Source organism: Amblyraja radiata, chromosome 7 (genome assembly GCF_010909765.2).
Source record: "Amblyraja radiata isolate CabotCenter1 chromosome 7, sAmbRad1.1.pri, whole genome shotgun sequence".
NCBI lineage: Eukaryota > Metazoa > Chordata > Chondrichthyes > Rajiformes > Rajidae > Amblyraja > Amblyraja radiata.
Window position 1 is genome coordinate 17,672,324 of NC_045962.1, and position 288,358 is coordinate 17,960,681.

At 42.9% G+C, this 288,358-nt stretch overlaps 1 protein-coding gene across 2 annotated transcripts; it reads right to left on the reverse strand.

Moving 5' to 3' along the window:
• Positions 1-18,496: 18,496 nt before the first annotated feature.
• Positions 18,497-145,257, reverse strand: LOC116975081 (collagen alpha-1(III) chain-like). Of its 2 annotated transcripts, XM_033023786.1 has the most exons (52): positions 145,059-145,257; positions 118,866-119,065; positions 112,577-112,606; positions 107,686-107,715; positions 104,470-104,556; positions 102,465-102,545; positions 102,303-102,347; positions 101,189-101,242; positions 99,061-99,114; positions 94,289-94,342; positions 92,322-92,375; positions 92,113-92,166; positions 91,931-91,975; positions 89,844-89,897; positions 89,470-89,514; positions 89,288-89,341; positions 84,976-85,074; positions 84,828-84,872; positions 84,373-84,471; positions 81,897-81,950; positions 80,388-80,495; positions 79,298-79,351; positions 79,093-79,191; positions 78,935-78,988; positions 75,079-75,177; positions 67,450-67,512; positions 67,294-67,347; positions 66,800-66,853; positions 64,999-65,052; positions 59,153-59,197; positions 58,957-59,055; positions 58,757-58,864; positions 58,356-58,409; positions 58,211-58,264; positions 52,876-52,929; positions 51,881-51,934; positions 40,943-41,050; positions 40,779-40,832; positions 37,653-37,706; positions 34,377-34,538; positions 33,608-33,715; positions 30,048-30,155; positions 29,458-29,511; positions 29,252-29,359; positions 28,474-28,527; positions 28,239-28,346; positions 25,977-26,030; positions 24,695-24,802; positions 23,279-23,567; positions 20,551-20,741; positions 19,669-19,911; positions 18,497-19,493 (listed from the first exon to the last, which is right to left on the reverse strand). In XM_033023786.1, exons 1-52 carry the CDS (start codon positions 145,132-145,134, stop codon positions 19,347-19,349), a joined length of 4,371 nt encoding a protein of 1,456 aa, XP_032879677.1. In that variant the 5' UTR covers positions 145,135-145,257; the 3' UTR covers positions 18,497-19,346. The 2 variants fall into 2 exon arrangements, with proteins under 2 accessions (XP_032879677.1, XP_032879678.1); XM_033023787.1 differs by lacking the exon at positions 112,577-112,606.
• Between the last annotated feature and the right edge of the window lie 143,101 nt (positions 145,258-288,358).

Consider the following 288,358-nt stretch of genomic DNA (forward strand, 5'->3'; position numbering starts at 1 on the left):
AAAGACAAACGCAAATGCAAAATGACACACGCAAAAAGACAAACGCAAAAAGACAAACGCAAAAAGACAAACGCCAAATGACACGCAAAAAGACACACGCAAAAAGACAAACGCAAAAAGACAAAAGCAAAAAGCAAAAAGACAAACGTAAAAAGACTAACGCAAACGCTAAAAGACAAAGTACGTAAAAAGATGAAAAACGTAAAAAGATGACGGGCGCAGAAAGACGACGGGTGCAGAAAGACGACGGGCGCAGAAAGACGACGGGCGCAGAAAGACGACGGGCGCAGAAAGACGACGGGCGCAGAAAGACCACGGGCGCAGAAAGACGACGGATGCAAAAAGAAGACGGACGCAAAAAGACGACGGACGCAAAAAGATGACAGACGCAAAAAAGGCAAACGCATAAAGCCAAATGCAAACGCAAAAAGACAAACGCAAACGCCAAATGACACACATAAAAAAGACACACGCAAAAAGACAAACGCAAAAAGACAAACGCAAAAAGACAAACGCAAAAAGACAAACACAAAAAGACAAACGTAAAATGACTAATGCAAACGCTAAAAGACAAAGAACGTAAAAAGACAAAACGTAAAAAGACGAAAAACGCGAAAAGACGACGGGCGCAGAAAGACGACGGGCGCAGAAAGACGACGGTCGCAGAAAGACGACGGTCGCAGAAAGACGACGGGCGCAGAAAGACGACGGGCGCAGAAAGACGACGGGCGCAGAAAGACGACGGGCGCAGAAAGACGACGGGCGCAGAAAGACGACGGGGGCAGTAAGACGACGGGCGCAGAAAGACGACGGGCGCAGTAAGAAGACGGGCGCAGAAAGTCGACGGACGCACAAAGTCGACGGACGCAAAAAGACGACGTACGCAAAAAGATGACAGACGCAAAAAGACAAACATGTAAAGACAAATGCAAACGCAAAAAGACAAACGTAAAAAGACAAATGCAAATGCTAAAAGACAAAGAACGTAAAAAGACGACGGATGCAAAATGACGACGGAAGTGAAAAGACGACGGACGCGAAAAGACGACGGACGCGAAAAGATGACGGACGCGAATAGACGACGGACACAGAAAGTCGACGGACGCAGAAAGACGACGGACGCGAAAAGACGACGTAAGCAAAATGACACACGCAAATAGACAAACAGACGACGGGCGCAGAAAGACGACAGGCGCAGAAAGACGACGGGCGCAGAAAGACGACGGGCGCAGAAAGACGACGGGCGCACAAAGACGACGGACGCAAAATGACGACGTGCGCAAAAAGATGACGGACGCAAAAAGGCAAACGCATAAAGACAAGCGCAAACGCAAAAAGACAAACGCAAACGCAAAAAGACAAACGCAAATGCAAAATGACACACGCAAAAAGACAAACGCAAAAAGACAAAAGCAAAAAGACAAACGTAAAAAGACTAACGCAAACGCTAAAAGACAAAGTACGTAAAAAGATGAAAAACGCAAAAAGACGACGGGCGCAGAAAGACGACGGGTGCAGAAAGACGACGGGCGCAGAAAGACGACGGGCGCAGAAAGACCACGGGCGCAGAAAGACGACGGACGCAAAAAGAAGACGGACTCAAAAAGACGACGGACGCAAAAAGATGACGGACGCAAAAAGGCAAACGCATAAAGCCAAATGCAAACGCAAAAAGACAAACGCAAACGCCAAATGACACACGCAAAAAGACACACGCAAAAAGACACACGCAAAAAGACACACGCAAAAAGACACACGCAAAAAGACACACGCAAAAAGACAAACGCAAAAAGACAAACGCCAAAAGACAAACGTAAAATGACTAATGCAAACGCTAAAAGACAAAGAACGTAAAAAGACAAAACGTAAAAAGACGAAAAACGCGAAAAGACGACGGGCGCAGAAAGACGACGGGCGCAGAAAGACGACGGTCGCAGAAAGACGACGGTCGCAGAAAGACGAAGGGCGCAGAAAAACGACGGGCGCAGAAAGACGACGGGCGCAGAAAGACGACGGGCGCAGAAAGACGACGGGCGCAGAAAGACGACGGGCGCAGAAAGACGACGGGCGCAGAAAGACGACGGGCGCAAAAAGACGACGGACGCAAAAAGACGACGGACGCAAAAAGACGACGGTCGCAAAAATGTAAACGCATAAAGACAAATGCAAACGCAAAAAGACAAACGCAAACGCAAAATGACACGAAAAAAGACAAACGCAAAAAGACAAATGCAAAAAGACAAACGTAAAAAGACTAACGCAAACGCTAAAAGACATAGAACGTAAAAAGACGAAAAACGCAAAAAGACACCGGGCGCAGAAAAACGACGGGCGCAGAAAGACGACGGGCGCAAAAAGACAAACGCAAAAAGACAAACTCAAAAAAAAACGCAAACGCAAAAAGACAAACGCAAATGCTAAAAGACAAAGAACGTAAAAAGATGACAAATGTAAAAAGACGACGGACGCGAAAAGACAACGGACGCGAAAAGACGGCGGACGAGAAAAGACGACGGACGAGAAAAGACGACGGACGCGAAAAGACGACGGACGCGAATAGACGACAGACGCAGAAAGGCGACGGACGCGAAAAGACGACATACGCAAAAAGACGGCGAACGCAAAAAGGCAAACGCAAAAAGGCAAACGCATAAAGGCAAACGCATAAAGGCAAGCGCATAAAGGCAAGCGCATAAAGGCAAGCGCATAAAGGCAAGCGCATAAAGGCAAGCGCATAAAGGCAAGCGCATAAAGGCAAGCGCATAAAGGCAAGCGCATAAAGGCAAGCGCATAAAGGCAAGCGCATAAAGGCAAACGCATAAAGACAAACGCAAATGCATAAAGACAAACGCAAACACATAAAGACAAACGCAAACACATAAAGACAAACGCAAACGCATAAAGACAAACGCAAACGCAAAAATACAAACGCAAATGCAAAATGACACACGCAAAAAGACAAACGCAAAAAGACAAACGCAAAAAGACAAACGTAAAAAGATTAACGCAAACGCTAAAAGACAAAGAACGTAAAAAGACGAAAAACGCAGAAAGACGACGGGCGCCGAAAGACGTCGGAAGCAGAAAGGCGACGGACGCAGTAAGGCGACGGACGCAGTAAGGCGACGGACGCAGTAAGGCGACGGACGCAGTAAGGCGACGGACGCAGTAAGGCGACGGACGCAGTAAGGCGACGGACGCAGTAAGGCGACGGACGCAGTAAGGCGACGGACGCAGTAAGGCGACGGACGCAGTAAGGCGACGGACGCAGTAAGGCGACGGACGCAGTAAGGCGACGGACGCAGTAAGGCGACGGGGGCAGTAAGGCGACGGGGGCAGAAGGGCGACGGACGCAGAAGGACGACGCACGCATAAAGGCGACGCAAACACAAAAAGACGACGCAAACGCAAAAAGACGACGCAAACGCAAAAAGACGACGGACGCAAAAAGACGACGGTCGCAAAAAGGTAAACGCATAAAGACAAATGCAAACGCAAAAAGACAAATGCAAACGCAAAATGACACGCAAAAAGACAAACGCAAAAAGACAAATGCAAAAAGACAAACGTAAAAAGACTAACGCAAACGCTAAAAGACAAAGAACGTAAAAAGACGAAAAACGCAAAAAGACACCGGGCGCAGAAAAACGACGGGCGCAGAAAGACGACGGGCGCAAAAAGACAAACGCAAAAAGACAAACTCAAAAAAAAACGCAAACGCAAAAAGACAAACGCAAATGCTAAAAGACAAAGAACGTAAAAAGACGACAAATGCAAAAAGACGACGGACGCGAAAAGACAACGGACGCGAAAAGACGGCGGACGAGAAAAGACGACGGACGAGAAAAGACGACGGACGCGAAAAGACGACGGACGCGAATAGACGACAGACGCAGAAAGTCGACGGACGCAGAAAGGCGACGGACGCGAAAATACGACGGACGCGAAAATACGACATACGCAAAAAGATGACGAACGCAAAAAGGCAAACGCATAAAGGCAAACGCATAAAGGCAAACGCATAAAGACAAACGCAAACGCATAAAGACAAACGCAAACGCATAAAGACAAACGCAAACGCATAAAGACAAACGCAAACGCATAAAGACAAACGCAAACGCAAAAATACAAACGCAAACGCAAAATGACACACGCAAAAAGACAAACGCAAAAAGACAAACGTAAAAAGATTAACGCAAACGCTAAAAGACAAAGAACGTAAAAAGACGAAAAACGCAAAAAGACGACGGGCGCAGAAAGACGACGGGCGGCGAAAGACGACGGGCGCCGAAAGACGTCGGAAGCCGAAAGGCGACGGACGCAGTAAGGCGACGGACGCAGTAAGGCGACGGACGCAGTAAGGCGACGGACGCAGTAAGGCGACGGACGCAGTAAGGCGACGGACGCAGAAAGGCGACGGGGGCAGAAAGGCGACGGGGGCAGAAAGGCGACGGGGGCAGAAAGGCGACGGGGGCAGAAAGGCGACGGGGGCAGAAAGGCGACGGGGGCAGAAAGGCGACGGGGGCAGAAAGGCGACGGGGGCAGAAGGGCGACGGACGCAGAAGGACGACGCACGCATAAAGACGACGCAAACGCAAAAAGACGACGCAAACGCAAAAAGACGACGCAAACGCAAAAAGACACACGCAAAAAGACAAACGCAAAATGACACACGCAAAAAGACAAACGCAAAAAGACAAACGCAAAAAGACAAACGCAAAAAGACAAATGCAAAAAGACAAACGCAAAAAGACAAACGCAAACGTAAAAATGCGACGAACGCAAAAAGACGACGGAGGCAAAAAGACGACGGAGGCAAAAAGCCGACGGAGGCAGAAAGAGGACGGAGGCAGAAAGAGGACGGACGCAGTAAGGCGACGGACGCAGTAAGGCGACGGACGCAGAAAGACGACGGACGCAGAAAGACGACGGACGCAGAAAGACGACGGACGCAGATAGGCGAACGCATAAAGACAAATACAAACACAAAAAGACAAACGCAAACGCAAAATGACAGACACAAAAAGACAAACGCAAAAAGACAAACGCAAAAGCAAAAAGACAAAGAACGTAAAAAGATGAAAAACGCAAAAAGACGACGGACGCAAAAAGACGGACGCAAAAATACGACGGACGCAAAAAGACGACCGGCGCAAAAAGATGAAGGGCGCAAAAAGATGAAGGGCGCAGAAAGACGACGGGCTCAGAAAGACGACGGGCGCAGAAAGACGACGGGCGCAGAAAGACGACGGGAGCAGAAAGAGGACGGGCGCAGAAAGAGGACGGGCGCAGAAAGAGGACGGGCGCAGAAAGAGGACGGGCGCAGAAAGAGGACGGGCGCAGAAAGAGGACGGGCGCAGAAAGAGGACGGGCGCAGAAAGAAGACGGGCGCAGAAAGACGACGAACACAAAAAGACGATGAACACAAAAAGACGACGAACGCAAAAAGATCATTTTGATCTGGAAACCAATAGCTTATATTTTACTTCGGAGTCACGTGAGTGACTACGTGAAGAACCCGCTTACGACGCATGCGTGTCATTACGCTACACGCATTCGAACTCGTCATTGCTGGAGGAAGGATGTTCCTCCCAAACGGCAGGGGTTGAACCTGCAACAGTAAGATGAGGGAACGTCGTTTCTTTTACTTACCTTTTTTCTTTCTACAGCGGCCTCTGCAGTCCGTCTGCGTTTTTATTATTTATGTCTATGTTTTAATGTAGTTTTTGTTATTTTTTGTTGGGGTATGTGTGTGGGGGGGTGGGGGTGGTGTGGGGGGGTTGGGGGTAACTTTTAAATCTCTCCCTGCACGGGAGACCCGACCTTTTCTTTGTCGGGTCTCCGTTGTCGTTGGGGCTGCAACGAGGAGCGGCCTCCAACAGGAAAACCGGGGGCTCTGGTGCTGACTACTCACCTCACCGTCGCGGAGCTGGCCGAGTCCAGAGCGGGTGGAGCTGTGGTGGACGCTGCTGCGACCCGACCCCCGGAGATTCGATGGCTGCAACTGCGGGTTTGGCGGACGGCACCGGGAGCCCGCGGGTCCCTGGAGGGAGACCGCTTTTCGGGGCTTCCGCAGCGGCGACTTCTCCCGCCCGAGTTGCGGGGTTGAAGAGCACCTGGAGCGGGGCCTACATCACCGCCCCGCGCGGCTTGGAATGGCCGCGGGAGTTTGCGAGCGCACGCCGGGGGCTCTAACACCAAGACCCGGTGCGCAACCTTGCATCACCCGGCGTGGTTTTAATGGCCACGGGACAATTCGCCATCGCCCGCCGGGGGCTTTGACTTTGACTCTGACATGGGGGGGGGGGGAGAGTGCAGTGGAGAGAAAAGTTTTTTTGGCCTTCCATCACAGCAATGTGATGGATGTTTATGTAAAATATGTTGTGTCTTGGGTCTATTTGTTTGTAATGTATGGCTGCAGAAACGGCATTTCGTTTGGACCTCAAGGGGTCCAAATGACAATAAATTGAATTGAATTGAATTGAATTGAATTAATGAGAACTGGCTGGGGAGAGTCTGCAGAACTGCAGGAAGCCAGCAACGGCCGGGGCACTGCTTTCTCCCTTAAAACGGGAGCCGGAGCTGACTTCAGCTCCAGGAGCACGCCGACAGCGGTGGAGCATGTCTGGAGCAGTCATTTCCGATGACTCGGACTACAGCCCCACGGACCTATACATGGGTCCGAGGCGCTGGAAGGAGCGAGAAAGCTGGCGGGGGAGAACCTGCAAAATTGCGGAAAGCCGGCAGCAGCAGCAGCAAACGGCACGCTGATCTCCCGTAATGGGAACAGCTGTGCCCGATTTCGCTCCCGACTTCGCTCCCGCGCCGGCCCCGGCCGGTCGGGAGAGGAGCAGCCGCGAGCGACCAGTGCCCGTGTGCATGGGGGTCGGTTTGAGCGGCTGGAGGAGATGGCAAGCAGCCGCGAGCGACCAGTGCCCGTGAGCACCGGGGTCGGTTGGAGCGGCTGCAGCATGACCAGCAGCCGTGACGGCCGGTGCCCGTGAGCACCGAGGTCGGTTGTAGCAGCTGCAGCATGCAGGATAAAGCAGCCGGGAGCCGCGGCCAGTGCCCGTGAGCACCGAGGTCGGTTGTAGCGGCTGCAGCGTGCAGGATAAAGCAGCCGGGAGCGGCCAGTGCCCGAGAGCATTGGAGCCGGTTGGACCGGCTGCAGGAGCAGTACCCCTTGTGGGGCTGCAGAGTGGAAATACTCCAAAGTGGCAAAGCCACAGTGGGCAACTAATAAGCCCCACAGCAGTACTCCTTGTGGGGCGGCACAGAGTTTCTCACTCATCAGAGGGGAACACCGAGACTCAATCCTGGGCTGACTGCAGAAGCAGCTTCAGGAGCAGCCGTGACGGCCATTGCCCGTGAGCATTGGAGCCGGATGGAGTGGCTGCAGGAACTGCAGCAGGAGCAGTCTCAGGAGTAACGGCTTCAGAAGCAGCCGCAATGGCCAGTGATCTTGTGCATTGGAGCCGGTTGGGTGCCCGAGAGCATCGGGACCAGCTGGAGCAGCTGTTGGAGCATGTAAGTGGCAGCTCCATGAGATGGAGGCTAGTCACAGAAAGGCAGCTAGTAAGTCCTACAGCGGTACCTCTTGTAGGGCTGCACAGTGTTCTCCCTTCTCAGAGGGGAGTATAGGGGGTCAAGTTTGGGCTCCACTTGAACAGGGGAGCAGAACATACCCCTAGTACACTTAGGGTGCGGAAAACCTATGGGAAAACACTTACCATCAGGGAACTGCAAAACTTGAATGTTCCCAGTATCAACCTAAACATGGTAGGGCACGGAATTGAAACGAAAGAATGTTCTAAGTCCTAACAGATGAAAACCTGGAACCTCCCAACCTCCAATATTAAAATTTGGAGGCATCTTATCTTAACAGGGAAAGATCTTCACATCGAGGGAACTCTGGGACACATTAAGGAACGTCTTAAAAACTACTTCCTGAGAAATGTGCTACCCTCATCAGACACCGGCACCTCAACGACCACGGAGGATGCCGAAATAGTAACTAACCTACTAATAGGAACCAGGGAGGTTGGTAGTGGATAACAGATCTATCTGTATGCATAGAATTATTCTACCGACACTTAAAATTCAGAAGTACAGGGGCATACCTTAGAATTCTTCATTCCATTATCCTCCAGTTCAGCATGTACCGAACTGAATGTTCATGCTTACAGGGAAAGAAACAACTAAAGCGCATACTGAACTACAGTGCCCATATATTATAGGACTTATGGAGGACATCCACACGAATCACAGGGATTTGTGTCCTAAATATCCTTCTCATAATTTAGAGGTGGTTGCCACTTCATCTTAGATTGACTAATTTGAATACTTCGTACTTTATATTCATTACAAATGGGAACCTTTGGTGCAACTAAGGGATTGATCCTAGGGTACTACATGGCAAGCATGGTATTAAAATACGCTTGCTATATAGGACTCATTGAAGGTGCCCACAGATGTATTTAACACAACAGATCGTCTGCGGTCCACCGTTAACACTTTCTTACGGCAAAGTCAGTTCAGCCTTCTGGGATGTTGATTTTTATGATGATGTCATATAACATGGCAGTACTTTGCCGTAAGAAAGGGTACAGCCTTTATGGAGGCTTCCAGGGAACTAAACCAGCCATCAGACTGGTAGTAGAATAATTGGCATTAGGGGCTGTGTGACAGCCACATGATATCGGACCTTTACATAATCATAGTACAGAGCGCTACACGTGTCACTCAAGAAATTATGTGGGGGTCATTCTGACAGACTTATGAAACAACCAAACACAGTTACCCGTCTATGGAACCACATACTGATGGGCCTTGGATTGGGATGCTACTAATTCCATCTCCAGCTGTGGGGGAGATGGAATGCTCAGGAGGCATCACTACTAACGTTGGGCATATATACCTGGGGAAGTGAGAGCTAGTCATGGCTTTAAGTCAAATTGTTTTGGGTTATAACACCAGTATGTTAATCTACAAATTGACAACACCACCGGAGTAGCATATGTCAACCATATGGGTAGAAACATATCGACACCATTTGACTATCTGGCCAACACTATTTGTGAATTGAATTGAATTGAATCCTTCTTGTCAATCAGACCTTTCGGTCTGAACGAGATGTTGTTGCCTGCAGCCATACATGTAATACTAGCAGCACACAATGGACACGGGCTGGCATCCGCCGCGGTGAGTTCACCGGGTACCTCCACACTGTGATGCAGGCAATAGTCTTAGAGTCACTGTCTCTATTAATCTGGATTAATAGCGTATCCAGATAGAGATTGGATATCAGCGTCCAACTACCAGGGAAACTGAATTTAGTGGCAGACAACAGGTCACGCTAAGTCCAAAAACTCTGTATGGATGTTGGATAAAATATGTATTGCTGGAACAGCTGGTATGGAACACCAGATAACGACCTATTCACATCCATGTTCTTACCAGTTATCAAATTATGTTCTTGGGAGCCAGAACCTGGGGCAGTGGTTCAGATGTATCTTCGCTGATTGGGGGATCATTTATGCATCCCTCCCTTTGCCTCATCAGTCGGTTATTTAGGAAGAAACTATAGACTTCACGTCTCGAATCTTGATATACCTGATTGCCCTACGCAACCGGGGTACTGGTGATATCAACATGGGTCAGAACCATACATCACCACCCATCATAGACCTAACTTACTGGGTCTTCCCGCAACAAGGGGAGTTACCCGTCACTATTATATATTAACCTATTTATTTAGAGTTGAAAGCACCTCTTCTACACCTGGGACCGACGGACCGAATGCGGAATTATTTCAGCGGGTCACAGACTGTCCACCTAAACATCAGTACTTGGTATCATCTAGTAATGGGAAGTACTGTCACAACAATAATCATCACCCACAGATCTATGAACATCCCGTCTGTTCTGGAATTCCTGGCAAGCCTCCATTACGATGAGAGTCTCAGTCATAGTGCCATCAACTGCGCCAGAGGTGCTCTGTCAATATACCTGTCGAAGGTACAGAGCGGCATTCTGTTGGGACAAACCCTGGTAAACAAACTCATGAGGGGCATTTTTAAAATTAATCCCCAAGAACCAGGTACTCCCAAATATGGGATGTGAGCATTGTACTGACCATGTTAAGAAACTGGTCTCCAGCTACAGCTCTGTTCCTACGGAAACTGACTATGAAAACAGTCATGCTGATGGTCCTGGTCACGCCACAAGGGTCCAGTCACCACAGAAAACAAGGTTGGACAACATGATTATTTCATCTGGAAATTAAGGTTTACATCAGTGTAATAGTCATACAGAACAGACAGGGGTTAGCAGGCCTAAAAAACAGAATTCAGGGCCTACCCTACAGATGGTCGTCTCTGTATTATAACACACTTACTATCATACTTGAAGTATACTAAGATCATCAGAGGGGAGGAATGTCACTTTAATCAGCTACTAACAGCCATTTAAAACAGTGACAGTCCAGACCATCTCTGGATGGCTAAAACAAGTCCTAAATAGGCTGGAGTGGGAACTAGCATTTCAAATCTCACTCCACCAGGGCTGCAGCTACATTAGCAGCTATGAAGTTGGACGTACCAATGGACCAAATCCTCAAGACAGCAGGATGGCCAACGGAGGAATTTTCCAACAACTTTATAACAAACCAGTCATTGAACCTGAAACATTACAGAAACAAATTTAAGTTCTGTAATATAATAGACCCATAAATAGGGGCAATAATTGGTGTTCATAATTTTACTGTTGGATTTCAATATCGTATTGATGTCTAATGTTGTTAACTCTACTCTCCCCAAAAATCAAGGCAGATGTGATGCATGGACTCGTTCCACGGCATGAAATCACAGAGCTTTAAAATCTTCACGTAGTCACTCACGTGACTCCGAAGTAAAATAGTAAGATTAAACGAGAACTTACCAGTTTGAAGTTTGATCCTTATTTTATGAGGAGGAACGTTGAGGACTACGTGCCCTCCGCTCCCACCCTTGATCATAGTCTGAACTGGTATCTGTTGTCTAATCTTACTATGTTTAGTCATTATAGTTATCTGTGATTCCACACCGCTGCTTTGAAGAATGACACGCATGCGTCGTAAGCAGGTTCTTCACGTAGTCCTCAACGTTCCTCCTCATAAAATAAGGATCAAACTTCAAACTGGTAAGTTCTCGTTTAATCTTACTATTTTGCACCAGACTCGGGTAACTGCAATCTCTAGTGTCTCTGGTTTTTAAAGCTAAAACGACAGGTGCTGTGCTTGAAACTGATTGAGAAGGGTGGATATTATCATCACTTTAAGCTTTGTTCAATTGGTGGTCACAGCAATGGAAGTGGAATAATTCAGCGAAGGAATTAGAGTAATAGAGTGATACAGTGTGGAAACAGGCTTTTCGGTCCAACTTGTCCACACCGGTTAACATGTCCCAGCTACACTAGTCCCACCTGTCTGTGTTTGGTCCATATCCCTCCAAAGTTGCCCTATCCATGTACCTGTCTAACAGTATCTTAAACATTGGGATAGTCTCAGCCTCAACTACCTCCTCTGGCAACTAGTTCCATACACCCACCGCCCTTTGTGTGAAAAAGTTATGGGCCTGTCCCACTTAGGCGACTTTTCAAGCATCTGCCGGCGACAGTCAAGTTGCTGGCACTCATCTGAAAAACTAGCAACAGGAATGGTGACTGTCTGAGTGGAACACACACACACGCGCACGCACGCGGGGAACAGGGCAAGCAGATGGAGCGCTGTCTGAAATTCACACGGTGCAAAGCCAAGGTGATACAGACACACACACCAAGATGAATTGGCACTGTAATTAAGACGGCTAGCACAGTGTACAGTAAGTCCTTTTAAAGGGGGGGAGGGGGTGGAGAAGAGGGAGATGGAGTGGAGACAACTGTTAAGAAGCCAGACAACATTTAAGAAGCCAGAGATACACGGCTGTGAAGTTCAGCGGACATTTAACATTACCGGTCGGTTATCCTTGGTTCTGAAAACTACTGCTTACGTTTTTTTTCTCACAATGAGCCAATGAAATTCAACACCGGCTACAGCCTATGTGAACCTAAGAGAACCTTTGACCTTCTGGCAACCCACTTGGATCTCCTGGCGACCCACCTATGGCTCGAGAATCCTCGCTACTCTCCATGGCAGATTCATTATAGTCGCCGTTAATTTTTCAACATGTTGAAACATTCTCAGTGCCAATAATGAGGTTGCGACTAGTTCCCAGAATGTGGGAACTCCTCGCGACCATGACGGCGACTCCCCGGCAACCACCCGCGAACATGTGGCGACCATGTGGCAACTGCAAAGTTTCCTGCAGTCGCCTAAAATGTCGCCTCAGTGGGACAGGCCCATTACCCGTCAGATTCCTATTAAATCTTTTCCCCTTCACCTTAAACCTACATCATCTGGTTCTCAATTCATCTACTCTGGGCAAGAGACCCTGAGCATCTATTCCTCTCAAGATTTTATACACCTAGAGAATTCCAGAATGCCACTAGGATGAACCAATGATGCAGGAATTAGTACAGGACAGGAGTCTGGGAGAGTTGAGGGGCTGTAGGATTATTTGTAGGGCTGTGAACAGTAGTGATTTTGGCAGGGGAAGGGGTTTCAAAGCTATAGCTGGATTTTTTTAGAGAACAATGAGAACTACTAAAAATAAATCCACCAGTCACCCAGGACAAAAATGAGTCGTGATGCCAGGTATGAAAGGAGAGGAGCAATGTGTGAAAAGAGGGAACCATTGATGGTGTGTGTATGTGATGCAAGGAAATCTAAGTGGTTTAGAGGTTAGCTTTGAGAGTGATTACGTATTGAATATTAGTCCAGAGGAGCTCCAAAGCTAGTGATCACTGGTCGCCACGGACTCAATGGGCCAAAAGGCCTGTTTCCGCGCTGTATCTCAAAAGTCTAAAGTAAAGTCATACAATCGTAGGAAAAATGATCAAGGAAAGGTGGAGCCCACAATGGTCCATTGTTGGCTGAGTGGTAGGTGATCAAGAGTTAGACAGACAATAAAACACAACAAGATGACTAGGGAAACTAGTACGACATCTAGGGTGGGGAAGTTAGATAAATCAATATTCATACCGTTAGGGTTGCAAGCTGCCCAAAGTGCTGTTCCTCCAATTTACATTTGGCCTCATTCTAACAAAGGAGGAGGCTCCGGACAGAAAGGTCAGTGTGAGAATGGGAAGGGGAGTTTGGCAACCAGCAATTGGTTGGCAATCTTATTGAATGGTGAAACATGATTGAGAGGCCAAATACCTTTCCGTGCTCCTATTTATGTTCTTCCATCAAATTGCGATTTTTAAAGTATTTGCATTCTGAATTGGTCATAGCACCATATCTGAATTGGGCACCATATCTGAGGAAGGATGTGTTGGCTCTGCAGAGGGTCCAGAGGAGGTTTACAGGAATGATCCCTGGAATGAGAAGGTTAACCTGTGATGAGCGTTTGACGGCACTGGGGACCTCATTGGAACATACAGAATAGTGAAAGGCTTGGATAGAGTCGATGTGCAGAGGATGTTTCCACTAGTGGGAGAGTCTAGGACTAGAGGTCATAGCCTCAGAATTAAAGGACGTTCTTTTAGGAAGGAGATGAGGAGAAATGTATTTAGTCAGAGAGTGGTGAATATGTGGAATCATTTGCCACAGAAGGCTGTGGAGGCCGTCAATTAATATTTTTAAGGCAGAGATAGTTAGATTCTTAATTAGTATGGGTTAATACTAATTAGTATTATTCAGAGGTTATGGGGAGAAGGCAGGAGAATGGGGTTAGGAGAAAGAAATAGATCAGCCATGATTGAATGGCGCAGGAGACTTGATGGGCCAAATGGTCTAATTTTACTCCTATTTCTTACGACCTTATGAGAAGTAATGTTTTCCTTGCAATACTTATCGCTGAAATAGATGGTTTATTTGTTTTATTTTATTGATATATGGAACTATTCTGACTGATACAATTCTATTTATTTCAACTGTGAGCACTTTCAAAAGAACTTCATTAACTGTTATGTGCTTTTGGAATGCCCTGGGGTCCATTTAAAATAGTTTGTATTGTTTTCTCAAAGTTTAACAACTTTCCCTTTTCAAATATTCATTCCCCAAGTTTTAAAAACCAAGATCTATTTTTGAACTTGATCTATTTTGCTTCTGTTTCAATGTGGCCTCATTTTACCAGCATCTGTTGCTGATTGACACAAACCAGTGCACAAATATTATAAGCACTAAACAGCTGGATGTACACAGACACACAATGTTTGGTGCAAGTCACTATACAGGGATCTGGAATAATGTGCTGTGATAATCTTTGGGGCACACTGGCCTTCAATATGAGGATTGAAATAGGAACATTGGCCTATTTAAAGTTGAGTGGAAACAATTTGGTTGCCGTTAATGCCAACATCATGCAAAATTATATTTTATATTGAATCTACCAATTGCTTAAATTATAATTAAAACAATCCAATCTGGAATGTCGACTGGCCAGTTAGAAAGGGAACTGAACTGCTTGCCGTGAGAATATTCTGAAGAAATATATATATAGGTCAGGCCACACAGCTGTGTATTAAGAGGCAGGTGGGGCCACTGAGAAAAATAAGGGACTCGGCAGGGTGGTGGAGGCGTCGAGAACAAAGAAGCACCTGGCTATTGGGTGGGGTGGGTAGGTGGGGAGGAGGGGGGAGAGGGGAGAGAGGTGTGATGCCAAAAATGAAGAGGGACCAACATGAGTTAGATAGAGCTCTAGGGGCTAGTGGAATCAAGGGATATAGGGAGGCAGGCACAGGTTATTGATTGGGGACGATCAGCCATGATCGCAATGAATGGAATCATTGGGCTGGCTCAAAGGGCCGAATGGCCTCCTCCTGCACCTATTTTCTATGTTTCTATTGTGGTGCATGGGTCTCAAAAAAGAAGAGAGGAGTCAAGTATTTTGAGAGGCACCTTTAATAATGTTCCTCCTGGTTGTAGGGAGGTCCAAACGAGCGAAAGATGGCACCCAAACCCCTGCCTTTAAACCCTCTGGTTAAGGGCCGCCTCCGGACTGAACCACTCCCGTGCCGAGGGGTTCGACAGCTATGATGGCGCGACCCTTGGGAGCCGCCACAGGATGGGAGCCGCCACACTATGACTCTAATTTTGTAACTTTTGCCCATGCAGGAAACTTGGTGACTCTGTGTACATTGTGTATTGTATGCAAAAACAAATAATTTCACTGTACCTGGGTACATGTGACAATCAAAAACATCATTGAATCATTGAATTTAAAGGGAATCGTACCTTAAATAGTGAATTGCTGAAGAGAGGGTTGATGAGGAGCTGACAGCATTGATTGTAATACAAGAATTGCTCAACACATTTGCTTGTATTTAGCCAGAAATCAGGTGGTCAGACAGCGATCATGATCTTTTTTTTGGAAATGTGAAGAATGAGGATTTTGGTTAATAATTACAAGGGCTTTTTTCCAACTGAATTCTGAGAATCAAATGGTTTCCAGAGAAAACACTATCTGAATAGGTCATGCAATTTCTAAGGATTCCTAACCATGTGTCACAAACCTCAGAGGGTGAAACAAGTAGATAAGGTGATTTAAGATGTTGCACTTGGAATCAGAACAGAAAGGCTGGGAGGTCATAATACTGATGAACCCATGGCCAGACAAAACTCATCATACATAGAAGAATGTTGTTGGCGTTGGAGAGTGCAGTGAACATTTTGGAAGACATCACCAGAAGGAGATGATAGTTTTAAGGAAGCAATGATTAGGCTGGGATTATTACTTTGTTGCAAAAGCCTTGCCAAGAAATATAATTGTAGTGTACAAACATAGGATGAACAGGAACAACTTATTTATCTTAACAGAAAAGCATTAAATAGGAAGCTTATATCTGCTAATTATTAAAATAATTAGGAGATCAGTATATTTTTGTCACTTAATGATCTGGAATATGGTAAAGACAGAAACCACATACTGTTTAAAGTAGTGGATCAATGTGTGAGGAGTTGTAATCCATGAACATGGAGCAAGAGTTTGGAATTAGTTAGTAATCCTTTTACCAAGGAAGGAAAAATCAAATACTGGAGGGAACAGCTGCCAAGTGAGAGGTGAGAAGTTTAAAGGAGATATTCAGGACAAGTTTTTTTCACAGAGAGCGGTGAGTGCCTGGAACACACTGCCGGGGCTAATGGTCAAGGTAGATACGATAGTGTCATTTAGGAAACTTTTGTATAGGTGCATAGATTTGCTGGGAATGGAGGGATAAAGATTATGTACAGAATCGGCAGGAGCATGGCAGGGAGCGAGGACGGACGGTTGAATTGAATTGCACATTTTAATGCAAGAGGCCCGACAGGTAAGGTGGTTAACCTCAGGGTTTGGATTGGTATGTACAACTGGGATTTTGTAGGCTGTATGGAGAGGGACAGGACTGGCAGCTTAATGTTCCAGGGTACACATGCTACAGGAGCGATACAGTTGAGGATGGAAGAGGAGGGGGTGTTGCTATTTTGATTAAGGAGAATGCCACAACAGTTGTTTGAAATGACATTACTGATAGTTTGTCCAGTGAGTGGGTGGAGCTAAGGAATAAAAAGGAGTTAATTACCTTTTTTTGGAGTATATTACAGACTTCCACAGTCACCAGGAATTAGAAGTGTTAATGTGCCAGGAGATTGCAGGTAGCTGCTAAACTAATAAGATTGTCATAGTATTGGATTTAACTTTCACAATATAGACTGGGACTGTCATAGTGCAAAAGGCTGAAAAGAGGTGGAATTTATTAAATGTGTTCAGAAAAATGTCCTCAAACAATATGTAGAGGGCCTTACATGGGAGAGGGCAAAGCCTGATCTACTCTTAGTGACTTGGGAAAGGCAAGTGACTGATGTGCTCCTGAATGAACCATTTGGGGACCAGCAATCAGTATTCTATTAGCTTTAAGATAGTCATGGATAATGACAGGACGGGCTCACGAGTTAAAATTCTGAATTAGGGCAATGCCAAGGTTGATGATATTAGACAGGAATTTGCTCATGTTGATTGGAGTAGGTCGGTTGCGGGCAAAGGAACATCGGGAAAGTGGAATGCTTTAAAAGTGATGAAAAGACTTCAGGACATGCATATTTCTGTTAGAGTGAAGGGCAAAGCAGGTGGGCATAAGGAGGTGTGGATGACGAGAAAAATTGAGGTGCTGGTGTGGAAAAAGGAGACTGGGTGAAAATGTATAGGCAGCGGGGATCAAGTGTATCTCTTGATCTCCTGAGGATTTTCAGGAACCGAGGAGCAGACTTCTGAGGAAAAAAAGCTGAAGGGCAAAAGCAGGCAGATTGCACTGGCAGATAATATAAAGGGAATCTAAAGAGATTTTATAAGTACATTAAACAAGAGGGTAAATGGCTGGGCTCTGTGAGTGTCAGAGAGCAGAGGGATTTAGGTGTGCAGGTACATAGTTCATTAAAAGTGGCATCACAAGTAGATAGGATGGTCAAGAAGGCTTTCTGCACATTGGCCTTCATCTGTTAAAGGTCTGTCCCACTTGGTGATTTTTTTCGGCGACTGCTGGCATCAATGACTGACCTATCAGGTCACCGAAAAATTTGGGGCGGGATGACGTATTGAAGCGCGGTGTTTTTTTCACGTGTCGCAACATTTTTTGTGTCGCTGCTGGATTTTGAAATGTTCAAAATCTTTTGGCGACACATATATGACGCCGGCAATCGCCAAAAATATTCGCCAAGTGGGACAGGCTCTTTACGATATTGAATATAGAACTTGGGATGTTACATTACAGTTGTGCTGGATGTTGGTGAAGCCACATTTGCAGTACTGTTTCATTTTTGGTCGCTATTCAATCGGAAAGATGGCGTTAAGCAGGATGTGGAGCAAAGAAGATTTATGAGAATGTTGTCAGGCCTGAGTTATAGGGATAGGTTTGGCAGGTTAGGACATTACTCCTCGGAGTGCAGGATGCTGAAGGGTGATCTTACAAAGGTGTATATGATCATGAAGGGACCAGATAGGGTAGATGCACAGAGATTTTTACCCAGAGTAGGGAAATCAAGAACAAGAGGGCAAAAGTTTAAGGTGAAAGTGGAAAGATTTAATAGGAACCCGAGGGACAACTTTTTCACATAGAGTGGTGAATATGTGGGATGAGCTGTCGTTGAAGCAGTGCCATAATGACTTTGAAAATACATTTGGCCAGATACGTGGAGAGGAAAGGTTTAGTGAGGTTTATGTACTTTATTTTGAAAGGTTTATGTAGTGTAGATGGGACATCTTAGTTGCCATGGGCAAGTTGGTCTGAAGGGCCTGTTTCCATGCTGTATGACATTATGACTATGATTCTATGACTATACAAAAGTTTAATCACAATGATCATGAAACGTTTTGTTGCACGATTCCTAGTATAAGTAACCAAAACAATATTTTTTTTAAATACACTTTATTTATTTTATGGCACAAGTATTCAAAACACTATAATAGAAAATACCTGATTCCATGTTACATATTTGAATCAAAAAAGGATGAACCCTTTTAACTTGGTAAAGGCTTGCAAACCCACTGACCTTGCAAAGACCAGCGAATAAATGAAAATGATTCATCATTTTGAGACCAATGAAAAATTATTACCACAGACGCTGGAAATGATAAGTCCGATATCAACATTTTAGTGGGTCATACTTAAAATAGCACCAGTTTTTAAGGCAATATTGCCTCTAGAATGCAAGCACCAGTGGACAAAAGGCTGAGCACAGAGTTAATTACAGGTACTTCAAACAATTACTCTTGCATTTAGTCTGCTGCCAGCAACAACAATGAAGGAGCACATTTTCACTTGTTGCATTTCACCTTGAATCATCCTCAGATTTATTGCTACTGGAAACAATTAGCTCTGTATCCAGAGATTGAGGCTTTAGATTTTTAGTGCAATGTTTTCTTGGGAGCATCAAACTTATCCCAGTTTCTGTCCATGCCGAGGTAGTTGAAGCTGGGTAAGTTTTAAATGCGGCTACTTTCTTAATAAGAAAGAAGGGCCAGATCAAATCTGCTACTGGGAATGTTTGGTGCACTGAATTATTGAACCTGATTTCACCCCAGTGTCAACAGCAGACAGCAGTAGTTATTTGTACACATGTGACATTTGTTTTTATTCCATTGTCTGATATATTCTATAATTTTTATCAAATTAATAAAGTGATTTAGAACGTCGTCCTGGTAGCTTCAAACATAAGCAAGTAAGTGCAGGGTCGTTAGGAATCAGCCCTTTTTTGGTTGCGTGCTGGAAATCAATTGTTCAAACTGTCTTCAGTGTTACAAGAAGCAGACAGGCCCAATCTCAACACCAAATTCCTGATCCTCTCCACCAATATCGAAAGGTGCAATGTCAACAATTGGCAGATGAACAGTTTTCCGTGTTCGATACTCGAAGATTGTCTTGCCCCATTCTCCTGTGTGGTTCTGTAGGCAAACAGAAAAGTTCAACTTTTACTTTTCGTTCTAACCGACAAGTGTTGAAGTAATAACATTGAATAAATGTGAACTATGAATAGAGGATTTTGATTTCGTACAAATTTGAAAGCTATGGTGGTACAATGCAAGATATATGTAGTATATTATCTTTTGTGTTACTTACAGCACATCCATCTTCCAGGACATTATAAGTGAGCTTATTGTTTCCTTCAGCTTTGAGTTCAACATCAGCCGAGCTCATCAGTTTTATAGCTTGTTTTACATTTCCATTCTTGTAGTCCAAGTAAGCAATACTGTTTCTACAGTGGTAGGTGATATTCTGGGAAGCTCGGGAAGATCGAATTCGAAGGAATGCGATTTGGATTTCAACAATATCTTCTGACACAGAGGGGTCACCATAGCTAAACTGTGGAAAAAGAACATTTTACAATGAGTTTTTTCAATTCCGATCCCATTTTTAATTTGTCATTCTCAGGCTGTGGGTATCACCATTAGCATTGAAACAGTGATGGTGGATCGCTATGTCTTAGAACAATAAAGATTTTGGAACAAAGTCATAATCCTGTTTATAGAAGTACAAAAGGCCTGAGTCCTAAACCCAAAGATAGAATTGAACTTTCTCACAAACAGCTGTTAACCAACAACCCACTCGTGTATTAAGTGTGATTTTTATTTTTATTATGAAACACAGGCTGTAGAATCATTATGACAATTTTTGTCCATAGGGCAAAACATATCAACCCTTGTTCCTCATTTTCCAAAATGAGCTTTCCAAAGAGGATCATGAATATATTCTGATCCTAAAATACATTCACATTTATAAAGTAAAAGCAACCAGCTGGTTTCCTTTTATGTTAGACCAATGCCCATTTGTTCCTGACTGGAATTAATTTGAGATTTCTAAATTATGAATTGTAGTTTAAGTTTTCAAACTTTACCATTAATTTCAAATGGTCATGAATGTCATTCAGACAAACTCCAATATATTTGCTTTGACCAGTTCTCTTTAACATGCTACATTGTCTCATAATTCAACTTAACGTACATGGAAACCACCATCAATGGAGTCGCCAAACCACACGTGCTTCTTGCTGTGACTATTATGGTTTGCCCACCAGTTCTTACGAGGGACATTGCTGGGGTTGGAAGACACACAGGTCACACCGGTATCCATGTCGCAGTGCACCTTGATGGCATCTGTCTTGCAGCCTTGATTAGGATCAATCCAGTACTCCCCTATATTGTGGATATGAAACCATAACTATTACTGTGCTCTCAAACTGGATTTAAAGCAATTTCAAAGGCTTAAAATATAATGACTCTTTCTTTCCATATGGTTGCATTTAAAGAAAATCCATACTATGGAAGAATGAGTAATGATGATACAATGGGGGATACAGATGAACTAAATGAGTGAGCAAAAACATTTTAGAGATACATTTACATAAACCAGCATGCATTGATGGTTTGGGTAAACAGAGAAAGTACAGCAGATGTTAACCATGTTGGTTCTTGGGATGGCTGATCTGTTATTGAAGAAAAGCGTGAGAAAGAAAGGTGTCTGTACACTACACATTCATCCCTGGAATAACTATATAAAAAGAAGCCTACACCAGAACTATTTGTTGACTATAGCTCCACCATCAACACCATAATCCCAATCAAATTAATTTCCAAACTGCTGTACCTAAGATTCTGCAACCCTTCTGCAACTGGATCCTTGACTTCCTGACCCAAAGTCCACAAACAAAGTCAGGTGATAAAACATCTCCCGCGATAATTCCGAACACTGGCGCCCCACAACAATGTATTCTCAATCCCCTACTGTACTCCAAATACACTCGTGACTGCCTCCATATTCTGCTCTGACTATAAATTTACAAGTTTGCCGATGACATGGTCCTCTCATCAGCTAGAACCTTATTCCGATCTCCCAACCCATCTCATTGTGGACCTTGCATTTTTTAATCTGTATTTTCTCTGTAATATGGTCTCCAAATCTGAGGAAGGACATTATTGCCATAGAGGGAGTGCAGAGAAGGTTCACCAGACTGATTCCTGGGATGTTAGGACTGTCTTATGAAGAAAGACTGGATAGACTTGGTTTATACTCTCTAGAATTTAGGAGATTGAGAGGGGATCTTATAGAAACTTACAAAATTCTTAAGGTGGTTGGACAGGCTAGAAGGGTGCAGGAAGATTGCTCCCGATGTTGGGGAAGTCCAGGACAAGGGGTCACAGCTTAAGGATAAGAGGGAAATCCTTTAAAACCGAGATGAGAAGAACTTTTTTCACACAGAGAGTGGTGAATCTCTGGAACTCCCTGCCACAGAGGGTAGTTGAGGCCAGTTCATTGGCTATATTTAAGAGGGAGTTAGATGTGGCCCTTGTGGCTAAGGGGATCAGAGGGTATGGAGAGAAGGCAGGTACGGGATACTGAGTTGGATGATCAGCCATGATCATATTGAATGGCGGTGCAGGCTCGAAGGGCCGAATGGCCTACTCCTGCACCTAATTTCTATGTTTTCTATGTTTCTATACTAACATTTCCCTGTAACTCTAACGCTATTTCACAATATGCTATTTTTCTCTTTGCACTATCTGTTTTACTTGTGTATGGTTTGATTGTATTGACTGATTTTGGTGGATGGCGCACAAAGTTGTTCAGTGTATCTTAGTGCACGTGACAATAATAACCCAACTTCATAGGGTATCATAGGATTTTGAAGCCTAATCACTGAAAAGAAAAATGGGATTGGGCAAGAAAAGATAGACCATTACTGATCACCTTGTTGAAAGATTTGAAGAGCTGTAAATCCTAATCCTACACTTTATGTCCATAAAATTTTAATGCCTTGCCTCAAATGCAATGTTGTTTAGACAAATCAAACATCTACATTAACCTTTAAGAGGCTTGACAGGTCTTTATAATGCCTGTGAGAATCCAAATAGCTCTGTCAAAACAATAATTAAAGAAGTCTCAAATGGATAATGAATAATCTAGGTGTGCATTGCTTTGATCAATAGATTTGCCATGGGGTTTTCTCTCTTTAGTGATCCTATTTTTTCATTAATTTTCTTTTTAACCATCTCCGAGAAGATTTATGCCTCACATTTTCATACCCTGTTAGAGTTTTTGAAAACTAGGTGTATTCAGAGTAACTGAAAATAAATTGTGGAACAGCAGTACAATGTGCTGACGCTTCTAACTAATGCAGAGTTTACAGGCACAGATGGCTGCAAGGGTCAGAGTAGTTAGAAGGAAGTAAGAAACTCTGAAGCAATGTGTTTGACACACATCAATATGCGCTGGCCTCGAAGAACCTGCAAGTCATTTTAGAGTCAGAGAGTGATACAGTGTGGAAACAGGCCCTTCAGCCCAACTTTCCCACACTAGCCAACTTGTCCCATCTGCACTAGTCCCACCTGCCCACATTTGGCCCATATCCCTCCATACCTTTCGTATCCATGTACATGTCCAAATGTTCTTAAATGTTGGAATAGCCCCTGCCTCAACTATGTCCTCTGGCAGCTCGTCCCATACACCCACCACCCTTTGTGTGAAAAAGGTATCCCTCAGATTCCTATTCCTTTTCCCCTTCACCTTTAAACCTATGTCCTCTGGTCCTCGATTCACCTACTCTGGGCAAGAGCTTCCTATGTTTGTATGAATTGTTAGTGGAATATTGGCAATTGCCCATAATCATGTATTTCTATTGCATACCGGATGAAATTCATTATAACGTGACTATTTTGCGGAATGGCATACTTACCACTCTTGAATTCTGGATGACAATTCTTTAAATCTCTGCAACTGGGCGCTGGGCTTTTTTGTGATCCGTCCGGACTCAGCAGAGTTTCCATTTGGCTGTTTAGAGATTTCAGAGCAGCAATTATGTCTTCAACCTTCATCGTGGCAGGTTTACCAGGCTGATCGCTAAAATAGCCTCCATAGTCATACCCACCACCCTTCTGTTGTTCGATTCCTAGTCCTGTACAACAGGGCCCAGGAGGACCCTGTGGGCCAGGATGGCCTGCTGGACCATGATTACCAGGAGGACCCTGTGGAGGAAAAACTCATTTGTAAGGGAACAGTCAATGGACACAATGTGTAACAGATACAGAATTATGTAAATATATCAGAAAATGAAATTGTGCTGAAGGAATCATTCGGTCCATGTGGACAATCGCACAACCCTACTCTTTCCCTTACTTTATGCTTCTTTCCCCTTTAATTATTTGCATGGCTCTCTTTTCAATGTTGCTATGAATCCATTATATCCAATCATTACTTGCTGTATAATTTATTGTTTTCTCACTTCATCACCTAGTATTTGCCAATTGATCTGTGACCTATCGTGTCAGGATAGCCATTGTTCCCGACTTTGCCAGGAGAGCCAATTGAACTTGGAGGACCCTTGATTTATTGATTTATTCACCCATTTACCACCAAAAACTGTCAATTGTGCTTTCATTCTCTTCTGTGAATCTGACTGTTGTTTGTTGTACACCAGAGACTTGAACACAACAATTAACGTGGTACTGATTGTGTTGTACAACTTGAGACACGTTGAATTTGAGACGCTTTGACACACTGCCTTTTGAATAACGCTAAACTGGATCATCCCTATTTTTTGTAGTATTTTAGTAACAACAATAAAAATGGACCGCGTAATATTTATCCTTGCGTCAGCAAATTATCTGCCATTGTACATGTCAGTTTGCCAGAATTAATTGTGTGCAAATTGGTTACCAAGTTTCTTAAAACATTGCAGAACATATTATATGTGGCCATAATTCTTAAGTTCTTATTTGCATGTGAGATACTTTGGTACAATCGCAATAGTGCTATAAGAAGGATTTATGCTCTCAATCACTTTTGCAAAAGCTCTGATAGTAGTGACCACTTTATTCTGCTTTAGACTGACCAGCTTCTTCACATCATTGAACCTTTTCATCCCCTGTGCCCTCTTCAAAGTCTTGACCTTCCTTCTAATATATGGTACCCGCACTTAATATCATTTCAGCTGGTACCTAGGCAGCCCACAATGTTTGTTCCAAACATGATGCCAAGTATTCTTTGATCGATACGACCATCCCCGTATTTAGTACCTGTTTTCCTCACATATCTGCAGCCAGGAATAGACGTTCCTAATCCAGCTTTACACCACGATTTTGTGTGTACTTACAGTGGGACCAGCTTCTCCTTTTGTTCCACGTGAACCAGGAGGACCCATCATGCCACGATAGCCATTGGTCCCCTCCTTGCCAGGAGAGCCATTTGAACCCGGAGGACCCTTGAAACATTTTAAAATACAATCGGAGAACGAGTATGCAAACATGATAATGTGTGGTTAGAACAATACAGAGAGAACATGCCAACTTCATAAACGCTACAATCATTGTCATTAAAGTGCAGCTATCAGCACCAACCGTTCTATTCAATAGATGTGTTCTAAATGGCAGCACTCTCTTGGCTCCCTGGTTGAAGTAATTGTGTATGTTTTAATGGAGAACATGTAGCTGGTAGTTTATCTTTGTCAGGGAGCTCGGTACCAATAATCTAACTCCATCCCAACCAAATTGAATATTGATTAGGCCTATTTGCCTGCGTTTTTGCCATGTCCCTCTACATCTTTCATATCCCCGTACCTGTCGAAATGTCTTTAATATATTGCAACTACACCTGCTCTACCTCTTCCTCTGGCAGCTTGTTCCATATGCCCACCATCCCTGTTGGGGAAAAAGTAGCGCTTCATTTATAGTATTGATGAATATTGCTTGAGAATGTTTTGTTGTTTTTGGAGCTACTCTAAAAGTCTAATGTTAAACTGAAACAGTGCAAATATTCTTTGATATAAAAATGGTGGTGATTGAGGCCTAAAGGTGGAAGCGAATGGAACGAAGCCTGGCAGTGCAAGTATAATGACTGCAAGTATAATGACTGCATACAGGACACCAACGTGGAACTCTGTCCAGAGAATCATTTAGGTGATGAACTGCAGTCTGTCCTTTCTCTTTGTTTTGCATGAAAATGAAAGTTTCCAAACGTATCAGCAGTAGCAGTCATTAAAGCAGGGGGCTTGGGAATAATTAACAAGCAATTGGTTCAATAGAATTATTCAATAGGATTATTGAGCCATTAGAAATGTTGTTCCTGACACATTTTTATGAATTCTGGAACAGCGATGATCAGATTGAATAATGAAGCAGGCTCACCTGTGAATGGCTGCTTAATTACCCTCACCTTTTTATACCAACCCTCTGCCTTTCAACTATTGTCTATTTATAATGATTCTGCTGTTTAATCACATTTCATAATTTGTCAAGCTTCAGAAATGTTGAGAAAAGAATCTTCGTAATAGTGAAATTACAAATCCAAACCGATTTCCATGGCACATGTGTAAAATCATCAAGATTCAATTATCAATTAATAGTAATGACTTCTGTAAACTTGTTCACTTTACTCACTCTTGGACCTTGACCTCCAGGGTTTCCAGGCAAACCTGATTCCCCAGCTGAACCCTAGAAAGAAAGAAAATAGTTTTTGTTCCCAACAAAAGGGTAGTGAGAAATTATAAACAAAATATTTGGAGAAAACTAATTGCCTGAAGAAGGGCCTCAACCCGAAATATCACCAATTCCTTTTCTCCAGAGATGCGGTCTGACCCACTGAGTTACTCCAGCTTTTTGTGTCTATCCAAAATAAATAATTGTTTTACCATTTTTAATATATTTGCATTGGTACTAGTATTTTCTGCCCACTGCTCCATTCCGGGGTTAAGATGAACTATGATTTGCATTTGGTGGATAGGCACACCTAGTGTGGAGGAAATTAGGTTGCCTTTTACAGAATTAGAGCGTGGAACAGTCGTCATGGCTATCCCTCGAGGAACAGTACAGCACAGGAACAGGTCTTTTGTTGTACAATGCCTGTGCCAAATTAAAATCTTTTTTGCTGCGTATCTCACCATTTCTGCATATCTGTGTATCAATCTTAAATCCTCTTAAACGACACTATCCTATCTGCTTCCACCGTCCCCCCTGGCAGGGTATTCCAGGCACCTATCACTCTCGACTTTCTATCCTATCTACTCACTGCTGTGCCACCTTACCCTATCCACTCATGGAGTTATACAGCACGGAAACAGGCCTGTTAGCTTAGCTTTCCCATGTCCTACTTTCCGGACATATTGACTCGCAGCCCACCCTATCTTTATCCTTTATCTTAAAGCTAATAGAACAGTGGTCGCTGGTCCCAAAAGACCCTTCCACAAACACTTCATCTACTTGCCCCTCCCAATTTCCCAAGACTAGATCAAATGTCACCCTCTCGCCCATAGAGCCCTCTACATATAGCCTGAGGTAACTTTCCTGAACACATTTGACAAATTCTGCCCCATCTAAACCTTTAGCACTATGACAGTCCCAGTCAATAATGGGAAAGTAAAAATTCCTTACTATGACACCCTTATCAGTCCTGCAGCTGCCTGCAATATCCTAGCTTATCTGCTCTTCTAATTTCCATTGATTTATTGGGGGTCTGTAGTATACCCAATGCTCCAGAGGAAACAATCTAAGTTTGTTCAAACCTGTAGCCACTACCCACTTATCCAGGCCAACCTCTCCAAAGTTTCCACGTATTTCCTGCAATGCAGTGAACAGAACTGTGCACAATATGGCCTAACCAAAGTTTTTTATTTAAACTTTGGTTCGGCAATTGTTGTTTGCAATTGTCATTTTGGGCAGTGTTTGTCACCAGCTGAGAAAGAACATGCTAAATTTTTACTTGAAAATGCATGAAAACAATACGTATTTAGAGCCCCAATTAGCCTTTAGAATTCAATTAAGTAACACAGGCATAGACAGGATCATAACTTGTAGGAGCAGAATTAGGCCATTTGGCCCATTAAGTCTGCCAATCAATCTGATCTAGCTTTCCAGCTCAACCCCATTCCCCTGCCTTCTCCCCATAACACCTGACGCCCACTCAGTCACACAAAAGAAGCAATAGAAAAGATGGAGTGGAATACAGATATTTAAATAAAAGGGTCGATCAGGATGCTAACTAAGTCATTTAATGAATTACACGTGGTAGGTCTGAAGGAGGTGAAACCAAGACTTAATGTCTGTGGCAGAAAAGTTAATAGGGAGGATTTGAAGGGATATGCAATGCATTCATTTGAAAAGATGAGGAATAGTTAGGGATTGTCAGCAAGGCTTTGTGCATGGGAGATCATGTCTCGTGAATTTAAGTGTTTTGATGATGTTACCAAACAGATTGACAAGGGAAAGACTGTAGATGTTGTCTATATGGATTTCAGCAAGGTCTTGAATAAGGTGCTGTGTGCTAACCTACTCAGGAAGATTGGATCGCGTGAGATCCAGAGAGAGTTAGCTATATGGATATGGAATTGACTCTTCTGAAGAAGGGTCTCGACTCAAAACATCACCTATTCCTTTCCTCCAAAGATGGTGCCTGATCCGCTGAGTTACTCCAGCATTTTGTGTCTAACATCTATATCTCTTTTCTTTTGAAACCGCTGTACTATGTCATGACAACCTTTGGGTCATGAAAACTATCCCAAGAGGAAATGAAATTGGAAGATCTAATCTGTGCTTAACATACACTTGCACAGTAATATATCTATCAAGGGAAAATTAGTTTGGTGCAAATTAATTCTGGAGATGCATGGCTTTGTTATAAGTTCAGCCCAAGCATAAAATACTTACTGGAAGCCCTCGAATACCTGCCGGCCCAGGGTGGCCTTGGTGACCCTTGATGCCATTCATACCAGATGGTCCAGTTTCACCCTTTTCACCACGTAAACCAGGTGGGCCCTAGAAAACGACACATTTATTAAATTACAGGGCTTAGAAAAGGTCTGAAATGACTTTAATAAACATTATAGAAAGTTTTTGTGTTTACTTCAAGACAATTTTGAAAACGAGAGCAAGGTTAATTTACCAAATGTCCAGCTGGCCCAGATGGACCTTGAGGACCATGTGTACCTGGAGTCCCCTGAAAGATACCAAAGGAAGGAAAAACAAGAAGTTAAGAACAATCTGGCCTTAATTCATTCCATAACTAAAAAAAACTCTGAAAGCAGTTAACTACTATGCTATTAAGTTAGTCGACCAGCAAGAATTGAATCATTGATCTGGGACACAAAATTAAATTCTCCAGATGGTGAGATTCAAACTCCAGTAGTTAAATAAATTCAGAATTTCAATATTTTTTTTTAAAATACTTGCCTAATTGTGCTAAAAATACTTTGGTTCATTAATATATGGTATGGAAGAAATCTGCTATTCTTACGACCTAGTCTTAATGTAACCCCAGATTTGACAATGAGATCAAAAAAAGGATCCCATGAGATCAAAAAAACTTTCACCACAGTTTAGGGACAATATGGAATGAAGAATGCTACATTCAGCAACATTCATGATCTGTTAATGAATTAATTCTTCTTGCACAATAGGTGTTCAAGCATTTGCTTTGCACAGCTATTGAAATGTTTTTTTTAAAAGGAGATTTTTCTTTTTTCTTTTAAAAGGAGATTTTTATTTCTTCAATTGTCTTTTAAATTTTCAAACATATTGACCAAATGCTCAAATAGACCAGAATGCTGTTAGATGCTGACATTTTCAAGTATTTAAGAATCATATAAATATATCCCAAATATCTTTCAAATGATGCATTAGTAGATTGTAATGGATCGTGCAGAGTAAGTTTCCAACCTTACCGATGAACCTTTATCACCAGGTTTTCCAGGTGCACCAGATTGACCAGGACCTCCTGGACTTCCCGGTTGACCAATGTGCCCTGCTGACCCAGGCTCACCACGTTCACCCTATACCATTCAAAACATTAACGTTGACAGTCAACACTGAACAGAGACAAAAAAACCTGCAATGTGTACAATATTATTCAGTTCCTTAAGCTCCTTACTTTATTACCAGGGCTTCCTTCTTGGCCAGGAGAGCCACTTGGACCAGGACCACCCTGGAACATAAGAGGATATCTTCTTAATATATAGTACCAAACAATGCTGGATCAAAACTGGGAATAATGGTTACTTGAGAGTAATGGGCCCAAGCAGCAGATGTTCAGTGGATGGTTGCTCATATAAATGGATTCATTTCTACAAAATTGGAGAGTATCATCATCTGCAGTTAATAAAATAACCACCATAACCACATAAGGCAGTGGAGGCCAATTCACTGGATATTTTCAAGAGGAAGTTAGATTTAGCTCTTAGGGCTAAAGGGAAAAAAAGCTGGAATGGGGTACTGATTTTAGATGATCAGCCATGATCATATTGAATGGCGGTGCTGGCTCGAAGGGCCGAATGGCCTACTCCTGCATCTATTTTTCTATGTTTCTATAATAACAGAGCAGGAATGAGCTGAAGAGCCCTACGAGTGAGCTTTGCCATTCAATATGATCATTCCCTGACCTGAACCCCGTACTGCTGGAATCATAAAATAATACAGCTGTTGCATTTAAGTATAAAATTAGGCAAGAATCAAACTACTTACATCATGGCCAGATTGACCAGGGTGTCCATTCATGCCTGCTGGTCCCCTTAGACCTACTGCACCTCGTTCACCATTAGGACCAGGCTTACCAACTGTCCCAGCCTCACCCTAAATAATACATTGTTAGATTAACATCAGTAAATGTCAATGTGAAGTAATAATATTTTTAAACAGAGCAATGCTGCTTGAAATCTGTAATACAAGTTACCTATCATTTATGAGAATTTAGTATTTTTGATACAAGAATCATCACAATATTTAGCACAGAGGATTTGGGCTTAAATATACAATATTTGGGCTAAATTTGTATTTGTGTCGACTATCCTACAGAAAAATTCAAAAACTAGTCGCACATCTTTGATGTCTGCTTCTGCTGCTGGAAATTACCTTTCTCTAAACTTGGCAAAAGTCTCCCTCGTTTTGGAATGGCATTGATCGAAATAGAACCAATTAGTTAGAACGTAGGAAAAACACACAGAAATTAACTGTGGAGAAATTCTGCAAATAACAAAAAACTTTCCAAAAGTAGCTGGTATTTCAAAAGGGAACTTGCCAAAAAGTACTAGTATTTCAAACTGACTTTTCAGAATCAGAATGACTAGGGTGGCACAGTGGCGCAGCGGTAGAGTTGCTGCCTTACAGTGTTAGAGACCGGATTTGATCCTAACTATGGGTGCCATCTGTAAGGACTTTGTATGTTCTCCTTGTGACCACGTGGGTTTTCTCCGGGTGCTCCGGTTTCCTCCCATATTCCAAAGACTTGTAGGTTTGTAGGTTAATTGGCTTAGGTAAAAATTGTAGATTGTTCCTCGTGTGCAGGATAGTGCTAGTGTAAGGGGTGATCACTGGTCGGCACGACCTCGGTGGGCCCAGCACCTGTTTCTGTGCTGAATCTCTCTAAAGTCTAACGAAGAATGTTAATCACCTTATCTAATACTGTGAGAAACCAAGACCACCATTGTAAGAAAAGATGAAGGTCAAGGATCAGATGTGAATAAAGTAAATAATTCAGATTGTTTTAAAACAATCTCCTGGCGATAACCCCAAAGTTGGGCTGTTAGAAATCTACTTACAGGTAATCCATTGGCTGGTGAATAGACAACTATTTAAATCTATATCCTTTGGAAGCATAGGAAATATTACAGCACAGAGGGGCAGCAGAGTGGCAAAGCGGTAGATTTGCTGCCTTGCAGCGCCAAAGACCCGGGTTCAATCCTGACTACAGGTGCTGTCAGTACGGAGTTTGTACATTCTCCCTGTGACCTGCAAGTCTTTTCTCCGGGTGCTCAGATTTCCTATCTTCTCTTTGATCTCAATCACCACACTATGGTTTCATAAGTTTCTTTCTTTTTCTTTTCCCCAAAGTTTAAATATTTTTTTGATTTTTCAAGTGGATTCCCCATAGGTAGAGATAGAAAGGTACAGAATGAAAACAAGCCCTTTGGCCCATCGAGTCCAATCTGACCATCAATCAACCATTCGACTAAGGAAAGACCCAATATTTTGGAGTAACTCAGCAGATCAGTCAGCATCCTTTCCGAAACATGAATAGGTGATGTTTCAGGTCAGTAGCTATCTTCAGACTGTAAGGGTGGTGGGGGGGGGGGGGGGGGGGGGGGGGGGAAGAAAACTATAGAGATGTACTTAGAACATAGAACAGTACAGCACAGGAACGGATCCTTGGGCCCAGAATAGATGTGCCAAACATGATGCCTAGTTATCCATATCCCGCAATATCCTGATCTTCCATGTGCCTGTCAAAAAACCTCTTAAACGCCACTACCATAACTACTTCCACCACCACCCCTGGCAATGCGTTCCAGGCCTCTATCACTCATTGTGCCCCACACGTCTCGTTTAAACATTCCCCCTCTAACCTGATCATGCCCTGTATTGTTGGGCATTTCCACCCTGGGGAAAAAAGGTCTGGCTGTCTACCATATCTATCCCTTTCATAATTGTATTTACTTCAATCAAGTCTCCCCTCAACCTTCAACATTCCAGACAAAACTCGCGAAGACTCTCCAACCTCTCCCAATAGCTGAACCCCCACCCCATTCTGATAAACCTTCTCTGCACCCTTTCCAAAGCCTCCACATCTTTCCTGTAATGGGGCGACCAGAACTGCACAGAATATTCCAAATGTGTTCCTAATCAAGGTCCTGCTGAGCTGAATCATGCCTTTTAGACTCTTATATTCAATGCCCGGAGCAATTAAGGCAATTTTACCATATACCTTCATTATACCATACACGTTATCTACCTGTGCTGCCACCTTTAGTGAGCTGTGAATTTGGATCCAAGATCCATCTGCACATCAATGCTGTTAAGGGTCTTGCCATTAGCTGTATAACTGGAGGGGCAGGACAAAGCATATTCTGCTTGGAGAGCTTACAACCCAACAGTATGAACATTGAAATCTCCAATTGTAGGTAACCTCTAATGACTCTAATAATGTGGGTGACACAGTGGTGCAGCGGTCGAGTTGCTGTCTTACAGCGCTTGCAGCGCGGGAGACCCGGGTTTGATCCCAACTACGGGTGCTGTCTGAACAGAGTTTGTACGTCTCTCCATGACCTGCGTGGGTTTTCTCAGAGACCTTCCGTTTCCTCCCGCACTCCAAAAGCGTACAGGTTTGTAGGTTAATTGGCTTGGTATAAATGTAAATTGTCCCTAGTGTGTGTAGGATAGTGTTAATGTGCGGGGATCGCTGGGTCGTTGTGGACTCGGTGGGCCAAAGATCCTGTTTCAGCACTGTATCTCTAAACTAAAAAACTAAAAAAACTCCCTCCATTCCCTGTCTGGAAACACCCCATCTACCCTCTTTGTTTCATCCACACCTGGATTAAATCTGCTCCCTGTGCCCCACCTGGATTTGCACCTACTTCTCCCCTCCCCCTCAACCTAAATTCCTTCCTCTGGCTTCACGGTTCACAACTCGTCAATCCTTTTATCGCACATCTTGTAATTCTTCTCTGGCCGTTGTCCAACCACCAGCCTATTTTTAAAAAACCCTCACCCGTGGTCATGTATTACCTGCCGTACTTTGTCCAGCCGCTCCCCTCTTCCAGCATACTTTCCACCCCCACCCCCCCCCCCCCCAGCAGTCTGAAGAAGGTTCCCATCGCAAAACGTCACAGATCCATGTTCTCCAGGGATGCTGTCTGATCAACTGAGTTACTCCTGCCCTTTGTCTTTTTTTTTTAACATCCAAGTACATGTTCTGCTTTCTCTATAGAATTTGCTGATTCTTTCAGTTCATGTGATAAAACACAAAGATTATTTTTCCAGTAGACAGAGAGTCATAGAGTGATACAATGTGGAAACAGGCCCCTCAGCCCTACTTACCCACACCGGCCATCATGTCACAGCTACAGTAGTCCCACCTGCCCCCGCATGCGGTCCATATCCCAGCAAACCTATCCTATCCATAGTTTTGTTAATTACTTCTTTATTCATGATCATAGAAGAAATACCTTGCTTTCATCTGAGGCTAAAAGTGCACACGGGTGTGGACTAAATGCAGAAAATAGAGTAGAAAGTGTTAGATTAATACTTACAGGTGGACCATTATTCCCCATTTGACCATCTTTTCCTGACCTACCAGGAAACCCTGTTTGGCCTACTTTTCCTACCAAGCCTGAAGGGCCTGGCATTCCAATGTCGCCCTATTCAAGATAAAATACCCAAAATTTTCTTAAGCACATTATGTACAATGAATCAAAACATTAAAAAATATCTAACAAATGACATTAACAGAGAAGATAATTTAGATGCTGCATCTGGCTTTGATGCTATAGCTTAAAACTACCATTCTTGATGTTCCTATTCCTGCAATTAACAAGGTTGGGCAGCACATTGGAGCAGCAGTAGAGTTGCTTCATTACAGCGCCAGAGACCTGGGTTTGATCCCGACTATGGGTGCTGTCTGTATGGTGTTTGTACGTTCTCCCCGTGACCTGTGTGGGTTTTCTCTGGGTGCTCCCGTTTCCTCCCACACTCCAAAGCTAATTGACTTGGTAAAATTGTAAATTGTCCATAGTGTGTGTAGGACAGTGTTAGTGTGGTGGGATAGCAGGTCGGCGCAGATTCCGTGTTGCATCCTGAGTATAAACTAAAGGTTAAATCATTTCCCAGCATTTTTTTTACCATGTCACTACTTAATACTCGATAATGTCCTTTAGCCTGCTGAGAACCTGGTAAATATAATATATTTGCTAAAACAGTGGCTAACAGGTGGAATCTCTAGTATATACTGTACATTTAATTTCTGAGCATTGTCATTGAATTAATTTGTTTAGCATGTGAGACATGAATTGCTTTACTTACTTTAGGACCACTTTCGCTAGGCTGACCTACTAGACCTGGGGAACCAGGTTCCCCTTTGTAACCAGTTGGTCCAGTTGCACCATCGGAGCCTGGTTTACCTGCTGAACCAGGTGAACCATCTTTACCTGCTGGGCCTCGTAAGCCAGTAGAACCAAATTTCCCCTGTACAAAGAAAAAAGCTATTGATAACAACATGAAAGGTACATATCATGTTTCCCAGTTGCTTGGAAGTTATTTGGCGATTCTCCAGTGAGACAGTAGACAACCCATCAGAGTTTTACGCACTGGTGCCTCTGTAACTTCTGGTGCCATGCAGCAGGGATTACAACAAGACCTTGGGAAGAAATGTCAGCTCTGCTTCACACAATAAGAAGAAAGAATACAAAGTGCCAGAGTAATTCAGCTTGTCACACAGCATAGACACAAAATGCTGCAGTAACTCAGCGGGACAGGCAGCATCTCTGGAGAGAAGGAATGGGTGACGTTTCGGGTCGAGACCCTTCTTCAGATTAGATTCAGGGGGAAGGGAAATGAGAGGATGGTGTAGAGAGATCATCAGGGCCATTGTTAGCTGTGGTCAAGGTGAAAATGAGCTGGTGCGACTATGTGAGGGAGGGATGGAGAGAGGAAATGGAGGGGTTACTTAAAGTTAGAGAAATTATATTTCAGACCACTAGGTTGTAAGCTGGCCAAGCAAAATATGAGATGCTGTTCCTCCAATTTGCATTTAGCCACATGTCTGGAGAACACGGATAGGCGACATTTCAGGTTGCCCACGTTCTCCAGAGACGTTGCCTGACCCACTGGGTTACTCTAGTACTTTGTGTGTTTTTTTGCTCAAGATTCCAGCATCTATAGCTCTTTGCATCACTCTCTAAGAATTACCTAAACAATTCTAAAGATATACAAAACTATTCTATTATTGAAAAAATCAAACAATTGAAGATGTTTAAAAGGGGCGCAGCGACGCAATGGTAGAGTTGCTACCTTACAGCGGAAGATGTAGGGAGGTTTCGGAGTTCAATTCTGACTACGGGTGCTGTCTGCATGGAGTTTGTAGGTTCTGCGAGTGACTACATGGCTTTTCACTGGATGCTCCAAAGACGTGCGGGTTTGTAGGTTAATAAGCATTGGTAAAAATTGTAAATTGTCCCTAGTGCGTCGGATGGTGCTCGTGTACGGGGTGATTGATGGTCGGTGTGGACTCGATGGGCCGAAGTACCTATTTCTGCATTCTCTTACTAAAGTCTATCTCTGAAGCCTAAATAAATTAAAACAATTCAAAGTACAAATTGCCCTAGCATCGAGTTTTTTCACTGAAATGAAAGATGACATGTTTCTACATCCAACGATGCAGGTCTTTGAGGGAATTCCAGTGTGTTTCTCTGGGATGACTGGCTATGTATGAGTCATGGAGAGGCATCACCAGCAAACAACAAAATTGACACGATGGGGCCGACAGCATTCATGAATGTGCTCTTCCTGAACTTGCTGGCACTTAATGCAGGGAAATGCCAATTGTTACGTAAATATAGCACCGTCAGCATTTCTCCACAGTCTGGTCATAAACTATAGCCCTGATAAATTATCATAAATTGCATTGCAAGACCACAGGAAGCTAAAATATTTCTCTTTTGCTGTACAGATTAAAAAAAATATATATTTTAGTTCTTTAATAAATATAAATAATTTTACCTATAGAGTTATGGGCCTGTCCCACTTAGGGGATTTTTCAGCGGACTGCCAGCGACTGCCGGCAAGTTGCCGGCAGTCGCCTAAAAAAACGGCAACTGGAATGGCGACTGTCAGAGTGGAACACACACACACAAACACATAGCTTCCTTCACCAGTCCATTATGCAGGCGGGGGACAGGGCAAGCGGGTGGAGCGCTGTCTAAAAAATTCACACAGTGAAATGCCAAGGTAAAACACAGACACACCACGATGAATAGGAAGGTTGGCGCTGTAAAAAGATGGCTAAAGCACAGTGAACGATGTCCTTTAAAAGAGGGGGGGAGAAGGAGTGGAGACAACTTTTTAGAAGCCAAAGATACTCGGCTGTGAAGCTCGGCGGACATTTAACATTACCGGTCGGCTATCCTTGATTCTGAAAACTATTGCTTACCTTTTTTCCCCAATGAAATTCACCGGCCAGCACCGGCTACAACCTACGAGAACCTCCGACATCCTGGCAACACATTAGGACCTCCTGGCGACTCACCTACGGCTCGAGAATTCTCGCTACTCTCCATGGCGGCTTCATTCTAGTCGGCGCTAATTTTTCAACATGTGGAAAAATTCATGGCGACCATAATGAGGCTGCGACTAGTTCCCAGAATGCGGGAACTCCTCACGACCATGAAGGCGACTCCCCGGCAACCACCCGCAAACATGTGGCGACTGCATAGTCTCCTGCAGTTGCCTAAAAAGTCGCCTAAGTGGGACAGGCCCATTAGAGGCGGAGAAGGGTGCTTGAAAGCCGTTATGCCCTCTGGAACCCATGTCACCTGTAATATCTGGAAGAAGTAAATAAGGTGAATTTCATGCATTTTCTCTTATCTAAACCTCACTCTTAATAATAATAATAATTTGTTTGTAGGGACAGTGCATATTAATGAACATTTGCATGTAAATATGCGAGATTGTAGCCAATCAGTAGCTAATTTCCGTCTCTAGTCCCAGGCAAAGGTAGGTGAAGTGTCTTGCCCAAGGACACAACGACAGTACACACTCCAAGCAGGATTCGAACCGGCGACCTTCAGGTTGCCAGCCGATTGCGCCATCTGTCGTCCGATATCTTGAATTGGTTCCAGTTCCAGCGCTGTGTATACGGCAGCCAGCCAACAGTCTCTCCTCGTCTTTTTCCTTATTCATGTAATTCCTATCTATTTTGTATATTTTTAGGTTAGTTAGTTGGTTTTCGCACCATGTTGTGTTAGGGGTAACCAATAATTTCAACCTTTTTATTGCAATACTATATTTGAGCTGTGAAATAACTGGTCACTTAAATTCAATTGTTATTATAATGCACATGACGCTTTCAATGCCCTATAACTGTATCTTTTGACTAGTGGAAGACCAATTTCCCTCGGGGTAAATACAGTTGTATCATATCGTATCGTAGGTCAAGGGAAATACATTCAGCAGTAACTAATTCAAAATAAAATATTAAAGACATGACACGGTGATAGAGTTTAAAGATTAGTATAACATTAGAACAGTGCAATGAAAGAATGTCTATGGAATAGAAGAGAATTGACTATAAAAGTTACTTACATCTATACCAGGAGAACCATTGGGTCCAGGAATACCAGGCCCACCAGGACCACCCTAAAGAAAAATACAATCTCAATTATCTTTCAGGAAATTGAAAATGGAATTGTATTTGTTATACTTAAAAAAAGACCCTTCAAATTTAGCTTTCTACATCTACAATATTGCCTATATCATTATGGATGGTAATAAAGAGATGAAATTCTCTATGAAATATGAACTAGTTAATTGGAGAATTGGTAAACCAAACGTTCAAATTCCACTGCTCTTGGATTCAGAAATGGCTGCTATAGTAATTGAAAAGGAGCAGAGGCCTATGAAAATAGATAAATCTACCAGATTACCAATATTTACACCGACATTTAAAAAGCTTTGTGGGACAAAGTTGCTTTGAAGTGGTTATTTTGGCTGAGGCAAATTTATAAAATTATCGCTACTTTTAAGACCATTGAATTTGCACACTTTCACAGATTCTTCACATGGTATGTCTTTCTCTTGAAGGATATTCTGATAAATACAAAATCCAATAGCTGCAGCATAATTCTACAGTACCCATTTGGTCCAGATTCAAAGGCTGTTACTTCCCCACTGTTATCCGATTACTGGATAGTCCATCCATGAGAAGGGTGGAGTACTGATCTTCCAACATACCCCATTGTGGTCCTTGCACTTTTTTAATCTACCACTTTTTCTGTAACTGTAAAGCTGTAATGGTGTAATACTATATTCTGCACCCCGGTATTTCTCTCTTTGCCCTCCCTGTTGTATGACTTGATTGTATTAATGTACATTATGATTCACTGGTTGGCATGCAAACATCATTTTTTGCTATTTCTCGGTACAGGTGAGATAATAAACCCATATCAATACTTTTACATAAAGTAATCAAGCAGGGAAAAAAGCCCAAATTGTTGATTCTTTCCAAAGACTTGAAGGAGATAAATCTTCATTTAAATTCAGTTACTGTATATTTCAATGCAATGCCTGTTTTAACTCATCTGGAAATTGAGATTAGAGTACGAGGAATTGGGTTTCCTATTGGGTTTCTCTGCCAGAGCATCATTAAACCCAATGTATTTTTTTTTAAGACCGTACAGTGGAAATGTAAAAAAAAAAATGGTGCATATCATTTTAATAATGTCTAATTTTTAATGTGTTGATTTTATACTTTTTAGTTATTAGTTTATTGAATTAGTTAATTGGTCAAAAGATTAAAACAGGAGAATATATGTATGGAAAAAAAGTTGATAAATGCAACTTAATTTTTAATTGACATGCGTACTCGCACCTTTTTTTCTACAAAAAAACACAGATTAAACCATTCAGCAAATTAATAGACAGAGTCATAGAGTGATACAGTGTGGAAACGGGCCTTTCAGCCTGACTTGCCCACACCGGCCAACATGTTTCAGCTACACTAGTCCCACCTGCCTACCCTTGGTCCATATCCCTCCAAACCTGTGCTATCCATGTACCTGTCTAACTGTTTCTTACACGTTGGGGTAGTCCCAGCCTCAACTACCTCCTCTGGCAGCTTGTTCCATACACCCACCATCCTTTGTGTGACAAAGTTACCCCTCAGATTCCTATTAAATCTTTTCCCCTTCACCTTGAATCTACGTCCTCTGGTCCTCGATTCCCCTACTCTGGGCAAGGCACTCTGCGCATCTACCCAATCTATTCCTCTCATGATCTTATACATCTCTATAAGATCATCCCTCATCCTTCTGCGCTCCAAGGAATAGAGAACCAGCCTACTCAACCTCTCCCTATAGCTCAGACTTCTAAGTCCTGGCAACATCCTCGTAAATCTTCTCTGAACCCTTTCAAGCTTGACAATATCTTTCCTATAACATTGTGCCCAGAACTGAACACAACACTCTAAATGCGGTCTCACCAATGTCTTATACAACTGCAACAAGACCTCCCAAAGACCTCTTTAAAACAATTGTAAACATGTAAAGAAAAAAAAGCATTTTACTTGACCATAACAAATAAACCTTTTTTTATTGGTTCCTTTTTATATTAGTTTCCATTTACTCTGCTAAAGTTGAAAAATTATTCTGTCATCATTTAAAAAAGATTAAAGAATGGCAATAAAAATGTATGCCGTTATTTTTTTATTCATACATTAGACCATTGATTTGGACTATTTGTTGCCCCACAACGTTCTAATGCAAATATTCAAATCCAAGCATCTGATGCAATAGTTCTTGAACAATGATTTCTGAAGCACTGGTCATGCTGTGGCTCACAGAAGGCTATAAGATGGAAACTGGTGCATTCTGACCAAGTAAAGGCGGAGATTTGTACAACAGGATTATATGTGAACCTCAGGTAGAACTCATAATGTTGTGAGGTTTTTCTTTCTTGATGAAAGATCATCAGAGGCATTATTGAGGTATAAAAACCAGAGTCTGGCTGCAAATGTCCTTCCATTAAATTTTGCAGTTTCATGTGCTTTGACTTTAAGCTGGAAAATGTAACTACTTTAGAATATTTAATAAAGTCATGAATAGGGTCCAACTTCCATAGTAACATAATGAAATTTGTGCATGTCCAATGATCAAATTGCATTTTCTCATATACATTTAATAACATTGACCATGATTACGTTTAATAGGTTTCATAAATGCCAAAACCCAAGACCCGGATATTGTCTATTATTTAGATAATTGCAGATGAATGTATGAATAACAATGGATGATCAAAAGTAATTCATTTCTGCTATGGGGTCTGTTTCATCATTCAATTCGTTTGTGACTGATTTGTTCCATACCTCCATTTATTGACTTTCCTTTCATATACTGCAATTGAAGAAATAACCCATATCTCTTACATATTAAATTGAACCAGATGTAATCCAATGATGACAAATATTTGGTCTGGGGTATTAAGAAAAATTATTGGACTCCAAACTAAACTGAAAAACATTTTTAATTGAAATATTTTGGCAAATATTTTGAGAATTTATAACATTTCTCTTGCAGATTGACGAACCATTTAAGCAACTAATCATTAATTGCTATCAATTAATCTAACATTCCATGCACTTAACTAAAATGGATTATAGTAAACATGACTAATGCCAAAGTTAGTTGAACATCCATTACTAATTGCAATACTTACAGGATAGCCTGGTAATCCCTGTGCACCCTTTGGACCCGTTTTCCCAAAATGGCCCTGTAATAACACAAATAATTTAACAGATATCAGTCAAAACAAACATAATTTAACTTAACAATATATTTATAATATTGATCCTAATCATTCATTTCAGAATAGGCACTCACCAATGGACCAGGAGGTCCGTTTGCCCCTGCAGAACCAGGAGATCCATTTTCACCTTTTGGACCAGGTCCGCCATCTGAACCTTTAGAACCAGTTTGTCCATCATTACCCTGATTGTTAAAAAAATTACATTAGCTGTGCACAGTGCCAGAGTTAACAATACAATGGTCTACTTTAACCTCTGAAGCAGTGGGACTATATCAACTTGCGCTGCATGTCCAATAAAGGGAATATGACAAATCTAGTCCTTGATTGTTGGCATCCAATTACGTTTTCTTGCCTCTGATCAGAATCCATTGACCGTGTGCAGGCATGTACAACTGCAAAACAATACTTTAAATGCTAGCGATCAAAGTCAAATTTCTGTGGGTTGCACAGCGGTAGAGTTTCTGCTTTACAGTGCCAGAGTCCCGGGTTCGATCCTGACTATGAGTGCTGTCTGTACAAAGTTTGTACATTCTCCCTGTGGGTTCTCTCTGGGTGCTTCGGTTTCCTCCCACATTCTAAAGACATGTAGGCATTTGTAAATTGTCCCTAGTTTGTAGAATAGAACTAATGTGCGGGTGATCGCTAGTCAGCGTGAACTCATTGAGCCAAAGAGCCTCTTTTCTAAATTAAAACTCTAGCTCTAAACTAAATTTCTCCCTTGGAATATCTTTCTGAATTGTTGTACTCAGAGTTTGTTTCAACCAATTTTTTTCCAAAACCACTTGAAGAATATACTGTTCCCGTTTGCCTGTTGCATGTTGGGATAACTAATATATTAGATGAGCACAATATGTTAATAGCAGAGCCTTTCTTTCTTCCTATATTAATGCTGCTGTCATTAACTGGGTTTTGCTCCACTGAACAGGGATACACTTTGAGGCGTTAAACAGTTGAATAATAATAATATAATAACTTTATTTATAGAGCACTTTAAAAACAACCACTGTTGCAACAAAGTGCTGTACATGACTAATCATGGACAAAAAAATTATTACACGACAATAAAAACATTAAAAGAGAGAGTAAAAACAATAAAATTAAAAACATTAAAAGCACTAAAACAGGAGCAAAGTCTCAAGCAGGGTCAAAAGCCAAGGAATATAAATGTGTTTTAATACTGGTTTTGAAGATGGACAGTGAGGGGGCCTGTCTGATGTGCAACGGCAGAGTGTTCCATAGCGCCGGAGCAGCAACAGAGAAGGCTCTATCCCCTCTGAGCTTCCGCTTAGACCTCGGTACCTCCAGGAGCAGCTGATCAGCTGACCTGAGGCACCGGGCAGGAGCGTATGGATGAAGCAGCTCAGAGAGGTAAGGCGGGGCGAGCCCATTTAAAGATTTAAAAACAAATAAAATAATTTTAAAATGAACTCGAAAGTGCACTGGGAGCCAGTGGAGGGAGGCCAGAATTGGCGTTATGTGCTCCCTCTTTCGAGTTCCAGTTAAAAGGCGAGCAGCAGCATTTTGAACCAACTGGAGACGAGCCAGGGAAGATCGAGCAACTCCAAAATAGAGTGCGTTACAGTAATCCAGCCTAGACGTGATGAAGGCATGGATTACTGTTTCAAAATGCTGCCGCTCAAGAATGGGCTTCACCTTTGCCAGCTGCCTTAAGTGAAAGAAGCTGGACTTAACCACCGCGCCTATTTGATGATCTAATTTAAAATCACTGTCCATCCTAAAACCCAGGTTTAAAACTGTTGGCTTCACATACAGTGCCAGGGGACCCAAGTCAACAGGGGGAGGTTCACGGCAGCCATTGGGACCAAACAATATCACCTCTGTCTTCTTTTCATTAAATCCTAGAAAGTTTAGGGCCATCCAGGACTTAATGTCATCAAGACATGACAGAAGTGATTTGACAGAAAAGGCATCTTCCTTCCTCAGCGGCATATATAGTTGGCTATCATCAGCATAACAATGAAAAGAGATGCCATGCTTTCTAAGAATGGAACCCAGAGGAAGTAAGTACAGTGAGAAAAGCAGGGGCCCTAAAATTGAGCCCTGTGGAACCCCATATGACAGAGGAGCGGAGGAGGATTCAAAACCAGCAAGGCTTACACACATAGTTCTGTCTGCCAGATAAGACCTGAACCATCCCAGGGCACTGCCACAAATGCCCACTAGGTGCTGTAACCGAGATATTAAGATACCATGGTCCACTGTATCAAAGGCGGCAGATAGGTCCAGCAGGACAAGAACCACATAATCACCAGAATCATTAGCTAGGAGGATGTCATTAAAAACCCTTAGCAATACTGACTCTGTGCTATGCATAGTTTTAAACCCAGACTGGAAAACCTCCCGAATATTATGCTCGTCCAAGAAGAGTTTTAGCTGAGCATAAACAACTTTCTCCAGAATTTTAGAAATAAAAGGCAACTTGGAGATCGGTCTAAAATTGGCCAGAACAGTTTGATCCAGGCCAGGTTTCTTAAGTAGTGGTTGCACTACTGCATGTTTAAAACTTATGGGGACAACCCCAGAACACAAGCTGCTGTTGATAATGGCAAGATCCGACTGCCCTATACTGGGGAAAACCTCTTTAAAAAGATGAGGAGGGGCAGCATCACAAGGGGAACCCGATGGCTTAATATGGCTAACCACATCCTCTAAACACGACAATGTCACAGGCACAAACTTATCCAATACCACCAGGCATGGGACAGAAACAGAGGGGTCAGAGGCAGGAGCTGAAATGAGAGCCCTTATGGAAACAACCTTATTAATAAAAAAGTGCAGGAAGTCATTGCACATTTCAGACGATGCTTCCAGGCAGACAGGCTGTGGGGCATTAAGAACAGAGTTGATGATTTTAAATAGCACACGTGGGTCGTGACGCTTAGACACAATAATGTTTGACAGGTATTCTCTTTTGGCCTCTTTAACAGTGTTCTGGTAATGACACCAACAGTCCTTTAGGATTTGAAATGAAACCTGCAGCTTGTCCTTCTTCCACTTGCGTTCAGCTTTGCGACACTCCCGTCGAGCTGTACGAGTTACGTCACTGAACCAGGGCTCGGGTTTAGCTCTAGGCTGCAAAGTTTTTAATGGAGCCACAGAGTCCAGTATAGTTCTGCAGGAGGAGTGAAACCAAGAACTGATCTCCTCCGTATCAAGAGAAGTGGAAGCGGAGGGGGCACAGAGCTGATCGAAAGCAGCAGAGAACTGGCCAGCAGCTAAAGGGTTAAAAGTCCGACAGCGCCGAGCAGGAGCGCCAGGTTTAACTGCAGCACAGTTGAAACCAACATCAAATAATACAGGCATATGATCAGAAACCACACTATCACAGATCTCCAAATTTAACACAGACAAGCCATGAGAGAGAACAAGGTCTAGTGTATGTCCATGTTCGTGTGTGGGGCCAGACACACACTGCACAAAATTAAAAGAGTCAACAAGGCTTAAAAAGTCCTTCACCAACGGCTTATCAGGACAGCACACATGTATGTTAAAGTCCCCAACCATAAGGACACGATCATAGTTGGGCATAATCCCAGCCAGAAAATCAGAGGTCATTCACAAAGTCCTTATGATATTTGGGGGGTCGGTAGATGACAGCGCAAAGCACCGGGTCGGAACGACCCACCTCAAATAAAGTAGCTTCGAAGCTGGAGAACGAGGATGATATAGCGCACTGCTTGCATTTAAAGTTATGAAGCTCGAGAAGTAAGCAGCACAAACCACTCTTTGAAGTTCTACTGCTCTGTTATTAACCAGTGAAATGGTAGTATCAGTAATTTAGTGCATGCCATTTTCACAGATTGGGTGGCTGCCTGCGCTAAATATGCTGTGGACTGTACAATACACTTGAATAGGGTTCTCTTTATGACTTGGGTGGCGCAGTGGTGCAGCTGGAGAGCACCTGCCTCACAACGCCAGAGGCTGAGGTTCGATCCTGTCGGTGGTACCGGTGTGGTGATTGCATATTTCCCCATGGGTTTCCTCCGGGTGCTCTGGTTTCCTCCCACCTCCCTAAGACGTAGATTAACAGGCTTCTGTAAATTGCCCATGGTTTGTAGGGAGTGGATGTAAAAGAGGGATAACATAGAACTAGTGTGAATGGGCGATTGCTGTATGGTGTGGACTCAGTGGGCTGAAGGGCCTTTATCAATACTGTATCTTTCAATCAATTTGCATTAATAACACAATCTCCCCTGCATAGCACAAAGCAAACAGATTTCCCTTAAATGTTGTGGTTTCTTTGTAGTTTTAAAATTCACGAGAAACAATGTGTTTTGCATTACAGTGCTGGAAGATGCATTGCCTTTTGAAATATTTATGTCTATATTTGGAAAAGGTTTGGGTATAAAGATAACTAGAATTATCTGGAGAGTATGTGAAAAAGATGCATAAAAGCGCTTTCTCACGGGGCGACTTGACGCAAGATGTAACCAGAGTGAAGTGGTCGTGGTCTAGCACGATATCACACGATATAACGGGGGGTAGATAAAGAGTTCCCACGGGTACTCGGCATTTCTGTTATTTGTGCGAGTGACTTGTCCGTCTCCCGAGCTTTCCCGTTAAATCTTGAATGAACATTGTGAACTGTGAAGTGTCACGTAGCACAAATTATGTCACTTTTTTTTAGACAAGCATTACAAGTGAAAATTGCCTGCCCTCATGCATAATTTATTTTATGGCTCTCGTTCCCTTCACATACAGAGAAAGTTATATGGCATCGCTAAAATCAATATGCATTCCGAGTATTAAATATAATCGTTTATACTCAATGTTAAACGATTACAGATCATAGAAATGTAGTGAGTCCAGCGCGACTGTAAACGGCATGGGAAAAGCCGGTTTGTGCCAAGTGTATCTGAGTGAGCCGCATACAGAAAACCACTGAAATCTCGAATTCACGAGTTCAGAATTTATAAACAAAGTACTTAGAGAATCATAGGAACAGAAAATAGGTCACATAATTTATATAATAAGTAACCACCATTCCAAAATCAAATAGTATCGAATCAAATGAGTTCAAAAGAGATGGACAAAGCTTGAAAATAAAGACGTTCACCGAGGGCGGCCCGCAGAGGTGACAGCGGAACCTCCGGTCGGTCCTCGAAGAAAGGGGAACTAAATCCCCATTCATAAAAGAGAAGGTAATTGCGCGGGAGGGTTAATAATTGACAATCTGCTGCTGCCTGCCCGCTGAGTTAAAAAGTTCCCACGGTAGACTCACGATATACAGTGTATCGTGAGTCTTGCGTGGGAACTTTTTAACTCAGCGGGCAGGCAGCAGCAGATTGTTGCTCCCTTCAGTTTCACCCCACCTACACCCCTCTGCTTCCCGGCCATGTGTGTGACCCCTTCCCTCCCCTCTTCAGCTCCCTGCCCATTGCACCGGTGCGGGTGCTTTGCACTGTCTTCACGTCGGTGATGCCAGCAGGTCAGTGCCAGTCACCGGAGACGTCAGGACCAACGGGACACCGACCCCCAGGCCCACTGCAAGCACGGAGATCCCAGAGACCCACAGCCAGCAGCAGCCCAGCCCCGTTCCAACTCCAGAGGAACACGCTCCCCGTAGGGCCAGAAGCTGATGGTGTGCAAGGTACGTCTTGTTCTTGGGGTTGCGGATGAGGGGGCGCAGCTCGGGCTGTGACGTCTCTGGCCACCCCCCTGTACAGGAGCTGAGACTGGGAACTGTGGGGTTGTTTGCAGTTGCAGAGGGAGGGGGCAAGGGCGGTACAGTTCAGTCTCAGCTCCAGTCCAGGGGGGTGGCCGGAGACGTCAGGACCAACGGGACTCCGACCCCCAGGCCCACTGCAAGCACGGAGATCCCAGAGACTCACAGCCAGCAGCAACTCTAGACCAGCCCCGCTCCAACTCCAGAGGAACCCGGGTTGCGGATGAGGGGGCGCAGCTCGGGTTGTGGGCGAACTGCCACTTGTCGCTGTAGCGGCCCATCGGGGAGCGGGTTCCTGTTGTTCATGACGTCTCCGGCCACTCCCCTGGACAGGAGCTGAGAGACGTCAGGACCACCAGAAGCCGCTCCCCGATGGGCCGCTACGGCGACAAGTGGCAGTTCGCCCACAGCCCGAGCTGCGCCCCTCATCGGGACACCGACCCCCAGGCCCACTGCAAGCACGGAGATCCCAGATCAGCAACTCCAGCCCAGCCCCGCTCCAACTACAGAGGAACACGCTCCCCGTAGGGGCAGAAGCTGATGGTGTGCAAGGTACGTCTTGTTGGGGTGGCGCAGCTCGGGCTGTGGGCGAACTGCCACTTGTCGCCATAGCAGCCCATCGGGGAGCGGATTCCTCTGGAGTTGGAGGGACAGGGAGACACAGCGGCTTTTGAGAATGGTGGGCAATCACTTCCAAAGTTCTGCCCACACAGTCAGTACACCTCTCCTACACTTGTCTCCCGCACTAAGATCATCTCGCAGAGAATGATCCCAGTAACAGCATGTTCATTCCAGATTACTCACCTTCTGTCCCCTCTGTCCAGCTTCCGGGTTCACCGTTCGCAGGAGTTCCCACGGTAAACACAAGAGTTATTACGGATATCGCACTGGCCACTACGTCCCTATAATGTTGCAATGTTTAACCACAAGTGTACAAGTCACTCTTGGAGAAATTCAAGCTTGCTTGAATTTTCTCCTGAGTCAACAAGTTACACGATTACCTGCCGTTAGCGCCACGGTGGTCCACGGTGGTCCACGAATGCCGTACGGTTATCGTACGAGGTTCCCACGATGTTCAACTCTGGTTACCTCTTGCGTCAAGTCGCCCCGTGAGAAAGGCCTATTAAGAAGACTTAACAAGGCACTGGCAGTTTCAACTTCATAGACCAACCATTGCAAGGAAGAGGGACAATCTGGGACAAGGAGTCAGAAAACATTCTGAACTGGCCAGTTTGTATATGTGCGGATAATATCCCAGCTAAGAAACAGAAAGGTAATGCAATGGTGCTTGTTAAGGAATCAGTATATGCATGTGTTGATGAAGCACTTTGTAACCAGAACTGTGGTTATTTGCTGAAAGTGTTGACAGATACGAATAGACAAAAATAGACATCATTAACTTGAATATAGTTAATCATTAATCAGAGTCTTTCTATTCATGAACATGTGTTGATATTGGGAGAGATCACTCACTGGAGTTCTGCTCACCCTGAAATGACTTCACATTTGTGCAATGTTTGTGCAATGTGAGAATGTCTACTCATGCCTGATGTGTTGGAGATGACAGTCACAAAATTGTTACCTAGGCAGCCAAAATGTGTTACTGAAACACATCTCACATGTTGGGAATGATACAAAGATATATTTTTGGTTGCAGTCTTTCTGAAGATCTTAAATTAAGGGCATGTCCCACTTTGGCATCACGCAGGTGGCACGCGAGGATTTTGAGAATCCCCAAATCTTGGGGCGCCGCGCGCTACTGCGTGTCACTGCCTACGCCACCATGCCTCATCACGCTCCATGCGCACGTAATGCACGCCATGCACGTGTCACTCGTAAATGATGTTGCATAAATGACGCGCAAATGATGCCCAAGTGGGACAGGCCCTTTAGAGTGCAGGCATCTAATAATTACTAGCATAAAGAGACCAGACTAAATACATTCCATCCGGTGAGGAAGAATTTCCTTAGTCAGAGGGTGATGAATCTGTGGATTTTTTTTGCCACAGACAGCTGAGGAGGCCAAGTCAATGGATATTTTTAAGGTGGAGGTTGACAGATTCTTGATTAGTATGGGTGTCAGGGGTTGTGGGGAGCAGGCATGAGAATGGGGTAGAGAGGGAAAGATAGATCAGTCATGATTGAATGGCGGAGTAGACTTGATGGGTCGTATGGTCTAATTCTGCGCCTAGAACTTATGAATTTATGATTAGGTAAAGTGAGGTCAGTAAGCACCAGATAATGGGTTAATGGGTTAAGTCAATAGCTTTCTTTTAAAACTATTTGTAGTTTCAGAGACCGCATTGGCTTTGATGCTAAATAGCACAGAATGGAATATTTTACTTTTTGTTTGACTTTGGACTATATTTCTATTTTTGATGCCAATAAACACACCAGTTACTAGGGATCACTTCAGTTCATGAGATTTATGAAACATTTCCATGATACAACTATAAACCAACATAGAATGTGTTATTGGTATAGCTGTGTTTGCAGAACATCAAGTAGCAATTAACATAGAACATAGAACATAGAACAATACAGCACAGGAGCAGGCCCTTCAGCCCACAATGTCCGTGCCGAACATAATGCCAAGTTACACTAATCTCTACTGCCTTCACTGATCCATATCCTTCCATTCCCTGCATACTACATGCCTATCTCAAGCCTTTTAAATACAACATTCGTGACTGCAAATAGAGATACCTAAGGAATCAGAAAGTATTACAATTAGGCCAGATCATGCTCCAGGGTAGGCAATAGTCCTGAGATCAGGCATTCACCACATCGTCAACTTTCATTTCTGCTTACTGTGTCATGAAAGTTGGTAACCTCTGAACCCATAATATGCTGAGGATCCACTACTGGGTCTAAATGTATTTAAGAAGTTCAGGATATACTTTGTACCCGCCCCCTTCTGTTTACAGATAATTGATTGGGATTGCTGTTTTTTAGGATAGAATTCCAATAAATGTCACTTTAATTAACTACGAATTAAAAACATTTTTAACTGCATATGCTACATTTCTTTTATTAACTGCTCTCAATTCCCTCTGAATATGTCTTCAATCGCTGCTGTCAAAGGTAATTGGGGCAGTTTCCTTCACAATGCTTCTATATTCTCCACTAACTCCTCCATGTCACAGTACTTTCCACATTCTAAGTAAAAATGCTCTTTTTCAATTCTTTATTGTACTTTCTAGTGACCGTTTTATACCAATGGTTTTAACATGTATATGGGGTGGGAGATTGCAACCTTCACATGGTCCACCCTGTTTCGACTAATGCAATCAACCCGACGTGCACAAACAAATAGATCAAATAGAACAAGTTGACCTACAACTTTAGGCTGTGCACACCATACGCAAGAAGAAGAAGTAAGACATGTATGTGCCTCTCCATCTTATTCTAATTCTCAATCTTCCCTTTTCCAGATGAATGTCCAGCAGCTTGTTCAGACATTCCCATTAGATAAAACCACTCAGTACTGGAATCATACCAATACTCTTGTTTGTACCTTCTCCAACAGCTATATGTTGTTTCTATAATGTGGAAACCAGAATTGTGCATAGCAGTTCATAGCATTCCAAGTATGACCTAACCAGTCATCTGCACAAAGTTAAAATAACTTCTGTGCTTCCCAATGGTGTTGCTCTAGAAATGGATGCTAGCATTTTTCCTTTTTAAGATTTACTAACCCATGCAACTACAATGATTTATTTGTGGAACAACCATTTAGACATCTGTTTTATAAGGGGCACATTATCTTCTTCAGGTACTTAATTCTAGTGACTTTTCTTTTTACTGATTCAAATTAATGTTAATGGTGCAGATGTGGAAATGGTTGGGTATTGCAAAAGAGTTGCCATAAATTGACCACATTGGTGTGACAGCCAAGAAGGCAAACCAATGCCTTTATTTACTGAGGAGACTGAGGAAATCCGGTATGTCTACATTGAGTCTTATAAACTTCTACAGATGCACCATAGAAACCATACTGTCCATAAGACCAGAATTAGGCCATTCAACCCATCAGGTCTGCAACACCGTTTGAACACGGCTGACCTATTTTTCCTCCTCGACCTCATTCCCCTGCTTTCTCCCTGTAAGCTGTGATGGCTACAATCTCTGCTTTAAAAATACCCAATGACGTGGCATTCACAGCTGTCTATGGCAAAGAATTCTACAGATTCAAATTAACACAGTAGGTCGAAGGCTGCGGGGTAATAAGTTCATCAGAAAGGCTGGGGGCGGAGTTGGATTCATGGGAGGTGGTCTTGGAGTGGAGGATGCTCCTCAAACTGCGGAGCATCTTGGACAATACAGCTCACTCCCTCCATGACGCACTGGTCAACCTGAGGAGCATCTTCAGCAGCAGACTGGTTCCACCAAGATGCAGTACAGAACGCCACAGGAGATCCTTCTTCCCTGTGGCTATTAAACTGTACAAATCTGCCCACTTCTGTCGTGCAGTAGACTGACTCCCCCCTCCCCAACCTTTGCATATCACCAATCCTTTCCACTCATCACTTTAATTTCATGTTCCATGTATCTTGCGTTTTATGAGAGTTGGCAGACCAATTTCCCTCCTGGGATAAATAAAGTTCTATCGTATCGTAGATACACCACCCTCTGGCTAAAGAAATCCCACCTCATATCCATTCTAAAGATATGTCTTTTTTTCTCTGAGCCTGTGCCAAGGGTCCTAGACACTCCCACTACTAGAAACATCCTCTCCACATTCACTCTATCTAGGCCATTCATTATTTGTTAGATTTAAATGAGATTCCTTCCCCTCCCCACCCTTTTAAATTCCTGCAGGTATTGGCCCAGAGCTTCCAAACACTCGTACGTTAACCTGATCATCCCCGGGATCATTCTCGTAAACCTCCTCTGGACCGTCTCGTATGCCAGCACATCCTTCCTCAGATATGGGGCCCAAAACTACTCAGAATATTCCAAATGTGGCCTGATCATAGCCTTATAAATCCTCAGCATTACATCTCGACGTTTATATTCCAGACCTCTCAAAATAAATGCAAACTTTGCATTTGCCTTTCATCCTACTGACTCAACCTGCAAATTAACACTTTGAGAATCCTGCACCAGCATCCCCAAGCCTCTTTGCACCTCCGATTTCTGATCTCCAAAGTCTGGATGTGCAAACTGCTCCAGAAGTTATTGTATAATTTACACAATAATGATGTTGAGAGTTAGCCTCACTAATATCCTTAATATAAAATGTAAGCCCATGAAATAATGAAAGTTCTAAATAAAAGCTTTATAGGCAAAATACACCATTGTGTCTTGCTAAATGTATACTCACAGGAAGTCCAGGAAATCCACTCCGGCCACCTGGACCAGTTTCTCCTCGTTCACCCTAGAAGAAATAATATTGTATATTTAAAGTTAGCATGGAACGCACCATTAAACAGAATCACATCCAATCCAAATTTAAAGTAATACTTTGGCTATAATGTGCTTACATCGCTCATCATAAATCTAGCAATATCAATTGAAAATATTATATTTAAAACCTGCTATTGACCCACACATCTGTGAATGCTGCTGTTGCTATTCCTTCCCCAGATCACTTAAGTGGAAGTGAAGCCGATTGTGGAGCTAAAACCATCGCTATGTGCCGCCTACTGTATGTCCATGGTCCAATCAATAAGCTGGAGCACCTACAGACCATCTCTGAACCACATATAATCCCTGTATTTATAATGACTGTAGTGAGTCCAGTAGTCAGCCTTTTAGCTTCTGCCTAGATTTCCCATTGATGAGAAAAATGTCTCTCTCCTTAATAATGAAGTTGACAATTTTTGATTCATTGCAAGTTTAAATGATAGAATATCAGGTATGCTCTACACAGGTGCAGAATCCTGCTACCTGATATTCCTTTGTATGGTACACCCAATGATTATATATAAAGTCCAAATTCATTTTTTTTTTTAAATTAACAATTAAGGTTCCCGTTCCTATTTTGTTTTCTATTTTCTTTAAGTCAAATTAATATTTTTCCACATAAATTAATGTCAATTAAGTCAGGAATAATAATTTAATGACTTTAACAAAGCATTTTAACTATTTAAAGTGTTAGAAGAATCCATATTAAAACGTTTGATTACTATTCTGAATGTTTCATGCTGCTATCAATGACAGCCTCCGACATTTGCTTTGGAACATACAAGACCTGTACATGGCTTCCATGATGGGAAAACATTGTTTAAATTACGATGAAATATTTCTGCCATTATAAATTATTTTTCCTTGTCTTTAGTTCAAAGAACACTCATTCTGCGAATGATATTTACTTACATGACCACCTCGAGATCCAGCAGGTCCAGGAGGGCCACTTGAACCAATCCCTCCCTGAAAAATCAGATAAAAATGTGAATCAATTAAAAATCACATTTAAAGTATGTTAGCAACAACAATCATGCAGCATGGAAAAGGAAAATAACTAAGTGCATGTTAATTAAGTTTGATTCAAGTGGGGGGCGCCATCTTGGGGCACGGCTGCTAGCTAGCAGCTGTCCGTCTTTTTCACTCTTTTCTTTAATTTTTAGTGAGTTTCAGTGTTTGTTTTTAAGAGGTCTAGACTTTTTTATGTGGGGGGAGGGGGGGGGGAAGGGGGAAACATTTTATTGAGGCCTCTAGGTCTCTACTAGGACTTTCTAGGTCCCTACTTGGTCGGAGAGGCAGCTTTTCTCCGGGCTGCACCGTCGACCCGTCCTCGCGGCCTACCAGCGGGCCTGGAGCGGCGTTTTCCCGAGGGGGCCGCCCAGCACCTCGGCTTCGGCGGCGGCACAGCGCTGGAGCGCTATCGCGGAGCGGGTGATGCCTTGCCTGGTTCACCGCGCTGGAGCTCCGGTGAGCTGAAGACCGCCGATAAAAACATCGCGGAGCTGCGGGACTGCGGAGCGGGCAGCTGCGGGCGGCGGCGCTGACTTCAGCATCTGGAGACTGGGATCTCTCGATGAGATCGGCAGTGGTGGAACTCCAACCGTTGCGGCCTTGTCGGCTTCGGAAGCCGCGGTCTCCGGTAAGGAAGCGGCCGTTCCAGGTGTCCCTAGCCGCTGAGAGGACTCTCCCGACGCCGGAGCACCGTCTCCCGGCGAGAACGGCCTGGAACATCGGGCCTCCGTAGAGGCAACTGTGGAGGCCTCAATTGGCCCGACTATGGGTGAACTGGGGATGGGGACTGTACATTGTGCCTTCCCTCATAATGGAAACCATTGTGGGGGGATGTTTCTATGTTAAAGATCCTTATTGTTCCGTTTCCAAGATGGCTGCCGGAAGGGAGAGTGAATGCTGGCGCGATTAGCTGCCGCTGCTCTCTCTTTGAATTGTGTCTTTGAATTGTGTCTTTGAATTGTGTATTGTTGATGTCTTTACTATTTATTTTTTATTTTTTTGTCGTTATTTTTTGTTTTGTTTCATTCCGCTTACATGTTTTGTATTCTGTTTACTAAATTTTGTAAGGTGTCCTTGAGAGTCTTGAAAGGCGCCCATAAATAACATTTATTATTATTAAGTCTGATAAATCACTGGGCACTCAGTTGATAATTCCCAGCTATTATCAGGCAACTGAATCATCCTACCACAATCAGAGAGCAGAGCTGAGAGCACTAGTATCTACCGCTTTGATGACCCTCGGACTAACCTTAACCGGCCTTTGCTGGCTTTACCTTGCACTAAACGTTATTATCATGTATCATATCACGTTATTATCTCATGTATAATATTCACTGCAAATGGATTGATTGTAATCATGTATTGTTTTTCTGTGAATTGGTTAGCACGCAACAAAAAGTTTTTCACTGTACCTCGGTACATGTGACAATAAACTAGGAACTGAACTAAAGTGAACTGGGCATGTTTTACCAGTGAAGACTAATTGATCAGAGATATTCTTACTAAATTAGCTAGGAGTTCAAGGTTGGTAGTGGTAGTTTTGGATGTCCATTGTTAATCCTGTCTGATCAACTCTTTCCCACTGAATCCATTATGAGTCGCAGTTGATAGCTGATCCCTGACTGTTGGTATTGACTAGCAATTACATTGAAACCCCTTTATATCTGTGTGTTTACATTCACTACTTGATTCAAGCGGTTTTGTGCAATGTGCTATTAATTAGACTTAATTATGCATGTTGGTGGGAATGTAAACCGATAATAGGATAACAATAGACAATAGGACAATAACAGCATGCATCTGGAAGATTGGAAAATTAAAAGACAAATAGTATAACCTTTAACCAAGAGTGGTTGGAGATGCAGATATGAACAGGAAGGACTGAAACAGAGATTATTTTTTTGGTCCAATAATGACAAAAGGAGAAATAGTCAGGAAGGAAGTGTGGATTAAAGAGAGAAACAGGTGAAAAATAAAATAAAACATTTAAGTCTTAAAACATGGAGTCATGGAGTCATATAGCACAGAAACAGGCCCTTCAGCCCAACATGTCCATGCTGCCCAAGATCCCTTATCCAAGGAAATTCAATTTGTCTGCAATTGGCCCATAACCCCCTAATCCTTTCTTATCCATGTACCTGTCCAAGTGTCTTTTAAAGGTAGACAAAAATGCTGGAGAAACTCAGCCGGTGCAGCAGCATCTATGGAGCGAAGGAAATAGGCAACGTTTCGGGCCGAAAACCTTCTTCAGACTGATGGAGGGTGGGGGAGGAGAAGAAAGAAAAAAGGAAGAGGAGGAGCCTGTGGGCTGAGGGAAAGCTGAGAAGGGTAGGATACAGCAAGGGCTACCGGAATTGGGAGAATTCAATGTTTATACCACTAGGGTGTAGACTGCCCAAGCGGAATATGAGATGCTGTTCCTCCAATTTCCGGTGGTGCTCACTCTGGCCATGGAGGAGGCCCAGGACAGGGAGGTCGGATTCGGAATGGGAGGGGAGAGTTGGAATGCTGAGCCACCGGGAGATCAGGTTGGTTAATGCGGACCGAGCGGAGGTGTTCGGCGAAACGATCGCCAAGCCTACGCTTGGTCTCACCGATGTAGATCAGCTGACATCTAGAGCAGCGGATGCAATAGATGAGGTTGGAGGAGGTGCAGGTGAACCTCTGTCGCACCTGGAACGAGTGCTTGGGTCCTCCAAGTGTCTTTTAAATCTTGTTATATTACCTGCCTCAGCTACTTAATTTGCAGCTCATTCCATATCCCCACCATACTCTGTGTAATTAACCATTCTTGTCCCTAAGGTTCCTATTAATTGCTTCCCCTCTCCCTTTAAACCTAGCGTTCTTGATTCCACTTTTCTAGGAAAAAGACTCTGCATTCGCAATATCAATTTCTCTCATGATTTTCTACACCTCTTTACTATTATTCTTTCCTCAGTTTAGTTTAGAGATATAGCGTGGAAACAGGCCCTTTGGCCCACCGGGTCTGCGCCGACCAGCGATCTCGGCACATTAACACTATCCTACGCCCACTAAGGACAAGTTTTACATTTACCAAGCCAATTAACCTACAAACCTCCACGTCTTTGGAGTGTGGGAGGAAACCTAAGATCTCAGAGAAAACCCACGCAAGTCACGGGGAGAACATACAAACTCCGTACAGACAGCACCCGTAGTCGGGATCGAACCCGGACCTCCGGCGCTGCATTCGCTGTAATGCTGCGCCACCGTGACCTTCCTCATGCTCTTCAAACACCTCAGGAATACTCACGCAGAGATACAATTGATCCCAGCAGCCTATATTTGCCTCCTTTTTCCTAATGAGAGCCTCAATTTATTTTGTCATCCAAGGTTCCTTACCCTTCTTGCCCTTCACTCTAACAGGAGCATGCATACCTTGAACTCTCATTGTGATCCTTTAAAAACATGCCACTTTCCAGATGTCTGTTTGCCCACAAGCAACCCACTCCCATCAATTTTTGTAAGTTCCTGCTTAATACCATCCAAGCTGGCCTTGCCCCATTTTAGAACTTTAACATGTGGATCAACCCTGTGCCTATCCATTGCTATTTTAAAGCTAATAGAATTGTGGTCACTGGGTCCAGAAAGGCTCACCCACTGATACTTTGGTTATTTGCCCTGACAATTTTCCTGTGGAGGTCAATCTTTGCCCTTTCTCTTGTGGGGCTGTCTACTGAGGAAACATTCCTGAATATATTTGACAAATTCCACCAGATCTAAGCCCTTAACCCTAAGGCTGTCCCAGTCTACATTGGGAAACCTAAACTCCCCTACTAGGCCAACCTTATAAATCTTGCAGCTGTCTGCAAACTCCAGGCATGTTTGTTCCTCTGATTCCCATTGATTATTCAGGGACCTTGTGCAAACTCAATAAGATGATCATCCTCATTTTATTTCTTAGCACCACCCATATAGCCTCAATGGATGACCCTTCAATAATATCTTCTCTGACTACTGCCTTCAGGCACTCCTTAATCAATAAAGAAAATCCCCCTCTTCTTTTATGCTCCTCCCCTCCTCTTTCATACCCAACCTCTCTCCCCTCTCTATCTTGTGTGTAGCACCTGTACCCTGGAACATTAAGCTGCCAGTTGTGTCCTTCTCTTGGCCTGGTTTCTGTAATGACTATAATATTCCAATCATTCGTACTTATCTATGCCATGAGTTCATCCACCTTACAATAAATGCAATGTTCTTAATTTTTAAAAATATTATCCTAACATAATTAATAATTTAGAGGAATGAGATCCTTATGACCCAATCCTTATGGGTCGTAATATAATTTTTTGTTTAGTGTAGTTTAATTTAGAGATACACTGTGACTGCCCTAAATGTTCAATTTAGCAGGCTATTACCTAGAAACTTGCATTTCCATGGCAAGAGGCTGACCCCCATCAAAACCACAGGGGAGATTACATTTATGAATTTCAATACATCCACTATAAAACAAAAAATATCTATTGTTCAACCATAGAAGTTCCAATGACTGTCAGAAAAATTATTTGGTTCCATGATCCGAAAACATTTGGGTCCCGACCCATAACATCCCTCATCCATGTTCTCCAGAGCTGCTTCCTGACCCGCTGAGTTACTCCAGCACCTTGTGTCCTTTTTCAGCTGTTTTGATTGAACCTCCAAATGTTCTTTTACGGATAGAAATCTCTCAATTTTGCTGAGTTTGGCCTATTTGAAACCAGATCCATAGTAATGTGGTTGGCTGGTAGCTGCTCTCTGGAAAGCCGGAGGAGGCCTTTAACCTCAGGAGTATTTACGGGTGGGCAATGTGGTGGTGCTCTAACCAGTAATGCTGCTACTCTGTGAATGAATACATTAAAATGGTCTCTTTCTGGGTAAGGTCATTTGATAATCTATCACGAATGATCACATCATTAATAGTTTGCTTATGGTCCTCTATCTAAAGACAGACCTTCCTGCATCAAGTTTAAAAAGCTATTAAATATGTAAATGCAGCAGCTAAATGAGAAACATGAGGGGATTAAAGCATGAGAGATTGTTTTCTCCTTGCTAATTGGACCATCAGATAGAAACCCGTGACAATTCAAAACTTATGGGGTTATCCTTCATTGCTGAAAGTTGCCACCTGATTTTCAACTTAACAAAACTATGCATCATTCAGCCTTCATTACCAAAACTAAATGAAAGCAAAACTTGTTTTGTGCTTGATAAATCATCAAACACTAGGAATAGTAGTTACCCTTTCTCCTGGGCTACCTGGAGGACCTTGCAAACCCATGGGACCGTGTGAGCCCTGTGGGAAAAGAGGAAATAGCAATAAGTTAGAGCACAGATCATGCAAGATAAAACCTCAGACTCAGTTCAACGAAATCCCGTGTACTTACTGCAATGCCATCTGTTCCCGGTAAACCAACAGAACCCGATGAACCTGGTTCACCCTGCCAGAGAAAAAGTAGACGATTAAAAACTGAACATCTATTCAAGACCCATTTGTACCAGCAAAGTATTATAATTGAAGATAGACACAAAATGCTGGAGTAACTCAATGGGACCGGCAGCATCTCTGGATAGAATGAATGGGTGACGCTTCTGGCCAAGACCCTTCTTCGATTCGAAGAAGGGTCAAAACGTCACCCATTCTTTCTATCCAGAGATGCTGCCTGTCCCTCTGAGTTACTCCAGCATTTGGTCTAGCCTTCAGTTGAAACCAGCATCTGTAGTTACTTTCTACACAAGTATTATATGTAACAGGAGCTAAAAGACCCAAAGGAAAAACTGCACTTACCTTTATACCTTTTTGGCCGGGTAAACCGTTAGTACCTCTTTCACCTGGCATACCTTGAAATCCTGCAGGACCCATTGGGCCTATTGGACCTCCAGGCCCGGCTAAGCCCTTGCATTTAAAGAAAAAGCAGGAACAAATTTTAATAATGGCTCTCTTTACGGGTGAATGTTGCTTCTTTTAAAAACTACAAAATGACTTACCTTGGCTCCATCTAATCCACGTCCGCCTTGAAGGCCTGGTATCCCAGCAGGCCCCATTGGACCTTGGGGTCCATGTTTACCTGCTGAACCTACATCACCCTGGGTTTGAAAGCAGGAACGTTTAAATGATAAAGTCTTTAAAAAAAATGTACATGCAGTCATTAATCAGGGCTATGTCGAGATCGGACGGACTTACTTTTGATCCAGGTTGTCCCGGAGCACCATGTTCACCAGGCTGGCCCTAGCACAGAGAAAGGTTGTCAATAACAATTCTTCCAATTTAACATGAAAGAGGTTTGACTGTCTGAAGAAGTGTCCTGACACAAAATATCATTTATCCTTGTTCTCCAGAGATGCTTCCTGACCTGCTGAGTAACTCCAGTACTTTGTTTCTCTTTCAGCAGTTTTGATTTAATCTCTAACTGTGATAAAAAAGCAGTGCTTGAGTGCAGGGGCTGGGTACGGCCTTGGTTTTCTCTTGTTCTAACATTGTGACCTTCCGGGACATTGAGTTATCATGTATATGTATCTCCTGAACAACGAGTGGCTGAGACCTCTTTCTATAAGTAGACTCACAAAGGTCATCACTAAATGCAGATTCGGACAGGGAAATATACTTGTATGCACAGAAACTTCGATCCACCTGTCAAATGATCTCTCTTCCTCTGATATTCAGGTTAATTGACATAGACAGCACTGTATAACATTCTGAAACGTTAAGCATTTCTCTTTCCATACCCAATTTTGCCGGTTAATATTAATCATATAGTCCAGGGATTTTCTGATGCTTCAGTCCTACCAGGATCATGCAATGGAGAGACATGGGAAGCCAGGACAAGTCCTACCTATATAACTCCTCTTTGTCTTAGAGAGTTAGGAAACCCTTTGTCAGCTGTTTTAATTGGATTGATTCGATATTAAAACTAGTAACATGCATAATCAACTTAAGAATATTTTAAAATACATTTAGGTAATTAAAAACAAAGCAGAATAGATAATTAGAGAGTTTTTACCATATTTCCCATACTTTCATATTTTTTCGTGGCAAAGGTCATTCATGGCTCTGAGAATATCCATTAGCCCCATTGTCCATTTCCAGATAATGTCCATCATGAGACCCAACCATTCACTCATAAGGTCAGTTTGATTTTCCAAAATGCAACACCTTACACTTATCTGCATTAAAATCCATTAGACATGCCACAGCCCATTTGCCCAGTTTATCAAGACCCTGCTGTAATTTTTGACAACCATCGTCACTATCTACGAAACCACCTACTTTAGTCCCATCTGCAAACATACTCATCAAGCCTTGTACATTCCCATTCATATCATTGATATAAACCACAAACTGCAATGGGCCCAGAACTGATCACGGACCCACACCACTTGTCAGAGGCCTCCAGTCTGAAAAATAAACTTGTGCCATCACCCTCTGTTTCTTGTCATGAAGCCAATTCTTTGTCCAACAGAGCTTGAGGAGTATTCTAGAGCAGGATAGCCCAAGGTTTATTCTGCAAATCACAGCAACACAGGGAACACTCAAGGTCAGTGCCACTAACATTCCTCACCTTGATGGACATTTACTTTGAGAACCACACATTGCACTTTGTATCCGTCATCATAGTCATAGAGCATGTTGGAGTAAATTTTGGAACCAGAGAGGATGTCAGGAGACTTGACTATGTGGACATTGCTAAATGCTTACTGAACATTAACTTTGCTGGCTAAATGCCTCAGTGGAGAATTGTGCATAGCTAAATCACAAGGCCAGATACTGAGCACCTGCAACAGCCAAAATATAGATACTGGTGACCCACAATGACTGAAAAGCATGATTGTTATGAAGGAGTCGCCAAGGGATTGATTGGCTGGAGAATTGCTAACGGGTTGACTGGCCCCTCACCCAGATAATGTAAACACCTGTCATTGTTTGTAAAAATATATATAAACCAGCTGTAAGGATCACTCGGGGAAAAGGTGCTCACAGACTCTTCTCCCAGAGCTCTGTCACCAATAAAGTTGCTGCTTTTATCTTAATCAGGTCTCAGTGAATATTTTCACCAACAGAGCTAAACAGATCTTTTGCCCCAATTTGTCCATGTGCTAATCCTGTTGTCTATCTAAGCTAGTCCCACTCTCCCTCGCCTGCCCCATATAACTCCAGTCTGCAAAGACTGGGCCCTTTCCCACCCACCCCTCTCCAATCACCACTTAACACCCACTTACAGCCTGACTCCAGTCTGGGCCCTCGTACACTACCCACCCCATCCTTGCTGCCCGACATCAGTCTGGCCACTTCTCCATCACTAACAATAGAAATTGAGGAGGTGGAGAGGCTGTTCGGAAGACAGAATAGCCGGAAATCTCCAGGACCAGACAATGTTTCCCCCTCTACCCTCAAGTCCTCTGCTGCACAACTGGCACCGGTCTACACAGACATATTCAGCCAGTCCCTGCAAATCTGTACTGTCCCTGCCTGCTTATAGTCCATGTACCCAAAAAGACAAGGATTACTGGTGTTACTGACTACAGGCCTGTTGCACAGACATCTGTAGTCATGAAAACCCTTGGAATACTTGTACTGTCCCACCTGAAAAACATCACAAACCCCCTGCTGAACTCTCGGCAGTTTGCATACTGGGCCAATAGATCAGTGGATGATGCAGTCAACCTAGGCCTGCACTTCATCCCCCAGCGCTTAGACCACCAGGGGACCTATGCAAGGATTGTGTTTGTGGATTTGAGCTCTGCATTCAACACCATTGTGCCAGAGCTACTACACTCCAAAATCTTCCAGTTGATTGTGTCTGAACCCCTCTGTCAGTGGGTCACCAGCTTCCTGACAGACAGGAAGCAGCATGTGAGGCTGCTAAAGCTCACCTCAGACCTGCAGACCCTCAGCATAGGAGCACCGCAATGCTGCGTGCTCTCCCCTCTCCTTTAGTCTCTCTCCACCAACGACTGCAGCTCCACAGACTTCTCTGTCAAGCTTCTCAAGTTTGCGGACGACACAATGATTGGACTGATCCAGGATGGGGCGGAATCTGCCTACAGACAGGATGTGACACAGTTGACGTCCTGGTGCCATCGCAACAACCTGGAGCAATGCTCTTAAGGCAGTCGAATTTATAGTAGACTTTAGGAGAGCTCCCCTTCCCCTCCCCCCACTCACCATCAACAACACCACAGCCACATCTGTGGAGTCCTTTAAGTTCCTTGGAACCATCATGTCCAAGGACATTAAATAGGGGGCCACCATCGACTCCACAGTCAAAAAGGCACAACAGAGGATGTACTTCCTGCGGCAGCTGAGAAAACACAATCTGCCACAGGCAATGATGGTCCAATTCGATACTGCCATCAAAGAGTCTGTCCTCACCTTCTCCATCACGGTCTGGCTTGGCTCAGCCACCAAGCACGACATCCGGAGGTTGCAGCGAATCGTTCGATAAACTGAGAACGTGGTTGGCTGCAACCTTCCCCCCATTGATGAACTGTACACCAAAGATCTTAGAGCAGAGCAAGATAGGCCACTCCTGCGAAATACAATGGGCTGACGTGTAGTACGCTATGGAGGGGATCCTGGGCATTTTTCCCCGCCCATTTTAGTAACCGGAGCCTACCTGACCCGACCCGACTCGGGGCAACAGTTTGTGTGTGTGATATAGGGATAGATTCATAATTCTGTCAGTTCATACTTCTTGTCAAGAATAAAATTTGACTGGTAATTGTCTTTTTTAATGTTTTTTAAATCATTTATTTTTAAATGGCTCACAAGCAGTGTTTGAGTTGATTTTGTAGTAACCGGAACCTACCCGACCCGGCCCTACTCGCAGGATAATTGACATTGCGGGGGAAGTTTTTGTGTGTGATATAGGGTTAGATTCATAATTCTGTTAGTTCATAATTCTGTTAATTCTTGTTAAAGAATAAAATGTTTATAAACACACATACATGAATATGATATAAATGTATATAATCATATAACACACACAATTATATTTCTTCTGGTCCAATGATGAACTTTATTTCAGACTAGACAAGGGACATTAAATAAGAAACATTGTAAACCTCCCCGCAACTTCACACACACTAGGCCTTATCCCACCCCTCAACTCCCCCCCCCCCCCCCGGCACTCCCTCGCCTGCCCCCACACTACAATGTTTCCCCCTCTCCTATGCCCCTCTCCCCGCTGCCCCGGGCCACACACTCCCTCTCCCCGCTGCCCCGGGCCGCACACTCCCTCTCCACGCTGCCCCGGGCCGCACACTCCCTCTCCCCGCTGCGGAAACAAAGATCCGATCTTTGGCCGGAAGCAAGATGGCGGAACAAGATGGCGGGGACTGGTTGCTAAAATGGGTCCTATAATCACCCATGAATCTGCCCATGAGCGTACTATGCGTTTGCGTGAGAGTAACCCATCTTGCTCTGCTCTAAGATCTTTGCTGTACACTGCAAGGACCAGGAAGCGAGCGGCTAAGATCATCTCTGACCCCTGTCACCTTAGCCACAAACTCTTTGAAGCACTTCCCTCTGGAAGGCGACTCCGGACTGTCAATACCGCCACAGTCAGACATAAAAACAGCTATTTTCCACGAGCAGTAGTGTAAATCCTGGCTAAAACAGAGCAGGAATAGGACCCAAAAGTTAGTAAAGGATTCAAGAAGGAACTGCAGATGCTGGAAGATCGAAGGTACACAAAAATGCTGGAGAAACTCAGCGGGTGCAGCAGCATCTATGGAGCGAAGGAAATAGGTGACGTTTCGGGCCGAAACCCTTCTTCAGACTCATGTAAAGGACTCACGTATTGCTCGGCCATTTTGGTCAAGTCTGTGTTTCTGCATATTTATGACAAGCTGCTGGATGGTGCCAGTATGTCTAGGGCCCAGATCAGTGTTGCAGATAAGAAATGTATTATCTTTGATTGTCAATATGAATGAGATTCCTGCAGAAGACCCCGAAAGAAGTGTAAAATGCATGAAGTTGATTGGATTACTGCAAAAACCTTGTAAATAATGTAAATAGTGTGATTGGCCGAAGTGTTAAGCTCTGGCAGGGTTGTTTTGAATTCAAGGGTAAATGTTGCATTATTCAAGTTAGCTTCTTCCAGAAGCTTCTCCTGAAACAATGTCTGGAAGACTCTGTTATTGCTTTGGGGAACTGTCAATAATGTATTGTTGTAATTAATATGTTTGAGTGCATTGAAAAGAGGCCACCCCTATGTAGTTCGGCCCCTCATGGTTCGGGGACCTATAAAAGGCAGCCAGCACGAGGTCCTTTGTTGATCTTCTGGAAGAGCGTTTGGTACTGCGTGACCGTTTGGAGTGTTTCTGCTTGTACGAGGCAAAAGGGCTTAGCCAGGCAGAGACAAGGGTCGAACCCGCGGTGATTTAGGTATCGTATAGGGGAATTTGCTGTTCAATCTAAAAATAAAGATTAGTTGTTCCAGTGCTTGACTCAGTGCTATTCTGACTGAACTAGACAGGGGGGGGGGGGGGGGGGAGGAAGCTTGGAAGAGTGTATTTACAGTAACTCTACTCGATAACCAAAAGTCTGTAGCCTCCTTTTGCTCTGTTATTTTATTTCCTTCACATGTTTAAACTACAATGTTTTATTCTTAATGTTTTATGTTTTATTCTTAATTGTTATTGTATGCTGTGTTGTTACTTGCAAGCAGAGCACCAAGGCAAATTCCTTGTATGTGTACATACTTGGCCAATAAACATATTTATTCATAAACTTATTCATTCATTCAAAACCTTTCCTACTTGTGTTGGAATAAAATAAATTCATGCAACATATAGGATGATTACATTCAAAATGTCAGTCTTATTTAATAGAGAATTTCGATTTTAAGGCCATTCCAGTTCACTGAAGTAGCAAGGGTCATCTTATCACCAATCTATTAATCTTTGTGATATTTTCTAATTTTATCAATTAATTACATTTGTAGCAAAAATATTTTTCTTCTGCATTTCTACATTCATGTGGTCAGAAACCAGGGGGATAAAATCTGCGAAAGACAATAAGCATCTTACCTTGTCACCAGGTTTTCCGGATTCACCAGCATCACCTCTAGGACCAGTAGGTCCCTAATGTGCAAAAAGACAAGATTGAAAATGTAATCTACACTCTTGTGTTAAATGACCGATGAACAAATGCTGCTATGAAAGCAGTTTCATTATTTTTTTATTTTTAGATTCATTTTAGTTTAATTTAATCTGGAGTTACAACATAGAAACAGGCCCTTTGGCCCACTGAGTCCATGCCAACCAGCATTCACCTCTACACTAAGGTTAATTTACGGAAGCCAATTAACTTACAAACCTGCTCATCTTTGAAATGTGGGAGGAAACCGGTGCACCCAGCCAAAACCCACATGGTCACAGGGAGAACATACAAACTCCGTACAGACAGTACCCATAGTTAGGATTGAACCCGGGTTTCTGGCACTGTAAGGAAGCAATGCTACCCCTGCACCCCTGTACCGAAGTTTAAAACAGCTGAAACTTAATATTTTTGTAATAGGAAGGCTATCTCTGATGCTAATTGCTGACCAAGCCTCTCAGATCACCATCTGTTGAACCTGAATCCAGCTTTGAGCTTTGCCATCCCCTCTGCCTCATGGATGCCAACCCTGCACTTTAACCAATATTGATGTTCACTCACATTCTGCAACTATTGCAAATTACAGATTTTTAAATCAAAAACTCAATAACACATTTGTAATTTGGAACACAACCAATTTGTATATTTTAAAATGTGGTTCTTATTTTGAAAGAGAAGATACTAAATCTCTCTCTCTATCTATCTCTCTCTCTCTCTATCTCTCTATCTCTCTATCTCTCTATCTCTCTATCTCTCTATCTCTCTATCTCTCTATCTCTCTATCTCTCTATCTCTCTATCTCTCTATCTCTCTATCTCTCCATCTCTCCATCTCTCCATCTCTCTATCTCTCTATCTCTCTATCTCTCTATCTCTCTATCTATCTATCGAAACATAGAAATTAGGTGCAGGAGTAGGCCATTCGGCCCTTCGAGCCTGCACCGCCATTCAATATGATCATGGCTATCTATCTATCTATCTATCTATCTATCTATCTATCTATCTATCTATCTATCTATCTATCTATCTATCTATCTATCTATCTATCTATCTCTATCTATAATTATTATTTTATTATTATATCACTAAAACTCATCTTGTTTGTTTGTTTGTTTGTATGTGAGTGTATTCTGGAAACTCCGCCAAAACAGTACATGATAGCACTACAATTTTTGTCCGACCTTACTCACCATTGTCCTGGGATGTGCATTAGCCAAGTTTGTATAGATTCAGGTTATATTTTACAAGTTTTTGCTAACATTTAGAAGATTGAGGGGGGATCTTATAGAAACTTACAAAATTCTTAAGGGGTTGGACAGGCTAGATGCAGGAAGATTGTTCCCGATGTTGGGGAAGACCAGAACAAGGGGTCACAGTTTAAAGATAAAGGGGAAATCTTTTAGGACTGAGATGAGAAAAACATTTTTTACACTGAGAGTGGTGAATCTCTGGAATTCTCTGCCACAGAATGTAGTTGAGGCCAGTTCATTGGCTATATTTAAGAGGGAGTTAGATGCGGCCCTTGTGGCTAAAGGGATCAGGGGGTATGGAGAGAAGGCAGGTACGGGATACTGAGTTGGATGATCAGCCATGATCATATTGAATGGCGGTGCAGGCTCGAAGGGCCGAATGTCCTACTCCTGCACCTATTTTCTATGAAAAGATTATCAACAGTTCTCAAATCTCAATGTATTATTGATTATCGCTACAGTATTTCTATACATTGAGATACCTGAAATCCAGGTGGGCCTGGAATGCCAATACCGCCTCTTTCACCAGTTGGACCCTGAAGGAAAACAAATTATTAGCGTAATACATTAGGGAAAATTAAGTATGAACAAAGATTAAACCACAAGCCTGTAATGAGCATTATCAATAAATGATAGGAATTTGCATTATAAATCATCTGATGGTCATGCATTAGAAATGTATACTTCTTAACTGCAAACCACTATAATATATATTCATTCTGCAGCAAAGGTCTTCAAAAAAAAAAAATGAAAGTGGAACAGTAGAGTTTTATGCGGAGGCAATGCTATCTCCAACCGCAATCATGATTGAAACTGGTACAACCAAGGCTGATCCAGTTACTTTACAACTAATTCAACACATGAGCTTCTGCCACTTAATGTATGGAATCGAATGTCTAAAGAACAGCTGAAAAAACTGCACAATAAGTCCTTCAGCCACAGAACATTATTTTTGATTATGCCAACTGATACTTACAGGTTCCCCGGAAGCACCTGCAGGACCCTTCTCTCCAAATTTTCCTACGGCACCCTGTCAAAATAGCAATACAGTTTGTGTATTAATAAGCAACTGAATGTTTAGCTTTTGTTAACATGTCATTCTAATGGAACATCCGGTAGAATGTGTACAAACCTCTTGACCTAAACCACCCGGCAATCCACGAGGACCATCCTTACCGTCCTGACCAGGCCCTCCCTATGGAAGATGAATTTGGGATGTAGAGAAGGAAGGGAGCAGGAATGGGGGGGGGGAGGAAGAAAGGAAAAAAAAAAGATTTAAATAACATTGCAACTTGTGGCGTTGAAACTTGTTCATGACCCTTTTCCCGTGCAGCTAATTTTTTTTTTTTTAATTTATGTTAGTATAGTTCAGAGATGCAGTGGAAACAGGCCCTTCGGCCCACTGGATCCGCGCCGACCAGCAATTTTTACATTTACCAAGCCAATTAACCTACAAACCTGTACATCTTTGGATTGTGGGAGGGAACCGAAGATCTCGGAGAAAACCCACGCAGGTCACCGGGAGAACAAAAAAACTCCATACAGACAACCCGTAGTCGGGATCGAACCCGAGTCTCTGGTGCTGCATTCACTTTAAGACAGCAACTCTACCCCTGTGCCACCATGACCGCCACTAAATAGTAGATTCACAGGGAACCAAGTTAGTGAAAACTGATATCATAATAACCTATACCTATGCTTTTCAATCCAAGATGCATATAAAATTTGTGCCTAATATTAATTTACCAGCAAGTTGGTGCTGGAACGTGGCGACTCTGAATGCTGGTCCCAGAGGAGGATCTTATATCATCCAATACAATTACTCTACTCTTTTTAATCTTTCTCAATCTGAGAACTATAATCTGAACTCTGCATCTTCCCTTTTGCTCTACCTTTGTACTTGAGTTTGGCTTGAATATAAATATAGGTTCAGCCTTATCTGAACTGATTAGATGAATGAATGAATACGTTTATTGTCATTGCACAATACTGTGCAACAAAATTCCATTGCATCTCCTCCGGTTAAAAAAATACAAACACGACAACCATTGACACATATGTACACTTATTAGTAAAAATAATTTAAAAAAATTTAAATGTTGCATTTCTTGGAATTACATTTTGCTTCCCCAGTGTTCTCTGTTGGAATTAAGTTATTTTATCGCACATGGGTAGAAACTATTTTTTAGTCTACAGAGACCTGAATCACCTCCCAGAGGGTAGCAGAGTGAAAAGGTGGTTGGCAGGGTGGGATGTGTCCTGCTTGATGTTTGTGGCCCGGCGCAAGCATCGGGCCCTATATATATCATCCAAGGAGGGCAGTTGAGCATTTGTGATGCTCTGTGCAGTTTTTATAACTCTCTGCAGCGCCCTCCTCTCAGCCACAGTACAGCTAGCAAACCACACCAGGATTCCATAGGAGAGGATACTCTCCACGGCGCATCGGTAGAAGGACAGCAGCAGCGGCTGTGAGACGTTTGCTCTCCGCAGAGATCTCAGGAAATACAGCCGCTGCTGTGACTTCTTCATGAGAGTGACGGTGTTCATTTGCCATTTGAGGTCCTGGGAGATGTTTATTCCCAGGAACTTAAAGCCAGTGACTCTCTCCACCATGTCTCCTTTGATGTATAAAGGAGCAGGTTCCTCTCTCCTCTTCCTCCTGAAGTCAACGACCAGTTCTTTTGTCTTTGATGGGTTGAGTACCAGGTTGTTTTTGGTACACCAGACAGTCAGTTTTTGGACTTCATCCCTGTAGGCAGACTCGTCGTTGTTGTTCATCAGTCCCACCACAATCGTGTCGTCCGCAAACTTGATGATCCTGTTTGTACTGTGTGTTGGTGTACAGTCATAAGTGTATATTGTATATAAGATGGGACTCAGCACACAACCTTGTGGCACTCCTGTGCTGAGCGTCAGGACTGGGGAGTAATTGGACCCCATCCTGACAGTCTGTGGGCGGTCTGTTAAATAGTCCTTAATCCATCCGCATGTGTTTGCATTAACACCCAGATCAGACAGTTTGTCCACCATTCTGCTAGGGATGATGGTATTAAATGCAGAACTAAAATCTACAAATAACATCCTCACATATGAGCCAGGGCGCTCCAGATGTGTCAGTGCAGAATGTAGAGCTATGTTGATGGCATCCTCCGTTGACCTATTAGCTCTATATGCAAACTGATGCTGATCCAGGGTGGATGGGAGTGAGGACTTAATGTGGGCCAGGACCAGCCGTTCAAAACACTTCATCACCGTTGAAGTGAGAGCAACAGGTCTATAGTCATTCAAGCTGGTAATAGATGTTTTTTTGGGTACAGGCACGATAGTAGCAATCTTGAAGCATTTAGGGACAGTGCACGTTGACAGAGAGAGGTTAAAGATGTCGCTAAAAACCTCCGCTAACTGGTCTGCACAGTCCCGCAATACTCTCCCTGGGTTGCCATCTGGGCCAGCAGCCTTCCTGGGGTTGACCCAGCGGAATGCTCTTGTGACGTCCTCCGGACTCACAGTGAGTGCCAGGTCGTCAGTGCTGGGTGCGGCTGCAGGTGCAGGCTCCGCCTCATTCGGCTCAAAACGGGCGAAAAAGTGGTTGAGCTCCTCAGCTAGTGAGTTGTTACTGCTGCTGATGGTCGGCCCCCCCTTGCCCTTGCAGTTGGTAAGTTGCTGAATGCCCTGCCAGACACGCCGAGGGTCCCTCTCGTTAAAATACCTCTCTAACCTTCTTTCATGGGCTGTCTTTGCCTCTTTAATGGCTCTCTTTAGTTTAGATCTGGCAGTGCTGTACAGTTCATCATTGCCAGATCTAAAGGCTGAGTTGCGTTCCCTCAGCAGCTTCCTGACATCCCTGGTCATCCATGGTTTGTTGTTTGGATAGCACCTGACCTCCCTGTCGACAGTGACGTTGTTGATACAGTTCTGTATATAGAACATGACTGTGGATGTGTATTCTTGTATGTCCTGGTTTGCAAAAAGATCCCACTGGGTGCGCTCAAAACAGTCCTGAAGTTGGGCGGCAGCGCCCTCGGGCCAAGTCTTTATGTTTCTCACACTGGGCTTGGTTCTCATAATGAGAGGTCTGTATGCTGGGGTGAGAAAGCACGCAAAACAACGTTTTACTCTGTACCTTAATACATCTGACAATAATAAACCTAAACATAAATGCAAACCTTGTAATTGCAATGATTAGCATGCTAACCACATTCATTCGGTGGCCAAAGAGTATTAGCACCGGCCCAGATTTGTGAGACATCAGTGGTTCAAGCACATTAAGGCCAATATGCCTTTCTTGAAAGGTTGGTACGTTGCGGCTTCAAACAGTAGTCAAACTCATTCTTGGGGTCCTAGCAACATAATGCACACTAGGAAACCAGATATTTCTTTGAACCAGTGTAAAGTCTGTTAGATGTACAGGTCAAATATTCTGCTGACATCTGAATAGCCTCCATCTGTCCTTATGCCAGTTGCCAGCTCTCCAGTAGAGATGCAGTTCAATTTGAGCTCAATGGTTTCTAGTCAAGTGGTTGGCAGCCACTTGTGCAACAAAGGAGTGGTGGTATGTGTAGGAAGGATCTGCAGATGCTGGTTTATACCAAAAATAGACACAAAATGTTGGAGTAACTCAATGGGTCAGGCAGCATCTCTGGAGAAAAGAAATAGGTGATGTTTCGAGTCTGAAGAGAGTTGGTTCTATAAATTAATTATGCATATCAGAAATGTCTTCTGTCAACACCAGTACTGCAGGGATAACAACAACAGTGCTGGTGCATTGGAAGGGTCCTACAGGTAGGCCTCTTTCTCTCTATATAGGACTCCAGGGTGATTATTGAATAGTAGCACAGCCTCCACACCAGAGCGGAAGATGCCACCACTGGCTTAAGCCATCGACAATGCCATACTCCAGATCTTCAATATGGATAGGCAGATGATTGCCAACAGAGGCTCTGGCACTGCCACTTAAGAACTTGTCCAATTGAAAGAAGCCCTCTATTAGCAAGGAGCTAGGATGTCCACTACAGGCACAGTGAAACCACTATGACTGGAGATAGGTGGTGAGATGACTGTGCAGAGATGAGCTCCAAGGACAATGATGGGATAATGCAAAGACCATTGGTCTTTTCATGCATTTAGGGTGTCCATTTCCACCAGTGCACAACTAGTCTCATTGACATTTCAATGCACTGCCCCCTACAGGCAGTTCTGCCATACGGTGACAGCTTTGTTCTTAAGAAGCCTCTTTGTCCTGTAGAAATTCACAATATAAAGCAACTGTGAGGAAGGGGTTAGGGGCTAGGAATGTTTAGATAGTATAGTTATTTTTTCCCCCACAGGATTTTCAAAAATATAGGTGTATTTTATGGGTATAAGTTAATTTTCTTACTCCAAGGTAAAAATACAAATGGCTCTACATTATATTGTTTGATAGAGTTGATAGAGTTTTGTTACACAAGTATCAAATATCATTGCCTGTCAACTTCCCGTTGCTTCTCACTGCGAAACTGGCTGCTTGTGCTCTTAAGAACTGTGGGGAAGTTACATGAAATCATCATACTGAGCAGTGATTTAAATTGTGGATAAGCCACCAAGGTTTGGTGTAAATAGGCTTGTGATGGTCAATGCGTTCAGCAAGTACAACAAAGTAGCACTAGCAGTTATGGGGTCCTTCTTGCTGTTGTGTCAAACATGCAAGATGAACACCAGATGTTGAGCGCATTACTGATTCCAATTTGACCCTGTTTGTGTGAAATTACTTCAGCGAATGAAAGTCGCCTTCTCCCTGCCTTACACACTTCCAAAATAACCAACAGAAAGGTTTGCATTGCAAAATGCATTCCTGCATCCTATATAACCATATAACAATTACAGCACGGAAACAGGCCATCTCGGCCCTACAGGTCCGTGCCGAACAACTTTTTTTCCCCTTAGTCCCACCTGCCTGCACTCATACCATAACTCTCCATTCCCTTCTCATCCATATGCCTATCCAATTTATTCTTAAATGATACCAACGAACCTGCCGCCACCACTTCCACTGGAAGCTCATTCCACACCGCTACCACTCTCTGAGTAAAGAAGTTCCCCCTCATGTTACCCCTAAACTTCTGTCCCTTAATTCTGAAGTCATGTCCTCTTGTTTGAATCTTCCCTATTCTCAAAGGGAAAAGCTTGATCACATCAACTCTGTCTACCCCTCTCATCATTTTAAAGACCTCTATCAAGTCCCCCCTTAACCTTCTGCGCTCCAGAGAATAAAGACCTAACTTATTCAACCTATCTCTGTAACTTAGTTGTTGAAACCCAGGCAATATTCTAGTAAATCTCCTCTGTACTCTCTCTATTTTGTTGACATCCTTCCTATAATTGGGCGACCAAAATTGTACACCATACTCCAGATTTGGTCTCACCAATGCCTTGTACAATTTTAACATTACATCCCAGCTTCTATACTCAATGCTCTGATTTATAAAGGCTAGCATACCAAAAGCTTTCTTTACCACTCTATCTATATGAGATTCCACCTTCAAGGAACTATGCACGGTTATTCCCAGATCCCTCTGTTCAACTGTATTCTTCAATTCCCTACCATTTATCATGTACGTCCTATTTTGATTTGTCCTGCCAAGGTGTAACACCTCACATTTATCAGCATTAAACTCCATCTGCCATCTTTCAGCCCATTTTTCCAAATGGCCTAAATCACTCTGTAGACTTTGGAAAATCCTCTTCATTATCCACAACACCCCCTATCTTGGTATCATCTGCATACTTACTAATCCAATTTACCACCCCTTCATCCAGATCATTGATGTACATGACAAACAACAAAGGACCCAACACAGATCCCTGAGGCACCCCACTAGTCACCTGCCTCCAACCCGACAAACAGCCATCCACCATTACCCTCTGGCTTCTCCCATTCAGCCACTGCTGAATCCATCTTGCTATTCCTGCATTTATACCCAACAGTTTAACCTTCTTAACCAACCTTCCATGAGGAACCTTGTCAAAGGCCTTGCTAAAGTCCATATAGACAACATCCACTGCTTTACCCTCGTCAATTTCCCTAGTAACCTCTTCAAAAAATTCAAGAAGATTAGTCAAACATGACCTTCCAGGCACAAATCCATGTTGACTGTTCCTAATCAGACTCTGTTTATCCAGATGCTTATATATATTATCTCTAAGTATCTTTTCCATTAATTTGCCCACCACTGAAGTCAAACTAACAGGTCTATAATTGCTAGGTTTACTCTTAGAACCCTTTTTAAACAATGTAACAACATGCGCAGTACGCCAATCCTCGGGGACTATTCCCGTTTCTAATGACATTTGAAATATTTCTGGCATAGCCCCGGCTATTTCTACACTAACTTCCCTCAATGTCCTAGGGAATATCCTGTCAGGACCTGGAGACTTATCCACTTTTATATTTTTCAAAAGTGTCAGTACTTCTTTTACTTTGAAACTCATAGTATCCATAACTACTCTACTCGTTTCCCTTACCTCACATAATTCAATATCCTTCTCCTTGGTGAATACTGAAGAAAAGAAATTGTTCAATATCTCCCCCATCTCTTTTGGCTCTGCAGATAGCTGCCCACTCTGTTTCTCCAATGGACCAATTTTATCCCTCGTTATCCTTTTTCTATTAATATAGCTGTAGAAACCCTTTGGATTTACTTTCACCTTACTTGCCAAAGCAACCTCATATCTTCTTTTAGCTTTTCTAATTTCTTTCTTAAGATTCTTTTTACATTCCTTATACTCCACAAGCACCTCATTTACTTCATGCTGCCTATAATTATTGTAGATCTCCCTCTTTTTCCGAACAAGATGTCCAATTTCCCTTGAAAACCAGGGCTCTTTCCAATTTTTACTGTTTCCTTTCAACCGAACAGAAACATAAAGATTCTGTACTCTTAAAATTTCCCCTTTAAATGTCCACCATTTCTCTTCTACATCTTTCCCATAAAACAAAATGTCCCAGTCCACTCCTTTTAAATCATCTCGCATCTCATCAAAGTTAGCCTTTCTCCAATCAAAAATCTCAACCCTAGGTCCAGTTCTGACCTTCTCCATAATTGTATTGAAACTGATGGTATTGTGATCACTGGACCCGAAGTGCTCCCCAACGCATACCTCTGCCACCTGTCCCGTCTCATTTCCTAACAGGAGGTCCAGCACTGCCCCTCCTCTAGTAGGTACCTCTATGTATTGCTGCAAAAAACTATCCTGCACACATTTTACAAACTCCAAACCATCCAGCCCATTTACAGAATGTGTTTCCCAGTCTATGTGTGGAAAGTTGAAATCTCCCACAATCACTACCTTGTGCTTACTACTAATATCTGCTATCTCCTTACATATCCTGCAGCACACTGGAGCAAATGAGGGATACTACAGGACTGAATATTGCATCTAGACAACCGTACAGTATCTAAGAGGTCTCCACGTAACTTTTTTTTTTTTTTAATCCTACTCTCTCGCTCTTTCTTTAAGCGGGAATATCCATGTTAAAGCACCAGTGAACATGTTCGCACCAGATGCTGAAGGCCCTGTGAGATGCACTGTGAATTCTTGGAAACTTCTGAAAAAAATGTTCTTTAGATGAGAATAGAGTTTCACCATCCAGAATTGTTGGCTGAATTCAGTGCTAGACTAACTCTAAAGTTATGTTTTCATCTATACTTCAAGATGTTATGAATGCAAGTGAGCACGAAACACAACAGCACTGACAGAGACAAGTATGAAAATCTGAACTTACATCTCTGCCCGATGGACCAGGAAAACCCATGACACCTGATGATCCCCTTTCTCCAGGAGATCCAGGTGGGCCTGAAAGACCTCGGTCTCCAGAGTGACCCTGATGGTATAAATGCGCTCAGTTATTCAACATTAAAATTCACCCCCACGTTGTACATTCCCCCATCATTTACAAATATCGTTACAGAGAAATAAATCTATTCTTAACAGTCAACTGGTGACTAATAAATGTTAATCTTCATTGTGTATAATAATCAAATATAAATAAGCACTATTGGCAATTCAAAACAGATGTTGATGGTAATAAAACACTGAAAATGCATTATGTTGTTTTTTTTAACATTTTGGATAAGTTCTGATCACAGGAGACGGTTGCCATACTATTTTCAGAAATTGACTTGCTTGCAAAGTTTAAACTTACCTTCTGCAAAGTACATACTGTAGGCACATTGGTGAAATAAATATTTTGTTCCTGTTCCAGGAATTTGGCATAGTTTGTTTTCAATTAGAAGCCTTCAGTTAGGGATGAAATGTTGTTGACTGTAGCTTCTTGAAAATTCATTTAATTCCACTACTTTCCCCAGCTCAGTCTAAACATTGATGATACAAGGAACTGCATATGCTGGTTTACAAAAAAAAATACACAAAGTGCTGGAGTAACTCAGCAGGCCAGTCATCATCTCTGGATAACATGAATAGGTGACTTTTTGGGTCAGGACCCTTCTTCAGATTGAACATCCATGTTCTTTAGATACGCTGCCTGACCCGCTGAGTTACTCCAGCACTTTTCCCCATAATGATGCTGATGGTGTATTCAGCTATTTATAATCCATATCAATAACTTTGACAATGATGCATTTTCTACAAAGGGATGGAGACGATACAATTGGGGGAAATGTTGCATATGAAATGCAATGTGTAAAACGAGGTTATTTAAGAAGCATCGTGTGCTTAGTGATGACTAATGTTGGCACAAAGAAGGATCTGCACTGGTACACAAAGTACAGAAAGTTTCCATGAATGACAAAGAAAGCAAATGCTACATTGGCTTTTACTGTGACCAGTCAGAAAACAAAAGTATACAAGTCTTGCTGCAATTATACGTCTTTGTCGAGACCACACTTCGAACATTAAGTGCAACATTGGTCTCCATATGAAAAATAATTGGTTTGAAGATATGGTAGCATGTTCATTAGATTGAACATCCTGCATGGGGAGGTTGTCCTTTGAACAGAGAAATGAATAAAATAGGTTTATATTTGAACAGATATAGTTGAAGTTTTTAATATTTCTTTACAACAAAGCCCATTGACTTTCGTAACAACTCGAAACACTGAAGTGCTTCTGTGTAGTTAATGTTGAGAGGTGGTTTCTTCCGATTCTGATTTGTGAATGCTACAAGCATTAACTTGGGAAAAAAGCCCAAACATTTTGGACTTCTGAGTGAAAGCCAAGTACTTAAAGGATTACATTTCTTTGTAATTCCCTATCTGAAAGGGCCATGAATGATCAACTATTTACTACATGCAAAAAAGCCATCAAGTTACTAGAGAGTATTCTGAGGGATAAGGTATTTGGATAGACAAAGGCTAATTAGGGTTCGTCAGCATGGTTTTGTACGAGGGAGATGATGTCTTATGAATCTGATAGAGATTTTTGAAGAAGTAACCAAAAAGGTTGATGAGGGCAAAGCTGTTGATGTTGTCAATATGGATTTCAGCAAGGCGTTTGATAAGGTTCACATGGTAGGCTGATCTCATAGGATCCAGGGAGAGTCAGCTAAATGGATAGAGAATTGGCTTCAGGGAAGGAAACAGAGGGTGATTGTGGAAAGTTGTTTTTTGGACTGGAGGTCTATGACTTGTGGTGTGCTTCAGGGAATGGATGCTGGGCCCATTGCTGTATGTGGTTTATATCAAGGATTTGGTTGAGTATGTTGAAGACATAATTAGTGAGTTTACATGAACCTACAGTGGATGGTGTCGTAGATTGTGAAGATGGATTTAGATTTTAAAAAATAATAGCACAAACTTGATCAGTTGGGCTAGTGGACAGAGGATGATTAATGGAGTTTAAAGTAAATAAGTGTGAGGCATTCAATTTTGGAAAGTCAAAACATGGCTGGACCATATTAAATAGCAGGGCTCTGGGGAGTGTTGTAGAGCAGAAGGATCTAGGGGTGAATGTACATAGTTCCTTGATAGTGACTTCACAGGTAGATGCGGTGGTCAGGCAGGCTTTTGGTTTATTGGCCTTCATCAGTCAGGGTATTAAGTACAGAAGTTGAGATGTTATGTTATAGTTGTACAAGACATTGATGAGGTTGCATTTGGTATATTGTGTTTAGTTTCGGTCATCCTGCTATAGGAAGGATATACGGTAGTTAAGTTGGAAAGGGTGCAGAGAAGATTGACAAGGATGTTGTCAGGACTTGAGAGCCTGAGCTATAGTGAGAGGTTAGGCAGATTAGGACTTTATTCCTTGGGGCACTGGAGAATGAGAGGTACTCTAGAGAGTTGTATAAGAGCACAAGAGGAATAGATAGGGTGAATGCACAGAGTCTTTTACCCAGAATAAGTGAATCAAGAACCAAGGGACATAGGTTTCAGGTGAGAGGGGAAAGATTTAATCGGAACCTGAAGGGCAACTTTTTCCACGGAGGATGATGGCTGTATGGAACGAGCTGCAGAAGAGGTAGTTGAGGCAGGTACTGTAACAACATTTAAAAAACATTTGGACAGATACATGGATAGGAAAGATTTGGAGCGATATGACTAAATGCGTCAGGTGGGACTAGTTTAAATGGGGCATCTTGGTCAGCATGGGCAAGTTGGGTAAAGGGCCAGTTTCCATTCTGCATAACTATGACTCTAAGATAATGATGGATTGTTGGGCACCAAGGCAACTTGGCAATAAGGGGCGAGGAACATAAATGATCAAAAGGGAGAGCCAGGGCTCTTTTTGAATATTAGGAGAAATTCAAGAGACTATATAGCTTTCTCCTGATTCTCTTCCTTATTTATGATTTATACATTAGTCATCCTCCACTTGCTAAACAATGCATTCTGAATTTAGTTGACTGATTCCAACATTCATTATGACAGGAAAATAATAGGTTTTCACTATTAGATTTCATTAAGACACTTATATTCACAGCCAGAGCAGCATGCCATCAAGTGAGACAGCTGCCTCACAGTTCCAGTAATCCAGGTTCAATTCTGACCAGTGTGCAGTTTGCATGTTTTGTTTAGTTTAGTTTAATATAGTTCAGTTTAGCGATACCATGTGGAAACAGACTCTTTGGCCCGCTGATTCCGAACGCACCAATGATCACCCCGTACACTAGTTCTATCCTGCACCACCTTGGGGAGATTTACAGAAGCTAATTAGCCTACAAACCTGCACGTCTTTGGAATGTGAGAGGAAACTGGAGCACCCGGAGAAAACCCACATGGTCACAGGGGGAACGTACAAACTCTGTACTGTCAGCAGCCGTAGTCTGGATCGAACCCGAGTTCCCAGCGCTGTAAGGCAGCAACTCTACCGATGCACCACTGTTCCGCCCTTTTGTTCTCCTGTGGGTTTTTGCCTTGCTGTTCCAGATTCCTCCCATATCCTGTAATCCCGCCTTTTGGTGGGCTAATTATTCCTGGTGCAGATGAGTGGGGAATTCATAGGGTATGCGTGAAAGACCAAGCTACAGGAGGAAAGGCGGGGAATTGGGATTGGTGGCATTTCTCATTCACCCGACACAAACCTGATGGTTCATATGATCTCCTATGTTATAAGGAAGTAAACAAATTAAATATAAGAAATAAGACACACAAATAATGGAAACAGCAATTTTTGCAAATTACCTGTGGACCAGGTTTGCCATCGGGACCAGGTTTGCCGGGGGCACCTGAAGCTCCCTAAGGTAATGAAAAATAAGAGGCACTTAATACGTATATAACATATGGTCACCAAAGTTGCAGGTACCACTTAATATTTCATACGAAAACAATATAGTTCTTACCCGATGTCCAGGAATGCCAGGGTCTCCATTTCGACCTGCTTCGCCATGAGATCCTCTAGGGCCAACAGGTCCTGGTGGGCCGGTTTCTCCTGATAGACCCTGTCATCATGAGATTTATATTTACATGGACAGTTCTTCAAATATCGTCAGTCGGCTAAAACCAAAATGATTGACATTCATTTTTCATATACTTAGAAGTTCTGACCTTTTCTCCAGTAGGGCCAGTTTGACCCGGATAGCCTTGATTTCCAGGTGTACCCTAGAAACAGGAGCAGAAAAGACATAGTTCCAGTGTAGTTTGATAATGTAAAAATGTTGTGTTGAAAAGGCTTTCCTCTATGGTGCTGACCCTGAAGGGATTGAAAAGCCGAGTGGCACGGATTTTATGATCTGCAAAAAAGTATTTGGTCCGATAGAAAACAAAAATATACCCCAAGAAGCCATGGGCTCCTCTTGTGTTGACTATCTTTAACTAATTTTGAAGCCACGTCAAGCTTCAAACAGAAGAAAATATAGCGTCCTTGCGCACGAGGGGATCAATAAGAAACAGTCGCAATACAAAGCAAATATTGAGGTGTAAAAAGGATCTGTGAGAAAGAAAACTTGCGAGGGGCAGCATAGGGTGAGCAGTTTTGCAAACATTGCATCGTTTAATATCAATCAATTCTGGGAAGCTATTTCCCAAAACATCAGAGTGACTGCACACTTGGGAAGTTCTATCTCATCATATAAAATGTGGATCAGCATAGATTCCTGAAGTAAAGTTAATGCTTGACGGATCCCATTTGATGTTTAGCAGAGGACATTCAAATGTAGGAGAGTCCAAGGTTATTCCTGCACGAACTTGTGGAGGTAATAAGATTTATCACAAGAAACATTAGCAACAATTAAAGTCTTGCAAATTAAAGCTGACATTGTAACCTCGATCAATCACTGACTAAATGAACAAGAAACACAGAGAACGCTTTGAAAACCAAACACTCCTTCTGTTCTCTCTGATTTCCTTGGCAACATAAAACAAACGTTTTCTCACATTATCTTTTCTGACAAATTGTCCTTGATCTGAAGCATCAACTCTTCTTTTATTGTCATTGGGGCTTGTTATCCTGCTGGGGGCTTCCCAATAAGCATTGTCTTATTTTATGCCGTACCATCCATCATGCCTAAAGCCGGCAGTTCATCACAAAGGCAACTCCAACTCTCTGAAGGTTTTGCAGTGGTTTATACCCATCAACTCTTGTATACTTTCCACCAGGAGTTGCTTTCTCCGCTGCATGATACAAGTTGTTACTTACTTTCATGCCAGGCAGACCGGTCAGTCCCACTGGCCCAATTTCACCAGGTGGGCCTGGTTTCCCATCGTTACCAGCAGGGCCAGAGAGACCAGGACCTCCAGATGCACCCTAGCAATAAGATAAAGGCATTGTTAAATCTTGGCAAGTTATTTATTTTTTATAGACACAGAAATTGATTAATAATCATTTTGCTCTGAGTTATGTAGCCTATTTAAGATGATAAATCATTGTTCTATGTGATGCACCAAACCTGTCTTCAAGGACTTTCGGAACAGGAGTAGAATTAGGCTATTCAGCCTATCAAGTCTTCTCCGCCATTCATTCAATCATGGCTGATCTATCTCTCCCTCTAACCCCATTCTCCTGCCTTCTCCCCATAACATCTGACACCTGTACTAATCAAATACTGTACTGTAATCAAATATTGTAAATACCAGGCAGTGCCTACCCCGACTAAAATTATAAAAAGATAATTATTAAATTTAAACAGATTTCCAATTAATTTACTAAATTCAGTGTTTATTATTAAATGGTTATTATTTTAATAATGGATCTTAGGTAGGCGTAATTCTCCCGTGCCTTTCATCCGCAGTATGCTCAATACGCGTAACTATGTTCAATTCACGAGCCGTGGACGCTGCTTCAAGCCTTCACTTACAACGGGCAATAGAGGCAGCTGAAATCCAGAACCAGGGGCCACAGTTTAAGAATAAGGAGTAGGCCATTTAGAACGGAGACGAGGAAACACTTTTTCTCACAGAGAGTGGTGAGTCTGTGGAATTCTCTGCCTCAGAGGGCGGTGGAGGCAGATTCTCTGGATGCTTTCAAGAGAGAGCTAGATAGGGATCTTAAAAATAGCGGAGTCAGGGGATATGGGGAGAAGGCAGGAACGGGATACTGTTTGGGGATGATCAGCCATGATCACATTGAATGGCGGTGCTGGCTCGAAGGGCCGAATGGCCTACTCCTGCACCTATTGTCTAATGTCTTTACACCGTGGACTGTGTGCAAGGTGCTGCGCATGGCCACAGGAGAGGAGACCAATCTGCGCATGCGCTGTTTTTAAAGTTTTTTTAAAAGTCGACGGACTGCCAACAGGACCAATCTGCGTGGTTTTACAATTTTCTGCACAAGCGCGTTTTTTTACAATTTTTAATGGATTGACTGCCCAGTGCCTACCCTGAGTAATTACTCAAAGCACATGCCTGGTAAATACTACTGTCCTGGTGAGTTATAATGTCTAAACAAATAACAAAATGTGTTAATATGTCTGAGGTGATTTTATCCATGTTAAAGAACATGTTGTACATTTAGAAAAGGCTCAAGAGAATAAAAAGGCATTTATTTCATAATTACTGTATTAGCATACGTCAGAATTTGCAACGAGCTGGATTAATCTATTAAGATTTGTGTGAACAAAAAGATTAGCCTAAAACATCATAGAGAAATACAATAATTTGGTAATTATGTCTATTTGCCAAGTTAACAAAAAAAAAGCACAAAACTTACGGCTTCACCCCTTTCTCCAGGTTGACCTGATGGACCTGGTTTTCCAGATTCACCCTTAAGAAATGAAAAGTTTTTTTTTGTTAGAAAAACAAAATTGACAATGCCAGCAAAATAATTGCTTTTGTTTTGGTTTAAAAGACAACCAGTTGAAATATTAGGTTTGACTGACAAATGTCTTTGTGTTCTGGAGGAATATGTTTAAAGCCAACCTTTGCAGGTGTATTAGCCACAGACGGGGTAGAACTGTGGAGAAGGCCCTTGTGTTTAGTTGATGTTTCAATGGTCTTTGGCATGCTGTACTTTCGAAACAGATTTCGGAATATTATTTTAGTTTTGAGACAGAGAACCTTCGGCCCAACAGTGGCCAATTTAGTTAATTGTAAAGTGGCCAATTGTAAAACGACATAGGTTTAAGGTGGGGGAGAAAGATTTTATAGGAATCCGAGGGGCAACTTTTTCAAACAAACAATGATGGTGGGTGTATATAACGTGTTGCCAGGGGAGGTAGTCGAGGCAAGGACTATCGTAATGTTTAAGAAGCAATTAAATAGGCACATGGATAGCACAGGTTCAGAGGGATGTGGGCCAAACACAGGCAAGTGGTACTAGTTTAGATGGGACGTGTGGGCCAGTGTGGATAAGTTGGGCCGAAGGGACTGTTCCACACTGTATCACTCTATGACTCTGTAACCCAAGAACCTGCTCATCTCTGGGATGTGAGCAAATCAGAGCTCCCAGACAAAACTGATTTGGTGTCAGGGAGAAAACGTAAACTCCACACAGATGGTTCCAGGGCGTCAGGGTTGAACTCAGTCACTGGAGTTGTGAGGCAGCAGCTTACTAAGCCACTGTGCCGCCCACATCTATATACTATCTTATATGTACTAATGAAATGCTGTTGTTGTCACCCAACATGGTTTCACTCTCCTAACCTGCAAATTGTGTACAGTATTTCTTTGTTATAGTTTGAATTGCTGGAATTATTTTCTTTCTTTTAGCCATTGCCTATTTATTACTAACATTTCAGTTATTTCTTTTCAGTTATGTTGGGGTTTTTTGTCTCTACTCATTCAATCCATCAGTGCCCAGTTATTTTTATCAATGGGCAAGTGGCAGCTCGACGGTGGCTGAAAGGAATCAATTGTAATTTTTCCTTCTGCTCGGTAACAAAATATCTGATATTTAATCTGACTAAGAAGAACCACCTAACCACTCTTTGTTGCAATGGTCCATCAGACTGGATCATAATGATATTGTAAAGAAATCAAAGATTATATTTTAACAAAAGACCTGTAGAATTTTATTAAAATAAAGCGAGAATATACTGATGCCACAGTGGCGCAGCGGTAAAGCTGCTGCCTTACAGCGCCAGAGACCTGGGTTCAATCCTGACTATGGGTCCTGTCTGTGCAGAGCTTGCACATTCTCTCTGTGACCACATGGGTTTTCTCCGGATGCTCTGGTTTCCTCCCACATTCCAAAGATGTGCGAGTTTGTAGGTTTGTATAAATTGGCCCTAATGTGTTGGATAGAACTAGTACAAGGGTGATTGCTGGTCAGCATGGACTCAGAGGGCCAAAAAGCTTGTTTCCATGCTGTAGCTCTAAACTAAATAAAATACAGGATCTAAAAAAATAATTGTTGCCTTTATGTTTCCATTATAATGCTTGAAACATTCCTTGCTGTACATCATTCTTCATTTCTTAAACATTTCCACAGTCTTCATTATGCAAATAACTATTTCCCTCCATCATCTTCTCCTGCATTCTGTTTAACAATTCTACATATGCTATTTAAACTATTATACATTTAAAATGTATAGTATTTGAGCAGCACAGTGGTGTAACGGTAGAGACCAGGGTTAAATCCTGATCTTGGGTGCTGTCTGTGGATTTTGCATGTTCACCCTGTAACTGCATGGGTTTTCTCCAACTGCTCCGGTTTCCTCCCACATTCCAAAGACATGCAAGTTTGTAAGTTAATTTGCTTCAGTAACTAAGTTAATTGGCCACTGTAAATTCTCCCTAGTCTGTAGTAAGGAAACTAATGTGAATGGATAATTAATGGTCGGCGTGGACTCGGTGGGACAAAGGGCCTCTTTCCATGCTGTATCTCTAGACTAAAACTAAACTAAATGCAACCTGTTTTATCCCCGGACTTGTTTCATGGCCCATATTGCTACAATCTTTAAACATTCAGAATATTTTTCACAACTCATGTAAATTAGAATAATGTTATTTTCTTTATCTGTAATTTACATCAGAGGACGAGCATATAGGAACAAATTTAATGCTTCAATACTCACATACCAGGTAGATCTGTGGCTTAATTGTTTTAAACATTCGTAATTGTGCTGAAGACATGCTACTGCCATTTGAACCTGGTTATCAGAATCATATTTCTGAACACAGTCCGATCTGCACAATATTCCTGGCTTAACACTAATGAAATAAAGTAATTAAACTCTCGCACTTACTGGTAAACCACGAGCACCGGAAAGGCCATTGTTTCCTGGTTTACCTGGATGACCAACTGGACCTTGAGCTCCAGGATTTCCAGGAGTGCCAGGGTGACCCTAAGAAAGTAAGGGAAGCTGGTATGAATGAAGTGTTTGGCTAAGGATACACTCTTGATCATAGGTTTAAATCCTGAACATTGGATAACGACAAACACATATAATTAATATGACAAATTGAATGATCAAAATGACAAGCCAATGGAGGTTCAATCAGTCCTTTCAAGTTCATAAAGACAGTTTTTGAGTCCATCAAAGATCAAATAATTCACATTAAAAGATTAAATAATATTCATTTGACAGATGCAAACCAAATGAATAAGCTAACAACATTTATCCAACTCTCGCCTCTTTAATCATGGCAATAATCTGCTATATTTTCACGATAAACAAAAAATTATTTTGATGAAACTGACCGGAAGCCCTGCTGCCCCACGCAATCCATCTTTTCCAGGTTTCCCCTACAAAATAAACCATCAAACCTTCAGATGATATTTTCCAACATTAGTTAAATGGTTAATGAAAGGCAGATGTACAAGATTTCAGTGAACGTTGGTTACATACCCCATAGCCTGGCTTTCCATCACCGCCATTAACACCTGGTGAACCCCTAGGTCCAGAATTACCATTGGTACCTGGAGAACCTTTCTCCCCATTGTCACCCTGCAAGGTAAAATATGAAAGACAGGTTATGTTCTCGGGACTGTGTGATCTTTCAGATAGTTTATCCATAATCCAAGCTGCAAGGCAAAAAAAGTTAGTTTGGTTCATAACACTTTATTTAAATGCTATGTATTTTAGCAATTCAATCTTATAGATGGCAAGGCCACCAGCATAATCAAGGATGAGTCGCACCCCAGCTACTCCCCCTTCTCCCCTCTCCTATCAGGCAAGAGGTACAGAAGTGTGAAAGCACACATGTCGAGTTTCAGGGACAGTTTCTTCCCAGCTGTTATCGGGCAACTCAACCATCCTACTAACAACTAGCGAGAGTTCTGATCTACTATCTACGTCATTGGAGACTTTTGGACTCTCTTTGATCTGACTTTTCTGGACTTGCTCTAAACATTATTTACGTTATTCCCTTTATCATGTATTTGTGCACTGTGGCTGGGTCAATTGTAATCATGTATTGTCTTTCTGCTGAATGGTTAGCACGCGACAAAAGCTTTTCACTGTGTCTTGGTACACGTGACAATAAACTCAACTCTACTCATGATACAAAGTGTAGAATATAGTTCCCAGCATTCTAGCCCATCATTTCCAGATACAAAGTCCAATGTCCACAATGGGGTAAAGGGGAATTGGGCAGTACCCTAGCTTATGAAAGGGCCATTCATAAGCCTGATAACAGAGGGGAAGAAGCTGTTCCTAAGTCTGCTGGTGAACTTTAACAATTTGAAGTTGGACATACATCATAAAAAAACTTGGTCCACATCCTTATAAACCGTTCCTATCCATGTACCTGTTCAAATGTCTTTCAAACATTATAGTTGTACCTTCCACTGCCATCTCTTCTGGCAGCTCATTCCATATACCTACTATCCTGTTTGTGAAAAACCTACCACTCAGGTCTCCTTTAAATATTTCCCATCTCACGTGAAAATGATGCCCTCTAGTTTTCCACTTGCCTACCATAAGAGTATCTACCCTATCTATGCCCCTTATGATTTCATCAGCCTCCTATCAGGTCACCCCTCAGCTTCCTACACTCCAGAGAAAACAGTCCCAGCCTATCCTGTCTATCCTTATGACTTAAACTCTCAAGAGCCAGCAACATCTATCTTTGCTTCCCCTCCAGGTAAATGACATCCTTCCTATAGTGCAGTGACCAGAACTGTGCACAATGCTCGAAGTGTGGTCTTCCCAATGTTTGTATAGCTATAAATTGACGTCCCTACTCCTGTACTCAATGCCCATACAGATGAAGGCAAGTGTGCATATGCCTGTTTCACCATAATGTCTACCCGTGGCCCAATTTTCAAGAAACCTGGGCTTGTAGCCCTAGATCTTTCTATTAAACTACACTTCCATGGTCCTGCCATTCATTGAGTAAGTCCTGTCACAGTTTAACTCCCAAACCAAATCACTTTACATTTAGAATTAAATTCCGTCTGCCATTCCACATTCCCAGCTGATCTAGATCCTGTCGTAAGTCTGGACAATATGCTTCACTGCCCAATTGTGTGTCATCCACAAACTAACTAATCATGCCATCTCCATTCTCATCCAAAGCATTCATATATATGGAAAACAGCAGGAGACCCAGCCCCAATCCCTGTTGCACACTACCGGTCATAAGCCTCCAATCTGAAACATTATCCTCCACTGCCATCCTCTGCTCTCCACCCCTAAGCCAATTTTGTATACGACTGGCTGGCTCTTCCTGGATCTCATATAATCTAACCTTTCAGACTTCTTAGTCAAGTAACTTGATATTCACTTAGTGCAGTAGTGTTTCCATCTGACACATTCAAAGGCTTTCCTCATTTGGTGTAAACGTTGGCTTAAATATATATAAAATACAGAAATTCATAGAACAACAACAGAAACTTTGGAACATAATTTTGGAGAACACCTCCATCTGTATGCAGTTGGACATGACAATATTTGGATGAGATATTTAACTAAGCCTCCATCTGCTCTCTTTCCTGCTTATAATAAATGAATACACACCATGAGAAGAGCAGTGGAAAGAATTCATAAGATCATAAGAGATAGTAGAATTAGGCCATTTGGCCCATCAAGTCTACACCCCCATTCAATCATGGCTGATCTATCTCCTAACCCCATTCTCCTGCCTTCTCCCCATAACCTCTGACACCCGTACTAATCAAGAATCTATCTCTGCCTTAAATATATCCACAGACTTTGCCTCCACAGCCTTTGGTAGAAAAGAATTCCACAGATTCACCATCCTCTGACTAAAGAAACTCCTCTTCATCTTCTTCCGAAAAAAACCGTCCTTTAATTCTATGACTTCTAATCCTAGACTCTCTAAACACCATCTCCACATCCACTCATTTTTATGTTGATCAGTATTTAATCCTCAATGAACAACTGAGAAATTTTATATTAGAATTTGTGGAAATATGTTCTGCATCAATTGCTACATATAAAATTCTTAAAGGATTGGACAGGCTAGATGCAGAAAAAACGTTCCCAATGTTGGGGGAGTTCAGAACGTGGGGTCACAGTTTAAGAATAAGGTGTAGGCTATTTAGGACTGAGATGAGGAAAAACTTCACACAGAGAGTTGTGAATCTGTGGAATTCTCTGCCACAGAAGGAAGTGGAGGCCAATTCACTGGATGTTTTCAAGAGAGAGTTAGATTTAGCTCTTAGGTCTAAAGGAATCAAGGGATATTGGGAAAAAGGCAGGAACAGGGTACTGATTTTGGATGATCAGCCATGATCATATTGAATGATGGTGTTGTCTCGAACGGCCGAATGGCCTACTCCTACATCTATTTTTCTATGTTTCTATGTTTCCATATTTCCTTGTGTCAAAAACAACAACAGCACAGCAGAACTGTTTAATTTGACTTGGAAAGTATAATAGAAATCTGTGCTCCTACTGTAAATTGCTTTATGTTAATTCTCTCCAGTCCTATGCCATACAAAAATCAAATCTCTGAATGAGCAGTTGCAATATTTAGCTTTAATGAACCTTTCATTTATCTCAGTTGAGAAGATTTCCAGTTCAATGTTATGTGGGTAGACTCCAAGCATTACATGAATTATCCCAAGGAGAGGAGAATCTGAATCAAATGCGAAGACATAATTTCTATATGGAGACATTACATTACTTTTCACTTGCATGGATGAATACAATGCCAATAACCATCAACTGACTCAACACCAACCAGCACAATGCAACCTATACATTCAATTAACATCCCATTAATTGCCCTAAACATTCATTCCCTTCACCATGGGTGCAGTCTGCACCCTCTACTACTGCACTGCAGTTCTTGGTAGAGCTGCTGCCTGCTGCGGCAGACATCTAGCTTTGATCCTGACCTCGGGTGCTGTCTGCATGGAGTTTGCTCTTTCTCCCTGTGATTATACAGGTTTCCTCTGGGTGCTCCAGTTTCCTCCCACATCCCAAGGATGTGTGGGTTTGAAGGCTAATTGACCTCTGTAAAAAAACGTGCCTCTAGTGTGTAGGATGAGTAAATGGGATAACATAGAACTAGTGTCAATGGCTAATCGATGGTCAGCACAGACTCTGATATCTGAAGGGCCTGCTTCCATGTTGTACCTCCAAAACTAATATATACTGTTTATGTAGGACATTCAAAAAGCACCTCCCAAGCATATGGCTCTATCACTTGTTGGTTTCCTTCCTTCCTTCCTTCCTTCCAACTTTTACCCTAAGAAATATATGGTCAATCCTTGATTGTCGTTGGATCTCAATTCTGGAACTCCCCATTCAACAGCACAGTAAGATGAAACATCATTAGATGGAACAAATGGTGATATGTGTAAGGAACGAGTTGCCAGAGGAAGTAGTGAGGCAGGGACTATCGCAACTTTTTAGAAACAATTAGACAGGTACATGGAGAGGACAGGTTTAGAGGGGTATGGGCCAAACACAGGCAGGTGGGATTCGTGTAGATGGGACACGGTGTGTGGATGGAACATGTTAGTTGATGTGGGCAAGTTGGGACAAAGAGCCTGTTTCCACGCTGTATGATTGTATGATTCTTTAAGATTCTAGGAACAGCAGTATTTCAAGAAGGTTAACACAACAATCATCACAAAAGCACTTAGGCATGGACAATAAATGGTGGCCTTGTCAGCGTTGCCCAGATCCTGAAAACAAAGTGAAAAAAAAAAATCCAAGGTCAAGGATTATGTTTTGATCAACATACCTTGCGGCCTGGACTACCGGGATTACCAGGATGCCCAGAAGTACCAGGAATTCCCTAAATGGAAAAATAACAGAAGTTTTAGAAGAATGTATTTGAAGAAAATGTAAAATATTTGAGTTAGGAAAGTAAACAAGACATCAAGGGACAAAAATACACAATGCACTAATTAACACTTCACTTACAGCTGGACCTGTTTTACCAGGAGTTCCGTCATGACCTCGTGCACCCTAAACAAAAAAGAGATTCATGTTTAGAGATCATTTTCTTAGAGAATCTTAAGAATAAAATCACCTCAGCATTTTATCACAGGAAATAATCATAATTTAAAGAGTTCAAATTTAGACAAAATGGTCAATTTCAATACAATTCCAACTATCAAATTCCAGGCACCTGAGCAATGTTTACAGTTGCTATAATCATTATTTAGTCCTTTATCATTATAACGGCTGAAGTTTAAAAAATACTTTAAATAATATTAATCAATGTTACATCGGAAAAAATACTGATATCAGATGCATAGACATTATCTAAGCCAAGTGATAATAGCAGCACTTACAGCAGTTCCAGGGAACCCGTCACGTCCTTTCTCACCAGTTCTACCAGGAGTCCCCTAGTATGCATGATGAATATAAATGCAATTTTAATGAGATAAAGTACATTTCAACATTATTCCTGCATGAAAAACAGAAATGTTTGTCCGTGGGAACCAGTGCACAGATTGAGAAGTGCAGTCGATGTAATTATCATTGTGTGTGAAATGGAAGGAAAAGCTGAAGATCTTCAATGCCGTCCTAAATGCCAATTCTCCATTTAGACTGATCATGACTTGTGTCAGTGAATGTTATGCTTTTAAAGAGAATCTTGGAGAGCATCCTAAAAACTTTCCCCTCGTTCACCTGGCAATCTATTGTCATGACAGAAGTTATCGAAGATATTTTATTTGGGAATCTGGCCTCAGGTAACAAACAAAGAGGAAGGCAATTTAAAATTAGATGAGTGTAATTAGGTTCTCATATAACTGGAGATGTCAGCCAACATATAATTAAATAATTATCCACAATCAGCATTAAAATGTATTATCAATATGTATCACATGAAACATATGCTGCAATGAAAGGAGCATTTTGATACTTCGTGTTAAAAGGGTTCTTTGTATTCTGAATTGATGTATACAATTGGTTTATTCAACTTATTTTGGCAATTTGTTTTAATATTCTGCTATTTTCTTCCACCTGATCTTCCAAACGCACAGCTTTTACACCTGAAGCTGACAAGTGAAAAAGGCTTCCACCAACAGCATGCTACCCTGGCTTGGAAATACTGCATATTCCATTCCTTTATCATCTGAGGACCTGAATCCTGGAATTACTCAACAGCAGATACTCTGGGAGTATCTTGAGCAGAAGGATGGCAGTAGTTCAAATGGGCACACCACCATCACGAGAGCAATTAAGAGGTGGGTGACAACTTCTGGCCTTGACAACTATATTCACACCCCATTAAAATATAGTTAAAATAAGCAGGACAGTGTCTTCCATCCATAAATACACCACGTGGTGTTTAATTTAGTTTTATTAAGGGATTAAGTGCAGAAACAGGCCCTTCGGCCACCCAGTCCCTGCTGACAAGCGGTTCCCGTACATTACCACTATCCAACACACTAGGGAGAATTTACAATTTTCACTGACGCCAAATTAACCTACAAGCCTGTAATTCTTTGGAGTGTTCGAGGAAACCAGAGCATCTGGGGAAAACCCACGCAGTCACGAGGAAAACATGGTCGCAGCCGGAGAGTTGCTGCGTTACAGCAAATGCAGAGCCAGAGACCTGGGTTCGATCCCAACTATGGGTTCTGTATGATCGGAGTTTGTACGTTTTCCACGTGACCTGCGCAGGTTTTCTCTGAGATCATCGTTTTCCTCCCACACTCCAAAGACGTATAGGTTTGTAGGTTAATTGGCTTGGTAAATGTAAGAATTTCCCTAGTGGGTGTAGCATGGTGTTAATGTGCGGGGATCGCTGGTCGGCACGGACCCGGTGGGCCGAAGGGCCTATTTTTGCGCTGTATCTCTAAACTAAATCAAATTAAACATAAAATCTCCGTACAGATAGCACCTATGGACACGTTTGAATCTGGGTCTCTGGCGCTTTAAGGCAGCAACTCTACCTCTGTACCGTCCCCAAATTTAATTTAACACCAATTTTATCCATGAGCATAGATTGTTCCACCATTCTATTTTGCAATGATAGAGGAAAAAATGCATCTGAAGGTGCAAGAATACTTGTACCTTGGATAGACCTGTCCTTCTTTTGGGCCACACAAGCATACAGACCATGTTTCAGATGACCATGTTTAAGATACATTTAGACAGGTACATGGATAGAGCCGGTTAAGAGGGATATGGGTCAAAATCAGATAGGTGGGACTAGTGTAAAGGGGGCATGTTGGTCAGTGTGGGCAAGTGGACAAGTTGGGCCGAAGGGCCTGTTTCCATGTTGTGTGACCCTATCATCATCCCTGTCATGGCTGAGGGAAACTGCAATTGGACTGACACTTTCAAACGCTAGATGTTGTGCAGCAAATGTGTTAGTGTGCACACTCTCTCTACCCATCATAACTACAATATTTTGTGACTTACTTACCATTGGTCCAGTCATGCCATTGTTTCCAGGTGGGCCACGTTCACCCTGTTTGGAATCATATGAAAAATTATTATAATTCCAATTCTAATAATATAATTCCGAACTCTTAATTATTTAAATCAATTTTCTTTAAATGTTCTGTTAAATTGCAATTGATTAAAAAAAAAATCAGACATAATTACGTTTGTGCCTGGTGGTCCTGCTTCCCCTTTACTACCACCACGTCCATTGAAACCCTGAGAAAGACACCATTAATTAATCTGTACACACGTATTGCTACGTATTGCTCAGGCTCTTACAATGAATGATTGCTAATAATTATGTTACTCTCAAAGTTATCCAATTACAATTATGCAACTAGAAGACAAAGGAGCTGATCGAGGAAACTTACCCTGTGTCCCTTCATTCCAGGTGTGCCAGGGTTTCCAGGATAACCATTCCGGCCCTTTGAGAAAGGAAATGGCATTAAGACTTTGAATAAATTTCCATTAATAAAACACTGGGTGTCTGGCTGAGAATTCTGCAACTACATTTACCAATGAACAAGGCAAGGGAAAACTTCTGACCCAACTTTGTAAGAGTGTTAGGAATGTTAGTTGATATTGGTTGATAAAGCACTCCCTTGGAGGGGTAATTCAGCTACATATGAGGCTTCAAAAGCCTTTCTAGTAGTAGTGGCTCGATATGATTGTCAGCAATCATACAATAAACCCTTGTTATGACAGACTATGGGGATGGGAATGGTGTTAGTTGTTGCCGATTGTCCACTATAACTGTTGTAACCCTTGGCCGGGTGGGAAGAAGTGCGGTAGCTGGGTTGGGGGTTAAACCAGGGGGAGTTTACAGGCCGGGAAGCCGCAGAGTCACTGCCACCACACGCGGTGCGGCAGGGATGGGACCGGTACTCACGCCATCTTCACGCTCCTCGCTCTCTCCGCACCTACGACCGGCAGCTCACCGGTGGGAGTGGGGAGGGGACGGTGCATCGAGTGCCTGGCGCCGTTACCAGGCAACTGAGGCACACGTTGCCAGGGCGATGCGGGTGCAGAGGGGCGCAATGCAGCTGCATCCAATACCCCAGGACCTCACTCTGTGGCAGCCGCTACAAACCCGGGCCCAATGGAATGTCCTTCAACAGTGTTTTACTGTTCACTCTCTCCCCACCGCTGCCTAATGCTGCTCAATGCTGCACTGTGCAACACCCACCAACCCACCACCATGAATGGATGCCTCGGCCCGTTATAACCAGCTTCAGTTTAGTTTATTGTCACATGTACCGAGGTAATGTGAAAAGCTTTTATTGCTTGCTAACCAGTCAGCATAAAGACAATATATGATTACAATCGATCCTATTACAGTGTGTAATGTGTACATGATAACCAAAATCCTTTAGAGGTCTATAATACTGAGAGTAGAGTGTATTTTTGTGATTAACACTTGGCCTTTTATGATTAGCGTTTGGCCTTTGAGGTAAGTAGTTTGTTTTTACCACAAGAACATCGTGCTTCCAAAGATTGTTATGAGGAATGTGCTGAAATTTACCCAGAAATTTAAGGGGTTATTTGATCAAAGTCTTCAATATAAGAAAGATAAATACAATCTTACAATTCTAGAACCTAAAATATTGGTCATGGTATTTTTTAACCATACAATGCATCTAGAATTGGATTAAAATTTATTAAACTGTTGTGTGTTCATAAAGCATGGCAGTCACCTCAAAACTAGGGGGGGCGATGGAGAAAATTGGGCAAACTTGTAATAAACAGATTGGAGAAGAGTCCTTAAACAATGGCGTAGCCGGCAATGAAGATAGCATGGAGACATATTTTAAACATGTTGGTGTGGCCTCTAAACTTATCTGTCATATTTACCAAAAACAATTAATTTATTCTCCAGAGTGGGGAGTGCGTGCATGTTTAGTTGATTGTGTTTTTTATCATGTGGTGATACAAATAGCATGTTCACCTGCTGAGACAATTATATATTATATATATTATATAGGCCAGAACTCTAAAGAAACTAGGTTCCATAATGACAAACCCCACTCACCCACTCCATACCCTGAAGGTGATCAAGAGCAGCATCTTCAGCCAGAGGCTGATTGCACCAATGTGCAAAACGGAGAGATACAGGAAGTCCTGTTTACCAGCTGCTATAAGACTTTATAATGAGCATAAATAACTGCACTTTTTTTTAATTAATTGTATTTTAACTTGTATTTTAACGTATTTTAACTTGTTATGTATGAAAGCGTGGTGTTGTGTTTGTCTTGAAGCTGTCGTGGCACTGTAATTTCCTGAAAAGGATTATTAAAGGAATAATCAATCAATATTCATTTTCTATTCAAGCTTTGCTTACCGCAGGACCCGGTTGCCCTAAGGTACCATCTTTTCCTGCCTTGCCAGATGCACCCTAAAATCAAACATTTCAAAATCAGTTGTTATTGTATAAAGTGCAAGTTAGAGAAGGTGATTTAAAAAATTACTATGCAACTGCTGTATGCTGACGAGAAAAGCATTTTGTGGAAAATGTGAAATTAAAAGACCTTGAAGGAAAATAGGCTGCCAATTCAAACACATCTCAAACGCCCTCCAAATACAGCACGCATTCTCCTCTCTCTTGAAGGATCATTTTTGCACAACTAAAGGTAACAGCATATGACTATAGGTGGTCAGTGTGCGTACTAGTTCTTTCTGAACAGAATACTGTTCATCATTATTAGGGGATGTCTCAGAGGTCACAAAGAATGGTCTGAAAACCTTGCCTGTATTCATGCACCAAAACATGGTTTTATCTCACATCCCATCATCTTATAGAAACTTACAAAATTCTAAAGGGGTTGGACAGGCTAGATGCAGGAAGATTGTTCCCGATGTTGGGGAAGTCCAGAACAAGGGGTCACAGTTTAAGGATAAGGGGGAAATCTTTTAGGACCGAGATGAGGAAAACATTTTTCATACAGAGAGTGGTGAATCTCTGGAATTCTCTGCCACAGAAGGTAGTTGAGGACAGTTCATTGGCTATATTTAAGATGGAGTTAGATGTGGCCCTTGTGGCTAATGGGATCAGGGGATATGGAGAGAAGGCAGGTACAGGATACTGAGTTTGATGATCAGCCATGATCATATTGAATGGTGGTGCAGGCTCGAAGGGCCAAATGGCCTACTCCTGCACCTATTTTCTATGTTTCTACCAAACCTAATCCCTCTTCAGAAGCCAAATCACTCTCATAGAAACATATAAAATTCTGAAGGGATTAGTCAGGCTAGATGCAGGCAAATGTTCCCTATGTTGGAAGAGTCCAGAACAAGGGGTCATAGTTTACGAATACGGGGTAGGCCATTTAAGACTGAGATGAGGAAAGACCTTTTCACCCAGAGAGTTGTGAATGTGTGGAAATCTCTGCACAGAAGGCAGTGGAGATAATGCACTGGATGTTTTCAAGAGTGAGTTACTGTTGATTTAGCTCTTAGGGCTAACTGAATGAAGGGAAATGGGAAGAAAGCAGGAATGGGTTACTGACATTGGATGATCAGCCATGATCATATTGAATGGTGGTGCTGGCTCGAAGGACCAAATGGCCTACTCCTGCACCTATTTTTAAAGTTTCTATGTTTCAACTCTTCCCATCTTATAAAGACACTGATGCTATGAGTTACATGTTTCACTCATCACCACCCCATCATCCCTCACCCTCATCAATCTCCACACCACACAATCAACCTCTATAGATACATAGAACTACAGAAGTTAGTTTACGAAACTTGACAATCTAACTCTGGTGCTTGTAAACAATATTTCAAATATCCAAGAACTGGCCAAGACGTGAAGAAGCAACAAGAAAGCAGTCATAATGAAAACAATCCATTTTCACAGTCATAGCTACCAGCTCAGATAATGGTGTTGCATGTATTTGGAAGATTGCTTAGTGATAGGATATCCATGAAGCACACCATTATGCATAAATAGCTTGCATCCAGGGCCTGAGCAGAGATAGCAATGAGCACTTTCTCAGAGGAAAAAAATGTGCACTTGATTTCTGCTCCAGCGACACAACCGAAGAGACTTGTCATGCAGCAACTGATGGGAATATACAATGAAATACGTGGTGTTATTGATTGTGTGTTCCCACCTCACAGTCGGACAATAGCTAAAATAAAACACTTCCTCCAGTTTGATGACCTCGAAAAGACCACCCACACATTTATATCCTCCCGCCTAGATTACTGCAACTCCGTTTACTGTGGCATCAGCCAATCTTCCCTGTCCCGCCTGCAACTGGTCCAAAACGCCGCAGCGAGACTTCTGACGGGCACCCGAAAAAGGGACCACATCACCCCGATCCTGGCCTCTCTCCACTGGCTCCCTGTGCGGCTCCGAATAAATTTCAAGATCCTCCTTTATGTCTACAAAGCCCTCAATGGGCTTGCCCCCACCTACATTAAAAGTCTGTTCACCCACCACACCATCTCCAGGTCCCTCAGATCGGCCGACTTGGGGTTACTGAACATCCTGCGGTCTAGGGCATAAGCTCAGGGGAGACCACGCCTTTGCGGTTGCAGCTCCTAGACTGTGGAACAGCATCCCTCTTCCCATCAGAACTGCCCCCTCCATCGACTCCTTTAAGTCGAGACTAAAAACTCATCTCTACTCCCAAGCCTTTCTTGACGTCCTCTAAGCGAGGGCTACATGGATGTAGTGATGTTTGTATTTAATCTATGAACCACTGTTGTTTGTTATACTATTCTTATACCAATGTAAAGCGCTTTGGCCAACAAGAGTTGTTTTTTAAATGTGCTATATAAATAAAAGTGACTTGACTTGCTATTTTCCGAGGTAAGTGCATTCAGGGAGAATGAAGAGTTCAACATTCATTTGGCATAAGATTTGGTGTAAAGTTTCGATCTCATCCTTTCTGGTAATGAAGTAACAGTTATCTCCATTGGCTAATTTGCAAACCCTACTACAAAGTAGCTTCCATTTGTCGCTCTGAATTGTCAACCCAAAACATCATCCATGTGCTCCAGAGATGCTGCCTAACCCCACTGAGTTACTCCAGCACTTTGTATAATTTTTGTAAACCAGCATCTACAGGTCCTTGTATCTCTCTCAACTTCCATTGGTAGCTGCTGATTGTGCGTTCATGAATGTAGCAGAGGAAGGTACAATTATTATCTGAAGAAGGGTCTTGACCCGAAACATCACCCATTCCTTCTCTCCTGAGATGCTGCCTGTCCCTCTGAGTTACTCCAGCATTCTGGGTCCATCCTCAGTGTAAAACAGCATCTGCAGATTCTCCCTACAACCATAGATGTTCTGCCAGTGTGGCCATGGATTGTAATGTCCCTGACAGTTTACCAGAGAACCGTGACAATGTTTCAGGTGTGTGACAATGGCTCCATTGAATTAGATTAGATTAGATTAGATTCCTTTATTGTCATTTAGACCTTTCGGTCTAAACGAAATTATGTTGCCTGCAGTCATACACAGAACCAATAAAAACAAAACATGCAATAAACACAAATTAAACATCCACCACAGTGAGTTCACCAAGCACATCCTCACTGTGATGGAGGCAAAGTCTTAGTCTCCGTCTCTTCCCTCCTTGTTCTCCCTCTGTGCTGAGATGATCGATCCAGGCCGGAGATGCCGTTCTCCAGTCCAGCGGACCTCCGTGGTGATGTCGCCGCCGCCGAAAGAGACGGCCCGCCACAGCATCAGCTCCGGGCAGTCGCCCCAGCTCCAGGCCGTCGCCCCAGCTCCAGGCCGCCGCCCCAGCTCCGGGTCCCGCAGTCTCCGCTCCGGGCCGCTGCCCCACCTCCGGGTCCCGCAGTCTCCGCTCCGGGCAGCCGCCCCAGCTCCAGGCCGCTGCCCCAGCTCCGGGTCCCGCAGTCTCCGCTCCGGGCCGCTGCCCCAGCTCCGGGTCCCGCAGTCTCCGCTCCGGGCCGTTGCCCCAGCTCCGGGTCCCGCAGTCTCCGCTCCGGGCAGCCGCCCCAGCTCCAGGCCGCTGCCCCAGCTCTGGGTCCTGCAGTCTCAGCTCCGAGCCCCGCTGCATCAACTCCAGGCCGCTGCCGAAAGCCAGAACGCCGCACCAGCAAGTCGGGCCACCACTGCCTCAGCCCCGAAGACGGCCAGCCTCTCGTTGGTGAGTCCTGGCTGGCTCTGCCTCCGGAGACTCGGGGTCAGTCGCAGGCTAGAGGCCGCCAGCTCCACCATTAGGCCTCAGCGCAGACGGAGGCAGAGAAGGGGGATACGACACGAAAAAGTCGCATTCCCCCGAAGGAAGAGACAGAGAACATGTTTCACCCCCCCCATAACACAACCCAACAAACTAAAACTTAACCAAAACAAGACAAAAAAAACAACAGAAAAAAGTAAAGAGACGGACTGCAGGCGAGCCGCAGCTGTTAACAGCGCCGCCACTTCCTCTGCCAGGTCCAATGGACCTGCTGCATGGGTTCATGGTTCATGGTGACCATCGTTCCACCCCTCACATGCCATCAGTGTTTTGTTACCTATGCCATGTTGAGATGGTGCAGTTAACAGTCTTCTAGATTGAGAGTTCCTCAAGGTCAATAAACAGAAAGCCCTTGTAACTCATCCTTTAGTTGGCCTTAGTTCACATCCAGACAGTGTAACTACAGAGTGCCAAAATTTAATGGGATCCTGACTGTGGAGGATGCTGAGCTGTTTGATTCAGTGCATGATCAAAAACCAATCGAATAATGAGGGATATGAATACCTTTTGTTACAAGTCAAAACATAGATGTCATAAGACATTTGCAATATTTTGCAGCGGGAATCGACCATGAAACAATTGTCTCCCTCACATCGGAGTGTTAATATCATTGGAGAAACACAATCATCTCTCTATACATAAGCATTTGTCCACTAATAAGGTGCGATCCAAATGTAGAAAATCGCGAGAGCCTCGTTTAGTTACTTTTTCTTACACAGATTGAGTAAATTTGATCAGATAAACATAAAACATTAGTTGAAACCAATGAATTGATTCACAAGCATTGCGAGTAATTTGAGTACGTCACCCTGCTGTGTACTTAATAGTTTTTGTGCTTTAGAAAGAAGAATACCGATCACTGGTCGAAACAGATAAGCAATAGTGTACTTACATCCTTTCCTTGTGGTCCGACAGGACCAAATGGACCTTGAGGACCCGGTTGACCCTTGGATAGAAACAATACAATTAATATCTCCAGTAGAAATATGTCCGATCTAGTACATCTACAGGTATGTTATTAATGACAGAGCATGCCACTGAATATATTCAAAGAGAGATGACAGTGTTTGCCATTAATTTGGAGTGTAGAACAGTGGAAATAGCTTATTTAATTTCCAGTTATATTATAACATTTTTTAAGATTAAAAATTATAGAAAATCGACAAACTGGCCAAAAATTACTTCTTCACAATCAACCATACTAACATATTTTGATATGTATAACTAACAAATGTTATGTGCATGACAATTGCAATGTATTCCACATCATTAATAAATAGCACAAGAAGCTGGTACCTGGTACTTAGATCTTGCTGAGGCGTACTGCACAAAGCTTTCTAGTCACCAAAAGTCCTCACTAAAGTCCCCACTTAGCGTTGTCCTTTCCCATTGTGCCTATCTTTTTATTTCACCAGGCAGCACAGTTGGTAGAGCTGCTGCCTCACACACCAGAGGCGTAATCCTCGGGCACCATCTGTGTGGAGTTTACACGCTCTCCCTGTGGCCCTATGGATGCTTCTGTTTCCTCCCACATCCCAAAGGTGTGCAGGTTTGCCCCTAGTGTGCAGGAAGTGAACACTAAATAGACGGTGGACAATAGACAATAGGTGCAGGAGTAGGCCATTCGGCCCTTCAAGCCAGCACCGCCATTCAATGTGATCATGGCTGATCATCCACAATCAGTACCCCGTTCCTGCCTTCTCCCCATATCCCCTGACTCTGCTATCTTTAAGAGCTCTGTCTAACTCTCTCTTGAAAGCATCCAGAGAGCCTTCTGAGACAGAGAATTCAGCAGATTCACAACTGTGTGAAAAGGTTTTTCCTCATCTCCATTCTAAATGGCTTACCCCTTATTCTTAAACTGTGACCATTGGTTCTGGACTCCCCCAACATCGGGAACATGTTTACTGCCTCTAGTGTGTCCAAACCCTTAATAATCTTATATGTTTCAATAACATCCCGTCTCATCCTTCTAAATTCCAGAGTATACAAGCCCAGCCCAATAAAATGTGTTTATTCTACATAGGCCAAAGCCTGCCATGAAAATCTGGATTATATAAATAATATTAGATTAAATCCATCTATATTCGTATTCTTGATGTAATGCTATTCTAATCAATTAAAACGAAACCATCATATATTAGATATTGCTCACACCCAGACACTGGTCAATCGCATTGCAAAGCTTAATTCAAGAATGCTAAAAGACTTTTTGGTACTTCATCTGAAAATACGTAATTGAACTCTGAAAGCTTTAAAGGGCCATAAGAGCAGAATTAAGCCTTTCAGCCCATTGAGTCTACTCCGACATTCAACCATGGCTGATCTATGTTTTCCTCTCAATCCCACTCTCCTGCCTTCTCCCTATAACCTTTGATGTCCTTCCTAATTAAGAACCTATCAATCTCTGCCTTAAAAATCCCCAATGCCCTGGGCTCTATGGCCATCTATGGTAATAAATCCCACTGATTCACTGCCTTCTGGCTAGAATTTCCTCCTCATCTCCATTTTGAAGGTTTGTTCTTTTATTCTAAGGCTATGCCCTCTGGTTCTAGACTCTTCCACTACTGGAAACATCCTTTCCATATCCACTATCTGGATCGTTTGTTATTCAGTAGGTTTCAATGAAATTCCCGCTCCTCCTTCTAAACTCCAGTGAGTACAGGCCTGGAGCATTGAGACACTCCTTATACATTAACTCAATCATCCCAGGGATCATTCTTGTAAAACCTCCTCTGTACCGTCTCCCAAGACAGCACACCCTTCCTCAGATATAGGGCACAAAACTGCTCACTATACTCAAAATGTGGTCTCACCAGGACAAACAGCATCATCTTAATGAACACTTAAACATGCATGGAAATCAAAAATTAAAAAGTAAGAAGAAATGAATGAATTAAAATATTAATTTGATGAATTCAAAAGTAAATGTTGGGTTATCAATCAAAAGTCAGTAACTTGTGTATTGCTGTTGTTTTTTTTCCACAGTCCCAACTGCAGATCTTTACTAAGATACTCACCCTCGAACCAGCAGGTCCAGTCTCACCTGTTGCGCCAGTGTAACCTTGGGGACCCTATATGCAATCAATATATATATATATCATACATATGATCTAAACAATAAATATATCTATTTTGTCTGAACACATTAATTTTACAAATAATTTCTTGAACCACGAGTTCCTTATAAGCAAATAACTATGAAGTTGGATCTATTATGTTCAGCAGAACTATAAAAACATCACCAATTTGACAATGCAACATCAGAAAAAGATGCATCGTCCAAAAATCACAATGCAGACATTTTCCATGAAGAAAATGTAACAATTATATTACAGCCCGTGGACGATGGAAAACAATTATGCAAACTCAACAGTTATTCAAAGATGTGATCACACGTTGAAAATATAAAATGTTTTATCTTAAAATGCACATGGGAGATTTTCTTCTTATCATTTTAAATATGATTCAGACATTTTGATTTGGTAAAATTATATTGGCCTGCACCTCTATGTCCACTAATGATGTCTCTTTCATGGACAAACACCTTATAATCCCATCCCTGGGCATTGGGATGCAGACATTTGGGGCAAGCTTGAGGTTAGATGCCACCATAGAAGCACTGAGCTCAGTAATGTAAAAATAAATCCTTGCGTTCATGCTCTCATCACAACATACTTTGTCAGAATAAATATGAATTTTTAAATAAAGCAAAAATGCATTTGGTTTAAGTTCTGCATCACTTTAATACAACCACTGATAGAGCAGAACTAATTGCAACATGCTTAATCAACAATATTTTATGTTTAATCAATAATGTTTTATTATTAATATTTAATGTTTTATGTGTCATTCCTAACTGTCACTGTATGTCATGTTGTCACTTGCAGGCGGAGCACCAAGTCAAATTCCTTGTATGTGAAAACTTGGCTAATAAACTTATTCATTCATTCATTCAACATGGAGAACAACAAGAGTCATGGAAACGTTAGGAAACATGGCTCGGCAATTGTATATATTTTTTATTATTTGTTTTGTTCTTTGATACATTTGGTTTAAAGTATTATCATCCTCAAAGAAGAGTATCGAAACAAAATAAGTAAATGCAAATGGCAAATACATGCAGGTACTTACAGATGGTCCAGAATGACCTGGGGGTCCATTGTTCCCCGGAAGGCCCTAAAATATAACAGATTGATACAGTGAAGATACACAGAAATTTAAAAAAAATGTCTGTAGCTTGTTTTTAAATGGGCATCTATTGAACAGAGGCGATGAAGACAAGAATCAACTTACTGGAAGGCCAGTAGAAGCAAGATTGCCGTAAGTTTTTTTTGAGCCATAATTGCCATATTTTGATTGATAAGGATAACCGGTCTGCAATAAAGAATAAATTCAAATGCTTTTCTTAGGCCAAACATTCAGAAACTTAATTGAACATTCGAATGAGAACATTAAAAAAAACCATTTACATTTGTCTTTGTTTCTGGAAGAGTATAACATAGAAAATAAAATTAAAAGCAAACTGCTTTTTCATCAGAAAATTTAAAAAGTGCTATCAGTTACCCTGTGATGTATTTTGATCATTTTACGTCATCATTTATCATCAGTATATATCAATATGATCATCAAATAAAAGTTTTCAATTATTGCATTGGGGCCTGACATAAATACAATAATACATACAACAAGGCATTAGTAAATGTATTATACCATTTTTTTTTAAATCTCATAATTATGTAAACTTATTTCCACCTCACCAGAAATAATGAAAATCTAGTCATATTACTGATTGTTATTTTTCAATATAATTATTATAAAGATGAGAGGACCAGAAAAGGCAAAAAGCAGATGATAAGAGATATCATAAAGATAAAATCGAATAAAGTTATACTGACTTTCAGAAAATATAATTGATATTTCCAAAGGTAGGTTCATGGGTGACTTTTGTCATACACCACTGTTCAGAGTATTCTATTGAGCTTACTCAGTGGGCCATGGTACACAATTACAATGTCAGCATTCTTCCTTCTTCCGTTCTCCCTCTCCCCTCCCATTATTGTTTGAGACAATATACTAACAGACCAAGTTAATTTGACTTAACATCGCTGGATATTTTGTGTGTATAAAGAGGAATAAACAAGTTATCCTCCACATCCAACATGGTTGCACAAACCGTAAAGGTAAAGTTTGAATATGAAGCACAGCTGCTGCTTCTCCTTGTTGAGTCTAGGGCTTGGACAGGGGCAGATGCTCTGGAATCTCAACCCTTGCTCATCTTGCCTTCTGCCCTGCATCTCACACACACTGATTCACAAACTCCCGATTGCAGGATATCCCTTTGATCTTCAGTCTATCAGTCAGCGCAATGCAGCCAACTATAACGATGAACCAAGTGCAGCTCATATCTGGGCATATCACATGTATCGGAAGAAACTGCAGATGCTGGTTTAAACCGAAGATAGACACAAAAAGCCAGAGTAACATGGCGGGACAGGCGGCCTCTGGAGAGAAGGAATGGGTGACGTTTTGCGGTCTGAAGAAGGGTCTCGACCTGCAATGTCACCCATCCCTTCTCTCCAGAGATGCTGCCTGTACCGCTGAGTTACTCCAGCATTTTGTGTCGATGTTGGGCATATCACATTATATATTATTTCATTATCCTTTTAATTAAGTATTTAGATCAAGTGGCTTCAGAATTTAATGTTGATTAGCATTGAATGTTCAATATCTCTATAACAGCAATTAAGATCCAACCAAATAGCCTTTAAAGTTAATACTTTTGATCATATAACTGGTTAAGCATTTGATGGTTCTGCGCCTGTACTTGTTGAAGTTTGAAGGATGAGTTGGGACCTCATTGAACCTTAACAAATAATGAAAGGCCTGGATAGAATGGATGTGAGGAAGATGTTTCCACTGATGGGAGAGTCTAGGACCAGAGGACCCATCCTCAAAATAAAAGGCTGTAACTTTAGAAAGGAGGAGGAATATCTTTAGTTTGTGGTGAATCTGTGGTATTCATTGCCACAGACACCTGTGGAAGCCAAGTCATTGGGTATTTTAAAATCAGAGATTGACAGGTTCTTGATTAGTAAGGGTGTCAAAGGTTACCAGGAAAAGGCAGGAGAATGGGGTGGAGAGGGAAAGATAGATCAGTCATGATTAAATGGCGGAGTAGACTTGATGGACCGAATGGCCTAATTCAGCTCCTGTGATTTATGACATTATGAACCTATATGAGATATTTGAGGCAGGATATCTAAAGCCTCAACTGGGTGGCAAGGAAGAGTCAACTTACTGCAGCTGATGATCCAGGAGGTCCTGGAAGTCCCGGAGCACCAGGCATTCCATCGTTTCCAGGTGGACCAGGTAGACCTGGTGGGCCCTTGTAAAATTAAATGAACATTTACAATTATATATTAGAACATAGAACAGCATGGTACAGTCCACAATATTTGTTCTGAACTGGATGATAAGACCATCTCTTATCTACCTGCACATAATGCAAACTGCTCATTGCTTTCATATACATATGTCTACCTAAAAATTACTTAAAAGCCATTATCATATCTGCCCTGACCACCACTCCTGCGACCACATTCCAGTCACCCTCCACCCTCTTTATTAAACATATTAGAGATCACAGGCCATTTCTACTCTTTAATATGAAGCAGGGCCCTCCATGGGCAACAGACCTGTTGTCAACCTCGAAGCAAACAATTTTTTTAAGGAACTCGTATGTGTATGTATGTACAGGTATGTATGTATGCATTAACACATACATTTTACAAAGTATTGGGTAGACTAATGGGACTGAAGGATGATAAATCCCCTGGGCCTGATGGTCTGTATCCCAGGGAGGTGGCTCTAGAAATAGTGCACGCATTGGTGATCATTTTCCAATGTTCAATAGATTCAGGATCACTTCCTGTGGATTGGAGGAATGCTAATGCTATCCCACTTTTCAAGAAAGGAGCGAGAGAGAAAATTGGGAATTACAGTCCAGTTAGCCTGACTTCGGTGGTGGGAAAGATGCTGGAGTCAATTATTAAAGAGGTAATAATGGGGCATTTGGATAGCAGTAAAAGGATTAGTCCAAGTCAGCATAGATTTATGAAAGGAAAATCATGTTTGACTAATCTTCTGGAATTTTTTGAGGATGTGACAAGTAAAATGGGTGAAGGAGAGACAGTGGATGTAGTGTATCTAGACTTTCAGTAAGCCTTTGATAAGGTCCCGCACGGGAGACGGGTGACTAAAATTAGAGCTCATGGTAGGGTGTTGACATGGATAGAAAATTGGTTGGCAGACCGGAAGCAAAGAATAGGAGTGAACGGGTTCTTTTCAGAATAGCAGGCAGTGGCGAGTGGAGTGCCGCAAGGCTCGCCAGGTGTTGGGGCCGCAACTGTTTACCATATATATTAATGATTTGGAAGAGGGAATTAGGAGCAACACTAGCAAGTTTGCGGGTGACACAAAGCTGGGTGGCATTGTGAACTGTGAACAGGATGTTAGGAGGTTGCAGGGTGACCTGAATAGGTTGAATGAGTGGGCAGATGCGTGGTAGATGCAGTATAATATAGATAAATGTGAGGTTATCCACTTTGATGGCAAAAACAAGGGGGCAGATTATTATCTCAATGGGGTTGGGTTAGGTAATGGGGAGGTACAGCGAGACCTGGGTGTCCTTGTACACCAGCCACTGAAAGTTGGCGTGCAGGTACAGCAGGGAGTGAAGAAAGCTAATGGAATGTTGGCCTTCATCACAAGAGGATTTCAGTATAGGAGTAAAGAGGTTCTTCTGCAGTTGTATAGGCCTCTGGTAAGACCACATCTGGAGTATTGTGTACAGTTTTGGTCTCCTAATTTGAGGAAGGACATCCTTGTGATTGAGGCAGTGCAGCGTAGGTTCATGAGATTGATCCCTGGGATGGCGGGACTGTCATATGAGAAAAGATTGAAAAGACTAGGCTTGTATTCACTGGAGTTTAGAAGGATGAGGGGCGATCTTATAGAAACATGTAACATTATAAAAGGACTGGACAAGCTAGATGCAGGAAAAATGTTCCTAATGTTGGGCGAGTCCAGAACCAGGGGCCACAGTCTTAGAATAAAGGGGAGGCCATTTAAGACTGAGGTGAGAAAAAACTTTTTCACCCAGAGAGTTGTGATTTTGTGGAATTCCCTGCCACAGAGGGCAGTGGAGGCCAACTCACTGGGTGGATTTAAGAGAGAGTTAGATAGAGCTCTAGGGGCTGGTGGAATCAAGGAATATGGGGAGAAGGCAGGCACGGGTTATTGATTGGAGACGATCAGCCATGATCACAATGAATGGCGGTGCTGGCTCGAAGGGCCGAATGGCCTCCTTCTGCACGAATTTTCTATGTTTCTATGTTGCCAGCGATAGGGAAAGGTTGAGTAGGCTGGGTCTCTGTTCCTTGGAGCACAGAAGTATCTTATAGATATGTGTACCAAATCATGAGAGGAATAGATCAGGTAGATGCACAGAGTCTCTTGCCCAGAGTAGGGGAATCGAGGACCAGAGGACATAGGTTCAAGGTGAAGCGAAAAAGATGTAATAGGAATCTGACATATTCTTTTCACACCAAGGGTGGTGGGCGTATGGAACTAGTTGCAGGATGAGGTCGTTGAAGCAGGGACAAGCAAGTAAGAATTTCATTATTCTGTTTAGGACATTTGACAATAAGACACTTGAATCTCTTGATTCTCTAAAATCGCTGTTACGTAAAAAGGATGCTTTGGTGTTGATTTGCTTACAAACCCTCAGTCTTGTTCTGTCAATAAAGCCTAGATCAATTGGAAATCAGTTAGCTTTGCAAGTTACATGTTGATATTAAAAGTTGCTGTTTAAAATGTAAACTGCCATTACGGGTAAATTACAGTATTAGCCACTTCAATTTTTCTTTGACATTATCTCAGATTTTGAAAATAATTTGCTAATTTTAAAGATATTATTAAAACAAGAACAGTGCAGCACAGGAACAGGCCCTCTGACCCACAATGTCCGTGCTGATCATGATGCCCAGTGAAACTGCTCTCCTCTGCCTGCACAAGATCTATATCCCATTTCCTGCACAACCATGTGCCTGTCCAAAACCCTCTTACTGCCACTGTCATGTCTGTGTCCACCTCCATCCCTGGGAGCACATTCCAGGCATCCGCCACTCTCTGTGTAAAAAAACTTGCTCCACATATCTCCTTTAAACTTTGCCCCTCTCATCTAAAAATCTATGCCCTCTAGTCTTTGATATGCATAAACAAACTTATCTGAAGGTGTCAGTGGTATGCTGTTTGATGGTTCAGATTTACAGTGACTAATGAGAGTGGAATGGAGAAACCACCACACATGATACAATACCTACAACACTCGTCGTTACACCAAGAAACTGTAGTATTTGTAACACATAATAACTTTCACCTATATCATTGTGCATAGATAGAAAGAACATCAATAGCTATAAATGTTATTTCAAATCAAAAGGTTTACACTTACCTGATTGCAGTCAGTGCAGGAGTTATCATACTGTAATGAAGAAAATAAATATTTTACTAGTAAGAAATATTGCATAGCGGGTGGCACAATGGCACAGAGGTAGAGTTGCTGACTTACATTGCCAGAAACCCTGACCTCGGGTGATGTCTGTACAGACTTTATACATTTTCTCTGTGAACATGTGGGTTTTCTCCAGGTGCTCCGGTTCCCCCTCACACTCCAAAATGTACAGGATTGTAGGTTAATTGACCTCCGTAAAAAATTGTAATTTGGCCCTAGTGTGTCGTATAGTGCTATTGTACGGGTTGAACGGCGTGGACTCGATGGGCCGAAAGGCCTGCTTTCCACACGGCATCTCTAAAGTTTAAAGTCTAAAATGTAAAAATACTAACAAAGTGTGAACCAAACTCATTGTTATGCGAGAATATTTTTTAAATCGCGTGCCCAGGACATGCAGATCTTCACACTGGCCCTGCCATTTAATAAGAACATGGCTGATCTTTGGCACACTTCAGAAGAGATCATTCAACTCACAGGCCCTCTACTGACTTCTTGTAAAAAGTAATTCACTTCATCTCTTTCCCCGCCTCGTTTCTTGTCACCTCTTTTTCCCTACAACATTTTTTTTTAATGTTACAATTGATCTTTTTCCAGCACGCAATACAAATAACAGTTTTACTAAGATGATAGTTGAAAATCTAACCACTACACCTTGAGGAAACTGAGTGAAATATCTGCAACTGGAAGTTGACGGCAAAATAACCCCAATTACTATTGGAATTAGCTTAGCTTAGTTTAGAGATACAGCATGGAGCCAGGCCCTTCGGCCCACCGAGTCCGTGTCGTCCAGTGATCCTCTCATACTCGTCTACACACACTAGGGACAATTTACTATTTTACCCAAGCCAATTAACCTACAAATCTGTACGTCTTTGGAGTGCGGAAGGAAACCGGAGAAAACCCACACAGTCACAGAGAGAATGTACAAACTCCATACAGACAGCACCCGTAGTCAGGATTGAACTGAGGTCTCGGCCGCTCTAAGGCAGCAACTCTACCACTGCACTACCATGCCGCACCACTGCTACTCATCCAGTGCAGTGGGAAATTCACAGTAAAAATGCAAATCTCTATTTCAAAACTCTTCCTCTAATATTGGACAAGCAAAATAACTTTCTGAAAAATGCATCCCCCAAATTATCAGTTCTCAAACAATAATGTCCTGTCTTGATCTGTTGAAAACATTTAATTTCATGTTAAAGTATAATTGTTGATAGCATAACGTTTTCAAATAGGCATTTAAGAGGTGTCCAAATTTAAAACACTGGTTGGAATGCTGTTGGTAACATGGTAATTTTACCAAACAGCATTACAACCAGCTAATTCACTCTTTAACTCATATGTGGTTAAATGATCAAAGTCTAAACATTGATGTGAATTTATGATGTGATTGTTCCTTTGTCCAGAAGGACCTGATGTTGTATTTTGGATCTCACTTACATTCAGACTGTTAACTTCTAAAAGGCTTTAGGTAAATAAAGAATAGTTCTGGGGCACTTGATATATTAGTAGGTGAGACTTATTGTAGGCAGGTTCCACCAAACTCCGTTGTATCACACAAGATACCAGAATCCCAGAGCAGTATGGTGGCATAGCGTTAGAGTTACTATATTACAGCGCCAGATACCCGGGTTTGCTTCTGACTACAGGTGCTGTCTGTACGGAGTTTGTATGTTCTCCCCATTACCTGCGTGTTTTTTCCCTGAGATCATCAGTTTCCTCCTACTCTCCAAAGACGTACAGTGTTGTAGGCTAATTGGCTTGGTATAAATGTATAAGTGTAAAATTGTCCTTAATGCGTGTAGTGTTAATGTGTGTGGATCGCTGATTGGTGTGGACTCGGTGGCCCGAAGGGCCTGTTTTCACGTGCTGCATCTCTATTGGTTTAAAAGTCTGAAATGTAAAAATAATGACAAAGACCACGGTATAATACAGTATGAACAAACATTATTGCAATGTGAGAACATAAAAAATGGCATGCCTAGGGCATACAGCTCTTTACATTGGCCCTGCCATTTAATAAGAATGTGGCTGATCTTTGACACAGATTAGAAGAGATCATTCAACCCGCTGACCCTCTGCTGACTTCTTATTAAAAGCAATTCAGTTCATCCCTTTCCCTGACTCCTTTCATGTCACCTCTTTTTCCCTACGTCTTTTTTGAATGTTACAATTGAGTCTATTTCCAGCACGCATTAAAAATAATGTTATCGAATGCCAATAGTCGAAAATCAAACCCATACACCTTTGAGGAAATTGAGAGAAATACCTGGCACAGGAAGTTGACAGCATAATAGAAATAATTACTATTAAGTTTAGTTTAGTTTAGAGATACAGCATTGAAACAGGTCCTTCGGCCCACCGAGTCCGCGCCGATCAGCGATGCCCACACCATCAAACACACACACTAGGGACAATTTACAATTATACCAATGCCAATTAAACTACAAACCTGTACATCTTTGGAATGTGGGAGGAAACCAGAGCACCTGAAGAAAACCCACACAGGTCACAGGGCGAACGTACAAACTCCGTAGAGACAGCACCAGTGGTCAGGATTGAACTCGGGTCTCTGGCGCTATAGGGCAGCAACTCTAATGCTGCGCCACCGTGTCGCCCCCACTTCTACTTCTCCAGTGGAAAATTCACAGTATAAATGCAAATCTATTGTAATCTCTATTTCAAAAACTCTCCCTTTAATGTTAGACAAGCAAAAATACTTTCTGGAAAAATACATCCCCCGAATTATCAGTTGTCTCAAACAATTATGTCCTTTCTGGAACTGTTAAAAATATTTAATTTCATGTTAAAGTATAATTGTTGATAGTATAACATTTTCAAATAGGCGTTTAAGAGGTGTCCAAATTTAAAAGGCTGGTTGGAATGCAGTTGGTAAAATGTTAATTGTAACTAATAGCATTCCAACCATCTAATTCACTCTTTAACTGATATGAGGTTAATGGATCAGGTCTAAACATTTATGTGAAATTATGATGTGATTGTTCCTTTGTCCAGAAGGACAAAAGTGACCTGATACTATGGATCTCAGATACATTCCGACTGTGAACTTCTGAAAGCCTTTGGTTAAATAAGAAATAGCGGTTTTGGAGTCCTTGATATAATTGTAGGTGAGACTTATTGTACGCAGGTTCATAACAAACTCTGTTAAATCACATAAGATCCCAGAATCCCAGGGTAACATAGCAGTAGAGCTACTGCCTTTCAGCACCAGACACCCGGGTTCGGTCCTGACAACACGTGCTGTATGTTCTTCCCATGACCTGCGTGAGTTTTTTCTGAGATCCTCGGTTTACTTCCACAATCTAAAGAAGTACAGGTTTGTAGGTTATTGGCTTGGTATGAATGTATCAATGTAAAATTGTACCTACTATGTGTAGGGTAGTGTTAATGTGTGGGGATCGCTGGTCGGTGCGGACTCGGTGGGCCGAAGGGCCAGTTTCTGCGTTATATCTCTAAGATAAACTAAACTAAATAAAACTGGCTCAAAGTGCCATACAGACATCTGTAATGATGGACATTCCATGAAATAATATTAAATACATTTCAGAAATCTAACCATTTTTGGAAGCATCGCAGTCCTCAAAACCTGCCATTGCAATCAGAACCACACCTCATATCACACTTGGGCGGCTAACAGCCCAATGGTATGAACTTTGAGTTTTCTAATTTCAGACAACCGGGACAACCAGTGTTCCTTTTCCACTCCTATTTCCCCATCTAGCTTCTACTTCCCATTCCCTCGGCCTATATTATTGCCCCCTCCCCAGTCTGGTTCTATCCCCCTATCATCCCTCTCTTTTCTGGTGCTATTTACCAAATTGCAGCCTCTATCTCTACCTTCCTCCATCCACCCCACCCCTCCCAACTGACCACATCTTCCCATTTTATTTTCGTTATCTGTTTCCATCTACTACCCAGCAACCTAGGTCTCTAAACATCCCCCGCAAGGGAGCAGGAACAAGCAAGTAAGAATTTCATTATTCTGTTTAGGACATTTGACAATAAGACACTTGAATCTCTTGATTCTCTAAAATCGCTGTTACGTAAAAAGGATGGTTTGATGTTGATTTGCTTACAACCCCTCAGTCTTGTTCTGTCAATAAAGCCTAGATCAATTGGAAATCAGTTAGCTTTGCAAGTTACACGTTGATATTAAAAGTTGCTGTTTAAAATGTAAACTGCCATTACGGGTAAATTACAGTATTAGCCACCTCAATTTTTCTTTGACATTATCTCAGATTTTGAAAATAATTTGCTAATTTTAAAGATATTATTAAAACAAGAACAGTGCAGCACAGGAACAGGCCCTCTGACCCACAATGTCCGTGCTGATCATGATGCCCAGTGAAACTGCTCTCCTCTGCCTGCACAAGATCTATATCCCATTTCCTGCACAACCATGTGCCTGTCCAAAACCCTCTTACTGCCACTGTCATGTCTGTGTCCACCTCCATCCCTGGGAGCACATTCCAGGCATCCACCACTCTGTGTAAAAAAACTTGCTCCACATATCTCCTTTAAACTTTGCCCCTCTCATCTAAAAATCTATGCCCTCTAGTCTTTGATATGCATAAACAAACTTATATGAAGGTGTCGGTGGTATGCTGTTTGATGGTTCAGATTTACAGTGACTAATGAGAGTGGAATGGAGAAACCACCACACACGATACAATACCTACAACACTCGTCGTTACACCAAGAAACTGTAGCATTTGTAACACATAATAACTTTCACCTATATCATTGTGCATAGATAGAAAGAACATCAATAGCTATAAATGTTATTTAAAATCAAAAGGTTTACACTTACCTGATTGCAGTCAGTGCAGGATTTATCATACTGTAATGAAGAAAATAAATATTTTACTAGTAAGAAATATTGCATAGCGGGTGGCACAATGGCACAGAGGTAGAGTTGCTGACTTACATTGCCAGAAACCCTGACCTCGGGTGATGTCTGTACAGACTTTATACATTTTCTCTGTGAACATGTGGGTTTTCTCCAGGTGCTCCGGTTCCCCCTCACACTCCAAAATGTACAGGATTGTAGGTTAATTGACCTCCGTAAAAAATTGTGATTTGACCCTAGTGTGTCGTATAGTGCTATTGTACGGGTTGAACGGCGTGGACTCGATGGGCCGAAAGGCCTGCTTTCCACACGGCATCTCTAAAGTTTAAAGTCTAAAATGTAAAAATACTAACAAAGTGTGAACCAAAGCATATTGTTATGCGAGAATATTTTTTAAATCGCATGCCCAGGACATGCAGATCTTCACACTGGCCCTGCCATTTAATAAGAACATGGCTGATCTTTGGCACACTTCAGAAGAGATCATTCAACTCACTGGCCCTCTACTGACTTCTTGTAAAAAGTAATTCACTTCATCTCTTTCCCCGCCTCGTTACTTGTCACCTCTTTTTCCCTACAACATTTTTTTTAATGTTACAAATTGATCTTTTTCCAGCACGCAATACAAATAACAGTTTTACTAAGATGATAGTTGAAAATCTAACCACTACACCTTGAGGAAACTGAGTGAAATATCTGCAACTGGAAGTTGACGGCAAAATAGCCATAATTACTATTGGAATTAGCTTAGCTTAGTTTAGAGATACAGCATGGAGCCAGGCCCTTCGGCCCACTGAGTCCGTGTCGTCCAGTGATCCTCTCATACTCGTCTACACACACTAGGGACAATTTACTATTTTACCCAAGCCAATTAACCTACAAATCTGTACGTCTTTGGAGTGCGGAAGGAAACCGGAGTAAACCCACAAAGTCACAGAGAGAATGTACAAACTCCATACAGACAGCACCCGTAGTCAGGATTGAACTGAGGTCTCGGCCGCTCTAAGGCAGCAACTCTACCACTGCACTACCATGCCGCACCACTGCTACTCATCCAGTGCAGTGGGAAGTTCACAGTAAAAATGCAAATCTCTATTTCAAAACTCTTCCTAATAATCCCCCAAATTATCAGTTCTCAAACAATAATGTCCTGTCTTGATCTGTTGAAAACATTTAATTTCATGTTAAAGTATAATTGTTGATAGCATAACGTTTTCAAATAGGCATTTAAGAGGTGTCCAAATTTAAAACACTGGTTGGAATGCTGTTGGTAACATGGTAATTTTACCAAACAGCATTACAACCAGCTAATTCACTCTTTAACTCATATGTGGTTAAATGATCAAAGTCTAAACATTGATGTGAATTTATGATGTGATTGTTCCTTTGTCCAGAAGGACAAAAGTGACCTGATGTTGTATTTTGGATCTCACTTACATTCAGACTGTTAATTTCTAAAAGGCTTTAGGTAAATAAAGAATAGTTCTGGGGCACTTGATATATTAGTAGGTGAGACTTATTGTAGGCAGGTTCCACCAAACTCCGTTGTATCACACAAGATACAGGTGCACAACCTTTTATCCGAAAGCCTTGGGACCAGACACTTTTCGTAATTCAGAATTTGTCGGTCTTCGGAATGGAAATTATTTAGCGTAGATTTTAATGCTGGCTCAGTGGTAGAGTGCTCGGCTCATATCCGCAAGGTCGCGAGTTTGCGCCTTGATCCTGGCAGTTACTCGATCGCGAGTTTGAGTCTTCAATGTCGTTTTTTCTTGCAGAATAAATGTTTGTATGAAATACAGTGTAGGAGAAGTGTACTGACTGTGTGGGCAGAACTTTGGAAGTGATTGCCCACCAGTCTAAAAAGCCGCTGTGTCTCCCTGTCCCTAGGATAGCAGGGGGCGATCAAACAGCACAATACCCCCCTCCCCCTCCAACTCCAGAGGAATCCGCTCCCCGATGGGCCGCTACCAAAGATCATAGAGGAGCTCCTCTATGATCTTTGGCCGCTACAGCGACAAGTGGCAGTTCGCCCACAGCCCGAGCTGCGCCCCCTCATCCGCCACCCCAAGAACAAGACGTACCTTGCACACCATCAGCTTCTGCCCCTACGTGTTCCTCTGGAGTTGGAGCGGGGCTGGGCTGCAGTTGCTGCTGGCTGTGGGTCTCTGGGATCTCCGTGCTTGCAGTGGGCCTGGGGGTCGGTGGGCGGCGGTGGGAGCTGTGGACCTACGGACCTACCTCCGTGGAGCTAGCCAGCTTCGGAGCGTGGAGAGCTGCGGGGGCGAGCTGCTGCGACCCGACTCCGGTGGATGGTGACACCGGGAGCTCGCGGGTCCCCGGTGGGAGACTGCTTTGCGGGGCACCGGCAGCGGCGACTTCTCCCGCCCGAATTACGGGGTTGAGAGCAAACATCATAGAGGTTGAGAGTGACCTGGAGGGGGGCCTTACAACGCCCGGCGCGGCTGTAAATTGCCGCGGACTTGCTAGCGCCCGCCGGGGGCTCCAACATCAAGACCGGGGCAGGGCCCTACATCTCCCGGCGTGGCTTTGAGTGGCCGCTCCCCGATGGGCCCCTACGACGCCCCGAGCTGCGCCCCGTCATCCGCAACCCAGGTTCCTCTGTAGTTGGAGTGGGGCTGGGCTGGGCTGCTGGTCTCTGGGATCTCCGTGCTTGCGGTGGGCCTGGTGGTCGGTGTCCAATTGGTCCTGACACGGTCCTGCTGCAATCGCCGACGTGAAGACAGTGCAAAGCCCCCGCGCCGGTGCAATGGGCGGGGAGCTGGAGAGGGGAGGGAAGGGGTCACACACATGGCCGGGAAGCAGAGGGGTGTAGGTGGGGTGATACTGAAGCGAGCGACAATCTGCTGCTGCCTGCCCCGCTGAGTTAAAAAGTTCCCACGCAAGACTCACGAAACACTGTATCGTGAGTCTACCGTGGGAACTTTTTAATTCAGCGGGCAGGCAGCAGCATATTGTCAATTATTAACCCTCCCGCGCAATATACCCTCATCTTCTCTTTTATGAATGGGGATTTAGTTCCCCTTTCTTCGAGGACCGACCGGAGGTTCCGCTGTCACCTCTGCAGGCCGCCCTCGGTGAACGTTTTCAAGGACCTTTCTTCAAGGACCGAAAAAATGGCCGCTATTCGGAGGTTTTCGTTATTTGGATCTTCGGATAAAAGGTTGTGCACCTGTACCAGAATCCCAGGGCAGTATGGTGGCATAGCGTTAGAGTTACTATCTTACAGCGCCAGATACCCGGGTTTGCTTCTGACTACAGGTGCTGTCTGTACGGAGTTTGTATGTTCTCCCCATTACCCGCGTGTTTTTTTCCTGAGATCATCAGTTTCCTCCTACTCTCCAAAGACATACAGTGTTGTAGGCTAATTGGCTTGGTATAAATGTATAAGTGTAAAATTGTCCTTAATGCGTGTAGAGTTAATGTGTGTGGATCGCTGGTTGGTGTGGACTCGGTGGCCCGAAGGGCCTGTTTTCACGTGCTGCATCTCTATTGGTTTAAAAGTCTGAAATGTAAAAATAATGACAAAGACCACGGTATAATACAGTATGAACAAACATTATTGTAATGTGATTGTTCCTTTGTCCAGAAGGACAAAAGTGACCTGATACTATGGATCTCAGATACAGTTTGAATGTGGAGTTAAAGCAATGTCCAAACATGAACCAGTTCAAAATGACATACAAAAAACTTTTTTACACAAGGTACAGGGATGAAGGGGATGGTTGACAAACAGGGGTTGGTGTTTGTTTATTATTTATTTATGTTTTTTGGTTACTCCATACATATTACTTGTATGTGTATATCAGTTGTATGTATATATATGTTTGTATGCATCTCTAAAAATAGTCTGGGGTATCATTATTATTAATTAATTGATTATTAAATATGGAAGAAGGGTTTAGGGAGAAAGGGTGAGATTAAATAAGTTATTCTTCTTCTCACTCCTTTTCGAGCTTGTAAAGAAAAAGTGTTGGACATTTAAATTTTGCTTTATGCTTTTCATTGCTTTGTAAATATTGTCCAATTGTTTGACTATTTCGATTTTGTTGTTGTTATTTATTCCTATTTATGTCTTTACTTGTTCGGAACAAATAAACAAATAAATAAATAAATAAATAGATTCCGACTGTGAACTTCTGAAAGCCTTTGGTTAAATAAGGAATAGCGGTTTTGGAGTCCTTGATATAATTGTAGGTGAGACTTATTGTACGCAGGTTCATAACAAACTCTGTTGAATCACATAAGATCCCAGAATCCCAGGGTAACATAGCAGTAGAGCTACTGCCTTTCAGCACCAGACACCCGGGTTCGGTCCTGACAACACGTGCTGTATGTTCTTCCCTTGACCTGCGTGAGTTTTTTTCTGAGATTCTCGGTTTACTTCCACAATCTAAAGAAGTACAGGTTTGTAGGTTATTGGCTTGGTATGAATGTATCAATGTAAAATTGTACCTACTATGTGTAGGGTAGTGTTAATGTGTGGGGATCGCTGGTCGGTGCGGACTCGGTGGGCCGAAGGGCCAGTTTCTGCGTTATATCTCTAAGATAAACTAAACTAAATAAAACTGGCTCAAAGTGCCATACAGACATCTGTAATGGTGGACATTCCATGAAATAATATTAAATACATTTCAGAAATCTAACCATTTTTGGAAGCATCGTAGTCCTCAAAACCTGCCATTGCAATCAGAACCACACCTCATATCACACTTGGGCGGCTAACAGCCCAATGGTATGAACTTTGAGTTTTCCAATTTCAGGCAACCGGGACAACCAGTGTTCCTTTTCCACTCCTATTTCCCCATCTAGCTTCTACTTCCCATTCCCTCGGCCTATATTATTGCCCCCTCCCCAGTCTGGTTCCATCTCCCTATCATCCCTCTCTTTTCTGGTGCTATTTACCAAATTGCAGCCTCTATCTCTACCTTCCTCCATCCACCCCACCCCTCCCAACTGACTACATCTTCCCATTTTATTTTCCTTATCTGTTTCCATCTACTACCCAGCAACCTAGGTCTCTAAACATCCCCCGCATCCACCATCATCCCCCCACTTCATCTAATTCCACCCAATATGTGCCAATTCAACTCACCCCTCCCTTCACCTCTTTACACCAGCCATCTTCCCCCTACACTCTCAATCCTAATAACGGGCCACAACCTGAACTTTGCCTCCGCAGATGCTGATTGATTTGACTAGATTCAGGGACTGTGTCTTCCCAGCTGATATCAGGCAACTGAGGCATCCCACCAACAACCAAAGAGTAGTCCTGTGCTAATATCTACCCTTGTGGAGACCCTTGGACTATCTTTGATCGGACTTTACAGGGCTTTACATGACACGTGACAATAAACTAAACTCAACTCAACTCTGGCAGTTTGTTTTTTGCTAATCTTTCTGATTGATGACTTTCCATCAAAACCAGTTCTTTAAAAATGTGAATCAAGATATCTCTACTCCTGAACTATATGCAATTCCTTGTTGTTTATTAAACGCAGAGGGGACTTATTTCCACCTTATTGTAACGTCATTTTCCTCTGCAATATCATGACTGTTTAGTTGCCAACAAATGCTTCCCATGCCATACCCAGACTGCTTAATTACCCTTTGCATAAAGACAATATGTACAGTGCCCTCCATAATGTTTGGGACAAAGACCCATCATATATTTATTTGCCTCTGTACTCCACAATTTGAGATTTTAATAAAGGCCATATTTATATATTAACTTATATCAGAATGATGGCAAGAACAAAGTATGGAGAAGAGAAGGAACCGCCCAAGATCCAAAGGAAACCACCTCCTCTGTGAAACATGGTGGTGGTGGTGTTATGGCCCGGGCATGTATGACTACAGAAGGTACTGGCTCACTTATCTAATCATCCGAAATGAACACAACAAAATACTAAACATGACTACTTTCATTTACATGACATTGCTGTGTCCCAAACATTATGCTGCCTTGAAATGGGGGCACTATGTATAAACACTGCTGTAATTTCTACATGGTGAAAAAAAATGTATAAAAATTGCCTTTATTAAAATCTGACAATGTGCACTTTAACCACATGTGATTTTTTTCTATTACAAATCTCAAATTGTGGAGTACAGAGGCAAATAAATAAATAATGGGGTTTTGTCCCAAACATTATGGAGGACACTGTAGTTGCAACTGAAACATTAGCGCTTAAGTAAAAATGAAATACAGCAACGGAAAGGTTCTTACAGGACTTGTTACTGGTATAAATGAAGGACATATTGGACAGCATTCTCCTAAGGGGATCTCAGCATCAGTGCAGTCTATAGGGTCACAATTTATTTCATCACAGAGGATGCTTCCAAGGTCACAGACACAGATTCGGCAGGGCTCCGGTTTCCAAATATCCTTGTCGTTATATTCCATTTCTCCTTGTAGACATCCATTGTCTATAAAAGAAACAAGAACATGCATTAAACTGAGAACATACAATGCAATATTAATATAAGATATAATAGCAGGAAGAGGCCAGGCACCCCCTTGGGCCAGTGGACCAGTCTTGGCCTCAATGCCACTATCCCACCTTCTCGCATACCTCTTGACTCACTTATAGATTAGATATCTCACCGTCAAATATACCAGGGCTGCCAACATTGGGTGAGAGTTGGGAGTGAGAAATTGCGAGAGACCAAGCCCGAGAGAGCGTAGCGACCAGGGATGGGGGGAGGAGGGTGTCCCCCCTCCCATTGGTATGGGGCTTTTGCATTTTTCAGCTTGAAATTGTGCAATATGGTGCATACTGTAGCGAGTCTTTTAACTTACACTTGAATGCAATATATATGATTTAAATTGGATTAGCTATAAGGTTAGACTAAATTACATTCCTAATTACATTCCACAGTAGAGCCCAGGCTCTGATCAACACGTGCAGCACATGAATGATCTTTGTATATTCATGTATGGAAATCAGATTATAATCAAACATGGCCCATGTTGACCAACCTGGGTCTCACTGCACACCGGGTACTACTCCTGACCCGGTCTCCAGTTGCATACCTTCTCTCATTCCTGACCCTGAGTCCAGCCTTACACCTGCCCCCCCCCCCCCCCCTCTCCCCCTATTCTACCCTGATGATAGCTGCTTACCTGCTTAGGTTCCCAATGGTGAACACTCCCCTGGTCCCAGCTTTGATGGCACACCAAGCACTATTCCAGACCTCGACTCTGGATGCACACTTGGCCTTGCTCCTAGCCCCTCTGCACTGACAATATATCTGACCCACACATTAAGCCCCATATCTGACCCCCTGGACTTAACCTATTACATTCAAGTCCACAGGTGCTTATCTAATGCAGTAATCTTTTTATGGGGCACTTCACAGACCAAATTATCTATAACAAAATTTGCTACATCCATTGCCTTGTTATCTAACATGCTAGTTACTTTGTCAAATAAGTCATCAATTGGTTGAACACAATTTAGCATCCATAAAATTATACTCACTCAGCTGTATAAGTATTCCGTTACCATTTCTTTCATTTTCCTAACAAACTGTCCTGAAGTCATTTTCACCCCCAATATTTTCAGTGTTTTGCTGTCTTTCTCTCAGCTGGGACTTTTCCGAAATGCAAAGTCCAATAACTATATATTTAAGCAATATTATTCTTTTAAATGTGATCTTGAGAATACATAATATTTTCTGTGGTATTCATAACACAACAATGATAAAAAGATCATTGTTTTGTTTGGACCTACCAACATGCATACATTATGATATTACAGTTAATATGTACCGAGGGCAAATTTTTGTTCCATTGCTTCCCATTCCCAATTACTTCTACATTGAAGTGATTAAAATCCAAGTGAAGTTAAATGGCATCATAAAAGTCAAACCTCCGGAATGGATGATATTCATCACGTGGTTGGTTGGGGTCAGTATCAGTACAATTACTATATTAAACTTTGAATCTTCAGATGTCCTGGTTCAAGCTAAAACTAAAGACAAATAATAATATCCTCACACATTCCCCTGCAAGTATCTCTGTCACTCCTTTAAAATATTCCCCTTCTTTGAACAAGCTCTTAAATATCGCATCTGAATCAGTTTCCATCTGATTACACTCCTTGAGGATGTTCATCTACGTGTTCAATTAATAAAACAATGAGATTGGGGACATTTCTATACAACCTGTCAAAGGAATTTGGGGGGAGGGGGGGGTAGAAATAGTCAGTAAGGTAAACAAACATAATAGTTGAGTGGCAAATGACAATAGTGCTACCTTCCCAATAATGGGTTATTGGGGCTGTATGTTGTGACAGACAGCCTGACACCTTGCATGTCATTTTAATATTACACTTATCTCATCCCCCTGGATATTCCAGATGAATAAATTAAGGTTTTGTCAACTAATTACAAATCAGGCTAATTACAAATCAATAACATTAGCCAACTCCGAAACATGAAGCTGAGCATTGGGATCCAGACATCATGGACAACTGGCCTCAGTTCCCCGCTCACATCTGGCAGTGTTCTACGTCTGAACCAGGGACCGTGGAGCGTTTTTGAAAGTGGGGAGGCTGAGCTATCACTGGCTTTGGGGGTACCCGGTGAGGGAGTGGAGCAACCGAGTGGGGAGAGGGTGTGCAAGTGGGGTGTCCCCCCTCCCAGGGTAGGGACTTTCATATCATGTTATCAAAATATCATGTTTTAGTGCATTGTAGAAGTATGATATCAATGGTTTTTGTAAGAATTATTTTTAAGAGGTAACTTTTTAAGCAGTAGCTTTTCCACACAAAGGGTGGTGGGTGTATGGAACAAGCTGCCAGAGGAGGTAGTTGAGGCAGGGACCATCCCAACATTTAAGAAACAGTTAGACTGAAACATGGATAGGGCAGGTTTGGAGGTATGGACCAAAAGCAGGTAGCGTAGCTGGGACATGTTGGCGGCTGTGGGCAAGTTGCACCGAAGGGCCTGTTTTCACACTGTATCACTCTATGACTACATTATACCTCCACCATGCATGAATGCTTCAAAATCAAGTGATTGAGTTTTATTGCCATATACTCAAGCATAGAAACATAGAAAATAGGTGCAGGAATAGGCCATTCGGCCCCTCGAGTCAGCACTGCCATTCAATATGATCATGGCTATTTGGTTGACAGGTGTCAGCAAGCAGCCACCTGTCAACCAAAATTCATTTTGTGTACACAAACTTTTTTTTTTTTTTTTTAAAAAGGCGAGGCAAACAATTGGGCATCAAGCAGCCACCTGACAACCAAAATTCATTTTGTGAACACAAACTTTTTTTTAAAAAAGGCGAGGCAAACAATTGGGCAGCAAGCAGCCACCTGTCAACCAAAATTCATTTATGAACACAAACTTAAAAAAAAAAAGGCGAGGCAAACAATTGGGCAGCAGCCACTTTACAGTCGCATCGAGGGGACTCACCGTGGAGTAGACGTGCGTTCAGTGTTATTCGCAGCCCAGAGAGCCGTGACCCTCTTGCTTCCTGGGTCTGGCAGAGACTGAGTGAGGTACGACACTTCCGGGTTTTATAGTCCCTCCCCCTGCCGCCAGAAGCAGAGAGAAAAGGGATATCTCTCTCATTTAATATCTCTCTCATTTTTCATCAATGGGAAAAATCCTCTGGTCCCGGAAAGCGGAGGGGGGTTCTGAGTGAGGTGGCCAAAAATGATGGCCGTAGGTGGCGGCGTTCTCTCGGAAATCGCACCACAGTGGGCCAAAAGCGGTCAAGATCAGACTTTTAGTAATATAGATAAAAGGACTGGACAAGCTAGATGCAGGAAAAATGTTCCCAATGTTGGAACCAGGGGCCACAGTCTTAGGATAAATGGGAGGTCATTTAAAACTGAGGTGAGAAAAAACGTTTTCACCCAGAGAGTTGTGAATTTATGGAATTCCCTGCCACAGAGGGGAGTGGAGGCCAAGTCACTGGATGGATTTAAGAGAGAGTTAGAGCTCTAGGGGCTAGTGAAGGGATATGGGGAGAAGGCAGGCACAGGTTATTGATAGGGGACGATCAGCCATGATCACAATGAATGGCGGTGCTGGTTCGAAGGGCCGAATGGCCTCCTTCTGCACCTATTTTCTATGTCTATGTCTATCTTATTTGTTTGTGCAAACCAGGTTAATTGCATTCATCGAAACAGGGCGGACCACATGAAAGTTTCAATCTCCCAACCCAAATAAACTCAACTAGGACTCTCCCTCTACTTATCTTGTGGTAGAGAATCCCAAAGATCCACGATTCCCCAAGAGAAGAAATTGCTCCACATCTCTAAGTAAATGGATGATCCCTTATTCTGAAACTATGGTCCCTAATTCTAGATATCCTCCCAATGAGAAACATCTTCTCAGTCCAGTGTCAAACCCCCTCAAAGTCTAAATATTTAACTACAGGTATCTTGCAATTAAAAAAACACACGTTCTTTAGCCTTTCTAATTAATTACTGGAGGAGCTATGTGCCAACCTTTGTGTTTATTACACTTGGAATGCCAGGTCCCTTTGGAGCAGAACATTTTGGATGAACATTGTCTAAGCATCTTCTCCTTTCTACATCTACAACTTTCCAAAGAACTTAAGCATCTAAGCCCTTCCTTCAACCACCCCTTACAGCACTATTCAATGTTCATACTGCTTGGTTGTAAGCTACCTAAGTGAAATAAGACGTGCATCTCCAGACTTGCTGCCTGACCCACTGACTCCCCCCAGCACTTTGTGACCACTGGATTACATTTAGCATCAGTGATCACCTGAGATGTTTAAATACAGCCGAGGTAGATTTAATTAATTTGAATTTAATATAAACTAAATGAAAAAAGGTCTAATAATACAAGTGACATGTTGATTAAAAACATTACGATTGAGTAAAATAATAGAAAACATATTTTTACATTCAATGTCAGAAACCCCATCTGAATAAATCATGCCATAATTCTACACGTTCCAGTATAGCTGGGACATGTTGGCCAGTGTGGGCAAGTTGGGCCAACAGGCCTGTTTCCACCCTGTATCACTCTATGACTCAGCCATCAAGCTTTGGAGTAAAAGCAAGAGCCTGGCTGCCAAGTGAATTCAACCCTTCCGCTCAACAGCGGCTGATAAAGAGTTCTTATTTTTTTCTGCATTTTAACCTGCAGCCATGGAGCTCAGTAATCTTTCAATCTGTGTACCTCAGCTAGTCGTCATTTCATCCCAGAAATGAGGGCTGCCGATAGTACAATCCCAAGGTTGCCAACATTGGGCGAGAGTTGGGAGTGAGAAATTGTGAGAGACCAAGCCCGAGGAAGCATAGTGACCGGGGTGGGAGGAGGGGGTGGGTGGGAGGAGGGGGTGGGTGGGAGGAGGGGGTGGGTGGGAGGAGGGTGTTCCCCTCCCATTGGAATTGTGCAATATGGTGCATACTGCAGCGAGTCTTTTAACTTACACTTGAATATAATATATATGCTCTAAATTGGATTGGAGCGTTTTTGAAAGGGGGGAGGCTGTGCAATCACTGATCACTGGCCTTGGGAGTACCCGGTGAGGGAGTGGAGCAACCGAGTGGGGAGAGGGTGTGGAAGAAGGGGGTCCTGGATGTTGCCTGGCCAGCTGAATCAAGCACCTTTCCAAAGGGTTTGCAGTCAACCAAGTTCTGAGTTCTGTGACTGACCTATATTTCTGTATTACATTTGCTCAGGCCCTGCTCCCTTGGTACAAAATACTTGTAATCACCTTGTTAATCACAAGCATTATGTGTCTATCTTGTGTACTCAATACTCTGACTGATGTGGGCCAATGTAGCGAAAGTCTTCCTGACCACCATATCTACCTGTGATGCCACTTGCAAGGAACTATGTACTTGCACTACCTTCGTCCTACAACTCTCCCCAGAGTCCTATCATTCACCGTATAGGTCCCGTCTTGTTAGGCTGCCCAAAATGCAACACCTTGCACATCGTATTAAATTCAATCAACCATTCCTCAGCCCACCTGCCCAACCAATCAAGATTCTGCTGCAATTTCTGACAACCATCTTCGCTATCTACAGTACCACCCACTTTATTGTCATTCGCAAACTTGCTAATCATGTCTTGTATGTTTTCATCCAAATCATTGATATAGTTGACAAACAGCAATGAGCCTATCACCCAATCCTGAGGTACAGCACTCGTCACAGTTTTCTGTAATGGGGCGACCAGAACTGCACACCATACTCCAAATGTGGCCTCACCAATGTCCTATAGAGCTGCAACAAGATTTCCCGACTCTTACAGTATATTCAATGTCCCAACAATGGAAAGCATGGTACTGATCAATTTGCACATGAGCTGTGTTGTGCATTTTTCCAAACAGATCTTTGGTTAAAATCTTTCAGAAAGAACTGCAGATGCTGGAAAAATTGAAAGTAGACAAAAATGCTGGAGAAACTCAGCGGGTGATGCAGCATCTATGGAGAGAGGGAATAGGCAATGTTTCGGGTCGAGACCCTTCTTCGGACCTGAAATGTCGCCTATTCCTTCTCTCCAGAGATGCTGCCTCATCCACTGAGTTTTCCAGCATTTTTGTCACCCTTTGGTTAAAATCTGGTCCATTTGGTTTCATTGTTTAGCGTTACTTCCCTGACTCCACAGTAGATGGCGCTGCTTTTCAAAATCCTCCAATATCTAAATTACAAGAGTCACAAATGTTTATTGAGTTGAATTGACAGACACAGCACGGAAACAGGACCTTCAGCTCATCGAGTCCACGCCGACCATCAATCTCCTATTCATACTTGTTATCCACACTTTTGCATCCACCCCCTATGCACGAGGGGCAATTTTACAGAGGCCAATTAACCTATAAACCCGCCCATCTTTCGGATGTGGGAGGAAACTGAAGCACCCAAAAGAAATACACGTGGGCACAGGGAGAACGTGCAAACTCCGTATCAACCCGGGTCTCTGACACTGAGAGGCCGCAACTTTACCTCCTGCGCCACTGTGCCGCTAGTGGCTTCTGCTTTGGGGCTGGAAGAATTTAATTCTTGCTGCAGCGTTACAGATCCATTAAGGTAACAATACAATAAATGAATATATAATAATCAATAATACAGTAATATTATCAGTTATACTAGGTAACTAGGCCATAATAATGCAAACTGGGCTCTATAGTGCAACCAAAACAAAGTCTATAATGGATTGTTGCTGAGATAGGGTTGTGTCGGATGGTTCAGGAGCCTGACGGTTGATGGGGGAAAAAGCAATTCTTGAACCTGGAGGTCATGGGTCTCAGCCTTAGAACAGAGAACACAGAATTGTACAGCACAAAAACAGAGTCCTTCGGCCCACAATGTCTATGCTGAACATGATGACAAGACTAACTCTTATCCACAGGTACTCAACAACAGGTAAAGTTGCTCAGGTATGTCCTGTAATGGACAGACAGTCGCACAGTGTGGAATAAGATACTCCCAGCATTGTAGTACTCAGGACTGTTCTCCAGAAATAGCTACTGCATGCCTCCAGACACATAGTCCTGAATTATACAGTGCCGGGTATCTAATCTCACACCACAAGACAGTTTCGCCATTATTAAGCCCATCACCCCCTACCCCATGCCTAGCCCACCACCCCACCCTACGCACATACACACTCACACAAACGCATACACACACACATGCATGTACACATGCATGCGCACGCACACACGCACGCATGCACTCACAGACCTAAGGTAGACATCTTCCCATATCTTGTCTCCTGCCATAGAGTCATGGTCATACAGCACAGAAACAGGCTCTTTGGCGCAGCTTGTCCCTGCCGACCAAGATGCCTCACGATATGCCAGTCCCACCCTCCTTTGTTTGGCCCTGTTGCTTTGGCATCTACCGGTAATCACTCTACAAATCTCTTTCTCTATCTCCTGCTTACTATTGGGGGCCTGTATACAATCCCTTTATAATGCTTGCGCCTTTCTTATTTCTAAGCTTCAGTGGACAAACCCTGCAGTATATTCTCTCTGAGAGAAGAGGGTAGAGCAACTCCTCCACCTCTTCTGCCTCCTTCTCAATCAGGTCAGAAACATCAAAATCCCACAACATTGAGCTGCAAGTCATGTTCCTCTTCCAAGCATGTTTTCGCAATAGCCACAATATCATTGTCCCACGCATTGATCCAGGCTCTAAGTTTAACTGTACATTGACACTATCCTACACACACTCAGGACAATTTTCACATACACCAAGCCAATTTACCTACAAACCTGTATATCTTTGGAGTGTGGGAGTAAGCCGAAGATCTCGGAGAAAACCCCTCACGGACACTGGTAAAAACGTACAAACTCCACAGGGGAAAAAGTACAGACATCACCTGTAGTCGGGATTGAACCCAGGTCTCTGGCGCTGCAAGTGCTGTAAGGCATCAACTCTCGCGCTGCTCCACCCTGCCGCCCTTGCGGACGATGATTAGGGATAAACTAGCATTGGAGAGGGTCCAGAGGAAGTTTATGAGAATGATCCGTGGGATGATTGGGTTAACATATGAAGAGCATTTAACAGCTCTGGGCCGATACTCGCTGGAGTTTAGAAGAATGAGGGGGGACCTCATTGAAACTTACCGCATAGTGAAAGGCCTAGATCGAGTGGATGTGGAGAGGGTGTTTCCTCTAGTGCGAGAGTCCAGGACCAGAGGCCACAGCCTCAGAATAAGTGGATGTACCTTTAGAAAGGAGTTGAGGAGGAACTTTTTTTATCCAGAGGGTGGTGAAACTGTAGAATTCATGGCCACAGACGGCTTTGGAGGCCGTCTTTGGGCATATTTAAAGCAGAGATTGACAGGCTCTTGATTAGTAAGGGTGTCAAAGGTTACAGGGAGAAGACAGAAGAATGTGGTCAAGAGGGAAAGATAAATCAGCCATGATTGAATGGAGGGGTAGACTTGATGGGCCAAATGGCCTAATTCTCTTTTTTTATGACATGTATGAACTTATGAATTAAACAAAAGCATTATTCCAAAACGCATAAATCAAATATCCGTAGCATGCAAGGTGGCTGTATATCCAAATGCCTTTTGAAACTCTGAATATTATCTGATTTATTAGCTTCCTCAGGCAGCTCGTTCCAGATATGCACCACACCAAGTGAAAATACTGCTCATATTTCTCCCCTTTCACTTTAACCCTAAGCTCCCTAATTTCAATTTTATTTTTTAATTTAGAATTTTCTAACTTGGGCCAATCAAATGCCCGGTTTTTAGATGTCCCGCTCTCACTTTGAAAAAAGCTTATTTTCCATCAAAAGCAGTTTTATCTGAACTCTCCCACCGATTTTTTCAAAAATGCTTTTCCTCCTTTCAAATGGCTGCTCACTCTGGGTAATACTGGGGGACACTGCTTGGCTGAGCCCCATCGCCGTGTTCCAGTGAAGGCGTGACACAAATAATAACCATATAATATAACCATATAACAATTACAGCATGGAAACAGGCCATCTCGACCCTTCTAGTCCGTGCCGAACACATAAACTCCCCTAGTCCCATATACCTGCGCTCAGACCATAACCCTCCATTCCTTTCCCATCCATATAACTATCCAATTTATTTTTAAATTATAAAACCGAACCTGCCTCCACCACCTTCACTGGAAGCTCATTCCACACAGCTACCACTCTCTGAGTAAAGAAGTTCCCCCTCATGTTACCCCTAAACTTCAGTCCCTTAATTCTCAAGTCATGTCCCCTTGTTTGAATCTTCCCTACTCTCAGTGGGAAAAGCTTTTCCACGTCAACTCTGTCTATCCCTCTCATCATTTTAAAAACCTCTATCAAGTCCCCCCTTAACCTTCTGTGCTCCAAAGAATAAAGCCCTAACCTGTTCAACCTTTCTCTGTAACTTAGTTGCTGAAACCCAGGCAACATTCCTTATCCTGGAAAGCTGAAAGCCAACTCTCCATTTGGATGTCCACAATTCACACGTTTTGGCACAACGTCTTCCAGGTGGAAAGGCAATTAGAATATGATTTTGAAGGCTAAAATAAATCCAGGTTTTTCTAACTGTTGAGTGTTTTAACAGGCATTCATAACAAAATAAAAGTACTGCCACTGATCCACAGATGAATCAGCTTCTTTTGGAAGAAGATGAAATCTAATTGCTTGACGTAGGGCAGTCAAACTTTATATAGACGTAGAATTATATGGCACAGAAACAGGCCTTTTAGCCCTTCACAGCCATGTTGACCATCAATTACTCGTCTGTAATAATCCTATTTTCCAGCTTCTGATCAGTGGCCTGCATTCCTTTCAACATTCAAATGCTATTCTGCTACCATCAACTTCTCAGGAAGTGCCTTCTGGATTTCAGCTACCTTTTGACTGAAAATAAAACTCAGATTCCCTCTAACTTGCTTACTCGTTACCGCAAACCTCTGCCCTTTGGCGTGGGATGTCACTGTTACTAGGAGATGTTTTCTCACTAACCACCTTATCATTGTCCTTCAGTATTTTATACCTCTCTGTCTGGTCCTCCCTTAGCCTTCTAAGGAGACAAGGATAGAAACGTAGCCTATCCAATCTCTCATTATAACTGAATTGACGTTGAATTCCTCTGTTCTTGCACCAATGTTGACTGGCCTGTAGTATACCTCCAGTTTCAAAATTCCAGCATCTGAAATGCTGTTAATTTTAATTTAGCTACCCATTATGCCTAGAGATACAAGGAATTTCAGATGCTTGAGACTTGCAATGTCTGAGGAATGGTCCTGACGTGAAACATTGCCTATCCGTGTCCTTCAGAGATGTTGCTTGACCTGCTGAATTACTCCAGCATTTGTGTTCCACTCATCAAACTTAATCAGTTCCGATTACCAGACTAAAAAACATAAAGCAGATGCTGAAAATCTGAAGGAAGAGCGGAAAATACTAGAGATACTCAGCTGGTCAGATCAGGTACATATTGAGAGGAATAATCATCATCAGCAGCAAAGTGTTGGAGGGTGCGAGCAACACCATCAAACTTATCTTCAAATTCCTCCCCCTAAATGCTCATTTGTTATTTGGAGTCGAGGATCATTGGACTTCTGATCTCAGTTCAGATGTAACTATCAGTCTATAATCACAGCCCTGAGAGTAGACTGCAGTGATTCTTCAAGACAATGTCCTATTTTATTCTTCACTGCTTTCTCAATATTGTGCCTTTCAATTCAAGATTAGATTGCCTATCCTCATGATTCCCCAGCCTATAATTCCATTTGCAAATCCTTAATCATGACAGGAATAGATTGGATAGATGCACAGAGTCTCTTGCCCAAAGTAGGTGAATCGAGGACCAATGGACAAGGATTTAAGGTTAAGGGAAAAGATTTAATAGGAATCCGAGGGGTACTTTTCCACACAAAGGGTGGTGTGTGTACGGAACAATCTGCCGGAGGAGGTAGTTGAGGCTGGGGCTATCCCAACATTTAAGAAACGGTTAGACAGGTACATGGATAGGACAGATTTTGGAGGGACATGGACCAAGCGCGGGGCAGGTGGGACTAGTGTAGCTGGGACATGTTGGCCATTGTGGGCAAGTTGGGCCGAAGGGCCTGTTTCCACACGGTTTCACTCTATGACTCCACGACTTAATAAACAAGACTGTATATGAGACAGCGCATACCTGCATGAGATATGATCTTGATAATATTCAGGCACTGGAAGATATATGGCATATAGCATTTACACTGCACAAGTCCCAGACAATGTCCATGTTTAATAAAACTACAGCTTCTTGACATTCTGTAGTTTGCTATCACCAAGTCCTCATCCATACCATGCTGGGGGGTGACAACTGATCAGAAACTGAACTGGACCAGCGAGATCAATACCATGGCTGTGAGAGCAAGCCAGAGCCTGGGTGCCTTGTGGGAGTGAATCATCTCCAGGCACCACTTTTTCAACATCTACTATGCATTTGTCAGGAGCTCGACAGAATATCTCCACTTCCACATTTGAGGAAAGTTTCAAAAATACTCAAGAAGCTCAACAATAAGACTGAAGCCGCCCACATGACTGGCACTCCATTCAACGCCCTAAATAATTATTCATTTCAAATCGGATCATAACGGATGCAGTGTACCGCAGCTACAAATGCACTCGTTACCTACCTAAATTACCCACATGGAACCTCAAAACTCATAGTCCCTGGCACCCAGAAGGACTAAGAGGACAAGGGCACAGGAACACCACACACACATCACCCTCTAAAGTGCAAACCACCTTGAATTGAAAATATATCATAATTCCTTCTTCACTGGACTTAAAATTTGTAATGTTCTTATCAATGATAATTCAACAGAGAATGGTTGTACAGATGACTAACCTATCTGAAGGGAAGCTAAGGAAGGGCAATAACCACATAGAGATAAAAGCTGGCATATTAGCCAACCACAAAATATTCATCAATAGGACACAACATGCTTGGTTTATCTTTGTAAATGCTACAAATTATGGACCATATATGAACATGCCTACCTACACATAGAAAGGTAAAATAACAGATTACACTTAATATAAGCACTCATTTTAAAAACACAAAGATTAGAAATGTTTTTATACAACATGTATTTCTATAAACAGACATTATACTATTCTGTGGCTACTGTTGATTTGTATAGCTATTTCTGCAAGTTTGTGTCCAAATTAAGGCTTGAAGAGAAGGTTAGAATCTATTGACTACTGACTAACAATCTTGTGTGAGGCAGAACACTTGATGTCGATGCCACCACTCGCAGCATTTATTGAAACATTCAGATATGCCAAGAATGCTCTCGACAAATATAAATGCCCACTCACTCTCTCACACAATCTCTCTCTTCCTCGCCACACAATGTCCCCCCACACCCCCTTGATTTGCATTGGAAGATTGCATATAATGTTCTCTGTACACAACTACCAAAATGCTTGACTGTGATTTCTGCATTAAATTCTGTTCCATTGTAAAGCCACTGCAAATTTCACAGGAGCGGTGATAGAAGATTCTAAGCTTCTGCCATCACTATCATTAAAATCAGAATGAGCAAGCTATTAATGTGAGCAATTTTTTATTTTGTGTCGCTGCACTTTTCCAAGCCACTGCATAATGCAGGCTCTAGCACATGGATTGAAGACATTGTGATCTTCTGGTTTGCAGGGCTTTGGTAGAAGAGGGCAGGTAAGTAAGTGCTGTATAGTTTGGGTTGCCTCCCCGTAGTCACATTTGGTTGGCCCATCATTGTGTACCCCCCACTTCTGCATGAGGGCTTTGCACCGTCCGACCCGTGTTCTCAGGCGACTGAGGTAGAGCCAGACTGGCTCGGAGGCCAAAGAAGGAGTATTCACGTTGAGGTCCCTGTCAGGTTTTGCACATCTGCGAATCCTTCTATCACGCTACACTAACTAATGTGAGCAATGATAACAGTGTAAGGTTTCAGGTTGTTTGCTGGCACAGAATGGTGGACAGCTAAACAATGAATCCATTTGAAAGGTCAGTAATCTTGGTTCATTTCTTAGCAGTTATGGTGAGAACACAAAAACTGTACGAGCATTGGACCTTGTGTATATTTTGATTATAGAATCATTTACACATAGAGGGTTTAACCCAATAACAAGTAACACTTTCTGCCACTGAAAAAAAAAGTTCTTTAAAACCAAACACTTTCTTAGTGTGAATTAAAAAGTGTGAATTTTAAATGGATAGCACTCCATTTTTTCATATCAACACTGAATAAACAACTGCAAGGTTAATGGTAATTTTGTTTTTACAGGCGATATTTATATTCACTGAATGGGACATTTCAACCTGGCACCAGCAAGCTGAGTCAAAACAGGTGGGCATTTCAAAAATTATAAACTACAATCTTTGTCATTGTGATTGATTAAAGCATATAAATATTTACAAGTACAATTTCTGCTTTAGTTTAGTTTAGAGATACAGCGCGGAAACAGGCCCCTCAGCCTCCCGAGTCCACACTGACCAGTGATCCCTGCACATTAACACTATCCTACATACACCAGGAACAATTTTACACTTATACCAAGCTAATTAACCTAAAAACATGTACATCTTTGGAGTGTGGAAGGAAACCGAAGATCTCGGAGAAAACCCACGCGGTCATGGGGAGAACATATAAACTCCGTACAGACAGCACCCATAGTCGGGATCGAACCTGGGTCTCTAGTGCTGTATGGCAGCCACTCTACCGCTGAGCCACCGTGCCACCCTCTTGATTAAGTACAATCAACTTGCTAAAATGATACCTGTCCCTGGTTCTGAAATTCTTCATGGATCCCTGCTCAAAACTGAACAATTTCTCTACTACTCAGAGCATCATAATAGGATGAGACAACGATCACCCGAATATTTTGGACCTAATGAAAATATAGTTCAAAATGAAAGGACCGTTTTTCTTCATTTCACATCACTACAGCAGTTAAACATCTTTCTAATTTCTCATTTGGAATATTGCAGGAAAATTAGCATCTTATAAATGACATTCTTCACAAGCATAAAGTTCCAACCCATTAATGGACTGTAATGTAAAGTAAATTTCCTTCAAATTCAGTGAAGCTTGGAGACACTTAACTGCATTTTGTAAGAAATACTTCATCAAAAACAAACATTAGAATTGGAGGCAGGATCATGCCATATGTTTCTTGAACCTGCTCTGCTTATTAAAAGAACTAGTGTTGGAATCAAAGTGGAAGATGAGCTATCTCTGCTTTGCAGTACTTACTTTAGAGTCCAATGCTTATAATGGATATTCAGAGTTATTTGATTCCAAGACATGAAAACTTAAAAAATACATAGAAGTCTAGATACATCTTAAGTGGTCAGGCCATTTATCCTGAAATTATAGCCTTTAGTTCTCAACTTTCCAGTAACCCCAGAACCAGGGTCATTATTTTATGTTGTAATGTTCTGGTTATATGGCTCCTAAATTCTAAACAGTGATTGATTGATTGATTGATTGATTGATTGATTGATTGATTGATTGATTGATTGATTGATTGATTGATTGATTGATTGATTGATTGATTGAAAGACCCTTCAGCCCACCGAGACAATGCCAACTCTCGATCACCTGTTCACACAAGTTCTATGTTATCCCACTTTCACATCCACCCCCTACACAATTGGGGTAATTAACAGAGGCCAATTAAGCAACAAACCTACACATTTTTGGGATGTGGAGGAACCGGAGCACATGGAGAAAACCTACACGTGCTCTGGGTCACAGGGAGAACGCGCAAACTCCAGGCAAGGCAAGGCAACTTTATTTATATGGCACATTTCATACACGTGGCAGACTCAAAGTGCTTCACATAAAAACATGTCATACAATAAAATGAAATAATAAAATGAAATAAAATAGAAGAATGAAAAGAAAAGAAAAGCAAAATTAAAAATGCATTATAAAAAGTGCAAAAGTTAAAAGTGCAATGTAGTTAAGATTTAGCTGAAAGCTAAAGTAAACATAAAAGTTTTCAGTCTTGTTTTAAAAGTGGTCAAAGTTGAGGCAAGTCTTAAATCTTCAGGAACTTTATTCCAGCTATTTGTTGCATAGTAACTAAATACTGCTTTCCCATGTTTGGTATTTACTCTGGGAATCACTAACAGATTGGTTTCAGAAGATCTTAGCGGTCTAGAAAGCTTATATAGTGGAAGCATGTCAGTGATATACTTTGGTCCTAAACCATGTAGTGATTTATAGGTGAGCAGCAGGATTGTGAAATCAATTCTCTGACATACAGGTAGCCAATGTAAGGATTTAAGAATTGGTGTAATGTGTTCAAATTTTTTGGTCTTTGTTAGAACTCTAGCAACAGCGTTCTGAACAAGCTGTAGCTGCCTGACAGTTTTTTTCGGAAGACCTGCAAGGAGACCGTTACAATAATCTAGCCTACTAGTAATAAAGGCATGTACAAGTTTTTCTAAGTCTTGAGCTGACACGAGTCCTCTTAATCTTGCTACGTTTTTGAGGTGATAGTAGGCCGATTTTGTTACTGATTTGATGTGACTGTCGAAATGTAAATCTGAATCCATAATGACCCCAAGATTTCTGGCTTTGTTAGAAGTTTTCAGGGACAGAAAGTGAAGGTGTTGGGTTACTTTAAGCCTTTCTTTTTTAGCACCAAAAACAATTATCTCCGTTTTGTCCTTATTTAGTTGGAGGAAATTTTGTCACATCCAGTCTTTGACTTGCTCAATGCACTGGCACAGCAGATCTATGGGGCGATAGTCATTTGGTGATAGCGCTACATAGATTTGAGTGTCATTGGCATAGCAGTGGTGGTCAATATTATTATTTCGCATGATTTGCCCTAGTGGGAGCATGTAGATGTTGAATAAAGAGGGCCCTAAGATCGAACCTTGCGGGACTCCACACGTCATGTTGGTTGGTTCTGATACAAAGTCGCCAATGGAAACAAAATAGTTCCTATCTTGTAGATATGACCTGAACCAACTTAAGACTGTGCCTGAAAGCCCCACCCATTTTTCCAACCTGTCCAAAAGTATTGAGTGATCAACAGTGTCGAATGCAGCACTGAGGTCTAATAGCATTAATATTGAAACTTTGTCAGAGTCTGTGTTAAGACGGATGTCGTTTACAACTTTAATAAGGGCGGTCTCGGTGCTATGAAGAGGTCGAAATCCTGACTGAAAGTTGTCGTAGCAGCCAGTTGAAGCCAGGAAGTGATTAAGTTGCTGGAGGACAACTTTCTCAATGATTTTACTTATGAAAGATAGGTTTGATATTGGTCTATAGTTGTTAATAATAGAGGCATCTAGGCTCCGCTTTTTTAAAAGAAGTTTAATAACTGCAGTTTTCAAGGCTTTTGGGAAATTGCCTGATTGAAGAGAGCTGTTAACTATTTGCAGTATGTCTATTGCTAGGCAGTCAAAAACATTCTTAAAGAAGTTGGTAGGTAAAGCATCAAGGCAGCAGGTGGATGACCTTAGTTGTGTCAGCGTTTCCACAAGAGTTTTAGAGTCTATGACATTAAAGCATGTCATCATTGCCACGTTACTTTTGCCTAAACAGGGTGGTGATCCAACATTTTTGTTTGAAGCGGAGATATTGATGGCACGTCTGATGCCTTCAATTTTATCAGTATAAAAGAATGCAAACTCATTGCATTTCTGCGTGGAATGCAGTTCAGGTGGTATTTGTGTTGGGGGGTTGGTCAGTCTGTCAACAGTTGCAAAGGGTTTTTTCCTTATTAGTGATGTTGTTAATGATATTGGAGAAAAATGTTTCTCTAGCACTTTTTAAGTCTAAATTATAGGCACGGAGGCTCTATTTATAGATGTCATGGTGAATATGAAGTTTTGTTTTCCGCCAAATGCGTTCAGCTTTCCGGCATTCTCTTTTCTGAGCAGTTACAAAAGCAGCTTTTCTCCAGGGTGCCTTTTGCTTACCAGAAATCGTTTTAACCGTAACAGGTGCAATGACATCTATAACTTTCACAATTTTGGAATTAAAGTTATCTACAAGATCATCAGCAGAACATGAGTTTAGAGGTGGTAACAAGGAGATGGCATTTTTAAAGAGTACATTAGAATGTTCATTTATATACCGTTTTTTGACAGTATTTGATTTTGTCTGTATGTCGGGAATAAAAGATATATTAAAGAAAACACAGAAGTGGTTAGACAATGAAGGATCAGTCACGAAAATATCAGAAACATTGAGACCCTTTGTGATAATCAAGTCCAGGGTGTGCCCCTTACAATGAGTAGCCTCTTTCACATGTTGAGACAGTTCAAATGTGTCTAAAATAGTAAAAAATTATTTTGCACCCTTGTCATTCAAATCATCAGTATGAAAATTAAAATCACCAGTTATAACTAGACAGTCAAAGTCAGTGGAGATGCTAGACAATAATTCTGTAAAGTCATCGAAAAAATGTGCATAATATTTAGGTGGCCTGTAAATAATTAATAGGAGAACTCTGGGGGAACATTTCAATACAGCACAAAGGTATTCGAATGATGGAAAATCACCAAGTGACATCTGTTTCCCCTGAAATACATTTTAAAATATAGCAGCAACCCCTCCACCTCTTTTTCCAGATCTACATACATCAAAAAAGTTATAGTTGGGAGGAGCTGTCTCGATCAGAATGGTTGCACTGTTATTTTGTTCTAGCCATGTTTCAGTTAAAAACATAAAATCCAGTTTAGAGGTGGTAATAAAATCGTTGACTAAAAATGATTTGTTATTAAGAGACCTAACATTAAGCAGACCCATCGTGATGGTATTATTGATAGGCTTTATGGTTGGTTTTGGTTTGGAGGTAATAGGTATTAGGTTTGTTAGGTTAGCAGTGTGTTTAAGTTTCCCTTTGTTTACTCTCTTAGTAGTCACAACAGGAATGCAGAAGGTGCCATAGTTTGACGTAGGCGACCTTGGGTTCAGCTGATTATGCGGCACTTCCTTCGTAATGTGTCTACGGCTGAACCCTTTCTTGTCTCAGTACTCCATGAAGAAAACACCTGAGGTCAGGATCAAGCTCATGTCTCTGACGCTCTGAGGCAGTGGCTCTACCAGCTGTGCCACTGTGCTGCCCAGCTGTGCTACTCTGCCAGAAGCTGAAGAATTTTATAGGCTCCAGTGAAAGTACCTCATTCTGGTAATCTCCATGGGTATAGACACATATACTCAATCCCTTTTCAAATAACAATCCTCTCATTAAGCAGCTTCTCTCCAAACTCTACATCAAAAATGGAGGCACAACTAATACCATTCTTCAAGTGATGCTCACCACACATGATCACGAATAAAAAAATCTAAACCTCCATGGTTCCAATTCTCACGTTGCCACCCCTCTGGCACTGATATTTTAGCACACATTGTGACAAGGAGAACCCACATAGAGCCTGAAGAAGGGTCCCATCCTTTTTCTACAGAGATGCTGCTGACCCTCTGAGTTATTCCAAAACTTTGTGTCTAAAATCGCAAGGCAAGCATCTTTAAACATCTTAACAAGACAAACAGCAAAACTGTGATCAAAATCATTCAATTGCTCTCTAATTACCTAATTTAGTCAAGAATCAAGAGAGTCAAGCGTGTTTTACTGTCATATGTCCCGTAATGAACAATGACATTCTTACTTGCCGCAGCAAAATAGGTATTTGTTTTTTAGCCTGAAGAAGGGTCTTCACCCGAAACGTCACCCATTCCTTCTATCCAGTTGCTGCCTGTCCCGCTAAGTTACTCCGGCATTTTGTGTCTATCTTTGGTGTAAACCAGCATCTGCAGTTCCCTCCTAGACATGTATTTTTTTTGCCTTGCTTCCCCAAGTGTTTTTTACTTGCCTTACCAATTATGCTATGCCCCTCCAGTATTTGAAACCACATTGGCGGATGGCTGCTCCTTTGGAGTAGATGAAGCTCCATTTGGTAGAGAAGGTGCTCTTTGCTTTATTCTGCTTCATTTTGCCAAGAGCAGCATGTCTGCACTCACCTTCCACCAACTGTATGGACATTTCACAGCAGCTCTGGTGGCATTTAGCTTTAATGCTAAACTCTTGCCAGACCGGTAGCTTGTATTTCAGTATCATTTGTCAGTACCATTATCTTGAATCAGATTACAACAGCTTGGCAGCATCTCTGGAGAAAATGGATGGTTTGGGACCCTACTTCAGACTGAAACTAGGGGTGGGTGGGAGTGGGTGAAGAGGAGTGTAAAGACCCAGGCCAGGCCAGTCAGAGCCGGCCACAAATGATGTCAGGCAGGGTCGTAACCGGATAGGCCCATTGTTGGCTAGGGATAGTGTGATCATACTTGCTTTGAATTATATGTGTCCAGCCCCACCAATGCAATTAAGGGTGGGCAATAAATGTTGACATTTCCGGCACAATTCATGCCGCATGAATGAAAGAAATATCAGCTGGTCTGGAGATCTCATAAAGGGCAGATTGCAGGAGTGTTGAATGGCTTCAGACGATGCTGACGTGGGAGTCACAGCTCCTGTTATACACTACAGTTTGCTCATTGGGCTCAGCATGGAATTTAGAAAGGAACTGCAGATGCTGGTTTACACCGAAGATAGACACAGAAAGTTGGAGCAGCTCAGCAGGTCAGGCAGCATCTCTGGAGAGAAGGAATAGGTATTTCTCCAGACATGCTGCCTGACTCGCTGAATTAATCTAGCTTTTTGTGTCATGCTTGGCATGGAGCTGCCTGTCTCGTGTGTGCTGGATTGTGTGTGATCTAGGCATTGCAAATTCTCTTTGACATCACCCACAGTCCAGCCATAGCCCCAAGCATTTTTTTTGCAATGGTCAGAATCTTTGTCTATTAGCTGACTCAGCATAGTTTTCATTTTACTGAGAGAACCAGGTAGTTTGTCTCCCTCTTTCCTAATTTCCTTGTCCTTATGTCTTCTCAAACATTTTTTGATTACTTTCGCCCATCAACCGTGGCCAATGAAGACATTTATTCTCATGTCAGTCCTCAGTGGCTGACTCTTTTCTTTGAGACTGTTATTCCTGATTCCAATCATCATGGTCAGAGAAAAACCATCCCATTATCTACTTTCTTATGCCCCTTAAGAATTCCGTACACTTCCTTGAGATACCGCATTCTTCTGAACTCAAAAGGGTATAGCCCTATTCTGTCTAATCTTTTACAATATGACAAATCCATCATCCCTGGAAATAAATGAATAAACATTTGCTGCACTCCCTCTATCACAAAAAATATACATTTCTTAAGTAAGAAGATCAGACCTGTAGTCAATATCCCAAATGCAAACTCACCAAGGCCACACATTGTTAGAGATGATTCAGGGAATATAGAGTAATGTGCAAGTAGCAGCCATTAATTCAAAATAAAAATCTGAATCTCTGTTCTAATGTACATTGAAAGCAGTAATTAGTGTGAAATTAAAACAACAGTTTTGCAAACAAATTGGCTGTCTACTAAGACAATTTAATAAGTTAATTGGATGTATATCAAACCAAAAATCTTCAATTAAAGCAAAAACACAAAGTGCTGCAGTAACTCAGAAGGTCAGGCAGCATCTCTAGAGAACATGGATAGGTAAAATTTTGGGTCAAGACCTTTCTTTAAACTTGCTCAAGATTCCTGCAACTGCAATTTTTTGTGTCTAATCTTCATCTTAAGTTATTTTGCAACATTGTGATAGAGATAAAGAAAGCTTCCAGACCAGAGTTATTTGTCACTTTGCACATAAAGCATGACCATATGCACATTTGTCTGTCTATTAATAATTGGGGATTTTTTTTTTTTTTTTTAAACACGAAGTACTGGAGTAACTCAGTGGATCAGGCAGCGTCTCTGGAGGTTGTGGACATGATTTCGAGTCAGGGCCCTTTGTCACACCTGAAATATCACATATTCATGTCCTCCAGATATGCTGCCTGACCTGCTGAGTTACTCCACAACATGGTGCATTTTTTGTAAGCTGGCATCTATAGTTCCTTGTGCTCACAACACTAATGTTGGGTATCTGGATTCCTTGTCTCCAGAAACTTTGAGACTGTCCATTTGAATCATTGTGTTTCAGTAAAGGTGTTTATTCACTCAGAGATGTCTTAAAGTTCCAATATGCTGCCACAGTAAACATCTATTTATACAGTTACTTGTCCACACTCAAAATGTTAAAGCTTAATAAATAATTATCACCAATGATAATTTTGTTAATAGTTCATTGTTGTCTTTTTGTTTAAAACATAGAAACTCGGTCTACTTTGAACTTGAACGATTCTACCATGAGGCTCTCCTCGAGAATGTCTGTTTCTCTTGAGAAATAAAGACGTTTATATCAACCAGCTTCGGCCTCCCAGTGACTCAGTTCAAAAGGTCACAAAAATATATTAAGAACAAGATGTCCCTATGGTTTCCATTCAAAACTTCTTTCAATAAAGCTAAGTGTTCGGCTGGCGACCGGAAGGTGGCCGGTTCGAATCCCGCTTGGAGTGCATACTGTCGTTGTGTCCTTGGGCAAGACACTTCACCCACCTTTGCCTGTGTGTGAATGTGTGTGAGTGATTGGTGGTGGTCGGAGGGGCCATAGGCGCAGAATGGCAGCCACGCTTCCGTCAGTCTGCCCCAGGGCAGCTGTGGCTACAGAAGTAGCTTACCACCACCGAGTGTGACTGAGGAGTGAATGAATAATGCGATGTAAAGCGCCTTGAATATTAGAAAGGCGCTATATAAATCTCATCCATTATTATTATTATTATAATAAAGGACAATATATTTGTAAGCGACTACTGATGCTGGGATTCAGAGTATAAAACAAGCTGCTGGAGAAACCAAACTGGTCAGGAAGCATCAGTGCAGGCAAAAGGATAGTCAACATTTTGGGTTGAGACCCTGCAATTGGACTTGAGAGTGTGGAAGAGAGATGGCCAGTAAAGCTGGTTCTGCTATCATGCATGCTTCCACAACATTAATCCGATATATAATGACTGATTAATTAGGAAACACAAGTTGTATTAGTGTACCAAGTGTGTTCAGAAAACTTTTCTGAGGTAATATGTAGACGGTCCTACAAGGGGTAGGAAAAAAGCTTGACTTACAGTTGGGAAATAGGGCAGGGCAAGTGACCGAGGTGCCAATGAGCCAGACCTTTGGGACAAGTGACCACAGTTCTATTAGCTTTAAAATGATAATGGGATTGGACAGGGCTAGTCCACAAGATAAAGTCTTAAATTGTAAGACATCTCTGGAGAATATGGATAGGTGACGTCTCAGATCAGGACTATTTCCTTGGGACGTTATGGTACAGATGCACGAGATGCTGGTAATGCTGCACTTGGAGGATTGTAGCCAGGAATCAAGAACCTGAGTCAGAGCAAGAAGTTGTTCAGGCTAGGACTTTATTTCTTGGAGGGCAGGAAGTGCAGGGATGATATTATAAAGGTGTATAGAATCATAAGGGGGGAATCGATAGGGTAAATGCATAGGTTATATTTCCCAGGGTAGGAGAATGAAGAGCAAGAGGCCATATTTTAAAGGTGATAGGGAAAAGATTTACCAGGAACCGGAGAGGCAACTTTTCACACGGAGGTGGTGGGTATAAGAAACCAGCTGCCACAGGCAGATGTAATGACAACATCTAAAATATATTTGGACACGTATATGGATGGGAAAAGGTTTGGAGGTATATGGCCCAGGCACTGGCAAATGGGGCTAGCCTGAATGAGGCATCTTGGGCAACTTAGAAGTGTTGTACTGAAGGGCCAGTTTTCATGCTCTTTGTCTCAGAGGGTCAGGGGGTGGGAGGTGTATGTATTAGAAAGAAGGGTTCTGTGAGAGAATGTGGATTGATTCGGAGGAGAAATAAACACATTGAGGGTTGCGGATTGCCTGAAACTGGAGAAAGCTTTTAAGTTTAGACTACCCAGGCGCATATGAGATGCTGTTCCTCCAATTTGCATTTGGCTTATGTATGGTTTGGCTTTATATTTGTTTGCAATGCTCACTTTAGCTTTCAGCAATTTGTGTGCAAGGGCACACAGCTTCCTCTGAATACTAACAGCTTCCAATGCTAAAATCATTGAAGCACACTTTGCCTTTCTATTTCTTCTATCAATTTGATATGTACCTCGATCGACACAAAATGCTGGAGTAACTCAGCAGGACAAATTCATCTGTGGAGGGAAGGAATTTGTGACATTTCTGGTCGAGACCTGGTGAGGCCAAACACAAATTGGAGAAACAGCATCTTGTACTTCGCTTGGGCAGCTTACAACCAAGGGGTATGAATTTGATTTCTTTAACTTAAAATAACCCCTGCATTCCCTCTCTCTCCATCCGCCCCCCACCCAAGTCACATCAGTTTTTTGTTCGCACCTAGCAAACAGCCTGTTTCCTTTATCATTGCTACGTTTTTGCAAATCTTTCATTCGTTTTTTCTATATCTCCACATCATCGTCTACATCTCTCGTTTCTCTTTCCCATGACTCGCAGTCCGAAGAAGGGTCTCGACCCGAAACGTCACCCATTCCTTCTCTCCAGAGATGCTGCCTGTCCCGCTGAGTTACTCAGTGTCTATATTCAGTTTAAACCAGCAGCTGCTGTTCCTCCCTATGCATTTGATATTTACCTCCCTTTAATATGTAATAATAATAGAAATTAACACAAGCTCGTGTCAATTATTGCAAGGCACTCCTGAAATTCTCACCTTCATGCCCATATTTGTATGAAACAACACAGATATTTGCTTGGAGATGCAAGAAACCGTGAATGCTGGAACTGTGAGCAAAACACAAAGTACTGACTCAGTGGGTCCTGCAGATTGTGCGGAGGTAATGGGCAGGAAATGTTTTAGGTCGGGACCCTTCTTCACACTGATTGTAGCAGGGAGGATGAGCTGGAAAAGGGATGGGACAGCGTCTGGTAATAGTTAGGTGGATATCATAGTGGGCTGATGTTAGGCAGATGGGTGAAGTAAGTGACAGAGGTGAGATGTGAAAAGGAGAAAGAATAGTGTCAAATGAGGAGAGACGAGGAGGAGTGAAATGTAAACCCTGAGGGAGGGATATACTGTAGATGGAAGGGGACAGGGAGGAGGGGAAAGAGTGGGGATAAAATGGAAATGAGAAATTTCCGAGTGTTTGCATGTCTGCCCTCACAAAAATCATGGATCAATGACACCAAAACACCACAGCCTGGTCCCCTACATTGTTCCACTTTAGCTTGCCTTCACTAGTACACGAGATATCATGCCTAATCTTGTTGTTTTTAATGGATGGATTATGTGCGCTCAAGAGTGGTGTTAATGTTACTGTGCAAACATTTCAGATTAATGTTTTGAAAACTACTCATCTCACATAATCCTTCAGTTAAGAACATTATAAGAATGGTACATGACTTTTTCCATTAAAAGATTCTAAGTTTGGCTGACAGTGTGCCTGAGTGCTCTGCCAAGGGAACAAGTTAACACATTAAAATGTGATTTGGATAAGTTCTAGCACGTACACTCATCGCACAGCTGGTCTGCAAAGTTTGCTCTGCTAGTAAAATAGTTTAGTTGCAGATAACCTTAACCTTGGAGAATTGTCTGAGCTCAGATGAGCATCATGAAATGCATTTTATATTACAGCAGAAGCTGAGGCATTTGCAACAATAAAACGCTTTACTATTAGCTAAATGTTAAAACAGAACCCTGCCGGATTCTGTGACATTTTACTGCAGCATGTTTCAGTGACGTGCAAATGTAATTATCCAATCTGTAGACTTCTGCCCCTTATATGAACTAAACAGTGTTTTAATAGAATAGAAAAAACAGATTCCAAACAAAATAAATAGCTGTCAGATGTGGCAAGAAATAATGTATGAGACAAGAGATGGGAACAAAACCAAGATCTTATTCACACTTATGCTGCAACATTCATTTCGGATATAGTAAGAGGCTAAATAAGTTGTGGAATGGGGATTCTTGGTCTGAAAAAAAGTTGTAGGCACCGGTAAAAGTTAAATGCAATAAAGTGCACTCGACTGCCTTGAAATGCCCTATATGTGAGCAATGCCCAAAAAAACAGAAACATCTCAGCATCGATCTCTGGTCTGTTTGGCTTAATGATTAAACTGAGAAGGGAAAGTTCTGGTGGGAAGCTGAGGGGCAACCTTTTCACACAGAGGACAGTGGGTAAACGGAACAAGCTGTCAGAGGACGAGATAGAGACAGATGCAACAACAACTTTTAAAATACATTTGGGCAGTAACATGGATAGGAAAGGTTCAGAGGGATATGGGCCTAATGTTGGCAAATGGGACTAACTTAGATGGGCATCTTGTCTAATATGGACAAGTTGGTCCAAAGGACCCTGTTTCCAAGCTGTACAACTGTGATTAGATGTGGAATTAAAACACCATTTAGCATTAAAAAATGCCTTTGCCATAGGAAAGGATGTCCAAAGGTACTTCACAGAAACACTATCAGATTAAAATGTTTACACACAATATCTAAGCAGTATTTAGGGGAGCTACAACAAAATAAAAAGATCTTGGAGGATTGTTTGAGAAGCAACCTAAAGAGAGATTGAGAGACTAATAACTCACACGTGGCCCCAGTATGGAAAGAAATCAAACCCAAATTCTCCAGAGTACACTTGCTGATCATCATCCAGTGAATTTTCAGAACGTTTTTGAATAGTGGGTGGAGAAAGGATTCAATACTCCAGATTCCGGTCACTAACTAATTAATGGCAAAATCAAAATTAACAGGTTTTGCATCTAAAATTACATAAGAATCGTCAGGTAGTAGCAGCAAAATATAACTGTTCTTTCTGGAGGAAAAAAACTGTCATATAAAAAAAACAAATACACAACACACATTGAATATATCAACAGCTAGTTTTGATTAGCAAGCGTGCATCTTAAACATTAAAGCAAATTTTCATAATACACAAAGCCAACAATTTTATTGCCTTGACTTAGATCCAGATCCAGATTACTGCAGGCACTTACCTATAGCTGCTAATATCAGAGATACTTGTAATGAAATGAAGAGGCAAAGATTCCCTACATGTACAAAGTCCTTCATGTCTAAATATTAGACATAGGACCTGTCATGAAAACAAACAGGGACTCAGTTGTAAATCTGCTTTGATCAAGTCAATGTGTTCTTCTCCGTTCAGCACCAGCCCCAGAACAAGCAGCGACCTCGCTTCTGCTTGTAAAGCTTTAAATAGGAAAAAATTGGCAACATTTTTTCTTCTGCCTCTCCTTGAAATCTGACGCTCTGATGGGCCTCCCATTTTCCGTTCTTTGTTTGATTGATATTTGCCTAACAGTACACAGACGTATTATTACAAAAAACATATTTAAATAAATCATCTCCTGGAAACACAATTGGTTTACTTTCAAAAAGTTACCACCGAAGTGTCTCGAACAAACAATAGCAACTGGTCTTTTAGATAGACAGCATTTAAACCCCTATTAGAACTAAAGGCTACAGCATTTACAAGGGAATAAATTATCTGGGAATTTGTAGGGAAATGTAAGCAGGTTTGCATGCTTACCAAGTTCGGAATACCCATACATAAGCTTGTAAATGTGGAGAATACAGTATTTACCAGTGTATTCTCAGTTGTGCTTTGATGTTGAATCCCTCATGGAGTTCCGTGATAAGCATGAAATTGCAATAATGTTCCAAATTTAACACAGAACCTGCAGCAATATTATTTCCAATTCCATGAATACAGGGCTAACTTATATGAATTTTGTTCTTTTTAATCTTTTTTGAATCAGTTCTGTTTCATGTTCATAAAATCATGGTGGAGGCAATGTTTCTCTCTCCACGGATGCTGCCTGGTTTGCTGAACACTTTCCGCACTTTTTGTTTTTGTCATAAACATTTCAAGATGGGAGGTTGTCAAGGAAATCACTGGAATTTCATGAATGGCGATGTTAGTATAACAGAGGTGGAAATGAGGTGAAAATTGTTACTGTTATGTTGTTGGAATTATTGGAGATGACATCCATTAATAAACCCTTCACAGAATCCAATCGAGTGTTGTAAACAGTTTGGTTTAGCCTTAGCAATTCGCATGAGAAGAGGGTGGTAAAGACAAAGTGAAGTTTGTGGGTGGATCCAAAGAAAACTGCCTCAAAACGTCTCCGTATTTAACTAGAGGAATGTCCTGTTCATTGGGTGCTGTGCATGCGATGTAACAAAGCAGAGGTTATATGAGAATTAAGAGTTTGGTCAAAATTGAGTGTCATTGATGTACGTGCGTTCAGTGCCAATTTGTTTAGTTTTCTTTAGTTTAGCGATACAGTGCGTAAACAGGCCCTTCGGCCCACCGAGTTTGCGCTGACCAGCGATCCCCGCACATTAACACTACCCTAGAGACACGAGGGACAATTTACATTACTACGAAGCCAATTAACTTACAAACCTGCATGCCTTTGGATGTGGGAGGAAACCGAAGATCTCGGAGAAAATCCACGCGATCACAGGGAAAACGTACAAACTCCGTACAGATATCACTCGTAATCGCGATCTAACCCACGTCTCTGGCAGCTAGCAACTCTACCGCTGTGCCACCGAGTATATCCAGATTATAATGCCAATGGTGAGGGGCAGCACGTAAGTGAGGAATAGGGGAGGCTGAGAAAGGATCCCAATGTTACCTTCATGAAAGTGGCAGAGGGCATACTCTTAAATAAAACTGTCAGAGTCAGTGTCAATTAAAATAATCAATCGGAATTAGGCTGGAAAGGATAATCATTAATTTGTCTAATAAAGACACATTTTATGTAAACCAGTATTTGCAGTTCCGTACAGACCTGTACGTCTAAATTTGTCTAATGTTTGAGTGACCATTGTGGCTTTGTGAAGATTGCAAGCTTCTGCATCGTTCTGGGTACATAACATAGGTCTCCAAAGTGCTGCTTTATACAAAGGATACAAAGGATACAAAGGACATTTATTATCATATACACCAATTGGTGTAGTGAAATTTGACTTGCCATTGCAATAGTCAACAGATGTCAGTTTTGAGATAAGCCAAGGGGTTTATCAACTACAATTATCAAGCCACACCAACTACTAACTACTGCGATGTGACACTGTAAATCATGTTGAGCAATGCACAGAATGAGGAGAAAGGATGTACCTTTTGAAAGGAGATGAGGAGGAATTTCCTTAGTCAGAGTGTGGTAAATTTGTGGAATTCATTAGAATAGCTGTGGAGGCCACACCAATGAATACTTTTAAGGCAGAGATTGACAGATTCTTGATTAATGATGGAGTCAGAGCTTATGGGGAGAAAGCAGGAGTATAGGGGTGAGAAGGAAAGACAGATCAGCCATGATTGAATGGCGGAGTGGACTTGATGGGACGAATGGCCTAATTCTGCTCCTAGAAATTATGGACTTATGAATCCTGGCAGCAGCAATGATGGCTTCATCCTGCAGTATTTCCACTGCTTGTGATCATCTCAGTAGACCAAATGGTGGCAATCAGTTAACAGATTAGCTGCTGCAAACATGACACAAGACACCAGTGCAAAATGCATATGACTAGGATACATAAAATGAATGACATTCTTCGGTTGAGTTTCTATAAGGCGCCAGTAGGGCCGCATTTGGAATATTGTGAGCAATTTTGGACACCATATCCGAGGAAGGATGTGCTGACTCTGGAGAGGCTCCAGAGGAGGTTTAACCATATAACCATATAACAATTACAGCACGGAAACAGGCCATCTCGGCCCTACAAGTCCGTGCCGAACAATTATTTTCCCTTAGTCCCACCTGCCTGCACTCATACCATAACCCTCCATTCCCTTCTCATCCATATGTCTATCCAATTTATTTTTAAATGATACCAACGAACCTGCCTCCATCACTTCCACTGGAAGCTCATCCCACACCGCTACCACTCTCTGAGTATAGAAGTTCCCCCTCATGTTACCCCTAAACTTCTGTCCCTTAATTCTGAAGTCATGTCCTCTTGTTTGAATCTTCCCTATTCTCAAAGGGAAAAGCTTGTCCACATCAACTCTCTCTATCCCTCTCATCATTTTAAAGACCTCTACCAAGTCCCCCCTTAACCTTCTGCGCTCCAGAGATTAAAGACCTAACTTATTCAACCTTTCTCTGTAACTTAGTTGTTGAAACCCAGGCAACATTCTAGTAAATCTCCTCTGTACTCTCTCTATTTTGTTGACATCCTTCCTATAATTGGGCGACCAAAATTGTACACCATACTCCAGATTTGGTCTCACCAATGCCTTGTACAATTTTAACATTACATCCCAGCTTCTATACTCAATGCTCTGATTTATAAAGGCTAGCATACCAAAAGCTTTCTTTACCACCCTATCTATATGAGATGCCACCTTCAAGGAACTATGCACGGTTATTCCCAGATCCCTCTGTTCAACTGCATTCTTCAATTCCCTACCATTTACCATGTACGTCCTATTTTGATTTGTCCTGCCAAGGTGTAGCACCTCACATTTATCAGCATTAAACTCCATCTGCCATCTTTCAGCCCATTCTTCCAAATTGCCTAAATCACTCTGTAACTTTGGAAATCCTCTTCATTATCCACAACACCCCCTATCTTGGTATCATCTGCATACTTACTAATCCAATTTACCACACCTTCATCCAGATCATTGATGTACATGACAAACAACAAAGGACCCAACACAGATCCCTGAGGCACCCCACTAGTCACCTGCCTCCAACCCGACAAACAGCCATCCACCATTACCCTCTGGCGTCTCCCATTCAGCCACTGTTGAATCCATCTTGCTACTCCTGCATTTATACCCAACAGTTGAACCTTCTTAACCAACCTTCCATGATGAACCTTGTCAAAGGCCTTACTAAAGTCCATATAGACAACATCCACTGCTTTACCCTCATCAATTTCCCTAGTAACCTCTTCAAAAAATTCAAGAAGATTAGTCAAACATGACCTTCCAGGCACAAATCCATGTTGACTGTTCCTAATCAGACCCTGTTTATCCAGAAGCTTATATATATTATCTCTAAGTATCTTTTCCATTAATTTGCCCACCACTGAAGTCAAACTAACAGGTCTATAATTGCTAGGTTTACTCTTAGAACCATTTTTAAACAATGGAACAACATGCGCAGTACGCCAATCCTCGGGGACTATTCCCGTTTCTAATGACATTTGAAATATTTATGTCATAGCCTCGGCTATTTCTACACTAACTTCCCTCAATGTCCTAGGGAATACCCTGTCAGGACCTGGAGTATCCTGTCAGGACCTGGAGGATGACCTTCCTAAACTATTTACAAGAATGATCTCAGGGATGAGTAGGTTAACCTATGATGAGCATTTTTCAGCACTCACTGGAGTTTAGAAGAATGAGGGGGGGACTTCATTGAAACATATAAAATAGTGAAAGGCTTGGATAGTGTGGGAGAGTCCAGGAATAGAGGCCACAGCCTCAGAATTAAAGGACGTTCTTTTAGGAAGGAGGTGAGGAGAAATTTCTTTAGTCAGAGAGTGGTGAATCTGTGGAATTCTTTGCCACAGAATGCATATTTTTAAGGCAGAGATAGATTGATTCTTGATTAGTACAGGTGTCAGAGGTTATGGGGAGAAGGCAGGAGAATGGGGTTGAGAGGAAGAGATAGATCAGCCATGAATGAATGGTGGACTAAACTTGATGTGCCAATCGGCCTAATTATACTCTTATTCCTGATGACCTTATGACATTCTAATGGTAGTGCTACTCGTGGGGTATGTTTAAATAAAAACTCTGAAAATGGAAGTCCCGGGACATGTCCTCCACACACTGTTTCAAAATGCATGGTTGTCTGCTCAATGCATTACAAATTCATTATGAGGACAACGTTCTCATCATAAGCCATTTGAAGATCAGCTGCAAAGAACCAGGAGGGGGCTCTCTATGAATACATTTTCTAACTGCAATCCAATAGATGTAAGCAAAATGTATTCCTCACTAACAGGTCTACATCTACATGTCTTGAACATGACTGTTGTATCATTGTCTTGTCCAAAATGCAGGAAATAAAAGCCAACACAGAATAAACAGTATCCAACATAAATCAAAGCATGTTATATTGCAGATTGAAACGCCTATTAATCATCCTATGTATTTGCTTCCAGCCTGTCCTTTTCATTTTTGTATCTTTCTTGGTTCTTTTGCAGGGCCATTCCAGTGGTTGGTGAAATCCAGCTGATGTTGAATGGGAAAAGTCAACAAATAGTTTAGGAAGATTATCCTCAACTTCTCTGTGCTGAAGCTTGGCTTTACATTGGACATTTCAAAGTGAATAGCAACTGACTGAGCTGACTGACAGGCAAGAATAAAGACTGGAGAATCAGTGGAAGGAAATAAATACTGCTATCGTGATAGAAGGCTGCAGGTTTATGTAACCATGAGAGACCAAGATGCTGGAATCGGGAGCTTTATGTTCCTGAGAGCCACTGTTACTCCTGTGCAGCTTTTTCTCAGCACGACTTGAATTAGATTGAAGGACTTGTGCTGACCATCTGTGATACACTCTCTGAACATGTAGCCCATTGCAATGATAGCAACAGTCTGTTTGAAAGACAGCAATCTTAGCATGGTTTTCGTAAGTTTGATCTGCCAGCACAGCTTACACATATTTCTCATGGTGGACTTTGCATGATTGTTGGATTCATAAATATAGCAAGCCCATCTTTTTTTGTAGAGATAGATAATATGTGTGAAAAGTTGATAACGGGCTCCAAAGAGCTCCTTGACATTGCATGCAGGTTTACCTGGCTTGACCTGCACCAAGCATTTTATCCTAATAATCTATTTTGCCTTCTTCTACAACTTGGCTCATCAAAGTCATCTGCAACAAAACTCACCTTAGGTTTGTACAGGTGGCATCTATATTTCCTTTGCTATCTTCTCTGGTCACTTTTACTCCATCTGGACAAGTAGTGGCAATATCTCATCTCGGGTGTATGAAATTCAAAGATGATATGTGTCCATCACTATCCTCCTGCTCATCCTTCTCCATGTGCCACGTCACGACTCCTCTGCATCAAAAATTAAGAATGAACAAGGGTTAGGGAGATGGGGAGCAGAATGGGATGTGCAAAGGGAAGCAAGGTGCACAAGAAAACACCATCTGCAGGTTAAAAACCAGAAAACAATGGCGGGATGATGGACAAATGAAATATAACATATAACATATAACAATAACATATAACAATTATAACATATAACAAATGAAAAGGAATATTCAGCAGAAGGATACCAATACCTTTTATTGTTTCAACCCCATCCCTGCCAGGTCTTTATTGTCCCAAAGATTACTGGAATGGTCTCCAAAGCTAGCAGCATGTGTGCCTTACAGCACCAGAGATTTGGGTTTTATCCTGACTATGGGTTTGTTCTGCACAGAGTTTGCACATTCTCGCTGGGACCGCGTGGGTTTTCTCCAGGTATTTGTTCCCACTTTCCAAAGGCATGCAGGTTTATAGGTTTAAGAAAGAACTGCAGATGCTGGAAAATCGCAGGTAGATAAAAATGGTGGAGAAACTCAGCGGGTGCGGCAGCATCTATGGAGCGAAGGAAATAGGCAACGTTTCGGGTAGAAACCCTTGTTGTTTCCTTCCCTTCTCAGCACTCCCTCAGCCCTCTGGCTCCTCCTCTTCGCCTCTTCTTCCTTCCCACCCTCCCCCCCCCGCACCCTACATCAGTCTGAAGAAGGGTTTTGGCCCGAAACATTGCCTATTTCCTTCGCTCCATAGATGCTGCCGCACACGCTGAGTTTCTCCACCATTTTTATCTACCTTCAGGTTTATAGGTTAATTGGCTTCTGTAAAATGTCTTAAGTGTGTAGGATAGAACTAGTCTGTGGGTAATTGCTGGTCAGTGTGGACCCGGTCGGCCTGCTTCCATGCTATAACCATATAATAAACCATATAACAATTACAGCACGGAAACAGGCCATCTCGACCCTTCTAGTCCGTGCCGAACACGTATTCTCCCCTAGTCCCATATACCTGCGCTCAGACCATAACCCTCCATTCCTTTCCCGTCCATATAACTATCCAATTTATTTTTAAATGATAAAAATGAACCTGCCTCCACCACCTTCCCTGGAAGCTCATTTCACACAGCCACCACTCTCTGAGTAAAGAAGTTCCCCCTCATGTTACCCCTAAACTTCTGTCCTTTAATTCTCAAGTCATGTCCCCTTTTTTGAATCTTCCCTACTCTCAGTGGGAAAAACTTATCCGCGTCAACTCTGTCTATCCCTCTCATCATTTTAAAGACCTCTATCAAGTCCCCCCTTAACCTTCTGCGCTCCAAAGAATAAAGCCCTAACTTGTTCAACCTTTCTCTGTAACTTAGTTGCTGAAACCCAGGCAACATTCTAGTAAATCTCCTCTGTACTCTCTCTATTTTGTTGACATCCTTCCTATAATTAGGCGGCCAAAATTGTACCCCATACTCCAGAATTGGCCTCACCAATGCCTTGTACAATTTTAACATTACATCCCAACTTCTATACTCAATGCTCTGATTTATAAAGGCCAGCACACCAACACCTTTCTTTACCACCCTATCTACATGAGATTCCACTTTCAGGGAACTGTGCACAGTTATTCCCAGATCCCTCTGTTCACCTGCATTCTTCAATTCCCTACCATTTACCATGTACGTCCTATTTTGATTTGTCCTGCCAAGATGTAGCACCTCACACTTATCAGCATTAAACTCCATCTGCCATCTTTCAGTCCACTCTTCCAACTGGCATAAATCTCTCTGTAGACTTTGAAAAACTACTTCATTATCCACAACCCCACCTATCTTAGTATCATCTGCATACTTACTAATCCAATTTACCACACCATCATCCAGATCATTGATGTACATGACAAACAACAGTGGACCCAACACAGATCCCTGTGGCACCCCACTAGTCACTGGCCTCCAACCTGACAAACAACCATCCACCATTACTCTCTGGCATCTCCCATTCAGCCACTGTTGAATCCATCTTGCTACTCCACCATTAATACCCAACCATTGAACCTTCTTAACCAACCTTCCATGAGGAACCTTGTCAAAGGCCTTACTGAAGTCCATAAATACAACATCCACCGCTTTACCCTCATCAATTTCCCGAGTAACCTCTTCAAAAAATTCAAGAAGATTAGTCAAACATGACCTTCCAGGCACAAATCCATGTTGACTGTTCCTAATCAGACCCTGTTTATCCAGATGCTTATATATATTATCTCTAAGTATCCTTTCCATTAATTTGCCCACCACTGACGTCAAATTAACAGGTCTATAATTGCTAGGTTTACTCTTAGACCCTTTTTTAAACAATGGAACAACATGCGCAGTACGCCAATCCTCCGGCACTATTCCCGTTTCTAATGACATTTGAAATATTTCTGTCATAGCCCCTGCTATTTCTACACTAACTTCCCTCAATGTCCTAGGGAATATCCTGTCCGGACCTGGAGACTTATCCACTTTTATATTTCTCAAAAGTGTCAGTACTTCCTCTTCTTTGAATCTCATAGTTTCCATAGCTACTCTACTTGTTTCCCTTACCTCACATAATTCAATATCCTTCTCCTTGGTGAATACCGAAGAAAAGAAATTGTTCAATATCTCCCCAATCTCTTTTGGCTCTGCAGATAGCTGTCCACTCTGACTCTCTAATGGACCAATTTTATCCCTCGTTATCCTTTTGCTATTAATATAGCTGTAGAAACCCTTTGGGTTTACTTTCACCTTACTTGCCAAAGCAACCTCATATCTTCTTTTAGCTTTTCTAATCTTTTATATCTTTTTAAAGCTTTTATATCTTTTAAACGATACTAAAAACGACAATTTTTCCAGGTTATCTAATTACATTTTGATTATAGGTTTAAATGAACTGTGATAGAAGTGAAAAAGTAAAATGCAAGATTAGAACATCAAATATAGTAAATATCACACCAATACGATTTCAGATCACTCCCCGCTAACTTTCTTTTTAAAACTGGAAGGAATGTCTACGAATAAATCGTTTTGGAGGTTTAACTCGCAAATTTTAAAAGACCCACAAGGGAGTATATATCTAAAAAAAACAGATGGACTTATTTTTTGAGATAAACGATACACCAGACATATCGCCCACTTTACTATGGGAATCCTTCAAAGCATTTATTAGAGGAGTCATTATCTCATACCAAGCTTTTCAAAACAAAAAGAATAAGAACGAACAAAAACAATTAGAAGACCAAATCAGACAACTAGATATAGATAATGTTAAAGATCCAACTATGGATAAATATAATAAAATAATAATATTGAAATTTAAACTAAATAAGTTATTATCAGATAAAGTTATAAGGCTATTCCAAATTACAAAACAGGAACACTTTGAATTCGGGGATAAACCCCACAAACTTCTGGCACACCAACTGAAAAAATGGGAAAAAGACCAAGCAATTTTAAAGATTAATTCAGATAGAGGGGAATTATTAACACTACCCAATGATATCAATAAAAGATTTGCTCAATTTTACCAGAATTTATACACATCCAAAACGCTAACAGACAATAATAAAGTTTCAGAGTTCCTGGACAATTGTAATCTTCCAAAACTAGAATTGAAGGAACAAGAGGAACTGGGAGCACAAATTACATCTAAGGAAATAGAAGACACAATAAACACACTAAAAAATGGAAAAACACCAGGACCAGACGGATTCAGTAATGAATTTTATAAAAGTTTTTACAACATAGTTACACCACGTTTACAGAAAATGTATACATATGCTGTTAAAGAACAAATCCTACCTGAAACAAGCAGAATCAACGATTACATTAATACTTAAAAAAGATAAAGACATAGAAGAACCAGGCTCATACAGAGCTATTGCATTGTTAAATACGGATCAAAAAATATTAGCGAAAACACTAGCTAGAAGACTAAGTAAATATGTTAGTAAATTAATAAACGAGGATCAAACGGGATTTATACCCAAGAGACACTCATTTAATAACCTGAGACGTCTGCTTAACATAATGCACTCTCACAAACCTCAAGAACAAGAGTTATCAATCATTTCATTGGACGCAGAAAAAGCATTTCATCAAGTAGCATGGGATTATATGATTAAAGTATTGCAAAAATTCCAAATGGGTGAGAACCTCATTGCATGGATAAAATTATTATATAACAAACCTACGGCTAGAATATTAACTAATAATATACTATCTACAAAATTCCAATTATCAAGGGGCAATAGACAAGGATGTTCATTATCACCGCTGTTATTTGCTCTGGTAATTGAACCTTTAGCCGAAAGAATCAGAACACACCCGGATATTTACGGTTATAATACAAAATATTCAAATAACATAATATCTTTATATGCAGACGATGTACATCACAAAACCCCAAATTAGTATACCAAACATACTAAATCTAATTGAGGACTTTGGATCTTTCTCAGGATACAGAATAAATTGGAACAAAAGTGAAATTATGTCGATAAAACCGAAAGACTCAACACATCTCTTAAAATTCCCCTTTAAAATAGCCACAGAAAAATTTAAATATTTGGGATTTGAAATTACTAGAAACTATCATGCTATGTTTAATGCCAATTTTAGTCCCTTACTTAAGAAACTAAATACTCTAATCAAATTCTGGAAAACGCTCCTGATGTCTTTAATAGGTCGAATAAATGCTATAAAAATGATTTTTCTACCACAAATCCTATATCTATTTCAATCAATCCCTGTATATCTTCCAAAAAAGTTTTTCAAAAACTGGACTCAGACATTACAAATTTTATATGGGACTATAAATCCTACAGAATACAAAGAACACACCTGAGTAAACCCAAAGAGCTGGGTGGTCTAGCACTCCCTAACTTTACGTACTATAATTGGGCAGTAAATATTAAAAATATGATTCACCTGCTGGACAACTCTGCCCAGCAGGTGGACTGGATTGTAATGGAGAGAGAGGACTGCTCTCCGTGCAATATAGGAGCGACTCTCCTCTCACCAATGAATCTGAATAACAAAAATCACAATAAAAATCCAATTATACATAGCACAATTAGAACTTGGAAACAAATAAAACAGAATCTAAAATTAAGAAACCTATCTCTTTTATCGCCAATAGTCAATAATCCGTCGTTTAAACCTTCTACTATAGATAAATCATTTACACAATGGGAAAGAGTAGGAATCAAAACGCTCGGAGACTTGTATGAATTTGGAAAATTATTATCATTTCAACAATTACAACTGAAATATAATTTGAGAAATAATCAATATTTTAAATATCTTCAAATGTGTGACTATCTGAAAAAATACACAAAAGACTATCATAACATGCCTCCAGACTTACTGGACGAAGCAATGAAGACAAAGGCCGAATCAGCAAACCTAATATCATACTTATATAACACTATTTTAAATATAGAAATACCTACAACTGACGGTATTAGAAGAGACTGGGAACAAGAACTAGCTATAAAAATTTCAAAAGAGAGCTGGGATAAACACTTACTATATGTGCATAAATGCTCGATCAACGCAAGACATACTTTAATTCAATTCAAAACATTACATAGACTATACTATTCAAAAACCAAAATAAATGATCTTTTCCCTAACGTCTCACCCACTTGTGATAAATGTCAGTCTCAAGAAGCTACCATAGCGCACTCTTTTGTGTTTTGTATAAAAATCCAAAAATTCTGGAACGAAATATTTGAAATTTTCACAAAACTCTTTAAAATAAAACTGATACCAAAACCAGAATGGATTATTTTTGGAATAACGGAAGGTAGCCCTGAACTAAACGAGTTTCAAAAGAACATATTTAATTACGGGCTAATAACGGGAAAAAAGCTTATACTCAAATTCTGGAAAAATGCTCCTATACCAACAATAAAAATGTGGATTTCAAACATGTTCGAAACATTACACCTGGAAGATATGAGACTCCTCCTCGCAGGCAAAGCAGACCACTTCCAAAAGACGTGGTCTGCATTTATGAGCTTACTAGAAGCATAAGGTGCAATAGTAATTTAAAAAATAAATGGTGCCATATCTGGTAACGGGGGATGAAAAATATGGTTGGTATATCCCTTTTTGCGGAGTTTTTTATAATAGAGCGATTGTTTCTCTTTCTTTCTTTCTTTTCTAGGGTCTATTTCTTAACTTTCTTCTCTAACTCTCTCTCTGATGGGCTCCCTTTTTCCAACACTTTCCTGCACTTTCACGACTCTTTCTCACTTTCCTTACTTCTTTTATTTCTATCTTTCTTAAAGCTCAAAAAATGAAGGGGTACAACAAATGTAATAAGATATTTGTGGTGTGTATTACTGTAACTTATTGTACTTCTAATTTAAAAAAAAGAAAAAAAAAAAGAAGAAAAAAAAAGAACATCAAAGATAGCGAGATAAAATGTAACAATGTTAACATGATTCCACATGGGTCAAACTCTGAAACCATGCCTTCACTTTAACACTTAAAAATAAACTTTGGATGTTGGAATCAAGAGCAAAACACAAACGTGCTGGAGGAACTCAATGGGCAAGTCCACATATGAGGTGGGAACAGACCACGGTTCAGTTTGAGACCCCTCATCAGACTGATAGTTGTGGGGGGGGGTGGGGGGTGGTGGGAGCCAAAGAAGAGGTGGGGAGGCAGGACAAAGCCTAGTAAGTGACGGGCAGATACAGGTGATGGGGAATTTCATGGGCAGATGGATGGAGTAAAGGGCGTGTCCCACTTGCATGCAATTGCATGCGTCTGGTGCGACCAAACGTGGTCGCTTGAGGCGTATGGCCGCGCGGGGCCGGTCCTACTTAGAATCGTGGAGGAGTATGGCATTGTGCGGGGCTGGTCCCGACATCGCGCGGGGCTCCGAAAATCTTGCACACCAACGGCCTGTCGGCACGCAGACGCATTGCCGTCGTACGCAGCGTCTTGACGCTCACAAATTATATTGAAAACTTTGCTGGTCTTGTGGCTCCACCAGAAGAAAGTTCAAATTATTAATGAGTGTGAGGACACCATTCTTCCACTATTGCTGCCAGACTCACTGGGCATGTACACTTTTCTTTTTTTTTAAAAAACATGACCTGGGTTCTTGTCAATATAAATATCTGAACGTTGACAGTTTTCTGCCTTTGATAAGTGGGAACATTACAATATATCTACTACAGTCTGATGAGTCAGTCTAGAAATGATGAAATAGGCTGCATTGGCAAAGATTTGATAGTGTAAACATTGCAAACATGAGAAAATTGTTCCTGGCAGCTCAGAGCTGAAAACAACTGCATTGTGATGTAATCCAACAATTAGCTCAAACAAGCCCCACAGAACGCTACCCGCAGGGAGAGAATTCCTTCGTACAGAAAAACTAGGGACAATGAGTCCAAATGGAGAATAATAGTCTATTGTGTGTATCTCTGATTAAGCAACTTTCTAAATTAAGTACTAAAATATTTTTCTTTTTTTTAAAAAACAGATATGTAAATATCATGGTGCAGTGATATTGTATTCACAGCAAAGCTGGCAGCAGTTCTTCGAGCATCCAGTGAACTAAATGGCATTGACCAGAGAATCCAGGGAACAATAAGCCAGTGAGTTTCCTGTCAGATGTAGGGAAAGTATTGGAGAGAATTCTTCGAGATAGGATATACTCCCATTTGTAAGAAATTGGGCGATTTGGGTTAGCCTGCATGGCTTTGTACGAGGTGGGTCGTGTCTTACTAACTTGAATTAGATTTGACATGAATGTAGATGGGTTGGTGATTATGTTTGCTGATGACACCAAAACTGGAGGAGTTGCAGTGTTCACAAGACAGTGATGGGGGGGGGGGGGGGTTTGTCCAAAGGCAGGTTATTTCCAAATCTCCACCGGAACTGTCTTGAGAGATTGTATTTACTTGTTTTTCAGAGCCATTGCTGTAAAGACCGGAATTTATGGGCTATCCCTACTTGCATTGGGAAGTAGGTAGTGACCTGGCTTTTTGGACTGCTGCATTACTTCTGCTGTATGTCCCATCAAAGGATTGCTAGGCTTGGAATTCCAGGAATATGACCGCCAACTATTGAAGGAACAGCGTTAGGATGATGCTTTAACCTGGAGAGGGGCCTGTGGGTGATGCAGGAAGGAACTGCAGATGCTAGTTAACACTGAAGATAGACACAAAATGATGGAGTAACTCAGTGGGACAGGCAGCATCTCTGGATAGAAGGAATAGGTGATGTTTTGGGTCTAGCGTCAGGGGAGAAGGAGACACAGAGATAAGGAACTGTAAGAGCATCTGCATCTCTTTTAATCTCTTACACTTCCTTATCTCCCATGACTCTCAGTCTGAAGAAGGGTCTCGACCAAAATGTCACCTGTTCCTTCTATCCAGAGGTGCTGCCTGTCCCGCTGAGTTACTCCAGCAATTTGTGTCTATCCTATGGGTGGTGTCGGTGTGCCCATGTGACGACTGCCCTCTCTGATGGAGGTGACAAGTTTGGGAGGTAAATGGTATACACTCAGCCGCTCTGCACCAAGTGGTGGGGGAATTAGTTATTTAAGACGGTTTTTGGGATGGCAATCATGATGGCTGCTATTCTGGCATTGATTTTCTTGAGAACTATTAAAGCTGAATCTTTCAATTCAAGAGGAGGAGATCTCATCATGGTCTTGACTTTTGCATTTTAGATGTGGAAAGGTTTGTGGTGTCAGGAAGTGAGTTAGGAAGGAAATCCAGCCCCTGACCTGTTCTTGTATCTACAATATTAATGTGACCTGTACAGTCGAGTTTCACTTCAAAGCTGACCCACAAAATATTGATGATGGGGACCCAGTGATGGCAATGCTGCTAAATGTCAAGGGTAGGTCTTCTCGTTCAATGTGGTTGTCGCCTGGTACTTCAGTGGCAGTGTGAAGAAGAGTCTCTACCCCAAACCTCACCCATTCCTTCTCCCCAGAGATGTTGCCTGTCCCGCTGAGTTACTCCAGTATTTTGTGGCCATATTCGGTGTAAACCAGCATCTGCAATTCTTCCTACATACCTCAGTGACATGATTGTTACTTGCTACTTATTAGCTAATGACTGAACATTCTCTCGTTCGCTACATACAAACAATGGGCTGCTTCTGTTGCCCAGAAGTTACCAATTGAATCCACTATTGTATAAACAATAAGTGAGCAACTCATTCCTAACCTTTTGACAGAAGGAAAATCATTGATGAAGGCGATGATGATAGTTGGGTTTAGGACACTACTCTGAGGAAGTCCTGCAGTGTTGTTCTGGGACTGGGATTGTGCTGCCTTCACTGAACACTGGCTGTTCAGCTATTCAATTTAGTTAAACACTCCTTCCATCTCCCTCCAAAGGAACAGGCAATTGTGTATTTTGAGAGTTTAATGGAATAAAGTGTGAAACTGCAAAGCAGAGAATAAACATACACTTAATAATGAGTACATGAACATTGAAATAATATACTTTGCTAGCACGATCACACTAGCAAACTAATATGGCTGCTAACATGTTAACATCACTATTAAGTAGGTATGTTCCAAAACTTACCTTCAGCGGTGCTGCAGTTCTGCCACTGGCTGTGTGCGCAACTTTAGCGCCTTTTGTGGTGGGAGGAGGGGGGGGGGGTTAAAATGCAGTTTTTCTCCTACCTGTCTTGGATATATTTTCTCGGAGTGCAAGCTTTTGCTGAAGAATTCTTCGAACGGCCGTTCTGTGAATTTTTTATTTTAAATCGCCCGACAATTTCAGCACTGAAGTAATTTAAAAATCAGCTTTTAATGCCGTCAACGCCGACAATGGGGACGGATTTCACGTACGGGACAGGTAAAGGAAAGCCGTTTATTTTATGTATAAACTTGCTTCTTAGGATGCATTTAATCCACATTTTACGTTGCTAAATGGTGATTTAGGACCCATACGAACCGGCAGTATTTTTCCTGCCGATATGGGGTTTAAATTCACCGCAACCGCAACGTTCCAAACGATCGCGTTCCTCAAAAACCCACTCGCAAGATGATTTAAATGGCCATTAATTTATGGGAATTAAACACTAAATTCCTTCCATTTGGTCTATAAATCCATGACAATGAGATTTAAAAATCATGTTATATTGTGAATTATTGTGTGAATGTTATTTGGACACTTAGGCTATTTAAAAATGTTCATCTTTTCTTAAGATAGATGTTTAGATCTAGTAATTGAATTTTGTAGTTAGCTACAATTGGGTAACTAACTAATTATATGCTTTAATTTCAGGTCATCCAAGTAAGATTGTTTCATATTTGTTTCAGAATGCTTCAAACTATAATAACTGAACATTTCTTTCGTTGTTCATCGATGTTGTTCATCGATATTGTTCGGCCTACTTAGTTGCTGACGAAAAATCGCTGCGAAATTCGTTCGCTGCAGGTATTTTTAAACTAAATTGGATTATTTAATTGTTATAGTAGATTAAAAATCATCCTCTAAAGCCGCGAACCCCGACAACGGGACGGATCTCATATAGGGGACAAGGCAAGGTAGGTTGTTTATTTTTACATTAAAAAGGGCTTCTTAAGGTCCCTTTATACAAAACTTTATGTTGCGAGTAGCTGACTTGGGGGCCCATTCAATCCCGCAGTATCTTTCATGCCGACATGGCGTACAAATTCACCGCAATGGCAGCGTTCTAAACCAGCGCATTCCACAGAATCCGACTGGCAAGCTGATTTAAATGGCCATTAATTTACAGCAATTGAACACTAAATCCCTTCCATTTGGCCTATAAATTAATGTCAATGAGATTTAAAAATCATGTTTTATTGTGAATTCTTGTGTGAATGTTCTTTGGACACTTAGGCTATTTAAGAATGTTAATCTTTCCTTAAGAAATGGCTTAGATCTAGTTTAGATCTAGTAATTGAATTTTGGAATTAGCTACAATTGGGTAACTAACTAATTACATGCTTTAATTTCAGGTCATCCAAGTAAGATTGTTTAATATTTGTTTCAGAATGCTTCAATCTATAATAACTGAAAATTTCTTTCGGTTCTCTTAATTTTTAAGAAAGTTATGGGCTTTTGACTGTCCTTGATCACAGCTTTTGTGTTAAGTCAATGGAAAAGCAATAGGGAACAAGATGCTAATTTCCGAGTATGAAAATGGTATGATATGAAAGTGAATTAGGTGTCAAATTAAACTTCTTTTTATGCTTTATCTGATGGGATAAATTGCAGACTTGATTTTTAAAATCTCAAAATGTTGTAACATTACTATAATAAGCTAGCATTGCTAACACACTATCCTAGCTGCATGCTGCAATAATAACTGAGAATGCTTCATCACATAAATATGCTGAAACTAAGAAACATATTGAGACGAATAATACAATTTACAGACAATGCTGTGTTAGGGATTGACAGAGATGAGAATGGCACTAGATTTCATCTACGTATTGACAGAGATGAAGATGGCACTGGATTTTGTCCACCAAACCAGCAGAAGTAGAAGAAAATAACTTAAAAAGATGGCCACCCCCAAAAGGTTTCACAAAGGTAATCACTAGACGGCCTACCAAAATATTACACAGAATAACCACTAAATGGCCAACCAAAGTCCAGGAGGTCCGTAACAGGAATGTTCTGTTGTTGTTCTGTTGACTTCCCACAACTACAATCATTGTCCTTTGTGCATGGTTTGACTCCAGCAACAGGGATGTTTTCCCCATGATGCCAATGAATTTTAGTTTTACCAGGATTTCTTGATTCCATACTCAGTCAAATGCTATCTTCACGTCTCACCTCATCTCTGGAATCCAGCTCTTCAGTTCATGTTTGAATCAAGATTGTAATGAGGTCTGGGCCTGTGATCCTGTCGAAAGCCAACCTGGATATCAGTGAGCAGGTTATTGATGCCCACAGCCTGCCTGAAAGCACATTTAATGACACCTTTCTACACTTTGCTGATTTGGAGTTAATTGCCGAGAATCGACTTGCCCACATTGTGAACAACGTATGCCTGCCAATTTTCCACAGTCAGACAGATGCCAGTATTTTAGCAACACTGGAACAGCTTGGCTGTAGGCACGGCTAGATCACAGATGTTCAGATGTTAAGAACTACCACTATGTGTTGTTTGGTCCCATAGTCATTGGTGTATCAGATCCTCAGCAGTTTATAGACATTAGGTGCAGGAGTAGGCCATTTGGCCCTGCGAGCCAGCACCGCCATTCACTGTGATCTTGATATCATGTGGAGTGAATCAAGTGGCTGAGATAAAGATCAGCCATGATCTTATTAAATGGAACAGGAGGCATGAGCAGCTGAATGGTCAACCTCCTGCTTTTAATTCTCCTGTTCCTATGTTACGGAGATATGATTAGATCCTAGATAGACACAAAATGCTGGAATAACTCAGGCAGCATCTCTGGAGAGAAGGAATATGTGTCGTTTTGGGTCAAGATCCTAATCAGTCTGCTATCTTCGGTTTAAACCAGCATCTGCATTTCCTTCCTACACATGTGATTAGATCCTAGTTGGTAACTGCCATTGCTTAGCACTATTACCACCCTCCAATTCTCCAGAGTTGCTACCTAACTCCAGTACTTCATGTTGCCAATTGTCATGTTGTATCTAATTGTCCAAGTCTCCCCACACAACTTATTTCATTATCTGAATATCGGCAAAGGGAAATATTTGGAAAGGAACAGACGGTGGGATTGCTTACTTCATCTTCTGACAGCAGCTTTTGTTGCTTGGTATGCATTTAGTCATTAATTTCACCAACTTGGCACCACATGTTTTAAGTAAGCCTTATAATAAAGGGCCTGTCCCACTTACGCGACCTTTACAGGCGACTGCCGGCACCCGTGATAGGTCGCAGAAATTTTCAACATGTCGAAATTTCAGCGGTGACCAGAAAGACGCTACGACTCTTTGGAGACCTCTCAGGGCCATAGAAGATCTCTCACGACCGTACAGGCCTCCTATGGTCGTGAGAGATCACCCGCAACATGTCCCAGGGGTTGCCGGTATGGTCGTGAGAGGGCTCCTATGGTTGTGAGAGGTCTACAAAGAGTCGTAGCGTCTTTCTGGTCACCGCTGAATTTTCAACGTGTTGAACATTTCGGTGACCTATCACGGGTGCCGGCAGTCGCCTGCAAAGGTCATGTAAGTGGGACAGGCCCTTTAAAGCTACCCCAGGCAAATCACACAGCATTCATATCAATAGGTCACCTCGAATACTTATGCCTACCTACAGGAAGCAGCTGTATAAATGATCAAATGACAAATTATCAGATTAATTATCAACGTAACTATTATCATTTTATGTTAATATTTCTCAACATTCAAATTTTAATTTGTATCCTCCAAAGATCCATACCTTTTGAAGACTGCCAAATGACTCATTTGTTGAATCCAATCTTACTGACAAACAAATTAAAAAATTTATAAACTGGAGAATTTTGCTTAACCACTACATTCCCCAAATTCATTTGATCTGGGATCAAGCTTTTCATAAAATTCATCCTCAATTATTTGTAAACAATTTTTGATGTTTGGCTAGGATTTTGCCTCAACCATACTGGGTCCGTCATGTTTTAAAACCGGCTTTGTTAACTTTAACTAAATACTGGTGGGAATTTTATTTGCTTACAGCTTAATGGGCCTGTCCCACTTACATGACTTTTTCGGCGACTGCCGGTAACCATCATAGGTCGTTGCAGGTTACTGAAAAATTTCAACATGTTGAAAATCCAGCGGCGACCAGAAAGACGCTGCAACTCTTTGGGCGATTGAGGAGACTATTCACGACCATACAGGCGACACCCCGGTGACATGTCACAGGGTGAGGCTTGTATGGTCATGAGTAGTCGCCCAAAGAGTCGTACCTTGTTCTGGTCGCCGCTGGATTTTCAACATGGTGAAAATTTTCGGCGACCTGCAACGACCTATGACGGATGCCGGCAGTCGCCAAAAAAGTTGCGTAAATGGGACAGGCCCATAAAGCTGTCACTGTGCTTTGATGAGGTCTCCCCTCATCCCAATGGTATCAACAACTGAGGGAAAACTGTTTGAGGTGCATTGAACTCTGATGGACCTGTGCAGAGTAAATAGGATAAGCAGGCAAAGCTGTGCTTTAATCTATCATGTGCGCCAGGACTGGTCATAAGAATTTGATATCCATTAGAATTTGCCATTAGAATTTGAAATCCAAAATGAACAATTTTGTGGTGAGAGCCACACATTCATAGAACAGTGAACATAGACAGTACAGCACCGGAACAGGCCCTTCAATATGATGCCAAGATAAACTAACCTCATCTGCCTGCACACAGTCCATATCACTCCATTCCCTGCATATCAATGTGCCTATCTAAAAGCCTCTTAAATGCCTTTATCATATCTACCCTATCACCACCCTTGGCATCGCATTCCAAGCACCCACAACCCGCTGTGCAAAACATTTGCCCTGCACATCTCCTTTAAACTTTGCCCCTTTCACTTTAATAATAATAATAATAAATTTTATTTGTTGGGCGCCTTTCAGACATCTCAAGGACACCTTACATAGATTAACAGGAATATAAACATATAATCAGAGTAAAATAAATAATAAAGACATCACAGAGACACAAACTAAAAACAGAATTCAGTCTAAAAACAGAAAATCAAAAACACAATGTGAAGAGAGAGCAGTGGCAGCCAAAGCTCGCCAGCGTCCACTCTCCCTTCACGGCAGCCATCTTGGACAAAGACTAACAGGATTACATTACAGACAAAAAAAAAATCATCCCCCCACAGTGGATACCACTGTGGGGGAAGGCACAATGTCCAGTCCCCACCCCAAGTTCACCCCAAAGTCAGGCCTATTGAGGCCACCGCAGTTGCCTCTACGGGGGCCCGATGTTCCTGGCCGTTCTCACCGGGTGGTGTTGACCCGGCGTCGGGAGAGTCCTCTCAGCGGCTGGGCCACCTGGAACGGCCGCTTTCTAGTTGGAGACCGCGGCTTCCGAAGTCGACAAGGCCGCGCCGGTTTGGAGCTCCCAGGCTCCCGATGATGAAGTAGGCGCCGCCCGCTCCGCAGCCCCGCAGCCCGGAGGAGTTGAACACGGCGGTCTCAGCTCACCGGAGCTCCAGCGCGTCGACCCAGGCAAGGCATCGCCCACTCCGCTCCACAATAGCGCTCCAGCGCTGTGCCGCCACCGAGGCCGAGGTGCTGGGCGGTCCCCGCCAGGAAACGGCGCTTCAAGCCTGCTGGTAGGCCACGAGGACGGGTCGACGGGCAGCCCGGAGAAAAAGCTGCCTCACCGACCAGGTAGGGACCTAGAAGTAGAGTTGACACCTACCCCCCACAATTAAAAAGTCCATATCCCCTACGAACGAAAAACAGGACTCAATAAAAACTATAAAAAAAGCGAATTAAAACGGACGGCTGCTTGCTAACAGCCGTTCCTCAAGATGGCTCCTCCTCATATACGCCCTCTCATCGTTGACATTTACACTCTGCAAAAATACATTCTGACTGTCTAACATTAGGGTGGCACAATGATGCAGCATTAGAGTTGCTGCATTACAGAGCCAGAGTCCCGGGTTTGAGCCTGGCTACGGATGATGTCTGTACGGAGTTTGTATATTCCCCCTGTGACCACATGGGTTCCTTCCCACACTCCAAAGACCTACATGTTTGTAGGTTAATTGGCCACCGTAAAAATTATAAATTGTCCATCGTATGTAAGATAAAACTAGTGTACGGGGTGATCGCTTGTTGGTGCACTCGGTAGGCCAAAGGGCCTGTTTCCGAACTATATCTCTGAAGTCTAAAATCAAAAAATATCAGTTTTACATATTTCTATCAGGTCTCCCCTCATCCCCTCAACCCAATGGTATGAACAACTGAGGGAAAACTGTTTGAGATGCATTGAACTCTGAGGGACTTGCACAGAGTAAATAGGAAAGCTCTATTTGCATTAGCTGAGGAATGGCAAGCTGGCAACGTAGTATTAAGATGTCAAAGTAGACAAATTGTAGAGGAGATGAGGAAACCCTTATTTACCTGTTCTGATTCTCGAACTCATCCCCTGATAGGGTGCTGGAGGCAGAAAACCTCATCACATTTTGTTTTAAGTGGTTGGATGTGTAATTGAACAGTTAGGACATGCAGAGCCAAGGACCTGGGGTTGAAAGAAAGGATTATACGGCTTTTCCAACAGGTACAAACAAGATAGGCTGAATTGCTTCCGGTTCTGTAAATATTCTGTATCCCATGTTCTTGTTCTGAGAAAGTAACTAATAAGATTGAACAAAGTGGTACCTGTAATTTCAAAAGTGTTTTTAAGTGCATTCAAGATTACACTTGACAAAACTTGAAGGACTTTGACAAATTCAACTGGGTGTCAATTTGTGTCAGGGTCTATGATTATGTAAGAAACAATTATGGGGTAATAATGATCATGCAGAGAGCCGTGAACACAGCCCAGTTAATCACGGATTTGTCATTTCCATCCATCCAGTACATTTTATGATGTGTTGCATCAGGAAGGCAGAATGTATCCTCAAGGATGTCTGCTGCCCTTGTTTCCCATCTACCTTTTGGGAGGAGATGCAGGACCTTGAAAGGCCAGACTTCCAGATTTAAGAACAGCCTCTTCTCCACAGCAATCAGACTCCTGACTCTAATTAGCAATGTTACAAAATTTTGAGATTGTAAAAATCAAGTCTGCAATTTATCCCATCAGATAAAGCATAAAAAGAAGTTTAATTTGACACCTAATTCACTTTCATATCTTCAGGAATAAACGTTATGGCCATTTTCATACTCGGAAATTAGCATCTTGTTCCCTATTGCTTTTCCATTGACTTAACACAAAAGCTGTGATCAAGGACAGTCAAAAGCCCATAACTTTCTTAAAAATTAAGAGAACTGAAAGAAATGTTCAGTTATTATACATTGAAGCATTCTGAAACAAATATTAAACAATCTTACTTGGATGACCTGAAATTAAAGCATGTAATTAGTTAGTTACCCAATTGTAGCTAATTCCAAATTTCAATTACTAGATCTAAACATCTATCCATTTCTTAAGGAAAGATTAACATTTTTAAATAGTGTCCAAAGAACATTCACACAAGAATTCACAATAAAACATGATTTTTAAATCTCATTGACATTAATTTATAGGCCAAATGGAAGGGATTTAGTGTTCAATTGCTGTAAATTAATGGCCATTTAAATCAGCTTGCCAATGGGATTCTGTGGAACGCGCTGGTTTAGAACGCTGCCATTGCGGTGAATTTGTACCCCATGTCGGCATGAAAGATATTGCGGGATTGAATGGGCCCCCAAGTCAGCTACTCGCAACATAAAATTTTGTATAAAGGGATCTTAAGAAGCCCTTTTTAATGTAAAAATAAACAACCTAACTTGCCTTGTCCTCTACATGAGATCCGTCCCGTTGTCGACGTTCACGGCTTTAGAGGATGATTTTTAATCTACTATAACAATTAAATAATCCAATTTAGTTAAAAAATACCTGCAGCGAACGAATTTCGCAGCGATTTTTCGTCAGCAACTAAGTAGGCCGAACAACATCGATTTCAACAGCCTAGAGAAAATCGCCAGTCGCGCACACGGGCAGCGGCAGAACTGCAGCGCTGCTGAAGGTAAGTTTTGCAACATACCTACTCTAATCATCTCTTTTGCGTGCCCCCCCCCGCAAATAAAAAAGAGGGGCTACCATGCACTCTAACTCTTAACTCTACCTTATTTGATTATTCCAACATTATACAATTTTTTGCACTACTTCAGATAGCACTGTTTTGTACTACTTCAGATCACTGTTTTGCACTCATTGTTGCATTTATCATTACTATATGTGCACTGTTCACTCTGCAAGCTTTATGTGAACAAATAATTTAATTGCACCCTGGTGTATATAACAGTAAACTAAGCTGAATCTGAAACTAATCTGAATCTAAAAGCTTTGGATCCAATAATCAGATGATGCTTTCAATTCCATTACAGCCCTATTATTCAGGACAAATATACTGACACAATTAGATCAGACCAGATGAAAGAATATTGCAGTCAAAAGATTACATGGAAAGTTAAAGTGATTTAGTTTAACGATGGCTACACTCATACATGTAATTTTTTAGAAAGCAATTGAAAATAATCTTGTGTCATTTACTATTCTCAGTATATATATACTGAAGGAATTACAGTTCACTGTCCTCACTCCATCTGATTATCAGATTTGGTGTGTGGCACCAAAGAATGCACAATCTTCTTTATCTGCACCAGAGACAATTAACCTTTGGATGTTTTCTCAAGGTCATAGTCATAGAGTGATACTGTGTGGAAACAGGCCCTTCGGCCCAATTTGGCCACACCAGCCAACAGGCCCCAGATACACTAGTCCCACCGGCCTGTGCCTGGTCCATATCCCTCCAAACTTGTCCTATCCAAGTACCTGTTTCTTAAGCATTGGGATACTCCCAGCATCAACGACCTCCTCTGGCAGCTTGTTCCATACACCCACCACCCTTTGTGTGAAAAAGTTACCCCTCAGATTTCCTATAAAATCTTTTCCCCTTCACCTTGAACCTATGTCCTCTGGTCCTCAATTCCCCTACACTGGGCAAGAGAATCAGTGCATCTACCCGATCTATTCCTCTAATTATGTTATACACCTCTATAAGATCACCCCTCATCCTCTTGTGCTCCAAGGAATAGAGACCCAGTCTACTCAACCTCTCCCTTTAGCTCAGAACCTCGTCCTGGCAACATCCTCATAAATCTTCTCTGAACCCTTTCAAGCTTGACAATATCCTTCCTATAACAGAACTGACAATACTCTAAATGCAGTCTCACCAACTGCAACATGACCTCCCAACTTCTATACTCATGTACTAGGATATAATTGATAAACTCTAAGTATATGATATTAAATGTGGAGTCCATGTGCACATGATTGAGTTCACAAACAATTTTGTATTATTGTTTCTCAGATAATTCTAGCTGAAAGGAGTCAAACCAATTTTCTGAGTAACCATTTTAAAACTGCTTACTTTAATTTGGTGCTTGTCCCTCTTTGACAACATTTGTCAAAACTGCTCCATCTTTCAGATGAGTCAATAACTGAGGTTCGTTTCACTCTTGCAATTGGATGCACAAGTTCCCACAATGCTATTTTTGAATAATTATGGTTTTGTTCTGTGTTTTTTAACATAGAATGTGGAACATAAAAAAGTACAGCACAGAAACAGGCCCTTCAGCCCACAATGAGCATGATGTCAAGATGAATGAATGAATGAATGAATGAATGAAATCTTTATTTCGAGCTATTAAAAAAAAAAAGAAGAAAAGAAAAGATGAAAATGAATAAATAAAAGGAAAATTATATATATACACTAGACGAAGTGGGACCCGTTGGGTCCCAGCATCACACAGGAGGGCTGGTCATCCAATGCAATACTCCACCTCTCCACCAATTCTAATATTGGTGGCCAGTTGGGGGGGGGGAGGGGGGGGCTTTCTGGAACGCTAGTATGGGTGTTGTAGGCTGAAGGGACAGGTTTCCAGAGGGCTAGTATGCAAATTGTGCGCCAAATGGATTCTTGGGCTGGCGTCTCAGTCAATCAAGCCTGTTGTGCTGGCAACTCACTCACTCACGGCTGGTGGGCTGGTAGTTGACTCACGGCTAATCCTTGAAATTCTATTTCAAGCAGGGTATAAGGCCACCAAATTCAAGTGCAGTTTCTTACCACTTCTAGCAGGGTTCAAGGCCACCAAATTCAGGTGCAGTTTCATACCATTTGAAGTAGGGTGCAAAGCCACTAAAGACAGCGAGTCATGACCTCTCCCTCCTCCATCTTGCAGAGCCTGAGCCACACCCACATTTCCGGGTTTTATAACCCCCCCCCCCCCCCCCCCACCCCCCACCAGAAAAGGTGTGGCTTTCATGGAGTGATTGACAGGAGAGAGATTCTCAACATTTAAAAAAAAACTAATAACACTTATTTTTCATTGATGGGAAGAATTCTCTGCACCTGCTCAGCGGAGGGGGACTGAGTAAGATGGCCAAAAATCACAGCCGTAAGTGATAGCGTTTTATCTAAAATCAATATACAGTGCAAACAGGAAGTAAGTGCATTTGCAGTAATGCCTTTCAACTTCAAGCCAATGCACCCAAGCCATCATTTGCAGTAAGTAGTGCCTTTCAACTTCATGCCACCATTTGCAGTAAGTGGTATCTTTCAACTTCAAGCCACACCTAAGCCACACCCAAGCCATCATTTGCAGTAAGTAGTGCCTTTCAACTTCCAAGCTCCCAAGCCACCATTTGCAGTAATAGAATAGAATAGAATAGAATAGCCTTTTATTGTCATCCAGACCGAAGTCTGAACGAAATTTAAGCAGTCATACATATAATACAATACAATAAAAAACAACAATGAACACATATTAACATCCACCACAGTGAGTCCACCCAACATCTCCTCACTGTGATGGAGGCAAAAGTCTTAGGGCTGCAGTCTCTTCCCTCCTCTTCTCCTTCTGCGCTGAGGCGATACCCCCCGGGCGATGTTAAAACCTGTCCTCGCGGCTCAAACACCGCGGCCCGGGGTAGTCGAAGCTGCCGCTCACCAGACCTGCTGACGCAGCCGCTGGCCCGCGGCCGAACCCCCGGTCTCAGGCCACCGCCACCAGAACTGCCGTCCCAGCCCCTGGAGCATCGTTCCAGCCCCGAGCCGGATCGCCCTCACGTGAGTACTGCCACCGTCTCAGCCTCGCGCCAGGCCGCCGCTCCTCCCTCGTGCCAGGCCGCCCCGACCGGGCGCCGCTCCTTCCTCGCGCCAGGCCGCCCCGACTGGGCGCCGCTCCTCCCTCGCGCCAGGCCGCCCCGACCGGGCACCGCTCCTCCCTCAGGCTGGGCCGCCCCGACCGGGCACCGCTCCTCCCTCAGGCTGGGCCGCCCCGACCGGGCACCGCTCCTCCCTCAGGCTGGGCCGCCCCGACCGGGCACCGCTCCTCCCTCAGGCTGGGCCGCCCCGACCGGGCACCGCTCCTCCCTCAGGCTGGGCCGCCCCGACTGGGCGCCGCTCCTCCCTCAGGCTGGGCCGCCCCGACCGGGCGCCGCTCCTCCCTCGCGCTGGGAACGCCGTACCTCCCCGAGCTCGGCTACTCCGACGGGAGCACCGTTCCTTCCTCGGGCCGGCCGTCACAGCCCCTCACGAAAGCCCTGTTCCAGCCCCGAGCCGGGCCGTCCTCACGGGAGCGAGCTCAGTGCGAGTCCTGGCGGGCTCTGCCTCCTGAGCCTCGAGGTCGCCAGCTCCGCCATTAGGCCTCAGCGCAGACGGATGCAGAGAAGGGGAATACGACGAAAAAGTCGCATTCCCCCGCAGGGAGAGACAGCAAGCCCCGTTTCAACCCCCCCCCCCAAAACACAAACTAAAAACCAAAACTAGACTAACCAAAACGAAAATAAACAACCCAAAAAACACAAAACAAACAGGACTGCCAGAGAGCCGCTGCAGCCAGAGCCGCGCCGCCACTACATTCGTAGTGAGTGGTGTCTTTCAACTTCAAGCCACAACCAAGCCATAATTTGCAGTAAGTGGTGTCTTTCAACTTCAAGCCACACCCAGGCCACCATTTGCAGTAAGTAGTGCCTTTCAACTTCAAGCCAAAGCAACCAATCCACCATTTGCAGTAAGTAGTGCATTTCAATTTTATGCCACCATTTGCAGTAAGTTTCAACTTCAAGCCACACCCAAGCCAACATTTGCAGTAAGTAGTGCCTTTCAACTTCAAGCCAATGCACCCACGTCCCCCGTTTGCAGTTAGTGCCTTTCAACTTCAAGCCACACCCAAGCCATCATTTGCAGGAAGTAGTGCCTTTCAACTTCAAGTCAAAGCTCCCAAGCCACCATTTGCAGTAAGTAGTGCCTTTCAACTTCAAGCCAAAGCAACCAAGCCACCATTTGCAGTAATAGTGCCTTTCAACTTCAAGCCAAAGCAACCAAGCCACCATTTGCAGTAATAGTGCCTTTCAACTTCAAACCAAAGCTCCCAAGCCACCATTTGCAGTAAGTAGTGCTTTCAACTTCAAGCCAAAGCACCCAAGCCACCATTTGCATTAAGTAGTGCCTTTCAACTTCATGCCACCATTTGCAGCAAGTAGTGCCTTTCAATTTCAAGACACACCCAAGCCAACCAGGGGGGCAGAGGGGGGGGGGGGCGCTTTCTGGAGCGCTAGTATGAACCATTTTATAACCAATAGACATTTTTTTTGCAAGCTTTAGAACCAATAGTGTCACTTTTTGCAAGCTTTAGAACCAATAGACATTTTTTGCAAGCTTTAGAACCAATAGACATTTTTTTGCAAGCTTTAGAACCAATAGAGACACTTTTTGCAAGCTTTAAAACCAATAGACATTTTTTTGCAAGCTTTAGAACCAATAGACATTTTTTTGCAAGCTTTAGAACCAATAGACACTTTTTTGCAAGCTTTAGAACCAATAGATAGACACATTCTGCAAGCATTTTAGAACCACTAAGGGCACTTACATTTGAGTAGAGATGTGTTCAGTGTTATTCACAGCTCAGATAAACGTGACCCTCTGCCTTCCTCCATCTTGAAGAGACTGTGTGGCACACCACTTCCTGGTTTTATAGTCCCTCCCCCGTGCTGCCAGCGGGGGCAGCAGAGAGAATGGGGAATTTTGTAAAAACATTAATATCTCTGTCATTTATAATCGACGGGAAAAATCCTCGGCACACATGCGGCGGAGGGGGGCTCTGAGCAAGGTGGCCAAAAATGACGGCCGTAGGTGGCGGCGTTCTCTCGGAAATCGCAGCACAGATGGCCAAAACCGGTCAAGAACAGACTTTTAGTAATATAGATAGATAGATAGATAGATATATACATAAATACATACACACATACATACATATACATGTACAAATATACATACATACACACATATACACACATATACACACATACACATATACATAACATATATGTACATACATAAATTAAAAAATCAAAAGCCAATTTCAACATAATACACATTAGACTCGTTCGAAAAGGGATAGGAAGAAGCCTATGCTTGTCAAGTCCTACCCCCATTCTTCACCATTAACAAATGCAAAATTCCAGAGACTCAAAGAATAAAATCTCATTATATGCAGACGATATACTTTTATATATTACTGTTACGACTCCCGAATGCAAGTACTTCAGAGCCACGTAACACAAGTCAAAAACCAGGTTCAGGTTCAAAAAACAGTTTTAATAATTCATTTGAACACAAAACTCAAACCTGATATAAACAACCCAGTCAGGGATATGGATAAACCGACAAACAATTTAACAATGCTCCAGCCAGCCACACCATGGGCCGTCGAACCGGAGATTCCAAAACTTGCCCAAAGAGATACAACCCTGAAACCAAAATACATGTAAACTCTAAGGTCAGCCCTTATCCGTCCCAATACAATATCTATCAACAAGGAATGGTGAAAATACACAAAGTTCTATGCCATGTGGTCAGGCTGCCTCGGCCCCCACCAACAGACTGCTTCAGTCAGAGTCCACGACGAAGAGAAGGAATTCTGGGAAGCTCTGGTCTTTATACTCCAGATGAGTCACCCGTCACCTGACGCAGCTGGGCCAATCGGGTACAGGAGCCTTTAACCCCTCGATTCCAGACTCACAGCCACGAGGCCTGTACTTGGGATAGAAACAGAGAGGTAAGTACATAGCATTCACAAGGGGGGGGGAAGCGCCTAACAATTACAAAGTCACAAACGAGCATACCAAATTTATTAAACTTAATAGAGGAATTTGGGTCTTTTTCTGGATATAGAATAAACTGGAATAAAAGTGAAATCATGACATTAAAACCTCAAGAACCTACACACTTACTGAAGTTCCCCTTTAAAATCGCAACAGAAAAATTTAAATATTTGGGTATTCAGATTACTAGAAAATATAAAGCATTATTCAATGCTAATTTCATGCCTTTATTAAATAAACTTAATACGTTGATTAAATTTTGGAAAACACTTCCCTTATCATTATTAGGTAGAATAAATGCAATAAAAATGATCTTCCTACCACAATTACTATACCTATTTCAATCTATACCGGTATATATACCAAAATACTTTTTTTTTAAATTAGACTCTAATATTACTAATTATATTTGGGACTATAGATCACATAGAATCACAAAAAAACATTTATGTAAACCAAAAGAGGTCGGGGGACTTTCACTTCCGAATTTTATGTATTATTACTGGGCAGTGCATATTAAGAATATGATTTATTGGTTGGATAGTTCTACCCAACAGACAGAATGGATAAAAATGGAGAAGGAGGATTGCCATCCTAGTAATATAGGAACGATCCTCTTCTCCCCAAAAAAACTGAATAACACAATATATAAGAAGAACCCAATTATATATGGTACAATAAGAATTTGGAAACAAATAAAATTATCTTTAAAATTAAGAAATCTATCACTGTTAATGCCAATAGCGAATAACCCTTTATTTAAACCATCTCTTATTGATAAGACATATAACCAATGGGAAAGTCTCGGAATTAGAAGGATCGGGGATATGTATGAAATGGGAAACTTACTATCATTCCAACAATTACAATTAAAATTTAAATTGAAAAACAACCAATATTTTAAATATCTTCAGATTTGCGATTTCGTGAAAAAATATATACAAGGATATCAAAAAGTAACTGCTGACTTATTGGAAGAGGCAATGAATATTGAAGCTGACTCACAAAAATTAATATCATATTTATATAATAGTATTCTAAATATAGACCTACCATCGACAGAGGTACTTAGAGAAGAGTGGGAACGGGAACTAATGATAAAAATTACGAAGGTTAAATGGGAAAAATACCTGATATATATTCACAAATGTTCAATTAATGTAAGACATAATTTAATTCAATTTAAAATTGTACATAGATTATATTATTCAAAAACAAGATTGAACAAATTTTATCCAAATATATCCGCCACTTGTGATAAATGTCTAGCCCAAAAGGCAACTATAACACACTCCTTAGTCTCCTGCATAAAACTTTATAGATTTTGGAATGATATTTTTGAAATATTTACAAAATTATTCAAGACAAGAATGGAACCTAATACTGAAATGATTATATTTGGCGTAATGGAAGATGGGAATAAATTGAACACATCTCAAAATTTATTCCTTAACTATGGTTTAATAATAGCAAAAAAATTAATTCTTAAATTTTGGAAGGGTACATCAATACCAACGCTTAAAATGTGGATTGCAAGTATGTTGGACACCGCTCATCTTGAGGAAATGCGATTCCTCCTAATGGATAAATCAGACCAATTCATAACGAGTTGGTCTCCATTCGTCGTTTTTTTGGAATCATATGGTGCAACACAATTATAAAAAATAACTGTTTCAGGACTGGACGAGGGTTGGTGAAGACTATAAATAATGATCTCCTCTTTTTTTCTTTTCTTTTCTCTATTCTCTCTCTCAACTTTCTTCATTTACTCGTTTTCTTTTTTCACACACTATATATTTCACATCTTTCTATCCTTTACTATCTAACTTCTTTTTCTTATTCTAATCTTTTTTCAGTGTAACAAAAAAAAAAAAAAGAAGTTGTACATAAAATGTATTATGAAAATATATATTAGGCACTTTGGTGCCATATGACTGTACTTACTTCTAATAAAATAAAATATTAAAAAAAAAACAAATGCAAAATTCAATAAAATAAACTAAACAGACAATTCAAATAAAACTACTCCAATCAAGCTATTAAGAAAAAAAGAAAAAAAAAGAAAAGAACAAAAAGAACAAGCACCATTAACATCTGTGAGATTTACATTCTCCTTCCTCATTACTGTACTTTTCAAAGATATATCTTTTGTACATTTTTTTAAATTGCATTATATTCATACTTTGTTTAATCGTTTCGTCAAGACCATTCCACAAAACCACCCCACAAATGGAAATACACATACTTTTTAAATTGGTCCGAGCATAATGCTGTTTCAAGTTTAGTTTCCCTCTAAAGTTATAACCCCCCCTCTCTGGCTCTGAACAGTTTTTGTATGTTTACAGGTAGCAGTTTATTTTTTGCTTTATAAATTATTTGTGCAGTCTTAAATTCTACCGGATCCTTAATCTTTAAGGTGTATAATTTTAAATACAGTATATTGGTGTGTTCATGATATCCTACATTGTTTACTATACGAATAGCTTTTTTGTAGTGTGCTTAGTGATTGTAAGGTGGTTTTGTAGGTATTGCCCCATACTTCCACACAGTAATTTAAATACAGTAACACAAGTGAGCTGTACAGAATATACAGTGCTCTCTCATTCAAAACATGCCTTGCTTTCCCCATCACTCCAATACTCCGTGCTACTTTTGCTCTCACATGTTTTATATGGGGTTTCCAGCAGATTTTGTGATCAAGAATCACACCCAGAAATTTATTTTCATACACTCTTTCTATTTCAACATTATTTATCATTACTTTTACTTGTGTATTTATTTTGCATTTTCCAAACAGCATAAGTTTGGTTTTGTTTAAATTTAATGATAATTTATTCAAAGGATTTTTAGTTTACTCATTTCTGCTGTGACCACCTCCAAAAGCTGCTGCAAATTGTCCCCATCACAGAAAATATTAGTGTAATCTGCAAATAACACAAATTTCAAGAGGTTTGACACCCTACATATATCATTAACATACAAAATACATAATTTGGGGCCCAAAACCGATCCCTGTGGGACTCCACAAGTTATTTCTAAGCATGTTGATTTGCAGTCCCCTATTTGCACAAACTGATGTCTTTTACTTATGTAGCTTCTCATCCACTCTAGTACCACCCCTCTGATTCCATACTTTTCCAATTTTTTGATTAGCAAATGATGATCAATTGTATCGAATGCTTTTTTCAAATCTATAAATACACCCACTGCATATATCTTGTTATCTATAGAACTGGTAATGTCTTCAATTAACTCCATTAATGCCATGGATGTCGATCTGTTTGACCTGAATCCATATTGACTATCAACTAGCAATTCGTGCTTCTCGATAAAGTTATCTAATCTACTTACATACAGTTTTTCTAATATTTTTGAGAACTGAGAGAGTAACGACACCGGCCTGTAATTTGTAAATTGATTTCTGTCTCCAGCTTTGTATAGTGGGATGACTTTGGCAGTTTTCATTTTACATGGAAATACACCAGTTTTGAAAGATAAATTACAAATATAAGTTAAGGGTTTTACAATTACACCAATGACTACCTTGATTAAAGCCATATCAATGTCATTCCAGTCTGTAGACCTTTTATTCTTACAATTACTAACAATGTCAATAGTCTCCTTTTCATCAGCTGCTTTCAAAAACATTGAGTTTGGGTTGCTGTCTAACAAATCCACAACCTTCCCCTCTCCTTCTTCTGACTGTGGATTATCGATTTCTTCTGCCAGTTTTGGTCCCACACTCACAAAAAATTTGTTAAACCCATTAACCACATCATTCATATCGCTTACAGTTGTATCATTGTCTTTAAAATACTGAGGGTAGTTTATATTCATTGATCCATTCCTGATAATATTATTTAATACATTCCATATGCCCTTAATATTATTTTTATTATCGTTTAATATTTTATTATAATAATCTTTCTTACATATCTTCATAATACTAGTCAATTTGTTTTTGTATCTTTTGTATTTACTTTCTGCTTCTATAGTTCTGAATTTTATGAATTCTTTATACAAGATATTCTTTTTTTTGTATGCATTTTTTTTGGTCCTTTTGTCATCCATGGCCTATCTATATATTTTTGCTTCTTGTTGTGTTGTTTCAAAGGACAGTGTTCATCATATAATGATTTAAATATTATCAGGAATGTTTCATACGCTTTGTTGGTATCAGTTTCTTTAAACACTTGTTTCCAATTTTGGGTCAGTAATACATTTCTAAATTTATTTATAGATTCCTCTGTTCTTACTCTCCTGTATCATTTAGTAGTAACCCACTCTTTACGCTGTTGTCCATACTGTTTGTAAATATGTTGTCTATTATAGTTGCACAGTGAGATGTTATTCTACTTGGTTTGGTGATAAGTGGAAAAAACTCATACTGAACAATACATCGATAAATTCATCAGTCTGTTTGTGCTTGTTGGGATTTAAGAGATCTAAATTAAAATCCCCACAAATTAACACAACCCTGTGATCTTTCTTGGCAAACAATCTTTCCATACTATTCTTGAATATTTCAATATTGGAACCAGATGCTCTATATACACAACTTACAATTACATTTTTCTTTTTTTCCAGGTAGATTTCTACAGTAATAATCTCCATCACATCATCAATATTAGTTGTCATATTTTCCACTATTTTATAATTTAATCTTTTATCTACATACAAAGCCACCCCTCCTCCTTTTTTATTTTTCCTATTTATGTAATTCAGTTCATATCCATTTAACTCAAAATCCACACCCTTTCCAGTACTAAGCCAGGTCTCAGATATGGCTATCACATTGAACGGTTTGTATAAAGAAAAACTATCTGCAAGAACACGATCCAGACGTCTTCCATTCCCTGCATATCCATGTTCATAAGTTCATAATAAGTTAGTCCTTCAAACATCACTATCATCTCTGCCTCCACTACCACCCTGGCACCACATTCTAAATACCCATCTCCCTCTGGGTAAAATAAACTTGCCCTGCAAATCTCCTTGAAACTTTGCACTTCCCACTTTAAAGCTATGCCCTCTAGTCCTTTGACAAATACAACCTAAGTGGAATAGGTTCTGACTATTTATCCTATCAATGTCTCTCAAAATGTTATATACTTCTGTCAGGTCTCCCCTCAGCCTCCGGCACTTCCGAGAAAACAATGGAAGCTTGTCCAACCTCTCCCTGTAAATAATACCCTCAAATCCAGGTAACATTCTGGTAAACCTCTTCTGCACTCTTTTCAAAGCCTCCACATCTTTCATGCAATGGAGCGCCCAGAACTGTATGCAATACTCCCAATGTAGCCTAAACAAAGTCCTATATGCATATAATCCATATTAGTCCAATATTCACCCCTCCACCAATAATAAAATAGATTAATTTTGTCAATTACCAAGCAACTGTTTGTGGGATTGCACTATGCTGAAATTGGCCTCTTTAAGTGCGATATTGCAGCATTGACGATTTCAACTGGAAGTGGCGGCGCTGTTGAACGGCTGCGGCTCACCTGCAGTCCATCTGTTTTTACTTTTTTGTGTTTTTTTTTTGTCTTGTTTAGTTAAATTTTTGGTTATTAGGTTGTGTTATGTGTGTGGGGGGGGGCTGAAACAGGGCTTTCTGTCTCTCCCTTCGGGGGAATGCATCCTTTTCTTGTCGTATCCGCCTGCGGCCTCCAATCTGCGACCGACCTCGAGGCTCCGGAGGTACAGCCAGCAAGGACTCACCAACGCGAGGCTGGCCGTCTTCGAGCTGTGGCGGCGTTCGGGCGCTCCAGTGACTCGGTGCTCCAGTGAAGGCGGCCCGGCGCGGGGCTGGGACAGTGCTGGCTGAGACGCTCCGGTGGCAGCGGCACGACTCGGCGCTCCGGTGAGTGCGGCCCGGCGTGGGGCTGAGACGGTGCTCCGGTAGCTGAGGTGGCCCGGCGCAGGGCTGAGACGGTGCTCCGGTAGCTGAGGCGGCGTTCCGGCGGCGGCGACCTGAATCCGGGGCTCGGCCGCGGGCCAGTGGACGACATCGTCGGGAGCTCGCAGGTCACAGGCTGGTGCCTGTTTTCCGGAGCTCCCACGGCAACAGCTGCGTCCGCTGGACTGGAGGGCGGCAGCTTCGACCACCCCGGGCCGCGGAGCTTGAACCGGCCCGTTTGCGGAGCTCGGTGAGCCGCGGGACTGACTTACCATCGCCCGGTGGGGTAACAACATATCGCCTCAGCGCAGAGGGAGAAGAGGAGGGAAGAGACAGTAACCCTAAGATTTTTGCCTCCATCACAGTGAGGAGGTGCCTGGTGAGCTCACTGTGGTGAATGTTAATTTGTGTTTATTGTTTATTATTACATGTATGGCTGCAGGCAACGACATTTCGTTCGGACCGAAAGATCTGAATGACAAATAAAGGATCTAAGTCTAAGTCTAAGTCTAAGTTCAAAAAGCAAATCCATCGATTGAGAACCACTTCAGTAGATAAATTAAAACGTGAAATAAATGCAAGGTTTATATTATACAATTGTTTTTAAAAAGATGTAAACCTTGGATATTTATTACTTCCCATCACCAATGTAGAATTAATTCTCAGAGAGTTTGTACAATTAGCTTGTAATTAATATCAAATACATTCAATAGATCTCAGTGGCTGTAAGTGGGTTGTATAAAAATGATGTTTAGATTTCTTAGTGATGTGGGAAAGAAGCTTTGTTGGTTAGCGGTTTGGCTAACATGTCCGGAGACAATAAAATAAATAGAATTAAAACATCTGTTTGATTCCTGGCTATACCAAGGGTCCTTGGTCATAAGGAATAGTAGAATTAGGCCATTCGGCCTATCAAGTCTATTCTACCATTCAATCATGGCTGACCTATCTCTCCCTCCTAACCCCTAACACTGACTTTTCAACTGACCCACTGAACATTTCACCAGTGCTTTCAGTATTTACAAGGGGAGCTTAGGATTAATAACATAAATCTTCATCAAACCCTCAAAGGGTAGAAGGGGAAACAGATGTATAAACAAGGAACTACAAATGTGGGATTGAGAACCTAAAAAACTATTTCTTCATCTTACCGAGTCCACACACAAGCCAGACCTGAACACACCTCGGCATCTGCATACAATGGTGTCTGTCTTGCGCTTCTTGTGCTTCTTGTGCATGGTGGTGGAAAGATTGGTGGAAACAGGACCGCGACGTGAACGCTCTTTCCTTTTCAAAGTTAACAAAACCAAATAAGACCAAGGAGTCTGAAGAAGGGTCTCAACCCAAAACGTCACCCATTCCTTCTCTCCAGAGACGCTGCCTGTCCTGCTGAGTTACTCTAGCTTTGTGTGTCTATATAAGACCAAGTACCTAATTGTTGACCTCAAGAAGGGAAAGCTGGGGATTCATTAATCTGTCTTCAATAATAAGACAGTGCCAGTGAGTGAGAACAGCTTGAAGTTCCTGGGCATGCATATGTCTGAAGATCTGTTCTGGGTTTAGCAAATTGAAGCAATCACAAAGAAACCTCACCAATGCCTCTAAGAATATGGAGGAGGTTTGGCCAACTGTCAAATACATTATCAAATCTTTACAGATGTATGGTAGAAAATATATTGAGTGGTTGCATTGTGGCCTGGATCAGTAACAATGTAGGCTGCAGAAAATGGACATTGAACAGTCCATCACATGTATTGACCTCCCCACCATCAAAGGGAACTACAGCCTTAAAAATGCAGCTAATATCATCAAAGAACCATATCACCCTGGCCACGGTCACCTTGCTGCTGCCTTCAGTAAGAAGGCACAGGTGCCTGAGAACCAACACCTCCAGGTTCAAGAACAACTTCTTCCCCTCAACTATCAGGCTCTTGAACCACACTGAACAACACTAACCACAGCCTGGAATCAGCAATGTTATACTATGGACTTTGTTGGGTTTCACTACAAATTTATAATCTGGTCACTCTATATTCCTGATAATTTAATGCATTATTGATTATGGTATCTTTATATTGTGCATTATTATGTAAAATTGCAGCAAGAAAGAATCCCCTGCGCATATGGCAATTAAAAACATAGAAACACAGAAAATAGGTGCAGGAGTAGGTCAATCGGCCCTTCAAGCCAGCACTGCCATTCAATATGATCATGGCTGATCATCCAAAATCAGTACTCCATTCCCGCTTTCAACCCATATCCCTTGATTCTGATAGCCCAAAGAGCTATATCTAACTCTCCCTTGAAAACATCCAGTGAATTGGCCTCCACTGCCTTCTGTGGCAGAGAAGTCCACAGATTCACATCTGTCTAGGTGAAACAGCTTTTCCTCATCTCATTCCTAAATGGCCGACCACAAATTCTTAAACTATGACCTCTGGTTCTGGACTCATCCAATATCAGGAACATGGTCTCTTCATATATCCTCTCATCCTTCTAAATTCCAGTGAATATAAGCCCAGTCGACCCATCAATTAAACACTCTTGATTCTCGATTCTTGATCTATTGTCATAAGGTCTATTTCACGTCATGTCCTGCATATCACAAAACACTGCCGTCTTCATTTTTAAAAAATGGCAAGGGCGAAAGCCAAAAAATAAAATATTAATGAATCAAACTGCAGAAGCTATAAATCTGATATAAACACAGAAAAGGCTAGAAGTCTAGAGGACAATTTTGGTGGGCGGCGCGACTCTCGTCAGCAGCGGCCCCTGCAGTCCGTCTGTGTTTTATTATTTTTTTGTCTCGTTTTTATGTAGTTTTTGTTATTTTTTTTGTTGGGGTATAGAAACATAGAAACATAGAAATTAGGTGCAGGAGTAGGCCATTCGGCCCTTCGAGCCTGCACCGCCATTCAATATGATCATGGCTGATCATCCAACTCAGTATCCCGTACCTGCCTTCTCTCCATACCCTCTGATCCCCCTAGCCACAAGGGCCACATCTAACTCCCTCTTAAATATAGCCAATGAACTGGCCTCGACTGCCCTCTGTGGCAGAGAGTTCCAGAGATTCACCACTCTCTGTGTGAAAAAAGTTCTTCTCATCTCGGTTTTAAAGGATTTCCCCCTTATCCTTAAGCTGTGACCCCTTGTCCTGGACTTCCCCAACATCGGGAGCAATCTTCCTGCATCTAGCCTGTCCAACCCCTTAAGAATTTTGTAAGTTTCTATAAGATCCCCCCTCAATCTTCTAAATTCTAGCGAGTACAAGCCGAGTCTATCTTCATATGAAGCTCCTGACATCCCAAGAATCAGTCTGGTGAACCTTCTCTGTACTCCCTCTATGGCAAGATTTTTCATGCCATATTTCTATAAGATCCCCACTCAATCTCCTAAATTCTAGAGAGTATAAACCAAGTCTATCCAGTCTTTCTTCATAAGACAGTCCTGACATCCCAGGAATCAGTCTGGTGAACCTTCTCTGCACTCCCTCTATGTGTGTGGGGGGGTGGGGGTGGTGTGGGGGGGAGGGGGTAACTTTAAAATCTTTCCCCTGCACGGGAGACCCGACCTTTTCTTTGTCGGGTCTCCGTTGTCGTTGGGGCTGCAACGTGGAGCGGCCTCCAGCAGGAACGACCTGGGGTTCCAGCTGCGGAGCTGCCGACTACTCACCGTCACGGGGCTGGCCGAGTCCGGAGCGGGTGGAGCTGTGGTTGAGCGCTGCTGCCACCCGACCTCCGGGGATTCGGAGGCTGCAACTGCGGGTTTGGCGGACGGCGGCACCAGGAGCCCGCGGGTCCCTGGAGGGAGACCGCTTTTCGGGGCTTCCGCAACGGCGATTTCTCCCGCCCGAGTTGCGGGGTTGAAGAGCACCTGAGCGGGGCCTTACACCATCGCCCCGCGCGGCTTGGAATGACCGCGGGACTTTGCGAGCGCATGCCGGGGGCTCTAACACCAAGACCCGGTGCGCGACCTTGCATCACCCGGCATGGCTTTAATGGCTGCAGGACAATCGCAATCGCCAGCCGGGGGCTTTGACTTTGACTCTGACTCTGACATCGGGGGGGGAGAGTGCAGTGGAGAGATAAGTTTTTTTTTGCCTTCCATCACAACGATGTGATGGATGTTTGTGTAAACTGTGTTGTGTCTCGGGCCTTTTTGTTTTGTAATGTATGGCTGCAGTAACGACATTTCGTTTGGACCTCAAGGGGTCCAAATGACAATAAATTGAATTGTATTGTATTGTAAGTCATTGGCAGGTCATACATAAACTTACACAATTGCGGGAGCCCTGGTTGAAATTTTTGAGTCGTCCTTAAATACAGGAGAGGTGCCAGAGGATTAGAGAGTGGCAAATGTTGTGCCTGAAGGGCTGCAGGGAAAATGCTGGGAACTATAGGCTGATGAGCTTAACATCTGTAGTTGGTAAATTACTGGAGATTATTCTGAGGGATAGGATATACAAGCATTTGGATGGGCAAGGGCTGATTAGGGACAGTCAGCAAGGCTTTTTACATGGGAGGGTGTGTCTCACAAATCTGATTGATTTTTTTGAAGATGTAAGCAAAAAGGTTGATGAAGGCAGAGCTGTAGATGTTGTGTACATGGAGTTCAGGAAGGCGTTCGACAAGGTGCCGCAATGTAGGCTCTTCTGGAAGGTATTTATGAGGATGTTGCCAGGACTAGAGGGTGTTAGCTGTGGGGAGAGGTTGAGTAGGCTGGGTCTCTATTCCATGGAGTGTAGGAGGATGAGGGAAGATCTTATAGAGGTATACAAAATCACGAGAGGAATAGATCGGGTAGATGCACAGTCTTTTACCCAGAGTATGGGAATCGAGGACCAGAGGACATAGGTTCAATGTGAAGTGGAAAAGATTTAATAGGAATCTGAGGGATAACTATTTCACACAGAGGGTGATGGGTGTATGGAACAAGCTGCCAGAGGAGGTAGTTCAGGCTGGGAATATCCCATCATTTAAGAAACAGTTGGACAGGTACATGGATAGGACAGGTTTGGAGGGTTATGGACTAAGTGCGGGCAAGTGCAACTAGGGAAGTTGGGACATTGTTGGCCGGTGTGGGCAAATTGGACCGAAGGGCCTGTTTCCACACTGTATCACTCTATGAATCTATGACTCTATGCTGACAAAGATGCCCCATCTACAGTAGTCCCACCTGCCCACATTTGGCCCATATCCTTCAAAGCTTTTCGTATCCATGTACCTGTCAAAATGTCTTTTAAAGTCCCTTCATCAGAAGCATGTTGATCCGGGTTGCTGAGAAGGCAGTGGATGGCAGTGGGTGGATCAAAGGAATGGCTTGAACAGCGTTAAATAACAAGGCCATTAACCGGATAGTTCATTTGTCTCAGTATCGTATGCCCTAGTTGTGCGGATTGGGTGATGTTGCATAGATGGGCCACTGCAACATGCCCAGCAGGCGAGAATAAATATATAAATGAAAGAAGAAAAAGAACGAGAGAACCGACAAACAAAACTGGCTAGTCCTGAGGCAAACAGAAAGATAGAGCAAGTTATTTGAAATTAGAGAAGTCATTACTGAGTCCTGTATGCTGGAAATGTGTCCGGGTGAAAAATAAGGTATTGTTCCTTGAGCTTACGTCGGGCCTTGTATCAATGCAGGAGGTTACAAATGGAAGGTCAGAATGGGTGAGATGGTGAATTAAAATGATCAAGAAAGAACTGCAGATGCTGTTTAAATCGAAGGTAGACACAAAATGCTGGAGTAATTCAGCGGGTGAGGCAGCATCTCTGGAGAGAAGGAATGGGTGACAGTTCAGGTCGGGAGTCTTCTTCAGATTGATGTCAGGGGAGGGGCGAGACAATGATATAATGTAGGTGGAGACAGTAAGACAGGTGCGAGAGCTGGGAAGGAGGAGGAGATGGAGAGAGAAAGCAAGGGCTATCTCTCTGTGAAAGTTAACTTCAGATAGCCTTTGCTTTCCCCCTCCATCCCCTTCCCTAAACTAAACTAAACATTCCACCACCAGAAACACATACCTCTCTTCTCCCCTTTCAACATTTTAAAGGGATCACTTTGTGACTCTCTAGTTTTCTCTTCCATTTCCTTCGCAGGCTCTTTCCCAGGCAACTACAAGAGATTCTTTCACCTTTTTCCTATCCAGGAAACAAAACAGTAATTCCAGGTACAGCAGAAATTCACATACTTAGTTTGATTTAGAGATATGGTATAGAAACAGGCCATAATCAGGATCGAACCTTGGGTCTCTGGTGCTGTAAGGCAGCAACTCCCTACAGTGGTGTAAGGTTGCATCACTCTGCCGTCCTGTGCTGGCAAATTGCAGGAAATGATCCATTGAATGCGGTGGCTGGTAGAGTGGAAGGTGAGGGCCAGGGCAGCTCTGTTCTTGATCTTGATCGGATTATGAAATAGATGAGAGGCTATCAATGGCTCTGCCCACCATGGTAGAGGGGAAGCCACCGTTCAGGAAGGTTAGGATTGGTGATCAAAATTGTGATCAAAAAGGTAGTTTCGAGGAGAATTATTAATGAGGAAAATCCTGCAAAGACCAAGGAAATCCAGGAAAGATCTATGATTGGTGTGTGCGTGCGCGTGTGCATGTGCGTGAGCGTGTGCGCGTGCTTGTGCATGTGCGCGTGCTTGTGCATGTGCGCGTGCGTGGGGGAGAGGGGGTGGTGAGGTGCTGCTGAAGATATACCAACAAATCTGCGATGTAGAGTTAAAGGTTTACATCATCTTAAAATAGTACTCAAATAAAAATCTATTTCTTTAGGACGTATAAACATAACTAGTTCACAAAACCTAATAAAAGAAAAAACTAAATACATGGTGATATTGAAGGACAGAGAAAATGAACAGGGAGGAGACTGAATGTAACTTTATGCCAGTAATAGAAACATAGAAACAGAAAATAGGTGCAGGAGGAGGCAGCAGTGCCATTCATTGTGATCATGGCTGATCATCCACAATCAATAACCCATGCCTGCCTTCTCCCCCATACCTCTTGGTTTCGCTAGCCCCAACCGCTCTATCTAACTCTCTTTTAAATTCGTCCAGTGAATTGGCCTCCACTGCATTCTGTGTCAGAGCATTCCACAAATTCACAACTCTTTGGGCGAAAATGTTTTTTCTCATCTCAGTTTTAAATGCCCCCCCATATTCCAGATGGGGCCTTGTACAACTGCAGTAGGACCTCTTTACTCTTATACTCTAAAGGATAGGAAATTAATAAAAACCAACTGACAAAACAACTTGTTCAAAAGGGAACTGCAGATGCTGGGATATCGAAGGTACACAAAATTGCTGGAGGAACTCAGCGGGTGCAGCAGCATCTATGGAGCGAAGGAAATAGGCGACGTTTCGGGCCGAAACCCTTCTTCAGACTCGGTAAACAACTTGACAGCCACTGGAGTCCTTCCATCTACAAACCTCAGCCTCCTCTCTTGACGAGAAAAACCTGCCAAAAAAACAAAGTTCTCCCTTGTACTTGCTCGTCAATTTTAGCTAAGGTGATATGAGGGGCTATATTGACCACTAAGCAATCCAGGATAGGAAAGGACAAATTAACAAGAGCAAGAAGTGCAAAGGTCACTCTTTACGGGTCAGGAAAATACAAATACCCCAAAACAAAGTTTAGCCCTTCGCTGATCTAGACTGATACCAAGCTTTCCGCCAAGACTACTCTAGAATCCAGAGGTATGGATTATGTGCAGGCAGATGAGAATAGTTCTGTTTGGCATCATGTTCAGCACAAACACTGTGTGCTAAATTGCCCGTCCCCGTGCTCCACATTTCTCCGTTCTATTTTTAAATCCCACCACTTATGCTTCGTCGACAGAAAGTGTTGGAGTAACTCAACGGGTCAGACAGCATCTCTGGAGAACATGCACAGGTGACGTTTCGGGTCAGGACCTTTCATGAGAAGGAAGAAGGGTTCATAAGTTCATGAGTTATAGGAGCAGAATAAGGCTGTTTTGCCCATCTAGTCAACTCCACTATTTAATCATATTTTCCTCTCAACCCCATTCTCCTTCCTTCTCCCCATAACCCCTGACACCCATAGGTTGGTCCTGAGGGTCGTGATCCGAAAATGTCTGAAGAAGGATCCCTCCTCAATACATCACCTATCCATGTTATCCAGAAATGCTTCCTGACCTGCTGAATTACTCAGGCACTTTGTGACAATTTTTTTGTAAGCCAACAGCTGCAATTCCTTGTTTCAACCTATGCTTTGGCACCAAGTGACCCCCATACTTAATCTTTCCACTGCTTCCATTTCCTGAAAATTAACCACCTATATTGCTGCTTTGGAAATGGACATCTTCCCATCAAATATGTTCCATCTATTTCAGAGAAATGGATTAAAGGATTTTGCAAAAATTTCTTATCCCAAACAACTTTTCATTACCGAACAATTTTATACAAACTAAGATTAATGTTAACACGACATTTAGAAAATTAAGAGCATTTGGTAGGCCGAGCTATTTAGTTGTACAAACAACTGAAAACATGGCAGGAATTTGACAGTTGTAGGAATATATTTTCCGTACAGAATCCATGGATCCTCTGCTAATTAGGCTGTAAAATTAACATTTTGTGGAACAAACAGGAAAAGTCAGAGGTTTATTTGCCACAAAATATATTTTCCAAAAGTACAAAGATAAAGTAACCCTGGATGAATAGAAGCTGTTTGGGTTGCCTTTGCTGAATGTGTTCTCCTCTTCATAAATAGATAGCTTCTCTCCTTCTCGTTATGAATAAAAGTCCCATTTTGGAAACTAGGTGCACAACAATTGTGATTTATAATCCTGCCTTGCAGTTCTGAAGCTGTATTTCCCCTTTCGATTGCACTGTTAAATCAAGGCTTCTCCTGTCCTCTTGGTGGTGAAGTTAGTCAATAGACATTCAGAGGCACAATGGTAGAGAAGCTATCTTACAGCCTTGACTACGCGTGCTGCTTGTATGGAGTTTGTACTTTTTCCACATGGGTTTTCTCAGGGTGCTCCTGTTTCCTCCCACACTCCAAAGACGTACAGGTTTGTAGGTTAATTGGCTTTGCTAAAATTATCAATTGTTCCCAGTGTGTAGGATAGCTCTAGTATACGGGGTGATTGCTGGTCGGCGTGGACTCGGTGGGCCGAAGGACCTGGTTCTGTACTGTATCTCTAAAGTCTAAAGAGGTGATTCAGAACCACGTTCAAATCCCACCACAGCAACGAGGATATTTATATTCATGTACTTAACTGCTCTGACATAAACAGCTAGTACCTGTATTGGTTACTAAGAAACTCAGATTGCCATAAAAGCACGTCAAGTTCATCATTATCCTTTATTGATAATATCTGCAATCTTTGTCTAGTCTGATCTATGTGTGAATGTTCACTTACTCAATTCTAGGTCAATTTGCAAGAGAGAATAAATGTCACATTATTAGCAATGCCACATTCAGTGCAGGCAGAGTCAATTTCTATGAATGTAGAATCCCTTTTCATGAATGCAAGCTCCCTTTGTATCCTTAACCATTCATATCCCCCCGTCCCTACATTCCAAATGCATGCTCCATCCAAAGTTAGACACAAAAAGCTGGAGTAACTCAGTGGGACATGCAGCATCGCTGGAGAGAAGGAATGGGTGACGTTTTGGGTCGAGACCCTTCTTCAGACTGAAAGCAGTGGGAAAGGGAAAGGAGAGATATCGACGATGATGTAGAGAGATAAAAAGAACAGCAAATGAAAGATATGTAAGATGGTTATGATAATAAAGGAAACAGGCCATTGTTCGCTGTTTGTTGGGTGAAAACGAGATGTTGGTGCAACTTGGGTGGGGGAGGGATGGAGAGAGAGGGAATACCGGCATTACTTGAAGTTAGAGAAATCAATATTCATACCACTGGGCTGTAAGCTGTCCAAGCGAAATATGAGATGCTGTTCCTCCAATTTGCATTTAGCCACACTCTGACAATGGAGGAGACCTAGAACAAAAAGGAATGGGTAAAGAGAATTAAAGTGTTTAGCAACAGGAAGATCAGGTAGTTTCAGGCTGTCTGAGCGATTTTCAGCTAAACGATCAGCCAGTCTACGTTTGGTCTCACTGATGTATAAGAGTCCACATCTTGAACAACATTTGCCTTTCCATTAATTGCCCCTTGACTGCTGCTCCTCACTTTCAATTCCACACCTAGCTTCTCTTTTTCTCAAATATTTCACAATTCATAAATCTAGGATAGAGGGGGAGGAGAGAGAGAGAGAGAGAGAGAGAGGGAGAGGGAGAGAGAGAGGGAGAGGGAGAGGGAGACTTTATTAATCCCTTTCTCAAGGATATTGAGAATATTTGCAGCAGACCAATAAAAGTAAGACACCACATTAAAAAAGAATTGTACATAAAACATAAAAACATCCCCCCACAATAGTTCCCGCTGTGAGGAAAGGCACAAAGTTCTGTCCTCTTCCCCTTGTTCACCCATGGTCGAGCCTATTGAGGCCTCCGCAGTCGCCGCAACGGTGGCCCGATGTACAGGCCCTCTTGCCGGATGATGGGGCTTCGGCATCGGGAGAACACTCTTCAGTGGCTCGGAGCATCTGGAGCGGCCGCTTGCTGCCAGAGACCGCGGCTCCCGAAGTCCATAGGCCACGGTGTTCGGAGCTCCGACACTGGCGGTCTCGGCGAGAGATCCCAGGGTCTGCAGTGCTCAAAATCAGCACCGCCGCGGCTGGAAGCTCCGGCGGTCTGAGCACGGCGACCGCACGACGACCCGGGCAAGGCATCGCCCGCTCCGCGATGGCGCCCCAGCGCTGCGCCGCCGCCGAAGTTCTGGCCGGTCCCAGCAGGAAATGCCGCTCCAGTCCTGGTGGTAGGCCGTGAAGAAGCGGCGTTGATATGACCCGGAGAAAAGCTGCATCTCCGACCAGGTAGGGACTGAGAAAAATAGTTTCCCCCTCTACCGATGTTGAGCAGCTGACACCTAGAACAACGGATGCAATAGATGAGGTTGGAGGAGGTGCAGGTGAACCTCTGCCTCATCTGGAAAGACTGCTTGGGTCCTTGGATGGAGTCGAGGTGGGAGGTAAAACGACAAGTGTAGCATTTCCTGCTGTTGCAAGAGAAAGTGCCAGGAGAGGGGGTGGTTTGGGTGGGAAGGGACGAATTGACCAGGAAGTTACGGGGGGGGGGGGGAGGGAGCGGTCTCTGTGGAAAGCCGAAAGTTGTGGCAAATGAAAGGTCACCATGGCTTCTTAAACATTAGTCTATGCCTAGCAGTCTAGATACATTTTCCAATTGTGGTTTTTTTCTAGCTTTCTAGATCCTTCTCAAGCTTTTTTTCCCAAATGATATTTTGGTGCAATTTAATTACAATTTGATTGTACACGCCGGGTTGATTGCATTCGTTGAAACAGGGCGGACCACGTGAAGGTTGCAATCTCCCACCCCAGCTGGAAATTTGAATTAAATGAAGACACCAATGCTTTGCAACCTGCCAAGACTAAAGCCAATGTTGCTGTAAATGCGAAGAGACAAGATGGTGTAATAGAGCTTGCTTCTTCTCATATAATTACAGAATGGTCACATCAAACAAGGAGGCCAAAGATAGACACTAAGGGCTGGAGTAACTCAGTGGGTCAGGCAGCATCTCTGGAGAACATGGATAGGTGACATTTCGGGTCGGTCGCCTGCTTCAGACTGAAGAAGGATCCCGACCCAAAACACTAATCTATCCATGTTCTCCAAAGATGCTGCCTGACTTGCTGAGTTTTTCCAGCATTTTGTGTCTATCTTCGGTATAAACCAGCATCTGCAGTTCCTTCCTATCACAAGCAAGGAGGCTAGCTAAGTTAGCCTATCAAGTGCAAACAGGCTCTTTGCACAAGCTAGTCTCACTGCTTACTGACTCATAGCCTTGAAAATTATTTCAGACACCTTTTCACATGATTACGGTACAGATGAATCAGCTTTTAGTGGAAATACATTTCAGACCCTACATATCCGCTCATGAAAAGGATTTTCTGGCGTCACTTTTGGTACTTTTGTCAGTCAACTTAAATGTCATTTGAAATCTCCTGACCTGGCCTTTTCTCCAGTGGAAACAAATTCTATTTATCTACTCTGTTTAGAGCTACAATGCAGAAACAGGCCCATCAGTGATCCCCGCACATTAACACTATCCTACTCTATGGATAATTTACACTTATACCAAGCCAAATCAACCTAAAAAACCTGTACGTCTTTGGAGCGTGGGTGGAAACTAAAGATCTCAGAGAAAACCCACGCGGTCACAGGGAGAACGTACAAACGCCATACAGATAGCACCCGTATGCAACATGACACAAACCCATTGTTATTTTTAATGACTTTTATTAGATCCTCCCATATTTACTTTGTCCCAAGGAGAGCTAATACAGTCTCTCCACTCTATCAACCTAACCAAAAGTCCAAAGTACCAAGAAACATTTTTATTAAATCTCTTCTAACCCCCTTTCAAAAATTCACATCTTTCCTAAAGAATGCCCCTCCTTCCTACCTCTAGGATGGAGCAGACTATTACAGTCACGGTATTTAATAAAGGTTCATCATGACTTCTCCGTTTAGTTTAGTTAGTTTAGAGATACAGTGCGGAAACAGACCCTACGGCCCACTGCACCGACCAGCGACCCCCATACATTGACACTACCCTACACGCACTAAAGAACAATTTTACATTTATATACCAAGCCAATTATCCTACAAACCTACACGTCTTTGGAGTGTGGGAGGAAACTGAAGATCTCGGAGAGAACCCACGTGGGTCACCGGGAGAACATTAAAAACTCCGTACTGACAAGCACCCGTAGTCAGGATCGAAACCGGGTCTCAGGCACTGTAAGGCAGTAGCTCCACTGCTGCGCTATCATGCTGCCCTTGTACTCCATACCTCAATATATTCTTATGTGCTTATACTCTATGCCTCAATTATGCAGCCCAGGATCCCATTTACTTTTAATTAACTTTCTCAACTTATAATCAACATTGCATAAAGTCTTCCAGATCCCTCTCTTCTGTAACCGTCTAGAATAGGACTGCCTGCTTTACATCTTCTTATTTTTTCTTTCATAATGTAACATCTCACATTGGTGGGCATTAATTTTCATCTTCCACCTATCTGGCCCGTGTAGTTCATTTGTGGTGCGCCCCACTATTACTGGAAACATCTGCTAGATTTTGCAATGGTGCTTATATGATTGCTTAAGAATACGGCACAGAGGAGCTTCAAATAGCGGCCTTTATCAGTCATATTACGGAAGATGTATCGGAGAATTTAACCTTTGTGTTTTGCATCAGCATTTGTCCTAATTACACCCTCTGGTTTTGATAGGTAGGCCATGTCCATTTGCACGTTCATCACCAGACTCTTGAATTACATCATGGAATTCAAAAATAAGCTGCTGTTACTGGAATTGTAAAACAAAAAAAATCTAGAAATGTTGCAAGCAGTCCATGGGTCAGGCAGCATCTGTGAAAAGAGAAACAGTTAATATTTCAAGTCAAGACCCTTTGTCAGAGCTGGATAAGAGACAGAAACAAGTTAGCAGAGAAGTTGGGGGAGTGATAGATGGGACAAAGGGATTATCTATGATGGGATGAGGCTGGGGTTTATTTGTGAATGGAAGCAGTTAAGAGGTTATAATGTAGACCGGAATGCAACATATGAAATGCATGTCTGTTGGACATATTCACCGGGATATGTGACATTTTGAACCTTCCAAACCCATGACCTACATCTTGCTAGCATGTAGAAGTCATGGGTATGGAAGGTGCCATCTAAGGAGGCTTGGTGAGTTGCTGCAATGCAAACCAGTAGAGAGAAACATAGAAACATAGAAACTAGGTGCAGGAGTAGGCCATTCGGCCCTTCGAGCCTGCACCACCATTCAATATTATCATGGCTGATCATCCAACTCAGTATCCTGTACCTGCCTTCTCTCCATACCCCCTGACCCCTTTAGCCACAAGGGCCACATCTAACTCCCTCTTAAATGTAGCCAATGAACTGGCCTCAACTACCTTCTGTGGCAGAGAGTTCCAGAGATTCACCACTCTCTGTGTTAAAAATGTTTTTCTCATCTCGGTCCTAAAGGATTTCTCCTTTATCCTTAAACTGTGACCCCTTGTCCTGGACTTCCCCAACGTCGGGAACAATCTTCCTGCATCTAGCCTGTCCAACCCTTTAAGAATTTTGTAAGTTTCTATAAGATCCCCTCTCAATCTTCTAAATTCTAGCGAGTACAAGCCGAGTCTATCCAGTCTTTCTTCATATGAAAGTCCTGACATCCCAGGAATCAGTCTGGTGAACCTTCTCTGTACTCCCTCTATGGCAAGAATGTCTTTCCTCAGATTTGGAGAGAACTACACAATATTCCAGGTGTGGTCTCACCAATACCCTGTACAACTGCAGTAGAACCTCCCTGCTCCTATACTCAAATCCTTTTGCTATGAATGCTAACATACCATTCGCTTTCTTCACTGCCTGCTGCACCTGCATGCCTACTTTCAATGACTGGTGTACCATGACACCCAGGTCTCGTTGCATCTCCCCTTTTCCTAATCGGCCACCTTTTAGATAATAGTTTCCTGTTGCCACAAAAGTGGATAACCTCACATTTATCCACATTATACTGCATCTGCCATGCATTTGCCCACTCACCCAGCCTATCCAAGTCACCTTGCAGTCTCCTAGCATCCTCCTCACAGCTAACCCCAGCTTCGTGTCATCCGCAAACTTGGAGATGTTGCATTCAATTCCCTCGTCCAAATCATTAATATATATATTGTAAATAGCTGGGGTCCCAGCACTGAGCCTTGCGGTACCCCACTAGTCACTGCCTGCCATTCTGAAAAGGACCCATTTACTCCTACTCTTTGCTTCCTGTTTGCTAGCCATTTCTCTACCCACATCAATACTGAACCCCCAATACCGTGTGCTTTAAGTTTGTATACTAATCTCTTATGTGGGACCTTGTCGAAAGCCTTCTGAAAGTCCAGATATAACACATCCACTGGTTCTCCCTTATCCACTCTACTAGTTACATCCTCAAAAAATTCTAGAAGACTCGTCAGACATGATTTACCTTTCGTAAATCCATGCTGACTTTGTCCAATGATTTCACCACTTTCCAAATGTGCTGCTATCCCATCTTTAATAACTGACTCTAGCAGTTTCCCCACTACCGATGTTAGACTAACTGATCTGTAATTCCCTGTTTTCTCCCTCCCTTTTTAAAAAGTGGGGTTACATTAGCTACCGTCCAAATCTCAGGAACTAATCCAGAATCTAAAGAGTTTTGAAAAATTATCACTAATGCATCCACTATTTCTGGGGCTACTTCCTTAAGTACTCTGGAATGCAGCCTATCCGGCCCTGGGGATTTAACATATAACATATAATAACATATAACAATTACAGCACGGAAACAGGCCATCTCGACCCTTCTAGTCCGTGCCGAACACGTATTCTCCCCTAGTCCCATATACCTGCGCTCAGACCATAACCCTCCATTCCTTTCCCGTCCATATAACTATCCAATTTATTTTAAAATGATAAAAACAAACCTGCCTCCACCACCTTCACTGGAAGCTCATTCCACACAGCCACCACTCTCTGAGTAAAGAAGTTCCCCCTCATGTTACCCCTAAACTTCTGTCCCTTAATTCTCAAGTCATGTCCACTTGTTTGAATCTTCCCTACTCTCAGTGGGAAAAGCTTATCCACGTCAACTCTGTCTATCCCTCTCATCATTTTAAAGACCTCTATCAAGTCCCCCTTAACCTTCTGCGCTCCAAAGAATAAAGCCCTAACTTGTTCAACCTTTCTCTGTAACTTAGTTGCTGAAACCCAGACAACATTCTAGTAAATCTCCTCTGTACTCTCTCTATTTTGGTGACATCCTTCCTATAATTAGGCGACCAAAATTGTACCCCATACTCCAGAATTGGCCTCACCAATGCCTTGTACAATTTTAACATTACATCCCAACTTCTATACTCAATGCTCTGATTTATAAAGGCCAGCACACCAAAAGCTTTCTTTACCACCCTATCTACATGAGATACCACTTTCAGGGAACTGTGCACAGTTATTCCCAGATCCCTCTGTTCACCTGCATTCTTCAATTCCCTACCATTTACCATGTACGTCCTATTTTGATTTGTCCTGCCAAGATGTAGCACCTCACACTTATCAGCATTAAACTCCATCTGCCATCTTTCAGTCCACTCTTCCAACTGGCATAAATCTCTCTGTAGACTTTGAAAATCTACGTCATTATCCACAACCCCACCTATCTTAGTATCATCTGCATACTTACTAATCCAATTTACCACACCATCATCCAGATCATTGATGTACATGACAAACAACAGTGGACCCAACACAGATCCCTGTGGCACCCCACTAGTCACTGGCCTCCAACCTGACAAACAACCATCCACCATTACTCTCTGGCATCTCCCATTCAGCCACTGTTGAATCCATCTTGCTACTCCACCATTAATACCCAACCATTGAACCTTCTTAACCAACCTTCCATGAGGAACCTTGTCAAAGGCCTTACTGAAGTCCATATATACAACATCCACTGCTTTACCCTCATTAATTTCCCGAGTAACCTCTTCAAAAAATTCAAGAAGATTAGTCAAACATGACCTTCCAGGCACAAATCCATGTTGACTGTTCCTAATCAGACCCTGTTTATCCAGATGCTCATATATATTATCTCTAAGTATCCTTTCCATTAATTTGCCCACCACTGACGTCAAACTAACAGGTCTATAATTGCTAGGTTTACTCTTAGACCCCTTTTTAAACAATGGAACAACATGCGCAGTACGCCAATCCTTCGGCACTATTCCCGTTTCTAATGGCATTTGAAATATTTCTGTCATAGCCCCTGCTATTTCTACACTAACTTCCCTCAATGTCCTAGGGAATATCCTGTCCGGACCTGGAGACTTATCCACTTTTATATTTCTCAAAAGTGTCAGTACTTCCTCTTCTTTGAATCTCATAGTTTCCATAGCTACTCTACTTGTTTCCCTTACCTCACATAATTCAATATCCTTCTCCTTGGTGAATACCGAAGAAAAGAAATTGTTCAATATCTCCCCCATCTCTTTTGGCTCTGCAGATAGCTGTCCACTCTGACTCTCTAATGGACCAATTTTATCCCTCGTTATCCTTTTGCTATTAATATAGCTGTAGAAACCCTTTGGATTTACTTTCACCTTACTTGCCAAAGCAACCTCATATCTTCTTTTAGCTTTTCTAATTTCTTTCTTAAGATTATTTTTACATTCTTTATACTCCTCAAGCACCTCATTTACTCCATGCTGCCTATAATTATTGTAGATCTCCCTCTTTTTCCGAACCAAGTGTCCAATTTCCCTTGAAAACCATGGCTCTTTCTGATTTTTACTTTCCTTTCAACCGAACAGGAACATAAAGATTCTGTACTCTTAAAATTTCACCTTTAAATGTACTCCATTTCTCTTCCACATCTTTCCCACAAAACAAAAAGTCCCGATTTACTCCTTTTAAATCCTTTCGCATCTCCTCAAAGTTAGCCTTTCTCCAATCAGGCCTTTAACGGCCTTTAATCCATTCAATTTACCTAACACCACTTCCCGGCTAACCTGGATTTCACTCAGTTCCTCCATCTCATTTGACCCGCGGTCCCCTGCTATTTCCAGCAGATTATTTATGTCTACCTTAGTGAAGACGGAACCAAAGTAGTTATTCAATTGGTCTGCCATGTCCTTGTTTCCCATGATCAATTCACCTGTTTCTGACTGCAAGGGACCTACATTTGTTTTAACTAATCTCTTTCTCTTCACATATTTATAAAAACTTTTGCAGTCAGTTTTTATGTTCCCTGCCAGTTTTCTTTCATAATCTATTTTCCCTTTCCTAATTAAGCCCTTTGTCCTCTTCTGCTGGACTCTGAATTTCTCCCAGTCCTCTGGTAGGCTGCTTTTTCTGGCTAATTTGTACGCTTCATCTTTTGTTTTGATACTATCCCTGATTTCCCTTGTTGTCCACGGATGCACTACCTTCCCTGATTTATTATTTTGCCAAACTGGGATGAACAATTGTTGTAGTTCATCCATGCACTCTTTAAATGCCTTCCATTGCATATCCACCGTCAACCCTTTAAGAATCAATTGCCAGTCAATCTTGGCCAATTCACGTCTCATACCCTCAAAGTTCAGAACCCTTGTTTCAGAATTAACAATGTCACTCTCCATCCTAATGAAGAACTCAACCATATTATGATCACTCTTGCCCAAGGGGCCACGCACAGCAAAACTGCTAACTATCTCTTCCTCATTACTCAATACCCAGTCTAGAATAGCCTGCTCTCTTCTTGGTTCCTCTACATGCTGGTTTAGAAAACTATCCCGCATACATTCCAATAAATCCTCTTCCTCAGCACCCCTGCCAATTTGATTCACCCAACCTATATGCAGATTGATGTCACCCATTATAACTGTTTTACCTTTGTTGCACGCATTTCTAATTTCCTGTTTGATGCCATCCCCAACTCCACTACTACTGTTAGGTGGCCTGTACACAACGCCCACTAGCGTTTTCTGCCCCTTAGTATTTCGCAGCTCTACCCATATCGATTCCACATCCTCCAAGCTAATGTCCTTCCTTTCCATTGCGTTAATCTCCTCTCTAACCAGCAACGCTACCCCACCTCCTTTCACTTTCTGTATATCCCTCCTGAATATTGAATATCCCTGGATGTTGAGCTCCCAGCCTTGGTCACCCTGGAGCCATGTCTCCGTGATCCCAACTATATCATAATCATTAATAGCTATCTGCACATTCAACTCATCCACCTTATTATGAATGCTCCTTGCATTGAGACACAAAGCCTTCAGGCTTGTTTTTACAAAGCTCTTACCCCTTATACAATTATGTTGAAAAGTTGCCCTTTTTGATTTTTGCCCTGGATTTGTCTGCCTGCCACTTTTACTTTTCACCTTGCTACCTATTGCTTCTACCCTCATTTTACACCCCTCTGTCTCTCTGCTCACACATTTAGGAACCCCACCACCTCTTATTCTGTTTATTATTTTTTTCTTCTTTCCCCCCTACGTGTTGGGTCTGAGAGCTTCCCTTCTCTGCCTCCTGCCTCACACACTGTCTACTAGCTTTCTCTATTTGAGTCTCTCCCCCCAACCATTCTTGTTTAAAGTCTCCGCAGTAGCCTTTACAAATCTCCCCGCCAGGATATTGGTCCCCCTCGGGTTCAAGTGCAACCCGTCCTTTTTGTACAGGTCCCACTTTCCACAAAAGAGGTCCCAATGATCCAGAAAATTGAATCCCTGCCCTCTGCACCAGTCCTTCAGCCACGCATTTATCTTCCACCTCGCTCCATTCCTACTCTCACTGTCGCGTGGCACAGACTGTAATCCCGAGATTGTTACCTTTGCGGTCCTTCACCGTAACTCTCCTCCTAACTCCTTAAATTCTCCTTTCAGGACCTTTTCTCTTTTTTTACCTATGTCATTGGTACCTATATGAACAAACTGCTGCTGCATTCTTTCGGTGGTGGAGCGAGTGAACGGTTGTGGATGGGGCCTCTTAGTCTGCTGTTATGTTCTGTCTGGTTTCAAGCTTCTTGAGTGTTGTTCTAGCTACACTCTTCCAGACAAGTGGGCAATAACCCACCACATTGGGGAATTAGGAGGTGAGTTATTCATTGCAGGTTTCCTAGCCTTTGACCTGCTCTTGTAGCTACAGTGTGTACATGGCTATACCAATTCAGTTTCTGGTCAATGGTAACTCCCAGGACACTGATAGTGGAGGATTCAGTGATGGTATTGCTCAAATTGATTTTGGTGCAGAAAGCTTTCAATTGCCTCATCTTTCTTGACTGTTGAAGAATTTAATGACTGGTCACTGCCATGTGTGACAGGCAACTGAAAAAAAACACCAGTGGATCGTTCTCAATCTTGATTTGATTTTGCTTTGAAAATGAAATGCAGTGAATCATAAGGCGGTCTGTGCTCAACTGTTGTATACCTAATAGAAGACAGAAGTAACCCAGTAACACAGGCAGCATCTCTGGAGAGAAGTAACGAATGGTGTTTCAAGTCAAGACCCTTTTCAAACTGGCAGGGGGCATGAGAGATATAGATGATGAGGAGTCTTGGTGTGGCATATACCTAGTAGATTCTGAATTCAGACCAATGGGTTTCAGGACCTGTAGCACATTTATATTATATTTTAAATATTTAACTAGACTAAGTGGGACCCGATGGGTCCTATGTCCACACGGGAGGGCTGGTCCCCCAATGTAATATTCCACCTCTCCACCAATTTCAATATTGGTGGCCAGTTGGGGGGGGATGGGGGGGTTAAAGTGAAGTGCTAGTATGGGTGTTGTGGGCCAAAGGGACTGATTTCCAGAGGGCTAGCATGGATATTGTGGGCCGACTGGATTCTTGGGCTGGCAGCTCAGTCACCCAGGCCTGGTGGGCTGGCAACTCAGTCACACAGGCCCAGTAGGCTGGCAGCTCAGTCACTCAGGCCTGGTGGCTTGGCAGCTCAGTCACTCACGCACGGTGGGTTGGTAGCTTAGTTACTCAGGGCTGGTAGGCTGGGAGCTCAGTCACTCAGGCCTGGTGGACTGGCAGCTAAGTCACTCAGGCGAGGCTCTAAAATAAATGAGTGAAATCTCAGTGAAAGGCACTTTTTCTGGCCTTTTCCTGGCCTGGGCCAAAATGCTCTTCCTGTGCTAATACAGGCATTTTAGGCAAAAGGAAATGGTTTCTCGGCTAATAGGGGCCTTGTGGGCTGAAATGAGTGGTTTCAGGCAGGCCAAACAACTCATTTCATTTCATTTCCATTGCCATGTCAGTTTCAATTGCAGGGCAGGACAAACAACTCATTTCATTTTCATTTCATTTCCATTGCCATTTCAGTTTCAAGCACAGGGCAGGTCAAACAATTCATCTCATTTTCATTTCATTTCATTTCCATTGCCATTTCAGTTTCAAGCACAGGGCAGGCCAAACAACTCAGATCATTTTCATTTCTTTTCATTTCATTTCCATTGCCATTTCAGTTTCAAGCACAGGGCAGGCCAAACAACTCATCTCATTTTCATTTCATTTCATTTCATTTCATTTCATTTCATTTCATTTCATTTCATTTCATTTCCATTGCCATTTCAGTTTCAGGCACAGGTTAGGTCAAACAACTCTTCTCATTTTCATTTCATTTCATTTCCATTGCCATTTCAGTTTCAAGCACAGGTCAGGCCAAACAATTCTAATTTTCATTTCATTTCATTTCCATTGCCATTTCAGTTTCAAGCATAGGGCAGGCCAAACAACTCACCTCATTTTCATTTCATTTCATTTCCATTGCCATTTCAGTTTCAAGCACAGGGCAGGCCAAACAACTAATCTTATTTGCTTTAAGGGCTAACAAATAATTTATTGCAAGTACATTGCAGACTCACAGATCGGTAGACTCACAGTTCAGTTTATTCATCGCAGAATCGCAGTTGTGTCCTCTCCTTCGCGATCTTCTAGAGTGACTGACTCACGTCCAGGCATCCGGGGTTTTATAGTCCTGCCCTTTCCCCCCTCCCTCCCCTTTACAGCCTTTACTTTCATCATGGTGATTGACAGGCGAGAGGACCAATCAGCTGATCTCAAGATTTTTGAAACATTCATAAATTTTATATTTTTCATCGATCGGAAAAATCCTCAGGGCTGCCTCAATGGAGGAGGACTGTGAGTAAGATGGCCAAAAATTATAGCGATATATGGTAACTTTTTTTTCTGAAATCAATATACAGCGCAGATATTAAGTGATCAAGAAGAGACTTCTAGTTATATATATTAATATTACATAATATTTACATTATGTATTCATGCCAAATGTACAATTCCATCACCATCTTATGTATTTATGTATAACTTTTCATAGATTTATCTTAATTCTGGAAACTATGAATTGGTTATTGTATAAGAAAAACTGTAGGTGCTGGAAAAATCGAAGATAGACAAAAATGCTGGAGAAACTTAATGGGTGAGGCAGCATCTATGGAGAGAAGGAATAGGCAACGTTTCGGGTCCATCTGAAGAAGGGTCTCAACCCAAAACGTCACCTATTCCTTCTCTCCATAGATGCTGCCTCACCCGCTGAGTTTCTCCAGCATTTTTGTCCACAAACAGTTATTGTATATTTGTATAATGTACAATGTAATAATTACATTGTAATTATTGGTGGAATTTGTATTGAATATCACTGTGAAATTAGTTAAACTTGATTCATAGTTAGATTTAAGTAACATTATAAAACTTGTCTCTTCCACAGTTAAGATCACATACAGATCTTTCTGTTGTACTACCAAAAGCGGGAAGGAATGGAGAATCAGCAAATGTTTGATCCCATTCCTCTGCACTAGCATTTAAGCAGAATGCGATGATGATTATTGAGCTTACATTGGGGTTCTTTAGAACAGTGTAGGAGCCCGAAGAGTTCAGAATAGGAGTGAGATGGGGAATAAAACTGTCAGGTGACCGGAAGCTCATGCTTTGTGGATTGAATGAAACCATTTTGCAGAGTGGTCTGACACAATCTAAGTTTGGCTTCTCCAAGGCAGAGGAGACAGTATCATAAGAACTGAATTCAATATACTAAATTGGAAGAATTTCTAAACTAAAACATGCTCTACAGTCTGATATTGTACTTAAGGGGCTGTCCCACTTGGGCGACCAAATTGGCGAGTTTAGAAGAGTTTGAAAAAAATGACATGTTGAAGACCTCCTTCGACTATTTAGAAGACCTCCTTCGACCTCCTTCGACTATGGTGAAGACCAGCTTCGACTAGCTACGACCAGCTACGATTAACTTTGGGGAAAATTGGACACTGAATAGTAGAGAGTGAAGATGACCTCCTTCGATCTCCTTCCACCTCCCTTCGACTATGATGAAGACTATCTACGACTACCTTCGACTACCTTCGACTACCCTCGATTACCTACGACTAACATGCTGACCCACTACGACCTACTACGACTAAACCTATCAGCAAAAAAAGTATCGTTTTTTTACATGGTGACCTTTTTTTATTCGCGGGCATTTTTTAACATATTGAAAACAACGCCGCAACCTAGCTGAGGCCTCGAGTACACGGAGACCACTCCCAAGCATGAAGGAGAGTTACGAAGACCTCCTACGACCTCCTGTCGACCATGCTGCTCGAGTATGAGTCGAGGGCAAACTCGGCAGAACTCGCGGATTAGGTCGCCCAAGTGAGACAGGCCCTTTAAGCAGAGATTTTGAAAATTTTGTGGCAGGTTACTTAAATTCCTTTGATGTTACACTATTTTTAAATCATTTTTGGGGGCAGTGAATAGTTAATGGCATTGTATCTTGCTCTTTTTACATCAGTGGCAATCACAATTTCTTGAATTAGTAACAGATAGATAGATAGATAGATAGATAGATAGATAGATAGATAGATAGATAGATAGATAGATAGATAGATAGATAGATAGATAGATAGATTAGATAGATAGATAATCCTTTATTGTCATATCTCCTCACCTCCATTTTGACCAATATATATGGAAGATACCTACCATATAGATATAGAGGATAGACACAAAAAGCTGGAATAACTCAGCGGGTCAGACAGCATCTCTGGAGAAAAGGAATAGGTGACGTTTCGGGTCCCAAACCAAAACATCACATATTATTTTTCTCTTGAGATGCTGTCGGATCTTGAGATGTTGAGTGTCCATCTTCAGTTTAAACCAGCATCTGCAGTTCCTTCCTACACATAGATATGGAGGACCCGTCAGCAATTCAACGTACACAAATTGTATACTGTATTTCTTGTTTTTAAAATGTTGTCCAGTGGATGGTTTAATGGAAAGGAAGTTGCAGAGGGATGGAGTAGTGAATGTTGGTGGAGGGCATGAAGCAGAATGGCTTTTCGCGTTGGATCAAATACGTTAACACTTGAAATTTTCATGTGTGCATTTTGAGTTAACATTTGGCAGCTGCCTTTTTGAGAAGGAAATTGTTTCCAGAGGTGCTCAAAACCCAGAATTAGGAATTGGTTCCCCACTGCAGGTGCTGATAGTGACCCAGTAGATCCAGTTAATGTTAAACGTTCATTTGATACGGTTGTTATTAATATCACAAAAAACTTGACAATACCCCAGTCAAAATAAGATAATAAATTACATTACCCAACTCTTCCCCAAGACCCACCGAAAGAAATGTTGATTAAATTTAATTTGATATGTTAACAGCTGGCCACCGAAATGTCGTCGTCAATATAACAAACACAATCTTACATTCTGGAGCTAGTCGAGCAGCCAGCTTAGTTTAGCTTTAACATTAAGCGACTTGGAGACTTCAGCAGCTTAGCGATTTTAGGGACCTTTAATCAAGTACAAATGTACAGAGTAAATATTTATTTTTTAACTGTAGAGTAAAAGACTGGCTGATGATGTAAAGTAACAAATAGTACAACAGATTTTGGTAAAGGTGTGAGGAGGGAGACCAGGTGACCTCCCAAATACGCTGTGCATTGCGTCAAACAGCAGTAATCTCAGAATGCACACTTGAGAAAAGAATGATTCAGTGCATTTGTATAAACAGTTGGATTAACCAGTCACCATTTTCCATGCTGGTTTGGAAGTTTGTATCATAAGACATTTTGGAAGTTTAGACTTGAAGTTGCAGTTGCCAAAATTCTTTTGTGAGAATTACTTTTCTATTTTAAACATTTCATTCCACTTTAGCTCTTGACAAATTCTCTTCATCAGATTTCTGCTGCAGATTTGTTTTAATAATTTAGGCATTAATCACTTGTTCACATTTAACAGAGTGGCGGCGCGGCCCTGGCTGCAGCAGCTCATCGGCAGTCCCGTTTGTTTGTGTTTTTTGTGTTGTTTATTTCGTTTTGGTTAATCTAGTTTTTGGTTTTTAGTTTGTGTTTTGGGGGGGGTGGGGGGTTGAAACAGGGTTTGCAGTCTCTCCCTGCGGGGGAATGCAACTTTTTTGTCGTATTCCCCTTCTCTGCCTCCGTCTGCGCTGAGGCCTAATGGAGCTGATGACCTCGAGGCGCTGGAGGCAGAGCCCGTCAGGACTCGCCCTGAGCTCGCTCCCGTGAGGGCGGTCCGGCTCAGGACTGGAACAGTGCTCCCGTGAGAGGCTGTGGCGTTCTCGTGAGGGTGGCCAGCCCGAGGGTGGAACGAGGCTCCCGTCGGAGCGGCCGAGCTCGGGGAGGTGCGGCGCTTGCAGCCCGAGGGAGGTTCGGCGCCCATGTCGGGGCGGCCCGGCCGGAGGGAGAAGCGACGCCCATGTCGGGGCGGCCCGGCCCGAGGGAGAAGCGACGCCCAAGTCGGGGCGGCCCGGCCAGAGGGAGAAGCGACGCCCAAGTCGGGGCGGCCCGGCCAGAGGGAGGTTCGGCGCCCATGTCGGGGCGGCCCGGCCGGGGGGAGAAGCGACGCCCATGTCGGGGCGGCCCGGCCAGAGGGAGAAGCGACGCCCAAGTCGGGGCGGCCCGGCCAGAGGGAGGTTCGGCGCCCATGTCGGGGCCGCCCGGCCGAGGGGAGAAGCGACGCCCATGTCGGGGCGGCCCGGCCAGAGGGAGAAGCGACGCCCATGTCGGGACGGCCCGGTCCGGGGGAGGTTCGGTGCCCATGTCGGGAGCGGCCCAGCCCGAGGCTGAAGACGGCACGGAACTCACGTGAGGGTGGCTGGGACGGTGTTCTGGCGGTGGTGGCCTGAGTCCGGGGTTCGGCCTCGGGCCAACGGCTGCGTCTGCAGGACTGGTGGGCGGCATCTTCGACCACCCCTAGCCGCGGTGTTTGAGCCGCGGGACTGATTTATAACATCGCCCGGGGGGTATCGCCTCAGAGGGAGAAGAGGAGGGAAGAGACTGCAGACCTAAGACTTTTGCCTCCATCACAGTGAGGAGATGCTGGGTGGACTCACTGTGGTGGATGTTAATATGTGTTTATTGTTGTTTTTATTGTATTATATGTATGACTGCTGCAATTTCGTTCAGACTTCGGTCTGAATGACAATAAAGGCATATCTATCTATCTATCTAACATACTTGACACAGAAGATTTTGACATTTTTTTTAAAATTTCAAAATCGACTTTATTCGAGAAATAAATATATCCAATACATGATCCTTACAAAACTCCATCCAACATTCTCGGAGGCTATACATGCATTCAATACTGTTTACACAAATCACACAATTTTACCCCCCATCCTTGCCACGGCTGAGGATGAAACTGGGAGATGTGATTGGACTGCAAGGGGTGCTGAAGTGGTTCACCCATATGTTATCTGGTGCAGAACACTTCAATTATTGCGAGGGACTAGATAGTCTGGTGTTTGTTTTCCTTGGAATGGAGGTGACGGAGAATGAATGAAAATGCACAATAATGATGGGGGTGAATCAGGTATGAAAAGAAAATTGTTTTACTTTACTTTACTTTATTTGAGTTAAGTTTAGTTTGGAGACACAGCATGGAAATGGGCCCTTTGGCCAACTGAGTCCATGCTGACCATTGATCGCCCATTCACGTTAGTTTTACTCTATCCCGCTTTTGCATCCTCTCCCTACACACCAGGGGCAATTTACAGAGAGCAATTAACCTACAAATCTGCATGTCTTTGGGATGTGGTAGAAAACCAGTGCACCTGGAGGAAACCCGAGCAGTCACAGGAAGAACGTGCAAACTCCACGCAGACAGCACCCAAGGTCAGGATCGAATCCAAGTCTCTAGCGCTGTGAGGCAGCAACTCATAGCAGGTGTGTCTATGGGCTAAAGGTGCGGGGTAGGAGATTTAGAGAGGACTTGAGGAAGACATTTCCTCAATGCACCTGAAATGCTTTGCATGGAGGCAGATATTCTCACACCAAGCAGCATTTTGGGGATTTCTTGAAACATCATGGATTGAGTGCCTGAAAATAGACTTCAGGTCCATAGCTGCCTGATGGTTGCCAGGGTGACAGGTGCTGAAGGGTCTGTTTCCATGAACTCTGACTGTCTTACATATTGACACGAGGACCAAATAGAAATAAGGAAATGCAGATGCTGGTTTACTAAAAAGACACAAACTGCTGGAGAAACTTCTGAAGATGTTCTTCAAACTTCAGAAGTAGGGTCCTGACACAAAACGTCATCTCTCCGTGTTCTCCAGAGATGCTGCCTGCCCAGCTGAGTTCTCCAACACTTTAGGGGGACCAGGTTTTACAGTTAACCTGTGGCCTCTGATTACAATCATCAGCTTTATGCCAGGAGCTTGTTTCAATGATGGAAATATAAATGACTGTTGATGAACTTAATGGAACAGCAGGACTTCAATATGGTGGGTCATTAGTTAAAGCTAATCTGGGTATTTTTAAAGCAAAATGCATGGTGACTGGAGCTGATGCTGACCTTCTTGCAAGAAGTTAGATTGTCCTGGGAAACATTGGCGGATGGCTCTATGTGGGAAAGAACAAAAGGCTCAAGAGTATTAAAGTCCAGCGCAGAAGTTCATGATAAGAACATAGTGAGCTTTTGTATATCAAGAGAAGCAGGAAGGCCTCACAGACATGAGGTCAAAAACTGGTGAGACCAAAAAACCATAATGATCTGTTCCAGGAATTACAGTCAGCTTTTCAAATGTCCCTTCCAACTCACTACATCAATATGTTCTGCTGTTGCTCAATTCACTCGTATCTTTCTCAACAGGGAGTCGTCACAATATTTAAATGCTCCATCTCACTCTCTAATCCAACACTGCTGAAAATCGTATCAATCACATTTCGCAGCCGCAAGCCATGGTCAGCTGTTCAGATGCGGCAAACAGTAAAGAAATGGCAAGACATTCACTGAATGATTTCCATCCTTTTGGCAAGGATAAAGTGGCCACCACAAGCAAAGGAGTTAAATGAAGTGAGACTGAGGTGCCCAGAGGCAGAAATCGCTGTCAAAACATGGGGGGGGGGGGGGGGGGGGGGGGGACACAATTTATTGCCGCCGCATGCGCATGCATGCACACACACGTGCACGAGGCTTCAGAGGCTTCCACCGTGAGCCCTGTGAACAGTTACATCGGGAGCTGACCTGGTTGGTGACTGACTCCAAACTCCAGCAACAGCTGCTTCTTGGGGGAGGGGAGGTGTGGGGGGCGTGTGCAGGATCGGGGTGGGTGGGGGAGGGGGTGTGTGGGGGAGGGAGGTGTGGGGGAAGGGGGTTGTGGGGCGGTGTTGTGGAGGGTGGGTGTGGGGGAGGGGAGTGTGTGGGGGAGGGGATGTGGGGGGGAGGGGACTGTGGGGGAGGGTGTGCATGTGTGGGAGGAGGTGTGCGTGGGGGAGGGCGTGTGTGGGGGAGGGGTGTGTGTGGCGGAGGGTGTGGGGGGAAGAGGGTGGAGTGAGGTGGTGGTGTGGGGGGAGGAGGGGCTGGTGTGGGGGGTGGGGTTGTGTGGGGGTGTGGGGTGGTGTGGGGGGGTGGGGGGTGGGGTGGGGTGGGGTGCAGTGGTGTCTGGGGGGGGGGAGAGGGAGGGGAATGGCGGAGGGGTAAAGGTTGGGTGTGGGTGTGTGGAGGGGAGGTGTGTGAGGGAGGAGGGCCTGCACTCAGCGGTCACGGGCCGTGGAACCACACAGCACCTCCTGACTCCACCCAGCAGCTTCCCCGACTCCACTTTTGCGGGCTCACTCAGCACGGCTTGCGGACTCAATCAGCACGGCTTGTGGACTCAGCCCCACCTCCGTGACTTTATTCTCCTCACCCCGGTGATTGACAGCAGGTGCCGGAAGGGACGTTACCTACATGGTGACTGACAGGCAAGAAGACCAATCTGCTGATCTCATGATTTTTAAAACCTTCACAACTTTTGTAATATTCCACCGATTGGAACAAAACTTTGTGCGCTTGGAGCAGAAAAGAACGGTGAGTAAGGTGGCGAAAAATCCTAGCGATATAGGGTACTGTTTTTGCGCAAATCAAAAAAAAACACAAACTGGAAGAGGACAACATGAGAGTTTTAGTAATAGTATAGATATAGATTCACAGGCAGTAACTCAGCCCTTTAACTCAGAGGTTTAAGGAGTTAGTATAGAGACAAATGGTAAACAACAAGCAGAAGTGATCTACTGCCCAGGCATATACTAAAGTAATTGGATTGGATTGGATTCAATTTATTGTCATTGTCTCATAAGAGACAACAAAATGGATTTTCCTTACAGTCACAAAAAATGAAAAAAAAGCACAAACACAGAAGTCCATGACACAACATCCCCACAGTGGCACCAAAGTTAGGGAAGGAACCAAAGTCCAGTCAGCTTCCTCACTGCTCTTCCCAGATGTTCACACGTGGTCGGGACCTCCCGAACACCCCGTAGTCGCCGCCACGGGTGGCCCAATGTTCAGGCCTTCTCGCCGGGAGTGATGGAACCCCGACGTCGAACCCCGATGGAGACCATCCTCAGCGGCCCAGTCCTCCAAATCAGCCACCTTCCAACGGAGTCCGCGGCTCCCGAGTCCGCAGGCCGAGCCGGGCGGAGACACACGCTGGCTACCCCCTACAAAGGGTCGCAGGACTCCGCGATGTTGATCAGCGCCGTCCGCGTTGGGAGCTCCGCAAACCACAGATCCGCGATGTCGGTGCAGCAGGCTCAGCACTCCGGAGCTCCAAACGGCGATCCCCGGTAAGGCATCGCCCGCCCCGCGATGTATCCAGCGCTGCGCCGCCGCTACTGGAGCTCTGGTCGGTCCCGGCAGGAATGGCCGTGCCAATCCAGTAGGTAGGCTGCGGGGGAGGGGGGCGAGAAGGCGACTCGAACAATAGTCGCATCCTCTCCAGGAAGTGACTGAAGGACGGTATCCCCCTTACCGTACCCTCTTCCCCCCACATAAAAGACAAAAAAATCCCCATAAAACGCACTTCAAACATAACAAAAAACAAATAAGATACCGGACTGAAGGCGGAGGCAGCCATGACACCGTGACCAGATGATCAGGTGCGTATCGACACCCTGTTGCCTGTCGGTCTTCCAGAGGCTACGGCCAACAATGTTTCTAATCCAGACGATATAGGCAAAGTCTTTGATGGCATGGTCTAAAGTAAACAGTTTATTGCCTTGCACAATTAAATGTTTTGCACATTGGTAAACGTGCCAGATGAATGTGCCATTAGAATGCTAAAGTTATCCAGGCAAGTGATGAGCATTTCATTGCATGCCTGAATTGTTGACAGTTAACAGTCATGAGGGAGCAAGCAAGTGAATCACATGCAGAATATCCAGGCTCCTACCAGTCAGTACCTAGATGGCCAGTTAAATGCCTGGTCGATTATATCGACACAGAATATTGATGGTGCATGTGCTGGCTATATTGAAATTTGCATTATCTCCAAGTCAACATTCAATAGTGTATTGTAAGTGCCCTTCCAATAACATGCTTTGGTGAGTGCAGTGCCAACAAGTACCAACCAGGTCGACAGCATCCAGAACAAAAAAAATCCTGCTATAATGGCATCTCATTCATCAGCCAACATGTTCATTTTCTCCATCACCAATGATCCCAGGAATTAGTAGATCAACCAATGATTACCGTTTATCGGCACTGGGCCTGTACTCGCTGGAGTTTAGAAGAATGAATGGAGACCTAATTGAAACGTACAGAATAGTGAATGGCTTGGATAGAGTGGATGTGGAGAGGTGTTTCCACTCATGGGAGAGTCTAGGACTAGAGGTCATAGCCTCAGAATTAAAGGATGTTCTTTTAGGAAGAGGATGAGGATAAATTTCTTTAGTCAGAGGGTGGTGAATCTGTGGAATTCATTGCCACATGAGGCTGTGGAGGCCAGGTCAGTGGATATTTTTAAGGCAGAGAAAGATAGATTCTTGATTAGTACAGGTGTCAGAGGTTATGGGGAGAAGGCAGGAGAATGTGGTAAGGAGAGAGAGACTTGCTGGGTGGAATGGCATAAATTTAAATGTGGCAAAAGGTGTCCACAGATCAAAGTTAATAGAGCTGAAAAAATGAAGAAGGTTGCGGCCAGAAACGTGAGAATAATCCCAGGTTATTTGGCAGTGTCTTGGAAGGGCTCAATGACTGAGATTGTTTTAGTTTGTTAGGCTACGTAATTAAGGATAATGGAATTTGGACAGATGGACGGGATTACAATATAGATCAGCGATGATCGAAATGAGTGGTCATGATGAATGACCATTCTTGTTTCTGCCTTTCCATGTCCTTATTTCACAGCAACATCCATTGTGGTTCTGCTGTGTAACCAGCAGATTTAGTGACAATCTATTGATTGAAGCAAATTAACATTTTCGATCATATATAACTCTGGCAGTGTGTCAGACTGCTGCGTTTTCATGGGCGTTATTAACTGCTTGGCAAGAAATCGCACCCTTGTGTCTGGCTTCTCAAAGCTGGAAGCAAGACGTGAATTTGAAATATGAGAATTCATGGGGGAGCAAAAGTCATGGGGTAAATCACACTCGGTCAATTCTCTGTTCTGCTTTTACCAATTCTTTGGATGCTTTGTGGAAACAGATGATAAATGTTTTACCACAAAGTGACTGTGTGGACATCATAGTGGTGATATATTTCTGTTCCTCCAGCAGTAAAGAGATATTTCACCTAGTCACTAAGTCTAAATATGGACTGGAAATAACGAGGCACTGATGCAAACACCATAAAAACTGGAAATAATATGCACCGTTCAAATGAAACTATTTCTTTGCTCATACGATTGAATGACTTTCATTCTATTTTAAAAGGGCAATGCAGAACACATACTAGACTGCTGACAAATAAGGATATCTAACCGAGTGGGTTCATTTGTTTAAAAGTATTGAGAAATTAAACACTCTTTACTAGAAACACAATAGAGGCCACTGTTTTAGTCATTCATTTGAACTTTCCTGAAACTTTGATCATAATGTGTTCATTTATTAATTTCAGATAATTCAATGAATTCATTTGAAATAATGTTTGCATTTATGAGATTCCATAATTACCTTCAAGCGATTGCCACAATAAAAAAGGCCCAACAGGTTGATAAAGCTATATACTATATAGTAAAACAAGTTGGAATACACAGCAGACCAGGCTGTATCTGTGAAATGTGGTGAATACTTTCCTTAGGATCTGGGCAGGAAGAGTTAATTATGCAGTGAATAGGGAAGAAAGAAAAAGAAAGAAAATAAATGGAGTGCAAAAGAAACCCTAACACACCCCATCAACATTTCTACTTTTCTTTCCTCCTTTCTCCAGTATTAGTCAGACATAGAAAGAGGGCGACTCCGTGGTACAGCAGTAGAGTTGCTGCCCTACAACGCCAGAGACCTGGGTTTGATCCTGACTAAGGGCACTGCCTGTATGTTGTACATTCTCCTCGTGACCACATTGGTTTTGTCCGGGTGTTCTGGTTTCCTCCCACACTCCAAAGACGTACAGGTTTGCATTGACAAAGATAAATTGCAAAGCTTCAAGAAGACAGCTAGCGATGGACTTAAAAATGCTTAAAGTCCTCTTCACGTATTAAGGGCCTGTCTCACATGGCGATTTTTTTGGCGACTGCTGGCGTCATTGACTGATGTACAGGGTCGCCGAAAAACTTTGAACATTTCAAAATCCAGAGGCAACAAAAAATGTTGCGACACGTGAGGAGATGCCGCGCATCAATACATTGTCACGCCGCGTCACCGCCGCAACTTTTTCGGTGACCTGAGACATCAGTCAATGATGCCGACAGTCAGCGAGAAAATCGTCAAGTGAGTCAGGCCCTTTATCATAATTCTGTGCTTTGAAGACGGCTGAAATTGAGCATGTGTACATTATTCCCACTGCAGTCTACTGCAGTCAGATTCTGTTTTCTGTTGTCAAAGACAAATGGCAATCGAAAAACAATCAAATAAGGTCAAAAGAGTAACAGGACATTTGCTTATCTGTTTAAGAAGGAACTGCAGATGCTGGAAAATCGAAGGTAGACAAAAATGCTGGAGAAACTCAGCGGGTGAGGCAGCAGCTATGGAGCGAAGGAAATAGGCAATGTTTCGGGCCGAAACCCTTCTTCAGGCACGTTGCCTATTTCCTTCGCTGCATAGATGCTGCTTCACCCGCTGAGTTTCTCCAGCATTCTTGTCTACATTTGCTTATCTGTAATGGTGTGGAATTGGGCTGTGTTTACTCTGCTGTGTTTTTCGGAGGTACATGATGTATAATAGTAAGATTAAACGAGAACTTACCAGTTTGAAGTTTGATCTTTATTTTATGAGGAGTTATGTTGTTGATTACGTGAAGAAGCCCCGCCAGTGCGCATGCACGTCAATCTTCAAAGCAGCAGTATGCAATCACAGATAACAGAATATTTGAAGTAACATAGTAAGATCAGCAACATGAGAACTACCATATGACCTTTATGAGAGAGAGGGTTGGGTGTGGTGGGCACGTAATCATCAACGTAACTCCTCATAAAATAAAGATCAAACTTCAAACTGGTTAGTTCTCGTTTAATCTTACTATTTTACTTCGGAGTCACGTGAGTAATTCCGTGAAGAGTTCAAAGCTCTGTAATTTCATGCCGCAGATTCAAATCCCGGCATCTCACTGCATCGATTGACTCAGAATGAGTGAATAATCAACAATGCATTAACCATTACATTGATTCAAATATATTAATGGCTTATGTGAATAAAGCAATCAATAGCAACCCATCTATGTCAGGAGAGGCTAAAAGTGAACACAAAACAGAATGGGCAAACAGCCCGGGTCGGCAATCAGCCTATGGTAAAAAAAAATTGAAAATGCATTCACTTGACCATCCTGCGGTTGTGAGGATATGGTCGATGTGAACGTCCATTCCGCCCTGATGGAATCAGATGTAAAATCATCAGTGTCAATACCTGCATAAGCCAGAACCTGCTTCAGCCACCTTGAAATAGTCTGAACTGACTTTTCCTTGTGTGATTGTTTATGGCTAAAAAACAATGATTCCACACCTCGTAGGGTTCTGGTGGCCTTGATATAATATAGCAAACCTGCCCTCACACATAGACGTGAGTCCGTGGGGTATGTCAAAATACGATCTTAAATCCTGCCACTCTTGGTCTGCTCTGCTTGTGTAGATCAGAATGTAAAACGTAATGGCATCTGCAGCCATTTCCATCCTATCTAGCCGCAGCTTCTGCAATGTCTGCCCTCGTTGTGCTGATCCTAGTGTCATGACTAAGGATGTAGCTGGCTTTGGTGAAGTATTGTTAACCCAATGTCAATATCCCATACTGCGTATACGTGTACTGGGAGAACTTGTGTTAAAGACATTGTTTACAAACTCGATATCCAGGGTTGAAAAAACCCGACTGGAAGACGTCAGTAATCTGTACCATATTAAATGTAACATTAAGATTAAACAAACCCCATTCCCATCTCCTGAATAGGAAAGTACTGCTTTTCTGGTGCTGTCCCTGCAATCTGCAGTGAGCACATGAATGGATCGATGTGACAACCTCAGCCATAAGGCAGTCCATTGAGAATGTGTAAATCAATAATTGTTTTATTATGCAGAGGCTGGTTTCCTGAACCAAAGTTTGAACCAGCAAAGGTTTTGTTTCTTTAGAATAACCTTATACGGTTGGATTATCATGCCCGACGGGAGTGGGAAGCATGTCTGCACAGCCAGTCAGACAGTACGAAAACTAAAGCGAGATCTTGCTGACTTTATTTCAAGACCCGACTGATGAGGCAAAATGGAGAAAGGCATAAAAGAACATTCCTCCTTCTTGTGGCGAGAATGTATCTCTCACCACTGTTATACCACATATTTTTGCAATCAATGAAAAAGCATGAACCATATTTTCATAAATACTTTGTGATTCAACACTTATTCTGTGTTGTCCTGAATCTGAACTTGATGATACACCTGTGGCACGGCATTAGGTAAATATTCCAGTATACTTTATTTGATTGCCATGTGACTAACATCTGCTACCATCGTAGTGTATCAACTTGAAGATGGGCTTGTAGATTATGTATTCGCTCAATAGCCCTTTACCCATGGGATGCGTCTAGCGTCTATAGCTAGTTGATACCAACAACTGAAGAATTGGCAACTCATGCAAATCTCCTCCACCTCCAACTAGAAATGAAATTCGCAATTTTTTCCATCTTAGAGCACTTAGCTGGAGCAATGCTGAATACTGTTTGTTCATTATTGTGACTTAGGTAGCTTCAGCTGTTCAAAGCATAAGCCTGTTAACAATCACCCACATGTCATTTGAGAGATTGCCACTTTCCTGACATGCACAGCCGAGTCACAGCTGCTATATTGCCTATACTCTAGATGAATAGAATTGAGCTTTAACAGGTTTCTATTAACTCCCATCTCGTGCCCCAAGGCGGAGTCATAACTAATCAATAGTTAAAGATAAATCCCAATGACCAACAAGTTTATTAGGTAACAACTTAAAGTTAGCTGGATGGCTGAGCCCAATTTCCCAAATATAGTTTGAGACTGAACCGGTGATTTTAACAAAAAATACAGCGTTAGAATATCATCCAGACAAACATTTCGAACAAGTGTTTTCGAACTCCGAGTCGAAACACCGATTTTATAATTTGTTAAATAACCTGGGAATATAGTTTATCCCATTTTGCAATGTTTTACTGTTATTAGTACAGTTAAACGATATTTTTCATAATGAACAGGCCACTCCTGCCATCATTCCATGGGTGCTTTGCACGACAACTCTGCCCAATTTTCGAGCCTGTCTGGAAAACCGACAATTCTGGCTCTAATTCCAAACTTGCTTGGAATGCTAGCATTGTGCCCTCTAAGCAGATGACCATGCTTTTATCCTTTGTATGCTGTACAAACAAGTGTAAATATTACCAACTTGTGAGTGGTCAACTTACCCATGTTTTGGAAGTGCCAGACCCACCTTGTTGAGTAGGACTGGTAGGGTGCGTGGAACCTGTGCCCAGCTGTCATGCTGCCACCAGCTTCAGTTACCGCCCATTGCCGATGAAGGCATAGGGTGCGTTGTCGCCAAAATGATGAACTCTGCCGTTCATCCGTGGTCCAGCTGCAGAGCGCCAGCTGCGCATCTGCATCGACGGCTGACTTGTTCCTGGTCCAAACCCGGAATCTGCTCCTCTCTTGTCGGGATACCTTCTCAGATTTGCCGATCACCGGTGGCTTAACCTTGCTGCGTCTCGGACTGCTGCCCTTTCTAGCGAACGCAGTCATTCCTGAGCCCAGCAGCATTCTTTGCAGCTTCATTTTCTGGGCATGCATGCCACGCCCCTCTGACCCCATATCAGCTGGTTCACTGCCGGCACCTTAAGGCAACACGCAGTTCCCCGGGGTCTCGTGTTTCTTTGCAGTCTCATCCATCGTGAGCTCCTGTAGCTGATGGGATACTAAATAATTTATCGTGGAGGCCAATTCATCTCCCAGTGGCTCTCCTGACTCTGACGGGACAGCGAATCGTACTGCCAGGGATGGGACAACTGGCAGTTGCCGTTCTTCACCTGGATTGAACTCACCGTCAGAGTCGGGGTCAGAACTCAGCTGACCCATGGCACGCGCCTAATCAATGAGGGTGCTATCGAGCAGCCCTTTTCTAGGTGCTGCTGGCGCGGCCTCTTCTCCAGCCTACCGCCGACTGGCTTCTTCACGGAATCACTCACGTGACTCCGAAGTAAAATTGTTACTAGACCATTTGGAAGAAAGAAAAGTTCTAAAGTGCCTTCTGCAATAAACAAAACAAAGAAAAATTCTGTAGATAAGGAGTAGATGGATCTTTGTTCATTGAGCAATCTGAGTGATCATTGTATTTTAAATAAAGTCTTGATTGTCTTACCTAATCTTTGTGTGGCATTTTAAAGTTTTCTTTAACAGTAGGTGAATTAGCTTCGGTAAAAAAGGTAAAATTCTCCAGTGTGTAGGATAGTGTTAGTGTACCGGGTGATTGTTGGCAGACTCGTTGAGCCCAAGGAACTGTTACCACGCTGTATCTCTAAAGTCTAAAGTCGTCAAGGAGGCTTTTGGTACATTGGCTATGACAGTCAGGGTATTGATTACAGAAGGTGGGATTATATGTTACAGTTGTAGAATACATTGGTGAGGCTTGGTTTGGAGTATTGTGTTCAGTTTTGGTCATGCTGCGAAAGGAAGGATGTTGTTAAGATGGAAATAGGGCAGAGAAGATTTACGAGGATGCAAGGACCTGATCTATAGGGAAAGGTTGGTCAAGCTAGGACTTTATTCCGTGGATCTTGGAGGATAAGGGTGATGCTATAGACATGAATAAGATCATGAGGAGAATAGATAAGAGGAACAGACAAAGTATTTTACCCAGAGTAGAGGAAACAAGAACCACGGGCCATGGGTTTAAGGTGAGAGGGGAAAGATTAAATAGAAACCTGAGGGGCAACTTTATTATGCAGTGGATGGTAGATATATGGGTCGAGCTGCCAGTGGAGCTAGTTGAGGCAGGTACAATAACAACATTTAAAAGACATTTGAACATGTACATGGGTGGGAAAGGTTTATAGAAACACTAGACTAAGTGGGACCCACTGGGTCCCAGTCACACGGGAAGCCTGGTCCCCCCAACGCAACCCATTCCCCAACGCAATATTCCACCATTCACCTGTTCCCAAAACGCTTCTGTAGTCAGGATCGAAGGGGGGGGGGAGGGGGGTGAAGAGGAGCGAAGGTTGTGGGGGAGGGAAGGGTGTGGGGGAGGGGGGGGGAGGGTGTGTGTGTGGGGAAGGGGGATGAAGGGGAGGGGGTGTGGGGGAGGGGGGGTGGAGGAAGGGGGGTGGAGGAAGGGAGTGTGGAGACGGGGTGGGGGAAAGGGTGGGAGAAGATGGATGGGGAAGGGGGTGGGAGAAGGGTGTGGGGAAGGGGGTTGGGGAAGGGGGTGGGGGAAGGGGGGTAGGGGAAGGGGGTGGTGGAAGGGGGGTGGTGGAAGGGGGGATGGTGGAAGGGGAGGGGGAAGGGGGGGTGGGAAGAGGGGGTTGTGGGAAGTGGGGGATGGTCGCAGCAGTCGCACCTCGCACTCTGCTCACACCGCACTTTCGGCCTCACCCAGTAGCTCCCGATCCCGGTCCGACTTCACTCAGAGGCCTCCACTTCAACTTAACACGCTGCTATGGGACTCAGCCCTGCCTCCGGGATTTTTTCTCCACAGGTGCCGGAAAGGGTGTTACCTTCATGGTGACTGACAGGTGAGAAGACCAATCTGCTGATTTGACGATTTATTAAACCTTCATAACTTTTCTAATATTTCACCGATCTGAACAAAATGTTGTGCGTTTGGATCAGAGGAGAACGATGAGTAAGGTGGCGAAAAGGTCGTAGCGATATAGGTTGCCGTTTTTGCACAGATTTAAAAAAAGCAAACTGGAAGTGGTCAAGCTGAGAGTTTTAGTAATAGTAGAGATAGATGGGTCAAACATGGGCCCATGGGACTAGCGTAGATGGGGGCATTTTGGTCAGCATGGGCATGTTGGGCCAAAGAGTTTGTTTCCGTATTGTATGACTCTACTTCAAAATAGACTGAGAAACAACAAAGGAACAGTGATATATTTGAAAGCCAGGACTTTGTGGTTTAAACAGAATGTTACAAGTGTTGGGGGCACTGTTAAGCTATAGGGGCGCAACAGTGGCGCAGCAGTAAAGTTGCTGCCTTATAGTGCCAGAGACTCGGGCCGAGCATCAAAAATGTGTCTAGAAATTGGTTTTCGTGACCCAAGTCACCAACCTACATGATATTTTCACAGATTTAGATGAAATATAATTGAAAAGGAAGTCATAACTCGTCATTGCCAAAAGTTGCACATTAATTAATTATCCTAATTAGAAAATGAGATCGGGAAAATAAGCGCCATCTAGTGGCCAATGCCCGTATTACACCATGGGCAGCCTATTTCCGTGTTGCAGTCCATTTAAACGATATATATATATATATATAAAACCTGTTAATATGAATGTTATCATATATAATTAAGTATAATTATATTATATAAAAATAATATGATGAATATAATTGTGTGTGTTTTTTTTAAATGACATTGTCGCAGAGGTCCTGCTCCTGAACCAGCCTAATTAATGGGTTAGGGCAGTTCTTGTGAGTTCCTCCCTTTACTGAACCTCTGACTGCCAGTGTGCAGAGTGGGGGTGATGGCCATAGTGGGACTGGGGCAGTGCCAGGCGGGCATATTCCAGTCGCTTTAATAGGAAATTAAATGAGACTGCAGCAGATGTCCCAGGTTTTAAGGGCTCACGAACCTGCCTAAATAAAGGGTCAGGACAGATCCTCTAGGTTTCCCCATTTACTGAACCCCGCTGACTGCCAAAGTGGGGAGAGTGGGGGTAACGGCCATAGTAGGACTGGGGCAGTGCCAGACCTGTAAGAGACCTGTCTTATTTCTGATGTAAATGTCACATCCTGGCCAAGAATTGAAGGCTCTGATGTTTACTCGATGAATACAATTAGCTTATATTTATGTTATAGACCCCCCCCCCCCGATGGTGCCTTTGCAAATAAGGGCTATTACCTTTGACCTAAAAGAACCCTAAAAGTGTTGCATTGTTTATCTCTAGTTTGTGTGTGTGTCTGTGTATGCCTTTCAAACGTGTATCTGTGGATGTAATTGTGTATGTACGTGTGGATGGATGGATGTGTGTTTGGATGTGTACATGTATGTCAGCGTGTGAATGGATGTGTGTGTGTGTGCGGATTTATGTGTGCATGTATGTGTGTGTGTTTGCATGCATGGAAGTGTGCGTATGGATGGATATGTGTGAGTGGATGTGCGTATGTATGTGTGGATCGGTGGGTGGATTGTCGCAGTCATTCACCGGCACGCCATTATCATATGTAATTCACTCATTGTTTAAATAATTTGACCAAATAAACAGTGAAACGATCCACATTAGAATAAAACTTTATATAATCATTTTTTTCCACAATTTATTTATTTTGTGTACTTTGAACATTTACAAATGATGCAATGCGCTGGTAGTACATGCCTACAGTCAGTGTGCTCGACAGTTGCTGTTTGTTGACTATGACTTGTCATGGATCGAAGCAGTCTCTTTGGGGCCGGCTCATCTGCTTCACCATCAGGAACTGCCTCTTGAGGTGATTCACCTGCTTCAGGCTTTTCAGCGTCTTGAACTCAATTGAAAGAGGAAAAAGAAAACAGAAAAGGAATGAAAAGTAAAATAAATCAACATCCTCAAATATATCTTTTCATTTTTCAAAGTAATATCATATGACCATAAGTAAAAAGATTTGTTGTGTGAGTCCTATCTTTACCTTTCTTCCTTCTAGACTTTGCTATCCCTCGATTTATTGTTGTTATGTTGCAGAAGTGACGATAGCACTCTGCATGATAACCCGGGATACACTGCTGCCTCCTAATAATAGAGGATAATATGTGTCAGGGTGTATTTTACATCTTTTCATGTTTTATATTATGTAAGACAATATCGACATATCAATGAGGAAATTAAACATGTATGCATGTCCAGGTAGATGGGATGGCAAGTCTGCAAATTATCAAATTAGTGTTCATTAAAGCACAGTGCATGTCCACACAAAACACTTTTGTGTGGGCAGGCTCTGAAGAGTGGAGGGGCAGAAGCTGCAGAAAAAAAACCTCTCATATTACTTAGGTGTCCATGGACTTCAATTCATAAAATGTCAATCTCTTCTTAATGTCAATGAGACTTACACTGTAATTTACTGCCATAGATAAGACTTCAAGTTCAAGTGCATGAGCAGAGGGTGCAGAATAGCTAGAGAAAGAAACATCTCATAGTACCTAGGTCTGCATGGACTTCCATTCATAAAGTGTTTTTTTCCCGTGGTCATGGCCTGGAAACGGCCGCTACAGACGGCACTTTGCACAGCCTCCCATCCACCCCACCCCCCCCCCCCCGCGGAGATGATCCGCGGTTCCGCGTTCGCGAATCGACCGCTTCTTAATTGAGACGGCGGCTTCACTATATCGCAGGTACCTAGGCCCCGTGGTCGGAGCACTTTTTCCCGGTAAGTTATCGCAGGCAGCTCCGAGATTAGCTGTTAAAGACTTATTACTCTACAACAAGCTGGCATTAGTGACAATGTTTAATTGACTGTGTTATGGATACATATAGTTTAGGCCCTCAACTTCATGAATGAATGAATTTATTCACATTATAAAAGGGTGCAATTAAATTAATTAAAGTCCATACAGATAGATTTTCATAAATTCAGACTTTAGATCTTACTTTTCAGTTCGAGTTGATTCCTGGCTGTCTTCTTTGTGTTCCAGCACTTCAGCAGCGACTTTGCTTTCAAGGCTTTCTTCCTCTTCTATCCACTTAGCAGCACATTCTTCAGCCTTTTTAATGCTTTTCTCACTAAATTCAATTACCCTGCTGCAAGTTTCCACGACATGTATTCCACAGAACAACAAATTGGAATCTCCAGTAAAACAGGCATCTGCAGAGGCATTTTGTGCGCTAGCCTGAAACAAAGCGTGTGATTGGCCAACTGGCAGACAACGCAATGTTAAACGTGCTTTGATTGGACTAAAAATTACCCGAAAATTTTCCGGTTTTTCTCTAATTTAATAAAAAATGTGCAAGTCTTGTTCATGACGAGTTTCAGGGGTGATTTATATAATTTTTTTACACAATATGTGAAAATTTAATGTAGTTTGGTGACTTGGGTCACGAAACAGTAAAATAAAGCTCTTCGGCCCACAGCCTACCAGGTTCGATCCTGACTACGGGCACTGTCAGTACGCAGTTTGTACGTTCTCCCTGTGACTGCATGGGTTTTCCACAGGTGCTCTGGTTTCCTCCCACACTTCAAAGATGTACAGGTTTGTAGGTTAATTGGCTTTGGTAAAATTGTAAATTGTCCCGAGTGTGTGTAGGATAGTTGATACAGGTTATTCCGTTGGCAGCCTCTAAAGGTTGAATATAAATAAACATGCCTGTATATGCTTAAAGCAACACAACAAAGACAACATTTTACATTCAAGCTCAAACTCATACCATCATGTTTCTGGAGATTTGTGTTTTAAAGAAATTCCAGGGCATCTCAGCGCCCTCCAGCTGATTATTGGATTGATATGGCTCTAAGCTCATGAATTCATAAGTGAAAGGTGCTGAATTAGGACATTCAGCCGAGCAAGTCTACTCCATCATTCAATCATGGCTGATCTATCTTTCCCTCATAACCCAATTCTCCCGCCTTCTCCCCATAACCCATGACACCCATATCAATCAAGATTCTATCAATCTCTGCCATAAAAATATCCACTGACTTGGCCTCCACAGCATTCTGTGGCAATAAATTCCACAGATTCCCTACACTCTGACTAAAGAAATTCCTCCTCATCTCCTTCCTAGATCTACATCCTTTTATTCTGCGGCTGTGGTCTCTGGTCCTGGACTCTCCCACAGTGGAAACATCCTCTCCACATTCGCTCTATCCAGGCCTTTCTCTAGTTTCAATCAGGTAAGTTTCAATGAGGTCACCCTCAACCTTTTAAACTCTAGCGCTGCTGAACGCTTGTCATATCTTAACCCAATCACTCCTGGGATCATTTTCATACCCTCTCCAGCCCCAGCACATCCTTTCTCAGATATGGGGCCCAAAATTGATCACAATACTCCAAATGCAGTCTGAGCAGTGCCTTATAAAGCCACAGCTTTACATTCCTTATATTCCAGTCCTCTCAAAATAAATGCTAGCATTGTGTTTGCCATCCAGTCTTCCAGCACCTCATTCATGTCTAAAAATGTCATATATACTAGACCAAGGAGGACCCATTGGGTCCCGTCCCCTCAACGCACGTTTGGGGGGTGGTCTGGCGCACACTATTGACCCCCCCCAACACACACACACTAACCAGTCCCCTTGATATTATATTAATATTATTCATTGGCTCCTTTTACCCCATCCCCACCCTATCTTGAGGGGCAGAGTGGGGCAGAGAAAGAGAGAGAGGGAGAGGGCGGGGAGGGAGAGCGGGGGAGAGGGGGAATGGAGAGCGGGGGAGAGAGGGGATGGAGGGAGGGGGGAGAGGGGATGGAGAGGGGGGGATGGACAAGGGGGCAGGCGGAGGAGAGGGGGAGGAGAGAGGGGGACGGGGAGTGGGGGGGAGGGGGAAGGAGAGGGGGAGACGGTGGAGGGGGGATGAAGGGGAGGGGGAGAGAGGGGGTGAGAGGGGGAGAGAGGGGGAGAGAGGGGGAGAGAGGGGGAGAGAGGGGGAGAGAGGGGGCGAGAGGGGGAGAGGGGGAGAGAGGGGTGAAGACTGTTCAATGAAGACAGATCAATTTGTTCAAAATGGACCCCTTTAAAATAAACATTTGTGATGTCACCAGCTCGTTAGTTTTTAAAAAGATCTCAGATTTGTGAACAATTTGAAGAAATAACTTGGGAAATAATTAATCAAATTTTCAGATGAGGCTATTTTTGAGGTAAATCTCTATCGGAATATGTAAAAATCGCACCGTTATCGCGTCGTGTTTTTGAGGAAATGTGAATCACAGACAGACATGTAAATAAACACACAAATCGTGTGTGTGTGTGTGTGTGTGTGTGTGTGTGTGTGTGTTTTCAATGTTATCCCGACTTTTGCATCCTACACACTAGGGGCAATTTATAGAAACCAATTAAGCTACAAACCTTTGTGTCTTCGGAATGTCAGAAACCAGATCCACATGGAGACAGAGAGAACGTACAAGCTCCGAACAGACAGCACCCGTATTCGGGATCGAACCCGGTTGTGAGGCAGCAGCTCTACTGCTGCGCCACTGTGCCGCCCTTTTACGATCCCTTGAAACAGGAGGGAGACATGGATCGGTAGGCGGCGCGACTCTCGTCTGCAGCGGCCTCTGCAGTCCGTCTGCGTTTTTATTATTTTATGTCTATGTTTTAATGTAGTTTTTGTTATTTTTGTTGGGGTATGTGTGTGGGGGGGGGTGGGGGGGGGGTTGGGGGTAACTTTTAAGTCTCTCCCTGCACGGGAGACCCGACCTTTTCTTTGTCGGGTCTCCGTTGTCATTGGGGCTGCAACGAGGAGCGGCCTCCAACAGGGAGACCGGGGACTCCAGTGCCGAACTCACCTCACCGTCGCGGAGCTGGCCGAGTCCAGAGCGGGTGGAGCTGTGGTGGACGCTGCTGCGGCCCGACCCCCGGAGATTCGGTGGCTGCAACTGCGGGTTTGGCGGACGGCACCGTGAGCCCGCGGGTACCTGGAGGGAGACCGCTTTCAGGGCTCCCGCAACGGCGACTTCTCCCGCCCGAGTTGCGGGGTTGAAGAGCTCCTGGAGCGGGGCCTACATCACCGCCCCGCGCGGCTTGGAATGGCCGCGGGAGTTTGCGAGCGCGCGCCGGGGGCTCTAACACCAAGACCCGGTGCGCGACCTTACATCACCCGACGTGGCTTAAATGGCCACGGGACAATTCGCCATCGCCCGCCGGGGGCTTTGACTTTGACTCTGACATCGGGCGGGGGGGGGGGAGAGTGCAGTGGATAGAAAAGTTTTTTTGGCCTTCCATCACAGCAATGTGATGGGTGTTTATGTAAAATATGTTGTGTCTTGGGTCTATTTGTTTGTAATGTATGGCTGCAGAAACGGCATTTCGTTTGGACCTCAAGGGGTCCAAATGACAATAAATTGAATTGAATTGAATTACTGCAGGTATGTCTTTAATGGTACCCGGACGGGGCGCAGACAGACAAGAAGCCGAAGCAAAGAAGTCGAAGCCAAAGAACCGAATGGAAACGAGGCCGAATCGGCAATAAACCGAAAGAGTACGAAAACGAAACGCCTACTAGCCGAAAGGATGGGACGCCTAAATGCAAACTAACCGAAAGGGCGGGACGCCTAAAAGCTAACGAACCGAAAAGCTGCGTTGCCTAAAATCAAACTTACCAAATGGCTGCTCTGTCGAAACGCCACCTACCTGAAAGGCGGCGGTGCAAACATGCCAATGGACCGACTGCCGCTCTTAAGTCCAATAACGGACATGACATTGCTGGGGGGCGGGACTTGCTTTCAACTTGGTGCTTGGGTGCAGATTGCCCAGTCACCTATGCCCAATCATGCCAAGACCATTCTTCAGAGTGCGTCTGAAGAGTCTCGACCCGAAACGCCACCCATTCCTTCTCTCCAAAGATGCTGCCTGTTTTGTGCGTGGGAGCTTGGGTACGTTCCACAAGCACCGAGATGGTAATAAATAAAACGCCTGTCCCCGCGGTGGAATGAATCACCCAGTGTGGGTGTCGGGGTCCGGTGGTCGGGGGGGGGGGGGGGGGAATCACCCTGGTGTGGGGTTTGGGGTCGGATGGCAGTGCATCGCGGTCAGTGACTGTGGGATGCTCATGCCGGTGGAGGCGGAGGAGAGAGAGAAGGGGGAGAGAAGGGGAGCGAGAGAAGGGAGAGAGAGGGGTGTAGAGAAGGGGGAGAGAGAGAAGGGAGGGGGAGAGAAGGGAGAGAGAGGGGGGGAGAGAGGAGGGGAAGAGAGAGGAGGAGAGAGAGAAGAGTGGAGAGAGGAGAGAGAAGGGGGATAGAGAGAAGGGAGAGAGAAAGGGGGAGAGAGAAAAGAGGGGAGAGAGAAGGGGGAGACGGGAGCATGGGGGTCATTTTTCCACACAAGTCATAGGTGACTGGGCAATCTGAACCCAAGCACCAAGTTGAAAGCGGCCAAAGGTGCGAATCCCTCGGGACAGCCCCCACCCTCCCACGGCCACCCTCCGTGGGCTGCGGGTCGGGTGGAGCGGAGGTGTGGGATAATGTTCATCCCTACACAGTGATGTGATGGATGCGGGGGTCTGGACCAATCGCTGACAAGTCCCGCCTCCCGGCAACGTCATGTCCGTTATTGGACTTTTCTGTTGAGCGGCAGTCGGTCCATTGGCAACGCCACCTTTCGGGTAGGAGGCATTTCGACAGAGCAGCCATTCGGTGAGTTTGGTTTTAGGTGACGCAGCTTTTCGGTTTGTTGGCTTTTAGGCGTCCCACCCTTTCGGTTAGTTTGCATTTAGGCATCCCATCCTTTCGGTTTGTAGGCATTTCGTCTTCATACTCTTTTGGTTTATTGCCACTTCGGCCTCGTTTCCATTCGGTTCTTTGGCTTCGACTTCTTTGCTTCGGCCTCTCATCCGTCGGCGCCACGTCCGCACACGGTCTTTAAAACTGGTTAACATTGTGCTAGCGGTGCATGTTTAACATTAGCCACAAAGTAGACGAGGGGGATCTGAAATGGCTCTACTGCTACCAGATGAACATTTGGCTGAATGTTTTGGCTTCTCTCCTTGCTGCTGGTGGTCTTTATGTGCGTGTTGACAATCCTTTCAAAAATACGATCCTAAGTCCTAATGTATATGTATGCCATTCACATCCTTTAACAGCTTAACAATAAAAAGAACATCAAAGTTCATCAAAACATGAAGAAATATGCAAATAGTTATACAATGTGTGTGTGTGTGTGTGTGTGTGTGTGTGTGTGTGTGTGTGTGTGTGTGTGTGTGTGTGTGTGTGTGTGTGTGTGTGTGTGTGTGTGGGGGGGGGGGGGGGGTGGGGGGGGGGGGGGGGGGGGGGGGGGGGCAAGGGAGCTAGTCCAGACAGAGAGAGATTAAGACATGGACCCGAAAAGACAACATTGTAATTTCAGTAACAATATTTTGCTTATGTACGCCATAGCTCATCGAAGATGCACAGAGAGAGTAAAATCAACTTTACAATGTGGCCTCAAAAACAACCGCAATGTACAGTATCTGCTCTGCTGTGTAGGAAGAAACTACCAAAGGTAGACACAAAATGCTGGAGTAACTCAGAGGGACAGGCAGCTTCTCTGGAGAGAAGGAATGGGTGACGTTTCGGGCCGAGACCCTTCTCAGGAGATCTCCTGGTTGCTAAACACTCGCCCTCCCAATCTCATACTGACCTTTCTGTCCTGGGCCTCCTCCACTGATTGTAGGAACAGTATCTCATATTTTGCTTGAGCAGCTTACAACCCAATGGTATGAATATTGACTTCTCTAACTTCAAGTAATCCTTGCTTTCCCTCTCTCTCCATCCCTCCCCCATCCTAGTTCTCCGACCAGTCTGACTGTCCCCCTGATCAAATTTACATTGTATGCCTCATTATCACCTTTCCCTAGCTAACAATGATCTATCTATTCCACATTTTCCTTGAACTTCATCCCCTTTGATCTCTTGTTTTCACATCTTAACCTTCCATATCTCTCTTTTCCCTCTCCCCTGGCACTCAGTCTGAAGAAGGGTCTCGACCCAAAATGTCACCCATTCCTTCTATCTGTTCTGCTCCTGTTTTAGCTGACCCCTTTTGGCAGGACAGTGGGTGACAGGCACAACGGGCCTTAGGTTATGCCTCTGAAGAACATGGGCTCAATTTCTGTGTTTGGCGGGAATGTTTATTCCATTTAAACGTGATTTATTCTGACTTCTTTCCCTCTCACTACTGCTGTTCATTAATTTTTATTTATTGTTTTGTCACAATTTACATGCAATCCAGTCAAATCATGCTATACGTGAGCACAGTCACGGTGCCGCAGCGATAGAGTTGCTGCCTTACAGCGTCAGAGACCCGGGTTCGATCCCGCCTACGGGCGCTGTCTGTATGGCATTTGTACATTCTCCCTGTGACCTGCGTGGGTTTTCTCCAAGATCTTCGGTTTCCTCCCACATTCCAAAGATGTACAGGTTTGTAGGTTAATTGGCTTGATAAATGTAAAAATTGTCCAGTATAAATTGTCCAACCTCCAGTATAGCCCGGAAATAAGGACCACAGGGTACAAGGTACAATCAAGCCATGCATAAGCACCACAGGTAATGCAAAGAGGTAAATACTGGAGTGCAGTATATGGTGCAAGAGCATTATAGTGTTACAGCTACTAATAAAATGCAGATTAAAAATAAAGTGCAAGGACCGCAATGAGGCAGATTGGGAGATCGAGACCAAACCCTTAGCTAATGAGAGAACGTTGAGTAGTCTGATGACAGCAGGGAAGAAGCTAGCCCTTACTCTGGTGGTATGTGCTTTCAAGATTTTATGACTTCTCCCCACCGGGAGAGTGAATAAGAAGGAGTGACCTGGATGTAATTCATTCTTGATGATGTTGGCTGTTTCCCTGAGGCAGCGTGAAGTATATATGAGTCAATAGGGGGGTGCTTGGTTTGTGATAGGCTGAGCTACATTCTGCAATTACTTGCACAAGCTTGGGCAGCGATGTTGCCAAAACAAGCTGCGATGCATCCCGATGGGATGCTTTCTACTGTGTATCTGTAGAAGTTGTTACGATTCATTACAGACATGCCAAACATCCTTAGTTTTCTGAGGAAGTAGCGGTGTTAGTGAGCTTTCTTGGCCGTAGCTTAAATGTGCTTGGTCCAGGACCGATTTACAACATGGTACCTGATGCTCTTGACCATCTCCACTTCGGTACCATTGATGCTGACTGGGGCATGTACATAGAAACATAGAAACATAGAAATTAGGTGCAGGAGTAGGCCATTCAGCCCTTCGAGCCTGCACCGCCATTCAATATGATCATGGCTGATCATCCAACTCAGTATCCCGTACCTGCCTTCTCTCCATACCCTCTGATCCCCTTAGCCACAAGGGCCACATCTAACTCCCTCTTAAATATAGCCAATGAACTGGCCTCGACTACCCTCTGTGGCAGGGAGTTCCAGAGATTCACCACTCTCTGTGTGAAAAAAGTTCTTCTCATCTCGGTTTTAAAGGATTTCCCCCTTATCCTTAAGCTGTGACCCCTTGTCCTGGACTTCCCCAACATCAGGAGCAATCTTCCTGCATCTAGCCTGTCCAACCCCTTAAGAATTTTGTAAGTTTCTATAAGATCCCCTCTCAATCTCCTAAATTCTAGAGAGTATAAACCAAGTCTATCCAGTCTTTCTTCATAAGACAGTCCTGACATCCCAGGAATCAGTCTGGTGAACCTTCTCTGCACTCCCTCTATGGCAATAATGTCCTTCCTCAGATTTGGAGACCAAAACTGTACGCAATACTCCAGGTGTGGTCTCACCAAGACCCTGTACAACTGCAGTAGAACCTCCCTGCTCCTATACTCAAATCCTTTTGCTATGAAAGCTAACATACCATTCGCTTTCTTCACTGCCTGCTGCACCTGCATGCCCACTTTCAATGACTGGTGTACCATGACACCCAGGTCTCGCTGCATCTCCCCTTTTCCTAGTCGGCCACCATTTAGATAATAGTCTGCTTTCCTGTTTTTGCCACCAAAATGGATAACCTCACATTTATCCACATTATACTGCATCTGCCAAACATTTGCCCACTCACCCAGCCTATCCAAGTCACCTTGCAGTCTCCTAGCATCCTCCTCACAGCTAACACTGCCCCCAGCTTAGTGTCATCCGCAAACTTGGAGATATTGCCTTCAATTCCCTCATCCAGATCATTAATATATATTGTAAATAGCTGGGGTCCCAGCACTGAGCCTTGCGGTACCCCACTAGTCACTGCCTGCCATTGTGAAAAGGACCCGTTTACTCCTACTCTTTGCTTCCTGTTTGCCAGCCAGTTCTCTATCCACATCAATACTGAACCCCCAATGCCGTGTGCTTTAAGTTTGTAAACTAATCTCTTATGTGGGACCTTGTCGAAAGCCTTCTGGAAGTCCAGATACACCACATCCACTGGTTCTCCCCTATCCACGCTACTAGTTACATCCTCGAAAAATTCTATAAGATTCGTCAGACATGATTTACCTTTTGTAAATCCATGCTGACTTTGTCCAATGATTTCACCACTTTCCAAATGTGCTGCTATCCCATCTTTAATAACTGACTCTAGCAGTTTCCCCACTACCGATGTTAGACTAACTGGTCTGTAATTCCCCGTTTTCTCTCTCCCTCCCTTCTTAAAAAGTGGGGTTACGTTTGCTACCCGCCAATCCTCAGGAACTACTCCAGAATCTAAAGAGTTTTGAAAGATTATTACTAATGCATCCACTATTTCTGGAGCTACTTCCTTAAGTACTCTGGGATGCAGCCTATCTGGCCCTGGGGATTTATCGGCCTTTAATCCATTTAATTTACCCAACACACTTCCCGGCTAACCTGGATTTCACTCAATTCCTCCAACTCCTTTGACCCGCGGTCCCCTGCTATTTCCGCAGATTATTTATGTCTTCCTTAGTGAAGACGGAACCAAAGTAGTTATTCAATTGGTCCGCCATATCCTTGTTCCCCATGATCAACTCACCCGTTTCTGACTGCAAGGGACCTACATTTGTTTTAACTAATCTCTTTCTTTTCACATATCTATAAAAACTTTTGCAGTCAGTTTTTATGTTCCCTGCCAGTTTTCTTTCATAATCTATTTTTCCTTTCCTAATTAAGCCCTTTGTCCTCCTCTGCTGGTCGCTGAATTTCTCCCAGTCCTCCGGTATGCTGCTTTTCTGGCTAATTTGTACGCATCATCCTTCGCTTTGATACTATCCCTGATTTCCCTTGTTATCCACGGATGCACTACCTTCCCTGATTTATTCTTTTGCCAAACTGGGATGAACAATTTTTGTAGTTCATCCATGCAGTCTTTAAATGTCTTCCATTGCATATCCACCGTCAACCCTTTTAGAATGAATTGCCAGTCAATCTTGGCCAATTCACGTCTCATACCCTCAAAGTTACCTTTCTTTAAGTTCAGAACCATTGTTTCTGAATTAACAATGTCACTCTCCATCCTAATGAAGAACTCAACCATATTATGGTCACTCTTGCCCAAGGGGGCACGTACAACAAGACTGCTAACTAACCCTTCCTCATTACTCAATACCCAGTCTAAAATAGCCTGCTCTCTCGTTGGTTCCTCTACCTGTTGATTTAGATAACTATCCCGCATACATTCCAAAAAATCCTCTTCCTCAGCACCCCTGCCAATTTGATTCACCCAATCTATATGTAGATTGAAGTCACCCATTATAACGGTTTTGCCTTTGTCGCACGCATTTCTAATTTCCTGTTTGATACCATCTCCAACTTCACTACTACTGTTAGGTGGCCTGTACACAACACCCACCAGCGTTTTCTGCCATCTCGTACACCATCTCGTTTCTTGAAGCCGATAACTAGCACTTAAGTAAGATTTATTCCAGCTTCTATCCCTCTCTCCCTCTGCTGGTCTGTGAGTAGCAATGTTACAAAATTTTGAGATTTAAAAAATCAAGTCTTTAATTTATCCCATCAGATAAAGCATAAAAATAAGTTTAATTTGACACCTAATTCACTTTCATATCTTCAGCATTAAAAAAGTTATGGCCATTTTCATACTCGGAAATTGGCATCTTGTTCCCTATTGCTTTTTCATTGACTTAACACAAAAGCTGTGATCGAGAACATTTAAAGCCTATACCTTTCTTAACATTTAAGAGAACTGAAAGAAATTTTCAGTTATTATAGATTGAAGCATTCTGAAACAAATATGAAACAATCTTACTTAGATGACTTGAAATTAAAGCATATAATTAGTTAGTTACCTAATTGTAGCTAATTACAAAATTCAATTACTAAATCTAAACATCTATCCATTTCTTAAGAATAGATTAACATTTTTAAATAACCTAAGTGTCCAAATAACATTCACACAAGAATTCACAATATAACATGATTTTTAAATCTCATTGTCTTGGATTTATAGGCCAAATGGAAGGAATTTAATGTTTAATACCTGTAAATTAATGCCCATTTAAATCAGCTTGCGAGTGGGATTTTCTGGAACATTTAGAACGTTGAGGTTGTGGTGAATTTATACCCCCATATCGGCAACAAATACATGCCGGTTCTCCGGGGGGAAAAAATCACCGTTTCGCAACTTAAAATGTGAATTAAATACATCTTAAGAAACACTTTTATACATAAAACTAAACTACTTTCTTTTACCTGGTCCTCCATAAAATCCGTCCCAGTTGTCGGCTTCAGAAGCTGATTTAAAAATCATTCCAGCGATTAACTTGTTGGGAGAATTTTTTTTTAAAACACACAGAACGGCCGTAGGAACGATTCTTTAGCAACATCTTGCACTCCAACAAATATAATTCAGGGCCAGGTTGGGGAAAAAACCCGTTTTAACCCCGCCCCCCCCCTCAAATGCGCCAAAATCGCGCACACGGCCAGTGGCAGAATTGCAGCGCCGCTGAAGGTAAGTTTTATAACATACCTACTGTGAGCAAGTTACCATTTCATGGACCCAGCATCTTTTCCAATGTAAGTACTTCTCTGTATTTCTCTTTCTCCCCACATTCTCCCCCACCCCTGTCTCTCCCTCCCCCCTCCTTAACCCAGTCTGTGCTTCACTACATTCTCCTCTATGTAAATAAATCAGAGGAACAGATACCCATATTGACCATGGAGCCTGTTCATCCAGTCAATATGATAACCACTAATCCTCCTGCTCAACATAATTTTCTTACACAATCTTCATAAAATTTGATTGTTCTAGCATACAAACTAAGTTTTAATTGCATTCAATGAGTGAACATCCACAATCCTCTGGAGCAGAGACTTCCACAGATTTGCTACATTATCAATTTTCTCTTCATCACAGTTGTAAAAAATCTTCCCCTTGAGAGTGCGAGCTCTGCTTATAGACTCCTTTCAACCAGGAGAAACATCTTTCCTGCATCTACACGTTCTCCAAGTATTCTGAATAAAGACATAGACTATTTTCTAAATGTGGTGAGAATCAGGAAATCAGAGGTGCAAACGGCCTTGGGAGTGCTGGTACAGGATTCACAAAAAGTTGAATCGGTAGTAAAGAAAGCAAACTCAATGCTAGCATTTATTTCAAGAGGGCTTGTATTCAAAAACAGGTTTGTAATGTTGAGGCTCTATAAAGCGCTGGTGAGGGCGCATTTGTAATATAAGCAATTTTGGGCACCAGAGCTGAGGAAGGATGTGCTGCCTCTGGAAAGGCTCCAGAGGAGGTTTACAAGAATGATCCCAGGAATGAGTAAGTTAACCTATGATGAGTGTTTGTCGGCACTGTGCCTGTACTCGCTGGAGTTTGGAAGAATGAGGGGGAACCTATTTGGAACAGACAGAATAGTGAAAGGCTTGGATAGAGTGGATGTGGAGAGGATACTTCCACTGGTGGGAGAGTCCAGGACCTTGAAATCATAGTCTCAGAATTAAAGGACATTCTTTTAGGAAGGAGATTAGGAGAAATGTCTTTAGTCAGAGGATGGTGAATCTGTGGAATTCTTTGCCACAGAAGGCTATCAACATTTTAGTTCTTTCAACCAAGGTGGAGATGCTTAATTTTCCTGAATTGCACCCCATCTGACATATCATTACCAACTCCCCCAACTTTTTTCTAACCTCTTAAAGTTTCTACTGCCACTCTCCACAGTGTTTTGTGCCATGTTTCTGCCAAATTGTTGATAGCAATTATCAATATTTGGGGTCCAAGCACTAATCCGTGTGGTATCCCAAGATTCACAACCATCAGCCCAAGAGTGACCTGCGTATGTATGGCTTTTTGGTTTCTATCTATAAACCGATTCTCAATTACACTTACACATTACCTCTAATTCCATGTGCTCTAATCTTGCTTACTAACGTCTGTGGGACAGTATTGAAAACCTTACACAAATCTACATACTTGCAACAACTGGGCAGCACGGTGGCACAGCGGTAGAGTTGCTGCCTCACTGCACCAGAGACCCGGGTTCGATCCTGACTATGGGTGCCGTCTCTACGGAGTTTGTACATTCTCCCTATGACCACGTGAGTTTTCCCAGATGCTCTGGTTTCCTCCCACACTCCGTTTACGTAGAAGATTTATAGGTAATTGACTATGGGAAATATTGTAAATTGTCTCTATTGTTTTTAGTTTTAGAGATGCAGCGCGGAAACATGCCCTTCGGCCCAACGAGCCCGCGCCGACCGTTGGGCCTGAGGCAGAGAATTCCATAGACTCACAACTCACTGTGTGAAAAAGTTTTTCCTCATCTCTGTTCTAAATGGCTTACCCCTTATTCTTAAACTGTGGCCCCTGGACTCCCACAACCCCGGGAACATGTTTCCTGCCTCTAGCATGTCCAAACCCTTAATAATCATATATGTTTCTATAAGATTCCCTCTCATCCTTTTAAATTTCAAGTGTATACAAGTCCAGCCACTCCATTCTTTCAGCATATGACAGTCCCGCCATCCCGGGAATTAACCTTGTAAACATACGCTGCACTCCCTCAATAGCAATAATGTCCTTCCTCAAATTAGGGGACCAAAACTGCACACAATACTCCAGGTGTGGTCTCACTAGGGCCCTGTACAACTGCAGAAGGACCTCTTTGCTCCTATACTCAACTCCTCTTGTTATGAAGGCCAACATGCGATTAGCTTTCTTCACTGCCTGCTGTACCTGCATGCTTACTTTCATTGACTGATGAACAAGCACCCCCAGATCCCATTGTACTTCCCCTTTTCCCAACTTGACACCATTTAAATAATAATCTGCCTTCCTGTTTTTGCTACCAAAGTGGATAACCTCACATTTATCCACATTAAACTGCATCTGCCATGCATCTGCCCACTCACCCAACCTGTCCAAGTCACCCTGCATTCTCATAGTATCCTCCTCACAGTTCACACTGCTACCCAGCTTTGTGTCATTTGCAAATTTGCTAATGTTACTTTGAATTCCTTCATCTAAATAATTGATGTATTTTGTAAATCGCTGCAGTCGCAGCACTGAGCCTTGCGGTAACCCACTAGTCACTGCCTTCTGAAAGGGACCCGTTAATCCCTACTCTTTGTTTCTTGTCTGCCAACCAATTTTCTATCCATGTTAGCACGCTACCCCCAATACCATGTGCCCTAATTTTGCCCACTAATCTCCTATGTGGGACCTTATCAAATGCTTTCTGAAAGTCCAGGCACACTACATCTACTGGCTCTACTTTGTCCATTTTCCAAGTTACATCCTCAAATAATTCCAGAAGATTAGTCAAGCATGATTTCCCCTTCATAAATGCATACTGACTCAGACCGATCCTGTTACTGCTATCCAAAAGGAATGTATAAACTCCATACAGACAGCACCCGTAGTGCTGTAAGGCAGCAACTCTACTGCTGCGCCACCATGCCACCTGTGTAGGAGAGTGCTGGTGTATGGGGATCACTGGTCGGCGTGGACTCGGTGGGCCGACGGGCTTGTTTCCGTGCTCTATCTCTAAATTAAGATAATCACTGATCCTCTTTATCCACTCTACGAGATTCTACTTGAAAATCTAGTTTTTCTAACATCTATGTTGGCCCTACTCAATTATTTTATGATTTTCTTTTTTTTAAATAATATTTCTATTATGTACATATCATAATAAAAACATTTCTTGTATATCAGTCATACGTTGCTAATGGGTGGGAATCCAACTATCAAAATAATAGTGGTCCTCCTTTATCAGTTGTATTCTATTCTGCTTCTATTTGGTTTTTTTTAATAGATAGAAAGTGAGGGAAAAAAAGGCACGATAAAGAAGAATGGAGTAATTTACCAATAATACAACTGGAGATAGGTCCGTAAGTTATAAAGCATAACTATTCATCTAACCCTGAGTTCGAGCTTCAGTCAGATTTCCGTGCTGGACCAATTTACCCTGTCAAAAAGTCAATAAATGGAGACCATATTCTAACAAATAATTCTTGTTTGTTAATTAAGACAAGTCTAGTTCTTTCCAAATGTAAGGTCTCTGACATTTCCATAATCCACATTTTAATTGTGGGGGATATAGGACCTTTCCAAAATGTTAATATTAATTTTTTCCCAGTTATTATACTATAATCAAGAAAGTTTCTTTGGCTTGTTGTAAGTCTTAGACTTTGTTCTGATATTCCTAATATTATTAGTTTTGAGTTGGGATCCAACTGGGTGTTGACAACTTCAGAAACTATTCTAAAAATATCCGTCCAGAGATTTTTGATTTTTATACAGTTTACAAAGATGTGAGTTAAGTTAACCTCTAAATGCTGACATTTATCACAAATAGGAGAGATATGCGGGAAGATTCTATTTAATTTTGTTTTAGAGTAATGTAGTCTATGTAATACTTTAAATTGTATTAAAGAATGTCTGGCATTTAACGAGCATTGATGTATATGTTGTAGACTTTTGTCCCAAATATCGTTCGTTAGAGGTTGGCCTAATTCATTTTCCCATGTTTGTCTATATAATTCCGTTGGCGGGACCTCACTATCTAAGAGGGTATTATAAATATGAGATATTAATTTATCTGGATTAGGATGTTTGTTCAAACATTCATCAAGAGTTTCTGGTTCTCTAGTGCTATAATCTTGTGTATTTGATTTAACATAATCTCTAAGTTGTAAATATCTGAAAAAGATATTTGAGTGTAGTCCATAAATCTGTTGTAACTCCTGAAATGAAAGAAAAGTGCCTTTCCTACAGAGATGTCCCATCTTTTATGATTTTCTAAATGTCTTCATATCTCATCATTCATTATAGATTGCAGCATTCCATCACTCCTGATGTGCAACCAACAGTTCTGGAGAGAAGGAATGGGTGACGTTTCGGGTCGAGACCCTTCTTCAAACTGATTAGGGTCTCAACCCGAAATGTCACACAGTCCTTCTCTCCAGAGATGCTGCCTGTGCCACTGAGTTACTCCAGCATTTTGTGTCTAGTTCAGTTCCTACATCAGTCCTCAGTTCACAAATCAGTGCATTATATCAACTAGCACCTTCCAGTAATTTACATCAACTCCATTCTTTACATGCAGAAAATTCAACATGATCATATTTAACACATACACCACCATTGCAAATGTATTCATTTTGCTACTGCCATTCAAATATCGTGAGGAGACAATAGTTTATGGCTGATCACGCAGACTACAATGATCTCAACTTGAGAGACCTTCTCGGCATCCCAGCAAATGCATGTGTTCAATATGATCAACTAGAGAGGATATCTGTGTCTCAGAGTCAGTCTTCAGAAAGCCAGCAAACAGCCATAGAGGAAGCACTGTGGAAAAATATTAGAGTTTCCAAGCTGCCAGAACTCAGAGGTAGCAACGTGGATGCATTTTCATTCAATTTTTTAGAATATTCCTTTGCAATTAAATATTTTGTGGTATTTTTGCTTCCTTTGTGAAATACATTTGGAATAAAATAATTTAACTGAATGAAGATTCCACTTACCCTCTACAGCTTTGTACGTAGTTCTTGCTCATTCTTCAGAATACATTCACGGGATTTATGAACAAGAGGACAGTTAGTCAAGGTATATGAGGACAATCTAAGGTGGCATATCATGATACCACATGGAGTTAGTCATACTGCTTGGAAACAGGACCCTCAGCCCAGCTTGCTCATGCCAACCATGGTTCCCCATCTACACTAGTCCCACTTGACTGCATTTGGCCCATATCCCTCCAAACCCTTCCTATCCACGTACTTGGTTAAACGTCTTTTAAATGTTAAATTAGTTACCCAGACTACATACTGGGATTAAGGAAAGCTCAATGCAGCCAAAAATAGCCTACTATTTTCAAGGTTCCTGACAACATAATGATTTAATGTTAGCAAAGTTGTACTGTCACCAAATGCAAGTATTGTAGTGACTCAGAAATCAAAAAGTATTATGGAGCGACAACATGACTACTCTGATCATAGTGGTATGGGTGCAGTGGTAGAGTTACTGCCTGCCGGTGTTGTCTGTACGGAGTTTGTACGTTCTCCCCATAACCACATGGATTTTTTTCCCAGTACTCCGGTTAACTCCCACACTCCAAAGACGTACAGGTTTCTAGGTTAACTGGCTTCAGAAAAAATTGTAAATAGTCCCTAGTGTGTTGGATAATGCTGGTGCATGGATCACTGGTCAGCACAGTCACGGTTCTGATTCTGGTTGATTACTGCGCAAACACCTCATCAGTGGTTATCTCGCGCAGGTGGGGTGGAAGTGCAGCATCTTGAAACTAAATTAAATTAATTAAAGGTGGGAGTAAACACAAAATGCCAAACATTATTAAGGCAGTCAGCCTTCATGCTTTCTGTTTGGGAAATTACCTTATATCAAAAATCGTCAGAGCAGAGGAACTTCAGAAGGGTGGAAATAGACATATTTGCTAGAAGCACAATGTTGTACGGTTCCGATGTCATGTTTCTTTCCCAGTTACTTCATAGGAAGAATAGCAACTGATGCGCGACTGACAAAATATAATGTCAGCTCTTGAATTGATGGGACTGATTTGCCAAATGAGCTGCTGTACCAAAGATTTGGCTGCAATTAGAAATTGCACAAGCTGATTGAGTGTATGCTACAACCAGATAAACATTGCTGTTATAAGTGCAACTATTCCTTTCTGTCTCAGGGAAACTATTCAGTGTTAGGATTACACTGTCGGATACATTGGGCAGCTCTTCATTGCATCCATCTTATGTATTCATTGAATTATTTCAGTCCAAGTGCATTTGAACTGGATGTTTGATAAACATCTGCAAGGACTCAACCACTTCCTTTACTTTCTTCAAAGTTTAAAAAGATTCAGTATTTCTCTGAATACTCTAGCACATTTAACAGGTGTACTGTAGAAAGTAAAACACAAAGTGCTAGAGGAACTCTGCAGATCAGGTGGTGACTGTGGAGGGAATCGACAGGGAACGTCTCATGTCGGGACCATTCTTCAGACTGCAGAAAGTACCCTGACTAATTGCACCCTCTGAAACTCCCTGGTTAACTCATCCCTTCCCACCCAAACCACCCGCTCCCCGACCACTTTCCCCTGCAACCACAGGAGATGCAACATTGTCCCTATACCTCCCCCCTCGACTCCATCCAAGGGCCCTGACAGTCCTTTCAGGTGAGGCAGAGGTTCACTTGCAGCTCCCCCAACTTCATCTACTGTGTCCGCTGCTCCAGGTGTGGACTCCTATATATCGGCGAGAGAAAGTGCAGGCTCAGCGATCATTTCGCTGAACACATCTGCTCAGTCCGCCTAGGCCTATACGATCTTTCCGTTGCTTAACACTTAAACACCCCTCCCATTCCCACTCTGACCTTTCAGTCCTGGGCCTCCTTCACTGTCAGAGTGAGGCCAAATGCAAATGGCAGGATCAGCATCTAATATTTTGCTTGGTCAGCTTAAACCCCAGCGCTTTGAACATTGATTTCTCTAACTTCAAGTAACCCCTTCTTTCCCTCCCTGTCCATCCCTCCCCCACTTCCTCCGACTGGTTTCACTGTCTTACTGATTAATTTTATTGTTTGTATGCCTTGTTGTCACCTTCCCCTCAGCCAATAATGAACCATTCTACATTTCCTTAATCATCATCTGCATAGATCGGTCATTTTCACACCTTACCTTCTCTTTGTACCCATCCATATCTCCAGTTTCCTTCCCCCCTGGCCCTCACTCTGAAGAAGGATCTCAACCCAAAACATCGCCCATTCCTTCTCTCCAGAGATGCTACCTGGCTCACTGGGCAACTCCAGAACTCAATATCTTGTTTTGTAAGCCAGCATCTGCGGTTCCTTGTTTCTACTTCTTTATCTGATTACGCATTGTTTATTTTGTTTTACTAAGACTTGAAATTGAAAGCTTCATCGGGCTGTTTATTGCAGAGAAGGTTTGTATCCATTTTATGTCAAACAACAGAGACTTGTAGTGTTATTAAGGCATACAACGAAAAGGAATAGACCATTACAGTCTGCAAAGACGTACAATATAAAGATGCACAGCTCTGAAGAGGTATCTGAAAAGAAAGTAATTTGTTTTATTTGGAAAAAGTTCAAGAAATGCCATGGTATGTCTGGGCATGTGTATGAAATGACCTTGGCCATACAGCTCAATGTGTAACAAATTCTTTTATAATCAGGTACTTTTACCTGCAATCGCAGGATATGCAACACCTGTCCTTATACATCCTCCCTCGACTTTATCCAAGGATCCCAACGGTCATTTCAGCTGAGGCAGATGTTCACTTGCACCTCCTCTAACCTCATATACTGTATCCACTGCTCCAGGTATGGATTCCTATATATCGGGAGTCCAAGTGTAGGCTTGGCGATCATTTCGCTAAAGGCGTTTGCTCAGTCTGCAGAGGCATAAAAATCTTTCAGTTGCTTAACACTTAAACTACCCCTCCCATTCCCATTGGATTGTCCAAATGCAATTGAGAACAATTGAAATGATCGATGGATTTTGCGGTTTGGGATGTATTTGGCACCAATATACTGCATATGTCAGATAAAATTGCAGATGCTGGTTAATATCGAAGGAAGACAGAAAATGCTGGAGTAACTCAGCGGGTGAGGCAGGAGAGAAGGAATGGGCGACGTGTCGGCCATTCCTTCTCCCCCGAGATGCTGCCACACCCGCTGAGCAACATTCTGTATGATGATTTAGGTGTTCCCTTGTCTACTATTGTTTATTGCTATTTGGGTGTTCCCTGGGTGCCTGGGAACACATTGGGTGTTTGCTGGTCTGCTATCGTTCACTGTCTCAGGGGTTTTCTTACTTGCGTGAGAAGACAAGAAGAAGCTCGGAATCGTGATTCATCTGAAAATCCCTGAATCCCTGGTAATTTTTGTAAATTAGTGGAGACACTGAGTCAAATGAAGAGAGTTCACAGATATGTCAATGACTTACTAGATTGGTATTATTCAACAAATTTTCATGGCCAATATAGTGCATTGAAGAAAGAACCATGAAGAGTTGATATTTGATGCAAGAGACCATATTAGATGGAGTTTGGAAACATTTTGTGAATACACAAGATGTATAGATTGTTAGATGGCTTTAATGAACCAAGTTAATGCCGTGGAGTATGTTCCTCACTGCATTCCTTTGATAATGAAAAGTTCCAAGTTTTTTTTAAAAATAAGTAGGATTCTGCAAATACTCAGATCCAGCAGTATCGAAGGAGAGAGAAACAGTGTTAATGTATTAGGGTTGATTACCTTATATCAGAGTACAGGGTTGTTAAAATTCTTCAATTAAAACAAAGTGTCCAATCTCTCCTTTAGCTAATACACTCCATTCTAGGCAACATCCTAATGAACCTTGTTTGCTTTCTCTCCAACGCCTCCTCACTATCCTCAGCGATTATCTTAATCGCTTTACTAAACTCAATCAAATTTTGTGCGACAGTATCACCCTCACATAAAGCCAAGCCAACCGACTGGCCTACAATTTCCTGGTGTAACTCTGTTAAGCCCCTATCCCACTTACGTGTCCTTGGCATGCTAATTATGTGACCTCGTGGTCGCGTTGAAGCGCGACGGTCCCGCGAAGGTCGCGCGCAACTTCATGCGCCAGCTCAGCCGTCTGGAGCGCGTGACACAATTTGAAGATGGACACAAAATGCTGGAGTAACTCAGCGGGACCGGCAGCATCTCTGGAGAGAAGGAATGGGTGATGTTTTGGGTCGAGACCCTTCTTCAGTCTGATAGAAAGTCTTGACCCGAAACGTCACCCATTCCTTCTCTCCAGAGATGCTGCCGGTCCCGCTGAGTTACTCCAGCATTTTGTGTCCATCTTCAATTTTCTTGGCCCCGCTCTTGGAGTAGAAGTGGGGGCGGAACGGATCCGCAATGGTAGTGAGCCCCAGGCCGAGCTTGGCGATCGTTTGCCTGCTTTTGCTGCTGTTGGAGGTGAGACGTTGCGTCGCGCCAGGGTCTTGGGCCTGTCCCACTTTGACCGTCAGTTACGCGACAGGTTTCGCTCGCTACAAAATTTCAGAGCGCTGCCGCGTACAACTCCATACCCCTCCGCGCTTCTCAGTGAGAACGGCCCCGTGCGGCCACACGATGCCCATGTGCCTCAACACGATGACGACGTTGCATAATTTGCATGCCAAGGACACGTAAGTGGGACAGGGCCTTTACTCTTTTTAAACAAAGGAATAACACTGTCCACTCTTCCAGCATCTTGGCCAACCTAAAAAGAATACAAAGACCTCTTTCCCTGTCCCAACAATCTCCTCCCTTACTTCCCACTGTATCATGGGATAGATCCCACCACACCCTGTGAACTTATCCATCTTGGTGCTTTACAAATCACCCAAAACATTATTTTCAATAGTGACGAGCCTTAAGGGCCTGTCCCACGAGCATGCGGCTGCACGCGGCTGCACGCGACCAAACCGGAAGCGAGGGCCGCGCGGAGGTCGAGTGAGTGACGTGAAGTTCGAGTGAAGTCCGCGGGAAGTTCGCGCGTGACGTACGCCGTCAAGACGCTGCGTCCGGCATCGAGACGCTGCGTATGCCCGTCGAGGCGGTGCGTATGGCGTCGAGGTGGCTGAGGGCCGGCAGGCTGTTTCCGCGCGGAATTTTTGAACACTGTCAGTTTTTCGGAGCCCCGCGCGATGTCGGGACCAGCCCAGCACAACTCCATACGGCTCCGGCGTTCGAAGTGGGACCGGCCCCGCGAGGCCGTACGGCTCAAGCGACCACGTTAGGTCACGCTTGCCGCATGCAGTCGCATGCTCGTGGGACAGGCCCTTAAGGATATGAATGCACCCATCTTTAATCTCATCATCAACCATATCTTTTGCCTTGGTGACTACCAGTTCCAAATACTCATTAAGGACCTTACCCATTTCCTCTGGCGCTATGTTTCCTTTATCCTTGAGAGGACTTGCCCTCTCCCTAGCTACCTTCTGGTTCCTGATATACGTTTAAGTCTTGGGATTCTCCAAGAGTATAAAATGCCTTGTAATTCTCCTTAAGGCCCTGTCCCACTATATGAGTTTACCCAAGAGCTCTCCTGAGTTAAAAAAAAATCAAACTCATGGTAAGTGTGTAGAATGTACGTAGCGGGTACGTCGGAGCTTGGGAACATCTCATAGCGGCTCGTAACGCTAACGGCAGGCACTCGGGAAACGCGGGGAAGCTCATAAAACTCGTGAAGTATTTTTCAACAGTGTAAAAAAATTTCAAGAGTTAAAAAATACTCGTGATGAAGTACCACAAGTTTGATTTATTTTTTTAACTCGGGAGAGCTCTTGGGTAAATTTGTATAGTGGGACAGGCCCTTTAATCTCCTTTTTCCATTAGTAAATTTAGTCTGAATTTTAAGGAAATAGGGAAACTTGTTTGCATGTGGACGAGATCTTTATATTTCTTTGGAAGCAAATTAATTGTATATCATATCTAACAATCTTTGAAACCGTTCTATCCTCCAGAGACATTCTGAGCTCATCAGTCTCAAGTACCATGGAATTGAACTTAGTTGCACAATGGTTTTTGGGAAAAAGCTATTTGGCCTTGTTCCTGATGTTCTCGGCATGTGAGAATCAAGCTGCTGGGATGGCAGCAAGGAAGATGAAGTTCACTGATTTCATCAGATGTCCATGTAAGCTGAGCAGTTTCCAAGGCAACATCAATTAACCAAGTGGGCGGTTATGCCTGCTGAGAAATGAGGAGAAGAAGGAAAAATCATTGCTGTAAAGATTAAAAAATATCTTTCCAAGTTCTGATGTTGGAAAAAGTCTTACAAATAACTAGTTTTAGGTTTTGTGTGCACTACATTAGATCCTAGGTAAGCTGTATCTTTTTCTGAAAGCCTCTGTTTACTTGAGAAAAAAAATTCTTTACAGATCCAGTAGGCAGCTGTAAAAAGATGGAATGGAAACAATTTGCCCTACTGAATTAAAAACTAATCAGGGACTTTTCTTAGAATTTCTGGATTATTTCCAACGGTTTGTTGGCATGACCCTAAGGCAGATTCGCTATAAGACATGAGTAAGTGGAAGAGATGCTTGAATAGTTTTATTTTAAGTAAATATCAATCTTCTCAAATTTTCAAATCTCAATTTTCACCTGCAATCTATTTGGGGAAAGTGTGGATATACCCAGGAGTGAATTATCAACCAGTTGTGATGCAGATATAATATTTTCCACGGCAATGATAACATAAATAAAAAATGTAATTTGGTACTTGCAAGATTTGATACAATAAACAATGGAGACAGCAGCAAGTTTCACCTAATAATGCTTCAATCTCTGACCATCTTTTTACATTGAATCCTCTTACCAATCGCAATTTTGGAAATCCAATTCTTCTCCTGTTCTAGGTGATTGAGTCTGCTATTAAGACCAACTATTACGAGTCTGCGAACTATTACAATTATTGAGTCTGCTATTAAGACCAACATATTACAGGGTGGCATACTAACATATGTGTTCAATCTTGACTTTGGGTGCTGTCTATGTGGAGTTTGCACATTTTTCCTGTGACCACATGGGTTTCCTCCGGGTGGCCCAGTTTCCTCTCACATTCCAAAGACTTATGCCCCTGTCCCACTTAGGAAACCTGAACGGAAACCTCTGGAGACTTTGCGCCCCACCCAAGGTTTCCGTGCGGTCCCGGAGGTTTTTGTCAATCTCCCTACCTGCCACCACTACCTGCAACCTCCAGCAACCACCTGCAACCTCCAGGAACTGCACGGAAACCTTGGGTGGGGCACAAAGTCTCCAGAGGTTTCCGTTCAGGTTTCCTAAGTGGGACAGGGGCATTATGCATTTGTAAGTAAATTGGCGTCTGTAACTTTAAAGTGCTTCAAATGTTAGGTGGATGAAAAAGTGAGATTACATAAAACCCAGGAAAATTGGGTGGGGCACCATTACCGTATACTCTTAATGATTGTGCAAAGCACTGCAGTTTTGAAATGAGGTAAAACAATTCCATGACGAACAGAGTCTCAGTTATCTCTTAATCTAAGACAAAAAGTACATGATTAGCCACCACTTCACACACCTTGACAATCCCTATCTCTGTCATTGTCTAATCAGAGAGTCAGAGTCATCGAGTGCTACAGAGTGGAAACAGGCCCTTCAGCCCAACTTGCCAACACTGGCCAGCTACACAAGTCCCATCTGCCCCTCTAAACCTGTCCTATCCATGTCCCTGTCTAACTCTTTCTTAAATGTTAGGATATGTGCCCTCCTAAAGTCCATGATCAGCTCCTTAGTTTTTTTGATGTTCAAGAGGAGGCTGTTGTCCTAACACCAGAGTGCCAGATCAGCCACCTCCTCCCGGTAGGCCTTCTCATCGTTATCTGAGATCAGGTCAATCACCACAATGTTATCAGCAAACTTGATTATTGAGTTGGAGCTGAATCTAGCCACACAGTCATATGTGTACAGGGAGTACAATAGGGGGCTGAGGACGCAACCCTGGGGCGATCCTGTGCTCAGGGTGAGGGACTTCGATGTATTCCCTCCCATCTTGCCTACCTGGGGCCTGGCGGTGAGAAAGTCCAGGGCCCAGGCACACGGGGGTGTTGAGCCCTAATTCCAGTAGCTTCTCGGCCAGTCTGGTGGGGACTATCGTGTTGAAGGCTGAACTGAAGTCTATGAACTGCATCCTCACGTAGACCCCCTTCTGGCTGTCAAGATGAGATAGAGCGGTGTGCAAAACCTGGGAGACCGCATCGTACGTGGATCTGTTCAGACGGCATGCAAATTGTAACGGGTCCATGTAGCAAGGGAGGAAGGCGCAGATGTGTTTCTTCACCAGCCTCTCAAAGCACAATACATGGTCGGCACAAAACATGGTGTGTACTGCACAGCACCCTAGAAATACCTTGTTCAATAGAAGGGATTTAAGTAAGGTGTAGTGGTTCAGCAACTTTTTGGGGTGACGTACAGTAAAGCAGCGAGGATGGTTAACAAGAGGCTTGGTGGGGAAATAAACTCATGCTTGACCCAAGTTGACACTGGGATTGTGCAATGTAAATGTGTGGTTTATAGTCACATTGGAATAAACACGATGCATGTGTTTTAACAGCTTTGTGTATAATTAATTATATCCCTGGAACAAAGTTCAGTCAGAATGAGAACCAACATTACATTACTGACTGTGTTTGTTATAAACCTGTGGTTGAGGATTACGGTTTGGGTTTCATCATAAACATGGAATGGTGACAAGTTTGGGGGAAGCCAAATCTGAGATGGGTGCTCCACAATCCCCAGAGACAGAGATGTTTGCACATTGCATATTTCCATTTACAGCTCAATGCTTGCAAAATTATGAAGAAAAACAAATATACATATTGTGCTCTAGTTTTGCATCCTCCCTTCATCCACTCAATATCACAGTCCCAGCGATAAAATAAGCAACCCACAAGCAAACAGATGGCAAACAGAAATCAATTGCCTCTCTTCTCAGCCAAATAAGCACCAATTTCGTATCCTCTTCATGGCACAAATAACTCCAAGAGTAAACACTAAAGGAAGTCATTGCCACAGAAGACTGTGGAGGCCAAGTCAATGGATATTTTTAAGGTGGAGATTAATAGATTCTTGTTACAAGGGAACAAGTTCAAGGATCTGACTAGTAGAACAGAAAAAGGTTCACTCATCTGTTTAGTTACAAATCAGATTCATTGGCAAGAGAGAGAACAAAATCATGACATCTCGGTATGCACGGGATCCGTTTTACAGCAGCACACCTCCCTCTCTCTCTGCCTCCATCCGCGGTAGTGATCGCGACTCAGCCCATCGGTGAACCCCTCTCGTACATGGACTAACTTATGGCTTCCAGGCTCCTGCCTTTATACAGGTAAGAAATCAGCCATTTAAACGACCACCAGTAAGTGCTGGCCAATAGCGCCACTCCCAAATTCAAACTACAACCAATGGTAGGGGACTGCATCCAAGCGAGGCCTCCCTTCCCCTCGTAAGGCTGCATAATGCCACATAAAGCAATACACACAGCGCTACTGGCCACAGACCTGGTGCGCAAAGGTAATACACACATCGCTACAGACTTGGTGCACAAAGGTTTAAACAGAGCGCTGTTGGCATAGCGTGTGGAGCTGTGAACAAAGCACTGTCGGCTACCACGCTATGGGTTCTAAATATAGCATTACCGGCCACAGCGCTATGGGGCAAACTTCACGTATTACAATTCTTGATTAGAATGGGGGTTAGGGGTTATGGGGAGAAGATAGGAGAATGAGGTTGAGAGGGAAAGATAGATCAGCCATGATTGAATGGCAGAGTAGACAGTCAGAGAGATACAGCGTGGAAACAGGCCCTTCGACCCAGCTTGTCCACACCAGCCAACAATGTCCCAGCTACACTAGGTTCATAACCCTCCAAACTTGTCCCATCCATGTACCTTGTCTAACAGTCCCTTAAACGATGGGATAGTCCCAGTCTCAACTACCTCCTCTGGCAGTTTGTTCCATACACCTACCATACTTTGTGCGAACAAGTTACCCCTCAAATTCCTATTAAATCTTTTCCCCTTCACCTTGAACCTATGTCCTCTGGTCCTCGATTCCCCAACTCTGGGCGAGACTCTGCGCATCTACCCGATCTATTCCTCTCATGATTTTGTACACTTCTATAAGATCCTCCCTCATCCTCCTGCCCTCCATGGAATAGAGACCTAGACTACTCAACCTCTTTCTATAGCTCACACCCTCTAGTCCTAGCAACATCCTCGTAAATCTTTTCTGAACCCTTTCAAGCTTCACAATATCTTTCCTATAACATTGTGCCTAGAACTGAATACAATATTCTAAATGCGGTCTCACCAACATCTTATACAACTGCAACATAACCTCCCAACTTCTATACTCAATACTCTGATTGATGAAGGCCAAAGTGTCAAAAGCTTTTTAAGCATCGTATCTACCTGCGATTCGACCTTCAAGGAACCATGCACCTGTACTCCTAGATCCCTCTGCTCTACAACATTACACAGAGGCCTACCATTTACTGCCCATGTTCGACTTCCAAAATACAACACCTCACCTCACATTTCTCTATATTAAATTCCATCAACCATTCCTTTGCCCACCTGGCCAATCGATCCAGGTCCTGCTGCAATCAATCACAACCATCTTCAGTATCTGCAAAACCACTCACTTTTGTATCATCAGCAAACTTGCTAATCTTGCCCTGCACGGTCTTGGCCTAAACCTGCTTCAATAACATGAATTTATGAACATCCATAGATTTGATTCAAAACCTTTGAATCAACAAAATTACTGTTAAACTATTCTTTGCACAACAACAACAACACTCCATTCATGAATTGGAATATTTAGATTGAATTAATATCTCACTGTCCCTCACTCCTGTGTTTCAGGAGTGAAACAGAAACTAATGTGCAGTCATGTGCACCAATAGTGCAGCAGTGGAGTAGGTGCCTCACAAGCCAGAGACCCAGATTCCATCCTGACTACGGGTGCAGTCTGTATGGAGTTTGTGAGCTTTCCCTGTGCCCACATGCGCTTTCCTGGGTGCTCCAGTTTTCTCCCACACGACAAAGACATACAGGTTTGTAGCTTAATTGTTCTTAGTGTGTAGTATAGTGCTAGTGTATGGGATGATCGCTGGTCGGCATGGAATCAGTGTGGTCGAAGGGCCCGTTTCCACGCTGTATCTCTAGACTAAACTAAACTAAGTCTAAAGCCTGCCCGCCTTTACATAATGGCCTTGATTATGACATTAAGTATAACGCTAAGAAAAGCCGCATAATGGTAATTAGAAGCGCTGAGGACAGGGAATCAACTTTTCCGACCTTTTATTTGTCAGACAGTCCTCTTGCTGTGTGTGAGGAAATTAAATACTTAGGTCATGTCATATCTGATGACTGGAAGGATGACAAAGACCTCTACCGACAGCGCTGTAAATTTATCTTCAAGCCAACATGCTTATAAGGAAGTTTTATATGTGCTCTGATTCTGTGAAGTGTTCCCTGTTCAGAACCTACATCATACCGTTATATACTGCTCAATTGTGGTCTAATTATAAGAAAAAGAGTATGCAGAGGCTTAAGGTTGCATACAATGATGCAATGAGGTTGCTACTTCGTGTCCCTAGGTGGCATAGTGCCAGGCAATTGTTTGTGTCCACTAGAGTGCCAACCTGTGAGGCACTCTTAAGACAGCTGATGTTTAGTTTTATGTGTCGCCTGGACAAATCAGAGAACCACATAATTGAAGCCCTAGTCAGCCCTCTGAAAAGCTGCTATAGATTCACTTCTAGGCTAAGACGGCATTGGTGCAATAGCTTATATATATTTTAGGCTAATATGCAATTTTTTAATGTATCTTTGTAATTCTTTCTACTGTTTGATGTGTTATATGGACCTGTGTCTGAAATAAAACTTTAATAATTATCAAATGCCCAGCTTCATTCGAGCGGCTTCTCTCCCCTACACTGAGTATCAGCGTTCAGACTGAAGCCTCCATACCTCACTGCAGCAGAGCTCACATCTATCTCCCAACCACACATGTAGTATAATGTAGTGAATGGGGCCCACTGTCCTCCATTATCTTATGCACATGGCAATTGTATCCACTGGTAATTGTAATCAGGTAATCTAGATGATCACCTCAGGTAATCTCCTCAGATTCTGGTGAATTTCTACCGCTGTACCATCGAGAGCATCCTTACCAACTGTATCACAGTATGGTATGGCAACTGCTCTGTCTCCAACCAGAAAGCACTGCAGAGTGTGATGAAAACTGCCCAACGCATCACCGGTTCCTCACCCCCCTTCAATGAGTCTGTCCAGAGCAAGCGATGTCTGCGAAGGGCGCGCAGCATCATCAAGGACTGCTCTCACTCCAACCATAGACTGTTTACCCTCCTCCCATCTGGGAGGCACTACAGGTCTCTCCGTTGCCGGACAAGCAGGTTCAGGAACAGCTTCTTCCCTGCGGCTGTTACACAACTTAACTCTGCTCCTTGGTGATTGCCAGTCACCCCCCCCCCCCCCCCCCCCCCCCCCCCCACTCCTTCCCCCAGAAAGATTGCACTACTGCTACTGTATGTACATATATATATTTTACTGTTCCATTATTCTATGATCGCTCTTCTGGGTGAGATGCTAACTGCATTTTGTTGTCTCTGTATTGTACACTGCACAATGACAATAAAGATTGAATCTGAATCTCATTATAACAGAGGCATGTCACTGCAACAGAAGAACTCTGTTTGGAAAGTTCAACATCTTCAATGTAATAAAAGTCATAGCAAAGATTTTCGCGGCCTTCTGTCTTTTCATCTCTGGCCGCTGTCCGACCATCTGCCCACCCCCCCCCCCCCCCCCCGCCGACTATTACTTGCCAGACTCTGTCCTGCCCCTCCTTTCTTGCTGCTTTCTTGCAGCTTTCCTGCCACCCCCCACCTCCGCTAACAATCAGCCTGAAGAAGGGTGCCAACCGAAGCATCGCTTATCCACGTTCTCCAGAGATGCTGCTTGACCCGTTGGGTTACTCCAGCATTTTATGTATTTTCCAGTAAACCAATATCTGATTGTTCAGAAATCCTAATGGTTTGGCATCTTGTTGACTTGTTTCTCCTGCCTCCTTAAAATGCACAGAGCCGTTTCGCTGTGTTCCTTTTAAACTCACCAGTGCCCTTCTTCCTGGCACCAATTAAGCTCATCAGGGACCCATTTTCCACACTTCCATAAAACTCACTCGGGACTTTGTTCCCCACACTCCCATCAAACTCACTAGAGCCTATCCATGTTCTCCAGAGATGCTGCCTGGCACGCTGAATAACTCCAACACTTTGTGTCATTCTTTGTAAACCAGCATCCTCCGAAGGTTTTCGGCCCGAAACGTCGCCTATTTCCTTCGCTCCATAGATGCTGCTGCACCCGCTGAGTTTCCCCAGCAATTGTGTGTACCTTCCTTGCTTCTATATTGGTTTACTGGAGTTTTACTCTGTCCAACAAAATTATTTACTTCAGTTTCCACTCTCTATTACACCTTGGCGTCGTATTCGTTTGGCATTCAGTTAGTCTCTTATGCTATGAAGACAGATAAAATAATGTCTTTAATGTCACTGCCATTTCCTTATTTCCTATTTTAAATTGCTGCCCCAGCTTCCAAGAGAGCAACATTGTGTTAACATCTTTCTTCCTTCTTATCTTTAATAGTCAAGGATGGATCACTTTTTGCACAAAGCCTGTTTTTTCAATGCAACGTACATTATTCTATTTCTGGCTGTAATCGATTACCACCTGTTTAGCCAAATGTAAATCTCTTTTTGATTAAATGCAGTGAAGATATTTGGCAATGTACACTTTATACTTCTTGGCAGAGCTACTAGACACATGCTACTTTTCCACACTAGACTGTGTTTTCTGCCGTTTCTGTCTCTCAGACTCCATTAATATTTGCTTTTGTTGACTGGATTGCTTTTTGTTTCTTGTCTAGAGACGTAAGAACAAAGACATCATCTCAGTGACATCCACTGCACGTGGTGAAGCAGTGTTTGTAACAAATTAATGACACATTTCTCTAGTATAAGCTTATCACAGTTTGCCCATTTAAACACGCGCCTTAGTTTCAAGGGAAGGAAAAAGCGAGAATGCCAGAAAAGAATAATCAGTGTGCAGCAAAAGAGTGGTTCAGTGTTTGGTTTCTATTATTTGGTCCACACCATCGAAGGGATTTATTATAGTAGCTGCCTCTAAAAGGCAGCCAGCATCGTCAGAGAACCACACCATCCTGGCCACACACCCATTTCACCCCTGCCAACGGGAAGAAGGTACAGGAGCCTGAAAACTGTAACGTCCAGGTTCAGGAACAGGTTCTTCCTACAGCCATCAGGCTATTAAACACTACAACCTCAAATAAGCTCTGAACTGCAATAGACTATTATTATTATTATTATTATTATTATTATTATTATTATTATTATTATTATTATTATTATTATTATTATTATTATTATTATTATTATTTTTGCACTACTATTGTCTGTTTTTTGAGTATGTGTATATCTCTATAATTATAAAACTCTAATCTTGGATGTGGATTTATTTATTTATGAATTTGTGCGTTAGTCTGTGATTCACATTTCCTCGAAAACACGAGAAATGTTTACATATTCTGATAGAGATTTACGCCATGATGTCAAAAATCGCCTTTTCTGAAAATTTATTTATTTTTAGGTATCTATATATCTTCCATCTATATATCTATACTATTAATAAAACTCTCATCTTGACCATTTCTGGTCTGCGTTGTAAATAAATATGCGCAGAAACAGTACCCTATATCGCTAGGATTTTTTGCCACCTTACTCACCATTCTCCTCTGCTCCAAGCCACCAAGTTTTGTTCAGATCGGTGAAAGATTACAAAAGTTATGATGGTTTAAAAAATCGTGAGATCAACAGATTGGTCTTCTCGCCTGTCACTCACCATGAAGGTAACGCCCCTTCCGGCACCCGCTGTCGCGTTCAAGTTCAAGTTAGTTTATTGTCATGTGTCCCTGTATAGGACAATGAAATTCTTGCTTTGCTTAAGCACACAGAAAATAGTAGGCATTTACTACAAAACAGATAAATGTGTCCATATACCATGATATAAATATATACACACATGAATAAATAAACTGATAGTGCAAATAACAGAAAGTGGTTGGTAATAATCAGAGTTTTGTCCGAGCCAGGTTTAATAGCCTGATGGCTGAGGGGAAGTAACTATTCCTGAACCTGGTTGTTGCAGTCTTCAGGCTCCTGTACCTTCTACCTGAAGGTAGCAGGGAGATGAGTGTGTGGCCCGGATGGTGTGGGTCTTTCATGATACTGCCAGCCTTTTTGAGGCAGCGACTGCGATAGATCCCCTCGATGGAAGGAAGGTCAGAGCCGATGATGGACTGGGCAGTGTTTACTACTTTTTGTAGTCTTTTCCTTTCCAGGGCGCTCAAATTGCCGAACCAAGCCACGATGCAACCGGTCAGCATGCTCTCGACTGTGCACCTGTAGAAGTTAGAGAGAGTCTTCCTTGACAATCCGACTCTCCGTAATCTTCTCAGGAAGTAGAGGCGCTGATGTGCTTTTTTGATGATTGCATTAGTGTTCTCGGACCAGGAAAGATCTTCAGAGATGTGCACGCCCAGGAATTTGAAGCTCTTGACCCTTTCAACCATCGACCCGTTGATATAAATGGGGCTGTGGGTCCCCCTCCTACTCCTTCCAAAGTCCACAATCAGTTCCTTGGTTTTGCTGGTGTTGAGGGCGGGGAGAATAAAGCTGAAGCGGACTGCGAGCGGGGGCTGTGTTCTGCTAGCGAGGGTGGCGACCACCACCACGACCTGGATGTGTGCAGCAGGGGACGCGAGCCGTTGAGTGAGTCTGGAGCCAGTGAGTGCGGTCGGAGCCAGGGCCACTGATCCTACACACCTCCCTTACCCCCCCCTACAACTCCCTCCACTACACCCCCCCTCCCCTGCAACCCCCCTCCGCAGCACCCCTCTCCGCAGCACCCCCATTCTCCTACACCCCCCTCCCCAGCACCCCCCTCCCCTACAACCCTCCTCCCCTACACCCTCCTCTCCTGTACCCCCCTCTCCTGCACCCCCAATAATCCATTCGGCCGACAATGTCCATATTAACCTTCTGGTAACAAGTCCCTTCGGCCCACAACACCCATACTAGCCCTCCAGAAAGTTCCCCCCCCCACTGGCCACCGACTGAAGCTGTCCCCCTACCCCGGCTGCAGGATCCTTCCCCCCTCCCGCACCAGCCCCCAACAGGCCCGCCTAAAGCCGTATCTCTCCCCAGGCTGCAGGACATTCCCCCCACTGGCCGCCGACAACCCCATGGGTCGTCTAGTATGACAATAAAACATTCTTGGCCAAGCTGGCCATCCGTGAGTCAAGGCACCAGACGTTGGAGGGCTCTACCCGAGCCGGCTGCCTGCCCCTTTTCCGGGGATACGTCCGTGCCCGGGTGCGGATGGAAAGGGAATACGCCCTGTCTACGGGCACCCTGAGGGAGTTCCGGGACCGCTGGGCACCGAGGGGGGTTGAATGTATCCTTGACAAGGATTGCAATATAATTGGTTAGCAGTTGCTTAGCATATTTGTTCGTCTTGTATTATGGTGGTGTTTTGTTTTATTGTATTGTCAATACTATTTTAATATTTGAATAAATATTTTTGATTTAAAAAAAAAAACAAAAAAAAAAAAACATTCTTGACTACAGAGTCAAGACTCCTGAAATTGACCTTCTCTGGAAATTAATTACCAGTGTGCTTCATCCAACTCTTCCGAGACAGCTAACCTTAATCAAAGTATTTTACTTCATTGCTGCTTGTTCAATTTGTGGAATGTCTCGAGTCACATTGTTTTAAACATCATGTTTGACATTTTTATTGTGTTAATAACTCTTGTGTGCTTTATGCAGTCACTAACTATTCAGATTATCAGAACTCAAACACTAAGTACATCCTCCTACTTACCTCTTTAAAGAAATGTTCGTGCAATGTTACGTGTTACCTCAGGATGTCTCAAGGTGATTTTCCGGCATATAATCCTTTTTATAATGCCCTCATTGTGATGCAGAAACCCAGCTGCTAGTTGGTGAAAGCAAGAGTTTACAAACAGCAAACCATACTTCAGAAGAAAAATTACCAACCTGAAATTCCGTTTCTTTCTCCACATAAGCTGTCTTTCCAGTATTTTCGGTTTAATGCGGCTTTTTCACGGGGCGACTTGACGCAAGATGTAACCAGAGTGAAGTGGTCGTGGTCTAGCACGATATCACACGATATAACGGGGGGTAGATAAAGAGTTCCCACGGTACTCGGCATTTCTGTTATTTGTGCGAGTGACTTGTCCGTCTCCCGAGCTTTCCCGTTAAATCTTGAATGAACATTGTAAAGTGTTGTTAAATCATCACGTGGCACAAATTATGTCACTTTTTTTTCACACACTATAAATATCCTCCCATGGTTGAATTGGCTCAATTGGAGACATGTTTTACTGTGTATGTGGGAGACACAGATGGACTGAGCACAGTACCTCGGTCTTACTGTGTGTGGGAGAGGGGGAGAAAGAGACGTGCACTCACAGAGGCAGAGTCTCTCAGCCTGTGTAAGAGGGAGGGAGGGAGAGAGAGAGGCACACACAAGGTGGATGTGAAATCTCACCTGCCTGTTTCAGTGACAGACACCCGCCGCCAGTAAATGAAGACACCCCCATCTGTCTCCCCCTCCTCTCCCTCGACTCCCCCACCTTTCCCTCCCAACTCCAGTCCCGTCCAGACCCCCTGGGAAACTGAATAGAGCAACAATCAACTGCTGCCTGTGCGCTGATATGACAATAAAGGCTACTTTACTTTACTTTACTTTACTTTACTGAGTTAAAGAGTTCCCACGGTAGACTGTAAAACTGGGACCCTGGTTCTGGATTCCCCCAACATCGGGAACATTCTTCCTGCATCTAGCCTGTCCAATCCCGTAGATACTGATTAGACCGGTATCTATTTATTTACTTTATTAATGATTTCAATTAAATATTGGGAACATCAGGCCGCAAACGTTATTTCTTGAGTGTTAGTGCTGGACTTTGACTCGACCTTCCTAGTTAGCCGGCGCCTGAGACTGAGCCAAGCAATGTCCAGACCTGACTTCAACACAAAGTGATGGAGGAACTCAAAGGGTCAGGCTCGTCCAACGCTCTGTGTTTTGCTCGTGATTCCTGCGTCTGCAGTTCCTCGTGTCTACAGACCAGAGTTGCCACTTGACTCCGAGATGACCATCACAGAGCATACGGAAGATAGACACAAAATGCTGGAGTAACACAGTGGGACGGGCAGCATCTCTGGAGAGAAGGAATGTGTGACGTTTCGGTTCGAGACCCTTCTTCAGAGTCTCGTCCCGAAACGTCACCCATTCCTTTTATCCAGATGCTGCCCGTCCAGTATTTTATGTCTGTCTCCAGTATTACTGTGTCTATCATCGGCGCAAACCAACATCTACAGTTCTTCCCGACACATTAGAAGATACCGTCTCGCCATCACTCGGATTACCCGCTTCATTTCCATAACGTTGCCACCTCTCTTTACTTTGCTTACTGAAGCCTGATCCTTGTCACACCCAGTGCTCTATCGCCCAGCCTCTCATCTTTCAATCGGGTTCGGCCAGGAAGGAACTGCAGATGCTGGATTAAAACGAAGATAGACACAACATGTAGCTCAGCAGGACAAGCAGCATATCAGAAGGGTCTCGACCCGAAATGTCACCCATTCCTTCTCCCCAGAGATGCTGCCTGCCGTCGAGTTACTCCAGCATTCTCTTTAAACCGGCATCTGCTGTTCCTTCCGACACATGCACAAGAAATAGGCAACTTTTCGGGCCGAAACGTTGCCTATTTCCTTCGTTCCATAGATGCTGCTGCACCCGCTGAGTTTCTCCAGCATTTGTGTGTGTGGGTGGGAGTTGGGGGAGGGGGGGGGGATTCGAATCGGAACCCTTCTTCAGACATCCTAATCGGAATTGAGTCTGAAGATGTGTCTCCGTCCCGAAACATCACCTATTTTTCTCCAGAGATGCTGCTTGACTCGCTGAGTTACTCCACCTTTTTATGTCTGTCTTCGATTTAAACCAGCATGTGCAGTTCACTCCTTGCACGGGTCTCTGGAGAACATTGATTGGTAGCGTTCCGGACCCTGCTTCGGAAAGGCATCGATCGCTAGTTGGCGAGGACTCCGAGCTGTATCTCTCAAAGAAGTACATGTGAAAAATTTCTCACGGACCCTAAAAATGCGGGACCTTTCAGTAAAGTCCCTTTTAAAGATTCTTGAATCTCATTAACATAACTCATGAATAAGTTGACGGAACAGGAACAGCTTCTTCCTACAGCCATCAGGCTATTAAACACTACAACCTCAAATAAGCTCTGAACTGCAATAGACTATTATTATTATTATTATTATTATTATTATTATTTTTGCACTACTATTGTCTGTTTTTTGAGTATGTGTATATCTCTATAATTATAAAACTCTAATCTTGGATGTGGATTTATTTATTTATGAATTTGTGCGTTAGTCTGTGATTCACATTTCCTCGAAAACACGAGAAATGTTTACATATTCTGATAGAGATTTACGCCATGATGTCAAAAATCGCCTTTTCTGAAAATTTATTTATTTTTAGGTATCTATATATCTTCCATCTATATATCTATACTATTAATAAAACTCTCATCTTGACCACTTCTGGTCTGCGTTGTAAATAAATATGCGCAGAAACAGTACCCTATATCGCTAGGATTTTTTGCCACCTTACTCACCATTCTCCTCTGCTCCAAGCCACCAAGTTTTGTTCAGATCGGTGAAAGATTACAAAAGTTATGATGGTTTAAAAAATCGTGAGATCAACAGATTGGTCTTCTCGCCTGTCACTCACCATGAAGGTAACGCCCCTTCCGGCACCCGCTGTCCGGCGGGGAGAATAAAGCTGAAGTGGACTGCGAGCGGGGGCTGTGTTCTGCTAGCGGGGGCGGCGACCACCACCATGACCTGGATGTGTGCAGCAGGGGACGAGAGCCGTTGAGTGAGTCTGGAGCCAGTGAGTGCGGTCGGAGCAAGGGCCACTGATCCTACACACCTCCCTTAGCCCCCCCCCTACAACTCCCTCCCCTACACCCCCCCTCCCCTGCAACCCCCCTCCGCAGCACCCCTCTCCGCAGCACCCCCCTCCCCAGCACCCCCATTCTCCTACACCCCCCTCCCCAGCACCCCCCTCCCCTACAACCCTCCTCCCCTACACCCTCCTCTCCTGTACCCCCCTCTCCTGCACCCCCAATAATCCATTCGGCCGACAATGTCCATATTAGCCTTCTGGTAACAAGTCCCTTCGGCCCACAACACCCATACTAGCCCTCCAGAAAGTCCCCCCCCCCCCCCCCCCCACTGGCCACCGACTGAAGCTGTCCCCCTACCCCGGCTGCAGGATGCTTCCCCCCTCCCGCACCAGCCCCCAACAGGCCCGCCTAAAGCCGTGTCTCTCCCCAGGCTGCAGGACATTCCCCCCACCGGCCGCCGACAACCCCATGGGTCGTCTAGTATGACAATAAAACATTCTTGGCCAAGCTGGCCATCCGTGAGTCAAGGCACCAGACGTTGGAGGGCTCTACCCGAGCCGGCTGCCTGCCCCTTTTCCGGGGTTACGTCCGTGCCCGGGTGGGGTTAGAAAGGGAATACGCCCTGTCTACGGGCACCCTGAGGGAGTTCCGGGACCGCTGGGCACCGAGGGGGGTTGAATGTATCCTTGACAAGGATTGCAATATAATTGGTTAGCAGTTGCTTAGCATATTTGTTCGTCTTGTATTATGGTGGTGTTTTGTTTTATTGTATTGTCAATACTATTTTAATATTTGAATAAATATTTTTGATTTAAAAAAAAAAACAAAAAAAAAAAACATTCTTGACTACAGAGTCAAGACTCCTGAAATTGACCTTCTCTGGAAATTAATTACCAGTGTGCTTCATCCAACTCTTCCGAGACAGCTAACCTTAATCAAAGTATTTTACTTCATTGCTGCTTGTTCAATTTGTGGAATGTCTCGAGTCACATTGTTTTAAACATCATGTTTGACATTTTTATTGTGTTAATAACTCTTGTGTGCTTTATGCAGTCACTAACTATTCAGATTATCAGAACTCAAACACTAAGTACATCCTCCTACTTACCTCTTTAAAGAAATGTTCGTGCAATGTTACGTGTTACCTCAGGATGTCTCAAGGTGATTTTCCGGCATATAATCCTTTTTATAATGCCCTCATTGTGATGCAGAAACCCAGCCGCTAGTTGGTGAAAGCAAGAGTTTACAAACAGCAAACCATACTTCAGAAGAAAAATTACCAACCTGAAATTCCGTTTCTTTCTCCACATAAGCTGTCTTTCCAGTATTTTCGGTTTAATGCGGCTTTTTCACGGGGCGACTTGACGCAAGATGTAACCAGAGTGAAGTGGTCATGGTCTAGCACGATATCACACGATATAACGGGGGGTAGATAAAGAGTTCCCACGGTACTCGGCATTTCTGTTATTTGTGCGAGTGACTTGTCCGTCTCCCGAGCTTTCCCGTTAAATCTTGAATGAACATTGTAAAGTGTTGTTAAATCATCACGTGGCACAAATTATGTCACTTTTTTTCACACACTATAAATATCCTCCCATGGTTGAATTGGCTCAATTGGAGACATGATTTACTGTGTATGTGGGAGACACAGATGGACTGAGCACAGTACCTCGGTCTTACTGTGTGTGGGAGAGGGGGAGAAAGAGACGTACACTCACAGAGGCAGAGTCTCTCAGCCTGTGTAAGAGGGAGGGAGGGAGAGAGAGAGGCACACACAAGGTGGATGTGAAATCTCACCTGCCTGTTTCAGTGACAGACACCCGCCGCCAGTAAATGAAGACACCCCCATCTGTCTCCCCCTCCTCTCCCTCGACTCCCCCACCTTTCCCTCCCAACTCCAGTCCCGTCCAGACCCCCTGGGAAACTGAATAGAGCAACAATCAACTGCTGCTTGTGCGCTGATATGACAATAAAGGCTACTTTACTTTACTTTACTTTACTGAGTTAAAGAGTTCCCACGGTAGACTGTAAAACTGGGACCCTGGTTCTGGACTCCCCCAACATCGGGAACATTCTTCCTGCATCTAGCCTGTCCAATCCCGTAGATACTGATTAGACCGGTATCTATTTATTTACTTTATTAATGATTTCAATTAAATATTGGGAACATCAGGCCGCAAACGTTATTTCTTGAGTGTTAGTGCTGGACTTTGACTCGACCTTCCTAGTTAGCCGGCGCCTGAGACTGAGCCAAGCAATGTCCAGACCTGACTTCAACACAAAGTGATGGAGGAACTCAAAGGGTCAGGCTCGTCCAACGCTCTGTGTTTTGCTCGTGATTCCTCCATCTGCAGTTCCTCGTGTCTACAGACCAGAGTTGCCACTTGACTCCGAGATGACCATCACAGAGCATACGGAAGACAGACACGAAATGCTGGAGTAACACAGTGGGACGGGCAGCATCTCTGGAGAGAAGGAATGTGTGACGTTTCGGTTCGAGACCCTTCTTCAGAGTCTCGTCCCGAAACGTCACCCATTCCTTTTATCCAGATGCTGCCCGTCCAGTATTTTATGTCTGTCTCCAGTATTACTGTGTCTATCATCGGCGCAAACCAACATCTACAGTTCTTCCCGACACATTAGAGGATACCGTCTCGCCATCACTCGGATTACCCGCTTCATTTCCATAACGTTGCCACCTCTCTTTACTTTGTTTACTGAAGCCTGATCCTTGTCACACCCAGTGCTCTATCGCCCAGCCTCTCATCTTTCAATTGGGTTCGGCCAGGAAGGAACTGCAGATGCTGGATTAAAACGAAGATAGACACAACATGTAGCTCAGCGGGACAAGCAGCATATCAGAAGGGTCTCGACCCGAAATGTCACCCATTCCTTCTCCCCAGAGATGCTGCCTACCGTCGAGTTACTCCAGCATTCTCTTTAAACCGGCATCTGCTGTTCCTTCCGACACATGCACAAGAAATAGGCAACTTTTCGGGCCGAAACGTTGCCTATTTCCTTCGTTCCATAGATGCTGCTGCACCCGCTGAGTTTCTCCAGCATTTGTGTGTGTGGGTGGGAGTTGGGGGAGGGGGGGGGGGATTCGAATCGGAACCCTTCTTCAGACATCCTAATCGGAATTGAGTCTGAAGATGTGTCTCCGTCCCGAAACATCACCTATTTTTCTCGAGATGCTGCTTGACACGCTGAGTTACTCCAGCTTTTTGTGTCTGTCTTCGGTTTAAACCAGCATGTGCAGTTCACTCCTTACACGGGTCTCTGGAGAACATTGATTGGTAGCGTTCCGGACCCTGCTTCGGAAAGGCATCGATCGCTAGTTGGCGAGGACTCCGAGCTGTATCTCTCAAAGAAGTACATGTGAAAAATTTCTCACGGACCCTAAAAATGCGGGACCTTTCAGTAAAGTCCCTTTTAAAGATTCTTGAATCTCATTAACATAACTCATGAATAAGTTGATGTCCATATGCGGATGCAAATCTTTATTTTTTAAATTCAATCCCACAGAAGACAATTTTTACTCACCTTCTGTCCCCTCTGTCCGGCTTCCGGGTTAACCGTTCGCAGGAGTTCCCACGGTAACCGCAAGAGTTATTACGGATATCGCACGGATATCGTACTGGCCACTACGTTCATATAATGTTGCAATGCTCAACCACAAGTGTACAAGTCACTCTTGGAGAAATTCAAACTTGCTTGAATTTTCTCCCGAGTCACCAAGTTACACGATTACCTGCCGCTAGCGCCACGGTGGTCCACGAATGCCGTACTGTTATCGCACGAGGTTCCCACGATGTTAAACTCTGGTTAACTCTTGCGTCAAGTCGCCCCGTGAAAAAGCCCCATTAGAAGCAGTAATGATAATTTTTCAAGAGAGAGTTAGATTTAGCTCTTAGGGCTAACGGAATCAAGGGATATGGGGAAAAGGCAGGAACAGGGTACTGATTCTGGATGATCAGCCATGATCATATTGAATGGTGATGCTGGCTCGAAGGGTCAAATGGCCTACTTCTGCACCAATTTTCTATGTTTCTATGTTTCAATAACATCTGATCAGCGATGCTAAATGAGTGACTAATATTGGTTAGTACGTAAGGCGGAACTTCTTCCCAACAACCAGCAGGCTTTCAAACACTAAAACCTCCAATTAAGCTCTAATTAAGCACAGAGTGGCGAATCTGTGGAATTCTCTGCCACAGAAGGTAGTTGAGGCCAGTTCATTGGCTATATTTAAGAGGGAGTTAGATGTGGCCCTTGTGGCGAAAGGGATCAGGGGGTATGGAGAGAAGGCAGGTACGGCATATTGATTTGGATGATCAGCCATGATCATATTGAATGGCGGTGCAGGCTCAAAGGGCTGAATGGCCTACTCCTGCACCTATTTTCTATGTTTCTATAGACTTAGAACCATTGTTTGTGTCCAGTGTGTGTGTTTTCATACACTGATTTTCTTTGTGGCTGTTTATTATGGCGTTTACACAATATTATGATTACTTATCTGATGTACTCATAAGGTCATAAGGAATAGGAGTAGAATTAGGCCATTTGGCCCATCAAGTCTACTCCGCCATTCAATCGTGGCTAATCTATCTCTCCCTCCTAACTCCATTCTCCTGCTTTCTCCCCATAACCTCTGACACCTATACTATTGAAATAAAGACTTTAATTGTTTCATTTCAGGACATATGATAATAAAAAAACTCTTGATTCACATTTCCTCAGTAATTCTTTATGTACCTGTGAGAAATCGCATTGGTTGAGCATTACATCAAAAAGGTTCTTAATATTGTGATCGACTACATTTCTATGCTCAGAAACAGGAAACCAGGCAACAGTTCATTTGTTTTCCCTTTGAAATATATATTGGCAGCCCAGGTAGCATCTAATTTCAGACAGTGAGTCCTTTCCCAAATGTATATCTGTTAGGAATTAAACATTTACACAGCGAACAATCGATTTTGGATAGAAGAAGCCAGAAGTATTGATCTTTCTAATGAGACTTCTACAATGAATGCTCATGTTAAGTGTAAGTTAAAAAAAAGAATCTCATGACCACTGAGGTAGTCCTGTGTGATTGATGTGACCTTCAGTGAGTTATTTTTTGGATTCTCATTCCTCTTGGTAATTAATCTATTGGGGCACATAAATTGAGTTGCAAATCTTATTTGAATATTCCAATAGATTGAAATCTAGGAAGCAGAAAGCATTACTTGTAATCACAAAGTCATAGATGGAGTCATACAGCACAGAAACGGAGCCTTCGGCCCAGCTTGCCCATGCCGACCAAGGTACGCCATCTACACTAGTCCCACCTGCCTGCATTTGGCCCATATCCCTCAAAACCTCTCCTACCCATTTACCTGTCCAAATATCTTGTAAATATTGTTAGTATTTCTGCCTCAACTACCTCCTCGGGCAGCTCATTCCATATACCCACCACCATCTAGGTGTAAAAGTTGGCATTCTTTTCACTCTCATCTTAACCTTTGAACCCGGTTCTCGATTCCCTAGTCTGGGTAAAATACCCTAATTGTGAAGCCAGAGGAAGGAATGTAGATGCAGAGGGAAGCAAAAATATAGGTGCACATCTAAGTGTACCACAGGGGAAGATGGAGGAAAGCGGGGTGGGGGGGGGAGGGGTGGGGTTATCTAAAATTGGAGAAGACAATGTTATGTTGTAAGCGGACTATGAGGTGGTGTTCCTTCAGTTTGTCTGTGGCCTCACTCTGGCAACGGATAAGACCCAGGACAGAAAGGTCAGTATGGGAAAGGAAAAGGAAGTCTACATGATTAGTAACTCGTATATCCAATAGGCCTTGATGGACCGAGTGCAGATATTCAGTGAAAAAGTCACTGAGTCTCCGTCCAGCAGGCCTTGGAACTAAACGTAGCATAAACGAGTGATTAATGTTCAACTTGGACATGCTGGGTCTGTTTCTTTGCCATATCTTTCAATTCAATCCAATTATTTCAAGTGAGAATTACATTGTTCTGATAACCGACACAAGAAGCTGGAGTAACTCAGTGGGTCAGCATGCATCTCAAGAGAACATGGATAGGTGACATTTTGGGTCAGGGCCCAAAATGTCACCTATACATCTTCCTCAGAGATGCTGCCTGATCCGCTGAGTTACTCCAGCACTTTGTGTCATTTTTTGTAAACCAGGATCAGCAGTTCCTTGTACACTTATTTCATTGTTCTGTTTCAGTACATATGACAAGTGAATACTATTGATTTGTTGTTCACCTGACATCCATGGTATGTAATCTACCCCACATGGCCTTCCTGATCAGAGGATCCAATTTCTCTGACAATGTCAGCTGTATGGATCTATTATCAGATCATGCCCCAAAACAGGAATACAAGTTCAGGCAGGCCAGGAAGGGGGGCACGGTGCGCAGCGGTGGAATTGCTGCCTTAGAGCGCTTGCAGCGCCGGAGGCTCGGGTTCGATCCCGACTACAGGTGTTGTCTGCATGGAGTCTGTATGTTCTCCCCGTGACCGCGTGGATTTTCTCCGAGATCTTCGGTTTCCTCCCACACTCCAAAGACGTACAGTATGTACGTTAATTGGCTTGGTATTCGTGTAAATTGTCCCTATTGTGTGTAGGATAGCGTTAATGTACGGGGATTGCTGGTCGGCGCAAACTCGGTTGGCGGAAGGGCCTGGTTCCGTGCTGTATCTCTGAACTAAAATAAACTAAAGGTCCTGGATTAATTAATCCTTGCTTGGCAACTGGGGTGGTGAGGTGAAAAAGCAGTAATGAGGTTTGTTACCCAACATTAATAGTTCTTAATGATGTTTAAAGACAGTCAACTCAATTAAAACAAAATTGATTCCCTTTGCAGACTTCAAGGGATGGATTGCTGAACTAGAGGGTAATGATAGATTCACAAAGCTGGAGTTGATCAATTGTCTTCCCTGTTGGATGGGTTTTAGCTTCTGGTAGCAAAGTGAATGAGGGCCACCCATCCAAACTCCCTCCCCATGGACAAGAACTCACAAAGATACGGAATCAGTGAATAATAGAAATGTACAGCTTTCAGTCTACTCTCACGCCAGCAAAACTAAATAGAACTGTAGGGATTATTCCAGCTCTCCAGCTCTTGGACTGCTGCCCACATACTTTTTCATTGTAAGGAGGTTTACTTGTTCCATTAATGCTGTCAGCTGGTGGGTTCCAGATGCACCAAACCTAGTCCGGCGTCCTGCACATTCCTGCAACATTTGGCCTTCCATTACTCAGTTCCCAAGTGCCCCCCACATTGCCCTGTCGGCATCCAGAAGTCAAAGCTTGTTTCCAAGAACATTCAACTGGTTTGTCAGGATGCCAAAACATGAAGACACGAGGGACTGCAGATGTTGGAATCTAGAGGAACTCGGAGGATTAAGCAGCATGTATGGGTGGAAATGAATAGTCCATGTTTCAGATTCAAACCCATTCACTTTTAAACCCCAACTTGAAACATTGCCTATCCATTTCCTATAATTACATACTTCTTGATGAATATTCAAACAATATATTTCTAGAAATGTTTTCCCTGTACACCTTACAGGAAAACAGAAAGATTTGGGGGAATCACAGGATAAACAACAAGACCTGATTTCCCAAAATGGTCAGTCTGGGAATAAGTCGGTCATTACGTTTCTAAGGATAGATAAGAAACCAATGTGTTGTCTAGCCAAGTCTGTTTCACAACTTGCTCATCAACTTGTAACTGTACAATTATATCACATACATTTATTCAAATGCATGTTGAAAATTAAGTTGAGGTGATAACCTGGAACTCATGAATTAGTTATTTGATTCCAGTGCATAATAAAGGAGGAAATGTAAACCACTTTAAGTAGGTGACTACGAACTGGTTCCATTGCATGGTAAGTGGTTTAGACGCAAACAAGTCGTGATCATATATAAATCATAGTTTCACAGAGTACTGGTATAAACCACAGAGGAATAGTCACCCAGGCGAAATTCATGGATTTGAACTGAGTAGGTTTGTGGAAGATGAGAGACAATTTATTACGTGAGAAAACCTATGACTGAATAATACTAGGTTTCTTTCATTTCACCCATCACTTTACTACACGAGGCAGTATTTGTAAAATGCCCAGGCAATCCATTACACAAGTTGAAAGAAAGAATACAATCCTCACACTCTAGATGTGTTGGAACTAACTAACTGTCCAAACCGACATATGCAGCATCATTTATCACCAATTTCATTTCAGTGTGAAATCCTTGCTCACTGCAAAAGGAAAAGATGCATCATTTGAAGATAATTAACCAGTTGATTCTCCACAGTATTGTGAAAATCGCAGCTCTGGATCCCATCCCAATACCACCTGTCGGCAACTTCCCTTGGCTTGACCAATTGTTTGACGTGGTGGGAAGGCCACTTCAAGGAATAATGTCTGGCAGGCTTTGAATGCACTCCTCCAAATAAGCTGGAGGCAAGAAACAGAGAATCACTTGAGTCTGAAGAAGTGTCTTTACTTTAGACTTCATAGATTCTGTGTGGTAACAGGCCCTTCGGTTCACCTGGTCCACGCGACCAGCGATCACCCTGTACACTAGCACTATCCTGCACAATAGGGATAATTTACAATTCACAGAACCCAATTAACCTACGTCTTTGGAGTATCCGAAGGAACCTGAGCACTCAGTAAAAATCCACACCGTCACTGAGAGAACGTATAAATTCCGTACAGACAGCACCCGTAGACAGGATCGAACCTGGTTCTCTGCTGCTGTAAGGCAGCAACTCCATGACTGCACCATTGTGCCACTCCTGAAACGTCACCTATCCATATTCTCCGGAGATGCTGCCTAACCCGCTGAGTTACTCCAGCATTTTGTGTCCGTTTGTGTAAGCCAACATTGGCTGTTGTTTTATTTATGGCAGTACATGGCAGGTAACACCTGTTCTTCCAAAGTGTCACCAACATGTGAGCACAGACTAAATGCCTGGTTCAGATAGTCTCAGTTCAGGTAGACACAAAATGCTGGAGTAACTCAGCGGTGCCGGCAGCATTTCCAGAGAGAAGGAATGGGTGATGTTTCGGATCGAGGCCCTTCTTCAGACTTAGACTAGTCTAAGATCAGCTTGGCCAATCTTCCCACGTTCTTGCTTCCCTGTTCTGTGGAATTGCTTGGCCACAGTGGCTTTCATGTAAATATGTTTGTGTCACTTAACCAGAGTGTATGTGATTCCATGCCACCTTTTTAGTGGAAAATTGACCTTATTACAAAAATTGAAAATAGCTGCATACCAGTGCCTTAAGACATTGCTAGATATTAGGATTATAGCTACATACTAGGGGTTTAGGGCATCCTTAAATCAAGAATTCAGCTTTATAAATATCAGTTGATGAGGTGGGAATGTGCTACAGAAAACCATCAAACCACCATTCAGGGCAGCACAGTGGCACAGCGATAGAATTGCTGCCTTACAATGCTTGCAGCGCCAGAGACCCGTGTTCCATCCTGACTACAGGTGCTGTCTGTACATAGTTTGTACATTCTCTCCGTGACCACGTGAGTTTTCTCTGAGATCTTCGGTGTCCTCCCACACTCCAAAGACGTGCCGGTTTGTACGACTTGGCTTGGGTTTATATACTTGGTATATGTGTAAATTGTCCCTAGTGTGTGTAAGCTTGTGCGGGGATCGCTGGACTCGGTGGGCCGAAGAGCCTGTTTCCATGCTGTATCTCTAAACTAAACTAACTATGAACGATTTCTCGGAGATGAAATGCCCTCTCCACCAGATCCTGTCACACGGGCCGGACTGTACTAAGTTCAATCATTTTTCCAGATGCCAATCAACGTACAAATTTACTGATCCGTGTTGTGACTCATTTAGATAAATTGACATGTAGAATTGTGGAATGCCTTGAAAATATAGCCCTTGAAGAATGGAGCGATTGTGCAGTTCCAGGGAATAAGGTTTAACAAAATAGCATTGTTGACAGATCATTGCCAGGTTCTGGCTTAAGTAACCAATTCAGTTACTCAATGCAATCTCTTAGTACCATTTATCCAGCAGCAATTTGAAAAGAATTTTGCTGGTGGGGACGGTTAAAGACATGTGTAGTCCTGAATTGGAGGCGTCTTCTCTGACAGAAGCCATTTCAACCACTGTGCACAATATTTTGTGTATGTTTCTTCACTGGCGTTTACAAGGGATGTTTGTCATGGTGTAAAAGATGAAGGAGCAGATGAACTGCCTGCTTTCAAACTTGCATCAACTTGTATCTCATCCAAAGGCAACATCTTGCAAAGTTTATCCTAGTGCTTGGCACAACAGGCCTGCAGTATTTGCTTGCTAAGAATATATCTGTGTTACTTCTAATAGGGAGATGTTTTCCCTGGTAGACACAAAATGCACGAGTAATTCAGTGCGACAGGCAGCATCTCTGGTGAAAAGGGATGGGTGATGTTTCTAGTCGAGACCCTTCTTCAGACTGAAGATGTTTTCCCTGGAAGTGGTTCACTGTTACCTTGATGCAATCTTCAAACATCTCCATTGTCTGCAGAGTTGTCTCCAGTCTGGTTCACGAGGCCCAGCAGAGTGCAGAGCCCTTTGTGATAACTTGTATCACATGGCAGGGTCCGAGTGAGGCCCACCTTGACGTGTCCTTGAACAATTTAGACAACTGGCTTGGCTTTGTCCACCGCCAACTCTCTCGAACAACTGTCTAATTGTTAAAATACTGACATTCACAATCAACAATTAGTAAAAACAATCACACATTAAACTAAAGAGTTTACAAATTGAAACAAATATTTTAAACACTTCACAGCGATTAAATGCATTTAAGTAAAATTCAATCACTATAATGTAAGGTTGGGGCTCACCTTTCTTCCTTGCAGATGTTCTCCCCTTTGAAACCAATGGAGTCACTGAACTTGCACTAGGAGCAGACCAGCGTAGGATCAGTGCGTACTTCATAGCATATCAGGAACATAGAATGGGGACAGCACAGAAAAAGACTAGTCTGAAGAAGGCTCCTTACCCGAAACGTCACCTATTCATTTTCTCCAGAGATACTGCCTGACCCACTGAATTACTCCAGCTGGTTGTGACTATCTACAGAAAAAGACCATTCAGCCCATCAAGTACACCCTGGCTCTGTGCCCAGCTAGTTCGATTCTCTTGGCTTCTCCCCACAACACTGCACATTCCTGATTTTTTCACATTCTTGTCCAGCTATCTTTTTGGCTCCATTTGAATCATTCCAGACCTGCATTGTACACTGTGCCAGACCTGCGCTGTACACTGTGTAAATCAAAACCTTCCCTCCCTGTTGGAGTTGGGGGGTTTTTTTGCCTATCAGTGATTTTCAGAATGCCCTCGTCCACCTGGCCAAATATACTCAAAGTGCTTGTCCAATGCAGGTGACAGGAAGGAGAGAGGCCAAATATGTTCTAAATGGTAGAGAGGATTTTATTTGCACTGCTGTGTACTTGATGTGTATGTGTACTGCACAGAGACAAGCTCTTTGGCCCAACTCGTTCATGCCAGCCAAAATGCTCCATCTTAGCTTGTTTCATTTGCCTGTGTTTTGCCCAGATCCCTATAAGCTTTTCCTATCCATGTATGTATCCGCATCTTTTAAATACTGTTACAGTAGCTGCCTCAACTACCTCCTCTGGCAACTTATTCCATATACCCATTAAGTGAAAAAGTTGCCCCTCAGGTTCTCATATTAAATCTTGCCCCTCTCTCCTTACATCCTATATCCTCTGGTTTTTGATTCACCTATCCTGGGTAAAAGACTATTTGCATTCAGTCTATCTCAAGATGTTCTACACCTCTGTAAGGTCACCCGTTGTTAACATCAGAGGCAATTTCACATTAACACACCAGGCCAGTAACCAAAGGGAATGGACTCAGCACAAGTATTAGATTTTACATAATTACATTTCACTGACTGCCCAAACTTGAAAGAGATTTAAATATACAGTCAGACTTGATCCTCCCTCTTTACATATAGACTCTGTTATAACTATGCCTGCATTGAGTGTCAGCTTTTTGTTTTATTCAATAATAAACATACATCAATCTCAGTTGTAGAATGAGATCTTGCAGAGCTAACTTGTATTGGGCTTCCTTGTAATGTTGTCATCGTCACTGAATAATAGGGCTGTTGTTCATAACAGAGTGATTTAAATATGTTGAAGTAACAAGGCAGTAAAACTATACCTTTTATTGAGCTAAAATGGTGGTAAAAGAATTTGGGTAGTGTCAGTGCTGAACTGTTTACTGACACAGGACACCATTTTAAAGATGTTTAATCTTTAATTATTAAGGTGGAACGTCTTTGAAATTATCAATAATGCTTAACTGGACCTACATTTAAATATCAAAATTGAAAAACCAAAATGTTTTTAAAAAGCAACTTCTGGTAGTCCAATGTGATGTAGTTTACAAAGAGTAAACATGTCAGTTCTTGACTTGGCAACAAAAACTTGACGTTTTAGTACAACACAGTAGAACACAAGGCCGGGTTGAAATGTTATTATGTGTCATTATAGTGTAATTGTGCATAGTTGAATAACATTTCTGATTATAATTGTTTACAAACTGTACAGGTTCTTATTACTCATTTTAAAAGCTATTACTGTGAGGCCAACAGATGGTTGGAATAAATTATGAATTCATATCAGGTTCTAGACAACATTGATTGCACCAGACCGGGTAATTTTCTGGAAAAGCTGGATGGGAATTCTCAGTGCGAAAATGTAAAATACTGAAGATGTAGACTATATGAGCAAAATTACACACCATATAAAGACGTAGTTGTGGATGGAACTGTTGTAGTTCCAAAAACCCGGCCTGGTGTGTTGGTACATATTAGGGATCTAACGTTCCTGTACAGTGGTGATTTGAACAGTATTTCTCCAGATAGCAGTGAGCATATTAGGCCTAATGTAATTACTGTTGGAAGATACCTTTGAACATCTTCTTTAACTTCTACCCTGGAGCATTCTGCTTTGTTCTGCACTTTCAGAAAACTGGAATGAGTTAGAGTGGTGATTTCAGAAATAGAAAGCAATTGCACAAATACTTTTCAGCTAACTAAGCATTATCTTAATTGGTAAAGGAAAATACAGGCTGACCCTGACCTAAAACGGATCTTCTCATGGCTGGAACACACTTGTTTTTCTCTGCAGTTTTCTTGGTAATTGGACATCCTATCTTGTTTCCACATATTTCTTGCTTGAGCTGCTCCTCTGCCCGTACACCGTTAACAATTTCAGTTCTAAAACTCTTTCACCAACTGCAGCTGGCCATGAAGGCCTGTTGCAGCCGTCGCCTCCATTCTTGCTATTCAGGGAGTGCAGCATAGGTTCACCCGGTTAATTCCCAGGATGGCGGGACTGACATATGATGAAAGAATGGATCGACTGGGTATATATTCACTGGAAGTTAGAAGGATGAGAGCGGATCCTATAGAAACATAAAACATTCTTAAGGGATTGGACAGGCTGAATGCAGGAAAATGTTCCCCATGTTGGGGGAAGTCCCAAACCAGGGGTCACAGTTTAAGGATGAGGAAAACCTTTTTCACCCAGAGAGTTGTAAATCTGTGGAATTCTCTACCACAGAAGGCAGTGGAGGCCAATTCACTGAATGTTTTCAAGAGAGAATTAGATATAACTCTTAGGGCTAACAGAATCAAGGGATATGGGGAGAAAGCAGGAAAGGGGTACTGATTTTGGATGATCAGCCATGATCACATTGAATGGCAGTTCTGGCTCGAAGGGTCCAATGACCTACTCCTGCACCTATTTCCTATGTTTCTATATTTTCCCACCCAGTCGCCCTGTTGTCCTTCTTTATGCCCAGTCATCTTCAACCTCCATACCCCAGGGATGCCTTCCACCGCTGACCTTGAAGGCAGAGAAAGTAAGACCCTCTGGTTCTTCCTACTGTTCCTTGTCCAGCTTCCGCTGCCATCTCCCTCCACCTCCTCTCCAGTTGCTGGTCTTCTGGGTGAGCAGATGCTGGGCTCGGATTTGATCTAAGGAGATGTGCCACAAGAAGCTGGACAGCAATTACTTAAACGTATAATCCAAATACAAGTTATTAGTGAAGAAGAATCTGCAATGGTGTGGATGGGCTCTGTAAAATAATATGATCCAGCGTCATGGCATACAGTGCAGAATGCTACTTTAGATATGTTTGTAGATTATAAATGAGTGTGGAAGGTGGTGAAGAGACAATCGATCCCTTCTAATCAGACATACGAGGAAGTTTACCAACTTTCTTAACTTCATTTTTTTATCATTAGATGTGAATGAAGGCAAAAACGACATCTAGTCCACATCCCAAAGGCAATCAGGGAATCTCTAGGTGATTGTAACAATGCATAACTTCTTACTTTGTACTGTGTATGCAAGAGACGAGAACATGAACAGCTCCAGGACCATTGGATTTACTCTGAGAGTCAAACAGCTCACAAACATGTCCTTCAGCCAATTTGCCCACACTGACCATGATATTCCATCTACACTAGTCCAACCTGCTCATGTTTGCTCCAAAACCCTTCTAAAACTTTCCTATCTGCAGTATGTAGCTGTCCAAATGCCTTTTAAATGTTGTTATGGTACCTGCCTCAACTACCTACACTGTCAGCTCATTCCATATACCCACTACCCTTTGTGTGAAAAAGTGAACAGGTTCATATTAAATCTTTCCCCTCTTGCCTTATACCTTTGTCCTCTGGTTCTTGATTCCCCTACTCCCAGTAAAAGATGCATGAAAGAAAGTGTAAATTACCATTGTACAACCAGGGTTGAGCTATAAACCTGGTAGATACAAGGAGCTGCAGATTTGGTTGAAACAAAACAGACACAAAGTGCTGGAGTAACTCAATGGGTTAGACAGCATCTCTGGAGAACATGGATAGGCAAGGTTTTGGGTTGCAACACTTCTTCAGACTGATTGTTGTGGGGGGAGGAGAAAGCTGGAAGAGAGGTGGGGGCAGGAGTTGGTAATGTTTACTTAGAGTCATAGAGTTATACAGCATGGAAACAGGCTGTTCAGCTCGACTCCTCCATGCCAACCAAGATGCCCCATCATACCGATCCAAATATCTTTAAATGTCATTCATGTGCCTGCCTCAACTACTTCCTCTGGCAGCATGTTCCATGTACCCACCATCCTCTGTGTGAAAAAGTTGCCCTTAGTTTCCATTTAAATCTTTCCTCTCTCAATTTAAAATTATGCCCTATAGATTTTGATTCCACTACTCTGGGGAAAAAAACATTGTGCATTCATCCTGTTTAACCTCATGATTTTATACACCTCGAGAAGCTTAGTCCTCAGCCTCATGCGCTTCAAGGGATAAAGTCCTAGCCTAACCAACCTCTCTGTGGCCGTCAATCCTGGCAACATCCTTGTAATCATGTGTAGGAAAGAACTGCAGATCCTGGTTTAAATCAAAGGTAGACACAAAATGCTGGAGTAACTCAGCGGGACAGGCAGCATCTCTGGAGAGAAGGAATGGGGGACGTTTTGGCTCGAGACCCTTCTTCAGACTGATGTTATTGGGCGGGACAGAGATTGAATCGATACACAGTTCCCTGAATAATAAAGACCAATGTGCTAAGCAGCATTCTTCACCACCCTATGTACTTGTGATGCCACTATCAAGAAAATATGTATCAGAAATAAAAATGAAATGAAAATCCCACTGGTAAAAGCAGCCGACAAATTTAATGAAGTTTTAGGAGTTTGCCACCGGAAGAGATTGGACACTGCAATGACAATGTTTTCTCACTAAAGAGATGTGAGCAGTCTGGCAGTTAATTTGGGAACAGTTGCCAAGTGGCGTACCAGACCTTTTGTATCCCAGGGTAGGATGTTTGTGGTTCAAGTTGAAAAGCCAGATGAACCACTTGTGGGGAAAACTTTTGAGAGCTGCGATCATAAGTTTTAGATTAATTATGGTGCAGAATAACAAGTCTGATGTAGATGCGTAAAATGCAGGAAATGCTCAAGAGGCGTGAGAAGGCTCGGTAGCTGTGTACTGCATATTCAAGAGCGAGGTCAATAGATTTACAGGCGCCAAAGCAAATCAACGGATGCAGGATGAGTGCAGGAAAGTGGTACAGAGGTAAAAGATCAGCTGTGGTCTTACTGAATGACTTACTTGCACTTTTTAGATTAGTTTAAGTTTAGAGATACAGCACGTGATGTTGATAGACTAAAACACAAGGGATCCCTGAATTTCTTAAGTAGAAAGTGTGAAGGCCAAACCAGGGAAATTATGTTGAATTGAAACAAAACATTGGTTGCTCTACAGGCAGAATACCAAGTTCCACTCTAGTCCCTTTGGCAAGGGTGTGTCAGTCCTGGAGAATAGTTTTACTCAAATCTCCAAGAAAAAGGAGAATTCCAGCTGGAAGGTGAAGAATGCAGAATTCTTCTCCCACCAGCAAGGAAAACAGGGCAGTTATTTGGTACAAGAGTGCATGATCGTGACTTATGGAAACAGGCCCTACGGCCCACTGAGTCAGCACTGAGCAGCAATCCACGCACATTAACACTATCCTACACACATTAGGGACAATTCACACTTGTACCAAGCCAATTAACCTACAAACCTATACACCTTTGGAGTGTGGGAGGAAACCGAAGATCTCGGAGAAAACCAACTCGGTCACGAGGAGAACGTACAAACTCCGTACAGACAGCGCCCATAGTCGGGATCGAACCCGGGCCTCTGGTGCTGTAAGGTAGCAACTCTACCTCTACGCCGTGCTGCATTTCTCCCTGGATAACGTAGAAAATGTTAGAAAACATATATATATACATGAAGGTAAGTAATTTAATAACTCCAGTGAAAACCAAGTTGATTAGTGTAAGTTGCTCTTGTTTCCATAAAGATCTTCAGCCACAACAATGGCAACTGGAGGAATAGTATTTACTAGGAGTGCTCGGGCCATGGTTTTGTATGCAAATGTACGATTTGGGAAAAGGTGAAAGATTCAATTTCCCAAATTAATGTATGACTGAGAGTGAGGAGGATGTAGTTTTTTAACATGGCTTCACATTCAGCACATTGTGGGCCGAAGGGCCTGTTCCTGTGCCGCACTGGTGTTTTATGATAGTAATAGACATAGGCAGACAGATACATTTTTTTAAAGGAAAAACCCACCGGTTTCCCCCATTGTTATTAGATTCCCTCATTCACACTCGTTCTGTTATTCCACTTTCGCATCCACTTCCTACACACTAGATGCAATTTTACAAAGGCAAATTAACTTACAAACTCACCCATATTTGGGACATGGGAGGAAACCAGAGCACCCGGAGGTAACCCGCACGGTCACAGGGAGAATATGTAAACTCCACACATGTAGCATCTGAGTCAGGAGTGAACACAGGTCTCTGGGCTGTGAGGCAGTAGCTCCACCAGTTGCGTTACTGTGGCGCTATAATCGAACTGATTGAGCCAGATAAAATGAAAAACAAAATGTAATACGGGCAGGTGTGAAGCGGTATGTTGGCAGGAGGACACTCAATGAAAAACACTGTAGATTTAATGGCATGTTTCAGAAGGGCATGAATGAATAGACGGACCTGTTTGTAATTGTACACTGAACCTTCAAAGTGATGTTGATAGACTAAAACACAAGGGATCCCTGAATTTCTTAAGTAGAAAGTGTGAAGGCCAAACCAGGGAAATTATGTTGAATTGAAACAAAACATTGGTTGCTCTACAGGCAGAATACCAAGTTCCACTCTAGTCCCTTTGGCAAGGGTGTGTCAGTCCTGGAGAATAGTTTTACTCAAATCTCCAAGAAAAAGGAGAATTCCAGCTGGAAGGTGAAGAATGCAGAATTCTTCTCCCACCAGCAAGGAAAACAGGGCAGTTATTTGGTACAAGAGTGCATGATCGTGACTTATTTAGGTAGGGTAAATAGAGGCAAGGCATTCACCATTTGAAGTGGTCATGAACCTGAGGACAAGGATTGACTATTTTGAGCATGGGGGAAATGTGAGAAAAAACTTTATTGCACGGAGTATTAGCAATATGGAGTTCACTACTTGTAGGGCGATAGAATCGGCATCAATCGCTATCTTCAAAAGGGAAGAGGTATTTGAAGTAGTAAAAATTGTAGGGCAGGGCAACTGATGGGATTGCATCCCCTGAAGTCAATATAGTTATGATTTTTCTCACATTTCCCCCATGCTCAAAATAGTAAATCCTTGTCCTCAGGTTCATGACCACTTCAAATGGTGAATGCCTTGCCTCTATTTACCCTACCTAAATAAGTCACGATCATGCACTCTTGTACCAAATAACTGCCCTGTTTTCCTTGCTGGTGGGAGAAGAATTCTGCATTCTTCACCTTCCAGCTGGAATTCTCCTTTTTCTTGGAGATTTGAGTATCATACAGTATGTCTATAGAGTCATAGAGTGATACAGTGTGGAAACAGGCCCTTCGGACTATTTTGCCCACACTGGCCAACATGTCCCAGCTACACAAGTCCCACCAGCCTGCATTTGGATCATATGCCTCCAAACTTGATATGCTTAAAAATAAGGAAGAGAATAAGAACATGTGGGGCCCATTTGTTCTGAAACGGGCATCAGTTCTAAAAAAAGTTTTTATTTTCCTAAGTCCTTGTGGCATTGTGAGAAACATGCAGAAACAGAAGCATTACATAGAAACACAGAAAATAGGTGCAGGAGGAGGCCCTTCGATCCAGCCTTCGATTCATTGTGATCATGGCTGATCGTCCCCAATCAATAACCCGTGCCTGCCTCCTCCCCATATCCCTTGATTCCACTAGCCCCTAGAGCTCTATCTAACTCTCTCTTAAATCCATCCAGTGAATTGTCACATATGATGCCTTCTTCTCTGGGAGACCATGACAATGGAATATACAGTAGCATATGTGTTGGCAAACTAAATGTGTAACTAAATCTAGTTACCTCAAATCAATTGCTACTGTATTTTTTAATTTCCTTTGCAATGAGAACTAAAGGGAATCAAATGTCTCTGCACATCGGCATTCACTCACTTGACTTGATCTCCTCTCTCTTTATCTGCTCTGTTTACCAGAAGATGAGCATCCGTTTTTCTGTTGTGCAGATTGCCAACGTACATAACGGAGAGGTCTTGTTTACCAAGAAATCTTTTAATAAAAAGTTCTCAGTGGGTCAGCAAAGGTAAACATTTCTCACCATTGTCATAGATCATGATTGGGTGGAAGCAATATGGAGCAATTTATGCAGGGGGTCCATTGAAACAAGATCCAAACTTTGAACTGATCCTCTCTGTGTAAGGTATATCAGATCTGTTTGCATAGCATGCAAACACAAGTTATCATTATAACTTGGGACATGTGACAAAATAAACCTAAACACAAAACTGAGGAAGGACATTATTGCCATAGAGGGAGTGCAGAGAAGGTTCACCAGACTGATTCCTGGGATGTCAGGACTGTCTTATGAAGAAAGACTGGATAGACTTGGTTTATACTCTCTAGAATTTAGGAGATTGAGAGGGGATCTTATAGAAACTTACAAAATTCTTAAGGGGTTGGACAGGCTAGATGCAGGAAGATTGCTCCCGATGTTGGGGAAGTCCAGGACAAGGGGTCACAGCTTAAGGATAAGGGGGAAATCCTTTAAAACCGAGATGAGAAGAACTTTTTTCACACAGAGAGTGGTGAATCTCTGGAACTCCCTGCCACAGAGGGTAGTCGAGGCCAGTTCATTGGCTATATTTAAGAGGGAGTTAGATGTGGCCCTTGTGGCTAAGGGGATCAGAGGGTATGGAGAGAAGGCAGGTACGGGATACTGAGTTGGATGATCAGCCATGATCATATTGAATGGCGGTGCAGGCTCGAAGGGCCGAATGGCCTACTCTTGCACCTAATTTCTATGTTTCTATGTTTCTAAAACAGTTTTAGTTTAGAGATACAGCACGGAAACAGGCCCTTCATCCCACTGAGTCCACACCGACCAGCAATCCCCATACATTAACATTATCCTACACACACCAGGGACAATTACCAATTATACCTAGCCAATTAGACTACAAACCTGTACGTCTTTGGAATGCGGTAGGAAACAGGAGATCCCGGAGAAAACCCACGAAGGTCACAGGATGAACGTACAAACTCTGTACAGACAAGCAACCATAGTCAGGATCGAAACCGGTTCTCTGGCGCTGTAAGGCAGCAACTATACCACTGCGCCACTGTTATTCACTCAACACAGCAGACTGAATCCATGAATAGGCTTCACTGTTTTATGTGTGGGATGGGGAACTAAGGTTGGCTGCAGACATCTGTAAATAAGACAGTGGAAGTTAGAAGGTCAGGGAGACAACATTTCCTGTCTGACTATTCATGTCTGCTATTCCTATCCTTGGAATTGCCTCATTGAATCTTTCAACAATTCCATGAAATCCACCTTCTCCAATGCACAAACCAGGGGGCACTACAGTTTGTGAGGAAGTCATGTTAATATCTTTGAAACAAATATCCTCAGTTGCAGGACCATTATGTTGCTTTCCTTTGGTTCTCCAAAATGATCACCATGATGTAGCCTGTGCTCTTAATATTTTAAGCTCTGACTTTCTGCTCCCTGACATGACCATGACATTTGGCCATTTCAAACTAAATTGCTGCTTTTGACCCTCTCCACCCATCAAGTGCTGGGCTGTTCACAATCAAAATCAGCAGCTCATCTGGTCACTTATTCATTCAGCAAAACTCAAGGTTTGGAGGAACTCAGCGGGTCGGGCAGCATCTGGGGAATTAATGCACAGACGAGGTTTTGGGTCGTGGTCCTTCACTAAACTGGAGAAGGGTTATGAGTTGAAACAACATCTGTTGATTCCCTCCCAAGAGACTGCCTGACCCACTGAGTTCCTCCAGCACTTTGTGCTTTGCTCAAGATTCCAGTACCATGCGTCTCCAGATACTTAATTAAACCAGCATCTGCAGTTCCTTCCTACACAAGAGAAAGCGAGGCCTGTTTATGGATTTTATCTGTTGTGTCGACAGAAACAATCAAAGATTACCTTTCAAAGTATCCTACACACACAATTCCCTCATTAGTTTCTAACCACCAATCAATATCTAATAAAAAATATTTGTGCACCAAACTGAATCTTTTGACCAGTATGTCCAAGTACTCTGAGCTAAACTGCTTGTAATGTAGACAATGAAGATGGGTTTCAAGTATTACGGTGGGATCTTGATCAACTGGGCAAGTGAGCTGAGGATGGCTAATGGAGTTTAATTCAGGTAAGTGTGACGCCTTCCGGTTGCTTGCCCTTCCCCTTGAGAATGTCATGGCAGCCGCTCTAAGACATCCTGGACCCTGGCACCAGGGAAGCAACACACTTGATTGCTGCCATAGAAATCTCCTCTCTGCTCCCAACTAAAGGGGCCAAAGGTCAAAGGTCAAAAACGTTATTTGCCATTTGTGCTTACACACATAGGAACTCTTGTGCGGCTATTCAGAGAGTCAAGTTAAGTTAAAAATTAAAATTAAAAATTAAAAACAATTTAAAAAAATTTAAAAAGACACACAGAAGACACATAGAGCATTGTAACTTGCACAAACACTATATCAGGACATCAGTTCATTTTGTTGTGTTTTGGCCAAGAGTCTCACTGTTGCAGGGAAGAAGCTCTTAAAAAAGCGTGTTCTATTTGTGGCGATACTGTCCGCTCGTCTGTGCCTGAGGTTGTATGTGCAGTTTTTGTGTTTGAGCAGGGAGTGAGCTGGATGTAGTGTGTCTCTAATGATTCTCCCTGCTCTTTTTTGACAGTGCTGTGTGTAGATTGTGTCCATGGAGGGGAGTTCAGTTCTGATGATCCTCTCTGCAGTCTTTATGACTCTTTGCAGAGCCTTCCTCTCTGTCTGTGTGGTGTTTCCATACCACACCGTGATGCCTGTGGTGAGGATGCTCTCTACCAGTCCTTTGTAGACCTGGGTGAGAGGGCGACAGTGCAGACCAGCTTTTCTGAGCAGCCTGATGAAGTACAGTCTCTGCTGGGCTTTTTTCACTGTGGCTGCAGTGTTCAAAGTCCAGTTCAGATCTGATGTTATTTGTAGTCCCAGGTATCTGTAACTGTCAGCCCTCTCCACCAGTCCCCTTGATGATGAGGGGCTGCAGGGGGGGTGGATTTTTTCTGAAGTCCATTATTATTTCTTTTGTCTTGTCTGTGTTGAGGCTTAGGTCGTTCACCTCACCATAGGCAAGAATGTCGTTCACCAGACTCCTGTAGCCCGACTCGTCCCCCCCCTTGATGAGGCCCAGGATGGTGGTATCATCCGCATACTTAATAATGATGGTGTTTTCCTGGGTGGAGACACAGTCGTGTGTGTACAGGGTGAAAAGTTTGGGACTGAGACAGCAGCCTTGTGGTGATCCTGTGCTGACGGTGAGCTCTGCAGACACCCTCCTTCCCATCCTCACCACCTGTGGTCTTTCAGTCAGGAAATCTAAGATCCAGTTGCAGGTGGGAGTCGGGACGCCGAGGTCTGTCAGCTTCTCAGTCAGCCTGCCCGGGCGAATGGTGTTAAAGGGCGACCTAATCCGCGAGTTCTGGCGAGTTTGCCCTTGACTCATACTCGCAGCATGGTCAACACGAGGTTGTAGGAGGTCTTTGTAACTCTCCTTTATGCTCGAGAGTAGTCCCCGTGTACTCGAAGCCTCAGCTAGGTTGCGGCGTATTTTTCAACATGTTGAAAAATGTCCGCGAATAAAAAAAGGTCGCCATGGAAAAAATTATACTTTTTTTACTCGTAGGTTTAGTTGTAGTAGGTCGGCATGTTAGTCGTAGGTAATCGAGGGTAGTCGAAGGTAGTCCTAGGTAGTCGTAGATAGTCTTCATCATAGTCGTAAGGTGGTCGAAGGAGATAGTCTTCACTCTCCACTATTCGGTGTACAATTTTCCCGAAGTTAGTCGTAGCTAGTCAAAACTGTTCTTCAACATAGTCGAAGAAGGTCAAAGGAGGTCTTCTAGAAGGAGGACTTCAACATGTCATTTTTTCAAACTCTTCTAAACTTCCCAATTAGGTCGCCCAAGTGGGACAGCCCCTTAATGAATCTCCCACCACTATAGTTCTGCCTGACATTCGGGCCAGGTTCGATGTTTAGTTGTTTGTTAGAAGAGAAGATTTGAGGTGACATTCCCAGACAACTGCAAAATACTCTGATACCTTGAGAAACCAATCAAAGTATGTATTTTTATTCATTGAGTATGTGCATTGTGGACAAGACTACATGTTATTCCTCGAGGAAGAGATAGAGAAAGGATTTCTATACCACTGTAATCCTTGTGGTAAATGGTGAAACTTAGTATTTCTGTATAAGGAGTTTTGCATTTTTACCCAGTGACAGTAAAACAAGGTGTATTTTCCAGATAAGATGGGGTATGACATGTTGGGGAACATCTTACCCATGTCTCCTTAGATGCCAAAGGCTGCAAAGTTCAGAGGCACTGTGAAGAAACCTTAGCAAGTGTCAACAGTGCATTTTGTAGGAAGGATATTCTGCAACTATTGTTAATCACAGGTGAGGGAGTTGGGAATGCTTAGAGATAAATCTATTTACACACAGTCAGATATTTATATGGTTGAACTTTCACGAAGTGAAGATAATCATGGCCAAAAGAGAAGTTTCTACAATACCTGAGAACACTTGGTGACAGGGATCGCCTTATCACTGAATTGAGTTTCAGCTTTTGCTTTCAAGTGGCATCAGGGGATACTGTATATGCCAAATCTTCCGAAGAAGTCCATCAATATATGTTAAAGCCAGATAATAGGTGACCCATTACTTATTGCAATATATGGTGTTCATCATCTGAAGAATATCACAATATAAACAAGCACCAAATTAAACGAATCACTGTAGACCCCGTATAATATACTTTTAATATCCTCCACTCCATGTTGCTCAAAGGCATATTTGCCAATTGGCACAGACATTTACCATAGCAAAATAAGCTGATTTACTAGATGGCGCCAAGAAGTCGTATCAAAATCACTCTATCACTGCCAATAATGCAATAACAGTCGACAAGCCATTGATTGTATAATATTTTTTCTTTCCTTTTAATTTTAACTTGGCTCCTCTTTAGATTTTGAAAAATCACTATTGAGATGAGGGATCTTGGAATTTTTTACCAATGGGTTATTTCCCATTTAATTTTTTATTCCCTTTTAATTATCTCTAATGATTTCAATTTCACCTCTTGGCATTTCTCCTGCACTGGCACATGTGTGTACACATGAAAATCAAGTGCCATTGAATTATATGTGAGCAACTAATCAATATCACATTTCTGGAAGAGTTATGAATATCACCAGTTGCTTATTCTAACTAGGCTAGATTAGCCAAGAGTGTTTTATTGTCATATGTCCCAGTTAGAACATTGACATTCTTAGTTGCAGTGGCACAACAGAATATGTAAACAGAGTACTCTGTGAACAAAGGTGGGGAGAGAGAGAGGGGGTGCTGAGAGGGGGGTGAGGTGAGGGGAGGGGGAGAGGTGGGGAGCAGGGAAGGGGAGGGAGGGTGGAGGGTGGAGGGAAGAGGGTAGGGTGTGTGGAGGGGAGGGGGTTTAGGGGAGGGAGGGGATGAAGGGGAGAGAGAGAGTGAGGGGGGAGAGGGGGAGGAGAGAGGGGGAGGAGGGTGAGGGGGGGGAGAGGGGGAGAGAGAGGTTGTGCTGAGAGGGGGGTGAGGTGAGGGGAGGGGGAGAGGTGGGGAGCAGTGAGGGGGAGGGAGGGTGGAGGGAAGGGGGTATGGGTGTGTGGAGGGGAGGGGGGTTTAGGGGAGGGATGGTGGGGGAGGGGGTGGAGGGGAGAAAAAGAGGGGAGAAAGAGAGGAGGGGGAGAGGAGAGGAGAGGGGGGAGAGGAGGGGAGAGGGGGGAGAGGAGAGGAGAGGGAGGAGAGGAGAGGAGAGGAGAGGGGGGAGAGGAGAGGGGAGAGAGGAGGCAGAGGGGAGAGCGAGAGGGTGGAGAGGCGAGGGAGAGGATGAAGGAGCGGAGAGAGGGGGAGAGAGAGAGGGGGGGGAGAGGATAGGAGGGGAAGAGAGGAGAGGGGGGAGGAGAGGAGAGGGGGGTGAGGAGAGGGGGGGGGTGAGGAGAGGGGGGAGAGGGAGAGGAGAGAGGGGGGGAGAGAGGGGGGGGGGGAAGAGGGGGGGAGAGGAGAGGGGGCGAGAGGAGAGGGGGGAGAGGAGAGGGGGGGGAGAGGAGAGGGGGGGAGAGGAGAGGGGGGGAGAGGAGAGGGGGGAGAGGAGAGGAGGGGGAGAGAGAGTGGAGAGGGGGGGAGAGGAGAGGGGGGGAGAGGAGAGGGGGGGGAGAGGGGGGAGAGGGGAGAGGGGGGAGAGGAGAGAGGAGAGAGGGGGGAGAGGAGAGAGGGGGGGGGGGGGAGAGGAGAGAGGGGGGAGAGGAGAGAGGGGGGGAGAGGAGAGAGGGGGGGAGAGGAGGGGCGGGAGAGAGGAGGGGGGGGAGAGGAGAGGGGGGGAGAGGAGAGGGGGGGAGAGGAGAGGGGAGGGGGGAGGGGGGAGAGGGGAGAGGAGAGAGGAGAGAGGGGGGAGAGGAGAGAGGGGGTGGAGAGGAGAGAGAGGGGAGAGGAGAGAGGGGGGGAGAGGAGAGAGGGGGGGAGAGAGGAGGGGGGGAGAGAGGGGGGGGAGAGATGAGGGGGAGAGAGGAGAGGAGGGGGGGGAGAGGAGGGGAGAGGAGGGAGGGGGAGAGGTGGGGAGAGAGGAGGGGAGAGTGAGAGAGAAAGGGAGACAGGGGAGGGAGAGAGAGAGAGAAAGAGAGAGGGATAGGGAGAGAGAGAGAGAAAGAGAGGGGAGAGGAGGGGAGAGAGAGAGAGAGAGAGATATATAGTGCCTTTTTACTTCAACCCAAACCCAAACAACCATTTGCAGGCAGTGCTTTTTTACTTCCAACTAACCATATATTCATTTTCAAACCACATTATGGGTACTCACAGCTGTGGAGACATTTGTTCTGTGTCATTCAGAGCTCTGATTGAGGCACGCCACTTGCAGAGACTGATTGAGGCACACCACTTACAGAGACTGATTGAGGCACACCACTTCCTGGTTTTATAGTCCCTCCCCCTCCCTCCAGCAGGGGCAGCAGAGAGAATGGGGAATTTGGTAAAAACATTAATATCTCTGTCATATTTCATCGATGGGAAAAATCCTCGGCACACATGCGGCGGAGGGGGCTTCTGAGCGAGGTGGCCAAAAGTGACGGCCGTAGGTGGCGGCGTTCTCTCGGAATTTGCAGCACAGAAGGCCAAAAGCGGTCAAGAACAGAGATTTAGTAATATAGATATTCACATAAAAACAAACAAACGATAATAGTACAAAAGGACACTTCCAATGTCCCCAAGTCTATGTAGTTCAGAGCTTATTTGGAGGTTATAGTGTTTAACGGCCTGAAGGCTAAAGAGTAGATGCTGATTAATTTATTGTCATACACACCTGAGAGTAATGAAATTCCTCGGTCATATGAAAGTAACAGATAAACTGTTAACATACTAGCATCTAGTAATGCTAGATACAACAACAAATATAATTCTAGGGCAAAACAACAGCGTTGCAAAATCTGAGTTATGCATTACAATGTTAAAGGACAATGTGCAATAATCAAATCAGGTAGAGTTAAAAGTAGGCGTTTATGGCAGCATCTCTGGGAATGGGATGTGAAAGGGTAAGATAGCAGTGGGGAAGAATATGTTCTTTAGTCTGGATATACATGTTTTACAGCTCCTGTATCTTCTCCCAGAAGAAAAGAAGAGAGGAAATGGATAGACACAAAATGTTTCAGTAACTCAGCGGGTCAGGCAGCATCTCTGGATTGGGTGATGTTTTGGGTAGAGACCCTTCCCAGTTCCTTCCCACACAAGAGAGAAAAGGGAACAGCCTGGGTGACAGGCATCCTTGTTGATATTTTCAGCTTCCTTTTGCAATGTTCAGTGAAGATGGTGTGGATCAGCGTTTCTCAACCGGGGTTCCCCAGAATGCTAGGGTTCCGCAAGAGATCGCAAGGGGTTCCGAGAGAAATAGTAATACATAGGCTAATCATATGTAAATGCATTTTTGAGTCATATTTGTGTTTAATTTTATATTTGTAATTTTATTATACATGTATGGCATATTCGTGGAAATGTTTTGGGTATTACAATAAAATCTTCAATCTGTTATATCATTTAAAAGTATACTAATCATTGGGAATATATTTAGCGACGATAATACGATGCAGGCATGTGCTGTGAGTAATTACTCAGTGTAGGCAGTCAGCCGACTTAAACCGCGCATGCGCAGATTGTTCACGCCGTAAAAATAAAAAATAAAAATAAAAACAGTAACAATTCAATTTGCCCATGGCTTCCTAGTCTCCTTTATTCTTAATAACTGAATGGGTGGGTGGTGAAGGGTAACGGCAGGTGGAGAGATGGTGGGAAAAAACGGGAGTACAGGGAAAAGTTGAATCAGTGATATTTGGTTGTGATCTTATTGAATGACAATACTTGTTCAAGGGTCCAATTGGGGGGAGAGTTCCTTTCACAGCGTGTGGAGAGTCTGTGATGGCCAGACTCCCCAAACGCTGTGAATGGAGCTCTCCCCCCACCCCCACACCCTGGGAAATACGGTATTTAAAAACATCACCAAGAAATGAACTTACCACATCATTGGTACACGAGCTCCATTCTTCACTCTCCGTTTCCTAAGATACACTTAAAATAATGCCAATCCATATTTGAAAACCCCGCCAAGAAACTAGTGCTGCGCCTGCGCAATGCTGCAAAGGCAGAATTTCAGCTGCCTTCAGCCCCGCTTGAAATTGACAGCTTCCAGCAGCGCCGACAGCACGCGGGAAGCACAGAGCTTCCCGTGTTACAAGCGCTGCGGATGAAAGGCACGGACAATTATGCCTACCTAAGAGATCGATTTCTTAGATAGGCATAATTCTACCATGCCTTTACTATTTATATATATAGTTATTACCATTTTATAACTTTAGTTATGGTAGGCAGTGCCTACCCTATACGACGCCAGTGTGAAACACCCTTTAGTGGTCAGTGGACAGGAGCTGTACGTGACGGATTTGTGTATCATCAAGTGACTCACTCAAGTACAGACGCATGCACGATCTCCATCAGTCCTGTCTGTGCTTCCTGGCATGCAGGTACAGTCCCTCATTCACCCATGTTACTTAGTAATGTTTTACCTATCATTTAGGGATGTTATATGAATTTAACAAATTCAAGTATATTTATGTTTATTTTTGTTAGTTTATCAAAAGTTTATTAATGTATGTTAGTTTATCAAAAGTTTATGTGTGTTTTTTCGCTCTCTCTTCCAAGGTTAGTTCTGTTTGCATTTATTTGCTTCAGTTTTGAACAAGCAGTTTGATTTCAGTTTTTTTTTGTTGCAATGTCAATAAACTCTAGAAAAACTTGTTATTTTTTGCTTAAACCAGTTATCAGAAACATATATTATGTTTGCCTTATGAACTTCAAGTTTATGAAAGAGAAAGAAAGAGATTAATAGAGATATATATTTTTTATGTAGGGGTTCCCTGAGACATGAAAATTATTTCATGGGTTCCGCAAGAGTAAAAAGGTTGAGAAACGCTGGTCTAGATGGAAGGAAGAGAGGAGCCTGTGTTAATTCCCTGCAGTTTCCGGCAGTCAGGAGCAGAGCAGTTGCCACACTAGGCCGACATGAATCCCGTCGGAATACTACCAATCGCGCATCTGTACAAATTTGCAAGAATTCTAGTGGACATGACGAATCATCTCATATGCCCATGAATGTACACATACTGTTGATCACTGCATGAGCGCAAAGGGACCAGTTTTGGTTGCTGGTGAGCTCGATGCAAGGAAGCTTCTAACCGTCAATTCAGCAGTTCCGTTGATGAGGTTAAGGTGTGTTCAACCCCCACTTCCTTTGGCCAAAAATGATTTCATCTTGCTGACATTAATGGCTACATGAGGTAGATCCGGCCAGAAATCGTGGCATCATGATCAACATTAAAGACCGAGTTGACGTTGTGGAATATAAAGAACTGAGCACACAGCCCTGAAGAGCACCAGTGTGGAGGTAGAGGAGATGTTATGACCAATTCATACCGACTGAGTTCTGATGGTCAAGAGGTCCAGCTACCAGTTGCAGTTGCACCCCAAGGCCAAGATTCAGAGGTTTAGGAACGAGCTTATTTAATATTACGGCACTGAAGGCTGAAGTAGCCCGGTCATTTACCTTTGTATTAACACATGCTGAAACAACACAATGTGGGAATGTAAACAGTGATAATGATGCAAAGCAGCTTCAAAAGGTTAAGTGAATAGTCAAACATGGAAATAGGCCCTTTGACCCAAGCTGATCAAGATGCCCCAACCACACATCACACCTGCTCGTGTTTCACCCATATTCCTCTAAACCTTTCCTATCCACGAATCTAGCCAAATATATTTTAAATGCTGTTATACTATCTGCCTCAACTACCTCCTCTGGCAGCTCGTTCCAGTTTCCCCTCCTATTAAGTCTTTCCCTTCTCACATTAATCCTATCTCCTCCGGTTCTTGAATCCCCTACCTTTTGTTATAAGACTGTGCATCTGTGATTGGGCAAGTATTCAGCAGATGGAGCGTCATGGTAAATGTTAAATTGTCCACTTTGGCAAAAAACTGAAATGCTGTGTATTTATTTTTCAATATTTCGAGACTGGAAAATGTTCAAAGGGACCTGGGTGTTCTTGTACACGAGGCACTGAAAGCCAAAATGCATAGCCGTCAAGAGTTAAGGAGAGCAAATTGTATGTCAGTGTTAAATGCAATGGATTGAGTAGTAGAGTTAAGATATCTTACTACAACTGTATAGGCACTAGAGTCTCTGTGGGTTCTTAATATGTGGTCACGAGGTTCTTAATGCTATCCAGAATGCTCATTCTCCACTTGAAGTGGTAATAGGTCAGAGATTCTTTGCAGTCAGTGGGGATGTTGCTGTTCATCAAAGAAGCTTTGCACACAATCTTGATTTTGTTTTCCTCCATCTACCTGGTAATATGCTCCC

What these genes read in the sequence shown, in the direction of transcription:
- LOC116975081 (XM_033023786.1), bottom strand. Translation starts at nt 145,134, where the DNA reads ATGAAGGACTTTGTACATGTAGGGAATCTTTGCCTCTTCATTTCATTA. An exon ending in TCGGACCACAAGGAAAGGAT is followed by an intron (nt 94,343 to 99,060) that starts GTAAGTACACTA and finishes GTTTGATTTTAG; the next exon opens with GGTGCATCTGGCAAGGCAGG. An exon ending in CCGGAAAACCTGGTGACAAG is followed by an intron (nt 59,198 to 64,998) that starts GTAAGATGCTTA and finishes TCTCTGTGCTAG; the next exon opens with GGCCAGCCTGGTGAACATGG.